The sequence below is a fragment of the Balaenoptera ricei genome, chromosome 2 (genome assembly GCF_028023285.1).
Source record: "Balaenoptera ricei isolate mBalRic1 chromosome 2, mBalRic1.hap2, whole genome shotgun sequence".
In the NCBI taxonomy this organism is placed as follows: domain Eukaryota; kingdom Metazoa; phylum Chordata; class Mammalia; order Artiodactyla; family Balaenopteridae; genus Balaenoptera; species Balaenoptera ricei.
The window spans coordinates 2,063,430-2,309,111 of NC_082640.1; the positions used below are offsets into that span (position 1 = coordinate 2,063,430).

The window sequence follows — 245,682 nt, forward strand, 5'->3', positions numbered from 1 at the left end:
TCTTTATTCTGTACAACATTGTCTTCCATTTTATTCAAATCCAAGCAGAGTACTATCTTTCCAGAATTTTGTATTTGGACATTGGAGTGTCCTAGACAATGGGGCACTGTGGCGGCTGCTTTTTGAGCCCCTGTGGTCCAAGTTCCCACGGTGGGCACTGCACACAAGTCCCCTGGATGGTAGGGTTTGTCCCCTGAGAATATATAGTCTCTGCCCAAATGGGCTTCCATTGGAGCACTCTGTTGAATTCTGAAGATAAATCCACCAGGCTGAAATCTTCATAGTTTCCCTAATTACTATCACATTAAACTTCTTATATCTCGCTTTCAAAAATATCTGTAATTTGAATCCATCCAGCCTCAGCCTTCCATTCTAAACTATGACATAACAGGCTTTTCTTCAGTGTCTTTTGAACCATGTTGTTCTAGAAACAGGATAGGGCCAGCTGTCAGAGATACCTGGGGTCTTCTGGATTTGACTCTTGGCAGCTCTAGGGTTTTTGGACCATCAGCTTACCTTCTGGGAAGATCATCTCTACAGCTCTAAATTAGCAGAATCCTGCTAAATCTTCCCTAAGACCTCTTTCTGCTATGATCCTTTCACCTCATAGCATATTCTCAATTCATTGTTCAGGGATTGGTGGCCACAAAATTTAAAAAAATACATAAGATGGTGCTAAACTCTTCTATTTAGGTCTAAACAGCTATTAGTCCTAAGTAACCAATTCTACAGGCAGCAGTTTAGAATTAAAGCTGTTTTTTAGATGAGGAGGACTCATTTCTCCAAGACTTAGGCGTTAGTACTGTAGTGTTTCTAGATTGACAGAGAAGGCAAGGGAGGGCGTGAGAAGGAAGTGGTGAGGGCAAGGTGCCCAGAGTCCTTCAAAGAGGTAAACAGTGGTCAGCGCCAGGCGGGGGAAATTTCTCTCTCTGGCCCTGCAAATAGAGCTGCACGCTAGAGTGATTCCCCGACACTCCTTCCGGAAGTACCCGGGGAGGCCCTCTGCTGGGACCCAGTTGTGGTCTTCACTGACCAGGTGGTTTGCATCACATCGTAGCCAGGAAGAGTCTCTCTCTCTCTCTCTCTCTTTGCTCTCTTCCTCTCCTTTTGAAATTGAATTTCAGCTTTACAAGCAGGAAAACTTTGAACAAAGTTTGGTACAAATCCTGAACATCAAAGTGCAAGGTGAAGCCGCAAGTGCTGATGTAGAAGCTGCAGCAAGTCACCCAGGAGATCTAGCTAAGATCATTCATGAAGGTACCTACACTCAACAGATTTCCAATGTAGACTGAAAGAGCCTTCTGTTACTTTCATAGAGAGAAGTCAATGGCTGGCATCAAAGCTTCAAAGCACAGGCTGTCTCTCTCAGGGGCTAAGGCAGCTGGTGACTTGAAGTTGAAGCCAATGCTCATTTACCATCTGAAAATCCCAGGGCCCTTAAGAACTCTATGCTAAATCTACTCTGCCTGCGCTCTGTAAACGGAACAGCAAAGCCTGGATCACAGCACATCAGTTTATATAACATGGTTTACTGAATATTTTCAGCCCACTGCTGAGACCTACTGCTAAGAAAAAAAGATGCCTTTCAAAATATTACAGCTCACTGACAAGGCATCTGGTCACCCAAGAACTCTGATGGAGATGGACAAGATTCGTGTTGTTTCCATGCCTGTTAACACAACATCTATTCTGCAGCCCATGGATCAAGGAGTAATTTCAAATTTCAAGCCTTATTATTTGAGAAATACATTTCATAAGGCTATAGTTGCCACCGACAGTGAGTCTTCTGACTGATCTAGGTAAAGTGAATTGAAAAACCCTCTGGAAAGGATTCACCATTGTAGATGCCATGAAGAACATTCATGATTCACGGTAAGAGGTCAAAATATCAACATTCACAGAAGTTTGGAAGAAGCTGATTCCAACCCTCACGGATGACTTTGAGGGGTTCAAGACTTTGATGGAGGAAGGAACTGCAGACGAGGTGGAAACAACAAGAGAACTAGAAGTGGAGCTGAAGATGGGACAAATTGCTGCAATCTCATGATAAAACCTGAACGGATGAGGAGTTGCTTCTCATGAATAAGCAAAGAAGGTGGTTTCTTGAGAGGGAATCTACTCCTGGTGAAGATTGTTTGAAATGACAACAAAGGATTTAGAATATTCAGTTGATAAAGCAGCAGGGTTTGAGAGCATTGACCCCAAAGTTGAAAGATGTTGTACTGTGGGTAAAGTGCTATCAACCAGCATTGCGTGCGAAAGAAATCACTTGTGAAAGAAAGAGCCAACCGATGCGGCAAACTTCACTGTTGTCTTATTTTAAGAAATTGTCACTGCCAGCCCAACGGTCGGCTACCAATCAACATCAGCAGCCGTCAACATCCAGGCAAGGCCTTCCACCAGCAAAAAGATTAGGACTCACTGAACGCTCAGATGATGGTTAGCGTTTTTTAGCAATAAAGTATTTGTTAAATTATGGTATGTAAATTCATTTTTTAGATATAATGCTATTGCACATTTAACGTACTACAGTAGAGTGTAAACATAACTTTTCTATGTACTGGGAGACCAAAAACTCAGTGTGACTCACTTTATTGCAATATTCACTTTATTGCAGTAGTCTAGAACCAACCCTGAGATATCTCTGAGGTTCGTCTGTAATGAGGTTCCTTAAGACGTGAGAGGAGGAACAAGCTTAGACAAAAAGAAGAGAAGTCTCCATTTGACCCACCCTTGGCTCCCACGTGGTGCTCCCAGTGGAGGTAACTAGAACTCGGGTAAATAGGCTGGAGATGCCTGTTTGGGGGTCTCCAGGAGGAGAAGACTAAAGGCTCTCGTCCCCGGAGCCAGCAGCCCTCTGTGATCTGCCCCAACTACCTCAGCTCTCCCGGCCACTGTCCTGCTCTGCCTCACACCACCATGCAGGTCTGGACATGGCTGCTGCCATTTGTTTAAACGTGCCAAGCTCTTTCCCACTTGAGGACCTGGTGTAGGAAGAGTGTAGAGAAACCATAAGGTGTAGGGCAGGGGGCACGCTGTTACCACCGCAGGGCCCAAGGGACATGGAGAGAGTGATCACCGGAGCCTGGAGAGAGAGCAAGCATCACCTGGCAGCACCTGGGATCTTGGCTTGAGGGAGGGAACCAAGGAACCAAGTGCCTGACCTCATGTTTTGCCCTCACCTCCTATGGGTTCCCTTTGCCCAAACTAGACACCAGGGAGGAGAGTGGCAAGGGAGCCAGAGTCTGTTAATGTGGTCCTTACAGGTCAGCCTCTTGGTACAGAGAAGGTGGAGAAAAGGTGGAGAGCGGATCTGGAATGGCAAATGGCAAACACACTACACGAGGACCCTAGGACCCAATAAAACCCACCAAAAATATGGACTTTGGTTGAGATGCTTCCCAACCAAAAGGGCACGACTGCATGTTCAGACCTGTATTGCAAAGGCTCCTGGGAGACAAGGAAGCACCCTCCACCCCAGGGAAATTGGGTGTGTTCTAAGCCCCCAAGGACCACACAGATTGCATTTCCAAAGTATGTTCTTAGATGTGCCTCTCAAAACGAAATTCCATGTTCCATGAAAAAAAGGTATCGTAATCAAATAAGTTCAGAAAATCCTGGGTTAAGCTGATTTTTCACTTCAAGGTTTCTGAAGCCCTGTACTGTTCTAGGATACATAGTTAATCTCCAAAAGGAAGGGCTTCTTGGGGGCATCTCGTGGACCACTGTGTTCTTTATGATACACACATGTGCCACCCTGAGAATCAGGCTACCATGATTCTAGCTGCAGGTCTGCCACTGCTGGGCTCTGTGGACACCGCAAGCCACTTAACCCACTTGGATCTCATCTTCCTTGTCCCCCCGAGTTAAGGGGTTGATCTAAGATGTTCACATTTTTAAGATTTGTTGTCTATCCCAGAGTCAAGGTTGACCAATAACCTTGAATTTCTCAGGATAAAAAGCACGAGTCCTTGGGAGAACCTCAGAGCAACGGCTTTCTCAGAGGGCACCCTGGTGACCGTCTTCTCCCCTGGACCCAGGCCTTAGTTCTGAACTGGTTAATCGTCATTTCTGCACAGCTCTGGTCCCTGGCAGTGACGCACGCTGACCTGAGTGCCCGCAGCGAATTACACAGCCTCGGATTCTGCCCGGTCTGGTTCTACCTCTGTGACTCACTCATCTCCATCCGTGACACTTCAGGGTTCCCCAAGGTCATCCCGCTGTGCCCGGGATCACATGTCCTGTGGTTCTGAGCTCACCAGACCTCACCAGCAGCTCCACCCATTCTGTCCTCAGCAGTTTTCTTCTAGCTGCTGATTTACTTTTTCCATACCATTTTGTTTATTCCTTATATCTTCCTCTTTTTTTCCTACCAACTGTGGACAGCAGTTTCATTTTTCTTCTCTTTCTTCCCCAAACTGCCACTTCCCTCCTTCCCATCCTCTCACTGCTCTCTGTGGCTCCCCTGTATTTTTCAGGGCAAAAGTTACCATTCCCCTTCCTCCTTGGGACCTTGAAATCTAACACTTCCGTCGATTGTGACACAGTAGCAAGTTAGCTATTCACTAGGGTGAGGGTAGAATTGATCTTTCAGACTGAGATACTTTTGAGTGTGAAGGAGGGTGCTGTTAACAATTATGCCAAAACAATAGGTGTAAACCAGGACTGTTGCTGGTGGGGTTTTATGGTCACCCCGCCGTGTGCAGACATATGATTTACCATACGGCTGACATTTTATATAATTTTCTCTCGAGTTGCATTTCTATCCTAATCCTGCAGATTAGAAGCACTATTCCTGATGCATGTTTTCTTGAGTCACATGCGTTGCATGTCTGTCTCTGACCGTCCCCTAGATCAGGCAAATTTCTCCTCTAAATGACGAGCTCCCTAATTTGGAGGTTAAACCTGCCGTCATGGTCACGGTCACTGGAGTTGCCATTCAGATAACAGTAGAATCTGCATCCTTGCCTTTACCCCCCCATCAACTTCCCAGCTTTTTTTTTTGTACCTTCTTTATCCACCTGTCCCAACTTTCCAGCTTGGTCTGATTGTCTTTCTTTTAGTCACCTATCGCAGCCTTCACCGGCATAGCCCCAACGGCAAGAGCAAGAACTTCTGGGTCCTCAACACCCCGACCCTTACCAGCCTGCTTCTGCTGTGAAGTTTGTGCTCTTCTTCCTCAGCAACTAGATGCTTTTTGGTAAGTGCCCACACTGACTTCACCAGCCTCTGTGTATCGTTTTGATGGTAAGAGATAGAACCCCAACTCAAGCCAGTTTAGCTCCAATGGGGAATTCATTGACTCAAGGAGCTAAGAAAAATTTTGATAATGTGATGCAGCTGAGCCTGAGAAAAGACTGGAACCAGAGATATGAGTGCCCCCCAGACTGTCTGCATCTCTTGTCCTATTTGGGTCATCAGCTTGAGTCTTCCCCCTTGATGACTAACACTACCACATGCCAGGAAATGTGGTTTCTGTGCTGCCAAGTTTTACACCTTGGTGCTGGGGAGATGGGGGGCCGCCATAGCCATATTTCCATCAATTCCTGGGTATGAACTTGGGGTATGACCACCAGGAGTCCCTGAGGTCACACCTGTCTGGGAGGGCACAGTGGGTGGAGGTATATCTCCTGTCTGGAGCATTGATGAGATCTCTGTTTGGATACAGGGGAGAGATCACCCAACAGCTTGGTTCTTAAGGCAGGAAACAGGTTTCTTGGTGATATATGTACCCGGGTGGGTTCTGGTGCATTCTCAGATTCTTCTGCCAGTTTTTGTCGATGACTGGGTGAGAAAGAATTCATCTTGCTTAACTGGTGTGCTCGGTGAACGTCTGACATACCTTAGTGCTTTTGACACTGAGGTAATTAACCCCATGGCATTGGGCCCCCAGTCCAAAAATCCAGGCAGGAACCAGCTTGCATCTGATTCTCCATCCCTAAGTGGATGAGCTGGAGCCAGAGCGAGAAAGGCAGGGGCCGTTTCCAGGAGAATGGAGGTGCTGGTGGAGAGTCCCACAGATTCCTCTACCCTGTGTCTCCTGGACCCCACGGGCCATCCATCATCTTCCACGTTTCTTCTCCTAACCCCTGGGCGATGTGCTTTCTCCTGTTTAGTGTGCAACACTCTATCAGTGAAACTCACTCTAGTTTCCTTTTTTTTAAATTGTTTTATTTGTGATTATCAGCTGCTGGTGAGGTTGTTATTTTAGGAAGGTCCTTGGGAGTTGTCATTATATAACTGCCCGAGCTACCGCCCAACAAGCCAGAAATTGTCGGGGACACTCACCTCCACCCTGTTGCTCTAGCACAACAAACAACTTCTCGTCTCTGCCCCGCACCCATCTCCCCACTTCCTCCCCTCTGTCCCTGGCTGTTCCCTGGATTAGTCACATGCCTGTCAACTTTCAGCTGAGCTTTATCACGTGGGAAATTGATTCATTTGAGTTGAACTCCCAAGTTTCCTTCACCTTTGACACCTTTCTTTTGTGCACCTGGAGCTTCTTTCCAGATAAAGTATGATTGCTCCCTTTGGTCAAGTTGAGTGTCTCCTTCTTCAAATTTCTCTTGGGGTCTTTTCCGAGGACCTTGTTGCCCGTGTGCCCTAGATCCACAGACCCACACACATACACCCAACAGCACCACCTCCATCACCTCCACTTGATGGATTTTCCCTCTGTGCCTCCCCTTCCCTCTTTCCCTTTAGGGATCTAAACCACACAAGCCCATCCTTGCCCCAGTGGGGAGTACCTGCTTCTGCCTGTGCTTCACTCTTCTCATGGTTATTCCCGGCTACTTCTTCAGCATTCCTTCAATTTCTTCAGGATGCACTGATCCACCCCTGTTCCTGCCCAAAACCTGCCCTGCAAGCTTTGCCCTAGCGGTCCCCTGCCAGCCCTGTGTTTCATTTCCCCTCTCGCTCTGGTCCCACCTCCGCTGTGGCCTGCATGTGAGTAGTTTATATAAATGTAACTTCCTTCCACCCAGAGATTACCCCAGGCTTTTTGCTTTTTTAAACTCAAATCACAGATACAGGCACTATGCTTGAAACCCCATTCTCAACGGCACAGTTGAATTCAGAGTGTTTCCTCTTTTCTGTTGTATTTTTTAAATAACAAAGGTATTCTTTGTTGTTGTGAAAATAATACATGGTTGCAATAGAAAATTGTCAATTGAAATATTAACTTTTGCTGTCCAGTATATCTTTTCTTCTGTTTAAAAGGTTCGTTTCTTTTTTAAAAAATATTGTAGTCATATTACATATACAGTTGTAGATCCTCCCATTTTCACTTAATATTAAGACTCGTTCCTCAAATATTCATCGTGTGTTTCTGTGTGTGAAGGATTGTTTCAGGTCCTGGAGATAGAGTGCTTTCCACCCTCCTTGAGTTTATGGGCTAATGTCGGAAGTAACAGGGCACTCATGATACTGTGCGGAAAGCATAAAATCTAGTCTTGGAGGGGGTGATCAGGAAGGGTCCCCGCAGTGAAGCGAGGTCCCACCTAAGACCTAAAGAGTTAGCAGGGGTTACCTGGCAATAGGGAAAGACTGTTCTAGGCACAGGAAACAGCATGTGTGCAGCATAGAGGGGAAAGGGCAAGACAAGTTTAAAGGCTGATTCTAGAGAGGCAATAATGGACGGTGTGAGCCAGGTTATTGAGTGTGTATTTTATCTTAAGAGCGCCAGACACTTCCTTTTGAGCATAATTAGATTTTCCTGTAAGACAACTGTAGCTACAGTCATGAAGCAGGGATCAACTCCTTTGTCTAATTATTAACTCTTCCTAATATACTTTTTACTGATAACATGAGATTCATAAGTGGAGGTTCCATCACTTACTTAATCCTCTCTCCCTGCCGTTCCTGATATTTCACAGTTATAAATAATGTTGCAGTAAACATATTTCTCCTGGGTTCTCCTCTGCACAAACTGAAACCCTTTGGGATGCTAATTGAACAGCCTCTTCTACGTACTTAACCCTATGTTTTCTTTGTTCTGACTCTAGTTCATATTTCATGCCTCCAATCCAAGCACTTAACCAGCCTACAGATTTAGCAGGACCTATTAGGACCAGCAGCTGGATAGGAGGTCCCACCTGGGCTTGACTGTCCATGTTTACCCACCCCTCCATCCACTACCAGACTTCCACGGGAGCTCTCAGCATTGCAGCAGAGACTCTCGCACATTTCACATCATAAAGAAAGCCCCATGGACAGGTTCACGTGTGTCTCCGAAAGGAGCTGGGAGTTCCAGTGGGTAGAGAGCATGGTGGTATATTGATAGCATACACACTAACCGAAAATGGACTGAAAATTCACATCAACCCTTTCCACACACTTCCTCTTTTTCTTCGGACCTTTTTTTAGTTTCCCCAGCTTACCTCTTAATTACCATCAGTGAGTACAGGAGAGAAAGGAAGCATATGCCACCCTTCTTGAGTTGTTGGGCTATTTTATGTCAGATGTCATGGATCCACAATTGAAGATTTGAACTAAAAGTTCTAGGAAGCTTCACACCAGTGTCATAAATGACTAAACCTCATTTCTCCGGCTTGGGTATCAAAGAGCCAAAACAAGTGTTGGAGGTTCTGTAACTATTTAGGTAAGGTGGCATTCCTGCTTTTCCATGTTATTTCCTACTCGTTGCAACTCTTCTTGTTATTCTGTCATCTTTCTTGACCACTTAGCTTCCTCTCAAATTAAATTTTATTCATTAAGGAAACACCGTTTTCATGGTTCATAATTTCTTGCAAACTATGCTTTGTACAGCCGAAATATTAAAAACCACACCAAAGTTTATAGAACTTCCAGAAACCTTATACTAGTAAACTATCCCATCCTTGGTACATTTTTGGGTGTATTTTTAAATCTCTTCTAAGTCTTATTAAAATTCCACATGCTTCTTTGTGCAGAAGCAGATTGCCAGATAGAAGTCTTTCATTCACTTATTCATTCATTTATTCAAAAAATGTTTATTAAAGAACCCACTATGAGTGAGCTTTGTGATACACACTCTACTATACCAGGATCTGGATGATGTAAAGTGGGACCCGGGTCCCAGGTCTAATCTCAAACTTTGATCAAGAGTTAAGAAGATATTCAGTGTTCTGAATACCTCAATAAAAAAAAGGCGTTTTTGTACAACTTGCAAAGATGACTCTATCACAATGGCACACCTAACATAATGCCCAGAGCATACCATGTTTTAACACTCCCTTCCTCTATATGACAAAATAATTATGAAATGAAATAAATTATAGTTATGACCAGAAACGAAGCACGATGTTCTTCTACTGAGCTTCAACTATATAATAACCATGCTAGTAAAAATATTAAAAATGAAATAAATATTACAGTTCAAAAAACAAAAACGTCACATGATTAATATTTTTAATTGCATTAATTTGTTTTTTGAAAGAGGTAAAAACTGTACTTTTTTCTGTTGCAGTAGACAGTAATAAATTATAGTTTCTGTTTTCCAGCCATAACACCTGCAAATCTGTCAATGACAGACTGAGCTTTGATTGATCTTCTTTGCATATTCATGTGCAATACACTCTGTGGTATGGTTGGATTTGTCCATCTTTCTTCACTTATAGTTGATTAAAGAACAATGTTTATTAATTTTAATTGCAAAAAGTTTCTTCCACATGAGACACCAGGTATACAAATAGTTAGGAAAAGAATATAGTTTAGCAGAGATTCCCATAAATCCCATTTCACAATAAATTCCAGAAATGGCAACACTGTCCATATTTTTGTTTCTTGGGGACTGATCCCAGTGGCTTTCAAAAGTCTTCATACTAAAAAAAATTTCCATTATCTTCCAAATATCTTCTCCAGAAAATTCACCATACATTTCCTCTATATTTGTTAAAATCTTTCAAAGTTTTTCTTCATCTCCAAAAATCAGAGCATAAACATTGACATTATCTGTTCTGTTCCTTTAGAACAAGTATCAAGTTCTTGGGGAAAATCATTGGGGCATTCAAACAGTGCCCTTTGGGTTTCCTCTGGCAATGTAAGGCCAGCATCTTTTGTCATTCCTCTACATTCTTCTTCAAAATTTAATTCTTTTTCTATGTCAGCATCACTTGTTTATATTTTGTTGTTGCAGGATTAAAGACCTTTTCCTAAAACCTAAGCACATCCTCCCAACTTCCAAGTCAGGATTAATTTTCACAATTAGTCTGTGGCATGCACAGCTTCATACTGAGCCCATCTTCTCTGGGAAACACTTTTGGTTTGATACCTATAATCTGTAGCACTTTTCATTGATGAGGTGAGACTACTAAGAATTCATTAAAATTTCCCATAATTCCAACAATATCACACATGAAGAAACACACCCAAAAGAGTAAACTCTGCAAAGTTGCAGAGGATGATTTCCAAGAGACACAACTAGGGCTTGATCAATTTCTTAGATCTTTGCCAGACATCACCGTGCACACCGGTCGGAACTACAGTGTTGACATTTCTTTGACCATGGCAGAGATTTACTCTCAGTCCATCTACATCCAGTTGTTCCAAGATTTCTTTGATGTGTCCAGCAGCGATCTTTCCAGAATTGGAAAAGAAGCCCAGGACTGATTATTTTAACTTGATTATCGTCATCAATACAGACACATCTGATCACTTCAAATATTTAATAACTGTGAGAATATCAGCACTGCAGTTAAAGGAATGCCAATGTATTTTGCTTTTTAAACATGTATCACTATTTTCAATTTGGTATAACTTCCCAGAATATGAATAAATTAATTTTGAATTTTCTTTTAAATACACATGAATTAAAATTCTCTTCTAAAGGAATAGTATTTTAATTTTTACAAAATATTCCTTCAAAACTGGACTGCAATTTGAGGCTATTTCCACCAGTGTCAACGAATTTATTTTTATTCCTGATAATATATCTGCTTTTTAACCACAGAAAGATTTTGTTTAGCTAAAAATATAATTAGGCTCAAAAGATGATACAAAATTTTTCACTATTTTTCTTTCTTTTCTTTCTTTTTTTTTTTTTTTTTTATTACTGGATTTATTTATTTATTTATGGCTACATTGGGTCTTCGTTGCTGCACTCTGGCTTTTTTTTTTTTTTTTTTTTTTATGGCTGTGTTGGGTCTTCGTTTCTCTGCAAGGGCTTTCTCTAGCTGTGGCAAGCGGGGGCCACACTTCATCGCGGTGCGTGGGCCTCTCACTATCGCAGCCTCTCTTGTTGTGGAGCACAGGCTCCAGACGCGCAGGCTCAGTAATTGTGGCTCACGGGCTTAGTTGCTCTGCGGCATGTGGGATCTTCCCAGACCAGGGCTCGAACCCGTGTCCCCTGCATTGGCAGGCAGACTCTCAACCACTGCACCACCAGGGAAGCCCTATTTTTCTTTCTTAATCTATTTCCACTTGATGGATTTTGTCAGTAGCTTTTAGGAGTTTTGACTCTATTGCCAGCATTTCCACTTGTCTAAAGCAAGAGAAATGTGACTCTGATATCTCATGTTCAAGGACATTAAGATTCAATTTCCTCAGGTTTTAAAGCCAGTTAAAAGTTGAATGTTCCATTTTTTAAAACCTCATCTGCAAGCTGTCTCCAACAAAAACTAAACAAATTATAAAATGTTTTGCTTTTTAAATTTAGAATTACAAATTTTAAAATTATTTGTTATAAGAGAAATTCCATTGGTATTTTGGTAGAGATTGCATTGAATCTGTAGACTGTAGTGTGGTCATTTTAACAATATTAATTCTTCCAGTGCATGAATACAATATATTTTTCCATTTGTTTGTGTCATCTTCAATTTCTTTCGTCACTGTCTTATAGTTTTAAGTGACCAGGTCTTTATCCTCCTTAGTTAGATTTATTCCTAGGTATTTTATTCTTTTTTTGTTTTCATTGGGGGAAGATGTGGAATCTTTTTGTTTTTTAATTTATTTATTTATTTTTTAATTTTTGGCTGTGTTGGGTCTTCGTTTTTGTGCGAGGGCTTTCTCTAGTTGCGGCAAGTGGGGGTCACTCTTCATCATGGTGCGCGGGCCTCTCACTATCATGGCCTCTCCTGTTGCAGAGCACGGGCTCCAGATGCGCAGGCTCAGTAGTTGTGGCGCACGGGCTTAGTTGCTCCATGGCATGTGGGATCTTCCCAGACCAGGGCTCGAACCCATGTCCCCTGCATTGGCAGGCAGATTCTCAACCACTGCGCCACCAGGGAAGCCCTTATTCTTTTTGATGCAATGTAAGTTGAATTATTTTCTTAATTTCTCTTTCTGATAGTTTGCTGTTAGTGTATAGATACACAACAGATTTCTGTATATTAACTTGGTGTCCTGCAACTTTACTGAATTCATTTATTACTTCTAATAGGTTTTTGGTGGCATGTTTAGGATTTTATACATATAGTATCATGTCATCTGAAAACGGTGGCTTTGGTTTTTGTTTGTTTTTCTTTGCATAGTTCTTTTAGGTGTAAGTTTAGGTTGCTTATTTGAAATTTTTCTTGATTCCTGAGGTAGGTTGGTATCACTGTAAACTTCCCTTTTAGAATTGCTTTTGCTATGTCCTACAGATTTTGGATCATTGTGTTTCCATTTTCATTTGTCTCCAAGTATTTTTTGACTTCCTTGTGACCCATTGGTTGTTTAGTATCTTATTGTTTAGCCTCCAAGTGTTTGTGTTTTTTGCAGTTTTTTTCTTATAGTTGATTTCTAGTCTCATAGCTCTGTGGTCAGAAAAGGTGCTTGATATGGTTTCACTTTTCATAAATTTACCGAGGCTTGTTCTGTGGCCTAGCATGCCAACACTCATGGGCAAACCTTGATCCATCTTGGAGAGCATTCCGTGTGCATTTGAAAAGGAAGTGTATTCTACTGCTTTATATATCAGTTAAATCCATCTCGTCTAACGTGTCATTTCAGGCAAGAGTTTCTTTATTGGTTTTCTGTTTTCTGTCTGGATGATCTGTCCATTGATGTAAGTGGCGTGTTAAAGTCCCAAACTATTATTATGTTACTGGCAATTTCTCCCACTATGTTTGTTAATATTTACTTTATGTATTTAGGTGCTCCAATGTTGGGTGCATATACATGTACCTATATATTTACAATTGTCATATCTTCTTCTTGGATTGATCCTTCCATCATTATGTAGGGTCCTTCTTTGTCTCTTCTTAACAGTCATGAAAACAGTCTTTGTTTTCAAGTCTGTTTTGTCTGATATAAGTATTGCTACTCCAACTTTTGCTTCATTTCCATTTGCATGGAATACTTTTTCCATCCCCTTGCTTTCAGTATGTGTGTATATTTAGATGTAAAATGAGCCTTTCGTAGGCAGTATGTACATGGGTCTTGTTTTTGTATCCATTTGACCACTATATGTCTTTTGATTGGAGCATTTAGTCCATTTACATTTAAAGTGATTATTGATAGGTATGTACTTATTGTCATTTTGTTAATTGTTTTCTGGTTGTTTTGTAGTTCTTCTTTGTTCCTTTCTTCTTGTGCTCTCTTGTCTTGAGATTTGATGACTATCCTTAATGTCATATTTGAATTCCTTTCTGTCTTCTGTGTATCTATTTAGATTTTTGGTTTGTAGCTACCATGAGTTTTATATATAGCAACCAACACATGAATGTTTTAAGTTGCTGATCTCTTGGACTCAATGCTTTCCAACAACCTGAATTTTTGATCCCTCCCCCAACATTTAATGTTTTTGACATCATATTTTACATCTTTTTCTTTTGTGTATCCCTTGTTACATATACTTATTATGGATATAGATGATTTAACCAATTTTGTCTTTTAACCTTCCTACTAGTTTTATATGTGATTGATCTACTGCCTTTACTGTATCTTTTCCCTTACCAATGAGGCTTTTTTCCTTTCTAGTTTTTATATTTCTAGTTGTGGTCTTTTCTTTTCCACTTAGGAAGTCCCCTTAACATTTCTTGTAAAGCTGGTTTAGTGGTGCTGGACTCTTTCAGCTTTTGCTTATCTGTAAAACTCTTTATTTCTCCTTCAAATCTGAATAAAAGCCATGCCAACTAGAGTATTCTTGGTTGTAGGTTTTTTCCTTTCATCACTTTAACTATATCATGCCACTCCCTTCTGGCCTTCAATGTTTCTGCTGAAAACTCAGTTTACAGTCTTATGGGAGTTCACTTGTACATAACTAGTTGCTTTTCCCTCTGCATTTAAGATTCTCTCTTTATCTTTAATTTTTGCAATTTTAATTACAATGTGTCTTGGTGTAGACCTCTTTGCTTTGATCTTACTTGGGACTCTCTGTGATTCCAGTACCTGAATGTATGTTTCCTTTCCCAGGCTAGGGGAGCTTTCTGCTATTGTCACTTCAAATGAATTCTCTACCCCTTTCTCTCTCCCTTCTTCTGGGACTCCTACAATGTGAATATTATTATGCTTGATGTTATCCCAAATGTCTCTTAAACTGTCCTCATCTCTTATAATTGTTTTTTTCTTTTTCTGTTCATCTTGGTTGATTTTCACTACTCTGTCTTCCAGTTCACTGATCCGTTCCTCTGTATCATCTAATCTACTTTAATTCCTTCAAGTGTATTTTTTATTTCAGTCACTGTATTCTTCAACTCCATCTGGTTCTTCTTTATATTTCTTCATTCTTCATTAAACTTTTCACTGTGTTCATTCATTCTTCTCCCAAGTTCTTCAAGCATCTTTATGATCATTACCTTGAACTCTTTATTGGGTAGATTGCTTATCTCTAATTTGCTTAGTTCTTCTTTTGGGGCTTAATCTTCTTCATTTGGAACATATTCTTTTGTTGCCTCATTTTGCCTAATTCTCTGTCTTTATTTGTATGCATTAGGTAAGTTGGTTACATTTTCTGATTTTGGAGATGTGGCCTTATGTAGGAGACTCCAGTGGGACGCTGCAGCACACTCTTCTCTGGTCACCAGAGCTGCACGCTCTAGGGGTGCCGCTACGTGTGCTGCGGGGGCCCTTCTGTTGTGGTGGGGCTGACTACTGTGGGTGCGCCGGTAGGTGGGGCTGACCCCCAGTCCAGTGGGCTGCCCGGCCCTACCTCATGAGGATGTTGCTGGTCTGTTGCCGGGTGGTGTGGGCCCCAGCATGGCACCTTAAACTTATACAGTGCTGTATATCAATTACATCTCAATAAAATTGGAAGGAAATAATTTTAATAAACCACCTATGTTCTCTGTAATTTTGGTACTTGGTAGACATTTATGAAACCATGATACTGTTAACATCAACTGCCTGTTTTATTCTTTTTTTCCTTTCTTTTAAACAGTAGAGTAGGGACCATCTTCGTTGTGAGAGACTCATTTTCCTTCTTGATGAGCTTACTCGTCAAGTCATATGCAACTGGTATTGGCCACAAAAAAAAAAGTTTTATTTTCTTGGTCCATTTTTTAGTTTTAAAACCAACAATCAGTAATTTAAAAAGAAAAAATAATTTTAATTTTAAAGATGTTTTTCAAATTTGAAATATTTCACATGTGAACCAAATTTTACACTTACAAAACAAAAATATTGTACCTCACGGTTAGCTCTTTTTTACTATTTCAAATTTTAAACACGAATAGGAACGCCAAGTGGTCACATAGAATGGCAGAATTGAAGTGACTCAAATCTGTTACTTCTTCTCTAAAACCACTGGGCTATCAGTCATTGTTTATTTTGAATCTGTTTAAGCATGGGGATGCGAAAGACCAAGGGGCTGTAGACACCAACCATGACTGAGTGACGGTCCACAGTTATGTCACATTGGAAACTTACTCTTGAAACAAATATATGGAGCTGAGTTCTCTGTGGGGATAACTTTGTAATTAGCTCCCTAAGTCAGCACCATAAGTTTATTAAATAAGTAATGACTCCACTCTTATGAGGTACTTAGAGCAGTCAATTCAGAGACAGAAAGTAGAAGGGTGGTCACCAGGGGCTGGGAGGAGGGGGACAGGAAGTTAGTGTTTAATGGGGACAGAGTTTCAGTTTTGCAAGATGAAAAGGGTTCTGTGGATGGCTGGTGGTGATGGTTGCATAACAAGGTGAATGTGCTTAGTGCCACTTAACTGTACACTTCAAAGTGGTTAAAATGGGAAGTTGTATATTTTATGTAGCATAGTTTACCACAATTTTAAAAACGACTAATTTTTTGAAAAACAAAAAAAGGATAAGTAATTAAAATGTGCTAACTTTTAGCTTACACATGTATTGAAAAGTCAACAGTCACCACAGCAATTGTTTAGAATTTAGATCAAGAGATTTTTTTTCAGGAAGGAGCATTTTATCACTGATCAGGACATAGTAGTAATCAAAAGCACATCAGCTTGTGTTGATTTCATTATAGTTTGTGAGTTCTCTGTAGACAATGCCCCGCCATTCCCTGAACCCTGGAGGACAGCTCCCACTGCCCCATGTGAAACCAAGTAGGATCCTGTGGGGCTCCTGTGTATGGAAGCCTTTCTGTCCCCCATTTCTTGTTTGTAGGGGATAGACTCCAGCCTCCATGACCTTCCCTGAGTTCCAAAGGGCAGATTCAAACTGTTGCTAATCAGGGAAGGGTGGGGATGCAGAGATAAGGGAGGGTCAGCCAAGAAACAATAGGGCAGCCTTGGGGCGGGGTCCTGGTTCTGCCTCAAGAGATATGCATAACAGTATCTTTGAGCTCTTCTGCAGAACTAAAACCCCCAATAAATGGAAGATGTTGACATTCTTCATTCCAGAGAGAAGGTCACGGGTTTGATAGCCTCGAGAACCAGAGAAGCTCTTCAAGAGACCACCTGAGGCCAGATTAAAGGAGTACAGGCCCTGCACACACCCTAATCTTATCAGCAACTCTGCCCTTGAACCATTGTCATAAAACTCCTCACCAAATCCTCCCATGTTGGGACACACAGTTTTTGGAGGGCACGAGCCCACTCTGGCCCTCTTTGCCCAGCAAAGCAATAAGGCTATGGCTATTTCTACTTCATCCAAAACTCTGTCTCCAAGATTCAATTCAGCACCAGTGCACAGAGGCCGAGTTTTCAGCATCACATCTTCTGTCTATCCTTTTGGGTTGCACATGTCAGGATGAGAAGAGATGATTAAGTGGTGGGTTTTCTCAATCCCAACATGTCTCAACCCAAGCTGTCATCAACGCAGCCCCACCCTACCCTGGAAGCCCAGGCATCTCGCCTTCCTCTCTCTGTCAGACTCATCCCCATCTCGTCAGTCCCCCAGGGTTTAAAACTTACATTACTGGGACTTCCCTGTAGGTCCAGTGGTTAAGAATCTGCCTTCCAATGCAGAGGACGTGGATTCCATCCCTGGTTGGGGAATTAAGATCCCACATGCCGTGGGGCAACTAAGCCAGCGCACCGCCAACTACTGAGCTTGCACGCCTCAACGAGAGAGCCCACATGCCACAATGAAGAGCCCACACACGGCAACAAAGATCCCACATGCAACTAAGACCCGACACAGCCAAAAATAAATAAATGAAAAAATAAAAATAAAACTTCTGTTACCACCAGCTCGTTTCTCTCTTTCACCTCCAGGCCCAACAATATAAACTCCTACCATCCTCTACCATATTCAGATCCAGGCTCCATCCTCCTTTTCTGTACTCACTCCCAGCTAGACTCCCTGAGTCCCATTTCCCTTTTCTCTAAAGTGGATTTATTGTTCTGCCTGGGCCAGTCTTACTTAGGGCTGCTTTCATCCCAGAAACTCTTTCCTGCCACACCAAGAGGAAACTGACCTGCCTGCTTTCAAGGCCCTTCAAAGCATGACCCCACCCACTGACCAGTATTTCCCACAATCCTCTGGCTTCTGTTGGGTCAGGACCACCCCTCAAGGCTCCACAAACTTGCCTTGCTCATCCCTGCCCCTGGGCATTTGTTTGTGTATCTTTTCCTGCCTGGGGCAAGCTTCTTGGCCCAAACACCTCCTATGCACCCTGCAAAGTCCCTCTTGGTGCTATAACCTTGAGCACCTATGTCATCTCTCATCTAATTAAAAAACAAAAATGGCAGGAATGAGAAAATTCTAAATGAGGGGCTCCCTGAGACCCTGTGCCAGAGATCTTCCAGATGCCCACCCCCGACTCCTCCACCCAGCGCTCAGCAGATGGAGGCGGGGTGGGGGGTAGGTAGACACATGAACTACCTCAGTGGACTCTTGCTGTCTGGATTCTGACTGGAGCTCTTACCCTCTAACCCCTTTGTGAGGTTGCCCTGGGGTTGACTGTGTCCCTTGACCAAAGGTCACTGTGCCTTTCGAGGTGGCCTCTTCTACATGACTGTCCTGAGTTCAATAATCACTCTCTACCCCCCATTCCTCCAGCCTGGAGTTGGTGGCAGTTCTGATACTGCCAGCCCAGAGCTATCAAATTACCCCCCCCCCCCACCCCGTTCCCCTATGCGGCTGTCTCTGGAAAGAGCGCCACTGTGAATCAATTTTTCTGATTGCCTTATCTCTCGAAAAGGATACTCTAGAAGGTTCTCTGTCTCTTGAATGTCTGCCTTCTTTCCCTTGGAACTCTGTATTGAATACCGTTCACACACCTCCCCAGAGTCACATGACCCCACCAGTCTCCTGTGTCCTTGGTTGCTTATTCATGGTGAACCAAGCCCCCTGCCATTGCCACAGCTGCCACCACCTTATCGCCAGGTCTCCACCAAGGGAGGTGGAAGGGTCAGGGGGCCACGTGCCAACATGGCCTCCATTGCTCACTCGCTGGTGGGAAACACAGCAGCTCTGACGCCCAGGCCTGACGGGACCCAGGCGGCTCTGGTTCCTCCCTCACTTACGGATTTGAGTGAAGTGCCAAACTGGAGCACATGGAAACTGGTTTCCCAGCAACTGCTCAAAGGTGCCTGGAGACTGAACCCTGGGGTGCAGGGAAGCCAACACTCATGGGCAAACCGTGATCAATGAGACAGGACAGCTGTGTTTTTTCCTGAAGCTGTGGCCCGTTCAGTAATACGCTGACTTGTTTCCCAACCTTTTCCGTCTCACTCCCTCTTCCCGCACTCTCACTGCCCTGGGATTGTACCACCCCCCAACCTCCAGGGAGGGGAGAGGGGCTGGAGGTTGAATCAGTCACCAATGGCCAATGATTCAATCAATCATGTCTGCGTAACGAAGCCTCCATTAAAACCCAAAGGGAGGGGCTCAGAGAGCTTCCAGGTTCCAACCAGACCTTTCCAGTTGCCACCAGGCGAGGTCCCAAACTCCACAAGGACAGAAGTTCCTCTGTTCAGGACCTCCCCCTGTGGCTCTCTTCATCTGGCCGTTAATTCCTTTAATATGCCTTGTAATAAGCAGGGGATCTAGTAAGGAAGACGATTCTCTGACTTCAGTGAGCGACTCTAGCAGATTGATCGAACCCCAGGAGGGGGTCGTGGGAACCTGAGAAGCCCAGGTGACAACCGGGACTGGTGACTGGCATCTGGAATGGGGGGTGGAGACAGTCTTGTAGGACTGAGCGCTTCTCCTTGGGATCGGATGCCGGCCCTGGGTAGAATGTGTCAGAATCGTGTTGAATTGTAGGACAGCCAGGTGGTGCCTGAGAATTGCAGGTGGTGTGGAGAACCAGCCCCTGCATCAGAACTGGTGACTAGGAATTGATTCAACATCAAAACTACAACACAGTTTGCATGAAAAGGAGTTTGAATGCCATAGGGTTTGTTCACTGGAATAGGACTGTCTCTCCGCACTGCAATCCACAGCTCTGGGGCATAGGGTGGGCACCTAGCAACGTATTTTGTCATTGTTAACTTTAATGAGAAGCTCATGACCTTGTTTCTGTATCAAACACCATCAATTCTTCTCCTTTAATATCACCTTGATGCGCCTCCATGTACAGAGTCTCTCCTTCCTGCATCCTTTCCCCCAGAGCCTGTTCTCATAGGTCACATCTCATGACCTCAGCTGGAGACAGGATCCAGCCTCTTGGTACCCACAGAAAGGAAACTTGATGGGTCCCGTTCAGTCCTATCCACTCGGCGCACCCCAAAGCTAACAGGAGTGTAAAGTGCTGTCTTGCTTCTGCTATGGGATTTCCCAGGCCCTCGAGAGCCCCAGTGTGGTCTGGGGGCAAGATCCTGATGTTAGAAGTCAGAAGCTTTGGCTCCCATCCCTGTCCTGCGAACAGTTCAATTCGGACCTTCGGTGGCTCGGTAAACTTGGCCTGTTCAACGTACAATGAATCTTAAAGATGTCAATGGCTGGGAGCAAACCGAGAGGCCCTCTGGCTCCAGCCCTCCGTTTCTAGAGGAAAGAAAAGCAGGGGCGCCAGACTGGAGCCTCCCGCCTCCTGGCAGAAACAGCTGGGGAAAGGCTTTGTCTAAGACAAATGCAAGACACATGTTAAATATGATTGCTCTTATTAAAACACTTCCTTCTGTCATCGCTGGGAAATATTCTGTCAAAAAACAAGATGTAAAACTATGTACACATTATGCTGCCGCGTATGCATTTTGTTGTTATTGTTTTCCAAGGAAGGGTGTGGGATGATCACATACGTGTGTATATATGCAGAATATCTTTGGGAGCAACGACTGCTTCTGGGCAGCGGGCTGGGGGCTGGGTGGAGCTGCAGAGGAGAATGAGGAAGGTATTTGCCAAATCTTTCTGTTCACTCTTGCCTGCTGGCCAGGCGACAAAAGGAACTTTGGGTTTCAGTGAGGAAATTTGAATTAATTACCCTGTTCGCTTTCTCTCTTTCCTCTGTAATTTAATTAAGATAGAAACAATCGGCACCTTCTTGCTCACTGGCCCTGGAGAGCACTCACGAATAAATCCACACCCAGAAGTTGTGAGAGGTCCAGGACATTTCCTGGACCCCCGAGTCCCCACCCAGCCTTCTCTTCTATTGGGAGCAAAGCTTTGGCAAGACCTGAATTTCCAAGCAGAAGAAATACCCAGGCAGAGAGCGGGGAGGCTCTGCTGAGCCCCAGAGTTGGCAAAGACCTTGTTGGCACCAACTCTTGTCATTCTGTAACCTCTCCGTTAACCTCACTGCCCGTGGGCTCACGGTGCCTGGAGTCGGCACACGTGCTTTTGTGAGAAGCAGTGTTGAACTAGAAATCAGCTCCACCCCTGGTGTGCACTAACTCTCTTGTTCCTGAGAATTTTCTTCTTCCTTTTCATCCCCCTGATGCCTTGGAAGAATGTTAGTTAGGCTCAGAAGTATCAAGTGTATTGCAGTTTATCGATGGACCACTATAGAGACATGTTCCGATGAAACGCAAGGCAATTCCTGCTCTCTGGAATTCTACATCCACGTGGGAAAGAGAGACCTGAAGTACATGAAGCTTCAAAGAGAGAAAAGTTAGCATGAATCTATTAAAGGAAATAATAAGAGTAGTGAACATTTGTAGAGTGATTCCCTATCTCTTTTCATCTTCAGTGTTATCCCTAGGATGATACAATTACCAGGGCAACTCAGGGCGCCTCTGCGTGGACAGAGGGCTTTAATGAGAGATGATTCTGCTCTCTAGCTGATTCTTCACTATTTGTATTTCCAGTTCACTTCCCTTGTACGGTCACCAGAATTAACAGGATCTCATGAAATCAGCTTTGGCGCTCTGGGCACCCAGATAAGCCAGGTTTTACCACTTCTATCTCCATAATTTCTGATGAAACAGATGTCTGAAGGTTAAGTACTCAGAACTTCCCCCAGCACTGATCATAAATGAAGCACACGCTCTGTCCTCACCTGTGATCGCTTGCAGTGGTCGTCTCTCACTTCGATTTCGGAGTGAGACAAAACAGACTTCCCGCATCTAGGTGAAATATAGGTAAAATGGGGAGAAATTGTGGTCCTTACGGAGGGATGAGCCCAGCTCCAGCTGTAGAGGTTGGGGGCAGCTGCTACTCCAGGACCCATGATTGCACGATGCCCCCTCCCTCTGACACTGTCACCTGCACGCCTTCCCCGCAGAGAGCCAAGCAAAAATCCCAACGAGGATGCGTGAGATTGGGACAAAAGTGCTTTGTGTGCAGCTGCTTTGCATCTCTCCTCTCTCTGACTCAAAGTGAAGTTCTGAAACCATGTTACTGCGATTATCATTTTCTTGTGCATTTGAGACTAAATTGACATCTGAAAATCTAGCTCACAGGCAAAAAGGGAAAACTGCAAATAAACGCTTGGCCAAAAAAGTATTTTTGGAAACAGCAAGTCATATACCAAAGCAAAGAATCTTCTAGCAATTCCAAAATGGGATGTGCTTCCTTTCAGCAGGGACTGGATGTGCGAGGGGGCTAGGACCCTCCCCGACTTGTGTCCCCTGCAGGGGCCAGCCCAGTTCTTTGCCCAGAGAAGGTCCCCTTAGGGCTTCAACTCAACTGCTTGCCCGCTGGGCAGCGCATTCCTTCCTGGCTGCCCCCAGGGGTTGGCCAATCTTTACTTCCAATCACATTGCAGACCTACAAAAAAATCCCCCAGGCCGTCTAGAAAACATTGTTTTCGTATCGAGTTACACCACAGAAATCTGCTATCAAGGCAAGATCGATTGGCTTCGGTCTGTCAGACAGTGGAGGAACTCAGGGGCTGATGGAAATCACCTCACTGCTTTCAGGTCATACTGGGTCGTGACACGGCACACGTGCAGTGGGAACACCACCAGGAGTGTAGATGCACCGGTTGACCCCCCAGCTGGGAGCCATGTCTCCGAGGCTGTGCAAACCCCCATTAGGTCCAGCTCCTTCCAGGTAGGCAGTCTTCATGATCTGTTTCAGACCTCAAGGCAAATACAAGGGGCGTTGTGAGCATGAGCAGACCCGGCTCCGGCGTGGCCCGTGTGGCCTCCGGTGAGCACGTCTATATACAGTCCATCTAAGAGAGGGTTAGACAAGACCGTCTCCAAGGCCCAAGCTGGAAAGGTCCCATCCATCTTCCGTAACACATTCCGACGCACCCACACAATCAGACGCCTTGGCGCCTGAAGCGGGAAGTACCCCGGTGGGCAGGTGTTGGTTTCAGGATGTGATCATTCTGTCCTCGCTACGCGCGGCCTGACAGCCCCACGGCTCATCTTCTCAGGAGGAGGCGAGCCGTGGATTCCCTCAGCACCCTCCCGGGCCCTCCTCGCTTCTCTTAAGCTGATGCCCTGTCGGGTGGCCCATCTCGCTGCACCTTGTGGCTTCCCGGGTTGACAGCTCTGCGAGTCCGTGGGGCACAGGTCCCAGCCCTGAACTCCCCTGGCTGTCCTCGTGACCACCTTCCCAGCCACCCCACCCCAGATCACCTCTTGGCAAACAAACATCCCCGGATCTTTCCACGAGAGCTCTAGTTCATTTAAAAGGAATGTTCTTCCCCACGCGGAATTTAACTGGAACTCAAATCACATGGGCTCTTTAGGCTTTTTATGAAAATCATCAAAATTGTGCCCCTTGACACTTGTACACTGGTGCAGATCCAGGTTTGTCGGGCCTGGCCTGGGAGAGTATGAAAGTAGGCCCAGGGCCACGGAGGGGCCCAAGCAAGTGAGGAGCCCTGAGGCTGAAGCTACATTAGCTTCATGGTAAATCCACCTCTGTCCTTATTTCGAGACCTGAATCTTGGGGCCACTGTGCTTTCTCTGCCGTGGACGTTCTATCACTTGTGTTGGTCTATCACCATCATAAGAACAATGTGAGGACGAGAATAAGCATGGCAACCAGAAAGGCCTGGGTGCAAATACCAGCTGTCTCTTTCCTCGCTTTGTGATCTTGAGCTAACCTCACTCTGCTTGTTTCTTGCTCTGAAAAAAAAACAGAGGTAACAATGCCAATTCCACGGGTGTGCTGTTGAGAATTACAGGGAGGGCGTGTTTACGTAACATGGATACGAGTGTTTAATACTATTCATTCAGTGAATGATGGATCAAACTCCCATTCAACAGTGTTGATTAGAGTTTGGTAGACGTGGTTGAGATCTACCTTCTACAAAGGCAAGTTGGTTATTCACTTGACAATAATCGGCATGGAGAATGCAAGCAGATATTCAGAGGTAGCATAAATATGTAAAAACAAGATGCAAAATAGAACCACACTTAGCCTGAACCAGCGGCCAAGAATTATTTTCCTATCACAATGTACCAGAGGGACAAAACACAATCCAGATGACAACAGTGGCTTCCTACAGCAGCGAGAAGCACACACACAACTTGCAAAGCTCTCAGGTATTTTTTGCCTCCTCATGACACTTGATCTCCTCCAAGTTCCATTCCAACCCCTAAAACCCATTCCCGGGCCAGCTGGGAATCACACTCTTTACAAGACTTCAGGCAAAACACTGAATTTACTCAGTTGCTTTGACCAGTCACGTTGGATAAAAGTGTCATTTTTATTTGCATGATGTAAAAACATACTTGAAGTAGGAATACTCACATACTTTACAGTGTTAAATATATATATATATAATAAGAAAGATTCATGAAGGCATTTGATATGAAACATACACAGTATGCTATTTTAATATACAAATGCTTTAAAGAAAATAGAGAAATAAGAATTATAAAAGTCGCATCATTAAGAATTTATACATGTTTCCATTTTTCTTAAAGGTCACATTCTCATCCTTTGGGATGTACAGACGTTATGTGGTTTAACACAGTTTTATCCACATTCAAAACATCACGTTTTAAATGTTTGAAGCACAGCACGTACAGTACAAAATGTTTCCATAGGAACATAACAGAACCCATCTCTAGTGGCCCGCTGTCAGATGGCTCCTAATTAATCAGTTAGCCATTTTTAAGACACTAGTTCAGCTTATTGCTACAATATTCAAGTTGTTCTGGTCACCCCAAATATAAAGGCTTTCATTTATATTGGAATTTACTGACAAAGGCTCAAAGAGTTATCATAGAATACACACTAATATACAACAAAGTATTCTGAGTTAAATGAACTTCCCATCCTTAAATTAGAACCGAGAATAGTAATTTTAGGCTAATATATTATCCCTGTGATTGGTACTTTTTAAAATTTTGAGCAAAGTGCACAGTTAATGGAATCAGTCACCGGAAATGATCTTTCTGTGAACTCTCAGCTTCCTTTGAGTCAGACGTACCACCTGAGAAATGAGAACCTTCCAGCCTGATGGCGCCCGGGGCAGCTTCACAAATCAACACACAGGAGCCACGTGGAGTCACATTCATGAGTCGTGGGAGCCCAGCCGATAAACGCACAATTCACTTGACAGAGCCCCTGTGCGGAGTCAGCAGAACCAGCTCCCCAGAGACCAGTAAACGCTGAGTCCTAATTTAGGGCAAATGCCGCCATCCATCAGCCGTATTCTAGCGTTGGTGGACCCCGGACAAGGTTGAAATAGCCAGCCAGGGCCCCAAGGTCTATGTAGAGAGAACGCTGCCTCTTCAGCATCTCTGATTCCTCAGTGCTCCCTGTGCATGAAGAATCTGAAAAGGGAAACATCGAAAAAATAAAATAAATGACCAGGGGACATGTTCAATGATAAACGCCTGGTCCTTCAGCAAAACACAAAAACAACAACACACTGTGGGCCTAATGGAACAGCATTCAAACTCTGGTTTTATTAAGGAGCCATAGAGTTGAACACCATTGGCTAGTTTGTGTGATACGACACAGACAAAAGAATTCAAAAAAGAGTCAACGACCACAAGAAATCAGCTAGAAATCCTGGCCCATCTTCCAACATCCCAGATGATTCTTTTTAAATGCAGAAAAGTCAGACAAGAAGCCGAGAAATGCAAACAAGAGTTCCAGGCTTGACATCTGGGTTTGGACCCTAATAGATTTAGAATGTCACAGATTTTCATAAGAAAAATGGAAACCCCTCTCTGTGCATATTCAGTGCTCCTGGAATGCGTATTGTCTTTCCCAAAAGGGAAAGCTTCACAGCTGGCGGAGAGATTTTGAGCAGAAATGCAAGTTGCCTTCAAACTCAATATTTTATCAGCACCGTGATGTTTCCAAACAAGGGCTGGCGTGGTTTACCATAATTGCATTAAAAAGAACCCAGCTCTTTGCTAACAGCAAAACTGTCATGCTTGATCCATTTTTAAAAGCAAATGCTATTTGTAAGAAACTGAGAACAATGCAATGTCCATTATTAAGGGATTAGTTAAATAAATTTTGATGCCTTCATACAATGGAATATTAAAAAAAAAAAAAAAAAAAAAAAAAAAGCAAATGCTATTCTCTGTTGCAGAAAAGCAAGGCAGAGCAATTCTCAAAGACTGCATTATCTCCATTTGCCTGGAAACCAGTTAGACTTTGCTGGTAAATTAGCCAATTTTTTTTTTTTTAATTGTGATTTTTTTCTTTTTGGCCGTGCCCCGCGACAGGTGAGATCTTAGTTCCCTGACCAGGGATAGAACCCTTCCCCCCTGCAGTGGAAGCACAGAGTCTTAACCACTGGACCGCCAGGGAAGTCCCAGCCAATTTTTTTTTTTTTTTTTTGTATATGCTTTTGCTAACATTCTTGCTGCAATTTCTCCAACAACTTATGGCATGCAGGAAGTCACTTCAATCTTTTTTAGTCTTATTGAAGTCTAGTTGATTGACAATGTTGTGTTCATTTCCGCTGTACAGCAAAGTGACTCAGTTATACACATATATATTCTTTTTCGTATTCTTTTCCATGCTGGTTTATCACAGGATGTTGACTATAGTTCCCTGTGCTCTACAGTAGGACCTTGCTGTTTATCCATCCTATAGATATACCAGTTTGCATCTGCTAATTCCATTTTTTTTCCCCAAGTGCCTTCATGAGCTCTAATTATTAGAAGTCGGGCCGAGACAGAAAAAGAAGGGAAGCAAGGGCACCGCACACCGCAGGGTGTCCATACCTGCGATGTTCTCAGGAAGCTCCAACTCCTTTCGGCTCAGCAGCCGCTTCCGCTCAAAGAGGGCAGAGTCGAGACTCTGACAGCGGGGCTGATCCTCCCTAGGGGGGTTCAGGGCGTCATGTTTCAGTAGGTCTGCTGCCCTGGGCCGGTGATTGGGGTTCCTCTCCAGGGCGGCCTCCATCAGCTCTCTCATGCCAGGACTGCAGTCTTCAGCAATGTCTTCCAGAGGAGGCGCTTGCTTGTGGATCTATGAACAAACCAGCTCTCTTAGCATCAGTGGTATGAAAATATACCCTCGACAGGACAAGTATTCTAGTTACAAGACCTGGGCAGTCTTTTGTTTCGAAGCAAATACAGTTCATACCCTTCAGTGACATTTCCTAAGGAAACCGAGCGAAACCCATCTTTTGGTTGAAGGCAGTGAAAGATACATGCGAGGTTTGAATAAACAGCTTTCCATCAGAGCAGTGGCCAAAGGTCCCTGTGCAGTAATGGGGAAGCATCTACTTCTCAACCTCTCCACGGTCAAAGGGGGCCTGCGTGTTTCGCTACGTTCCAGGCTGCCGTGGGGATCTACAATCTAACATCTTTTTTTGGGAACGTGTTCAAAGAGCACATACAACTTCCTTGGCTCAATGATCTATGCTACTCTGATGCTCTTCTGCGGCATCTTGTATAACAGCGTAGCTATAATTTCTGCCCGTGCCCATCGGGGTAGGTTCCCGCTCAAACAGTGATGCCTTCTTTGCGGGAACGGGTCATTGCTCCACGTGGGAGGAACTTTCAGCTTCCCCTCATGGGTCAGTTCACCATCATCCCACTCAGGTGTGTTATCCGAGAAAGAGCAGCTCTCCTGAGCAGGTGGGATGCCCCGCCGCCCCTGCTTACTATGTACAGGTAGGAGGGGTAGGCGGAGCGCGGGTAGCGCTTCACCCAGGGCGGGGTGCCCGTCTGCATGTGGATGAGCGTGGCCCCCAGGCTGTAGATGTCTGCTTTGGTCGAATGGCCCCTGCACAGGATCACCTCCGGGCTCATGTAAATCTGAAAGAGAAGCAGGACGGGTCAGTCCGACTCCCCTCACCTGTCTAGGTACCAGTTCCCTAATCCACTTCGGGAAAGCTTCACCATATTCACCGCACACTTCATCCCCTCAGAAGGGCCTGGCATTGCTGTGTTCCCTTCAGCGAAGGAGAAGCACAGACCCTCGGGGACCCAGGCAGCTTTGGCCGAGGGGCCCTGCAGCCTCAGAACACCTTTTCGCACAGACTGAACACAAGGCAGACCAGGCAGCAAAGGACCCACGGCCGAGAACCCACCTGGGAGTCCCACTCATCCAAGTTCTGCAAAGCACAGATCAACGCTTCCTGTTTCTATTAAAACACCAATTCCTTTCCTATTTAAATGACACTGAAATACACGTCCTCATTTCATGTTTGTCATTAAAATGCCAAACCACTAACTATCTGCAGTCATCAAAGGCAGCAGAAATCTCCAGGGTATCAACACCGACTAGGCGGAAGAGAAGAATTTAAAGTGTAATAGTGGGAAAGTGATCCTAATTGGTCATTTCTATGAACCACTTCTTATTTCTACCTACCAGGGAGCCCAGTGACTAAATATTAAAGGCATGCCACGTTCACATTGTGTAAGTTCTGTCTGGTTTTTATGAGCCGATGCTGGAAAAGGAGGGCTAGTTTTAGAAATGGTTTCTCTAAGCAGCGTTTGTTTCTAAACGTAAAAAAGAGAAAAAGAGCAAACCCTGGGGACCCATGTCTTTACGGCGGGTACAGGCATAGAGCAGTCACTACCTTCATTGTCAATATTTAGCTTTGAGAAGTTCTGGTGCTGCCTGTCAACTGACTGTGGAGAAGCGGGCGAGTGTTCCCAGAGTACATTTCAGAGTAAATAAAGAAAGAACTGGCTTACAAAACCTGGGGAAATTGCCCAGTTTCCCCCTCCTAAGTTGCCACAAGTACTTCCTACAACACAATTCCGGGCTGGCTGGCTTTGGTTCCCTCGCTGATTTTCTCTCTCTCTCTCTCTCTGAAGGACTTTCTTACCAAATAAAATCACGAGATTTAGCGCCACGCACAGTGGTCAGGACAGCTGCCCAACAGCAGCGCCCGCCCTGCCCGCTCCCCTAAGCGAGGATCAGGCAGAGCGTTACTGCGGGCGTCACCAAGGGCAGCTACGTGCGCAGGGCCCGGCGGGACCGTGTGATGGCACATCGGGGACGGCAGCATCCCCTCCCCCTGGACACCTGGCTGCCGCCCCCCGGGCGGCTCCCCATCACCCCCCCCCCCCCCCGAGGCCCACGGCTCACGCTCCCGGCTCCTCAAGCCCTAAGGAGCCAGAGCAGCGGGGCATGCGGGTCAAGGGCACTTCCTTTCAGGGCTGGCTCTGTGGGGCTCGTGCACCCGAGGGTGTGGGCACTGGAGCAAAGGAGCCTAGAGGTCAGGGCTCAAGGCCTTCACCTCTGAACACATTTATTACAAAGGGAAAGAGACTCTGTGTGTGTGTGTGTCCGTGCACGTGAGGATGACGTGTGACCTTACATAAGAACTTTCCAAAAGGAAGCATGCAATCAAAGGAATTCTAATTAGCTATTCACGTTGATTTTTTTCTTCCTTCTCTGTAGCAGGGAATTCAAAAACAATAGCTTAAAGATAGGACAGATTAACCCTGTATGTGTATTAGCAATACATGGTTACAGGATCATGTCCTGAATTTGAATGAGCTCTGTTGGGGGGATCAGAAATCATCTGTAGCCAAGTGATCAAGTTCTAATGGGAAGCGAATCTGCATGGTTGATCTTGACTAATGATACCTTCTTGGTTCTTTAAGGATGAGGAGTCAAACAAGGTTGCCGAGAGCTTTCCTTCCCACTTCAACTCACCAACCCACTTCCCTATCACACTCCGACCGTGAGTGCCAGACAGAGGGTAAACAAGCACGGGTTGATCAGAGGAGTTTATAACTAGGAACACCAAGGCCAGTTTAGCCCGTCATAGAAAGCAATTTACATTTGGTGAAAATACCTCAATCCAAATACTATTCAGGAACAGACGCTGTGCTCCTATCTCATACCCAAGCACACACTCTCTTTCTGCTAGAAAATCCCAGAAAGGAGATGTCTTTCTCTGGCTATTGCAAAATGTTCAATTTGATCACCCTGCCGGGAAGAGAAAGGTATTTTCCATCTTTAATACCATAAATAGCTTGTTTCCCAAACTGGCTCCAGGAAAAAGGGTAGAGTGTCACATATCTGAATGTCTGACGACTGCCAAAATATGCTGAAGTATTTTCCGAAAAAAAACATGTCATAAGTGTTGTCTTATTAGATTTTGTGCTTTGGGAAAGTTTTCCTACGATCTGGTGACTAAAACATTCTTAAAAAAAATAATAAATAAATAATGTTCTCTTCTGAACATCATTCTGCTTGAAGACAACTCTCCAGAATCCTCTCCCAAGTATTTTCCAGAATAAGTTCAGTAATAACAGCAAAAACAAAGATCTCTTCTGCTGCCTGGGGGGAGTCTTTGCTTTCAGAGAGTTAAGAAAAGGCTTACAGAATCTTGGTTTGAAAGGCAGACAATTTTTTTTTAGCACTGCAATGAGTTCAGTGCAATACATTTACTAGCTAAACTAAAGGTTATCGTCTGATTAACACCAGGACTGACCTGATAATCCTGGGGCAAAGGTCCAGCCAACTGCCCTCTCTCCATTTCCTGAGGGCACTTTCAACAGCTAGAAGGGTATGGGGCTGAGAGGCTCTGACAGTTCACCCTCTGATAGTCTATCATCTCACAGTCATGGAGGTGGGTCAGGAAGGCAGCTTCTACACCCATGTACCTTCCCAGATGCATCCAACCCCATACCCATCATAACCAACTGTGAACTAAACGGTTAAACGTTAATAATTCAGGTAAATTTAAAATGGGTCCTTCCTCCAGAGTAGAATCCTTATTGGCTTTGCCCTGCGCTCCATCCCTGGTACCTACAGCAGCCTTCACACAGCAGATGCCCGATAGACACTCATTACACAGATCAGCTGTTCAGCCTAACAAGGTGAGCGCTAAATATATTATTTGACAGCCCGTGAACGCATTTCTCTGAATCCCATTTAGATTCAGGAAAGTTCTGCTTTTGTTGTTTTTGCTTCACAAATGAGTTAAATAGTATAGCAAGTTTATATCTTCAAATAAGATTCATTTGTGCTCCAGTAAATGAGACTTCTTTTAAGATTTCCCAGATTCAAGAGAGGCCTGAAATGCTGTCAGTTCTCAGTAAATGTTCTTAAGGACCATGACAATTACGGCTGTAATTGAACCAAAACAGTAATATCAGTTATGCTAAAACCACATATATTAGTTATATCAAAAAGCTACATAGCTGTTAAACCTTAGACTTTAGACTCAGAAAGAACTAGATTTTGAGGCCCTGATCTATCAGTAGCTGAGTAACTTGGGGCACTTTATTTTAACCTCTTCAAGCTTATTTTCTTATTTTAAAATGGGAGTAATAGTATTTGCCTATGATAATACTATTGTGAGGGTTAAACAATATAATTTATTTCAAGGGCTAAAGAATACATGGCACAGAGTAAATGCTCATTAAACATGGTCCAATGATAACAGTGATTTAATGTAATGGTTTTCCTCCCCTTCTTTGTCCTTTCTGCAGTAATGCTAGCACGTTTTATTTTTACTCTTAGTAAGATATTGCCCATTCTGGTGTGAACATAATTACCTCTGTTCCTCGCAGGTCCTTAGGAAAATAGATCTCTTCAGTCATTTGGACACTCAGACCAAAATCCACCAAAACAGCTTTTGTGGACATGAAAACAATGTTGCTTGCTATAAAGAGAGGAAAATTTTCAGTAAAAAATGGTGTATCTATCCCTAAATAAAATGAAAGCATTATTTAAAACAACGAGTTCCATATAAAGATAGAATGAAATGCTTCCCCTACTAAAATGGGCTTATTATGTTCAAAAGAGAAGGATGAAATCTGGGTGAGAGTTTAGGTAAAAACCACTTCAGATTTGTCAAGAATTCAGCCAAGATGGATATAAATGATGGTAGCCATTAATAATCCTCAAGATACAACAGCCAAGACATGGAAACAACCAAAGTGTCCATTGATGGATGAATGGATAAAGAAGATTTGTATATATATATAAATTTTTGTGATACATAATATATACATATAAATTGTGTGGTATATAGAATGGAATATTATTCAGCCATAAAAAAAGAAGGAAACCCTGCTATTTGTGACAATATGGATGAACCTTGACGGCACTATGCGAAATGAAATAAGTCAGACAGGAAAAGACAAATACCGTATGATCTAACATATGTGGAATCTAAAAAAGAAAACAAACAAACAAACATAGAAACAGAGAACAGAGTGGTTGCCACGGGTTGGGGTGGGGGTAATTCGGGAAGGTGGTCAAAGGTTACAAATAATAAGATGAAAAATAATAATAAGATGAATATTATTTCATCTTCCAATAATAAGATGAAAAAGTTCTGGGGCTGTGATGTACAGTGTGGTGACTATAGTCCATAATACTGAATGGCGTATTGGAGAGTCGCTAAGAGAATAGATTTTTAAAGTTCCCACCACACAAAAAAATTATAAATACATGAGATGGATGGATGTTAACTAACCCTATTGTGGCGATCATTTTGCGATACATACATATATCAAATCATTACCTTGTACACCTTAAACTTACACAATGTTATATGTCAAGTATTTCTCAATAAAGCTGGAAAAAATATTTTTTATATTTTATATATTGAGTTTCAAATTCTAAGACATAAGCATAGTATTATCAAGCCACTTTCTAAAACAAAAAAGTAAAATACCCAATTTTTGTCAGGGCAAGTTTTGCTAGTTCAATTTACCCTTAGATATTAAGGGTTCATAGCGGGTCTCTCTTGTGTATTTCCCCACAATCTCTTATTCCTAGAAAGCAGTCAGTGAAAGCTTCTTTAATGGACTATTGCCAAATTTGTATTCAAAATTAAAAAGCAATTTGTTTTTCAAAAATGTTGACTCTGTTTTTAAGTATGTTACTATTTTTAAAGCCTATTAACAAGGCAGTCGTTAATGATATGTGGCTATAATCTCTTCCACAACAATTGGAAAATCATCCTTCCTTATGACTTTGAAAGCTCTCGTGACCCCACTGGACTCTAAAATGTATCTCAGGAACCCAGGGAGAAAGGGGGAGAGTGCTGGCGGGGACGGGTGTCTTCCCTGACACCAAGGACCTTCAGATTGAAGGAGGAGCCGTGTGCCTAAGGTCTAACTAGTTCTTTTTAAGCCAAAAAGGGACACGTTCAAGGAGAACTCACGTTTAATGTCATGGTGAATCACTTTCTTTGAGTGCAGAAAATCAAGTCCCTTGAGAACATGCTTTGTCACCCAAATAATCTCAAATTCTCTCATGGGTCCACAGCTCTCCAGTTTCTCCAGGACAGACCCTCCCTCGCCTGCTTCCATAAAGAGATGGACGGTTTCGCCCCATAGAACCGCGCCGTATAACTCAGCGATGTTCTCGTGCCGGAAGCAAGCCTGGATTTCCACGTCAGATGGCTTAAATTGGTCTACTGGGATCTAGAACACAAAACACAAGGAAGATTCTAAACAACCCCAGGATAAAGAAAAGAATACACAACATAGGTCAACTCACAAACCAGAAGGCAAATAAATGCCCTCAAGGATACTCGGATGTGTTGTGAAATTGTACTCCTGAGTTAAGATAATGTTTACTTGAGATATGCCTTTACGTTCATGTCTGCTAAAGGTAAAAATAATAAGAAAATAAAAAACAAAATAATGAAATACTGCTTTCATTTAGAGTATAGATACCCAACTGAAGAATTAGTCATGATTGAAACAGAGGAGGTAATTTCCCATCTTTTATACATGTAATTTCTATGGCACCTAGATGTTAGGCCATATTTTCAATATTCCTTGTCATGAAATAATATAATGTCTCTGGTCTCTCAGTTTGCGTTCTAACAATGCATTTAAATAAGCACTGGCCACCTACTCTACAGAAAATCGGAAGTCATTAATAAAGAAAGAAGTAGCTCTTTCAGTGCAGATAGATATGGAATGTCTCCAAAATATACTGTTAGACTGAAAAAAATCAAGATGCAGAAGTACATATATTATATTCCCGTTTGTAATAAAATGTTCAACTATACATACGCATGTCCATAGAATTCTCTGGAAGGACATTTAAGAACCCATTAACAGTAGTTACTTTAAGGAAAGGGATCTCATTCTTTAGCCTGCATCCTTTTGGACCTGTTTAGGGTTGTTAATCATCTTATATGTTTCTCTTTTTTAAGAAAAATTATGGCTTAAATATTAAATATAAGGACTGCAAGGAAAACAAACCCACAAAGCTATTTCCCACGTCTTTTGTGATGAAACTGAAAAACAGAACACTTTGGTTCTAAGAGCTTTAAAAAAATGTCTCCAGATTTTTTTTTTTTTAACTTGGACGTATCTCCTAAATGCAACCTTCCAGTAACTTACTCTATTACCTCCTTTTCTTCCTTTTAATAACAGCTGCTCTGGCCACCCTTTAAGGAGGAACAAACAAGGCCCACATGACAATAAGAGAGACAGATGATATTCAGTAATTATTTTCTGTTTTGCTTTCGTTAAATCAAAAGTGAGTTTGTTTTATTGCACTTTAAAAAAAAACAAAACTTTAAAGTAGAACAGACATACACAAAAGTGCAAAACTGGTTAAGTATCAAACTCAAGGAATTTTCAGCTGAACACACCCATGTAACCACTATATAGAGCAGGAAACAGAAGTCCACCAGCACCCTGAAGCCCTCCGCTGACCCCTGCCTGTCCCTGCTCCCCATGGGCACCCACTAATGGGACTTCCAACAGCATGGGTTCGTTTAGCCTTTTTTGGCCTTTATGGAAGAGGAATCTCATACAGTAGATCCTATTTTGTGTCCAGCTGCTCTGGCTTCACCTAATGCAGATTTATCATCGGCATTACGAAGCTGTAAATCATTTCTTCTCTTCACTGGACAGCATCCCAGTATGTAAATACACCACATCTCAGCATGCGGAAACTTCCCAGTTTGGGGCTATTACCAACACTGCCGCCATGAACACTCTAGCACATGGCGCTGGTGACCGCGTGCGCATGCCTGCTGGGCAAGCACCTGCAGGAGTGGAATCGCTGGGTCACAGGGCGTGTGCGCATCGCTTTGGTAGGTCCTGCCAAACGGTTTTGCAAAGTGGGGCACCTCAGCAGTGATTGCTCAATAGGAAGAGATGGGGTTTTTCTCCGAAATTCAGCCCTTTAATCTGTAGTCCTGAGGAGACTTGCAGCTTTCCCAGCGTCTGCTTCCCTGCCTGGTCCCCTCCCCAGTGGGTGGCATTAAAGCAGCAGCAAACAGATGTGCTCTTGCAGGGTAGTTCCCCTTCAGCCACCACAAGAGGGATGAAGTTATCCGAGCTGGCGCTAAAGAAGCTGGTACTTTCTTTGTTATCCGAGCAAAATGATTAAAATCAACTATACCCTTAAGCAGACTTGGGGCCTGAATGGCCCCAGGTAGCAAGCAAATCTATAAAACACAGATGCTTTTTTTGGACACAGCACCCTTAGATAAGAGGCAGTCAAGGGCAGCCAGCTTTGAGTAAAGTAAATAAACGAACACACAAAAGCCCCAATGCCGAACACGCAGGGCACCCTGTCTGCTTATGAAGTACATACCAATTTACATGCCATTCTTTTCTTAGTTTTTATGTCTTGTGCTAAGTACACTTTTCCAAAGGCCCCCCGAGGAATAAAATCAGAGCCAATATTCCTGTAAGTCAGCTTCCAAGGGATGAGAAGAACATCAGAGTCTATCTGGTAGCGTCCATTCTGGGGAGTGATTACCTACAACAAAACAAAAATGCAGGAGGGTGAGAATTTCAGCAAAGTCCTTTTCTGAGACCCGCCCTTTAGAAACTGGTTACGTTAGACCGCATTCCTACACGCAGGGTTCAAAATTAATGTCACCGTATATAATCATAACAGTGTACAGAGGATATATTTAGAGCGTCAGCAAAACAGAGAAAGCATGAAACAGAAACACATCCCTGGTCAGACCTGATCATATTTCTATCTATGTGTGAGTAATTCACTGCCAAAGAGAACTTTAAAAATGATTTACCTAAGGCAGCATGACTGCTGTGACCAAAAGGCTGAAAATAAACATTGCAGAAACGTAAACTGTGCATGCAAGCTGACTTGTTTCCAATTAAAATGTGCTAAACTGTTAGTCTGCATACCTATTACTCAGAGGTGACGCACACTCAGAGAGAGTAGGGAAATGAACTGATGATCACAGAGGATTCTGGAAAACAATGTGTTATGCCAGAGCTACGAGTTGACAGTGCCACGTAAGCAAAGTAAGGGCAGAACCATTTCTCATCCATTCACTCATTTAATATTTACCGAGTGCATGGTATGTGCCAGGCACTGTGTTTGGTGCTGAGCAGGCGGCGATGAACAAGAGACAGATGACCCCTGACCTCTGAGGGTTCATGAGTCAGTAAACACTTTGAACAAGAGGTCTGAAAACCAGCCGACTCAAGAGAGTGACAACCTAAGTGTCCATCAACAGAGGAATGCACAAAGAAGATGTGGTACATATACGCAGTGGAATACTACTCAGCTGTAAAAAGGAATGAAATAATGCCATTTGCAGAAACATGGAGGGACCTGGAGATGATCATACTAAGTGAAGTAAGTCAGATAGAGAAAGACAAATACCATACGATATCATATGTGGAATCTTAAGAAAAAAAAGATACAAATGAACTTATATACAAAACAGAAATAAACCCACAGACATAGAAAACAAACTTATGGTTATGAAAGGGGACGGGGGGGGGAGGATAAATTAGGAGTTTGGGATTAACATATACATACGGCTATATATAAAATAGATAACCAACAAGGACCTACTGTATAGCACAGGGGACTATACTCAATATTTTGCAATAACCTATAAGGGAAAAGAATCTGAAAAAAAATATATATATACACACACAGTATAGTATAACTGAAACACCCTGCTGTACACCTGAAACTAATACAACATTGTAAATCAACTATACGTCAATTTTTAAATAAATGAATAAAATTAACGATTAAAAAAAATTAAGGGCTTCCCTGGTGGCGCAGTGGTTGAGAATCTGCCTGCCAATGCAGGGGACACGGGTTCGAGCCCTGGTCTGGGAAGATCCCACATGCCACGGGGCAACTGGGCCCGTAAGCCACAATTACTGAGCCTGCGCGTCTGGAGCCCGTGCTCCGCAACAAGAGAGGCCGCGATAGTGAGAGGCCCACGCACCGCGATGAAGAGTGGCCCCCGCTCGCCGCAACTAGAGAAAGCCCTCGCGCAGAAACGAAGACCCAACACAGCCAAAAATAAAAATAAATAAATTAATTAATTAATTAAAAAAAAAATTAAGAGAGCGATATCCTGATAGCAGTGTGGGTTATAAGGGTATGTACCCTTGTCAAAACTCATCAAACTGGATATTAAAGATCTGTGTATTTTACTGCATATAAAGTCGATCTCAATTTTTCAAAAGTGAAAAATTGAGAGGAGAAATAATTATAGATAAAATGAAAACAAATTAATAAGATAGTCCGCGGGAGACATGACCTGGAGCACATTCCTAAAAAAAATGTGTTGGGTATTCTTTCAAGGGTTAGAGTCTCAAAAACACAGGTTTTACCTACGTTTCATTAGTAATATGATGACTTCAGATTATGAATTTGGGAATTATGAAACTATCAAAGTGACATGAAGGTATTTCAAGAATGGGAGAGAGTGAAGGGGAGTGCAGATCACGTGGGTAAAGAGTAGACTCCAATTCATCTCCAGATGCACGGGGCTCCTTACACGGGCCCTGCTCTGGGAATAATCCTGGTGACCGTAAGCGTTATTCACTCAGGACCTATGATTGCTAATCTTAGCTACACCCCATGAACAGGCGTGCTCACTATTAGGGAATGAAGCAAAGAACGACGCTAATACTTAGAAACGTGAAGTCACTACACTTAAAACTTTAGTATTCACTGAGTGCAGCCTCTGCGCAGGACCCGAGAGGGAAAATGGCTAAGTGGAGACCACGGCGTTGCCAACTTTGAAATATGACCTCCTTTCAAGAAGTGTCACCTCAGGTTCCTGGAGGCCACTTCTACAGCACACTGGGAACCACATTCAGACAAACCACGCTCATGGCACTCAGCTGCACTCGCTTTATTGCCTCTTCCTTGTTATTAAATATTTACAGACCCAATTTCATTCGATTCTCCAGGAATCCACTTCAGGGCTTAACTCACTTTTGGAAAAAAAAAGTTTTACTTAAAAAAAAATTTTTTTTCTTTAATTGAAGTCTAGTTGATTTACAGTGTTGTGCTAGTTTCAGGTGTACGGGAGTGATTCAGTTATACATATACATATCTATTCTTTTTCAGATTCTTTTCCATTATAGGTTATTACAAGATATTGAATATAGTTCCCTGTGCTATAGTTCCTTTGTTCTAGATCCGTGGGATCTAGAACAAAGGCCGAGCTGGCTCTGTCCTGCTCTGCTGGTCCCACAGCAAAGGGACAGCCAGGTTCAAGTTCTGGGCTGTAACCAGTAGGTCCTGGTTGGTTATCTATTTATATATAGTAGTGTGTAACTGCTAATCCCAAACTCCTAATTTATCCCTCCCCCCTCCCTTTCCCCTTTGGAAACCATAAGTTTTTTTTCTGTGTCTATGAGTCTATTTCTATTTTGTAAGTAAGTTCATTTGTAATCATGTTTTTAGATTCCACGTATAAGTGATATCATATGATATTTGTCTTTGTCTGACTTACTTCACTTGAAAGTTTTACTTCTGCCCAACCCACATCTGCTCTAACCCACTCCGATGCGGTGTCCGCTTAGCCGACAGGACGAAGAGTAATGATACCAGCCATCTACCGAGTGCTAGTTCTGGGCCAGGCACTCTACTGAGTACTTCATACATTAACTCAGCAATTTCTCACAACAGGCCTGTGACGTAAGGACTCTCTTTACCTCCACTCACAGATGAGGAAACTGGCTTCAGGAGGTTAAGGAACTCACTAGGCAGTGAAGTCAGGATTCAAACTCGGGTCTGTCTGACCCCAAAGCCACAGCTCCTGTTCTTTAGATAAGAGCCTTTGATCTTCCAGAGGCTGTAATTAAAGCTGAGCCGTGATCAAAACACAGTTGTTAAATGTCTACATTTACACGTCACTGAGCACAGCTTGGCCTTCTTCTCTTTAGATCAAATACTCCCGTTCCTTCACCCCAGTTTATCATCCCCAGCGTTCTGGGGACCCTCCTCCAAACATCCTGCAAGTTCTCCCGGGCCACCTCTGAGGACAGTCCCTGAACGTGTGGTGTGACATGCAAGTGCTGGCCAGTCTGTGGTTCTGCCAAGTCCCTGGATCTTCCCCAAGTCTGAGACCTTCCCTATTTCGGTTTGAAATGTTTTTCCCCCTTCTTCTTCTTCTTCTTCTTTCTAGGGGTCCAAGCAAATAACCTCATGGAAATCTATGTTAAGCATTACCTCTGCCAACCCCTTAACGTACTAACGCCATGGTCAAGTGCAGACACGCAGTCCATTTCCTCATCCCAATCACTGCCACTGACACAAAACCACACTGGGCCCAGGGGCAGCACTTGAGAAAGTCCGTAGGTATGTCAGTGAGAAGAATTCCATAAGGGTCCCGTGTGATGTAGCAGCTAGGAAATGGATGTGACCTCGGGCTACAGGAAAAGAGGGACGGGTTCTAGAACAACGGCCAAGCTGGCTCTGTCCTGCTCTGCTGGTCCCACAGCAAAGGGACAGCCAGGTTCAAGTTCGGGGCTGTAAGACGGGCTTGAGGCCAGAGGGGGCTACCCACAGGAGGAGGAAAGGTAACACCACAGTGCCCGAGAAGGAGCAGGCACAGCCAGAGGCATCGGAGAAAGAAGAGGGAAGACGTGGGGGACGTGCAGTTTTGTAAACATTGGGAGGACTGTCGTAAGGAAGGCGCATGACAACCACAAGCACAACACTTTGCATCCTTTCAACACGCACTGTGTGTACACAGGTCACGTGCATTCATTGTATGGAGTGAATGCGGCCATGTACCCATTTTACAGATGAGTAAACAGAGGCATAGAGGTTGTAATGACTGGCCCAATGTCACCCAGCTAGCCCATTTCAGAGCTGAGATACATGCTGGGCACTTTAATTCAAGGGCCTGCCGTCTTCACCACTCCTCATCTTGTATGTATATACACATTTTTATGGCCAAGAAGTAGGGCTTAGGAGTCAGGGGAGTCAGAGATGGCTTTTAGTACCCTCTAAGGAAGGACTTCCCTACAATCAGCATTGGCCCGATATGACATTAAATGCCCTAGAATATGATGCATGCTTCATCACAGGTTTCCAAGCACAGACCAAAATGCCCCAGCAATTACTGGAGCTGATAAAGGGGGTGATTCAAGCTTCAGACAGAGAGCTTGACTCAAGTATCTTTAAGGTTTTTTTAACCCTGAGAAACCAGGAATCCGTGACTAAGCCTGAGAAGCAGGACCCAGCATCTCACACTCCCATCTATGAGCAAGCTCTCTGGGGCTCTTGAGCTTCCCAAACAATCACCCAAGAGTTGAGTGTTTAGAACCCATTTTAGGTTATTCATCCCCAGATGAGGGTGAGAGTTGGTCTAGATTATAAGTAACTTGTAGCAGCCTCACACAAAGCAACCCCTGGCTTAGTCTCCTAAAGTTTCTTCCCCAGGTCCTGCTGGATGTTGGTGGAATCTTTTAAATATTCTTTTCAGGAACATAGCACCCACTTGCACACACATGCAGACCACCATTTTACACGCCTATGCTTCAGGATATGACTGTAATTCCTGGGCCCTCCATCCTGTCTAATTAACTCCACAGGCGCTGCGGTTGTAGGTTGCCTGTAATACACCAGGCATCTGTGCCTCCACTCTCTCCATCTGAAACATTCTCTGCTCTCCAGCCCCTTTATCTGGCTGATTCCAACTCAGTAATTTAGGCAACAATTCCTCTTGGGGGAATTCCCTGGCAGTCCAGTGGTTAGGACTTGGCACTTTCACTGCCGAGGGCCTGGGTTCAATCCCTGGTTGGGGAACTAAGATCCTACAAGCTGTGTAGTGCGGCCAAAAAAAAAAATTTTTTTTTTAACTCCTCTTGGAAGCCTGTCTGACATTCCTCCCTTCCTCCTGCTCACCCTCGAGCTTAAGTGAGGTATCCGGCCTGACCGTTCCCATAGCGATCAGGGCGTAGCTGTACTGAGAAGTCCTACACTGCGTTACAATTACCTGTCTACTTGCCCTCTCCAGCAGGCAGAAAGCTACCAGGGAACACAAACTGTATCTCTAGCACCTGGAGAAGTACCTCATCCCCTGTAGAGGTTCGAGCTCTGTCTAGCAAATGAATGGATGAATACTGGAAGGAAAGCATTTGGTCCATATGTAGATACACTTCAAGGTCGACTTTACCTTGGAACCAATCTGTTGGGTAGCTAATTAGCTGCCATCTTGTAAAGCAGAGAAGCAGACAGCAGCAAGGCCAGGAGAGAAAAGTTTTGAGGGAGTCTTAGGGGGAGGACCTGGGAAGAGGAAGGTCTTGAAGGTGGGATGGGTCCCAGGAGAACACACGTGAGGATGAAGGAAGCCAGAAGCCAACGTGGCCTCCTTCACCATCTTGTCTCAGACTGGCTATGATCTGGGATGGCAAGTCACCGTTCCTGTGCCATTATTTATAAAACACGGCGCTGTGACAGGCTACTAGCTGTCACAGGGACGCACCTAATCCTTAAGGGTAGTGACAGGAAAGCCAACCACAGCCCCCTGAGCCATCAACCACAGGGTGATTTGCCAAATAAGGCATGGTCTACTTTCCTGTGGATTTTAAGGTTAGGTCTTCTTGCTGTATTTTATATTCTTGATCATTTTTTAAAACAAAAACCTTTTTGAAAGTTGTAAAGATCCCTGCTTTTTTGATATGTCCTATTTGCAAATTTTCTCCCAAATATGCCTTGATTCATTTCTGGAGCACAGGCTCCATGACAGGACTAACAACATTCTACTCTTACCCTTTGCTGATAATATTTTCACTTCCTTTTAATGCCGTCATTTCTCTCGTTTGCTGCATTAGCTTTTTTTTTTTATCCCTCACTCCAAAACCTTCAGGAAGCTACTGCTTTGTACTCTTTATATTTTTCCTGAATTCCCTTCTGTACATTCCCGATTCTACGGCCCATCTCTCATCAGTCTGATAGTCCGGGGAAATAAGCCTAAGTCTCTACATATTTACAAGCAAAAAGAATGTGTTTATTCTGCATGTTTTCCTTTAAGATACCCATCTTAACAAATAAATATGTAAAAAAAAAAGAGAGAGAAATACCTAAACAATTATGTTTCTGATTATAGATATATATATCATTTTGAACCAGAATTCTCCAGCTATAGTTTAGCTAAGACAAACAGGTATTAACCCTTATTCAAATTATGACTTCCCATTTATAAACAGAAGTACTCTTCTCAAGGCAAAGTTAACTATCAAGTACAGTTTTGTATATCCAGATCAAAGCAAGTCATACAATGATGCAAAATGTAATCTTTTTTTTTTTTTTTGCAAAAGGTAATTTTGCAATTCTGCTGCAAATTGAGCTATAGCTGAACACAACTGGCTTCTAACAAAACAATTCACTACACAGCTGACCTAAATCACTGTGTTGTTTTGAACTGAACGAATGTGGTATGCAAAAAAGAATAATAATAATTAAGTACTCGGTCCAGAATCTTTACTTGTTCAGCACCGTCCCCCATACATTAGCCGTCTTGCCCTTTAGATGCACCAAAGGAAAGGAGGCACTTTCATCAATAAGCATGTTTTGCAAGTTCCCGCCCACTCCTTTGTGAATTGTCCTTTTTTGAAAATTACATCACCTCTAGCCAGCACCTACGTTCACCTTTGAGAGACTAAGACACTGACCACACCCAGACACATCACCTGATCCCCTACCGTGGCAACTAAGTGTTGTCACAATATTTTGGATTATTTGGATACTTGGGATGACTAAACAAATATAGCCCTTGTCATTCATACTTTGTCAGTTAAAGAGACTGAATCTGTGGATAACTATTTACTGCCCACAAACTACATTTCTGCAAGAAGTGAATTTAGCCAGTATTAATATCGTGACGTGGGGCTTCCCTGGTGGCGCAGTGGTTGAGAATCTGCCTGCCAATGCAGGGGACACGGGTTCGAGCCCTGGTCTGGGAAGATCCCACATGCCGCGGAGCAACTGGGCCCGTGAGCCACAACTACTGAGCCTGTGCGTCTGGAGCTTGTGCTCCGCAACAAGAGAGGCCGTGATAGTGAGAGGCCCACGCACCGCGATGAAGAGTGGCCCCTGTTTGCCACAACTAGAGAAAGCCCTCGCACAGAAACGAAGACCCAACACAGCCATAAATAAATAAATTTTAAAAAAAAAGATAAATGTATCTTTAATTAAAAAAATACATATATATCGTGACGTTTCAAGATGTGACAAGAAAGGAGCACAAAAATTCAGCCTTCAAAAAAATTAAACAGACATTCTTTGACATAAATTGTAGCAATATTTTTTTGGATCTGTCTCCTAAAGCAAAGGAAATAAAAGCAAAAATAAACAAATGGGACTTAATTAAACTTAAAAGCTTTTGCGCAGCAAAGGAAACCATCGACAAAACAAAAAGACAACCTACTGGACAGGAGAAAATATTTGCAAATGATACAACCAATAAGGAAGGGATGAATATCCAAAATATGTAAACAGCTCTTATAACTCAACATCAAAAAAACAACAATCCAATTAAAAAATGGGCAGAAGACCTGAATAGACATTTTTCCAAAGAGGACATGCAGATGGCCGACAGGCCCGTGAAAAGATGCTCAACATCTCTAATCATCAGGAAAATGCAAATCAAGACCACAATGAGATATCACTTCACACGCGTCAGAATGGCCATCATCAAAAAACACAAATAACAAACGTGGCGAGGATATGGAGAAAAGGGAACCCTCCTGCACTGTTGACTGTTGGTGGGAGGGTAAATTGGTGCAGCCACTGTGGAGAACACTATGGAGGTTTCTCAAAACACTAAAAAAGAGAACTACCATATGATCCAGCAGTTCCACTCCTGGGTATATATCCAAAAAAATGGAAACACTAATTTGAAAAGATACATGTACCCCAATGTTCATAGCAGCATTATTTACAATTGCCAAGGAATGGAAGCAACCTAAGTGTCCCTCAACAGATGAATGGATAAAGAAGATGTGGTGTGTATATGTATATATATATATATATATATATATATACACACACACACACACACACACACACACACACACACACACAATGGAATACTACTCAGCCATAAAAAAGAATGAAAGTTTGCCATTTGCAGTAACATGGATGGACTTGGAGGGTATTATGCTAAGTGAAATAAATCAGACAGAGAAAGACCAATACTGTATGCTATCCCTTATATGTAGAATCTGAAAAATAAAACAAACTAGTGAATATAACAAAAAAGAAACAGACTCATAGATATAGAGAACAAACTAGTGGTTACCAGTGGGGAGAGGGAAGGGGAAGGGAGTAGAGGATTAAGAGACACAAACTATTATGTATAAAATAACCTGCAAGGATATACTGTGTAGCACATGGAATACAGCCAATATTTCATACTAATATAAATGGAGTACAACCTCCAAAAATTGTGAATCACTATATTGTACACCTGTAACTTATATAAAATTATACATCAACTATACTACATAAAAAATATATATTAATTAAAGACAAAGTCTTTATTCCCCTCTCAGATGAAGGAATCTCAGGAAGCCTTTCTCTTCGGCCTAATTGACGAATGAGCTCTTCAGTGAATTGTTAAACTAAAATTCTTTCTTCTTAATTACCTATTTGTAGAAGTGCTCCTAAAAGATGGAAAAGATTCTTTAAATGGAACTTTTAACGAAGACTGTTTTTTGCACCTTTCCCGTGGAGGTGATTCGTACAGATATTCCATTTTTAAAAACCATACCTGGCAGCCAGTCTGAACCAAGTTCAAATCCCACTCAGCATTAGGTGCAGTGCAGCAGCAGTAGTAAGCTGAACACACAGCACTCAACTGATCAGGAAAAAACATACCATATTTAATAAAATTCCAGATTCTTGGGGTCGGTGTCCGTATAAACGCTTTGCGGTGTTGGATATGTGGTTTGCAAAAGCGAGCAAATCCTCCACGGTTCCGTATCGGACTGATGACAGCCAAGGCCCCTCCTGGCCACTGAGCAGCACCGGGTCGGAACGCTTCTCCTCCTTGGGACCGCTGTCCTGACACACGGTCATCAGACTGGGTTCGAAGGCTACAGGCTCTTCGCTCGCGTAAAGGTTTTCCATAATGTCTATGACATCAGACACGTTCAAATGTTTCATTAATAAATCGATGTCTTCTTTGCTGTCACTTCCAGTGCTCATGAACTCCATCACTGTGAGGGTCCCCAGAGAGTCTGCAAAAGAAACCTCAGCTACTTAGTTGACTGTATTTGTACTTGCATTTGAGATCAGTGGGAAACTGACATGAAAGGACTGAGAACAGGCTTCTATATGACTTTGTTTATAAAATAAGGGCTCTGGCCACAGTGTGTGCGAGGTCAAGTGCGCAGACAGTGAAGAAAGGGCCCTTAGATAACCTTTAAGTCCAGTGCTCATTTTACAGAGAGGAACCCTGAGATCCAGTGAGCTCACTTGACAGTTTCCAGCCCTGCTGCCCCCCCAAGGGGACAATCTTCCCTGCATGATCTCTGGGGCTTTTAGGCCGTGGGTGACTTTTTTTAAAAAAAGAAACTCCTTGGGAATTCCCTGGCAGTCCAGTGGTTAGGACTCAGCACTTTCACTGTGGTGGCCCGGGTTCAGTCTCTGATTGGGGAACTACGATCCCACAAGCCACGCAGCACAGCCAAAAAATAAATAAAATTAAAATGGAAAATTACTTAAAAAAACAAAAACAAAAAACTCCTTTACCAAATTCAGGAGCTAACTTTGCAAATAAAATTCAGGCCCTGAAGCCAGAAGCATGTCAAACGGATTTTAATCTAAGCAAATGTGATGATGGTATGAGAAAGGAGAAGATTCCTTTAACCTGTAATCAGCTGTCCCCTCCTGTGACCAGGATTCTTTAACAGTACAAAGCATGCATCTCAAAGACTCAAGAAGGTTAACTTAATATCTAGATCAATGACTCTCTAGAAGTTGTGGTTTTATAAAGAAGCCAGGGAAGCCAAATCTATCATAAGCAAGACATGGGCAAGGTCAACTAACTCTGATTAGCCAAAACTGTATTTCAGTTCTTATATACAAATCAGGAGCCACCCTTGGGGATCTGTAAATGAGAAAAAGAAGGTAAATCAAGGGTAAACAATGATGCTGTTACTCAGGATTTTGGAACAACAGCATTCCAAAGGATTAAAGATAAAAGGACTTAAGAGACCTAAGAAAATGAAGAGGTATGTATGTCTACTTAAACTACTGCGCTCCTGGAAGCAGCCTCTCTCTGAGAAGTGTTTCAGGTTCTTGAAAGCACAAGCCTTCAATGCGTTCAACACACAGGGCTACATAAAAGCCACAGGCTCCCATCAACCTGGAGCAAAAGCACCAAACTCCAGGAAATATTCCACCTTGCGGCCACGTGCCCACAGGACCCAGACATAGGCCTCTTGGTGAATTTCACTTGAGAAAAGAACCATGCAATTTAGTGTCGTTACTAAGTTACTGGAGATCCATTTCTTTCTTTTTTTCTTTTAATGCTCTTTTTCTAAAATATTTATTTTATTTGGTTGGGCCAGGTCTTAGTTGTGACCAGAGGGCTCCTTAGTTGCGGCTCACAGTCTCCTTAGTTGTGGCATGTGAAGTCTTAGTTGCGGCATGCATTGTGGGATCTAGTTCCCTGACCAGGGGTCGGATCCTGGCCCCCTGCATTGGGAGCCGGAGTCTTAACCACTGTGCCACCACAAATTGTGTATGGGGAAAGAAGTTAGGATTGCGCAGTTATGACACGGCATCTAGACTCAGACTGCAGGGGACCAATTTCAGCCCCTCCTTTAGCGTTTGCATGATCTTGGGCAAGTTTTGTACTTTAACCTCATTGCATGTCGACGTTCCCCACATGCAAAATGCAAGTAATAACAGCACGTCCCTTGTGGGTGGTTGTGAGGTTCAAAGGAGTTCTAGAGCATAAGGTGCTGGGTGCAGAGTCTGGTACACAGTAAATAAACTATGTCTTTTGCAGCTGCTACGATGCGCATGAAATCGAAGGGCTGAGTCGATGCCTGGCTTTGCAGATACTGCATTAGGCGGCCTTTCTTAACTGCAAATGGGCTGCGGCTACCTATTCCCCCCCAACCCCCCATCCTCCCCCTTCTTCACAGTAAGGTTTTAAAGACTGTTTCTAAAATAAGAGACAAAGAAAGAAAAAAAAATGAAATGTTTTGATGGCTGTTATCATTACAGTTACATCTAGAGAGCAAAGGAAAGCCCCCTCTCTGAGACCTGGCTGGTCTTTGAGGAAGACTGATTCAGGCTCTTGGAGTCTCTTGACTTATGAAAGGAATTTTTTAGGTTAATGGAGGAACATTGGACTTGGGTTTCATGGGGCCATTTAGTTGCAGTTTCTACTTGTAGAATTTACAGAGTTGCAGTTTCTACTTGTAGAATTTACAGGGGAAAAAAAATGGAATTGAAACAACAACAGCTAAATTTAGGACCCCACTGGCTGAAAAGTTCCAAAGCTGCTGGATTTACTTAGCGAATGGCTGGCCAGAGAGAAAGTGAAGTTCCCAGTAGTAACAGGGCTATAGAAAGAGAGGAAAAGGTCCATGCAGTTTACAAGTCCGTTAGCTGATCCAGAGAGGAAAGGCAGGTTTTGGTTTTTTAAATCCTGCAGAAAGTCTGGAACATTTGTATGTAAAACCTGAGAGGCGGAAACACACACGCCCGTAATTGATTGCTGGGGGAGGGCAGGGAGGTGGAGAAGTGTGTCTTCCGCGCCACTAATCCCTTAGCAACACCAGCCTCCACTCCCGCAAACCAGCGTGCTCCCGAGAAAACCCTGATGACCGCCCGCTCAAGGCGCCGGCAAAAGCCTCAGCGTTTTCAGGCCTTAATTAAGCAGACAAGATGCTAACGAGTTCTGCGTTATTCACCATCAGTAGACATCTAGAAAAGTGAATGATGAAGGGATCTGTATTTCACTTTAGCAGCAAGCACCCTTCCCCACACAGTATTCAATAAAAATCTGCATTAAATCCCCACTTGTTAACGCAGGAGGGGACTATACCAATTTTAGAAATGGACAAATGGGCAGATACAGTCAAAGTTATCTGCTTCAAATTATTTCTGAAATTGGCAGTAAAGCCAAGAGGAAATACTCTCCTAAACATAATGGCATACTCTTAGCTACTTCCATCTCCATAAACAAAAGTTGAGGGTTTCCTGGCAAGTGCGAATGAAAATGGCCAAGATTACTGGTGTAGGCTCCTACCTTACAAAGGATGATTATACCTCATGTTACTTCGCATTTAAAAGATTTTTCTGCCAAAATAGTACATTGCCCCTCAGGGCACACCTCCAATAAGACTTCTAATAACAATATTTTTTTCTCAAAAAGCCCGAGAATTGGGACTTCCCCGGTGGTGCAGTGGTTAAGGATCCGCCTGCCAATGCAGGGGACACGGGTTCAATCCCTGGTCTGGGAAGATCCCACATGCGGTGAAGCAACTAAGCCCGTGAGCCACAACTACTGAGCCTGCGCGCTAGAGCCCGCGCGCCACAACTACTGAGCCTGCGCTCTAGAGCCCGCGAGCCACAACTACTGAGCCTGCGCTCTGGAGCCCGCGCGCCACAACTACTGAGCCTGCGCTCTGGAGCCCGCGCGCCACAACTACTGAGCCTGCGCTCTGGAGCCCGTGCGCCACAACTACTGAGCCTGCGCTCTGGAGCCCGCGCGCCACAACTACTGAGACTGCGCTCTGGAGCCCGCAAGCCACAACTATTGAAGCCCGTGCACCTAGAGCGCGAGTGCTCCGCCACAAGAGAAGCCACCGCAAGGAGAAGCCCGCGCACCTCAGCACTCCCTGCTCGCTGCAACTAGAGAAAGCGCGCGCGCAGCAACTAAGACCCAACACAGCCAAACATAAATCATAAATAAATAAACAAATTTATTTTTTAAAAGAAACCGAGAATGAAGCCCATTCTAGCTGTGTTAGAAGCACAGCCACTTCAAAACCTCTAGATGCCTCAACCATCCAATTTTCCTTATAGGACGTTTGCCAGAAATACCGCACACCAACCTCAATCCATCAGATCTGGGGGCGTCTGACGATTCAAATTACCTTCTACTTGGCAAGTACCTAAAACTCAGGCCACAGATACGCAAAGCAACTGTATTACTGCTTCTTTCCCTGTTTTTGTCGGGAGCAGTCCTTTATTCTGGGCCAAAATACGTCTTTCCAAAAGTGAAACAGACATTGCAATGTTTTCTTAAAGACAGCTCGCGGCCTTCCCCGTTAACTTTTGGGACAATCTGGACGCTGCGCTTCCTTTTCAACGTGGTTCTCCGCCTAGAACTAGAACTTCGGAATCTTGATACTGCATTTCCACGGGGAAACATCTGTTAAATAACATTTTCCCCCTTAACATTCTTTCTTAGGCCAAAAGCCCAGCATTCGTGTTCTGCTATAACCACCCTACTGGTCGCAGAATGGGATCCGGGGTGCAAGCGTGAAGTTGTTTCAGCTGCTCGGAGGCTCTCGACCCCGCTAACCGCCCCCCGCCCCCCGACTCCCTTCCTCCCGGTCCTTAAGACGAAGGGAGCCTTAAAGGGCTTGCACATCAGAAGAGCACCCATCGCCAGGGCCAGCGGCAGCCGGGCCCCGCGCCTCCGGGGCGCACTCACCGGGTCTGAGCAGGGAGGGCGCAGCCGTGCGGGTGGTGCCCGCGGCGGGAAGCAGGGACCTGCCCTGCTCGCGCGCTAGGAATCCGGGAAGGAGGAGGAAGGGGGAGGAGTCGCGGGGCGGCGCCCCGTGGGACCCTTGCGCAAGGTGCTTTCCAGCTGCGCCGGCTGCAGCCGCGACCCGCACGCAGCCCCGAAGCGCCGCAGCCGGAGACTGGCACGGCCCCCGCCCCCCTCCCAGGGCCCCGGAGCCCTCCCGGATACCGGGGCTCCCCGGACCTCAGGGTGCGAACCGCCGGGGCACCCAGCAGGGCTGCGATCGAACGACAGCCCCGAGCCCCCGAACTCTGACTCACCTGCGGCCTCCGCGCGCCCCCGCCGCCGTCCCCCGACGGCTCGCGGCGCAGCTGGCGGGCGGCCCCCGGGAGCCGGGCGCGCCGGGTCCCCAGGTCCGGCGTCGGCAGGAGCGCGAGCCAGGGCTACCGGCCCCGGAGCGTTGGCGCGCCGTCCGGGCCCGAGCGGCCGAGTGAGCCCCGCGCCTCCCGCGCGCCCGGGCCGCCCTCGTCGGCCCCTGACTCACAGCTTCTGGGCCGGCCGAGGGGCGGCGCAGCGGACTCCAGCCGCCGCCTCCCCGCCTTTTCCATTTCCCCTTTCTCTCCGTAAACAGAAAGAGCCCGCCGGCTTGCGGGGCTGCCCGAGCCCCCGCGAGGGGAAATTCCGGCCTCCCCCCCGCTTGCCCTCGGGGCGCTGGGCGGGGCTGGAGGCGGGGCAGGGGTGGGGCGCGCCGGGAGCGGGACCGGCCTCGCCCCGCCTCCCGGGGGCCCCCGCCCGCTGCGCGGCCCCGGCCCACCGCCTGGGAAACCCCCCCCGAGTTCCCTCCGACCTGGGGACGCGGCAGCCGCGGGGTAGAGGGCGCCCCGACGCGGAGCTGGGAAGGGCGACCCTGCCTCCGCCCCCGGCCGCCGAGGGAAGAGCGTATTTCCTAAGGTGCCGGCGCCCTCGGCGCTGCTGCGGGGTCCCCGGCCCTTTCCCGCGCCCCCCATGCCGGAGGGTGTGTCTGTGTGCTCGGTGTGTGTGTGGGGGGGGGGACCGAGGCGCCGCGTGCCGCCCCCGCCGCGCTGCAGGAGGCGCACGGAGCTTCCCGGAACCGCGGCCAGGTTTCGGTGCAGGTCACACACGCAGGGCGGCGATGCGTGGCCCCCAGCACCGACCCGGTTTAAGGGCTTGGGAGAGGCTGCCGTGGGAGGTGACGGGGCGCTGGACGAGGGCCGGGGTCCCCGCCAGCAAAACCTGGTTTCGCTCTTTGCAGCCTTTATCGGAACTGGTTATTGGTGGCACCGCCCGGTTACAAAGTGTATGTGCCCCGTCTCCTCCTAACCCCCAGCTTCGGGTCTGGGATCCTCTGTCCCGCTGGGGAAGAAGGTCCAAGGGCGTCTAGAGTGATCTTCCTTCTCGAGTGGAAAGCGTTTTGTCGCGGCGAAGCCGGAAGGAAGTTCTAGGGAAACAGCGCTTCTCTCCACGAAATCCTCCCTGCCGGACACTCCCGATGCCCACTGCGAGGCGGCACACGCTGCCCCCAGCCCCGCGCCCCTGCCAGGGCTTCCCGAGTATCAGGACACTTTGCAAGGCAGCCCCGAGAGAGAGAGACGCTGTAAGACCCCGACCCGCTGCATCTCGGCGACCCGCACGTTGGACGTGCCAGGTGGAGCCCAGATTCCCACGGCCTCGCTGAGTCCGCCCGCGTCCGGCCCTTTCCTGTCCCCAAGCTCATCTCGGGCCCACGCACCCTCACACGCACACAAGTGCAAGACTGCCGCGGACCCGCTCGAAGACTCTCCACGTTTCTCCTACGGAAAGAGAATTGTTATTCCCACCCAAGGAAGTCATCTGAGAATTGCCGGCGGACAGAGGCTAGCTGAGATGAGAAGCAAGGCCCTCGCTGTAGGACCTTAACGCCCATCATTTCTTTGTGCTTCTGGGCCCGCGACGTTGGTGACAACAAGGGGAGACGCCCGAGACTTTAGTAAAAGCGAGCCCGACTAGCAAATTAAACGGTGACGACTGATTGGGGACACTGAGCCATCCCCCAAATTATTTTAAATACTAGAGTGCAGCGGCATGAATGACGCGGGGCGAGTACCATTTCCAAGTGGTCTCAGGGCTGGACCACCCCCCGACCCTGGTCCAGGGGACTGAGCTTCTTCTGCTCTTGCAGGAGGGTGCGCTGCCTGGACCGACCCTGCCGCCCTGACTCGGAGGTAGATGCAGCCCGCGCCCAGGCTGGGAGAAGCACGGCTGGCCTGGCCGCGGACTCCGTGGAATTTGGCCGGGACTCAAAAGCAGATTATCCCAGTCTCGGCTGAAACTGTAGCATCAGCTCCCTTCGCCTTTTCTCTGGGAACCAGATGGGCCGGGTTGTTGCCTCTAATCATAACGTGAGAGACGTCTCTCCTCTATCTGTTGTCTCTGACCAACGAAGGATGATCTTTATAAACAATTTTAAAAATAGAAACATGGAACCACCCCCTTGATGAGCTCATGAAAACCACACCTAATCTTCTGGGAACTATTAGCCTTACTTCCTACATAGAGGTCTTCCAAATATAGCTGCATTTTAGGGAGCTGGTGAAATGGCTGTCCCAGCGGGGTCCTCTCTGGCTGCTCATTGCTTATGCAGTAGCAGATTGCGTCTGGTGGGGTGAATTAAGAGATTCTACTCAAATACATTTTTAAAGTCTAGCAAAGATTGGATCTGGTGACCCGGATTACCGGAGAGAGAGGACAATTGAAGAGAAAGAAAAAGTTTGCAGACTACTTGCATTTTTCTCCGTCAAGACTTGGTTACACAGGCTTGCAAAAGCAATCCTGCTCAGCGTGCTAGAAAAGTGGGGTTTAAACTTGCCAAGGAGAAACCATCGGAGCGGGAGTGTGCACGGCCAGAGGTGGCTGATCAGAGCACATTACAAAACAGCTCTGGAAGCTCTTTGCACCCAACAAAATGCACTTGAAAATTGAGGTGCAAGGTTACAGTGTACTTGAAGAGGCTTTCTCCACTGGCAGCTTGGGACAATAATAGGTTTGTCATCTGTAGTTTGGAAATCAGAGCTCATTTACTCAACAGAACCAAAACGATTAACAGTGGTAGGTGACCCAGTCAGTGCATCGACCTATGTAAGCCTAATGGGCTCTAGACTAATAAATAGAATACAGGACACTGCTTTCCAGTCTTCTTCATATTCATAAAATATAATATTTTTAGAGAATACTGGGATAAACTGGAAAAAAGTAGGGGATACCTATATGTGGCTTGGTGAAAAATGTATTTCATTTTCTTAAATTATAATAACAGTAAAATACAAAAGGGTTTGAGGAAGATCATTAAATACTGAATTTCAGTAAAGCTTTAAATAAGATGTTTTTAAAGTTAAGAGGAACTTGAGCCTGATTTCATGAGAATAACTTGCTTCTGTCTGGCTTTTGTTGCAGCTCTACATATTTACCCATTAAGAGGTTTAAACAATGACCTCTTTAAACTTCTGACAATAACCTTCAGATGAGAAACTGTACAGACACGTGAGTAATCAATTTAAAACCATTATTACAATCTTTAAATTTTTTGAACAGTTGAAATTGTATTTTAGAAGTCCAGTAGGTCTTATTTTTTTCATTGACGTAGGTAGGTTTCTTATGATAATGTGAGTGGATTTCAGTGATAATTGAACTTTTTCATATTAAGTCTTTCTAAGTTACAAAGCTGTAATTTGCAAAACTTGCAAGCACTGTCAGAGAATTTAGCTTGGATGCCACTAAAAAGACGCAGCAGATGGAAGGATGAAGCATCGGGGGAGGAGATTCAGGACCGCCAGACCCACCGCCAAGGCTGATGCTTCTTGGGCTTTGGCCCTGCTCCTCTGGTACCTGAAACCCAAACTGCTTCCTCCAGCCCGGCCCGGGCCCCCTGCAGCTGCTGGCGATGGACCTGCCGGCCTCGCTCAGCATCTTGAGGTGGATTAGGATTCCATCAGACCTGTGGGGACCACCACGTGTGCATCATTACGTTCTGCTCTGCCCTCCCCGCCGCCCTGGCCGCCCTACGGCATCCCAGAGAAGATTGCAGAGGCACCTGAATGCCTTAAGGAATACGGGGGTATCTATATTCCTGCCACATCAGCATGCAAGGCTTTCCCCTGCGGACCACCCAGAGGGCAGACGAGGATGAAAGGGACAGTCTTCTCTGTCCTCATCCCTCCTTTGCCTCTCCTCACCTTCTGTACTCACCACTTTTGCCATCACTTTGCAAAGTGGGAACAGCAAGGGAGGAGGGCAATGGGGCCCGGGGCAGAGATGGAGTCCTCCTGTGGGGGAGATGGGGTGAGAAATCCCCTGCTTCCAGATGCTCTCAGCTGTGGCCGTTGTTTATCTCTGAAGGCCGTGTTTAAACTGGGCCTAGGTGTGAATCAGAGACCTTCTGTTCTCATGTGCAGAAAGCTAAAACTCGGGTCTCTCAAAGTACCTACATCACACCGTTCTGTATGAAATGTATTATGGTTTTTTGTTCATTGCTTTGTGCTGTGACTTCCCCAAATGTGAGGTCCGTGAACCACACTTTGAAAACAGAAACTACTGCCCTGTGCTTCTCTCTTCCACCTCCCAAATGGAAACTCCTGGTACAGCATTTCTTAATCTCGGGCTTCCGAGATTACCACACGGGTTGGGATGCCCCCAGGAACTGTTCAAGGCTCTCTCCTCCGGCCAATGCAATAGCTTTCATTTTTCCCGTTTTTAGAGGGGGGACAAGGGCTCAGCAGTGAGGCTCCCCCAAACTGCATGGGCCCAAATGTTGGAGCAGTCCCTGATTGATTTGTGGAAATTATCTCCTAAGCATCTCCCACGACTCCTTATTAGCCAGAGTCCCGTCATCCCAGGACCACACATCACCTCCAAACACAATGTGAGGGATTACCGGCAACTTATTGCTTTGGCGAGGCAAGGAATTGTTTTAAAAAATTAAGCACAAGCTGATCTGCACGTGTAAATGTAGAGGTAGAAAAAAAAAAAAAAAATCACGAGAAGAGCATCCTCTCCAAAAGCAATCATTACTAACCTCCTTTGAAACGGTGTTCTTCACACACTACACGTTAGGAAATTGGCCGGATTAGTATTTCAACAGCCTTTAAAAAAAGGTGTTGCATGCTTATTCTCGCGTGATTAGTTTAAACCCAGTTAGTTAAACATATTTTGGGGTTTGCCGTTGCAGTTACAGCACTAAAAACAATTGCCAACAGATTCTTCTCAGTGTGTACTGGGGAGACTTCTCCCCTTTCTTAATCAAAGCCCGGGATTAATGTTCATGAGAACATCTAAGTATCAAGATGCTTTGATGGATGGATTTCATAATAATGAAGCAGCCTGATACATTCCGACCATATTAAAAATAATGGTAATAGCTGTCGTGTTTTAAGCACTAACTACGTCCCAGGCACTCGGCTCATTGCTATCCTGAGACGGGCACTAGTCTCTCTTTTTTGCCAGTAGGATTTACAGGACTTTGAAGAGGCTAACTAATGTGTCCAAGGAAACCAGACGCTAATCCATGTCTGATCCCAAGTCCAAAGAAGCAACGTCTTGCATCTACCAGCACGGGGTTAGATGGGCGCACAAGCGCCTGGGTGCGTGGCTGGGTCAGCTGGTGCCGCTCGGAGGAGAACAGGACTGAACGTCAGCCAGTTGTGAAAGGCCTCCCACTGCTTTCCCATCCTGGCCTCTCCTTTGCAGGAGGTTGGTTTTCCTTTTCAGGCTCTAGCCTCTGGCTCCCTTCTGCCAGATGTGAATAAATTTCAGACATACCTCTACTGGGTCTTTAGCTGGATGATCTTTTATCTCTAACCATGGGAGGAGAGGTTCTGAAAGCATTTCAGCTGTCTCCCAGGGGGTAGAGATGTGGAAGAGGGCTGAGCCCAGGAAACCTCAGAAATGGAACGCTAGTTTTGCTTATGCTTAAGGGAAACCAGCTTTAATGCCTCTTGGGGTCTGTGGGAGCCCAGAGAGACTTCCTGCCCCCTCTCAGCCTGGTTCTGGGTGGGATGATGGGTGTATAGAGGCACTGCTGGGGCTTAAGAGCATCCTGAGATGTTCTCATGGATGCTGAGGGCGGATGGACAGGCAGTTTTTCCCACTCACCCACCCAGCTCTGGCACAGAGCACAGCCCCCCAAGGCCAAGGCTCTCCCCAAAACAAGGGTCCTCACCCAAAGCCCTACAGACATGCTGGATGGAGCCTATTTCTATCAGCTCACAGAGCCGGTGATAAACTCTTCAGCATCTGTGACAGCTGGTTGTTAAATACAGTCATGACTAAAAATAAAATTATATAAAATTACAAGTAAATGAAATATATATTAAAGACAATGTAATAAATATGAAAAACTTACCACTTCCCGATTATTTTGTTGCCTTTTATTGCTTTCCGGGCTCTCACTCATGTCTATTACATCCACATGGTGGAAATACTACACCGTGATGGGTTCCTGTGTGTCTCTTTCCAACTCTGCACTTGGTGGCCTCGAGTTAGCAGCTTAAAATAGGCCATCGTGGGAGTATTTACACCACAGGAACCAGCAAATGCTACAAACCGGGGCAGGGCTTTCACAAAGCTGGTTGTTAAATATTTACCAGCACAGAGCTGCGTCCAGGTACTTGTGACACCCTTTTTAGGTACTTCTGACACACTTTAGGTTATTCGTTTTTGTACTCTACCCTCCCTTTTCTAATACTCAATAATACATCAGAATAACTTCTATTTCTACCCAAGTAGCAAAATCTCCAACAATGAAGGGTGATCGTGGGCCCCCATCTCTCTGTCATTCCTGGAGCTTCATCTCTGTTCTAACAGTAAAGCCATGGGAAGGGGAGAAGGGCATCGAGGGTCCGTCCTGAGAGCGAGGCTGCAGCCTGGGCTGGCCCCTCGGGCCAGCAGCGGCAGCGGACACTTTCCTTCATAATCTAAACTCCCGAGCTGATGCTGGCGGGGTTTACGATCAGTGTTGCCCACTGCCTCTTAGGAATCCCCTGGGGAATTCTTGTTCAGTAGAAAGGGGCTTGGGCCCGTGAGGTATGAATTTCAGAAAGCTCCAAGAGAATGGAAGTATGGGGCAAGCAAAAAGAGCATGTCTTGCATTCACACCTGTGCTTTACCACATTCTGTCCATGTGACCGTAGGCAAATCAATAAATTCATGGAGCTTTAGTTTCTTTATAGAAAGGGAAACAAAAGTTACTGTGTTTTCATTTTGCTTTTTACACTTTCCTTTTTTTTAATAACATCAAGTGCTATCAACAGCTCACAGCTTTGACACCAGGAGAAAAGTGAAATCCATTATTATGTGTCTTTATACTATACTAAAATACTTTCGAAAAACACAATACTTTCATATATTTGTCAGTTCTTATCATTCATACAATAACCTTGAAAGGTCATTAGGCCTGTTTGACATTTGAAGAATCTGAAATTTACAGTAAGTAACTTATCTGAGATTACTCAGATAATACAGAGAGCCAAAATTCTAACCTACACTTGTTACTTTCAAAACTCTGCATCAACTATACTCCAATGTAAAATAAAAATTTAAAGATAAATTTTAAAACTACATAAGTAAATAAATAAATAAACAAACTAAAAAACCAAAAACCTATGCAGCCGTTAGATTTATGATATTCTTTGACATAGTGGGTGCTAAGTCATTCATTCAAGAGCCACTTATGGGGACCAATAGACTCCAGGGACAGCCCTCACCGTCCATCCGCTGCTATTTATTGTCTGTGAAGCTGCTGGCCAGTCCTTCCTACTTCTGCCTGCAGCCCTGCTCTCAGAGGCCACACCAGCCTCCCCCAAACCCCATCTTGGTTGCTTGAAACCTGCCACTATGGGTGGTTCTAGCTAATTGAACTGCTGGAGAGTCAACAACCTGGGCATCACCCACCAGATCCAAGATTCATGAGCATATTCCGGGGCACAGACCTCCGAGAGGGGCTGGAAAAGTAAGATGCCTCTTCTTAGCTGTAGATAACTAAAGTTGGAGAAGCTCCAGACACACCACATGTAAGCGCCCCTGTTCCCGGTGCTCAGGTTGTAGCTTTAACTGCCCCCAAAAGAACTCCAAATTAGAGGTCACACCAAGAATCTGTACCTTGTAAAAATTTAAATCTGATGGCAAAACAGGTTATGTTCAGTAAAGACATTCTGGTAAATAGAGATAATGAAATGTACCTCCTGTTCCAATACTCAGGTCAGCCGTAACTACTGTCAACATTGTAGTGAACATTCTGATTTTTTTTTTTTTAATGCACAGAAATTAAGATTTTGTTGCCTTTACCCCCGGTGACTGCTTCTAAAATTAGCTTTGCAAGTGAGAAGCAAAGAATAACCACCACACTATTCAGAAGGCAATTTGCTCACTCATTTGTTTACTCACCAAACACTTGAGTATTATATGGCAGGCACAGTTCCAGGTGCTGGGAAACAGTAGTGGACAAACTCAATGGCCTTCAGGGAACCTATAGCCTGGGGACAGCGGAACACTGAAGAAACAAATACATACAAGAGGTCAACTTCTGACAAGTGCCATGACGGAAATGAACAAGGTGGAGGAAGTAAAGGGAAGTGAAAGATGCTTATGAACTGGATCTTGCGAAGCTCAGAGAGGACCTTTCTGAGAATATGCCCCTCACGTAAAGATAATGATGTAGATGATAGCAGCCTGATATAGGTCAGAAGTCGTCATGTAGGTGTATCTGTTAATCACTTAAATCCATGCTTCAATTTTGTTGTGAGCTGATGTCGATCAATTCTCAAAGTAAGCAAAGATCTTAGAGGTGATTTAATTTAACACCTTCACTTTATAGATGATGAAGATGATGTCAGGGCGGTGACTTAGCCAAAATCATGTTACTAGCAAAGAACAGTACTATGTCTAGAGGCTAACTTTTGTGACCCACAAATCCCATCTATTATTACTATAACATGCATCTCCTTTTAGAGAAGCATAATATAAAGAAATGTTGCTCTATATTGTTCCCATAAATACACTGTAATCAAATATAATCAATTACATAGTATCTGGTATCTTTTTTTTTTTTCTCTGATGCAAACTCTGGGGTGAAAGAAAGAAGAAGGGTTACCAAACGTAAAATAGGTGGCTAGTGGGAAGCAGCCGCATAGCACAGGGAGATCAGCTCGGTGCTTTGTGACCACCTAGAGGGGTGGGATAGGGAGGGTGGGAGGGAGGGAGATGCAAGAGGGAAGAGATATGGGAACATATGTATATGTATAACTGTTTCACTCTGTTATAAAGCAGAAACTAACACACCATTGTAAAGCAATTATACTCCAATGAAGATGTTAAAAAAAAAAAAGACTAAAAAAAAAAGAAAGAACAAGGGTTTTAGTGTCAGTTACATAACATCCGGATGCCTTTTCTTTTTCTTTTTCTTTTTCTTTCTTTCTTTCTTTCTTTCTTTCTTTCTTTCTTTCTTTCTCTCTCTTTCTCTTTCTCTCTCTCCCTCTCTCTCTCTTTTCTTTTTTTTCTTCCTTGTCATTCCCTAGCTGTGTGATTTGGAAAAGCTACTTAATCTTCTGAGCTTTAGTGTCCTTACTTATGAAACCAGGATGCATCATAAATGTGTTTTTTATTCCAATGTTTAAATGGAGAAAACAGTGAGAGGTTATAAGGGGAAAAAATAGCTTACATAGAATGATAAAAGTTAACGTCTTCCACACAGGGGAAATAGAGTCAAGCTTGCCAGTGGTTGGGTTTTTCTTGCAGCTGAGTAGGGCTCAGGTTAGTAACAGAAACCCTGGGTCAGTGTGTGGAGAAACCTGGTAACCAATCCAGCAGTTCGAAGCTGTATCGCTGTGGTTTTTCTCTTTAAGCAACCAAACCTTCCGGTTTTCTTTGGTGCCTGTTTTCTAACACTTGCTTTATTTATTGCATCATCAGCTGTGTGGTAGTGGTATCATTTTTACCAGTGAACTGGATTATCCCTCTGCAAATCTCCCTGGGGTTCTTGGAAAATTATCTGAAATTGATCACAGCCAGGACATTTTGAAGGAAATACCCAACTAAGAAATCATTGACTGTTCTGCACAGTTTGCAGAGGTGTTAGGAAGATCTTAAGAGTCTCTTTAGAAAGGTCAATTTAAAGGTCTATTTTTAGGTCTCAGAGATCTCCATGGAATGCTCATTTTCTTAGAACACTGAAACAGACAGAAAGATGCCTAATTTTAATGTGTTTGAGACTTTAGCTCTGAGGCTCCTCAAGCAGGCTGCTCTTTTCCTATCCCAGCTGGGGGTATCCCGCAGACCAAGCAGTAGTGGTCTGACCCAGCGAGAAGATGTGGCTCCATCCCCAGCAAGGGAATCACACTCTTCCCAGATACCAGTCCCCTCCAACTCAAGGCTGCTTTCCTCTGCTTTGCAGCCCCTGCAGGCATTTCTGCCCAGAAAAATGCATTCTCACTGTGGCTAGTTGGCAGCAACATTTCGAGAGGTATGGGCAATGCAGCCAGTGACAGATGGCCCCGAGAAGGGACACCGGCCTGCAGAGGAAAGAAACCTGGTACCGCAATCTCGCTTCCCTCTTGCCTCTGCAAAGAAATTTTCTTTCTTCTTTCTTTCCTTTCCTTTTTTTTTTTTTTTTAAGAAAATAAGATATGAGTCAGCATTAAATGTGGCAAGAATAAAAATGAATATTTCTGTGCTGGTGACTATGTGTCTGAGTTCATGGGCTTGTTGGCATCTAAGGTCATGGACCTCATCATTAAAGACAGGATCACAATGAAAACTCACCTATAAGTGAATCAGTAGAACTCTTTGTAATCTAAGTAAAAAAAAAAAAAAATAGCATAAGCATGGACTTCCCTGGTGGCGCAGTGGTTAAGAATCCGCCTGCCGATGCACGGCACACGGGTTCGATCCCTGGTCCGGGAAGATCCCACATGCTGCGGAGCAACTAAGCCCGTGAGCCACAACTACTGAGCCTGTGTGCCACAACTACTGAAGCCCGCGCGCCTAGAGCCTGTGCTCCACAACAAGAGAAGCCACCGCAATGAGAAGCCTGCGCACCACAACGAAGAGTAGCCCCTGCTCGCCGCAACTAGAGAAAGCCCGTGCGCAGCAACGAAGACCCAACACAGACCAAAAAAAAAAAAAAAAAAAGTACAGGCAAATATAGCCACTATTATTATTACTATTACTATTAAGAGGGAGTAAAATATACCATCTCAAAATATACCAGTTTAGTATATTGATTATTCTGAATTAAGTTCACTTGAAAAACAGCTGGTACAAGACACACTGACCCTCCTTTTTCCCCCTGAAAGCAGGAAATAAATGTCCCATGTGAAGTGATCCTCCCTGTACCAGGCGGGTAGAAAGACATCCTTATCACCAGAGATAGGGAATTCAAGGCTGAGAAGGCTGTGTAAACAAATCTTGTTACTTGCTCACTAATTTACTGCCCCAAGCCCACACTTCTTCCGTGTTGTGGATTCTTCACAAATTTACTGTTTCTCTGTCTAAAAGGTATAAAAGCTGCTTGCTTTAGTCACTTCTTTGAGTCTCATATTTTTATGGACTCCCTTCCATACAAAAATTCAATTTGTTTTTCTTCTGTTCAATGTGTCTTGCGTCAATTTAATGATTAGATCAGCCAAAGAACTTAGAAGGAAAGAGGAAAAGTTTTCCTCCCCTGCATTACAAATATTGCAAAAAAGCATCTCCATGGAGAAAAGTGCATAATAACTCTAGCAATGACTAGATTAGATGAGGGGTTTTTCATGGGATAAACAACTTCTTCAGAAAAGTGTAGAATTCCATGGGATTCTACACACACACGCACACACACACACGCACACGCACACACGCGCACACACACACGCACACACACGCACGCACACGCGCGCACACACACACACACACACACACGCACACACAGAGCAGTGATTCTCAAGCCTGAGCATACCTAACACTTACAACTCGTAAAAAAATGCAGATTCCTGAATCCCACCCCTAGATAGTCTGATTAAATAAGCCTGGGGGTACAACCCAGAACTCTCTATTTTAGCAAGCTCACCAAATGCTTCTGATGCAAGAATCGGGTCCCTGGACCAACTTCAGAAATCCTAGCATCCATCCCCAAAGGGAAAGAACACTTAGTGCGAAATATACGAAGTAAAACTGCAGGAACATTGGTATCACATTTCCAAAGCCGATGTTCACATTTTAAAACATTTGACTCTAAGCATGTGTACAGGACTCTCAATCTAATGTTCCATCTTCACGTTCCCCAAACAGCAGCAACCGCTTTAAAAAACAGTCCCAGGAGAAAGAGAAAAACTGTCAGTGCCACTACTTTATATAAAGCATCTCAGGGGGAATGAAGACACACAACACTTTCAATTAAGGCAACTTTGTAGCTCAGAGCTCTGTTTAGTTCACTTAATAGAAGAGATTCTTGTGGTCCTAACAGAAATATTTCCCATGATTTGAGGTCTGAGCCCTCTATGTGTCTGGAGGTGCCTGAACTACTCTTTCTTTAAGGGTCTTCTGTTGTTGTTTGTAAAAAGTACTGTTAAAATATCATACTTTTTCTTGAGAAAGAAAGAGATATTGACCAAGCTGGGACTGTTGGTTACCCTAATTACTATTCTACCTTTACTCACAGCCTTTTTTTTTTTTTCTTTACCTTGGGCAAATTATTTAATCTATGCTTCAGTTTCCTCACCCATAAAATGAGGATGATAATAGTTTATTTTATCAATTCTAAGATGAACATTTTCCCCATATTTTAATATCGCTGAAATCAGAGTGCATCTCACCATTGAAAATTTTTTATAAAGCATTGTGTCCTAGATTAATTGGCAGATTTTTCTTAGGGGTGCATAAAATAATGGAGTGTCTTATAATGAGGATGTCTTAGGTTAGATGAAATATGATAATAATATGGTTATCCTAAGGTTTTGTGAGGGTTAACTGAGTCAAAAACAAAATACTTAGAACTGTGACTCGCTAATAATTAATCACTTGATAAATATAATCTATTAATACTCTCACCCATGGATGGATTATAAATTAACTAGTCCCTCCTTGGTGGCCCTTTAGATTGCCTCCACTATTCCTACCATTATATTCTGCATCAAATATCTTTGTATGTAAACCTTTAAGTGCACCTCTAATTAGGACAGATTCCTAGAAATGGAATTACCAGGTCAGAAAGCAAGGACCTATTGAAAGGATGGACTTAAGAAAGTCAGTCAAACCTAGGTTAGGATCACCAAAGGATCTTCGTCATTTTACTTAATCTTTCTACATCTCAATTTTTGCATATATCAAATGGGGATAATAATAAAATTCACGGGTGTTACAGAGAAAAACTACAGGCCCAGAATGGCATCACTTGGGCTAAAGCCCAAGATATCAAGCCTCGACTTCATACCTCACCTATTTGCAGTTTCAACCTCCCCTGGAAATGTAATCTTAATCAACCAGTCTGGAATTTGCTGGTCAGCACCAGTGACATCCTCTATCACGTGGGCCCTTTCCATTCCCCCCGCGACCCCCAGAGGAAGAAGAGGCCAGCTGTTTGATAAAATCCCTGCTGTTCCCTTACCCACTCCCCCCCCCCCAAAAAGTGTCCTGGCCTGAAAATAATCCTTTCCTTTCTTTTGCTAATAGCTCCCTTGTCCCGCCCGTCTCTCTATAATAACCCTCCATTTTGTATAACCCCTTGGGGTGCCTTTTAGTTGCAAGGTTGGGTGCTGCCCAGTTCAGGAACCGAGAGCTTCAAATTTACTCGGTGGAATTTTGTTTTTTTAACACAGGCATATTGTGAGGTTTAAATAAAATGATGCAATTAGACAGCATGCAATACTGGCCCAGAGTAAGTTAAAAATGAATGTAAGCTATTCTCCTGGGACGTTGAGACCCCGGCAGGACGCAGGGCTTCTCGCCAGCTTTGGAGGGGTCTGCGCTGTACTGCTTGAAATCACCAGTTTCCAACAGTGACCCCGTGTGGCCATAATAGAAACAGCATGCGCGGAAAGGAGGCCTGTGCCGTCAGAATTGATGAGATTCCCTCAGTTCTTTCTCCCGGTGTTGGTTGACCGGACCGTCCGCTGGCAGAAGCCTGTGCCTGGGATTCTTGAACAACCTGAGATAGACAGACTCAGGGAAGGGGTAAGGGGCTCCGCCGATCTGCATAGAACGGCCTGAGCGACTGCTCTAAATGTGGACAGCAGATGATCTCCTAGATACCAAGGAACTGGGGAAACAGTTTATCATCGTTTCTGTGCAAACTGCATAGGAACAGTTGATCTCCCTGCATAATATAACCATGAGACACCACTTTGGCAGTCGTATTTGTCCATTATAAATCCCAACGAATTCTAAGACTGAATTTTAGTGAGTGTTTGGGATGGGCAGCTGATACCCAGGCTATAATTCACCAAAGGCCTCCTGGCTTGAACTTCTGGAGCAGCCAGGAGTTTATATAATGAGCACATTGAATATATTCAACAACTGGCTTGTCAGATGATCAATTTTCATATTTTCATCGATTGTATGTCACAGGACATCATGCCAACCTTAATTCCCTGGTTTCTACAACCTACTCATAAAGATTAACTAAAAGAGAATATGATTTTAAAAGAAGCTTTTAGTTTCTTAAGTAGATAGCTTCTAGAACTACAGAACTGCAAATAACAGCTGAAAAATGGCTATAAACCATAAAACCCAAAGACATGGATGTGAATGGTCAGTTTGAATTATAATAAATTTAGAATACGTAATCATAAAACTTTACATGATTTTTCAATGTAGTTTGACCATATAGCATTGAAGAATGTATATAATAACTTCAAAAACCAAGTTATATGGAAAATCTAAAATGCTTCAAGGTACATACTTCCTTTTCTGCCCATATATACATGATAAATAAAGTTTAAAGGTGTGAAATGCAGACAAAGAAAGTAAGTCTCCCTGCCTGCCCCTGGTCATTAGAGCCTCAATTCATCTCCTTGGAGGCAAGCTGTAGATTTGAGACATTTTACATTTTTTAATGAAGGAGTATTTTAAATCTTTAAAATTAAATTTAGAGTTATAATGTTTTAAAATGGTTAAAAGTTCAAAAGCTGCACAAGGTATAAACAATCCCCTCCCACACTTGTCTTCCAGCCTTTCAATCCCATCTCCAAAGTCAACAAAGGCTTCCAGATCTTTTGTGTGTCCTTCCAGAGATAGTCTGTACACACACAAGCAAATGTGTGTGTGTGTGTTTAGTGTCCTACCCCGTTTGCTTTACTTAGCAATTTTAACAATATATCTTTTTTAAATAAAAAAATTGTTTTAATTGAAGTATAGCTGATTTACAATATTGTGTTAGTTTCTGCTGTACAGCAAAGTGATTCAGTTATACACATATATATTCTTTTTCATATTCTTTTCCATTATGGTTTATTACAAGATATTGAATTAACAATGTATCTTGAAGATTGTCCCAGTTCAGCAGATAAAGAGTCTCCTCTTTCATTTAGGTTATTTATTTTCTCTCCCTCTAAGAGAAAGTATGTCTCTACAATAAATTTCTAGAAATAGAATTGCAAAGGTTATATGCATTTGTAATTCTGAAAAGTATTGCCAAGCTTTCTGAAGGAAATTTCGAAAAGGTTCGACTGGTTCAAAGAAAGTCACACATAGTTGACATTTTAATTTTCATTCCAAAGCCCGGTTTCATAAACAATGGAAAGGTAACTTTAGTCTCATCTCTGTCCAAATTATCTTAATTCCAAACTGGTAGAAGATTAATAAATTCTTTGTCTTCAAACATGTAAAATTATCATAAAAAGTCTGTTTACTGTATAGGGAGCAAATGGAAGAAAATGGCTATCAAACCAAGTGGAAATGAAAACTAATAGGTCAGCTTGTGAATAGACGCCCTGCATCAGCACAAGTGTTTTAAAATTTAGTTCATAATTCAATGAATTGTGAACCTATTATGTTCTTACTGCCAGAGGGTCAGGGATGAGTGAGTCCCAATCCCTATAACATCAACCTGCTCACAATCTTGAGAGAGACAGACAGACAGATGGACACAGAGAGAGAGAGACAGAGAGAGAGAGAGAACCGCTCTTGTCTGTTCCAGCGGCGCACCCCTCTCCCTCACAACACACCGCACCTTTTTGGGAACGTCTGCTTCAGGCTTCCCTTCCTGTCTAGCATTTACCACTAGACACAACTTACCTATGGACACAACTTACCTATTTTCGCCTCAGCAGAAGGTGGATCCCTGAGGGCAGAAACGCGGTTCACTCTTCTTTTTTCACTTTTTTAATAATTAATTTTTATTGGAGTATAGTTGCTTTACAATGTTGTGTTAGTTTCTGCTGCACAGCAAAGTGAATCAGCTCTATGTATACATATATCCCCTCTTTTTTGGCTTTCCTTCCCATTTAAGTCACCTCAGAGTGTTGAGTAGAGTTCCCTGTGCTACACAGTGGGTTCTCATTAGTGATCTATTTTATACATAGTATCAGTAATGTATATGTGTCAATCCCAATCTCCCAATTCATCCCTCTCCCCCTCCCCCCTTGGTATCCCTATGTTTGTTCTCTACGTCTGAGTCTCTATTTATGCTTTGCAGCTAAGATCATCTGTACCATTTTTCTAGATTCCACATATATGTGTTAATATACGATATTTGTTTTTCTCTTTCTGACTCACTTCACACTGTATGACAGTCAACATGGTTTTCTCTTGATATAAGCCTTATAGCACCTTATAGTACTGGCACAGAATTTTAAGGGAATATGTTTTAATTGAATTCTAAGTCTTGGTGTTGTGAGGAAAGAGAAGATCCCATGCTCCTCTTCCTGCAGTTTAGCAGACGAAAATGACAAAAGCAAGAACTTGAGTTTCCTTCCTAAGGACACACATAGCAGATTCGGGTCGAGGCAGGACCAGAATGCAGCCTCCTGACTCCCAGGCCACTGCTCTTGTTCCCACTTCCTGATGCTTTTGCCTAATCTCCGGTTACTAGCCAGGGGTTGCCCTCATGCAAGGTGCTAGGCTGAGCTTTGAAGAACAGCTATGAGACTGGTTCTCTGGGCTTAAGCAATGCATGAATGGATGGGTGGGATTAAGAGAAATATATATTTCTGTTTACCAACATATAAGCAAGTTTTTCTGCATGTGTTGGTCAAAAGCTAGTGAAAGGGGTTGGTGAGCTTTCCTTGCTGCCGAGAGATGAAAACCTGGGCCAGGTAGACCATTTCGTGCCCTAAGGGCCATTTCCTGATTAGATGATGTGATGCAGAGAAGGCAGCAGAAGCCTACAGTTCCACCTTTGACTGAACACTCAGGCATTTGATAAAGGAGATTAAGTCTCTAGCATCAGCTCCGTGGTTGCACGTGGTGTAACCGAGCAGGACCCTACGAGGCCTTCCCAGAATAGACCACCACCCGTGTCTTCCGCCTGCCTTTTGTCTGTAGAAGAACTTTAGTCGAAAAATAAATTTAATCAGAGAAGTGAGAAAATGCAGAAAGAAAGGAAAACAGTCAAGCAAACAAAATAATAATACTTTAGCCATTAAACAAAGTCAAGGACATTTAGTTCCTCCTCAAAGACTGTAGATACTCTTCTGAGCCATGTCCTTTGAGCTGTTTTGCAGCTGCTGAAACCCCCTCCAGGTGGAAGAAGTTAACTGTATGCTGCCCACAAGCACACAGACCCCAGACCGGTTGGAACCAGAAGGTTGATGACGCTGACTCGCAATTACCTCACCACCAGCCAATCAGAAGAGTGTCCACAAGTTGATCACACCCTGCTCCTTTAACAGTATAAGACTCCTCACTACCCCCTCCAGGGTGGGTCACACAGTCTTGAGGGCATTAGCCTGCTGTGGCCCCCTTTGCCTGGCAAAGCAATAAAAACTACTCTTTCCACTTCACCCAAAACTGTCTCTGTGTTTCTATTCGGCACCGGTGAACAGAGGGCGAGTTTTGACAACAATAGGAGGGCAGGGATCTCAGACATTCGTGCATGAGAACCGTGGATTTTACTCAAAGATGATTTGAAGGGAAAAGTAAAGTACGGCATCCTTCAGTATCCTCAAGGGATTCGTTCCAGGATCCCTGCAGATTCCAAAATCCACGGGTGCTCAAGTCCCTTATAGAAAGTGGCACAGTATTTGCATACAACCTACACCCATCTTCCCGTATGCAGTCCACCCTTGAACAATGAGGAGGTTGGGGTGCTGACCCCTGGGAAGTGCAAAATCTACATATAGCTTTTTTTTTTTAATTTAAATTTTATTTTTAATAATTTATTTATTTTTGGTTGCGTTGGGTCTCTGTTGCTGCGCATGGGCTTTCTCTAGTTGAGTCGAGAGGGGGGCTTCTCATTGCGGTGGCTTCTCTAGTTGCAGAGCATGAGCTCTAGGCACGTGGGTTTCCGTAGTTGTGGGACCCGGGCTCAGTAGTTGTGGCGCACGGGCTTAGTTGCTCTGCGGCATGTGGGATCTTCCCGGACCAGGGCTCGAACCCGTGTCCCCTGCACTGGCAGGCAGATTCTTAACCACTGCGCCACCAGGGAAGTTCCCACATATAGCTTTGAACTCCTCCAAAACTTAACTACTAACAGCCTATTATTGACTGGAAGCCTTCCCAATAACATAAACAGTCAGTTAACACATATTTTATATGTTTTATATATTATATACTGTATTCTTAGAATAAAGTAAGCTAGAGAAAAGACAATGTTATTAAGGAAGTCATAAGGAAGAGAAAATACATTTACTGTATCGGATTTATCGGTATTGTAAGCTTACGTCATCTGTTTATAAGATGAATTGTCTGTCGGTACCTACATCAATATTGTTTTATATGATAAAAAACACTGTAGATGTCATACATATTACTAACGCTAGCCATCAAATATGAAAAGATAATGTGAAAAGGAAATTTGTATTTATTTACAGGTAGAACAATTCTGCATTGATAACGAGGAAGCAGCAATATGATTACTTTATGGTCGCCTAGTGGCATGGATAAGATTGCTTCACAGCTCACATGCACTAATGAATGAATCATAAAATTTTATGGCATACAGTGTTACAATCATAGTCATAATACAGTATTGGAAACATTGTTACATTTTTTAAAAAACAACTTACCTAGGATGATAGGCTGATACACAACTTCTCCAATTATGAGACGGAGGCATACAGTACGGTAATGTAATTCTTTGAAAGCAAAGCTATAAAAGAGTAAGGAAACTAACTCATTATTAATTTCATATTAAATATCACTCACCTTATGCCTATGTAAGGATAGACTAGTATCTACATATAGTTTATGAATTCATAACGTAAACTTTTTCTTATTTTTCTTGATATTTCTAGGCTATGAGTTTCACCTGTAAGTTTTTGCAAATTGTCACAAATGTCCAGAAAACTTTCCGATATATTTATTGAAAAAAATTCACATGTCAGTAGACTCACGCAGTTCAAAGCCGTGTTGTTCAAGAGCCAACTGTACTTTAAATCATCTCTACATTACTTATAATACCTAATACACTGTAAATGCTATGTAAATAGTTGCCTTCATGGGGAAAATTCAAGTTTGGCTTTTTAGAACTTTCTGGAATTTTATTTTTCAAATGTTTTCCATTTGTGATTGGTTGAACCTGCAGATGTGGAACCGGTGGATAGAGAGGGCTGACTAATTTAATTCTATAGTGAGGAAAAGTGTTATTTTTCTATTGCAGCAAAAATATAAATATTGTAGAGAATGCAAAATTTTCATGATTTTACAGATAAAAAACATTTCACAGAAATTGCAAGATTGTGATAGCTCATTCCTTTCAAAATCCCCGTGACTATAAGTTTGCTTTTCTTTGCTAGTAAAGCTTTCCCTGGCACCTCTGCTTGCTGAGTTGTTCTCAGTCGATATATTCAGCTTTGAATGTGAAAATCCTTCTTGGTGACTTGAACAGGAAACCAGGATCTGAAAGGGCATTAGTAAGGTAGCCGGACAATTTATCATCCGAATGGGAACACTTTTGAGAGTGAAAGAGTGTGGAGTTAATAATTACATGGGCACAACCTGAATATATGGTTTCTGGAGCCTTATATCACACACATTCACATTTTATCAAAGACTAGCTTACCGTGTAAAAAGTATTTTAGGGGCATATGAAATGTAGACACAATTTAAGAATTTGCTACTTCTTTTTCTATTGGCTTTCCAATCTGCATAGGATTCCTTTTTCTTTTCAATGATAAAAATAATACCTGTTTGTTTTTTAAAAAAATACCAAGATGCTAAAAGTCTCTTGTTTCTATGCCCCTCAGCCCCTACTTTCCCATTTATTGTCTCAGCGTTCTGAAAGATAGAAGTCCAAAGTGAAGGTGTTATCAGGGTTACATTCCCTCTGAAACCTACACAAGAATTCTTTCTTGTCTGTTCCCAGCTTCTGTGGTTTGCTGACCATCTTTGGTGTTCTTTGTTTTTTGGCTACATCGCTCCAATCTCTGCCTTGTTATCGCCTGTTATTCTCCCTGTGTGTCTGACTTTACATGGCTGTCTTCTTATAAGGACACCAGTTACACCTCCCCTACTCCAGTAGACATCATCTTAACTGATTACATCTGTAATAACCCTATTTCAAAATAAGGTCACATTCTGAGGTCCTGGGGGTTAGGACTTCAACGTATCTTTTTTTGGTGGAGGCACAATTCAATCCATAATAGAAGGTAAAATCGTAAGTCAATAAATTAAGGCTGCCATCTGTAACAAATATTCAGTAATACCTCGAAGTTTGGTTGTTTTTTCCCATGTTTGAGAGAATCTATGGGGGTAATTTTTTTTTTATTGAAGTAGAGTTGATTTACAATGTTGTGTTAACTTTTGCTGCGCAGCAAAGTGATTCAGTTTTATATATATATATATATATATATATATATATATATATATATATATATATTTATATATATATATATATGTTCTTTTTCATATTCTTTTCCACTATAGTTTATCACAGGATATTGAATATAGTTCCCCGTGCTATACAGTAGGACCTTGTTGCTTACCCATTCTATATATAATAGTTTGTATCTGTCAGTCCCAACCTCACATTCCATCTCTCCCCCATCCACCCTCCTCCTTGGCAATATGGGGGTAATTACTGATGGACGTAGAGAAACCTGAATGAACTGACCTCAGCTAACCAGAACCTCCAACTTATTGACCAGAATGTATTTGCACTGGCCTTTCCAAAAGAGCAGTCATTAACAAGAAAAGAATCAGATAACATGAGTGTAACTTTTTATTAAACATTGAGTAGATACAAAATAACATTCATAAACATGTGTACGGTAAGAAGAATTCTAATACAATGAGCCACTGTAGCCCCACCACACAGTTTAAAGAATAAAACACTACCATTATCCTTCAAGAACCCTATATTTAATTTTTAATGGCTAAATTAATATGTTGACACATGCTTATTATAAAACCTTTTTATAATTAGAATTCTACTGAGCAAAAATAGAATGGAATAAGTAAATACAATGGAAAATGAGAAGTATTGATAAGAATGCGCAGAAATTGGAACACTCATATGCTAGTGATGAGAATGAAAATGATGCAGCTGCTTTGGAAAATAGCCTGCAGTTCCTCAAAAAGTTAAAACATATGACCCAGCAATTCTACTCCTAGGTATACATCCAAGAGAAGTGAAAACATATGTTCACACAAAAACTTGTACATGAAAGTTCATAGCAGCACAAAAAGGTGGAAACAACCCAAAACAAACAGCCCAAATGCCCCTTAAGTGATGACAGGATAACCACCTGTGGCATATTCATACAATGGAGTATTATTCAGCCATAGAAAGGAATAAGGTACTGATAGATGCTACAACATGGACGAACCATGAAACCATTATACCAAGTGAAAGAAGCCAGTCACAAAAAAACACACATTGTATGATTCCACTTGTATGAAATGTCCAGAAAGGCAATTCCGAGGACACACATAGTAGGTACGTGGTTATTTAGGGCTGGGGGGAGTGTGGTGATTAGGGGTGGTAGCTAGCCGGCACAAGGTTTCTTTTGGAGGTGATGAAGCGTTCTAAGCATGACTGTGATTATTGCCCATCTCTGTGAATATACTAAAAACCATCGAATGGTACACCTAAAGGGGTGAATTGTGTAGTATATGACTTAAATCTCAGTCAAACCGTTACAGAAAGAGAGAAAGCAGGAGCGAGGAGGGGAGGGAGGGAGGAAGGAAGGGGAGGAAGGGAGGGAGAGAAAAAAACCCTGAACAAGGAAACCTAGGTTTAACTTCCATTTCTGCCCTTGCCTGGCTGTAGAACTTTAGGAATGTTACTCAACGTCTCTACGCCTTAACCTCCCCATAAATAAATGGAGATAAGAGTTCCTACGTCACAGGCCTGTTGTAAGGATTAAAAAAGTCAACCCACGTAGAGCACTTAGAACAGTGTTTGGTAAAGAAAAAGTGTTACCGTTTATCGTCTTCTAAGTATAGATTCGCAAGTCAGTGCTCCTTCCTCATGCCCTTGCTCTCTGGTTCTATTTTCATGACTCAGTTTGAAAGAGTAGGTGGCGTGCTCGTTCTCCTGCGAGCCTTCTTTTAGAGAACCGTGGGAGAGGGGAAATCAGACACGTGCGAAAGCCTCATTCAAGCCGCAACTCGCTTTCTTGTATAAGCGAACGTCCTTCGCCTAGTTTGACCCGCTAGGCTTCCCATCCTTTCCCACCTCCTCCGCGCGCATGCGCGGAAGCCCGGCGCCCTTTCGTCCGTGTTCCTGCCGCTTTGATAATGGCGGCTCGTGGCTTGGGGCTGTTGACCAGTTTGCCCCTCCGTGCTCAGAGAAGTCAAGTCCAGCGTCCTCTCCGCAGGCTTCTCAGTTGCCCAGGAACGGTGGTCGCAGCCCTCGGGAAGGAAGAGCAGTCCTCGGGGAGCGCGGAGACAGGTGTGGAGCCGGGGCCGGGGTCGCGGGCGGGCGCAGGGCCGGTGGAAGCGGCGGGGGGACCGCACGGCAGTGTCCCGGCCTCGCTCGGGGAACGTAGGGCCGCCGCCGTGGCTCGTGGTGGCGGCGGCGGCGGCGGCGCGGTGTGGGACGTTCCTTCCTTCGGGGACTGCGTGCCCAGTGATGAGGTCGTTCAGAGCTCCGCAGTGCAGGCCAGGAGCAGAGTTTGCTCGTGTCTGATAGTCGGGCGAAACGCTGTTGCCAGTTACGGTGGTGATGCCGCAGTTGAGCCAGTCGCTTCCTCGCTCACAGATGTAACCGAGGTCGATGCTCGCAAGTTGCCGATGGAGGCCGAGCGGAGTGAAGCCTTGATGAATAACCAGGACCCCTGGTCCTCCAGTGGAGGCTCTACCTCTGCAATTACTGACGTTTGCTTTAGTCTTCTGGCCGTTTGGAGCAGAACCAGCTTGGTAACAGATTTGCCTGGGCTGGAACAGGCAGGCGTTCTCAGTTTATAGGCTGGTGTGTTGAGAAGTCCAGTCCCCCCTCTTGTGATCCAAGAGCTGCGTTTACGTTATTTACGATTCTTAGAACAGTCTGGCAGGATTGTGTCACGGTCTCCATTTTAGAGATGGAGACAGAGGCGCAGAGAGCCAAGGGACTGGCCGCTGAGTTAATTTAGACCTCGAGCCCCGCTGTTAAACAAAAGGTGTTGATTTCTACCATTTCTTGGAGCTGTAGTTTTAAGGTATGAAATTTTTTCTGGGAACAGTTCTAAAGAAGGCTAAACAAGCACAGTATTTTCCCCCAAAATAAATGATAGGCTTGCTGTCCTTATCAGACTGTATGAGAGACTCATATTGACAGAGAGTTGGAAATATCACTTCTATGACAGTTCATTGAAATGCTGATTGGACTGTATTTAGTAGAAGCTGTTTCTGTTAAAAACTCTTAAGTGACTGAAAATGTGAGTAAGGCTTTTGCCAAAGGAGCTATTGTGATTTAACATGTGTATAGTGGTTTAAATTTTAGAGTATTTTCATATGCTCTTTGAGATATAAAGCTCTGTGAACTAGGTTTGGAAGGAATTATTATTACTCCATTTTGTAGATGTGGAAACTGGCTGGTAGAGCTGGCTGGTAAATGGATCACGCTTAGCTATTCAGTAGCAAAGGTGAGAATAAACCCTTCTGATTCCAAGGCTTCACCTAGCAGAGCTTTGTTGTTTTTCTCAGGAAATGTGTTTCATTTTGTATTATTAGGATAATATGACTGGCTAAATATCCAGGGACTCTTGTGAGGCATAACTAGTAACAAAATCCTCATTTGAATTTCTTTTCCATTTTTAAAGAGAAGGTGATTACACTATATGACTCACTTAGAAGCATATAATTTTTTTTTCCTAATTTATTATACCTGTATCTTTTTTTTTTAAATTTAATTTATTTATTTATTCATGGCTGTGTTGGGTCTTCGTTTCTGTGCGAGGGCTTTCTCTAGTTGTGGCAAGCGGGGGCCACTCTTCATCGCGGTGCGCGGGCCTCTCTTGTTGCGGAGCACAGGCTCCAGACGCGCAGGCTCAGGAGTTGTGGCTCACGGGCCTAGTTGCTCCGCGGCATGTGGGATCCTCCCAGACCAGGGCTCGAACCCGCGTCCCCTGCACCGGCAGGCAGACTCTCAACCACTGCGGCACCAGGGAAGCCCAGAAGCATTTAATTTTATAATTAGAAGGAGATTGAGAAATCTCCAGTTCAGTTTTTCACTCAGTGTGAGAACTCATTGCCAAAAGTTTGCTAGTTACATTTTATAGTAACAAGGAACACACAGTTTCATACATCAGTCAGTTCCATTTTGATGGGGCTCTAATGGCTGAGAAATATTTATAGTGAGCTAAATCTGCTAACTTCCCACTTCCCTGTTGGTCTTAGTTTTGACGTAGCTTTCACGGGAGTAGTGGAAAGAACCCTGATTTAAGAACAAGAATATGCAGTGTATTGTTCAGGACTCTGGGTGCAGGGGACAGAAACAAACTCAAATTTGCTTAAGTAGAAAAGGGAGGAGATACCAACCGTGTAACCAGACTCCAGAAAGAGACGTGACTGCTCTAATAAGGTCGCCTGGATGGATGCGTCAGAGGGAAGTACTGTTTCCTCACCTATTGTTTGGTGGCCTCCTTATCTCAGGTTCTTCTTCTCTAGTGGGTTGTTGATGGCGATGGCCACTAGCAGCTTGCAACTTTCTCCAAAGAGAGGAATAAAATGATCTTTTGCTTGAATTTGAAAGATTTGAAAGATTCTAAGCAAGAGCTGTTGATCATCACAGCCCCACCTCCGGGACCAAGAGGAACTGTTTAAAACCCTCTGACAGCCCTGGCGCGTCTGGTGGGGTGTGATGCAGGGTGACTGCCGACAGCGCCCCCGTCCGCCGGCCGCACGGGCAGGCTCGTGCCGTGAACAGACAAGGAGGACGGACGCCGGGCCGCCAAACAGCAGCTAAACTCTGCGGGAGGCTACCCAGCGTGTTAGATGTTTGCCTTGGTGCAGCTTTTGCACCAGTAATGCTGCCTGCTCTGTTTGTCTCTAAAGGTTATTGTGAGATTCAGAAGGGAATGTTTCCGTGAACACTGGAACGTGCTGCACCGGTGGAAGGACGGCTCTCATTTCTCATTAGTCTGTTTCCAGGTTGTAAATCCCCGCTTTATCTACAGTAATTATCTGTCAGAGTTTCTAGACCTTCGTTACTCCTCTCCAGATGCGCTCTGGTTCCTCAGTATCCTCATATCCGTCACGTCCGGAACAGAGCGTGTGCTCCGTGTGTGGCCTGACCAGTAAATAGGAAAGAAGTGCTCTTACCCCCTTGGATTTGGATTTTATATCTATATCTGTCTTCTCCCTTTCCTCACCCCAGAAGTCAAGACATTCCCTTGGCTCATTTTGAGCTTTCATCAAATCAAACTTTTGGTCTTCTTTTGTCCATCTGCTGCTGGCTGAATTTTCCCCCCCACTATGTGCTTGTGTCTTTATGTTGTTTTTAATTCTAAACGCAGGACAATATGTTTTGTGCTTATGCTTATCAAGTTATGTTATCAAGACTGCTGCAAATTTGAGTCTGTCTTAAAATACTAACACTTACTAGTTTTTCCTCCCAACTTCGTGTTGTTTGTAGATTTGACAAGCCTTCTGCAAGGCCATGTACTTACGCTACCTGAACTTTTTGTCCCCGTCATGACTCTGTCCCGTCTACTCCGTCGTGCCTGCTGCTGTTCAGGGTTAGGGCCGTCGGTCCCGTTCAAGCCTGTCACCCCGTCTGTCATCAGACTTCTCTGTCTCCCTCTCGCGCTCCGTCCCTGCTCTTCCCAGTAATCCAGCTGCAGGGATACCTGCATAATGGTGCAAAACATTGTATGCCAGTGATATTGCAGTATTGTCTGTGATAGTGAAAACAGTAAACCATCTCAGTATTTATCGGAGGATTGACTAAATTACCATAAACACCTAAGAATGTTTATGCAGTTATTTTAAAAATGAGGTAAATATATATCTACTGACACAAAAAGATATCAACAATGTATTAAATATTTAAAAGGATATTACGGAAGAGAATGTATAGTACATTTTCAGTAATTGTGTGAAAAATGTTTATCTCCGGAGAGATACAAATGTATATGTTTATGTGTGCCTTGAAAATGTCTGGAAAGCTAAGTATCAAGCCTAATAAGTGGGTATTAGAGGGAGAGAACTAGGGGAGGATTTATACTTTTGCTCTATGAAATTGTACAGCTTGACTTTACTTTTACAATAAGCAGTTGGACATCAGTCTAGACTCAGTAAATATCAGAGACAAGAAGATAGAGGTGGTAATTACAGCTGGAAAAGTGGGTGAGAAAAGCCTGGACCATAAAAAAAAGAAGGACCAGTTGGAAGGGCTGTCAGTAGACTGAGGTCAAAGTGAGTAAGAATAGTCCCTGCCCTCAGCACGGAAGACAGATATTCTTCCATGTTGTTAAGTAAACACAGCACCGTGACTTACCTTCTTCCATAGATGTTGACGTGAGCTAGTGCAGAGGTGGAAGCGATTCTGCCGAGGAGAGTCACCTCTTCACAGAGCTGAGCACGATTTGGAGGATGAGTGGGAGTTTGCGGGGCAGAAAATGAGAAGGTGGGCGTCCAGCCGGAGAGGAGAAGACGTGAAGAGCTCAGAGTGTGTGTGCCGGTGCCGTGTGCAGAGCACCGCGCGTGAGCGGGGTGGAGGAGGAGGGCTGAAGTTGGCACGGCTGAGGAGGGGGGCCGGGGTGCCGGGAGCTTTATAGCCGGGCTGTGGGGCTTAGACCTCATCACGAACGCGGCAGGGAAGTCAGAGAAGAAGACTTTCTAAAAAAGATTATCTTAGAAAGATGACTTTGGCAGCAGTGTGGAGAGTGGCTTGAGAAGGACAAGACTGGAGCGAATGAGACCAGTTTAGCAATCAGGCTGCTGTGTTCCAGGCCTGAAGTGAGAGATTGACGTTGAAGAATTGGCATCCGGAGTAGAGAAGAGGACGCGTATTGAAGAGATGCACGTTTAGCATCTCTGCAGTGAGTGTAGGGAAGACGCGCAGTATGTTTGACGAGCTGTTAGAAACGTGGAGTAGCGCAGGGCCGGGAGTGCCCTGGTGAGACGTGCCTCTGGGTGGGTGCTGCCCCGCCGGCTCTCACCGCCTGCCTTCCTCTGTCTCGTTCGTGGGGACGGCTTGGGGTTTGCGGAATGAAGGGTCAGCGTGTGCGCGGCGTTTCCTTGATCCATCAGTTTTGTGACCTGTTGAAAGAAGATGAGGCTGAAGGCTTTTGCTGATTTCTGTGCATCGGTTACATTTAATCTCTTTCGAATTAGAACTTGAATGATTTTCTTTTTCCTTGTGTTTAGTACACTTGTTGATCTTTCCTTTGTGATCAGTGGATTATTTACTTCTTGCCTGTCACAGCTCTTGTCTTCATTTCCTGTGATTGTAACTCCCTAACCCCTGGATGGTTTTTAATGGGGAAAAATAAAAACCCCTTCTATTTCTTTAGTAAAAGGTATAAGCTCTTTGTGGGCAGCAACTAGGGTTCAGGCTCTCAGATTTCCCTGTGCTGCAGAGCACATGATAGTTGGTAACTCACTGTTAATTGTTTGAGCCAGATCAAGACCCTTTACAGAGAAAAACTAATAACTTATTTTATTTTTTTAATATTAATTAATTAATTAATTTTGGCTGAGCCGGGTCTTTGTTACAGTGTGTGGATCTTTATTGCGGTGTGTGGGATCTTTTAGTTGCAGCATGCGGACTTCTTAGCTGCGGCATGTGGGATCTAGTTCCCCAGTGAGGGCTCGAACCCGGACCCCCTGCATCGCGAGCGCAGAGTCTTACCCACTGGACCACCAGGGAAGTCCCAAAAACTAATAACTTACTTTAATACATTAAACTTCTAAACTCATTGTCTCGTTGCGCTCAGGCTTGTAATCATTTTTTTTTTAGGCTTTGGAATGTTATAGCTTATACAGACTTTGTATGTGTGTATTTGTGGAAGTGGTTTTACTTTTAAAATTTTGTGGAGCGCTCCCTTTTTAGCGCTATGCATTGAGTGTGGTCAGTCAAAACAGAGTGGACAATTCAATGGTAATCACAAGAGAATGGTAACAGGAAGCCTGAGAGGAGTATAGCTTCACCCTTGTAAAGGAGAAGGAAGAAGATGAAATGAGGATAAAGCTGGTTGTGCTCAGGTGTAAAATCTTTATATACCATATCAAGAGATGCTTTACATTTTACGTGTGTGTGTTGGGAATGTCTTTGTCTCATTCATAGGCTCTGAAGACAGGACTCCAAAAAAGAGATTCTCTGAGGTGCAGAAAGAGAGACGAGAACAGGCCCAGCGGACTGTGTTAATCCACTGCCCAAATAAAATCAGCGAGAAGAAGTTTCTCAAGTACTTATCCCAGCATGGACCTGTTAACAGCCACTTCTTCTATGAAAGCTTTGTAAGTATTTGAAAAACAATCTAACTTAACATTCATCCTTTTTTTTTAAAGTTATTTTTTGCTCTGTTGCCTCTGCAATATGGTAAAGTTAGATTCTTTTTTGATATCCTACATCTTTCTTTGTCTAAATTTCTTCAATGAGATTTTTTTTTTTTGATATGAGAATAGAAATCCTTATAGCAGTACCACAGAATTATAAGCATAATTATACCTGAATCATTTCATAATTTGAATACTTTAAATCGTTCCATTATCTTAGGTGTAGAAGCCAGTGGGAGATCTTTGTTTTGCCTTTTAATTTTCTATTTCAGCATTATTTTCAGCTTCTCTTAACTAATACCACTTTATAATGTTCCTTTTCTTTATCTGCTTATAGTGGTTAAAACCATTGCTCGTGTTAGAAGCATATCATTGTAAATTTTAAAAATTAGTATTTTGTATGTTATGATAATTGCTTTGAAATATGAACTAAAATACTATGTTAAAAATAGTATTTTGAAATGTGTTCTGTTCTTCTTATGTTTTTGGTATAGGGTCTTTATGCTGTTGTAGAATTTAGTCAGAAGGAAAGCGTAGCTTCACTGCAGAATGTAACTCGTACTCCAAGCCTGGGCACAGAGGCTGCAATTCCATTCAGATCACGTTACTTCAATTTAAAGTTGAAGACTCCATTAAACCAGACTTCTGAACAGTCAGGTATTCAATGCAGGAATCAGTCTTCTCCTTCAAGCAAGAAGCTTTTTGAATTACTTTGTTGTGCAGAAAGTGTAAGTTTATAGGCATACTTCCCCGACTTGATGTGTGTGTGGTTGGCTTGTTTTGTATACGTTTTTATCATTAAATATTCTTACTGAGTGAAAAGTAGAAGAAATCCTTCCCTACTCCCTGCCGCCGCATCCCATGTGTAACCCTCGGAAGTAACCACATTCTGCCAGAGTTTTGGGCCTTTGGATTATTCTGGCTTTCTTTCTCTTGTCAACATGGCATATAATTGTACATGGCATTCTTTTATAAATTTTAAAATATCTTATTTCTGGTTTTAGCTCTTTTTTTCTGCTCTAGTAATGTTTATAGTAGTTTTGGTTTTTCTTACGCAGACTTGTCAAAGGTTTAGCTAGTCCTTTCCAAGAATATGTTCATGGTTTTAGTTATCAAAATACTATTTTGGGGGTTGATTTTCTAATTTTTAAGACTTTACTTCTAACCTTTTGTATTTCCTCTACTTTCTGTTATTTATTTTTCTTGAGTTAAATGTTTAGTTCGGTTATTTTCAATATTATTTTCAAACGTGGGCATTTAAGGCTGTGGTTTTTATTTTAAATATTCAGCTCCAGCATGCACCTTCACGGTGTGATCGTTTTATCACCAGCCTTCTAGGGAACATACAGGACTGTTAATTCTGAGGAACTGGGGGACCTTGGGCCTTCATCCCTTGAAGCCTTGCTTATTTCTGGTGTTACTTGCCTTTAACATTGGTTCTTCTCTCTCCTCAACTTCATTTAAATGTCCAGCCTTGTGGTTGCTTTGACCTCCTCTACTGGGGCATTTTACTATTTTCATTTTCCTAAAACAATACTTTATACTCATGGCCTAAGAAAAATAGTAGTTTTAATTCTAGCCAACTTTTTTTTTTTTTGCTGGTGTCCTCATTCCTCAGTGCTTTTTAAAGGGCATTTGTAAAATCCACTTTTAAGGCTAAATGTAAAAAGATTGCGTATTTTTAAGGTAGGTCTCCTAAGCCATCAAATTTCTAGAAGTAAAATGACAATTATTTTACATGACCTTAACGTTCTCTATATTCTCTTGTTTTTGTTTTGGCCAGCTAGGTAGATGATCAGCTGAACACTCTCTTGAGGGAATTCCAGCTAACAGAGGAGAACAGCAAGCTCCGGTATCTCACCTGCTCTCTTATTGAAGATGTAGCAGCTGCGTATTTTCCGGGCTGCACCGTCAGACCCTTTGGCTCTTCAGTGAACAGCTTTGGAAAATTAGGATGTGATTTGGACATGTTTTTGGATCTAGATGAAATTGAAAACTTTAGTACTCACAAGGTAATTACATTTCTTTAAATCACAAAGTTGTCAGAAAAAAATAAAGGAAATCTTTGGATTTAATAAAATTACAACTTGATTTCTAAGCTTAAGAAATAATATGGTTAAAGAATAGGGTCTGTTTGATACTGATTCTTTGGAATTGTAAAGTCTTTCTTTGTATCAGTCTAATATATTATCATTTTTTTGTGACTATCTTAAATATGTAATAAAATGGTTGTTCTTTTTGAGGGTTGAGAATTTTTTTGGGTAGGCCAAGGTTACTTACTGTGTTATTCAGATTATGTGTGTATTAACTAATTTTTTCATCTGCATGATCTAGTTACTGAAATACTTTTTACATCTCATGATTTTTGTTTCTCTTCATTTCTCAGAATTCTTTTGATTTTTGTTTTATTCAAAGAGTATGTTAGCTACATATAGGTATATGATTATTATACCTTTTTATTGGGTTGTTCATTTATCATTAAATTTTGTCCATCATCTCTGTAAATGCCTCTTCTTTAAATTCTTTTTTGTTTGTTAAGATGGCTGCTTGTTACTTGTCTCACATACCTTCTCCTCCTACATCAGTATTTCCAGCCTTCACATATGTTAGTTACGTTTTGAGTATAAATAGCAGATCACTGAATTTTATGCTTTTACTCCAATCTGTGAGTCTTTTTATTTATTATTACTGGTAATTTTTGGGTTTATTTCTACTGTCTTATTTTTTATTTCCTATTTTCTATGCTTTTTCTTTGCTTTTCATTCCTTTGCTTTCCTCCTCCTGTTGGATTCTTTCTTTATTCTGCCCTTTCCTCCCTTCCTGTCTTTCCTGTTACAGTTTAGAAATTGTATATCCCATTTACGTTCTTATTAACATGCGTGTCTGACAGAGTAAACTTAATCAGCGTGTCTGCCATCATCCCAAACAATATGAGGTGCTTTAATTTCATTACAACTTTGATTTGAAAAGCCTTCTGTGTTTTTGTAAAATCTTAGGTTTTTAGGACTGTTCTTTCTTATGTATTTCAAACTAGTAATCATCTCTGTGTAGATGTCCATTTGAAACTTCAAACTTAACATTTTGAAAACAGAACTTTATCTTCATCTCCTTGTAAATATTCTTTATAAGTTTTTATAAAAGTTCTTAGTTATGTGTCACATGTTAATCAGTGGCATTTTAGCTTTCCTGACATTTGCTGTCGTCTAAGCAAAGCTATCTAAGCTAATCTTTCAGGTCTACCTCTTCATTTACATCCTCAAAGCTATAGTGACACGGTCCCTTATAAATTCTCACTTAGATGATTGTAGCAACATCCTGCTTTCCGCGTGCTTCTCGTGTCATGCCTTGGTATTCCAGCCCTCAGTCTCTGCTGCAGTTATCTTAAAACACAGCTTGGATCATCCACAAGCTTAGAACAGTTCTTCGTTTTAACATAGAATTGAAATGATCTGCCTCATAATTCATTTTAGTAATCGTTTGTCTTTCTCTGTCTTCACACACCCAGTTTTCCAATCACATCATTTAATTACCGGTTGTGGGGCACTTTTAGGGTATGAATGGCGACTGAACCGTAGCTCTGTGTCTTCACTCAGGAGTGCACTTCCCTTCCGCTCCTGACTGCCCTTCCTACACGGCTCTCACGGCCTCGTCCTGACCCCACCTTCTTAAACCATACTTGATGTTTCCCTCTGCTCCAGTCAAGATTAATCACTCCTTTTTTGCAGCGTAGCTCATATTTCTGTCTCCAGATTCCTTCTGCGTTACGTTTAGTTAGTGGTTGATCTGTGTCTCTCACTGTATCCTAAGCGTGGGCAGGGTAGGATCCGTGTCTGTTCATTTTCTCATCCCACACAGTGCCCGCCATACTTTATCTGCTCAGCATGTAATTACATAGTTGAAACTGGCCAAGAAATATGAAGCACATGAAAGTGAAACGGGTCAGTCTGATTAAGACTAACGTGTACTTGAAATTGTATTAAATTCCTGACAGGGACACTTAAATTATGTTAGGCTATTTTTATATTAAATAAAAGACCTTGCCAAATAATTAAAGTGCATTATAATGTGTTGTAATGGTGAAAGCTTGGGCTCGGGAGTGCAGAATAGTTCGTTTACTTACCTGCTCTATGACCCTGGGAAAGTTATTTACCTTTCTGTGCCTCGATTTTCCTAGCCATAAAATTGGGTTAGTGCTATAACGCCAGCTCATGGAGTGTTTGAGAGGATTGCTAGACAGTAAGAAATACATTTTTTTCTGTTGGAAGCAGAGGAAGGAGTTGGAAACTTAGTTGGGTCTTAGATTTCTGAAACAGAGAGCTGTTAGGAAGAGATATTTTAAAAGACAGTGCTCCAGTCTCACTAAACAATTTAACATCATTCCGTATGTAGGTTTAACTTATGCAGTGTTGTTATAAACATATACTCTGAAATATGTGCTTGTTTAAGATTATAATAGCTTTGCTAATAGAAACATTTTAAAAATGAAACATGAAAAACAGGAGCACTTTTATTTATTTTTTATTTTTAAATAAATAAGAATAGATTTTAAAAAACCAGGAGCACTTTTAAACTCATCCTCCATAAAACAGCTTCCTTGAACACTGTATGCAGTTGTGAGCCCCTCCTCCCTCTTACCTCCTGGTGCCCCGTGTGTCCCAGCACTCCCCCTTGGTTTGTGGTTCTCTGGGCTTGTTTTATTCTTCAGCCTGAGTTGAGAGCAGTTAGGAAGAGATTATAATATAATCTATACGGATTTTAACGTGGTTTTTTCCCCCACTTAATAGTGTCTCAGCAGTTCAGTCTGCTGCATCCTCTTCAGTGGATGCAGAATGTTCAATTGAATGAATGTACCATAATTTACCTAACCAGTGCTTTATTTGTTAGACAGTTAGGGGACGGTATCTTTTCTTCCCCACTTTATTGCCGACTATATTAGGTAATATTCTTAGGTTGTGCGTAACAGAAACCAACCCAGAGCAGCTTAAACAAGCCAACGAGAGAAGGAGAGGAAGCATCCCAGAACCCAGGGCCAGGAATGTGGGGGAGGCTTAGGAAAGGACAGCACTGGGAAGTATAAACAATCAGGAGTCCACGAAGGGTTCTGTTTCTTCTCCACGTATTTGCGTTACTTAATATCTCCCTTCCCTTCACTCCCCTCTCCCCACCCGCTTCGATTTTCTTTACATTTTCATCCTCATGCTGTAGACTGTGCCTCTGCCCCAAAGCTTCTGAGCTCTATTTCAACCACGTGGTTGCCTCGGCAGCTCCGCCGCAGTTGCTGGTGGAGACGGCTGGCTGGACGGGGGTGTGCCCCTGCAGTGCTCGCGTCAGCCGCCCTGCCTGGTCCACGTGCATCGTCAGGGCCGTGATCCTTTCGGGGGACTGAGTTCTCAGAGAGGGGTAGGAGGCTTTAGTAAGCTCGACAGAGCTCTTCAAAAGTATCTACCACACAAATAACGCTGCAGTGAGGGGACAGCTTTGCAAATCAGCTCATCTGTATGAGCATTCCTTTGGGGTGATTTCCTAGGATTTTAATAGCTAATCAAAATCTTATTGATACGTATTTAAAATTTTGCTATTTCAATACTAAAATTGTCCCAAAAGTATGTCCCAGTTTACACTCCCACTGACGGATGTGTGTGTTTCCCCTCACCCACCAACGCTGGTCCTGTCACCCTTTTTGTCTTTGCCAGACTGATAAATGAGAAATCTCAGTGCTATTTTAATCTCTTCTTAGCTTCTGGAAAACAAGACCATCTCTTTCTATGTTTCTTACTCATTTTTATTTCTTCCGTTAGTTTCTTATTCAAGTGTTTTTGGCCATTTTTAGAATTGGGTGGGCTTTCCTCCCTTCCATTTGTACAAACCCTTCATAAATTAGGGAAGTTAGCCCTTTATATGACATGTATTATCGTCTTCATTTGTCTTTTATCTAGTAATGAATATATGCTTGGCCTTAAGATGGTTTTAATTTTTATTCATCCGTATTCTTTTGTGTGTTCTGGAATTTCGTGTCATGCTTAGATAATCCTTCACTCTAAGATTGTAGAAACTTTCACCCATTGTGTTGTGGTACTTTATTGATTAAAACCTTTTATGTTTAAGTCTTTGGTCTGTGTTGAATTTACTTTGGTTTTGGACTAGTCTAGTTTATTTTTTTAATGGCCACTTGGCTCATTGTTTCAATAGCAATTTTCCCGCAGTAATTTGCAGAGTTCATTTTATTAACTATTAAATTTCTGTAGTTAGGTCTGTTTGTACTGTTTTCTTCTGTTGATCTACTGTCCTCGTGCATATATTTCCTGTTATAACTACTGTGGGTTTACAGATCTTATTAAAATGGAAAGGCTAACTTGGAAAGGGCACATGTACATTCACAGAATTTATAGAATCTATGGTTCTACTATAGTCTTACTTTATGATATATACTGTGGTATGTAAGTTAATTATAAAAAGCCAGTGATTTTTCAAGTTAGTATTTTATACTCTAGAGAAGCAAAAGAAAAGTGAAGAGTTTTTGAAAGTATTTTTATTGAAGTATAGTTGGTTTACAGTGTTGTGTTGATTTCTGGTGTCCAGCAAAGTGATTCAGTTATACATACATATATTCTTTTTCATACTCTTTTCCATTATGGTTTATCACGGGATATTTAATATAGTTCCCTGTGCTATACAGTAGGACCTTGTTGTTTATTTTATATATAGTATCAATAGTTTGTATCTGCTAATCCTAAACTCCTAATTTATCCCTCCCCCACCCCCTTGGGTAACCGTAAGTTGGTCTTCTGTGTCTTCTGAGTCTGTTTCTGTTTTATAAATAAGTTCATTTGTATCATATTTTAGATTCCACACACAAGAGGGATCATATATTTGTCTCTCTCTTTCTGACTTCACTTAGTATGATAATCTCTGGGTCCATCCGTGTTGCTGCAGATAGCATTATTTCGTTCTTTTAAATGGCTGAGTAGTATTCCATTGTGTGTGTGTGTGTGGGTGTGTCACATTGTCTTTATCCATTCATCTGTCGATGGACACTTAGGTTGCTTTTGTGTCCTGGCTATTGTAAATAGAGCTGCAATGAACATTGTGGTACATGACTCTTTTTGAATTATGGTTTTCTCAGGATATATGCCCAGTAGTGGGATTGCTGGGCTGTATAGTAGTTCTATTTTTAGTTTTTTAAGGAACCTCCATACTGTTCTCCATAGTGGCTGTATCAATTTCCATTCCCACCAACAGAGTAGGGAGGTTCCCTTTTCTCCACACCCTCTCCAGCATTTATTATTTGTCGACTTTTTAATGATGGCCATTCTGATGGGTGTGAGGTGATACCTCATTGCACTTTTGATTTGCATTTCTCTAATGATTAGTGATGTTGAGCAGCTTTTCATGTGCCTCTTGGCAATCTGTATGTCTTCTTTGGAGAAATGTCTATTTAGGTCTTCTGCCCATTTTTTGATTGGGTTGTTTGCTTTTTTGTTATTGAGTTGTATGAGCTGTTTGTGTGTATTGGAAATTAAGCCCTTGTCGGTCACGTCGTTTGCAAATATTTTCTCCTAGTCTGTAGGTTGTCTGTTTTGACAGCTGAAGATTTTTGGTCTGCTTTTGGCTGTGATTGCATGAAGAATTTTTTGTGCATGTGTTTGTGTGGTTATTGATTTTGTTTGTTTGTTTTGGGTTTTGTTGGGGTGTGTGTGTGTGTGTGTGTGTGTTTTGGCCAGAAATGACTTAGAGCATCCTTTTAGAAAAGTTTTTTTAAGAAATTCCTTTTTATGAAAAGCTCCTATTTACAAATGTTTTTATTATTCAGGCCTCAGGAAATTTTCTGATGGAATTTCAAGTGAAAAATGTTCCTTCGGAAAGAATTGCAACACAGAAGATCCTGTCTGTGATAGGAGAATGCCTTGACCACTTTGGCCCGGGCTGTGTGGGAGTACAGAAAATACTAAATGCTCGGTGTCCCCTTGTCCGGTTCTCACACCAGGCCTCTGGATTTCAGTGTGACTTGACTACTAACAATAGGTACGGTCTCTTATTTATTATCTTAAATGTGAATGTTATAAGGTATTAGCATAGTTTTTCTTGTACAGAAACAATGGCTTTCGACTCTTTGATATGCTTTAATAATAATTTTTTTAAAACTTGAACACTTGAATTGAAAAGTAGGGTTTTCAATTATTAAAATGTTAACATGCCTAACTAACATCTTCTGAGAAGACTTGTGTTTCATTGTTCTTACTTACGTAGCCTGATAACAACTCAGAAATTCCGAAGTATATAGCCTTCTAGCGCACTTGGAAAATAAAGCGGCACCTTGGGTTTGTGCTCTCAGCTGCTTCCAGAGGCAGTCGACTGTGTGTCCAAACAAAGGTAGCATTTGCTTAAGTCAGACGGTGGTCTGAGCAGCCTAATGAGACTGCGTAGTTTTTCTTCAGCATGTTTTCATTTTATTATCAACCTGTTTGCTTTAAAACACATGGGATGAGAATGACAAGTTCTTTTATACTCTGACGACTTTTCTTTGGTTCTCAGTAGGGAAGACTTCTCAGCTGAGTAGTTTGCTTCTTTATACTCTCGTGTGCTCATTGCACGCGTTTGGTTCCACTGTACTATCTGCTAGATACATGATCAGAACTACAAGTAGATTCAGGAGATCCAATCTAGAGCAGTTTTGATTAAAGTCCAGTGTTCACTAACAAGTCAGTGCGAAGGACTTTTGAATGATAAAAATATATACTGTATTTCTATCATTACTATATTTTCTTTATAGTATATAAATAGAATAAAATGACTTTTTTTTAGAGGTGAAAGATTACATCATTAATTTTTTTTTTTTAGAGAGAAACACCTTTATATAAATCCATACAGTCAGAATAGTTTTTAAACTATTGAAATTTTTTTCACACACACACACTGTATTTTACTTTTTACAAGAGATAAATAAACTGACACCAAGCATTGTAAGTGGATGACCACAACAAAAGCAACAATGATTGCAATTACCAAACATGAAACACACTCATACTATGTCATAATATTGACATTCAGTCCAGTAATCCTCCACTGTAACAGCTCCTTTACTTTGCAGTGAGAATTGATTTGTATATTTTTTGCCTCTGAGTACTTGTGGGATTTTTTTTTATTCAAACAGAAAGTCACAAAAATTATACTCATCCTCATCAGTTCACTCAGTCCCATGTAATTAATTTTTTTTTCCATCTTGATCTTTTGTTAGCACTTTTATGAGTTCATCAGTTTTCCATTAGAGTTCTGAAAATGCTTATTCATTCAGTTCAGCAGTACAGTCAGTTACCAGAAACCTGTACTTGTCAGAGTCTTTTCCATGAATTCCTTGAAGATGAAACCCTTTTATAGGAACATATTTGCAAAAGCATCAGAGTATACCCAGAACTGTCTGTAAATGACAAAAGACTTAAAAATGACCACGGTTAAAGATTTCATGAAAGTTCATAATAATGCAGTTGACAAGGAAATTTAGTTATTTCTGAGATATACATTTTAAAGTAATAACTAGAATTATGACTTATAACATTATACCAGAACATATAAGATTTTTAGAAATTTCATGTAATGTCCGAAACATTTATATTAACATATTTCCATACAAATAACCCAAAGAAAGTTTAGTATTAGTTGTTTTTTTGTTTGTTTGTTTGTTTGTTTATACAGCAGGTTCCTATTAGTCATCAGTTTTATACACATCAGTGTATACATGTCACTCCCAATCGCCCAATTCAGCACACCACCATCCCCACCCCATTGCCGTTTTCCCCCCTTGGTGTCCATATGTTTGTTCTCTATATCTGTGTCTCTAAAAGGACATTTATCTTTGTAATAGTGTTATTTTCATGGTCTTGTTGGTATAGTTTTAAAAATTTTGTTTTAATATGCTTCAGGTTTATATACTCACATTGTTTTTTTATATCAGATACCTTGCACTATTTGATATTTATTTTTCAGCTTAATTTACCTTCATTTACATGGATAAAACATTTAATCACCATGAATTTCTAATTTGACATTTCTGCTCTCTTCCTTAAACTCAGGAAGTAAATGCCGTCCATGGTGGTACTTAGTAGACAGTTGGAGTTGCTACTGTGAAATCACCGGTGTTGTGCCCTCTCAGTTCTCTGAGTAATTACACAACATGTCTTGATCAGTAGGAGCTTGATTTTAAAATAATTCTTATAATTCTTTGCACTGTAACATTGTGATTAGAAGACTTATTGAAGACAGGCTCTGAAGATTGATTTCTTAATAGACGTTTTATCTTCATGGATTGTGGTTTTTATAAATATTAAACTTAAGTAATTTTGGCTGAATTTTAAGACATTTATACTTTCTTGATAAAATAAGTAGAATGTTTTCCTTGTCTGTCAAAGGACTAGATAACCCCCCTTTCCCATTCTAAAGTGTCCTGATTTAGATGATAAAGTATAATGTTATTTCACCTATACTCTACAATGAGACCAAATTGTTTTTGAAATTCAGTTATCAGGAAATCTTTACCCTGGAAGAATTATCATGTTTCTCCTTGTGGCCAGTGTAAATCCTACAAATGACCGCATTTCGTTTCTAGCTACTTCTGATAGGAAGATCAAAAATAAACTTGCAGCTCAAATTTTTATTAATCTGCAGAACCATCGGGCTGGAATGCCTACAGCCCGAATACATTCTGGTGCTGACTTTGTTCATTCTGTCTATATCTTCTCTGATCTAGATTTATAGACTCATACCTGGACGATTTACTATAGGGGTTCTTAAATGCCCCCTAAAAACACTGGAAAAGCAATGGGTGCAACAAATAAACACATGAACTGATAGCTCAAAAAAAAAAAAAAGGACTAGATAATCCAGGTGTGCAACTGAAGTGTGAAGCATCTTATTTACAGGTGTGCTGGTGTCTTTACTGATAGTTAATAAAGAGTGCTTAGGTGGTATTTCACTTATTAGGTCATGTTTAGGGACTTTGATTTAAACATTTTAAGCTTTAGAACTGCATCATGGTTGTCAGCAGTTAAAAGAATGTTTTAAGGGTAATGAAAGTATAACCATTCACGTTAAATTTTATATTGCAAATACATAATGCTTTTGATGATCTGCTCTTGTTATTCTGAATATGTTCAGATAGAGTAAGATATTTAGATATGTCCCCAGGTATGTGTTTTATTCTACTCTGGGATCATAATTTGGGGGTTTGAAAATTCCTGTTATTTTTCTCTTTTGAAGGATTGCCTTGAAGAGTTCTGAACTCCTTTATATATATGGTGCCCTGGACTCCCGAGTGAGAGCCTTGGTGTTCAGTATCCGATGCTGGGCTCGAGCACATTCATTAACGAGTAGTATTCCTGGTGCTTGGATTACAAATTTCTCCCTTACCGTGATGGTCATCTTTTTTCTCCAGAGGAGATCACCCCCTATTCTTCCAACACTAGACTACCTAAAAACCCTTGCAGGTGAGACGAGAAGCATCTATTTTCTCTCTGACGTTTGAATGGATAGAATTACCATGTGTTATCAAAACCATGTGTGTGTGTTGGTGGTCATGTATATTCAAAGCCTTATGAATCTAAAATTTAAAAGCTTTTAATTTTCTTAATGTCCACCAGGGGTCATGAGAGCAGATGATTTGTGAAGCTGAGGCCTTTAGAATTTTTTGAGAGTTCTGTCCTGTGTCAGTTGGCAACGTTGTTTACAATCTCCTGAGCCAGTTGGAACCTCTCCCTTGGTTTACCAAGCTTGGAATGACCTTGGAAAAAAATATATCCCAGATGCAGCTTCTGATAGGATCCCAGCTTCAGAGATAGCTTTCCAAGTCTGAAGCTATTTCCAGATTTCTCTTAGAGATACTAAAAACTGTTTCATGATTTTTTTTGTTTTTTTTGTTTTAGCGTCTTTATTGGATCATAATTGCTTTACAGAGATCCTAAATTTTTTTTTGGTTAAAGCTTATAAGGAATCGTAGGTAAATGGTTTTAAAATTAGTATACTATTTAATTTATATTTTAAATAAATTGAAATTTTGATAGACTGCTCTATGAGATTCTAAAGTATGACAGTCCTAAATTCTAAAAGGAAGATAATTCAGGGATTTACTCAAAGTGTATACACACTGCATCTTCTGCCCCTCCTGTATATTGCTGCCAGTACATCCCTGAATCGTCCCTGTTTAAAATCACCTTAAAGGAATTTTACTCCCTATAGAATAAACCTCAAGCAGTTGACTTATCTTGGTGCTTAAGATTTTCACCTGTAGCCACATCCAATTTTTCCAACCTCTTCTCCCACCATTTCTCTTCACGTGTTCCCACGTTTCAGCCAATACCATGTTCATAACATTTCCTCTTAGCTCCTTCGTTTATGCTGTGTGTTTTTCTTCCTAGAATGTGCCTTTTCTTCTCTAAATTCTTTTAAGTTCTCTTCCATGCCACTTTTCCTTATTATTCAAATTAGAAGTAATCTCTTCTTTCCTGTGAACACTGTAAGTGATGGTACAGCTTGAAAGTAAGCTGTAAAAAAAGCTCCATGTGGCAGGTTAGTGGAAAGTAGGAAGTCTTCAGGGAGGTGGAGTGCTGAGGCTGTGTCTCACTCTGAGGTTGGAATAAAGGGCCTCGTCCGCACCGGTGCCCATCTCATCGTTTGGTGTCATTCGTTCACTGAAGATCTGTTAGTGACTGACTGTGTGTCAGGTGTGATTTTTGGCACAGACGATGTTCTCAGGTAACTCAATCTAGTAAAGAGGTAAGAAACAAACAGAAAACATGGGTAGATCTCACCAATAAGCAACCTGGAAAAAGCACTTCCTGTTCAATCCCTGCTGTGTGCCCTGATGCTTATGACTGCTCTCCTAGAAACCATTTTGGGGAAATATCATGGAATTTTGGAGTTCCGAATCTAAGGAAGAGTAGAAGCTGAAAAAGAGGAGGAATTGAGGCAGGTTTATGTTGGGGGCTGACTGCGCCTAACGTCGTGATTGCTCTCTTCCAGTCTGACAAGCGCTGCCAGCCTGCCGCGCTCAGGCCCCTCGCATCCCTGCCCGGGGAGGTTTATACTGCTTCTCTCCTTCCCGCTGCTCCATTCTTAACAGAGTGATTTTCGGAAATTCATGTCTAATTGTAGTATTCTCTCTCTTGAAATCCTTCAGTAATTTCCTAGTATCTTTTTTTTAATTTCCACTAATTGTTTCAGAAAAAGAATATGATTTGTGAACGAATTAAAAATGACATGTTGAGTTTTTATTCCAAATCTATTTTAAACCAAATTTAAATTTATTCACATCTTATGGCATCAAAACAGACAAAACTAGTTTGGGAATTCCTTCATTTTCTACTTAAAAATACCAAATTGGTTGTTGAAAATTCTTCATGTTAGTTTTTAAACATGGTCAGAGAAATTTTGGGGCCATTTCAGTTGCTTCTTTCCACATAGCACATTATAGGTGTGAATTGCCAATAAATGTAAAGCGAATTTGATAGAATTGTTGCTACTTTTTTATCTTTGGTTTTTGAAGTTCTAGTGAAATCTTGAACTTGTTGTAAAAGAATTTTTTGTGGATGAATGTATATGAAGGATGTGGTGAAGATGATTTTGAGGAGAATTTGTCAAAATATTTTTTTCCTACTCATTTAAGTATTTTTCAGAATCCATGTTTTTTATACTTTCTGACTTTAACCAGTGGTCCCATACTGATGTACATTCAACAGTATATGGCTAAGAATAAAAACAATGTTAAATCGTGAAATAATCAAAGCCATCTTGGGCACTCCGTAATTAAGCAGCTGAGGGACTTGTGTCCTCTTACAGTCCTTTTCTTCTAAACTGCTCCTCTCATTTGATATTCAGGTAGAGCCTGTCATTTGTGTTGTTTCACAAAGAAGACAGTAAGACCCCGTTTACTCGATTGCCTGCCTGCTTGCTTGTTTGTTAGTAGAAGGCAGCGCCAATTTCTGGAGCGCCTGTTAACACTTCTGGGACTTTGTCAACCACTGTTTGAAATCCAGAAGTTGCAGTCCAGACTTCTTAGCCTTGTGTTTCGGGTCCTTCGTGATCTTCGTTTTCCTCCTCTTCTTGTGCCTTCCCTCTTGTGTGCAGATCGGGAGCTGCAGCCCTTTGCACTTCTGCACATCTCTGTGCCTTCGCCGGAGGTGGCCCTTTCCTCCTGCCTTCTCTCCTTGCCTGGAGAACCTCCTCATGATCAAGGCAGAGAAGACACGCCCAGTCCAAAGGCTTGCTTGTTAGGTCTTTCCTGGCTTCTCTCTCCCCGCTCCCTCCCAGGAGGCGGTGCCTTGTCGGCTTCCAAGTACCTGGAGCGCACCTGGATTGTAACAGCTGGTGGATTGTTGTCGTTCTTTTACCTGCCTGCCTTGGCCAAGCTTTTCTAGGGCAGGCTGTCTGATTCGTCTCGTCTCTGCATTTTCTGCTCCTGGCTTAGAGAAGTTCAGTAAATAGATTGAAATGATTGGATGAACATTTTAAAGTTGAAGGCTCTTTTGTACTGAGCATGATGGCAACTTTCGTATTTTGGTTATTCTTGAATTTTTGTTTCTTTATCTTTTCTTAGTCGCTACTACTTTCCCCCATGTGTCTTATTTTCTTGCATTTTCTGCCCTTTTTTTGGCTTTGCTACCTTTGTTATATTTACTTCTGTGTTTAATGCTTTTAATATAGCATCTTCCTCTTATAATCAGTTGTTTGATTAGAGTTCTTTTGTTTAGGATTCCTGTTTTTCTTTCCTATGACGAATTAAAGGTTTGAGGAAGAAACGACTGGGTAGCATTTTCAGCAAATTTGATGCGGAGACCCCAGCACAGAAGAGAGCTTTAGTTGCTAGCTTTCTGTGACCCAGTAACAATTTACTGAGTGCCGGGCACTTGGCTAAAAAATTTTATGCATCATCTCCATTTCCTAAGTTCACATAGTTAGAACACGCTAGAGCCAGAATTCAAATGCAAGCACTTTTCAGAGCTGAAATATAATACACATCAAAGTGCATATATATATATGTGTGTGTGTGTGTGTGTGTGTGTGTATAGATTTTCGCAAACTGAACACACCTCTGTAACCGCCACCCAGATTGGATAAAGCACCTAGAAGTACCAGCCGCGCTCCTTTCCGGTCACTGTACACCTTCCCCCAGCCCAGTCTCTTCTGACAGCGTAGATGAATCTTACCTGTTCGTGTCTCTTATGTAAAAGGTATCACAGAGTACATATTCTTCTGTGTCTGGCTTTCCCCTCTCAACATTGTGTTTAGGAGATGCATTCATCTTATTAGTGCATTTGTGGACCATTCATTTCCATTGCTATGTAGTATTCTGTTATATGAATATTCCAAAAGTTTTTTTAATTCTATTTTTGGTGGACATTTGGGTAATTTGTAGTCTGGAACTATGACAGGTAGTGCTAGTGTGACTGTGCTGGCACATTTCTTTTGGTGAGAACTGAACACAGGTACTCATTTCTGTCCAGTGTATCTGAGGAGTAGAGTTTCTGAGTCTCAGGCTTCGGGTATATTGAGCTTTGGTAGAGACACTGCCAAACAGTTTTCCAAAGTGTGAACTCCCGCAGGCCTAATATACAAGTTGTAAATGCTGTTGGTCTTTGCCAACACCTGGGATTATCTTTTTTTATGGTAGTTCTTTTTTTTTTTTTTTTTTTTTTTTTAAAGGAATTCCTTTATTTTTCTTAGTTTCTGTGCGAGGGCTCTCTCTAGTTGTGGCGAGCGGGGGCCACTCTTCATCTCGGTGCGCGGGCCTCTCACTGTCGTGGCCTCTCTTGTTGCGGAGCGCAGGCTCAGTAGTTGTGGCTCACGGGCCCAGTTGCTCCGCGGCATGTGGGATCCTCCCAGACCAGGGCTCGAACCCGTGTCCCCTGCATTGGCAGGCAGATTCTCAACCACTGTGCCACCAGGGAAGCCTGGTAGTTCTTCTAATTGCATGTGTCGTGGCATCACGGTTCATTTTGATTTTCTTTTCCCCGGTGACTAATAACATTGAGCACCTTTTCATATATGTATTAGCCATTTGGGTATCTCTTGTGAAGTTTCTGTAAGTCTTTCGCTTATTTTTCTGTTGGATTATCTGTCATTTTCTTATTCATTCGTTGGAATTCTTTACATATTCTGCATGTGAGTCCTTGGTCACGTGTTCTGTATGTATATGCGTATCTGTGTATCTCAAATACGTACACGCTGGTTCCCTTCACTCCCTTGATAGTGGCTGATGAAAAGGACCGTGGCTTTTAAAGTTCAGTTCTAGCGGAGTTACAGATGCGCATGGTTACTGCAGACTTTGTGACTGTGACTCGCCCTCTGGGCCTGTGCCTTCTACTCCTTCAGTCTCTCACTGTAGGCGGCCACTTTTAACTCTCTTACCTGATCTGTTTAATATTTTAAACCATATTTCCAAAATAAAGTCCTGAATAGCTGTTTCTTGATTTTCCTTTTTTTTTTTTTAGCATTCGGCACCGTCTGTGACTTCCCTTTATGGAAGAGGAGGAATAACTCTTCCTCCTGAGGGCCCTCACACATACACACGTATTTTCCATCCCTCGTATTGTGACTACAGCTATAGCATGACCTTGCTGTGCACTGTTTACACTATTGTGACTATGGAAGCACTCTTCATATCTGATCCATGGAGTAAACTAGAATTAATTTCCTTTCCTGCCCAACTTTGTATATTTTTTTGGAGTTAATAGTTGTTTTTTTTTTTTTTTAAATTAATTATTTATTTATTTATTTATGGCTGTGTTGGGTCTTCGTTTCTGTGCGAGGGCTTTTTCTAGTTGCGGCAAACGGGGGCCACTCTTCATCGTGGTGCGCGGGCCTTTCACTGTCGCGGCCTCTCTTGTTGTGGAGCACAGGCTCCAGACACGCAGGCTCAGTAATTGTGGCTCACGGGCCTAGTTGCTCCGCGGCATGTGGGATCTTCCCAGACCAGGGCTCGAACCCGTGTCCCCTGCATTGGCAGGCAGATTCTCAACCACTGCACCACCAGGGAAGCCCGAGTTAATAGTTTTTAATATTCCTTATTTATTTTTGTTTGCTTAGTTTGTCATGTACTTAACATTAATTGAGTCTCAAACTTGCCACGAGTCATCTCAATAAATCTTTTCTCAAAATAGAAGCATCAAATATTCTGTTAATGAATTCTCCTTTACCTAGCCTCTGTTTTTTAACAATAGTTTTTCATTTTATTTTGTTTAGTCTCATGTTAGACGCCTTCCGCAGGTGTCTGGTAATCTTTGAATTTCTGCTCATGTTTGAACTAGAAACTAAAAAGCTAATCTGAGTCTGAGCCCAGGTGGAGCTTGTTGGCTGTGACACACGATCTAGGGCCCGGCCGGGCTGTTCGCTGGGGCTTTAGAGCCCCATCTCCGGCTCATTCCTCTGGGGCTTCCGGCTCTCCAGAAAGGACTCTTTCCATCTTTTTTCTGGCAGAAACGGCCTGGCTACTGCCATGCTGAAACTTTGCCATTTATCATGCCATTTATCGTGCCATTTATCGTGCCATTTATCATGCCATTTACTGCATTTAGAATAATTTTCCCACCCTCAGCTGTGTCTTGCATCTCCCAGTCTAGAGGTTCCTTCTTCTCCCGTCTCCAGGGTAAACGTGACATTTTCCGTCGGGAAGGGACCTGGGGTCGGGGGAGGGTCTCAGCGCTTCTGTCACCGTTAGGTGTCCGGGCCGGACCTGGCGCTTCAGCCTCTGAGCCGCTGGGAGCTCTGCCTGGACGTCTGGTTTCTCCTTGGCTTTCCTCACTGCTGCTTTAGGGCCCAGTGTGTCCACACCGCCTGCGTCACTGCTGCTTGCCCGTCTGTTCTTCGTCTTAAAGATGGTGGTTGCTCTTGGCTCTTCTTGGCTCCACCTGTAAGATTTTATGTCATTTTACTGTCCTTTCAGTGGTGCTTTGGGAGGGGATGAAGGTAGACGCCCGAGTTTATTTTGCCATCTTTACCCCGGAGCGCGTGCTCTGAACCAGCGTGTAGGCTGCCGCCCAGAGGGGCTGAGTGTCACTGGGGCACGCGGCGTGATGGGGGCGCGTAGAAGGACTTGGCCTTGCCTGTAGATTATAGATTAGCGCGGGTGATTGATAGTAAGTAGTCTGTGTTCCAGGTGCACATGTGTGAGGAACAGCACTAAGTAGGAATTATTCTAGAGTCGAGTGAGCTACGAGGTATTAAAGCTGCTTTCGAAGGGGGTATAACCATGACACTCAGAGTCTTCACAGAGTTAGATCCAAGCACTTGAGAGGCGCTCCCTTGGATGTGCATTTTCAGAAATCACTCTGGCCGGGTGGGCTAGAAGGAAGCAAAATGGCAACTGCCTGAGTGTGTCCCCCCCCCCCCCCCCAATATTACAGAGTCAGCCTCGCCAGTGAGCAGAGCAGAGTCACCTATCGCCTGCTGGCTTCTCTCATTCAGTTACTACTGACCCGTGGCATACTGGAAGGCTTGGTGCTGCTAAAAGTTATAATAGAAGCTGAGTGGAGTTAGTTATATAATTGTAGCTATTCAAGTTTATTTCCAGTAAACTCTTATAAAAGTAGGACATTATAAAGGATTTGTTACCAAAGAAAAATTAATCAGCTTTCATGTAAACTTGATGCCTGTTGTTACGTCCCTTATTTAGATGCCTGTCCGCTTCAGGTTGTTTGTTAGAAATGCCTGTGGCTGGTGCAGTGTTGATTTTGGCTCTTTCGAACAGGAAGATTAACCTAAATAATTATATAACCCCATAGATACGATTATCTCTACTGCAGCCCCTAGTAATCTATCAATATATATACCAGCTCTTGCCGGTCGTGATCTCTCTGGCAGATTATGAGTTATGGTAGTTCAATATTAGTTCCCTGAAAAATTTGGGTACGTTTATCATTCTGGATATGTCTGTGAGAATGTTATTCAGTGAATTTCATTTGTCATATGTATCATGTTGAAAAACAGTAATTGCTGTACCGATCATTGAGAATCTAAAGATTTCCAAAGGAAGCAAGAAAATCAAATTTAGCAAATACATAATCTTAATTTTTTTCATATAGTTTTTAAGTTCACTTAAGGGGAAGAACTCTATTATGAGTTAAGGTGCTTACATGGCTATTTTTTCCACAGCTGAGAAAGTTTGTATTTAGTTAAGAATTTTTGCCAGTGTTTGATACAGTACATTTAAGAAGAAAGTCATTGCCACGGGAATTAACGAACAGTAATAGGGTATCTTACGTCTGAGTAGGTTGAGAACCGCTTCTCTGTGGCAGCACCGTCCAGTAGAACTTCTGTGATCATGTTGTACATTAGGGCAGCCACTTGTTATCTGTGGCTATCAGGCACTTGAAATATGGTTAGTGTGACTGAGGAACTGAATTTTTAATCTTAATGGCCGCATGTGTCTAGTGGCTGTTATATTGGACTGTGTAGCTGTTGTTTGGGTGATAGTTTAATAGCAGAAAAACAGGGGCGAGAGAAAAAAGGGGAAGACTTTAACAGCTGAGTTGTTTCGTAGGTTTGAATGCCTTGGGGATTTTGAAAAAACAAAAATGGCCATATCTTAAATCAGAGGATAATTTTTGTCCTTTAAGTTTTACTACTTTGTTAAAAACTCTTTTAGTGAAGACCAGCAGTCGTAGACATAGTCTGTTTTTCATCACTGTACATTCCTAGAAATACTTTAATGTAGAAATACTTTAATGTGGATCTCATTTTTCTATTAGAATTATATTTCTGGGGGAAAAAAAGGACATAGCAGCTAAAAGAGCATCAATATATGTGACTGGCCTGTGTCACAAAAAATACAAACTGTTGATAATTTGAAATAATAAAACATATGCCCAGGTCCCATACAAAGTAGATCTAAGTGGAACTGTATATAAGTTCTTCAGTTGTAGAGTAGAGTACATAAAATTTGCTACTAAAATTAATAGCAATTAATTTTAGAATCTAGAATTAATGGTAGAATCTGGAATGCTTTTTGAATACTTAAGTCAGTAACTCAGGTCTTAACCAAAAAATAACCAAAATCATAAAAAAGGGGAGACAGAAGTTTGAAGGAACCTTGTTTATCTCTTTCTAAATTTCTTTCTGGCTGTTACAGATAAGCACTCAAAGTCAAATACCAGCGATCATTCAGATGCTTGGTTATGTGCCCGCTGTACGCTGGACTCTGTCGTTGTGGACTGGACGGGGGCGTGGGGGGGGGAGGGAAGGTCATCACTGCCTTGATTGGACAGTGGCCTCTGTAGCCCCAGACCGGGGTAAGGGAGCAGACAGCATGCACGCAGTCATAGCACAGTCGGGCAAGTGCCGATGGAGCACGGAGCAGAAAGGCTGGAGCGCCAGCTTGGCGTTAGGGAAGGCGAAAGCCGTTTTTAGGTGGCCATTGATTAGACTTTTCAGAATGGGAATTTGCCTGCACGTTGTGCAGTGGAAGGTAGGTTAAAATGGTTGCGGGATTTCATGGTAGCTGTATGTTTATTGATAACTAAGGAAAGGATTACCTCTGAAGACGTAAATACTGTTAGGAAAGGTGAATGTTTAAGTCCACTGTGCTGTTAAATGTGGTACTGAATCCCAGTCACTCTAGAGGCCTGCATCTTAGAAATTACTGGAAGGTTTTCAAAATTCTTAGAACATTCAATTTGTACGTATCGTGGATGAATTGTTGAAAGTAAACGCACAAAAGGGTGATAAGAATTAACATGGAAATCTAAATTAAATATTATTGATCAAAGATAGTGCCAAGATTTAAGTTGGTGAAAGATGGGAACTGTCCTCATTTTCAGCTAGAAAACTGATGACCTCAAAAGATAGATTAGGAATCATCGAGTGTTGATAGACAATTCTAGTTTGCTAAAGTACATGTGAAGTTAATTTTACCGAAGTAAAATTGCTCTCAAATCTTTTTTAATGGAGTTTTAATCCTACTAACCATCTATACTATATATAAAAAACACTGACTAATAATAGGACACATTTATCTATAACTTTGATTTATGTGATTATAGATTTCTGAAGTAGGGAATATCTTTGAAATAGAATGTTAAATATTTTTCCTTTCTGTTTATTTAAGATGCAGAAGATAAGTGTATAATAGAAGGCCACAACTGTACATTTGTTCGCGACTTCAGTAGAATTAAACCTTCAGGAAACGCAGAAACACTAGGTAGGTGTTTTCTTTTTCTTTGTTCCTTTTTGCACTGAAACAGACTTTCTTATTATTTTCCTTGTTTTATTTTCTTACAGAATTACTACTGAAAGAATTTTTTGAATATTTTGGAAATTTCGCATTCAATAAAAATTCCATTAATATTCGACAGGTAAATACTGTTTCAATGTTTGGTTATTAGGTATATGGTCTTCTACTGCACTAATATTTAACGAGTTTAGTTTTCAAAGCACCGTAACAAATGTCATTGCGTGTCACCTCTATGGTGATAGAGAGTAATGAGAAAACTGGTGCCCTAGTGGAGATGCATGACTTGGCTAAGACCAGTCATCTAGTGTCTGGAGGAGCAACGGCCACCTCTTTTCAACATCTGCCTTTGTCACTTTGCCAAGTAACTTTGTGTCACTTACTACTAATACTGTGTCCTTGAAAATGTGGAATATGTTCTGAAAGTTTTTTAGAGAGCATGATTTTACATATAGTTCTCTTTAAACTGGATTTGGGTTTCTATGAAAGAAACAGAATACCTAGTCCCAAAGATAGATTTTAATGATTCCCTCAGTTTGAGCCCTTAGGGTTTAAATTACTTAGGCAAGTGAATTATGATTTGGGTTCATCTGAGTAGCTGGAATGACAGACATTTTCCATAAAGAGAATCTATCAGAGTAAACCCTGAGCAAAACTTGTTTGCACGTGGGAGATACTTGAGATGGCGCTCCGGGTCTGTTCTGCTCAGCATGTGGGTATCTGGTTACAGCCCTTAGAAGACTGGCTTCGTAAAACACATACTCAGATATTCTGTTTTTGTTTCTTCACCTCTCCTTTTTTCATTCTTCCCTAACCCTTATCCTGCTCATGGAGGTCTTGTTTTTAACAAATAAAAAAGAAAGAAAGTGTGGGGTTGGGAGAGGGTAGAGGCACAGAGCTCTGGACTGCAGTCTAGGAGGAAAAGGGCACGGAACATAGGGAGTTCTTCACCCTTTCTGTACCCTTACCCCTTAAGGTTCAGAGATGATGGTCAGGCAGGACCCTGCTGGGCAGTGGCTTGAGAGGAGTTAGGGAATTAACAGGGGCTGCTCGCACTGGAGACCTGACTACTGGTTTTGCAATATCTGAGTCCTATATGTGGTATCATTCGGGAGAGGAAAAGATGATATGGGCTAGTGGATCACTGATGTTTGTGTGGCTCGTAGCTCTAGCTTTTCTTTTTATTTCTGTATCTTACCTGGCAGAGCTTTAAGTTGGATCTTTAGGAATGTAGATGGGAAACGTCTAGTGTTTTTAAATGAATAATCCTTTGTTCCTTCTCTTCCTTTCTCATTTCATACTTGTGCAACATTAATTACTATATTTAATTTAAGGCTTCTGATTTTGTGTGCTTCTATTCCCACTGTAATAAGTATGTTTTTAGCAAGTTTCAAACATAACTGTATCTTATTTTCTGCCATTTTTCTTTTTCATATTTTTTTTCCTTCCCAGCTCTATTCTGTTAGGTAAATGTTGTGTTATTTTAAAAATACTTTTATTGGTTGACTCAGTCCAGACACCTCTCATCGGAGCAGTGACATCAGCATCCATAGCTAATAAAGCTAATTTATTTTTCTCTAAAGAATATTCATAAAACTACAGTGGAAAAAATCAGTCCGAAGTACACACACACATATACACTAACTCATAACATGCATATATACCCAGTCCCCTTGGGGAAGAAATTCTTTACTCTGTAAAGTTAATGCTGGTATTTTATGCATTTTTGACGTTTTATTAAACCAAACAGTTTTTATATCTGAGCCCTTCATATATTTATACATCTTTTTCTTCCTTGTAATTATCTATAGGGAAGGGAACAAAACAAACCTGAATCTTCTCCACTGCACATTCAGAATCCTTTTGAAACTTCTCTCAACATTAGCAAAAATGTAAGTCAAAGTCAGCTGCAAAAATTTATAGATCTGGCCAGAGAAAGTGCCTGGATTTTACATCAGGAAGATAGAGATCGCCTTTCGCCATCTAATAATCAGCCCTGGGGGCTGGCAGCCCTGCTGCTACCTTCTGTAGCAAATAGTACGTCTCTTGCCAAGAAGAAAAAGAAGCCTGCAAGTGAAAGAATTAAAAACTTGTTGGAATCCATAAAAAGTAGCAGTACAGAAAATTCCACAGCCACCAACGGGTAAAGAGCAGTTAGTACTCAGGCATAATGGCTGCTCCTTTGCTTTCAGAACTGGTTTTATCCTATAAGATGATCTCTGGACTACCTGGAAGAATGGTGTGAAATTCTGGCAGATCACACTTTGCTCGGATGTCTCTCTTTTCATGATCTTCTCATTGGGCCCCTTAAACTGGTCTGACATTCTGCGATGTTTTCAGTCTGAAAGCCAGTGGCACTGTATTAAAACGCTAGCCATGGGAACAGGTGAAAGAAGATTGGAATGTACTTCAGATAAAATATACAAAGCAAGTGGGAAGAATCAGTTTTACAGTCAAACCATTGTTGAAATCTGCATCAGTCTCTGGGTGTAAATCATTTAGAAGGACTTCTAGGTATGTACATACGCAGGCAATGAATACAATAAAGCTGCAGAATTTGATAGTACTCTTTAGTGTTGTATTCTTCAAAGTACTCTTATTCACATATAAATAAAAACAGATCGGTACTGATTTCCAAAAATGTTCATGTTTTTAAAACAGATGAAGGCAGACACTTCAGTTACTGCATTCTAGGTATTCTAAGCCAAATATATGAAAATATTGGTACACTGTATTTAAAAATATTATTTAGTTAATTTTTCTATTTTCAAAAATAAAATTCTTTCTCTACTAGTATGTGATATTGCCAATATTCCTTCACTTCTCTTTTAAGAATTCCTTTCTCCCTGTGGGGAATAGGTACGTATTGAAATATTATTTCCATTACATTCCCTGTAGAGTAACTTTTAAGTTTATGCAGCAAATACAGTGTTGGAAAATACACACTTGAGCCAGCTGACTTCATGGTGAATTACTCAGCCGCTTTGGGCCCCAGTTTTCTCTTCCGTTAAATGGGGATGATAATAGTGCCTCCTTCACCAGATGGCTGTGAAGGTTAGGTGAGGCCCATAGGAAAGTGCAAGGTCATGGGCCTGGCACTTAGCACATGTTTGTAATGTTTGTGGTATATAATTATTATTCTTGCTACTCAGAATACAGATGTAGCATTTGTACTGGTTTTCAAAATAGTTTCCCATCTAAATTTTAGGTCAGAAAACGATAATGAGCTCTGCTTGGGGCATTATGGGAAACTCATTAATAGAATTGTCATGAAGCAAGTAAGTTCTGTGCCCATGTGCCGTGCTATTTGATTTCATATCTGAAACCAACAAACAGGCATCAGTGTTCTTCTATACAGGCGGTGTCCTTAAATTAAAAGCCGTTTTTCATGTTTTTTAATTAGGTTAATTCTGTTGGGCCGGAAATCTGTATTGAGAGTTAAAAAGAGGTTTAAAAAGCATAAATATTTAATAAGAGTTTCTAAATGAAACGATTTTTTTTCTGTTCACAGATATTTGATTGGACATTTTCAGTTTTTGGTTGGTGTTAAGTCTAAAATGGTCATGTAAGCACATAAAGTATGTATCTGTGTTAGCACTTCTTTTCTTTTTTGTAATTTATAGAATAACTTTGACACTCTAGGTCTGTTACTTTTCAGAATGAGGTTTAATTATGGGATGAGTTTTAATCTACACTGATCTTTTTTTTATTTTTATTTTTATTTTTTTAATTTATTTTTGGCTGTGTTGGGTCTTCATTGCTGCGCAAGGGCTTTCTCTAGTTGCAGCGAGCGGGGGCTACTCTTCATTGCGGTGCCCGGGCTTCTCATTGCAGTGGCTTCTCTTGTTGCGGAGCACGGGCTCTAGGTGTGCGAGCTTCAGTAGTTGTGGCACGTGGGCTCAGTAGTTGTGGCTTGCAGGCTCTAGAGCGTAGGCTCAGTAGTTGAGTTGCGGCACGCAGGCTCGGTAGTTGAGCACAGGCTTAGTTGCTCTGTGGCATGTGGGATCTTGCCGGACCAGGGATTGAACCTGTGTCACCTGCATTGGCAGGAGGATTCTTAACCACTGTGCCACCAGGGAAGTCCCTACGCTAATCTTTTAACCTGAAGTTTTCATTCCAGTAAACTGCATATGACTACAAACAAATTTATTATGTTTTTTCATAAGTTCATTGTATCACTTACCAAATTTTTAAAAGATATTTTTTATTACATCTTAGGGGATAATCAGCAGTTATTTGTCATTGCCATTTCTTAGTTAAAACTAATTGCAGCAATAAAGGGAAGGAAAAATTTTCAAGGTTTTTATTTTCTAGCTATTATGAGGCTTTCATCCACTAACTCTCATGAACAATGAGTTTTATTCTCTGTGTGAAAGTAATTTTGATGTGAGCCTATCTGGATCAGATTGATTTCAGTATACATCATTCCTGATTTTATAGCCCACTAGTCTAATTCCTGGAGTTATTACCGGTTTTTAGGAAATCAGAGAATTGTCCAGACATTCTAGGAAAACAACGTATAATCTATCTCATTCACAAACCTTCAGTCATCATAAAGAGGAGGAGAGGATAAAAACAGTTGCAGTTGGACTTTCTTCCTGCTATCATTCACTACTTAGCTCTTTGTTTTTGCTCTAGGGTGGGACCAGAATTAGACTGTTTCAAGTCACTTCATGTTCCTAGAAATCACTTGGCCTTAGACATACAGCTCTATTCAATTCCTTACAGCCTGCTGCTGCGGTAGCAGGCAAATGCCACATTTACATGTATAAGTTAAACCTGCACAGAGAACATCTGCAGCAAAACCAGCAGAAAGAGCCACCAAGCGGTCGCAGCACGTCCGGGCAGCAGCTGTCTTGTCCACGCTCCAGAGTTTCGTGTTCAGTTGCTGAGTAGCTGTCCTAATGTCTCGGTTCAGCCCCTTCAGGAGCCGTCGTGGGAGGGGAACACGCAAAACGATGCCGCGAGGAAGAAACCGTTTCTACCGGATATGCTCAGGAGAGGCTGATGTTCGTCGAGTAGAATGGGGTAGGCTCGAAGGCACTGTGCTTCCTGTAGACGGAAGGAGGGGCCGTAGGGATGGCCGTTCTGGGAGCAGGAGGCAGTGTAAATGGGAGTCAGGAAGGCGCAACGCGCTGGGAGTGCGGGCCCTCCGGCCGGCGGGGGTGGGGTTTTTGCTCTGAGGCTCAGAGAGTCGAGGTTGAGCGAGGTGGTGAAGGACAGCGAGTTACGGAGGCTGAGTTTATTTTCAGCGGTGAAGCACTGAAGGTTTTTGTGTACGAGAGCAATAAAAGTTAGAGCAGTGCTTTAGATGATCAATCTGTTGATACCGAGTAGTTATCAAGCGCTGCTCCTTTCTTAGCAAATTTGAGTACCTTAGGTTCCATCATTGAGTCAGATAAAATTTGGCTGTTAAATTTTCCACACAGGTCCAGAAGCCGACTCTCATATACCTCACAAGAGTATTTAACAAGGAGGCAAAGTTTAAGTGGCTTAAAGCCATCATCAGGAAATATCATCAGGTCATGGTATGTAATATGTAAAGCCTTCCTAATGAGAAATTCTTTGCAGTATATACTTGGAAAGGAATGAAAACATGATCAGAAGTCACTTTTCACCTTGGGATGATGGTGGAAAATTTATTTTAAATACTTGAAAGGCTTATTTTAGTTTCCATGCTGAGTTCAATTTCTTGTGGATACATATTCCAACGAATATAAACATTACAGTGTTCCTCTGGAATTCCCATGGAGTAACTCCCAGAAAATGTCTATTTTAGATGGAATCTTTAATCTGAAATATCTATGATACAGGATATATAAATCACCACAAACTATTTTAAAAATACACTATTTATATTTCAAATGTGATCCCTTATGTTATCTGTGTGTATGTGTATCCACCCAACTTTAAGTGCTCAGTGGAGTCAAAACTAGATTAAAGGCATTATTCACTTTTTCTGTCTCCTTTCAGATGAATACATTTAAACTTTTTTTTTTTTTTTTCACGGCAAAGTTTCTAATCTTTTAGGATAGGGCGCTGAGATGTTGTAAAAAGAGTGTTGGAAAGATGGGATTTGAAACAGTAAATGTTACACTGTGAAGAATACATAGTATGGTAAAATACCTAATTTGGAATAGAGCAAGTCCAACTTAATGAAAAATATAAATTATAAATGATATTTTCCGGGTTTATTTTGAAGTATGACACATTGAAAACTTACTATAATGGATGCCGTCAAATAAAATGGAGCAAGTTAATGAAAGATTTCAAATTAGGTTTGTGTTATGTTCTGTGTCACCAAAATTCATTAAGGTGTCAGGTACAGTGGAAGTCATACATTTTGAAGCTTCCTATTACAGAGTTACGGGTACTTGGCTTAGATTAATGGAGCCTAATGATTAGAGTTTTAATTAATCTTTGCTGAACTTACACATGGGCTCAGAGAGTGGTGTGAAATAACATTAACATCACTTTGTCTCAAAAACTGAGTAAAAGGTGGATTATGAAGCTGGCTGATGTCTTGCAGTGGAATTTGAAACTCAAAGCCTGATTTTTTTTTTTTACTTCATGTGAGATGTGTATTATAATTCTATAGATACGCCTGTCAGTATAAAACTAGCACAAGCTTCACCTTGTTTTTCTTCTTTAGCAATTAATTTTGGTGATTTTAGAAGGATTGTTTGTTTATGATTTATGTGATAGTGTCCCCTTTTCCCCCAGTTCTCTAATCAAACCTAAAGTAAGCATCTTGGGCATTTCCCTGCTTGATTCTTGGCATCACTGGTTGTAAAGCTCAGTTACCAGGACTGAGTGGTCTTCTTCAGCTTTCTATAATTGAGTTTTTAAAAAAGAGGATTACAGCATTTTTCGTGTATTTTTTATTTGATCAAAATATTTTTATATTTTGATTTCTTTCTTTTTAAAAAAAGTGATGACTAGAATAACAGTGAGCAGTGGCACTTCACTTAGCTGTTGTTAAGTGGTTAGATGGGTTCAAATAAACACATTGTTCATATAACACTGATTCCCAGAGCTTCATCCTCGTCTCTGGACATAGGACTGTCAAGTGACTATCTTAGCCCCGCCTCTAGAACGTCGTCATTATTGTGCACTGGACTTTGTGCTTTACTTCCAATTCAGCCTGTTTTGTTTGTTTGTTTGTTTGTTTGTTTGTTTATTTATTTAGGCTGCGCTGGGTCTTCACTGCGGCGCGCGGGCTGTTCGTTGCAGGATTCTCTCTAGTTGTGGTGCACGGGCTCAGTAGTTGAGATGTGTGGGCTCCAGGGCGCACGGGCCCAGTTGCCCCGCGGCACGTGGGATCTTAGCTCCCCAGCCAGGGGTCAAACCCGTGTCCCCTGCATTGCAAGGCGGATTCTCAGCCACTGGACCACCTGGAAAGTCCCTCAACCTGTTTTAAATTAAAATTCTTTTCTTCCTCAAAACTGGCTAACCTCATAATTGGCCCATTTCTGTTGTTGGTATCATTATTCTCTGCCACCGTAGCTCAGACTCTGGGATCCTTTTAGACTCGTTTCTTTTTTTCACCTTGTTTAATTAATCTATTTCTGTTGCCATTAGCTTAGTTTATGTCATTACCTCTCTTCTAATTTAATACAATAATGTATTAGCTAGTTTCCCAACTCACTGTTTTCCCTCTTCTGTGTACCCATGTAAACCATCAATTTTCAAAGGAATAGGAGTCAAAGTACCTTTTATGGTAAATTAATATTAAATTATATGTGTTTATTTATTGCAATTCTAAAGATACCTTGGAATTGTACAGAGCTTTAAGGTCATTCTAAATATCAGGTGTACAAAACAGATACCAATTGAAGGTTCTAATTAGTAAAAAGCACTGGATTTTTTTCTGTAACATCAAAATGTCTTCAGTTTATAAACTCCACTGACTTCTGAAAGTTTTCGAACTTCTCTACTAATGACACTTAATCCCCCAAATACTGGTACAATGGAGTCATTCATTCAGTAGACATTTACCCATGATTGCTATGTACCAGACCCTCTAAATTGAGACATACCAAGAGATGGAAGGTTTGAATTGCTAGAAAAATGATTTTTGTTCTTGGATAGAAAGGCTTAGTATAAGGGTAACAGTTTTGCCTACATATCAATTAATGATGATGCAGTCAATTAAAATTCTATAAGAATTTTTTAAAGAAACTTGAAAGTCATTGGAAGTATATGAGGAAGAATAAACATACAAAAATAGGTAGGAGAAAAAAATTTTAAAAATTCAACAAATAACATTAAAATATAAGATGCAGTAATTAAAACAATACTACTGGTTTGAGATAGAAAACCAATGGAACAGTAACAGAAATATACTCAAGATATATAAGGGAATTTATAGTGATATGATAAAAGGCAACATTTCAAATCAATAGAAAGATGGATTATTCAGTAAATAGTGTTGGGACAATTGGTAGCTATTGGAAAAAAAAATAGTTTGATCCTAGTCTCACTCTAATACCCAAATAAATTCCAAGTGGGTTGGAATTTAAATGTGGAGGGGGAGAAAGTGAAATCATGAAGTAATAAAGAAACCCTGGATGAATGTTATGAACTCGGGATAGGGAAGGGTGCCTTTTCAAGTATGACATGCATTTATAAAAGAATACATTGATAAATTTGACTACTTTAAAATGGAAAGCTATGCCACAAAACAGCCATAAACAAAATTCTGATACTAATGGAAAAAGGGCCAATTTTTCTAATAATGAGCTCCACAAATGTATAAGTAATAGGCAAAACAAAGCTATATCATAGAAGCAATTAAAATGGACAAGTAAACAATAAAGATGGTCAAGCTTACTGATAATTATATAAAACCTTATTATTATGGAGAATTTTGAAGCCAGGCAAAAGTAAACTGAAAAGTATAATGAACTTGCATAAATCCATCACCTGTTTCAATAATTAACTCATGGCAAATTTGCTTTAATATATAACCCATTTACTTACCCAATCTGTATTATTTTAAGCATATTTCGGTCATTCTATCATTTTATCTGTAAATATGTCAGTTACTGCCAAAAGATAAGAGCTTTTTTCTAACATAATCACAAATCATTATTGAACCTAAGAACAAACAAAACAATAATTTTCTAGTATCTTCATATCTACTTAGAGTTCAGGTTTCCAATTGTCTTATGGATGTCACAGTTGTTTTTTCCCAAGACTGTTTGTTTGAATTGTGATCCAGTTACGTACGGTCCCCATGTTGTGATTGGTTGACCTGTTTCTGAAGTCGCTTGAATTCTTAGGTTTACACTTCATCTCTTTTTTTTCTTTTGCGATTTATTGAAGATATGGGGTTATCTGTCTTAGGGAGTTTCCCACAACATGGATGGTGATGATTTTGTTGGCGCAGATGATTCTGTGCTGTGGAGTTGTTCAACATTAATGACATAAAAATATTTATCAGTTTTAGAAAACTTTCAATCATGTTCTTTCCTGGTTTTTTCTAACATCTTTGTCTCTTCATTGTGGGTATTTCTAACCTATATTACAGCTTACCAATTTTTTTCTTTAGAGGTGTCTAATTTTTTAAACCCATTCATTCAATTCTCAATTTCGGTAGGGTTTTTTTTTTTTTTTTTCAGTTCTAGAATTTCCATCTGGTATTTGAAATTATTTTTTCTAATTTTCTGACAGAATTCTGAGTCTCATCTTTGATTTTCTTATAAAGTCTGTCTGATAAGTTGATTGATTTGGTCTGCTTCTGTGTTTCGTGATGCTGACTTCTCTTCTAGGATTCCTGACTGGTGGTGTTTTGTGTGTTGACATTGTATGTGGAAAATAGATTCCTTGAAGGAGGGTGATGTTGATTTCCCTTCAGAATGGATTTATTTTTGCTTCTGGAAGGTGGGTGGAAGTACATATGATCCTGGATCACTGTGCTCCAGAAGGGGCTTGAGATTTTGAAATTGGATTCAGTTCCAGATTCTAGCCTCGCCCAAAGCCAGGAGGGCTCAGCGGGGCCCCTTCTCCTCTTTAGGTCCTGAGCTCCCTTTCCCTGCGATCCTTCTGAAAGCCCTGCTCAGCTCCGATTGCCTCGTCCGCAGGCATCCCTGTGGGGAAAGCGGTCCCACGTGCTAGGCTCGCCTAGTGTAGGTCTGCGTCTCTGCAGTCCTGTAGGTTTTCACTGCCTTGATAGCGTTTGGATGCTTTCAAGCAACTTTTTGTCTTGCCCAGCTGCAAAGACAGCTGAGAGAGAGAGAGAGAGAGAGAGTTGGCGTGTACTGCCTAGACTGCCGTTACTGGAAGCCACTGAGTTCTTTTTGATTCCAGCTTCTGATCCCACGTGTGTGTGTGTGTGTATATATATATATATTTCTTTTTTTAAAAAATTTTATAGGAATGATGTATACTGTTCATTTAGTTTACTTCCTTCTAAGGGGCTTTCACATGATGTCTCCGTTGCCGAAAAGCCTTGGTTGGGCTTTACCTAGCAGTGCGGACACCTGGCTGGAGTGAAACCTAGCTCACCCTTGAGGAAACAGGGTTCTGCAGGTGTTGTTCTGTGCTCGCCTTCAGAAATCAGAAATTTCCAGCTTTTATTTCTGGATTGTGATTTCCTCATAGAGGATTTTGTCCATGCCAATTGAAAGTTTAAATTTATGCCATGTGTGAATGAGTGGCAAAGCGCCCAAAAAAGAATGGGAAAAATATCTTCTTTTTCCAACCATGTTCAGACACCTCAAACAACTGTGAAATACAATTTTTCTTCCAGTTTTCCAAAATATTTATCTGGGCTGAGACCAAGAATGAAAGCATTTTAGGCCAAAAGGCTCCTTGGAAATTTTATGATTTATAATAGAGTTCCCTTTTGAATTTTAGGCATATGTTATTAGAGTATCTTATTTATGAACACAAGATTTTAGTGCATTTTTACATCAGTGAAATAACTCATGTTTCTTTTCTATATTATGAGTTATTTTTCTAATATTTAACTTTCATATTTGTAGTTTTTCGGCTATATTATCAGCCTATATTTGTTTAGGTAACAGAGAGGTAGCAATTAAAAATAGCTATCATAATTTTGAGTTAGTTTTCAACTTATAATTTGCTACATGTATTCTAGCATTGCCATATTGCCAGAAACCTTAATTCAGGTCTCTAAATATTTAATAAAATCATTTTGAAAACTGAAATTATTTGGTGTTTTTATCTTGGTTGCTCTGAACAAAGCCAGTACTTCAAACTTCTCCTCGCCACTTCAGGGTGAAAATTGTGTTAAGTAGTATTTGAATTTAAATGTGGTTTAAAATATTTCTTAATTCTAAAGCCCTCTGTAGTTTCTGTTTTCTAAGCAATATTAGCTATATTTGATCTTCTAGATGAAGAAAGATTTGACTGTGATTAAATATGTACAGTACCATCCTGGAATAAATTTTATTCATAGATTAATAAAATATGTGCAGCGTGATTTAGGAGAAAATATTTTAGGCCATTAAATTTAGTTACATAAGCTACGGTATGTTTTAAATTCTGTGCAATGAAATCTGTTTTGCTTTAAAAATAAAAAGTTCATTGCACTGGAAAATGTGGAGTATTTGTTTCCCAAGACCATCAAAAGCATACCCGGTCACATATTTAGGAAAATTTTGAAGCACTAGTTTTAGCCTATCAATTTAATGGCATTTGTTATGATTGTCTGATTTTCTTATCTGTACTTAAAAGCCTTAAGAGCACTCTTAATACTTGCTTTGGTCACATTTCTTACAGTACATCGGTTTGAATGCAGCTCTTTTCTCTGACATGGAATAAGTATAGGACCTAGCACAGTACTTGGCACATATTTGGTAATCGATAAACATTGCCTTCTTTCCCTTATCCCACCCCCGTTCTTAGCCCATGATTTTAAAGGTATTAAGAAATAAAAATAGTACTAGGAAAAATTTAAGAGCTCAGCTTCCATTTAAAAATTTTAAACTTCTTTTTCTAAAAGAAGGATTCAAAATTAATGCATGGTGTTGTAGGCAGGGTTCTATGATGGCCTCAAGATTCCCACCCTCTGGAGGACACACCCTGGGTAACCCGCTCTCCTTGAGTGTGATCAGACCTGTGAGTCACTCCCTTGATTGGGTTGTGTTACATGGCGAAGGTGATGGTTGAATCATTCTGTGATTATTACCTGATATGACTCCTTAGCAGACTGGAGAGAGAAATTTCTGCTGGCTTCGAAGAAGTAAGCTGCCTCACTGTGGATGGCCACGTGGCTGGGACCTGAGGGTGGCTTCTAAGAGCCGAGAGCAATCCCCACCAACAGCCAGCAAGCAATCAGGGACCTTGGTCCCAGCCACAAGGAAACTGTGAGATAAGAAACAAATGTAGGGGCTTTTAAGAGCATCCTGAGCATAGGGGAGATGACGCCTTGGCCAATACATCGATTTTAGCCCTCTAAGACTGAGTAGAGGACCAGTTAAATCGATTTCTGACTCAAGCCACAGAAACTGAGAAAATCAGTGTATATTGCTTTAAGCTGCTAAGTTCGTGGGAGTTTGTTATGCAGTAATAGAAAATCAATACATGAGGGAGAACCTCCTATGTGAAAGTTAAATCATTGTTTATTCACTTTTCAGTGTAAGTATCTTTGTTCAGGACGGCAGTCAGAGGATGAAGATTGATGTGAGAAATCATCCTCATCAGCAAACAATCCAAGGTTATAGCTGTGGTCTGAATAAAGGCCCCAACTGTGTCTTTGTTCTAATCCCAGAAACTGAGCATGTCACTTTATGTGGCTAGAGGGACTTTGTGGGTGTGATTAAGTTAAAGGCCCTGAGATGGGGAGATTATTCTGGATTTTCCAAGTGGCCGCAATATAATCATAAGGGTCAGTAGGAGGAAAGAAGATGTGATGAGGGATTCAGAGGTCAGGTGGAGAAGTATTTGAAGATGCTGCACTGCTGTCTTTGACGATGGAAGAAGGGCATGAGCCAAGGCCTGTGGGCAGCCTCTGGAGGCCAGAAAAGGCAAGGAAGCAGATTCTGCATGAGGAAGCAGCCCTGCTGACACCCTGATTTGAGGACTCTGACTCCAGAGCTGTAAGTCAAGAAACCTGTGGTGTCTTAAGCCACTACATTTGTGGTGATTTGTGCAGCAGTAGGAAAATAGTACACAAGATATCTGAGAGAAGCCTGTTACATCAAAGAAGCCAAAACAGTGATTCGTAGGGCACAAACTATACGGGACGAAGAACACCTCAAAGATAAAAACTTTAGTAGTTGTTTTTTGGGGGTTCTAGGATTGAGACCTCCTAGTCTGCCATCTTGCTAATGTCCTATGTGTATCTTCTTCATTACGTTCGTATTATCTACTTATAGCTTTATATACTTTATATATATTCTTTTTTTCAACTTTATTACATATTTTATTAAAACTGAGAGGACATTTAATGTAAGTTGTACCCAAAATGCTATCATTCAAAATCTTAAGACACCAACAATTGTAAATTGGATCTGCATTTCAGAAATGTTAAAATGTGTGTGTATGGGGGTAGGGGGTGGAGATCAGGGAGAGGCATCTTAGAATCAATGCAATGCAGCAGATACCTCCAAATTCCTTTGCCAAGTGATTGTAAAAACTTTCCCTCCAACCAGAAATACAAAAATTCAAAATTTCCACATCGCTACAAAAACTTAGAGAGTTTGATGATACGGCTTAAAAAGAAAAACCCTGCAGTTCCCTAAGCACATTTTCAAAATATTTATAGTTAATTTGTGTTCCCTCTAGTGTAAATTGCTGTTGCCATTTTTCTACTCAGTTTTGTCTTTTCCCTATTAATTTTAAGAGCTTTTAATATATTCTAGCTTTATTCATTGTGAATATTGTCTGTCATATTCTGGATTGGTTTTGTAATTATTTTTTACATTTTTCTAATTATCTCTTTCTTCACCAAATCAACTCTTATTTACTTAAGTTTTATAACCAGTCTTCACATCTTATAGGTGTTTCATCCCTGTTCTTCTTATTCAAAATTGTCTTGCCTATTCTGGGCTTCAACATTTCTTTGTGAATATTAAGGTCTGTTTGTCAAGTTTTATGAACAAAAATCTTTGAAATTATATTGATTGTATAGATTAACCTTCAACATTTCCATCTTTATTATAGTGCATTTTCCCATCCATGAACGTGGTATACCTCTCCAACTGGTCTTCCTTTATATCCTTCAATAAAGTATGAAACTTGTCCTCATAAAGCATTTGCAGATCTTTTGTTAGATTTATTCTATGGAATGTTATTTTTTGTTAGCTACTTGGAGTAAGACATTAAAACTACATTTCCTAACTTATTGTTGGTGGTGTTCAAATACACTAATTTTATTTGACTTTGTATCCATAATTTAAAAAAAAGACAAATAGCTTGCCTAGATGGTCTCTTAATTTTCTTATGTAGATAATCATATCAAATGCAAATGTTTCTTCCAGGAATTTCCCTATTATTTCTAGTTTGCTAACATTTTTTTTTTAACATCTTTATTGGAGTACAATGGTGTGTTAGTTTCTGCTATATAACGAAGTGAATCAGCTATACATATACATATATCCCCGTATCCCCTCCCTCTTGTGTCTCCCTCCCACCTTCCCTATCCCACCCCTCTAGATGGTCACAAAGCACCGAGGTGATCTCCCTGTGCTACGTGGCTGCTTCCCACTAGCTATCTGTTTTACATTTGGTAGTGTATATATTTCCGTGTCACTCTCTCACTTTCTCCCAGCTTACCCTTTCCCCTCCCTGTGTCCTCAACTCCATTCTCTATGTCTGCGTCTTTATTCCTGTCCTGCCGCTAGGTTCTTCAGAACCTTTTTTTTTTTAGATTCCATATATATGTGTTAGCATATGGTATTTGTTTTTCTCTTTCTGACTTACTTCATTCTGTATGACAGACTCTAGGTCCATCCACCTCACTACAAATAACTCAATTTCATTTCATTTTATGGCTGAGTAATATTCCATTGTATATATGTGCCACATCTTCTTTATCCATTCATCTGTCAGTGGACACGTAGGTTGCTTCCATGTCCTGGCTATTGTAAATAGAGCTGCAATGAACATTGTGGTACATGACTCTTTTTGAATTATGGTTTTCTCAGAGTATATGCCCAGTAGTGGGATTGCTGGGTCGTATGGTAGTTCTATTTTTAGTTTTTTTAAGGAACCTCCATACTGTTCTCCATAGTGGCTGTATCAGTTTACATTCCCACCAACAGTGCAAGAGGGTTCCCTTTTCTCCACATCCTCTCCAGCATTTATTGTCTGTAGATTTTTTGATGATGGCCATTCTGACTGGTGTGAGGTGATACCTCATTGTAGTTTTGATTTGCGTTTCTCTAGGGATTAGTGATGTTGAGCATCCTTTCATGTGTTTGTTGGCAATCTGTATATCTTCTTTGGAGAAATGTCTATTTAGGTCTTCTGCCCAGTTTTGGATTGGGTTTTTTGTTTTTTTAATGTTGAGATGCATGAGCTGCTTGTAAATTTTGGAGATTAATCCTTTGTCAGTTGCTTCATTTGTAAATATTTTCTCCCATTCTGAGGGTTCTCTTTTCATCTTGTTTATATTTTCCTTTGCTGTGCAAAAGCTTTTAAGTTTCATGAGATCCCCTGTGTTTATTTTTGTTTTTATTTTCATTTCTCTAGGAGGTGGGTCAAAAAGGATCTTGCTGTGATTTATGTCATAGAGTGTTCTGCCTATGTTTTCCTCTAAGAGTTTTATAGTGTCTGGTCTTACATTTAGGTCTTTAATCCATTTTGAGTTTATTTTTGTGTATGGTGTTAGGGAGTGTTCTAATTTCATTCTTTTATATGTAGCTGTCCAGTTTTCCCAGCACCACTTATTGAAAAGGCTGTCTTTTCTCCATTGTATATTCTTGCCTCCTTTATCAAAAATAAGGTGACCATAGGTGTGTGGGTTTATCTCTGGGCTTTCTATCCTGTTGCATGGATCTGTATTTCTGTTTTTGTGCCAGTACCATACTGTCTTGATTATTGTAGCTTTGTAGTATAGTCTGAAGTCCAGGAGCCTGATTCCTCCAGCTCCATTTTTCTTTCTCAAGATTGCTTTGGCTATTCGGGATCTTTTGTGTTTCCATACAAATTGTGAAATTTTTTATTCTAGTTCTGTGAAAAATGCCAGTGGTAGTTTGATAGAGATTGCATTGAATCTATAGATTGCTTTGGGTAGTATAGTCATTTTCACAATGTTGATTCTTCCAATCCAAGAACATGGTATATCTCTCCATCTGTTTGTACCATGTTTAATTTCTTTCATCAGTGTCTTATAGTTTTCTGCATACAGGTCTTTTGTCTCCTTAGGTAGGTTTATTCCTAGATATTTTATTCTTTGTGTTGCAGTGGTAAATGGAAGTGTTTCTTTAATTTCTCTTTCAGATTTTTCATCATTACTGTATAGGAATGCAAGAGATTTCTGTGCATTAATTTTGTATCCTGCTACTTTACCAAATTCATTGATTAGCTCTAGTAGTTTTCTGGTAGCATCTTTAGGATTCTCTATGTATAGTATCATGTTATCTGCAAACAGTGACAGCTTTACTTCTTTTCAGATTTGGATTCCTTTTATTTCTTTTTCTTCTCTGATTGCTGTGGCTAAAACTTCCAAAACTATGTTGAATAATAGTGGTGAGAGTGGATATCCTTGTCTTGTTCCTGATCTTAGAGGAAATGGTTTCAGTTTTTCAACATTGAGAATGATGTTGGCTGTGGGTTTATCATATATGGCCTTTATTATGTTGAGGTAGGTTCCCTCCTTGCCTACTTTCTGGAGGGTTTTTATGATAAATGGGTGTTGAATTTTGTCAAAAGCTTTTGCTGCATCTATTGAGATGGTCATATGGTTTTTCTCCTTCAATTTGTTAATATGGTTTATCACATTGATTGATTTGCCTATACTGAAGAATCCTTGCATTCCTGGGATAAACCCCATTTAATCATGGTGTATGATACTTTTAATGTGCTGTTGGATTCTGTTTGCTAGTATTTTGTTGAGGATTTTTACATCTATGTTCATCAGTGATATTGGCCTGTAGTTTTGTTTCTTTGTGACATCTTTGTCTGGTTTTGGTATCAGGGTGATGGTGGGCTTGTAGAATGAGTTTGGGAGTGTTCCTCCCTCTGCTATATTTTGGAAGAGTTTCAGAAGGATAGATGTTAGTTTTTCTCTAAATGTTTGATAGAATTCGCCTGTGAAGCCATCTGGTCCTGGGCTTTTGTTTGTTGTAAGATTTTTAATCACAGTTTCAATTTCAGTGCTTGTAATTGGTCTGTTTATATTTTCTATTTCTTCCTGGTTCAGTCTCAGAAGGTTGTGCTTTTCTAAGAATTTGTCCATTTCTTCCAGGTTGTCCATTTTATTGGCATATAGTTGCTTGTAGTAATCTCTAATGATTCTTTGTATTTCTGCAGCATCAGTTGTTACCTCTCCTTTTTCATTTCTAATTCTGTTGATTTGAGTCTTCTCCCTTTTTTTTCTTGATGTGTCTGGCTAATGGTTTATCAATTTTGTTTATTTTCTCAAAGAACCAGCTTTTAATTTTATTGATTTTGCTATTGTTTCATTCATTTTTTTTTCATTTATTTCTGATCTGATCTTTATGATTTCTTTCCTTCTGCTAACTTCGGCTTGTTTTTGTTCTTCTTTCTCTAATTGCTTTAGTTGTAAGGTTAGATTGTTTATTTGAGATGTTTCTTGTTTCGTGAGGTAGGTAGGATTGTATTGCTATAAACTTCCCTCTTAGAACTGATTTTGCTGCATCCCATAGGTTTTGGGTCATTGTGTTTTCATTGTCATTTGTTTCTAGGTAGTTTTTGATTTCCTCTTTAATTTCTTCAGTGATCTCTTGGTTATTTAGTAGTGTATTGTTTAGCCTTCATGTGTTTGTATTTTTTTACAGATTTTTTTCCTGTAATTGATATCTAGTCTCATAGCGTTGCGGTCAAAAAAGATACTTGATACGATTTCAATTTTTTAACATTTACCAAGGCTTGATTTGTGACCCAAGATATGATCTATCCTGGAGAATGTTCCGTGAGCACTTGAGAAGAAAATGTATTCTGTTGCTTTTGGATGGAATGTCCTATAAATATCAATTAAGTCCATCTTGTTTAATGTATCATTTAAAGCTTGTGTTTCCTTATTTATTTTCATTTTGGATGATCTCTCCATTGGTGAAAGTGGGGTGTTAAAGTCCCCTACTATGATTGTGTTACTGTTGATTTTCCTTTTTATGTCTGTTAGTATTTGCCTTATGTATTGAGGTGCTCCTATGTTGGGTGCATAAATATTTACAGTTGTTATATCTTCCTCTTGGATTGATCCCTTGATCATTATGTAGTGTTCTTCTTTGTCTCTTGTAAGAGACTTTATTTTAAAATCTATTTTGTCTGATATGAGAATTGCTACTCCAGCTTTCGTTTGATTTCCATTTGTATGGAATATCTTTTTCCATCCCCTCACTTTCAGTCTGTATGTATCCCTAAGTCTGAAGTGGGTCTCTTGTAGACAGCATATATACAGGTCTTGTTTTTGTATCCATTCAGCCAGTCTGTGTCTTTTGGTGGGAGTATTTAATCCATTTACATTTAAGGTAATTATCTATATGTATGTTCCTATTACCATTTTCTTAATTGTTTTGGGTTTGTTTTTGTAGGTCTTTTCCTTCTCTTGTGTTTCCTGTCTAGAGAAGTTCCTTTAGCATTTGTTGTAAAGCTGGTGTGGTGGTGCTGACTTCTCTTAGCTTTTGCTTGTCTGTAAAGGTTTTAATTTCTCCATCAAATCTGAATGAGATCCTTGCCAGGTAGAGTAATCTTGGTTGTAGGTTTTCCCCTTTCATCACTTTAAATATGTCCTGCCACTCCCTTCTGGCTTGCAGAGTTTCTGCTGAAAGATCAGCTGATAACCTCATGGGGATTCCCTTGTATGTTATTTGTTGTTTTTCCCTTGCTGCTTTTAATATTTTTTCTTTGTATTTAATTTTTGATAGTTTGATTAATATGTGTCTTGGCATGTTTCTCCTTGTATTTATCCTGTATGGGACTCTCTGTGCTTCCTGGACTTCATTGACTTATTTCCTTTCCCATACTAGGGAACTTTTCAACTATAATCTCTTCAAATATTTTCTCAGTCCTTTTCTTTTTCTCTTCTTCTTCTGGGATCCCCTATAGTTCGAATGTTGGTGCATTTGATGTTGTCCCAGAGGTCTCTGAGACTGTCCTCAATTCTTTTCATTCTTTTTTCTTTATTCTGCTCTGTGGTAGTTATTTCCACTGTTTTATCTTCCAGGTCACTTATCCGTTCTTCTGCCTCAGTTATTCTGCTATTGATTCCTTCTAGAGAATATTTAATTTCATTTATTGTGTTGTTCATCATTGTTTGTTTGCTCTTTAGTTCTTCTAGGTCCTTGTTAAACATTTCTTGTATTTTCTCCATTCTATTTCCAAGATTTTGGATCATCTTTACTATCATTACTCTGAATTCTTTTTCAGGTAGACTGCCTATTTCCTCTTCATTTGTTTGGTCTGGTGGGTTTTTACCTTGCTCCTTCATCTGCTGTGTGTTTCTCTGTCTTCTCATTTTAATTAACTTACTGTGTTTGGGGTCTCCTTTTCACAGGCTGCAGGTTCGTAGTTCCCATTGTTTCTGGTGTCTGCCTCCAGTGGGTAAGGTTGATTCAGTGGGTTGTGTAGGCTTCCTGGTGGAGGGGACTGGTGCCTGTGTTCTGGTGGATGAGGCTGGATCTTGTCTTTCTGATGGGCAGGACCACCTCTGGTGGTGTGTTTTGGGGTGTCTGTGATCTTATTATGATTTTAGGCAGCCTCTCTGCTAATGGGTGGGTTTGTTTTCCTGTCTTGCTAGTTGTTTGGCATGGGGTGTCCAGTACTGTAGCTTGCTGGTCATTGAGTGGAGCTCGGTCTTAGCGTTGAGATGGAGATCTCTGGGAGAGCTTTCACCGTTTGATATTACCTGGTGCCAGGAGGTCTCTGGTGGACCAATGTCCTGAACTCGGCTCTCCCACCTCAGAGGCGCAAGCCTGACACCAGGCTGGAGCACCAAGACCCTGTCAGCCACACTGCTCAGATGAAAAGGGAGAAGGAAATGAAAGAAAGAAAGGAAAAAAATATTAAAATAAAAAAATTTTGTAATTATTAAAAATTTAAAAAACTAAAACGTAATAAAAAAAGAAAAGAAAGAATGAAGAGAGCAACCAAACCAAAAAACAAATCCACCAATGATAACAAGCACTAAAAACTATACTTAAAAACAAAAACAAAAACAAAAAACACGGACAGACAGAACCCTAGGACAAATGGTAAAAGCAAAGCTATACAGATAAAAATCACACAGAAGCATACACATACTCACAAAAAAGAGAAAAAGGAAAATATATATATATATCTATATATAAAAAATAAAAAGAGAGCAACCAAATCAATAAATAATCTACCAATGAAAATAAACTCTAAATACTAAACTAAGATAAACATAAAACCAGAAACAAATTAGATGCAGAAAGCAAACCCCAAGTCTACAGTTGTTCCCAAAGTCCACTGCCTCAATTTCGGGTTGATTCGTTGTCTATTCAGGTATTCCACAGATGCAGGGTACATCAAGGTGATTGTTGAGATATAATCTGCTGCTCCTGAGGCTGCACAGAGAGATTTTCCTTTCTTTTCTTTGTTCGCACAGCTCCTGGGGTTCAGCTTTTGATTTGGCTCCGCCTCTGTGTTTAGGTCACCTGAGGGCATCTGTTCTTCACTCAGACAGGATGGGATTAAAGTAGCAGCTGATTAGGGGGCTCTGAATGCAGGGTGAGCCTGCGGCGCCAGAGGCCAGTGTGACATTGCTCCAGCCTCAGGCGCGCCATGTGTTCTCCTGGGGAAGTTGTCCCTGGATCACAGGACCCTGGCGGTGGCGGGCTGCATAGCCTCCCAGGATAGTGGATAGTGACCTGTGCTTGCACACAGGCTTCTTGGTGGCAGCAGCAGCAGCCTTAGCGTTTCATGCCCTTCTCTGAGGTCCGCACTGATAGCTGCAGCTCACGCCCGTCTCTGGAGCTCGTTTAGGTGGTGCTCTGAATCCCCTCTCCTTGTGCACCCCGAAACAATGGTCTCTTGCCTCTTAGGCAGGTCCAGACTTTTTCCCAGTCTCCCTCCCGGCTAGCTGTGGCGCACTAGCCCCTTTCAGGCTGTGTTCACACAGCCAACCCCAGTCCTTTCCCTGGTGTCTGACCTCTGAAACCGGAGCCTCAGCTCCCAGCCCCTGCCCGCCCCAGCAGGTGAGCAGACAAGCCTCTCGGGCTGGTGAGTGCTGGTCGGCACCGATCCTCTGTGCAGGAATCTCTTCGCTTTGCCCTCTGCACCTCTGTTGCTGCGCTCTCCTCCATGGCTCCAAAGCTTCCCCCCTGCCCACCCCCCATCTCCACCAGTGAAGGGGCTTCCTAGTGTGTGGAAACTTTTCCTCCTTCACAGCTCCCTCCCTGAGGTGCAAGTCCCGTCCCTATTCTTTTGTCTCTGTTTTTTCTTTTTTCTTTTGCCCTACCCAGGTACATGTGGAGTTTCTTGCCTTTTGGGAAGTCTGAGGTCTTCTACCAGCGTTCAGTAGGTGTTCTGTAGGAGTTGTTCCACATGTAGATGTATTTCTGATGTATTTGTGGGGAGGAAGGTGATCTCTACATCTTACTCCTCCGCCATCTTGAAGGTCTCGATATTTATATATATTCTTTATTGAGGTGTTCCTTCAAATCTTTTGTAATTAAAAAAGTGAGTTGTTTTCTTATTGGGGTTTGAATATTATTTATATATTTTGGTTACAAGTTCTTTATCAGGTATATTTTCTTTCAATCTGTAGCTTATCTTTGCATTATTTTAACAGTATCTTTTAAAGGGCCGAAGTTTTAGATTTTGATGAAGTTCAGTTTCTACATTTCTTCTTTTATGGATCATGCTTTTGGAGTCATATCTAATCTTTGCCTAATCCAAGGCAACAGATTTTCTCATTTGTTTTCTTTTAGATGTTTTACATTTTTACATTTTACATCTTGCAGATGTTTTATATTTTAAATTTAGTTTATGTTTCATTCTGAGTTAATTTTTATATGCGGTGTAGAGTATGGATTGAGTACCTTGTTTTGCATGCAGTTATCCATCAAATTGACTTCGTGCCATTGTCCATGAGAGTCATCATTGAAAATGGTAGGGTAGGGAACTCCAAAATGCCATCCCTCCCCTGAAACAAGGATTAAGCTGGCAAAATCTTTCAGAATCAACTTTTCTTGAAGTTTGAAATCTAACAACAAAAAAAAACTTAAAACAATGGGAGGATGCATAATGAAAAAGGAAGCTGCTGAATTTCAGGGAGGACTCTGTGGCCTTTTAATTCACCTGTTTGCCATTTCTTACTCCTGTGCTCGGCAGTGACTATGAAGATAGCAACCCACATACTTAGTTAGCTTCCTGGTGCAGAGGGAGTAATATGGACCCAGTTCTCAAATAATTGTGGTTATGTGTCTTGATCCGTTTGGTGACTCCCTGAGGAATCAACTCAAGGGCTTGGCTTTCTTTCATCTGCCTCAGACCCTTCTCAGAGACACATGAGATTCCCAGGAAACATTTGTCCAAAGCATTTAGTGACAAATATACTTGCTCTAGCTGCCTGGGGGTAAGAGATAACAATTAGGACAAGCAGTAGACACACTGAAAAATTCCAGGAAAGAAGAGACTGGGAAAGGAAATGCATAGGGATATAAGGGCTTTGAAAAGCTCTCAGGTATACAGGGAATCTAGAAAGCCACGCACATGCACAGGACTGGAGGCGTGCTCATTCAAGACCTGAGAAGATCCTGAGCTTTCACCTCCAACTGACATGTAGGCTCCAGAGAATCAGGAATTGCAGTCATAAACAGCTTGACTAAGCACTGGAGTGCTTAAACACAGAGCCAATCTGCAAAGACTGGGAGGTGACAGTGATGACGGTGATGACAATGATGATTAGATCAAGTCATTTAAGGAAATCTCTGTTAAATCACTAGCTGACCAATAAGCTTAAATAACAGAGATTTCAGTGGCCATTAATGACCAAGAATACTGTCTTTACAAATTTATTTTAGAAAAGCCACTAAACAAGCAACTACAACCTCCCTCAAAGTAGGAACAACAAACCCAGGGTTGCCACATTATAATATTCAAAATGTCCAGGTTTCAAAAAATATTATGTTGCATGCAAAGAAACAAAGTATGGCCCATTATTTGGGAAAAAAATAACAGTAACTGTCCCAGAGGAAGCACAGACATTGGACTTACTAGACAAAGACTTTAGAACATCTTAAATATGCCAAGAGATCAAGGATATCTTAAGCAAAGAAGTAAAGGAAATAGGGGAATAATGTCTCACCAAGTAGAGCATATCAATAAAGAGACACAAACCATAAAAAGGAGCCAAATAGAAATTTTGAAACTTACAACAATTTAAAAATTCTTTAGAAAAATATAACAATAGATTAGGTAGAAGGAAGGATCAATGAGCTTGAAGGTAGGTGGGTTGAGATCCAGTCTAGAGAGCAGAAAAGAAAATGAAGAAAAGTGGACAGAACCCACAGACTTGTGGGACCTGATCAAGCTTACAACATATGCATAATGGAAATCCAAGCAGAGAAGAGAAAGAAAAGGACAGAAGGAATATTTGAAAAATTAATGGCCTTCACCAAATTTGGTGAAAGATGTGAATCTACAAATGCAAGAAACTCAGGATAAATTCAAAGAGATTCATACCAAGACACATTATAATTAAACCATCGAAGTCACAGAGAGGCTTGAAAGTGACCCATCATATACAGGAAATCCTGAATAAGATTAACAGCCAATTTCTTATCAGAAATCATGGATGCCAGAGAGTGGATAATATATTGAAAGTCTGGAAGGAAAAGACCTGTCAAACAAGAATACTGTATCTGGCAAAACTGTCCTTCAAAACTGAAGGAGAATAGGATTTTGCTGGATGAACAAAAGCTGAGGCAGCCAGTCACCTGGAGACATGCCCTACAAGAAATGCTAAAGGGAAACTTCAGGCTTAAATGAAGGGCATTAGACATAACTCAAAGCCATACGAAAGAATAAAGTATAAGAATGAGGTCAACTATGTAGGTAAATAGAAAAGCCAGAATCACTGTATTTTTCTGGTAATTTTTACTTTGTATATGATTTAAGGGACAAATGCATAAAACAGTGATTATAAATCTATGTAATGGACACACAATGTATACAGATGTACTTTGTGACAATTACAACATAAAGGGGGGACGGAGATGTGTAATAGCAGAGATTTTTTTACACTATTGAAGCTAAATTGGTATTCAAACTAGATTGTTATAGATTTAAGATGTTAATGTTACTCCCTATAAGTAAAAAATATACAGAAATGTAAATTCGAGAGTCATAATAGTATCCTAGAACAGATAAACACTAAACAAGACAGTAATGGAGGAATTGAGGAACCAAAAAATATGATATATAAAAAAACAAATAGCAAAAAGGCAGAAGTAAGACCTTTACCAGCAATTGCTTTAAATGAAAATAGATTAAACTCTCCAATTAAAAGGCAGAGATGGCAGAAAGGATTAAAAAACAAGATCCAACTGTACGCTGTTTGTGCCCCTCTCTCCTCTCCAGTGTTCTGCATTGCAGACTATAGTGCCTTGGTCTCCATCCTCTTGATTCAGGAAGTCCTCTTGTCTCTGCCTGAGTCCCCTTCCCAGGGCTGCATCTGGGAAACTCAAGGCAGTGAGCTGGGAAAACCCTCTCTCAGGGCTCACTTCTTTTTTCCTTTATGTCCAAAGTCATGAAAGCTGTTTTTTCATAGTTTGACATTTTAGTTGTTTTAAGTGGGATAGTAAATCTAGTTACTCCATCTTGGCCAGAAGCAGAAGAGAGTACTGATTAATTTTTTTAATCTATAAAAGTTTTTAGGGTTATAATTTTTTAACCCTTTAAACTTGGATTTTATTAGTAAACTTTGGTTTTACCAATTACTCTGTAAACTAGATTTACATTGATAACCTTACAATTATCCATTAAAAAGGTATTTCTTTGGCCTTCTAAAAATCATTTTAATGATGATAAATATGTTAATTCAAAAAAGCATCCTAGTTTCTTTTAAGCATACTATAAAAGTGCTTTATACTGATCTTAATCTTTTGGCTTTTCTTCCCCCCTAAGAGTAAGAGGAAAAAAAATAAATTTTGAATGTGTTGACAAGTATCCATTGCCAGTAAGCTATTTTTCATGTCTCAGGAAAATAGTTATTTTATGCACTAGGTCATTGTGGACTTATATTAATTACAGCAGTTACAGGGGTAAAGAAAGAAAGCTTGAGTAGGCATTCTAATTACTGATCTGGAAACAGAACAACTGGAAATGTGGTTCTAAGTTTTCTTTAAGAAATAATGCCTTTTGATCTAAAAACATTAATTTAGATAGCAAGAAACTCCTAAATTTGTATATTTATATCTTTTTTTTAGATTTAATGAAAATAATTTTGTGAGTCTGTGTCTGTGCTTGGTCTCTTCCTCTGAAAGCTGCTTTAGATTAGAACGCCCTGCCCATTTAAATGAAAGAGGAATTTAGCCTTAAGTGATGAAAAAGTAGAAGTTTCATGACTCACATTGATATGAAAAAAGAATACAAGAATAGTGATGGATATTGTTTTAATTTTGCCAGTACAAGTTGTAGTTAACAAGTGATGAATACCAAGATTATATATACTCTAGATGTAACGCCAGAAAAAATAATGCTTCAAACATACAGTAATAATACTTGGTCCTGAAATGCATCAATAAGCCATTATACCTTTTTGGATATGATATTCATTATGATGTGTGGTTCTTAACATAAATATTAATCTTCAAGGAGTTTATACTGTGACTAAGAGAAAATTCCATAGTTAGTCTTGGATAGGAAAAACTTTAGAAATGAATTTAATAGTAATTTTGCTAATAAAAGAGTCGCCACGTAGCGTTTCCATGCAGCAGAGAAGTGGTATTTTGTGCTTTTTGACAGCTTACCATTGTGACTGGCAGTAAGGCTGGATATCGGTCAGTAGATCAGAATCACAATGTCAGCGCTGGATAAATTAAAACTATTATTCCAATTTTGATTGGGTGGCTTTAGAATGGGGCAAATCAGACATGTAACAAAAGAATGGCAGTTTGCTTCATTTAAGAGGATCCTCGCACGTCTCTGCCCCCAACCTTGATACTCTCCTGTCTCTTCTTTATTCCTCATATCCGGGAGGAACTATACTCAGAAGAACACGTTCTGGGTAGAGAAGGCCGGTCAGCTACTCTGGAGGGTTAGTGGTGTGGTGTCACGTTACAAAAGCTATTGAAGATGACTGAAAAAACAAAAGCAAACTTTTGATAACAAGAAAAAATTTGTGTATTAAAAACGAATTACTTCCCTTTTTCTCTGCTACTAAAGCAGATTGTGCTGCTGTTGTGGACTGGAAACCTTATTCTTAAAAGGGCTGGTGCTCTCTGGAAATGTGAGAGCAAAATGAGGGCTGCAACTTGGCTCCAAAGTAGTGGCTTCCCAGAGATTTCCAGAAACTAATTAAAATGATACTTGTTCTCATATGTGCCCAAATGATTTGGGAGCAATATAGACCTTTGTCATAATGTACATTCTTCCTCCACTGAGGGAAGAAGTCATTCGTTACTGTGTGGAAGAAATGTAGATCAGTTGGGGGAAGTGGCTTATGTCTCTTTCAGATGCTGTTGCCTCCACTTACTCAGATTGCAGGAGCCTGTTATATAAAAAAAACATACATTGCACCGTAGTATAAAATGATAATTAGTACCTATGCAACTTCACTGTTCTTTCTGTCTGAAAATATCTTCTGATTCATCTTCAAGCTTATTTCTCATTTTTAGCCAAATGGTTCTTCTTAAAGTCCAAACTAAACATGGAAAGTTGGCCTGATTTATTTACCTCCCTGTATATCTGGAATTTGATACCTTTGTTTCCCACATCCTCAGGTTCCAGCCCATTGGCGTGTCCTGTGGGCTACTCTCCAGAGCATAGCCCAGCTGTGTCTGCTTTCCACCATCTCCACTGTAAACGCCCTAGCTCAAGCTGCTGTCACTCCCAACTGTTCTCACTTCCAGTATTGATTTTCCCCTCTCCATTTACACACACTAGTTGGGTAGTGGTATGCGAGGGCTGCCATAACAAAATACCACATACCAGGTGGCTTAGACAACAGAAATCTATTTTCTCACAGTTCTGAAGTCCAAGATCAAGTTGCCACCAGGGCTGGTCTCTGGTGAGAGTTCACTTCCTAGCTTGTAGAAGGCTGCTTTCTCACTGGGTCCTCACATTGTGAAGAGAGAGATCGCTGGTGTTTCTTCCTCTTCTTTTAAGAACAATACTACTGGGAATTCCCTGGCGGTCCAATGGGTAGGACTCGGCACTTCCACTTCAGGGGGCCCGGGTTCAATCTCTGGTCGGGAAACTAAGATTCTACGGGCTGCGCAGCATGACCCAAAAAACAAGCAAGCAAACGAAAAACCAAAACAATCCTTTCAGATTAAGGTCCCGCCCTTATGACATCATTTAACCTTAGTTACCTGCCTAAAGACCCTATCTCCAAATATTGTCACCCTGAGGATTAGGTCTTCAATATCATAGGAAATCTCAAGTGACCCTGAGTAGACAAAACATCTTAAAAAAGAAGAACAAAATTGGGGAATTCACACCTCCTGATTTCAAAAACTTATTACAAAGCTACAGTACTCAAAACAGTGGCATAAAGACAGACATATACAGCAATGGAATAAAATAAAGATTCTGAAAATAAATCCTCACATAAATATTGTCTATTTTTGACAAGAGTGCCAAGACTAGTCAACAGTAAAAGGAAATTCTAATTCATGCTACAATGTGGATGAGTCTTAAAAAACATGCTAAGTGATATAAACCAGCCACAAAAAATCAAATATTGTATGATTCCACCTATATGAGGTATCTAAAATAGGCAAATTTATAGAGACAGAAAGCAGAAAGAGGTTATCAGATGCTGCCTAAAAAAGATTGATATTACCATGTGTTTACAAGGAGGTAGAGCAACTAAAATTCTCATACTTTGTTGGTTTGAATGTAAAATGATATGCTGTAGCCATTTTGGGAATCTAGTTAGCAGTATTTACTAAGGCTAAACATATGCTTAATGTAGGACCAGCTTCCCCTGAGGATGCAGTGAGCTGGAATGATCATCACTCTCACCATTACAACCACAACAAGAAGAAACTTGAGCAGACCTCAAGTTCACAACTTTCTTGAACTCATTAGAGAGCAGAGGTTGAAGTGCTACAAGCTAGCCCCAAATCTAAGGAGAGGCAAGCACGTGCAGGGAGAGACAATGTGCAGTCTTACCTGGGAAAGATGCAGCTAAACATCAGTAAGGAGAATTTAGCTAGGATTCTTAGAAAATTGGTAAAAGCCAAGTTGGATTGGTGACAGAATTTGGAGCCTGTGGGGACTGCAGATCCAAGGGAAAATTACATCCAGGTGTATACTTTTCTTCACAAACCTCACCAGGTGTTCACAGAAATGATACATGAAAATTCTGAGAAACAGTCTCTTATTGTGCCAGCCTGGAGGGAAAGGTGTGAAACCCTACCCAGATCCTTTCCCCCTTAAAAACCTTAAACTGCAGAGGAAAGGGTAACAAATGCTCACTCTTAGGGAACTGATAAAACACCACTGCAGCTGAAGAAAGGGAAAAGGAAAACAACCCTCTTCCCTGAGGAAGGATAGCAATACACGGAGGGCCCAGAACTGTGGGAGCAGGGGCGCTAAGAGGACCGCAGCCCTAGACTCAGGGACATAGGGCCTGCTTCAGACTGGCGCTTCATCAGAACGACACTGGGTGCTTCCCCTTGGACCTCTGCCACCTGACCGTGTCAAGTAACAAGTAACAGTGGAATATTGCTGCAAGAATTGTAAGAACGTGAATCAAGAGGTACAGCACAAAAGGATAGCCTAACGTTGACGGAGGAGCAGACGCTGAGAAAAATCCTCTGGTAGATGAGCCCCACCCTGAACACAAGTATTCATAGAAGAGTTTGAAGACGGGTGTACAACAAACCCTAAACCCAGCTCAACCCTATTGATTGACTCAAAGCCCCATACTAAAATTCTAGTAGAAGGAAAGGCATGTCCACCTCCAGGCATAAGAACAATTTACCTGAGTCACTACTGACTAATGCTAGAAAAAACTACAGGGCATATGAAAAAACAAGAAAAACAACACACTGTCATTAAAAAAAAAAAAAGCAAACAATAGACCAGATTCAGATATGACACAGATGTTGGCATCAGCAGACAGATAATTTAAAATAACCATAATTAATATGTTAATGGTTCATAGGAAAAGATTAGCACCATGCAAGATCAGATGGCCAATTTCAACAGAGATGGATACAATAAAAAAGAATCTAAAGATAAAAAAACCACAGTAACAGAGATGAAGAAAACATTCTTCAATGGGCTCATCAATAGACTTAGGTAGCTAGGGAAGGAATTAGTGAACTTGAAGATAGGTTGATAATTGAGTGGTATTTTTAAAGTGCTGAAAGAAGAAAAAGCCTGCTGACTCAAAGTCATATACCTCATAAAACACTTTTTAAAAAATGTGATTCCTTAAAAAGATCATTAAAATTGATAAACGTATAAACCATGAAAGAAGGATAGAAGATATAAATCACCAATATCATGAATGAAAGAACAGACATTTGCATCCTAATAAGGGGATTCTACTGACAACTTTATGCCCACAATTTTGACAACTTAGATGAAATGGACCAATTCCTTGAAAGACACAATCTAACAAAGCTTACTGAAGAAGAAATAGATAAGCTGAATATCCTATCAAAGAAGTTGAATTCATAGTTTAAAACCTCCCAACAAAGAAAATTCCAGATCAAAATGGCTTAACTGATGAATTCTTTCAAACATTTAAGAAATAATACCACTTCTATGCATCCTATTCCAGAAAAGAGTACACTTCGCATTCATTTTATACAACCAGCATTACCCTGATACCAAAATCAAAGTCGTTATAAGTAAAGAAGGTTACAGACCAACATCTTTTATGAACAGAGATGTAAAATCACTCAACAAAAAAGAACACAGTATGACCAAGGTGGGGTTTGTCCTTGGAATGCAAGGGTTGGTTCAATGTTTTTAAAATTGATCAGTATTATTCATTGTTATTAACAGACTAAAGAAGAAAACCATATGATCATCTCAGTAGATGCAGAAAAAGCATTTGCCAAAATTCAACATTGATTTATAATAAAAACTCCTAGTAAATCAGAAATAGCATGGAATTTCCTTAACCTGATGAAGGGCATCTACAAAGTCTTGTAGCTAATACCACACTTGATTGTCAAAGACTGAATGCTTTCTTTATAAGACCTGGAATGAGGCAAGGATATCCCCTTTCACCATTAGCTGGAAGTCCTCTCCAGTACAATAAGGCAAGAAAAGGAAATAAAAGGCATACAGATTAAAAAGAAAATAATACCACTCTCTATTCACAGACAACATGACTGTCTATAAGCAAAATACCAAAAAATCTATTTTAAAAAAAATTCCTAGAACTAATAAGTGAGTTTACCAAGAACACAGGATACAAGGTTAATATATAAAAATCAATTGTATTTCTCTACCCTAGCAATGGGAATTCAACAATTTAAAAAGTGAGCATGTGCTCACACACACACACACATTTAGGTATAAATCCAACAAAGTATGTGCAGGGTATGTGTGCTGAAAACTACAGTCACTGATGAAAGAAACCAAGGAAAACAAGTAAATGGAGTCATATACCTTGTTCATGGATTGGAAGAATCAATAGAGTTACATTGTCAGTTCTCCTCAAATTGATCTGTAAATCCAATGCAATCCCAGTCAAAATCCCAACAGGAATTTTTTTAATAGATATTGACAAGCTGACATTTAATTTACATAGAAAGACAAAGGAGCTAGAGGGGTCAAAACAGTTCTGAAATAGAAGGAAAAGTTGGAGGAGTCACATTACTTAATTTCAAGACATTTAAAACTACTGTCATTTAAACAGTGTTGAATTGGTGAAAGGATAGAAAAACAAGATCAATGGAACAGAATAGAGAGCCCAGATATAGATCCATCTTTGAAAAAGTGCAAAGGCAGTTAAATAAAGTATAGTCTTTTCAACAAATGATCCTTGGAAAATTGAAGGTTCATATACAAAAAAATGAGTCTTGACCCATAATGCATAGCTCATATGAAAATTAACTCAGGATGGATCATCTATCTAAATGTAAGACACAGAAGTATAAAACTTCTAGAAGAAAGCATGTTAGAAAACCTTTATGACCTTGAGTTAGGCAAAGAATTCTTAGATATGTCACAAAAAACATGCTCCATTAAAAAAATAGGTAAATCAGATTTTATCAAAATTGAAAACTTTTTGATCTGCAAAGACAGTATTAAGAGGATAAAAAGACAAGCCACAGACTAGGAGAGTCTTTAGGGAAATGCAAAAGAAAATATAAATGAGATACCACTACTCATTGATTAAAATTACTTATTTTTAAAAATCAGACAGTACCCAGTGCTGGCCAAGGTAGGAGGAAGTGGAACTCTCGTACATTGCTGGTGGGAATGCAAAATGGTACAATGCCTTTGAAAATCAATTTGGTAGCTTCTTATAAAGTTAACCATATACTTGCCAGCAATTCCATTCCTATGTAGTTACCCAAGAGAAATATAAACTATGTTCACACAAGAATCTTTATGTTTAATGTTTAAAGATTCACATAAAAAGCAGTTTTATTTATAATCATGGTTCATGAAATTTCACTGAAGAGGTGATATTTGGGCTGAATATGTAGTGAAAAGCCTGGGCACCACAGAACTGTTTCAGATGCAGCAGGAAAAGTCTAGAGCAGCACTCAGTACTATGTAGTAGAAGCATAACGTGAGCCACAAATATAAGCCACACATGTAATTTACATTTTTTAGAAGCCACGTTAAAATGCAAAAAGAAAACTATTAAATTAATCTTAAGAATATATTTTGGTTAGCACAATATATCAAAAATAGTCATTTCGACACTTAACCTCTATGAAAACATTGACATAGTATACATTTTTTTGCACCAGGATTTGAAATCCAGTGTGTGTTTTACCCGTACAGCATATCCCAATTTAGACCAGCTACATTTCAAGTGCTCAATAGCTGTGTGTGGTCAGTGGCTGCCATGTAGGACACCACAGTTTCTACAGGAACTTCGAAGTCATTCTTGCTGGAAGAAAATGTAGACCAGAACAGTGCATCTCAAACTAGCTCTGGTGTAGGACCAGTGCTTGTGTTTTTTAAATGTTCAATCTATTTTGGACTGACGTTTTTGTAAAGTGAAATTAAAAAAAAAAAAAAGAATTAATGGAAAAAATAAAAATGAAATAGAAAGTGAAAAGTAAAATGCAAGCTTAATTTTAAAATATCGGATTCAGTAGACATACTATTCTAGGCGCTCTCTTTCAATTTCTGTGCTTATCTCACTCGGGACCAATCATAACACGGTTCACAGGCTGAGGCCAGTCTGCAGGAACCCTGGACTAGAATATGGTGGGGCTCGCTTGTCTCCCCACCAATCGTGTCAATGTAAAGGGAGATGCCTCGTTTTTCGTTGGCTCACAAGATAGTATGCTGCTGACGATTTGACACTAAGAACGCCCAGCTAGGCTTTAGCGTTGCTTCCGCCTGAAAATAATGGAGCCGCGCTGTCACCACTTGTTCCAGTAAACAAAGCCTTGCATGCGCACCACAAATGCTGTCTGCGCCATCTGCAGTGCCTCTCAGAGTCTAGGTTAATCTACTCTGTTTTTGCTTTTGTTCTCCAAACCTTAAAGATAGTCTTGCGAAGGCAGTTTCCCTTCTCAATCTTCTTTGCGTGAACTCCATGAGAGTAGGGTTTCAATTTTCTCTCTCTAAAAAACAGTGATAGCTGGGACTTCGAGTTTGAGCCAGTCATGTTTCATGTAGGATTCAAATATACTGAAAGAATCATGGGGAAGGCCAGTCAGAGGCTCCCTTGAATGCCTGAAGGACTCTTCCAGGGAGAGAGTGGACCAGTGGCGTTGGGACCGGCCACTGTGACAAGACCCAGTCCCCATCCCAGATGGCAGTGCTCACTCATTCTTCAGACACCACTTGTTGAGTACCTACTATGTGCTGTGGAGTTTATATAGATCATCTATCACCTTTAACCCTCCCTCTGAAACGGGCTTGAAGACATACCCCTTATACTCTAATTTATTTCTTTGGAGGTATTTCTTTTGCATTGTTCAAAATTCAGAATTTACAAAAGGACATACCATGAAACACAGTGAAAAGTCTTCCTCTTACCTTGCCCCCCTCCACCCAGGTTTTCATGCCACTGCCACCCAGTTTTATGCTTAAGCAAAAACATTTGCCTGTATTTTCTCTTCCACTTTTTTACCTCCCTCCTTCCATTTGTCATTAGTTCTTAGTAACTATTCTATATCAGGTAGCAAGTGTTTCCTCATCCATTTTTATGGTGCATAAATTCCCATTGAATGGATAAATTAGAATTTGTTTAACCAGTCTCCTATTTTCAGACATTTTTTCTCAATCTTTTGCAATTACAAACAATGCTGCTAATAATATTTTGTATTATCATTTGTTTTATGTATTAATGTATCTGTAGGATGAATTCCTAGAAGTGGTGTTTCTGGGTCAAAAGTTTCATGCATTTGTAATTTTGAGAGTACTTCACACTGCCCTCCCACCAATGTATGATAGTGCCTATTACTTTATACCCTCACCAAGAGTGTATCAGTTTTCTTAATCTTCACTAAGTTCAAAAATGGTGTCATGGTTTTACTTTGCATTTTCTTTATTATGAGTAAGTTTTTTGAATTTGCTATTCTGCAAACTATTTACTTCATAAAAAATTTTATTGTCTTTTTTATTGTTTTGTAAGAACATTTTATATATTAGGGAAATTGGCTCCTTGACCATGAAGTGGTTGTATTTTTCTCTTGCTTGCCATTTGTCTCTTGACTTTACTATTGTGGTTTTTGCCATGTAGAAATGTTTTATTTTTACGTGGTAAAAGTATATCCATTTTTTGTTTAGAGTTAAGAAAGCCTTTTCCATTTCAGGAGTATTTAAAAAATTATCTCATGGTTTCGTCTAATGTTTTTGCAATTACAGTGCTTGCAATGTTAGATGTAGCTTGAATTTATCCTACTATGATATGTGAAATAGGTATCCATTATTTTTTAGATGGCTACCTAATTATCCCAATTCTATTTATCAAATAATACAGTTTCTCTCCTGGATTTTAAATCCTGCTTTTATTATATAATAAATTCCAGTTTGTATTGGGGTCTCTTTCTGACTTTCTATGTTCTTCTATTAATTTGTCTATTCATGTGTCCATTCCAAATGGTTTTAACAAACTGTTTAACCAAAATGTTTAAATTATAGCTTTATAATTTGTTTCAGCATCTGAAGGGCTTATATCCCTCCCATTACTTTTTTGTTTATTCACCTTTCTATATGAACTTTAGAATCAGCTTGCCAAGTTCCAAAAAAAACCTGGTTGGTTTTTAAAATTGGGATCGTATTAAATTAATAGATTAACTTAGGAAGAGTTAACCTCCCAAGAACATGGTAACTTTTCCATTTGTGTAGCTTTTCCTTCGTTTCCCTCAGGAGTGTGCTTCAAGTTTTCTTCACATAAACCATGCCCATTTCTTGTTGGGCGTATTCCTAGCTAGTTTATCCTTATTACTGCTACTATGAAAAGGGGGACTTTTCTTTCATTGCGTCTTACGACTGACTGTTGTTACTATTCCCACTCTTAGCAGTGAGTAAACTGACACTAAGAGAAGTGACCTTCCAAAGTCTCACCAGTGGCAAGCGGCCGAGATGGAACTTAGCCTCCGATCTGATTCTACCCCGATACCAACTTGTGGATAGAAACCATCCACTGTTTAATATATACCTTGGTGACAAATGTGTAACATTACTATCGCGTATGTGTTTCTTTTCTGTTGGGGCTTAAAGGAATCTTGAGACATGACCCAGCCCACTCTCATTTTATTGATGGCGAGAATGGTACAGGGCTATCAAGAAGCTGTCCAACGTTTACAGGGGAAAGAAGGAAAAAGAGATCCCGTCTGATCCTGTCACCTTTGTTTTACCAATTCCTGTTCCGTGAAGCAGCTTGAGGCCATGAGGGCGGCCTTTGTCCATTGCAGCTGGAAATACTGCCTCGCAGCCTTGGTTTTGGCTTTCAAGCTGGTGATGTTATTTTAATCACCCCCTGCTGAATTTTTTCACAGAACTGAAATTATAAGGGCTGCTTCTATTTTCTATACTTGTTTAAAATACTGTTTTGCTCTGCCACCCTAGAATGCACAGGGGAAAGGTTTTTTATTTTTTACTTTTTTTGATGTCAGCACATTTCATTTCATTTTAAAATAACCACATCCTGGTTGACAGGGGCTTGGATTCTTCCAAGGAAGCCAAGGATGGAGAGGTGGTCAGTTAATACTGTCATTGGCCTGCAGAGGGAGCTCTGTGGTTTTCTTTTTCTCCAATGCACGTCTGGCCCATTGGTTAACGTAGGGGAGTGACTTATGAACTATATAGTATTAGAGAGTCAAGTTAGCTTTTCCTTTCCCTACTGCTCTGCTATGAAATGGATCTCCACCCCGGGAGTGGGGGTCAGTGCACAGAGGGTTTTACTCACATGTGCTCCACAGCGCTCTGAAAGGCTCTGGAAAATCTCCCTTCTAGGGATAAGCCACAAGAAGTCTTCTGTGGTCCTGAGAACTCAGCACCCTTGGACTTTCTACGAAGAGCCATTGCCTCTTCTGTATAGTTTGCCATTTACTGTTTAAATTCATTTTAAAAATTATAAATGTAGACATACTCATTACAGACAATTCTGAAAATTGAAAACACATTAAGAAAAGAGTTGCTCAGAACCTCCAACACAGAGCTGCCCACCATGGACGTGTCTCCTTCTGGTCTCATAAGCTCCGTACTGCCTAAAGCCTTTATGCTCTGCGATCGACACTTGCAGAATCCGTGTCAGGACAGCTTCCTGCGCTGGAGAAGATCAGAGCAGGAATGGCCTGACATCCACAGAAAGTTCTGCGATGGCGACTCAGCTTGACTGAAGAGAAAACCCTTCTCCCTAAGTGTCCTGAATTCAGCTGATGATCTGAGGACGAGTGGCTTGTTCTAGGGCTGCCTGTGGCTCATTTTCTCAGCCCATCCAACCCAGACATTAAACGGCTACTTCACGATCCTTTGCTGTCCAGGTGACGGCAGAGAACTCTGAGACTCCACGTGACAAGGCAGCACACGTTTAACTTGTCGTGGAGCAAATGTTTTATTGGGAGCTGCACATCGGACACAAGGCAGCGAGTCTGCTTCTCACACTGCAGCCTGTCTGCCCTTGAGCGTTTGGAAGAAGCAAAGAGGGTGGAGACCGCAGCTCTGGCACTGGCTACTGTCCACAGAGAGAAAAATGTGAGTTTTTAAGAAACTTGTTGCCCATGCTTCTCTCAGAGAGGAGGTATTTGTCTGCTTCAAGGAAACCAGAAGAGAGAGAAGAGAATGGAGCTTCAAGACCCCCAAGTGAGAATTAAAATACATACAGAATCCTCTCGAGTCCTTTACATTTGTGACCTGATAGCTATTCTTTGTCTACCTTTGAATGAATGGATGCTTCAGACCACTGGGAGCAAAATGGCTGAGTCTGATTTCCAGATGCTTATCAGTTTCTTTAAAGGAGGGAGAAAAGTAGAGAGAGAAACAGGGATCAAGAATGGTCATGCTTCTTGATTCCTTGGTCCAGTTAAATATTATAGGGATGTTTCTTTATGGGGTATGAGGCATATTTCCTTCTTTCAGTCTTTGCTGTGTAAGAAAAATAATTTTTTTGTTAGTTAAAATTATTTTGTGTAAACCTTTAACAACTACAGGGGGAAAAAAAAACCCCAAACAGTCAAGCAATAATCTACTTAGAGCTCATGTTAGTTTAGTTTAGACCAGTGTAGGGATTCTAAGGAAATAAAGTTTATGATAACTTAGATGCTTTCTAAATTAATTAAATGAAGTGTCATTAAATAAATAAATAACATTTCAAAATAATATATGTGGAACACAGGCCAAGGGAAAAAGGAAAACTAGGAAATTTTTATTTGCATTTTCTCATGTTGATTTCTTGTGGATGAAATGTTTCCCTGCTCCACTAAGTGAGGTCTCATCAGCACCTCAACAATTAAGAGGAATAGAATTTGTAAGAGATAAAAGGCTGCACTCATCAGCATTTTGATTCCAGGAGAAGCGCACCTACTGAAAAGGGTTCTGGATGCTGTCGATCTACACATAGCTTTTGTAAGAAGGGTTAGAAGGTCCAGGATGAGCCAGCAGAGGTAAAAAGTGGGATCCTGAGGAAGAATCTCTCCAGTTTGCACCCCAAATGACTGAGGGCATTTCCTGAGGGCAGGTTTGAATCTGGAGGACTGCCAGCCTCGTCAGACTGCCGCTTCAGACTTGGGCAAGCCTGAGATGAAAGATGTGCCATCGGCAGGAAGCTTTTTCTAAACTTCCAGTAGGCAGGCCGTTTCCATCCAAAAGAGACTAAGGGTTCACTGCTTAAAAAGTGCGGCTAGACAGTAACATTGAAGCTGAGCAGTTTCTAGGCTGCAGCCTTAATTTCATTTGGGGGATGGGCATGGGTGCTATAGAGCATGATTAGATCAATTAAGGATTTAGTCAGTCACGATCGAATAATTACTTGGACATTTGTTGGAACCTATGAGCTTATCAGGGAAGTCTTATTCCCAGACGAAGAACTTTAATAATCTTGCCCCAAGAGGAGTTTATGGTTTACATCTGTATCAAAGGTAACTTGTTGTGATCTTTATTTAAAAAAAAAAAAAAACACTAGAGGAGTGCATTGGAAGAGGCTTAGTTTACTGTCCTTGAATGCAAGGTTGCTCGGCCCGAAAGATGGTGTCCGTCACGTGGCAGACGTCCAGTCAACATTTGCTGAATAAATTTAATGAATCGCCATTGTCTCCCACTGTGGACTGTACACCTGGCCTCATTTCCTCAGATGACAGGAAGGAAATACCTATATGACTCCCCACGTAATTGAGCATCTTCTTGAATTGGGCCAAGAGGACAAAGTCTAAGCGGTTGACCCTGGACAGATAGCTGACGAAAGACGCAGCTGGAGATGCTGGGCGTTGAAGGAAAAGACCCTGGCTGGTCGGGTGCTGGGGACCTGTGACGTTAGACTCTGTGGGTCCAAGAGGTCTCCGAAGCAAGTACGCATCCAGCTGGGCAGGCAGGGGGGCCTTCTCCCTCCTCTGACTCCCATCCTCACCCACCCCACCAACCACACTGATGTTTTCAGTCTTTGGAATTACAAGTTCTGTGTTTCAGATTGCATGAGTGATATATGTCCCTTGTAGAAATATGAAAAGCAAGCACAAAGACAAAAGTTCCCTGTGATCCTGGTACCCAGAGCAAGGATTGTTCGTATTTCAGTGTATGATGCATCCATACTTGTTCCTGCAACTAAATATGCCCCCGTGTAAATATCACTTTATACTAACATATGTATGTGTGTTTACAGTATGAGGATTTACAGTACAGATTGTTTCCTATGCTTTGTGTTATTAAAACACGGTACTGCCTAGAACATGTTGTTTATCGGCTGCATAATCTCCTAAACGCAAGTGTCGTGGTCGTTCTGGAGAACCCGCTCAGGTTCGAGGGGAGGGAACATAGGTTCTCCCTCCTAATGGGGCAGTGGCAAGGTTCTGGAAGAGCCTGTGACCTGGGAAGACACCGTGCATTTATGAAAAATCTGCCCCAATGTTCACTGCTTGGATTGGCCGTCACATCTGCTACATAACCTTACCTGTTCCCCCGTGTTCTGTCTTCTGCAAAAGCTTAATCACTGGAATGACATAAGATTAAACAGAGGTGACAAAAATAGAACAGCCTGGGTCAGACCGAGGGAGGGGATTTCAGGGGGTTCAGTACTTGCCATGGTGGTTATTACCAGACTCTCAGCACCAGCTGTCTACGCCCTTGGCCTTCGGCTCTCGGCTATGAGTGTCCCTAAAAAGCACTTTATTTTGAAGTGGGAAGGGACAAGCCACTGAAAACAGAACCTTCCTAAGAAAAAAGTGAGGGGGGCGCTTCCCTTTGATCACTGGGTAACTTTAAGCAAATTACTAACTTCTCTGTGCCTGTGTTTTCTTATCTGTAAGATGGGGATGATTATAATACCCCTCTCACAGAGTTATAATGGAGATCAAAATGTGTTCATCAGTAAAGCACTTAGAACAATGCCTGCCACGTAATAAACTCTTAAAAAATATTATATTTTATCACTATTAGTAGTAGTAGTAGTGGTGGTAGCTGTAGTAGTAATATAATTAATTGTTGGAAATTTAGATCTCAGGTTTTTGATATTATAAATAATTTATTAGAGCATCCTTGCAGGTAAATTTTTGCCCATGGTATCTGATTATTTCCTCAAAGTGTAATTGCTACATGTGTATATTTTAAGGCTTTTGATACATGTTGCAAACTCTACTCCAGAAAATGTGTTCCAATTCACTTTACAGTCAACATTTTAAAAGAATGTCAATTTACCCACTCTCTTCAGAACTAAGGGTTGTCATCTTAAAATCCATATGTGAACTCATTGTTTCTTTAATTACTAGGGAGGCTGAGAACTCTTTCCATGTTTGTAGTGAGATGTATTAAATCTTTCGTGGGTTGCATCCTTTTCCATGAATTGAATTAAATCTGTCTAACAAAGTTTAAGGCATTTATATTATACTTATTGTTATATTTTAATACATATTTTATATATCCCATATTTATTGTGATTTTAAAACTGTATTCCTACCGTATTATTTTGTGTTTTCTGTTCACAATATGTATACATATTGTATGTAAATTTCGTTTCTCCTTTTCTGCTTTCTGCTAGAATGATTGAGTTTTCTTAATTTCCTTTTCTTATTTTTGCTGCTGCTGCTTTGGAAGTTATACATTCTATTTCCATTCTTCTAGTGGTTGCCTTCCAATTTTTATCTTGTACCTGAATTAACAAGTCTGTACTCATTCAGCCTTTCTCCCTTCCACTTTATAATGTACAGACCCTGGGTTGCCTTACTTTATACCCCTCCTGTCTCTCCTCAATCAATTATTGCTCTCTGGTATTTTATTCCACTTTTTGCACTTCTTTCCTAAAATCTGTCATTGATTTTTTTTTTAACATCTTATTGGAGTATAATTGCTTTACAATGGTGTGTTAGTTTCTGCTTTATTACAAAGTGAATCAGCTATACATGTACACATATCCCCATATCTCCTCCCTGTTGCGTCTCCCTCCCACCCTCCCTATCCCACCCCTCTAGGTGGTCACAAAGCACCGAGCTGATCTCCCTGTGCTATGCCCTGCTTCCCGCTAGCTATCTATTTTACATTTGGTAGAGTGGACATATATACACTGTCATTGATTTTTATACAACTGATTCTTATCTAGATTTACCTGAATGCTTACCTATTTCATTGTTGCTTACATTATATTTGTTTCTTCTGAATTTGATTACTTCTTCTTGAAGAAAATCCTTTAGTAGTTCCTTCAGTGAGAGTTAATGGGCTAAGTGCTCTCAGTCTTGGTTTGTCTGAAAATATTTAAAATTTTTCCTCACTCTTGAATCAGTGTATATAAAAGTCTAAATTGTGAGTTATATTCTTCCAGCACTTCGAAGATATTATTCCACTGTATTTTGGCTTTTATTGCTGCTGCTATAGTATATCTATAGATACAGCAAGAATGCTCTTGCTGGTTGCTTTTAAGCTTTTTCTCTTTGCTTCTGATTTGCAGTTTTACCAACATGTGTTCAGGTGTAGTCGTGTTTTATTTATTTTGCTTACGGTGTGTTGCACATCCTGAATCCACAGATTCATATTTTTTCTAAACTCCAGAAAATATTCAGCCATTCTCTTTATGAATACTGACTCTCTTCAGTCTCTTGATTCTTTCTTCCTGCAACTTTAATTAGATATATTTGGATGTTTTCATTCTATTTGAATGTCTCTTAACTTCTCTTTCATATTTTCTACCTCTTGATCTGGGTATTGCATGTTGTATAATTTCCTCATATTTTCTTTCCTGTTCGCTGAGTCTCTGATCAGCTGTATCTAATCAGATAAAACCTATCCACTCAGTTTTTAACTTCAATTACTAGATTTTTATTTCTAAAACTTTTATTTGGTTACTCTTCATTTTTGCCTGGTTTCCTTTTTGATAATGATTTATTCTTTTCTTACTTTTTGAATTCCTTCCTTTTTGACATTAATCATGTCACATATTTTCGTTTTATAGTCTATAAGATTATCCAGTTATCTGAAGTTCTCAGGTTCTAATACTCTTTTTTTATGTCTGAGGGCTCTTAATCATAGCAGATTATTTCCTCAGGCATTTCACAAACAAGAGTTTTGTTTGTGAGCTCATCCTCTGTAAAAATATTGTGTAGCCTGAGTTTAGTGCCCTGGGGACTTTCATTGGCTGGAACAAATTTCATATTCTTTTCTTAAATTGGGTTTTCCTGAACCATGCTGTTAGTGTGAAATTGAACCAAAATCTGCATGAAGAGTAGTTACCAATTCCCAGGAAGGATTTTTTGTTCTGACTCCCAGTGTGATAAGCAACACACAAGCTTTCTTGTCATGTCTCTGTGATCTTATGTGGTTATTTATCTAGTCTAACCTTTCATTAAGTGTGTGTTCTTTAAGGGCCCGCCCCTTGCTGTGGGCATCTTGATCTCCCTTTTACTCATATGGGACCAAAACTCTTCCTTCCGTCTTGGCAGGAGTATTAAAATTCAAGCCTCAAGATCACGTAGGCTGACAACCCTACCTCTGGGACAATCACAGTATCAGCTCACACGCTCTCTGCTTTGGCCTTTAGCTTACTCTTTATTCCTTACTCTGGGGTTTCCTTTACTTTCCTTCAAGCTGTACTTAATGTCATATTTGTCCTATTTTATCTTGCATTACCAAATACTTGTAATGGTTTGGTTTCCAAACCATATCTCTAAAAATGGAAGTCCCCACTTTTTGTTCAATTGCAGCTGATGTAATTTTTCCTGTAGGATGTAACTGGGACTTGAGGAGCCACCTGTGCTCGCTCCCCAGAGACACGAAAGCCCCGCTTCAGATGCAGTCTTCCTGATTCTTATGATGGAGGGAGGCCTTCATGATGCACAGAGAGCACAGCTGTGTGCTCTGGAGTGGGGCGACGTTGAGCTTTGGGGTGAAGGTGAAAGGCACAACTCAGGGCATACTGCACACGAGACGATGTGATGCAGCTACATCCCCAAGGGGAAGGAGAAAGCAAGGGCAGCCAGACGTGCCTGAGCCCCAGTGCCTTGAAGTGAGTGCCATCCTTCTGGAAACAAGAGTCTGGTGAGGAAACTGAACAAATCCAAGGTGTCTCCTGGCCTCGGACAGGGGAGCTCACATAATCTGCGTGGTGGAGAACACTGGCTGAGAGATGCAGATATCACCTTCCCGCTGCCAGAAAAGCAGTTCACAGCAGCCCTGGCTCTGAATCTGAGTACAAAGTGTTCCAGTTCAGAGGAAGAACTGTCACAGGTGTCACGCTGGTAATGGTCATTCTGACTCACAAAGCTACAAACCATGTCTGCGCCAGCCCAACCAATGAAGCCAGGAAGCGAACTTACTACGGGAGACAATCTATGCGAAGGACCATTGGATCATTTGCTCTTTTGAATTAGTCTCACTGGAACTCTCTGTGCTCCAGAGAGACGCTTGTTAGTACTTAAATTTAAAAGGTTGAAATGGAAGACAGTTTTAGGAATAAAGAGGGAGTTTTAGGAAGAAAATGTAGGTCTTAGAGTGACAAGTATTTTTTATTAATTGCATCACAGAGGGCCTGGAATTAACTGGATCAGATCAAACTTTTAGAAAAATGGATGTTCAGAAAAAGCTCCAGTAAACTTTCCAATAGCTCACTGATTTGGGGCTGAACCTCTGTAACATACTTGGAATATTGAAGAGGGCCTAGAATCACCTAGAAATATGTTTGTGCCCCGTGTAGCAACTATCTCATTATTTAATCTGTCTGAAATTAATATGCACAGCTTTGTGGGATTTCCCGGCCTTAGGTGTTGTGGCGAAAAGTACTATTCTACATAATCTGTTTTCCTTTTCCTCCTGAACATCCAGATAGAGTCCCTTTCCCAGACTCCCTTGCAATTCGGTGTGCTCACATGACTGACGGTGAGTGGGACGTGAGGAGGAGAACGTGTGCGTCACTCCCAGGCCTGAAAACTTTACACCCACTCTCCGACATGCTCTTTCCCTTTTCCCCGTGATTGGGGTGGCAACCCCCAGGCGACCTTGGAAGCCTCATGTTAAAGATGGCACACGACCTTCAGCCTGGGTTCTTGTACGTCTACGTGGAGCAGAGCTGCTTCCCTGGACCTCCGTGGATGGTGACAGTCCCCTTGTGTTGAAGCACTGCATGTTCGTGTCCGTTCTTTTATTACAGCCTTGCCCACCTGAATGAACGCAGACACTAACAAGGACACCAGGGTGTTGGCGGCCTGTGCAACCCCGGCGTGCCTGCCCCAAGATGGAATGCTTGTTCCTAGTGTGACTCACGCAAGGTACTCAGCAGTGTCTCTGGCCATCCTCCCCTGGAAAGAGGTCCTCTGCATCCCTCTGTCACCCAGCGCCCAGGGTCTGCACTCCTATCTCTGTCACCCACGGCAGCCAGATCGTCGAGCAGCAGTTGCTCTAAATGCACAGAGATTTTGGATACATGCTTATTCAAACCCCCGGACACATGAAACTGGACTGTGCGTTCCCCTGCCACACCTTCCTGGACCACTGGGCTTTGTTTGAAGATTTTGGAGGAGAAGAATACTATTTCATATTAAAATAAACATTAATGGGCAGATTGCAAAAGTGGATGAATTTCAAAGACCAAGCCTAAGACTTCAAAGAGAGTTCAAGTTTGCATTTACAGTTCTGGATCAAGTACTCAGCCCTCCCCTGGGTGCTCATCCACTGTGATTTATTTATTTATTGTTATTCTCAGGGTTTTAGGTTTTAATCCAGTAGCCAAATATTTTCTTCCAATACAAGGAAGACACCTAATTCAAAGGTTGTCAGATGGTTTGTTCTTGGCCTCCCTTCTCTTCCCATCCCCTCTCCTCCCCACTGAAAATAAAAAGAAGGAGATAAATTTACCACCCAAGCTTACAAACTAGGAAGTAGGCTGTAATGTGAGTCTCCCAGCTGAACCCCAGAAAGGGTCAGGCTCCCATACAGCCTGTGACCTCGGGAACCTCCTCCCCCCACTTTCCATGAAGGTGGGAGTAGTTCTCAGGCCCAGGCCCCACTGCATTTCTTCACCCTCAACCCAGACCAGTCCCGAGTTTGTGACTTGGAGCTGCATGTGATCTGGCCATCTAGCACAGAAGGGCCAGCTTCTGCCCTCAACGGTCTTGTGTTTAACGTTCAAAGCGGGCATCCTTTTGTTCTTCCAAAAGTGCGTGTCCTCTTCTGATAGCCAGTGTATCTGCCGTTAACATCCGCTTGGGAAGAAAACAACCTCTGGATCTGGCAGCAGATTAGCAAAGACCTTCTCGTTTTCTGGGAGTGGACCCTCCACCAGCCACTCATTTCGGGGCCACCAACCACATTTCTCTTGCTGAATTCACAGCCCTGCCTGTGGCATCCTCTTGAATTGCTGGACATGTGTTTACTTGACTCTGGTGAGGAAAGTACTCCCAGGGTCAAATTCGCTTTGCTTTCAGAAAGGGCCAGGATGGAGCTGGTGGAGATGGGCCAGCACCAAGCACGGGTCCAGGAGGCAGCGCCTGCCTCGAGCTCCCTGAGGACGGGGAAGTCTGAGGGGTGAGCATGGCCAGTATCAGAGGAGCTGGGACCCATCTCCTGTGCCAGATCCTGCGGTGTGAGAGCTTCGCTTGGACAGGAGACAAAACCAGAAGGCAGGAGAGAGAGGGATCAGGATGAGGTGCAGAAGTAGCGGCCAAGGCAGGAGGGGCTGAAGTGGCAGGAGTAGGAGATGCATGACCCAGGGGGTGGGTGGTCAGCCGGACTGTAAATATGGGACCATAAGACCTCTTTTGAGTTTTCAATAAGAAATCTTAGGTAAAGTACCTAGTATATAAGGAAAGCTAAACAAATGTTAGTTATCTGAATGAAAAATTATAGAGGGGTGAGCGTGTAGACCTGCTACCACTTCCAAGGCAAAAATATACGACTACTAATGAAAGATTGGCAGGGAAGAGGAAGCCTTCTATAGGAAACACAATTTACAGTGTTATAAGAATAACGTATGTGAAAGCACTTCTCTTAAGAGACTTTAGAGCAGTTTTAGGGTCACAGCAAAATTGAGAAGCTACAGAGACTTCCCATGTACCCCCTCCTCCCACACACACCCAGTGACCCCATCACCAACATCCCCCAACAGAGTGGGACGTTGGTTACAACTCACGAACCTACACTGAATCATCATTGTTACCCAAAGCTCATAGTTTACATTAGGGTTCACTCTTGGTGTTCTGTGGGTGTGGAAAATGTATAGCCACATGTATCCATCATTATAGTATCAAACAGGGTACCTTCACTGTCCTCAAAGTCCTCTGTGCTCTGCCTATTCACCCCTTTCCACTTCAGCCCCTGGCAACCACTGACCGTTTTACTGTCTCCATAGTTTTGCCTTTTCCAGAATGTCATATAGTCAAAACCATACAGTGTGTACCCTTTTCAGATTGCCTTCTTTCACTTAGTCATATACATTTAAGTTTCCTCAATGTCTTTTCATGGCTTGAGAGCTCATTTCTTTTTACTGGTGAATAATAATCCATTATCTGGGTGGACCACAGTTTGTTTATCCATTCACCCACTGAAGGACATCTTGTTTGCTTCCAAGTTTTGAAAGTTATGAATAAAGCTGCTATAAACGTCTGTGTAAAGGTTTTTGTGTGGACATAAGTTTTCAACCCCTTTGGATAAATACCAAGGAGCACAATTTCTGGATCATATATGGTAAGAGTATGTTTAGTTTTGTAAGAAGCTGCCAAAATGTCTTCCAAAGTAGCTGTACCATTTTGCATTCTCACCAGCAATGAATGAGAGTTCTTATTATTCTGCATCCTTGCTGACATTTGGTATTGTCATTATTTTAGATTTTGGCCATTATAATGTGTGTGTAGTGACAGCCCATCGTTATTTTAATTTACATTTCCCTGATGACATATGATGTGGAGCATCTTTTCACATGCTTATTTGCCAACTGTATATATTCTTTGATGAAGTGTCTCAAGATATTTTACCCATTTTCAATCAAGTTGTTTATTTTCTTGTTGACTTTTAAGAGTTCTTTCTGTATTTTGGATAACAGTTCTTTATCAGATGTGTCTTGAGCAAATATTTTTTCCCATTTGTGGCTAGTCTTATTCTTGTGACATTGTCTTTTGCAGTGCAGAAGTTTTAAATTTTAATGAAGTCCAGCTTATGCATCCTTTCTCTTATGATTGTGCTTTGGTATTGTATCTAAAAAGTCATTGCCATACCACAGATTATTTAGGCTTTCTATTATGTTATCTTCTAGGTGTTTTATAGTTTTGCATTTTACATTGAGATCTATAGTCCATTTTTGAGTTAATGTTTGAGAAGGCTGTGAGGTATGTGTTTAGATTCATTTTTTTGCATGTGGATGTTCAGTTGTTCCAGTACCATTTGTTGAAGACTACCTTTGCTCCATTGTATTGCCTTTGCTCCTTTGTCAAAGATCATTTAACTATATTTATTGGTTCTATTTCTGGGCACTGATTTATTTGTCTGTTCTTTTACCAATAACACACTGACTTGATTACTGTAGCTTTGTAGTAAGTCTTGAAGTTGGATAGTGTTAGTTGTCCAACTTTATTTTTTTCCTTCAATATTGTGTTGGCTATTCTGCATATTTGCTTTTCCATATGAACTTTAGAATCAGTTCGTTGATATTCATGAAATAATTTACTAGGATTTTGATTGGGATTGCATTGAGTCAAGTTGGAAGAACTGACATTTTGACAATACTGAATCTTCCTGTCTGTGAACATGAAATATTTCTCCATTTATTTAGTATTTCTTTGATTTCTTTCATCAAAATTTTGTGGTTTTCCTCATATAAACATCATATATATTTTTGTTAGATTTATACCTAATAATTTCTTTTTTGGAGTGCTAATGTAAATGATATTGTGTTTTTACTTTCAAATTCCATTCATTTATTGCTGACATATAGGAAAGAAATTGCCTTTTTTTATATTAATCATGTATCCTGCAACCTTGCTATAATTGCTTATTAGTTTCAGAAGTTTTTTTGTTGATTTTTTCAGATGGATGATTATGTTATGTGCAAACAAAAATAGTTTTATTTCTTCCTTCCCAATCTGTATGCCTTTTATTTCCTTTTCTTGTCTTACTGCATTAGCTAGGATGTCCACTATGATATCATAAAGATGTGGTAAGAGGGAAATCCTTGCTTGTTCCTGATCTTAGAGGAAAAGCTTTTTGTTCCTGATCATTAAGTATGATATTAGCTGTAGGGCTTTTGTAGGCTTCTATCAGTTTGAGGAAGTTCCCCTCTATTCCTAGTTTCCTGAGAGTTTTAATCATGAATGGGTGTGGGATTTTTGTCAAATGCTTTTTCTACATCCATTGATATGATCATGTAATTTTTCTTTTTTAGCCTTTTGATGTGCTGGAATTCACTATTCGATTTTCAAATGTTGAATCAGCCTTGTATATCTTGGATACATCCCACTTGGTCATGGTGTACAATTATTTTTATACACTGTTGAACTCAATTTGCTAGGACTCTGTTGAGAATTTTTCATCTCTGTTCATGAAAGATACTGGTTTGTAGTTTTCTTCCCTCATAATGTCTTCATCTGATTTTGGTACTAGAGTAATGCCAGCTTCATAGAATGAGTTAGGAGGCATTTCCTCTACTTCTATCCTCTGAAAGAGATTGTAGAGAATTGGTATGATTTCTTCCTTAAATGTTTTGTAGAATTCAATCCACCTGGGCCTGGTGCTTTCTGTTTGGGAAGGTTGTGAATTATTGATTCCGTTTCTTTAATAGACACGGGTCTATTCAGATTGCCTATTTCTTCTTGGGTGAGTTTTGGCAACTTATGTCTTTCAAGGAATTGATCCATTTGACTCAGGTTATCAAATTTATTGTCATAGAGTTATTGAAAGCACTTTTTAAACTATAAAGAGCTACATAAATCTGAGGACATTTTGTTATTATTGTTATGGCACTAGTCTGAGTTAGATCTTCATTCTTTAAAAGAGATTCATTCATTCATTCATTAGACATTTATTGGGCATCTGCTCTGTGCCAGGCATTTGTTTAACTTTTAGCAGCAACCAGTAAAGCTGTGGCATCTGCCCTCCATGGACCTTGCGGTCTTATGGAAGAGATAGACAATAACAATTATACAGGGATGAAAGTTAAAGAACCACAGGGTGCTACAGCAGGGGTCCAGAGCAGAGGCCCAACTCTCTAGGGAAGTCAAGAGGCCTTCTCAGAAGTGATGACTTAGCTAAACTAGAACTACCTGGAAGTCAAAACCAGGGAAGGGGCCTGGGAGCATGCAGGTATCCCAGTGTTCCAGGCAGAGAGAACTGTGCCAAGGCTGGTGATGGGAGAGAGCACGGCATAGAGAAGAACTTAAAGAGACCAGTGTCAATAATATCAAAATAGAAGAAGAAAAGGGACCGAAAAGAAAGGACTAGAACTTTATTAAAAAATGAGGCGCATACAAATTCTCTTTGGAGGGGATGATAAATGTTTCAGGACACACCTCCTGGGACTGCTCTGAGGGATCTGAAAGATGTAAAGCACAAGCTCTGAAGCAGGTTCACTGGGGTTCCCCAGGGAGCTCTGAGTGTTGCAGCCACTGGTTGGTGCAGTGTCAGCAGCTCAGGCTGGGAACCACAGCTCCCGAGGAGGAGGAGAGGGCCCTCCATGCCCTGCTTCTGCCCGTGCTCAGGGTGTGTTGACGGGGCTGATGGGGCAGGGTGCTGGTGCTGGGGCCACCCCACTGATGAGCCCCACTGCAGCATTTAAACGCTGTGGCTACAGAAGTCTGCAGGACTTCTCCAGAGGTTCCATGAATTTTTTGTGACATCTGTGGATGCCAGAGGGCAAGATCTGTTCCTAATTTTCACAGGGACCCAAAATCAAACCAGGCAGTCATCCAGGAGTTCTTTGGCCTCATTTCACATGGCTTTATGTTTTTAAGGTTCTTTTCCTCCAATATTTTATAGACTTCATGTAGTAGCCTCATCAGGGATCAAAGACGTGATATTCACACATGTGGCATTTGGGGAAACAGAGGTGAGGGCAGGCAGTTGGCCCTGCAGGCATGCTGCAATGACCCAGGACTTTGAATCAGGCCCACCCGGGTTTTAAATCCTGCTTTGCCATTTTCTTGCAGCTACATGACCTTGGGCAACATTTTCTATGAGCCTCAGTTTCCTTGTGTGTAAGTAGGATAATAATGTTCCATTGCAGGGTTGTTACAGAGTGTGTATCAAGTGTTCAGCAAGATGAGCTCCTACTGCTTTCAGCTTCCTAGTCTGTACATCCTGGAAACGTGTGCAGGTGCACCTGTGGGGGTGGGGGTAGGTGGGCTGCAGCACCGCCTCCTTCCCTGATGCGCTTTGTGCTTCCTATGAAACCAAAACGGCGGCTTCATGTATTGGCTTTGCCAACTGAGAGCTGCTCTCCAAGAATTTGCCGTTCTTACAGGCCTGGTGCTCTTAGGTAAATGATCCCTGATTATTGGCAAGGCATCTTGGGGTCCATTACAAATTGAGAGCCTCCTGGAGCCTGAGCAGCCTCTGCTGGGGTCTGGATTCAGCCAGCGTTCTCTTCATCCCGTATGTGCCTCCTCAGCCAAGAAGGATTCAAGGCAACCAGTATAAGGCAACACATCATGAGGCTGTAAAAATATTGCCTCAAATGCAGGGTGTAAGATTTCGATCACACTGGTAGAAGCGGGTTTCAAATATGGCTCTGAACAACTCTGCAGTCAGTGTGAAAAGGAAAGCAGATTTAGCCAGCTTGTGGAACCATCCAACAAATACCCATCCCGCAAAGCCGAGTCCCCAGGATGAAAAGGCGCATGAAGTGTTTTCAGTTGTATTAAGTGTATACGAATTTAGTAGCCGTCAGGCACTTGGGCATTCTGTGGAAATGGGTACTTGTTGGGTTATGCAAAAGCAACTATCTTTGATTGGGATTGACATATGCACAATACTACATATAAAATAGGTAACTAATAAGAACCTGCTGTATAGCCCAGGGAACTCTACTCGATATTCTGTAATGACCTATATGGGAAAAGAATCCAAAAAAGTGGATATATGTATATATATAAAACTGAATCACTTTGCTGTATACCTGAAACTAATACAACATTGTAAATCAACTATACTCCAATAAAAATTAATTAAAAAAATAAAATAGATAATAAGGAAAAAACAGCAACTATCTTATGCTTGAGCTCAATACATCTATAATCTGATTTTTCAAGGAAATAAGTTTATGTGAAGTTGCAATAGAAGATATTTTAAACAAATTTCATGGGAAGAAATGAGGTTATCAGCATGCCCTGGCCCGTTCTCCGCTCTGGAGGGCCCTTCAACCAGCATCGACAAGTCTTATCTACCCTTCATTGCACAGAAATAAAAATCTAGGGACTCACCAAAAAAAAGGAAAGCCAGCATATGTATATATTTTAATGCAACTAGCTTTGACCACACCCTTTCAAAGTTATTGAGGTTTTTGCCTGTAGTAAGTTAAAAATTGTCAATTTATTATTTTTAAATTTTATTATTATTTTTAAAGGGAATGTCTTGTTTGTAGGACCGCTGAGTTCTTCTACGCTGTCCCCTTGGTGGGGGGGAAGGAGGGGTGAGAGACACTGCAATGTGTTACAGTTTCCTGTGGCCTCCTGTTTCTTCTTTTTTTTTAATAGCCATTCTTTAAAAAAAAAAAAAAATTATTTATTTATTTATTTGGTTGCCCCGGGTCTTAGTTGCGGCACGTGGGCTCCTTAGTTGTAGCATGTGACCTCTTAGTTGTGGCATTCGAACTCTTAGCTGCGGCAGGCATGTGGGATCTTGTTCCCTGACCAGGGATCGAAGCCGGGCCCCCTGCATTGGGAGCACAGAGTCTTAACCACTGCACCGCCAGGGAAGTCCTAAAAATTGTCAATTTAGCAGGAACTTGAAAAATGTGTGATTCCAGTCCATGCTGTGAGACCATGATTCTCTGTGGCTATTTGGGACTCTCTTAGGGTCGCATGTGGTGCTTTCAAATCCCGGGTAACAGAAGAGGCTCCCTGGGGAGAGGCTGAGCCTGGAGGACCCAAATGGGTCCCAGGACACTAGCCGGCTAGCGCTTCTCTGAGCGCTGTGGGAGAGTAAGGTGGGCAGAGGTCGTGCAGGTAACTGGGTACATGGGGGCAAGGGGTGTAGGCAGGTAAAATGAGAGGCCACAGAAAGGCTTCCCTTAACAATAGCCAAAAAAAGCCAAAGCACTCTCCCGGAAACTGGGAAGCATTACTCTCTTGCATTAAATTATTTTAAGCTTCCATCTCAGAGCCCATATCTCAGCCCCAGATTCCTATCCCTTCACTCGTTTTGCTGCCTTCTCGTCCCGGTTGTGCCATTGACATACGCCTGCTCCGTCTCTCAAAGGCAAGTCCTACTTACCCGCCTCCCAGCTCTTTGTTCTGAAGGAAAAAGGTCCTCTCATCCTGCAAGCTGTGCCTCCATGGGCGCTTGGCTGCCCTGGAGAAGGGCTCCTTGCTTTTGTAACGAGTGCTTGGGAGGATGTAGGTCAGGTTTGCCCTTTTGAGTTAATGAGGCGCGCTCAGAATCAGAGTGAACTTGACCTTGACCGTGGCGCAGTGTTCCTCCCCAGCTCTGGGTGAAGTTTCTATTCTTATCTAAAAACACAGATCAATCCTTTCTCTTTCCTGCAGTAACTTAATTGTATTTTTCAAAGGTATTATCACCAATACTTTCCCTTCAACTTCTTATTTTGAAAATTTTCAAGCATACAGAAAAATGGAAATAATAAAAAAATGAAACCCATGTACTCTTGGACTAGATTCACCAATTCTGCCTCATTTGCTTGCTTTCTTGGGCTCTGTCTCTCTCTCCCTACCTCTTTTTTCTCTGGGTTTATATACATATATTAGCTTTTTTCGCTGAACTATTTCTAAGCAAATTGTAGTCACCACGCTGGTTCACCTCTAAATACTTCGGCATGAATCTCCTTAGAATTAGAATATTCACGTACATAACTCTGATGTCATTATCTTACCTGACAAAATGAACAATATTTCATTATATCGTCTCACATACAGTCTATACTCTTTTGTTCAATTCAGGATCCTTTTAAGTTTCTTTATGATACAACAGTCCACTTGCTTTTATGTCTTTGTGACATTGTATTTTTTGAAGAGTGCAGGCCCACTGCCTTGTACAACATTCTGCCTTGTAGACTGATCTGACTGTGTCCTCATGGTGGTGTTTGCTTTGTTTTTGGTAGTGCCTGTGTTTTTGCCATAGCTTGGAGTAAAGACGAAATGTATAGTTAGATTACGGTTAAATAATTCTCTGAAGAATGTTACACAGGTGGTTTTGAGAACTTGTATTTCATTATAAGAGGCACAGGATGTTAGATTGTCCTAATATTTGTGAAGAAATTTCATTTTTTTGGCTAAGGTTGTGACCACCAGACCCCTCCGCTATATAGATAGATTTTCTTTTTCAAATTGGTAAATAATTGGGGGTGGTGAATACTTTGGGATTGTGTGAAGAGAATGTCACTAGCAATATTTTGTCCAACAATTTAAGAATCCATGATGTTCCCTGCCTGTATGAGTTATTATATTGTGGCAGCAGGTTGATGATTTTTTTAAATTGTGCAGTCTATTTTATATTTATTAGCTGGCATTCTGCAAAAGAAGAGCTTTCTCTCTCTCCACCTCCGTTTCTCTCTCTCCCTCTCAGTCCCTCCCCATACCCCCTTTGCATATCATTATAAATTCATGATTTTTGCAGTTTAATTTGTTATAAACAATGACCATCATTTTTCCAATGACCAGGTTGTCCTAAATTTCACCAGTGGGAGCCCCTTTATTTGGCCCCATAACCATTTATGTGACCCCATGAGTCTTTGATCACCACTTTGTTTTCTAGCACAAGTTGTCCCACACTCATCTCGTGCTTTCTCTGACCCAGATCTGGAATCAGCCGTTTCTGCAGGACACCCTGGTTCCTTGTAATGGGGAGAAGCATTTAGAAACCAAAATCTGGGTGCCATGTGTGCTCATGGCTACTAACCATTTCACTGAACAAAGCTGGCAGATATATTTTCAAAATAATCATGAGTTCTTAATGAATTTCCCACACAAATATCATAGTATAAGGCTTTTCCTTATCTTTTATATTTTCATCTCTTCTTTTTCTTACAGAGAAACTTTTGTTTCTTAAGAAGATTAATATATTTACCTTTTGCCTTATCCAGAATAAAAATAAAATTGTTTTAGAATTATAATACTGTATTGGTCAGGGTTCCTCTAGAGAAACAGAACCAGTAGGAGGCATATATATATATTTCTTTCTCTTTCTCTCTCTCTCTTTCTCTGTATGAGATTTGCTATAAGGAATTGGCTCACATGACTATGGAAGCAGCTAAGTTCCAGGATCTGCAGGGTGAGTTGACAAGCAGGAGACCCACAGACAGCCAATGGTGTAGTTTCTGTTCAAAGGCTGGCCGGCCTGAGACCCAGGAAGAGTCAGTGCTTCAGTTTGAGCCCACAGGCAGGGAAAGAATCATGTCCCCACTTGTAGACCACCAGGCAAGAGGAGTTCCCTCCTACTTGAGAAAGAATCAGTCTTTTTGTTCTATTCAGGCCCTTGATGGATTGGATGAGGCACACCTACATTAGGGAAAGCCGTCTGCTTTACTCAGTCTACCAATCAAATGTTAATCTCATCCAAAAACATTCTCAAAAACTCACCAGTGAAGGTGACACATAAAATTAATCATCACAAACACCAGTATTACAACTATCCACAAACCTAGTAAGTTTCAGCTTTCTTTGCCATTCTTTTTGACCTTAGAATGTATTCCATTACAGATGTTAGAGATAAAAGTGACTTGGATTAGTCAGAATTAGAAGCTCCTTAAAATCAAGTTACTTGAAATAGTTATTTCTCCAAGTGTGGCTATTTTATCAACTTGATATATATTTAAGTTTATTTGCTTCTGTTTGTATTCAGTTTTAGAGTTTAAAAAATCCATTTGGATTTAATTTTGGGGTTTTTTGAATATATAAAATGTTTATATGGTTCAAAATCAAAAAGATATAAAGAAGTATACTCCAAGATATCTCACTTCCACCCCTACCTCCCTTCCTGTTTCTACCGACTCATCAAATTTATCATTCTTGTGTTTCTTTTCGCAAATACACTACATACTATTGATATTTACTGGGATCCTTTTCTAATAGAACCATCTCTATTCTTGATCAGTAAAGTATCACAAGTCCACTTGTAGACATTTCACAAAATGTAGAGCAGCGCTTAAGTAGCACAAAAACATCTGGACACAGGTTGTTTGATAGCTTCTTGTTAATAAACTGACCTTAGTCAGATATTCATATGATTATATTTAGATTTGGTTCACTGGAAATTTCTTCAGTTTTTTTTAAACCCCATATATATCTTGTTATTTTGATTTACATGGTTTAATTATTATTTCTATTTTAGCAAACACATTTCCTCTCTAAATTCAGTATTTCCTGACAAGGATGAGACCCTGGAGAATAGAACACAGGAAGTCATGAGGTACTTTCTTTGTCTACTTAACAGAGAAGAGGCTTCAGTTGTACTAGTAACGCCAGGAAAGACCTCCACCTCAACCCCACCCCGATTCACGGGAGGAAGTGCTCATCTCCACATGCCAGGATGTAGTCTGACAGCCAAGTCCCTAGAGGAGGGAAGGACTGAAAACACTCGGCCTATCTGTAGCATCTCAATGTTGCTTTTAGCCTGGCCAGGTGGTACACAGTTGCAATCAGTCATATTTCTCAGGCTAAATATGAAAGCCCAGTTGAGATTGTACAAGGGATTCATTATTTAAAGGAACAGACAGAAAATGACAATAGGGCTGGGTCTGGCTTTTTAAAACTATCCATTTCACGTTTGTACAGTATTTCACTTGTTGGAAGTGTTTTCCCCTGTATGATCTCAACTGGTGGCTATGGTAACTATGAAAAGTAGGGCAGGAATTATTATGCCTTTTTAAAAGATGACAAAACTGAAGGTGGTAAAACCAGAAATGCCTGGCCAACCAGCCATGGAGCTGGGGCTCAGAGAGAGACTTCCCAGGAAGTCATTGATCTTTCCTTTGTATGTTAAGTATGGTCAAGTACGGACAAAGGTTTCAGAGAAGCCAAACTCTCTTTAAGCCAAAGTCTTACATAAAGCCAAGAACCTTGTATTACAAATACTCAGTATGTTAGTTATCTATTGCTGTGTAACAAATAACCCCAAAACAGAGTGGATTAAAATAATAAACATGTATTAACTCAAGTTTCTGTAGGTCGGGATTCTGTGTGTAATTTAGCTAATTATCTGTGACTCTTTCTCTCTAAGATAAAGATATCTTATATTTCCATAAGATACAGTGTGTGCACACACATGCACACACACACAAATTCAAATACCTCAGATTGATTAAATCAGAATCTCTGGGGTCAGGCAGGCATCAGGAGGCTTCTAAAGCTTCTCAGGTATTCCTAATGTGCAGCCATGATTGAGAACCATTGCCCTAGCCTTTGGTTTATGTTTTATTGTGTGTGTGTTATTTTCTCCAGAAAATGGAAAATTCAGTGGGAGACTATTTTTATTCCTTACCCAGTTTGTATCCAAGCTGCATCTTCACAAAGGATGAAGATAGGCACGTGATACTTAATAAGTACTTCATAATACTTAATAAAAAGTACTTAAGAGAGATTTGGTGGGTCAGCCTTCTGTTGCTAATCCCCTGTGTGTAGAGGTGTATTCAGAGCCCATGTGGGGAGGATGTCATTGTCTCACTCCTTCCTCTTTTTGAAGGATCTGTTAGTCATTGACTCTCTTGGTCTCTTTCTATGTGGAAATATCTTTAACTTCACTCTTGTATGATAGTTTAACTAGGTATAGAATTCTAGGTTGACAGTTATTTACCCTCAGCACGTCTGAGATATATAACTGCCATTGAGAAGAGTAATTTTAGCCTAATTATTATTCCTTTGTAAGTCACATATATTTTCCCTCTTGTTGCATTTGTTTTATTTTCAGTTTATATTATGGAACTTAGTGAGAATTTAGGAGGTCTTTATGTGTGGGAGTCACGCATTGCCTGGCTTGAGAGCTTCTTCCTTGAGAGAGAAGAGATTTCTTTCTGCCAGATGCTTTGGAGCTTATCAATGTCCCAAAATAACATTTTATGTTAATTTCTAATCTTAAACATTACAGACTATGAGGGTGCTATTGTTTCAAATCTCAGATCTGCATGTGAGCAGGCCTATGGTTTATAAAATCTTAGAGAAACATTATTTTTCTACCCAGTCCCCAAGCTAAGACAGACAAACATCCTTGTTGTTTACCTGTGTTTGTGGACCAATTTTTTCAGACTTTCTGTAGCCCTTAAGAATTCCAATTTTATGTGGAGGTGTTATTTCCAACTCCTCACCTTATTTGTGATTACCTTGATTACTGAGTCTAAAATCCTATGCTCTACCTTCCACCTCTTGCCATTGTATTCACTGCTATGATAGTGCCTTCTTCAGTTCAGGCTCTGGTAATTTACCTTAATTTTGTGCACTTAGCTTCATAGCTCAAAAAAATACATTTAATCTATTATTACTAGGTGTGTGTGTGTGTGTATTTGTTTCCAAGTAATCTGATGTACTATCTTGCCCTACTATTTTTGTTGTAATTATTTCCTTTAACCTCTGTCATTTTAGTCATGATTTCTACAAAAGTTGTTTAAATAAGATAAAAAATTAACAGGTGGCTAGGAGATTTTTATGAGTGTGCCTCTATTTTTTTTTTTTACTTCATTTCTAATTTTATAGCATTGAAGATAATGAGGTCCATTTTCATTCTATCAGTGCTTAGAAATATAGTGATTCTCTGTTTTCAGGGTACAAAGTCATATATTTGTATATATAAATATAAATTATATAAATGTATATATATATGTATAAATGTGTGTGTGTGTGTGTGTGTGTTCAACCTTACTGTTAATTGGCTTTGGATCCTCACCTTTTTGTCCTTTAGAGCTGCCAGGACTGAAAGGAATTATTTAAATTCTCCTACTATTATTGTATTTTTTGTTTATTTTTCCATGATTGTTCTAGTTACATGTAAAATGTCTTTGTTGCATTTTTTGTTTTGCTGTCTTTTTTGTTATTATTGTTCTGTTGTCATTTTGTACATAAAGAATGGACAATTATATCCTCATTTTGAATCATTCCCTTAATCATTATAAATTGCTCCCTTGGTTTCATTTAATGCTTTCTGTCTTGACTTCAACCTCATCTCCTATTAAAGTTAAAATCTCCACTTGCTTTTGTTAGCACTGACCCAGTATATCTGTCCCTCTTTTTATTTTTAATATTTCTGGTTCAATTTATTTTAGATACTGCTCTTTTGTGTACTATATAGTCAAGTTAGCTGTTTTAACCTAATCTGGGAGTGTTTTTCTAGGTTAGAAAAACACTATTTATGCTTATTCTTATAATAGATATATCTGGTCTTAATTTTTCGTCTTCTGCTTCTGTACTTCAGCTTTATGTTTTCTTTCTTTTTTTATATTGTTTTATGTTATTTCTTTGTATTATTTTATGTTATGTTTTATTCTCCTAGTAATTTGGAAAGTTTATAGATGTGTTTTCATTTTTCCTATTGGTTCCCCTTATAATGCTTTAGTCTGTTTAACCCCTTATATATTGATTTTATAATGTTCTCACTGTCAATATCTATTATATTCTACTTTTACAACCCATTGTTCCCCTCCCCCTTCTTTTAACTCTCATGCCTGGTCATTATATACTTTTTTTTTTTTCTCTCATTTTGGGGGCCCCTTTTTGCTAGAAATAGTAAACTTCAGCTGGTATTTTGTCTTTACCCACTTTAGGCTGCCAGGACAAGATGAGAAACTAGCAAACATGCACTTCCACCCAAGAGTCCTACTCCCCCCCACCCCCCCGTTTTTGTTCATTCTGACATTGACTTTTGTGACACTGACCTCAATGTCTCTTCAGTCGTGACATGCTCAGGACAAACCTGTGGTGTAGTGGATCCCAAACGCTGGGTGCCTAAGGACCACCTGGCCCGCAGAGGTTCATGTTCTCTGATTGCGTTCCCTTCCCCGCCCACATGTAAATGAATCGGACCGTAGGCCTAGGCAGGCTCCAGAAATCTGCGTTTTAAGCAAGTACCCCGAGTGAGTGTGTTGCAAGGGTTCTGGAGGCCTCACTGTGAGAGTGTGCTTCTCTAGAGACTCACATTGCTCTGAGGCCTGAGAATTCACTGCCTTGTTCAGTGACCAAGAGCTGGCAGTGACAGGCACATGGAGTTGCTACTGCATGCTGTTTCTCCCACTTACAAGTTTCGTGCCTCTTCTTAGTTGCCTTCATACAGACTGAGGACAAGAATGGTGGTGGCGTGCCAGGTAAACCCCTGAGTTAGTGTTTTTAACCTCAGTGACTTACTTATCTTCGCTATTCTTCACTGAGTAGAAAAGACGTGATAACAGCTCGTTTATACCACAAGTAGCTCCTAACCCATACGTAAAGATGGCTTTATAAAATTCAATTGAGTTTTGTGTTTTTCCAGTATAATGAAGAAAAGTGACGTGTACATATCCCTGAGAGATGGCCTCATATGGTGGCCGAGATGCAGGCTCTGCCATGAGAGTCCAGAGTCCAAATCCCCATCTCACTACTTACGAGCTTGGCCAGTCTCTCACTTACTCCAAGCCAGCGTTTCCTCATCTGTAAATGAGGAGGAAGGTGGTTCTAGCTCCCTCACAGAACTCTTGTTAGGCTTAAATGAGATAATACATGTAAAGTGATTGAAACAGTGCCTGGTCCAGAGTAAACCCTTATTGTTATCACCATCCAGAGGAATGGCTATTTAAGTGCAATTCCTAATATTTAGGAAGATTATTGGCAGTTTTTTACACAGATGGAAAGCTTGGATACCTCAAGATTTTATTATCTTGAGGCAAATTCAAACTCCTTTATCTCATCGTCCATCTGTTCCCTTTCTCCACGCTCCTTGGAGCCACTGGATTCAATGGAGCCACTATATTCAAGGAAAGATATCGGGGTCAGATGAAAGGAACTGAAGAAAGTTCAAGTATTTTTGTTGGAACTGTTAGCATTCTGTGAAAGCTTTCTCTGGTTTGAGTGTGGGGTGGATGTTCAGTGAATATTGAGGTTTTGCAGAGCAATGTGGGGCTATCCAGGGGACAAACAGGAAGCACGGCCACCTCTCCTTGGCTGTGTGACTTTGATTTCGGCATCCAACTCTGCGCTCCCATTTCTGGTGAGAACGATAATACCTGTCCCATGTTCTGCTCAAAGATCGTGTTGAAATGAACAGAATGTCTGGAGGGTAGGAACAGATACCATCACTGTTATCAGGGCTTTCACAATAGCTTCCCTCCTTTGTTCCAGCTATAAGGCTAGACACTAGAGCCAGGGAAGCTGGGGGTCTGGGGGAAGGTTGTCCCTGCTCTTGAGGCTACACTGTGAAGTGTGGACAGGACAAACCGCAGTTACTAGTGGCTCCCTTTCCAAGGCTGTTAAGGCTGCACGTGGCTCTCATTTCCATCCCTTTCTGATTTTTGACCCTTTCGCTTCATCAGCTCTTTCTTCCCATCTTGTTCTTTTTCATAGCTGCTCTCTCCAGTGGCTTTCCTCTTGTCTACAAGTGGCTCCAGTCTCCCCATCCTCAACAAAACCTTTCCTAGATCAGCTTCTACTCTCGACACCTGTCCTGTACCTGCCCTTCACTGGCTTCCACGGTCTCACATGCTGCCCTAGATGTTTCCCCAGGTGCACTTTGCTCTGCTCTTCATCATCTCGTTTCCTTACCTGTCCCTTGACTTAACAGTCAGTTAAGAGTGGCCTCCAGTTACCAAACCCACTGGACGCTTTTCCATCCAGTCTCTTCAGCAGCATTTTGACACCCTACCTCCTTTGGTTTCTGCACCTGAGTGCTGTCCTGGTTTTCTTTTCTTTCTTATTTTTGCGGGGGGAGGTCCAATTATTCCCCACTTGTTAAGATAACATAAATGGAAATAACATTTTTCAAGATTCTCTTTTTGATCTTTTTCTCTTGTTACACTCATTTGTCCCTTGGCGATGTCATCCTCTTTCATGACTTCAAATCTGGGACAAATCAGCTAAGAGTGGTCATCTAGGTCCCTGGTACCAACTGCCCACTTCGATGTTGTGTTTGTTTTTTTTCCTTCTTTCCATGAATGTGGTGCATCACATTTATTGATTTTTCATATGTCAAAACATACTTGAATCTCAGGGACAAATCTCACTTGATCATGGTGTATGATCCTTTTAATATGTTGTTGAATTTTGTTTGGAGTATTTTGCTGAGGATTTTTGCATCTATGCTCATTAGGGATACTGATCTGTAATGTTCTTGTCTTCAGTGTCCATGTCTGGCTTTGGTACCAGGGTAATGGTGGCCTCATAAGATGAGTTAGGAAGTGCTCCTTCTTCTTCAGCTTTTTGAAAGAGTTTGAGAAGAATTGGTATTAATTTTTATTTAAATGTTCGGTAAAATTCACTGGTGAAACCATCTGGTCCAAGACTTTTCTTTGTTGGGAGGTTTTTGATGACTCATTCAGTCTCCTTACTCATTATTGTTCTGGTTATATTTTCTATTTCTTCATGATTCATTCTTGTTAAGTTGTATGTTTCTATGATTTTACCAATTTCTTCTATCCAGTTTGTTGGCTTATAACTGTTCATAGTAGTCTCTTGTAATTCTTTGTATGTTTGTGGTATCAGTTGTATTTATTACTTACTTCTATTCCCATTTCCAAGTTCTACTGTATTGGAGTCAACTTTTGCTGCATAACAAACAACCATAAAACCTCAGTGTCCTAAAACAACAAGTATTTGTTTCTCACTCATGTGTATGTTGGGGGACTGGCGCAGAGATCTTTCAGGCTGAGGATCAACCACGTTTCATTCTTTTGGAGGGGCTGTAGCAGCCTGGAGCATGCTATTCTCAGAGTGAACGTCAGAAACTTCCAGAGGAGTAAGCGGAAGTGTGATGTGTCTTAAGGTCTAAGTTCAGAACTAGTTCTTCTGCTCTGATTCCATTGGCCAAAGAAAGTCACATGGTCAAGCCCAACATTAGTGGATGAAGGTTATGGGAAGGAGAAATATGGTCTATCTCCCCTACACCCTTCAAGGTTGTACAAAGAACCCTGCTTTCTGATTTACTTTTTAGGAGTTTATGTTGGGATTATAGTATAGGTCATTTACTTTCTATGGTCTATTGAGAGTTAATGTTGTACCAATTCACATAAAATGTAAGAACTTTGCAAGTGTGAAGCCTACTTTCCAGCCCCATCTGTTATGCTACAGTTGTTATATGTAATATGTCTGTATACTTTATGCACTCCAAAATACGTTTTTCTTTTTGCTTTGAACAATCATATACATTTTTATGAAATTAAGAGGGAAAACTAGCCTTATGTTTATTTAACATATTTACCATTTCCAGTCTCCTCCACTGTAGATGCAGATTTCCATTTGTTATCATTTCCTTTCATCCTAAAGAACTTACTTTAGCATTTACTGTTGTCCAGGTCTGCTGACAAAAAAATTCTCTCTCACTCTCCTTTTTTTTTTTTTAATCTGAAGTGTCTTTATTTTGCCTTCATTCTTGAAGAATACTTGAGTTTGAAAAAGAATTCAATGTTGACATCTTTTTCTCTTCCAGTCTTTAAAGATGTCATTCCACCTCTCCTGGCCTCCTTGTTTTCTAACTGGTCCCTACTAGCCTTCACTCTATGACCGTATTGTCCATGCTGGAAACTTCCTTCTTTTCCAAAAAAGATGCTTACTCTGTTTACAGATTCATTCTTGAGTTTTATCACAGGAGAAATTGCCCTAGTCACTTGTGATTGGGAATATACTGGAAGGGGGAGGGGCACGGCCGACCCCATGGTTGTGTAGGCAAAAGAAACAACTGTACTTTTATTTCAGATGATAGGTCTGTAGATCCAGAAAATTAAAGAAGTCTTAATATTTGAATTAATAAAAGAATTTTATAATATAACCAGATACAATATAAGTTTACAAAATCAAAACCTTTTCTTTATGATAACAATAAAAAGCTGGAAGTTAAATTTTTTTATAAATACCATCTATATATAGAAAAAACTATAACATATTTAGAAATAAATTTTTAAAAGGCTCAGCATGCTTATGAATATAACTGTTAGATATTATTGAAGAACATGAAACAAAGCCTGACTAAATAGAGAGACAGTTCATATTCTTAGATGGGAAGATATAATTACAAAAAAATGATCTGTCATTCCAAGTTATTTTAATGTAATTTCAATGGATTCTCCAATTTTTGGAAATAAATAAAATTATTACATAGTTCATATATAAGAATACATGTCTAAAAATAGTGGAAGAAAATAGAGTTTGATATTGGATTTATGAATATATGGAAACAATATGCACAAAGGTGGGATTCCAAGCCATATTAGAAAGTAAGCCATATTCTTAGTAAGACAGTAAATACTGAAGCAATGAATGAAAAATATATATATAGCATGATAGGAAATACCTATAATTATATAATTATACATACATGAATGTGAATACATATATACTTGACTACATACAATTTTTTGAGATGTATCTTTTTATTTATTTATTTTAAATTTTTATTGGAGTATAGTTGATTTACAATGTTGTGTTAGTTTCTGCTGTACAGCAAAGTGAATCACTTATACATATACATATATCCACTCTTTTTTAGATTCTATTCCCATGTAGGTCATTGCAGAGTATTGAGCAGAGTTCCCTGTATATACAGTAGGTTCTTATTAGTTATCTATTTTATATATAGTAGTGTATATATGTCAATCCCAATCTTCCAATTTATCCATCCCCCCTTCCCCCTTGATAACCATAATTTTGTTTTCTACATCTATCACTCTATTTCTGTTTTGTAAATAGGTTCATTTGTACCATTTTTTTAGATTCCACATATAAATGATATTATATGATATTTGTCTTTCTGTGTCTGACTTACTTCACTCAGTATGATAATCTTTAGGTCCATCCATGTTGCTGCAAATGGCATTATTTCATTCATTTTTTATGGCTGAGTAATATTCCATTGTATACCTGTACCACATCTTCTTTATCTATTCCTCTGATGATGGACATTTAGGTTGCTTCCATGTTCTGGCTATTGTAAATAGTGCTACAGTGAACTTTGGGGTGCATGTATCTTTTTGAATTATGGTTTTCTCCAGATATATGCCCAGGAGTGGGATTGCTGGATCATATTATAGCTCTATTTTTAGTTTTTTAAGGAACCTCCATACTGTTCTCCATAGTGGCTGTACCAATTTACATTCCCACCAACAGTGTAGGAGGGTTCCCTTTTCTCCACACCCTCTCCAGCACTTATTGTTTGTAGACTTTTTGATGATGGCCCTTCTGACCAGTGTGAGGTGATACCTCACTGTAGTTTTGATTTGCATTTCTCTAACGATTAGTGATGTTGAGCATCTTTTCATGTGTTTGTTGGCAATCTGTACATCTTCTTTGAAGAAATGTCTGTTTAGGTCTTCTGCCCATTTTTGGATTGGGTTGTTTGTTTTTTTGATATTGAGCTGTATGAGCTGTTTGTATATTTTTAAAAATAATTATAAAGCAAAATACACACTAAATAGATTCCAAAGACACACTGAGTAGAATCCAAAGACAATTACTAATATACCAGGGAAAATATAATATACACATATGGTGATAATGTGTAATATATAAACATATATACAGTAATCCCTTCTATATAGAGAAATCATACAAATAAAAAAGAAAAAGACAAACAACCCAACAGAGATGGCCACATATTCTCAAGTCATAGTTTAGAGTTGTTTCTGGAAAGCAGCTGTCCAATCAGGAACCAGTTTTCCTAGCCCCTCCCCACTTGCATCCAATGACATCATGTGACTAGTTCTCACTGATGAAAGTGATTGTGTCATTGCTAGGGTCAAGGAGGTTAAGGAAAGGCATCAATTTTCCATCCTCTCTTCCTACAGCTCTAAGGAATGGTGGCGCCAGAAGATGGAAGAAGTCCACATCCCTGAATCATCTGGAAAGCTGCCTACCAAACTCACTGGACAGTTACATGAATGAGAAGTAAGTGTATTATCTTATGCTTCTGAAACTCTGAGGTTTCTTTTTTATTAAGGCTAGCATTACCCTAACAAATACAGGATATGAACATAAAATTCACAGGAGGGAATGGCACAATATCCACTGAACATATGACTAAAATGTTAACCTCCCTAGCAGTCAAGAAAATGCAAATTAAACCAAAGATATACCATTTTAAAAATCCATCAGATTTGCAAACATTAAAAAAGCAATAATATTTAGAGCAGCTAAAATGCAAAGGCAGCCATTGCTAGTGGGAGTGTACAGTGCTACAAGCTTTGGGAGATGTAATCTGACAAAATTTATTAAAGTTAAAATATATATTTGTTATACAACATCACATATGATATACATTTGTTCTTGTTTTTCTTGCCAGAAATGTGTAACCTGAATCTAGCCAAGCCTCTAGACCTAACTTCCAGTTTAAGAAATACCAGAAATAGAGGGAAAGTTAAATAATACCGTGGAGGGAAATAATCAGAAATCCAGGATGTGAGACACTCTACAAGATAACTTAGCCAGACACCTTAAACACCAATGCCTCAAGAAAAAAGTGACAGACTCTTCTTCACTAAAAGAGACCAAAGAGATACAGAAACTAAATGCAGTACATTAGCTCAGATTGACTTCTGGCTAAGAAAGAAAGTATAAAAGATATTCTTAGGACAGCTGAGGGGAAATTTGAATGTGGACTGAATATTAGCTGATATTATGAAATTATTCTTAATTATCTTAGGTAGGACAGTGGTTTTGTAGCTATCTAGAAGATACCCTCTACTCCTAGAGAGGCATGCTAAAATATTTAGGGGTGAATTGTCATGATATTCAGGGGAGAATTGTCAAGTAGTATAGCAAACACATAAATTATAAATAGAGATAAAGCATATGCATACATTTTCACCTAGCAAGTTCATCTTTACAAACTTATACTACAAAATAAATATATTAACACATAAGAATGAAAGTATAAGGATGTTTATTGTTTCATTGTTTATTGTGATAAAAAATTGGAAACACCAACAAGAAAATGTGATGAAGAAATTATGGCACATCCATGCCTCGGACTACCATACAGCAACTACAAAGAATGAGTTAGATCTGTCTGCATTGAAGTGAAGGGATATGCATGGTATATTGTTAAGTAAGAAAAAAGTTGTGGAATAAAAGTATAGTATGAATTCACCTTGTATAAGACAATATTTGTATCAAAACAAAACATACCCTCTCTTATCTAAATACCTATCTATCTATCTATCTATCTATCTATCGTCTATCTATCATCTATCTACATATGTATGTGTCTATGTGTATATATGGAAAAGAGAGCTAGAGCAGGAAAGGTACACATCAGGTTGTAAACGTTGGTTGTCTTAGAGAGGTAGGTGGGAGATTAACTTTTTTCTTTATATATCTGTGTATCATTTCACTTCTTATAATTAGTGTGAATTACAATGGAATTTTTTTTTTAAAAACCTTATGATAAACTCTGATCTGCCTATGACATCCTTTCTTGTTTCCCAACGTTGTAATGGGTTTATTCTTCTTTAAAAGTGTCATTTCTTATCATTTCAATGGGATTTTGGGAAGAGACAGCAAGTGAATACACAGTCAGTCTATGATCTTAAACAAGTTCCCTCCACCATTCTTTCCAACTTCTGTGCCTGCACTCATGCAGTTTTCTTCTACCTGGAGCACTGTCATCTGAGCTTAGGGTTTCTAACTAAAAATAGTGGATATTAGTCTTGGTTAGGAAAAGACGTGGCCTGTGACCAGTGCCTGTCTTAAAAATTCCTTCATTCTCTTAAAGAGATAATGTGGTGGAACTAAATTTCCAGCTGGCCTGATAAAATACATGCTCTCTGTTGGGGATCTGGAAGAGATCTTTACTCTTTCTGTCAGCAGCACAGACTAGGAGCCATCTGAAGCCATTAACCTATTTTTTAGTTGGCATCTGCTGCCGTGGTATAAGCTATAAGGACAGCTTTATAGCAAGCAGTTTGGTAGAAGGGCTAAGCCAACCCAAATCACCAGTCAAAGGACTGGTACAACACGTGCAGGGAACATGTGTGGGTTAGGTAAGCAGATCAGCTGTTCGCTTCAAGTGTGTGGAGGTAGGTTATTGGAGGTGACTTTTCAGTCAACACAGTCTCTAGGGCTGTGTTGACTGGAAAAGGAAATCTCTCTGAGTGCAGGTGGAGATTTCTTCTCTGGAGATTACTGGGAGTGCATCGTTTCCATTCCAGATCAGGAAGGAACCTTCGGGAATTATTGCATCCAGCACTCACCTTCCAGATAGTAGGCCAGAGTCTTCCTATTGAATAATTTCAAGGAACCTCTACAGAAATATTTTTTTCATACAGAATGTACTTTCTGTTCAAGTCTATGTTTATAAATGATCAAAAATGCACATTTGATAGAAAAGGGACTTAAAAAGATTTTTATCCCAGTCTTTTTTCTGTCAAGAACTTCAGTCTGAAGAAAACAATCCCATTCACAGTTGCATCAAAAAGAATAAAATAGCTCAGGATAAATTTAACCAAGGAGGTGAAAGACCTGTACACTGAAAACTAAGAAAGAAAAACTATATGAAAGACATTGAAGAAGATACAAATTAATGGAAAGATATCATGCTAATGGATTGGAAGAATTAATATGTTAAAATGTCCATACCACTCAAAGCAATCTACAGATTTAGTGCCATCCATATCAAAATTCCAGTGGCGATTTTCACAGAAGTAGAACAAACAATCCTAAAATTTGTCTGTAACCACAAAAGACCCTAAATAGCCAAAGCAATGTGAGAAAGAAGAACAAAGCTGGAGTCATCACACTCCCTGATTTCATACTATATTACAAAGCTATAGTAATCAAAACAGTATAGCATTGACATAAAAATAGACACATAGATCAATGGGACAGAATACTGAACCCAGAAATAAACCCACATATGGTCAATTAATTTATGACAAAGGAGACAAAAATATACAATGCAGAAGGACAGTCTCTTCAATAAATGGTGTTGGGAAAACTGGACAGCCACATGCAAAAGAATGAAACTGGACCACTATCTTACACCATACACCAAAACTGACTCAAAATGGATTAAAGACTTGAATGTAAGACCTGAAACCATAAAACTCCTAGAAGAAAACATATGCAGTAAGCACCTTGACATCGGTCTTGGTAATGATTTTTTGGATGTGACACCAAAGCAAAGGCAACAAAAGCAAAAATAAACAAGTGGGACTATGTCAAACTAAAAAGCTTCTGCACAGCAAAGGAAACCGTCAACATAATGAAAAGGCAACCTACCGAATGCGAGAAAATATTTGCAAATCACATATCTGATAAGGGGTTAATATATAAAATATGTGAAGAAGTTATACATATATACATATATACATATATATACATATATATAACTCAATAGCAAAAGAAAAAACAAAAACAAAAACAGACAAATCCAATTTAAAAATGGCAGAAGATCTGAATAGACATTTTTCCAAAGAAGACATACAGATGGCCAACAGGTACATGAAAATGTGCTCAACATCACTGATAATCAGGGAAAGGCAAATCAAAACCACAATGAGATATCACCTCACACCTGTTAGAATGGCTATTACAAAAATGACAAGAAATACCATGTGTTTGATGAGGATGTGGAAAAAAGCAAACTTTTGTGTGCTGTTGGTAGAAATGTAAATTGGTGCAGCCCCTATGGAAAACAGTTTAGAGGTTCCTCAAAAAATTAAAAATAGAACTACCATGTGATCCAGCAATTCTACTTCTGGATATTCATTAAACAGACATGCATGCACACACAAACACTAATTCTACAAGATATCTGCACTCCCATGTTCATTGCAGCATTATTTACAAGTCAAGACAAGTCAAGATAAGTGAAGACACTTAGGAAACAACCTAAGTGTCCATCAATGGATAAATGGATAAAGAAGATATGATTGATACACACACACACACACACACACAGGAATATTATTGAGCCATAAAAAGAAGGAAATATTGCCATTTGCAGCAACATGGATGGACCTTGAGGGCATTACGCTGAGTGAAATAAGTAAGACAAAGACAAATACCATACGATCTCATTTATGTGTGGAAAGCAAACAACAACAAAAAAACACATAAGCTCATAGATTCAGAGAACAGATTGGCATGGAGGTGGGGTGGAGGGTGGGCAAAATGGGCAAAGGGGGTCAAAAGTACAAACTTCTGGTTGTACAATAAATAAGTCCTGGGGATGAGAAGTACAGCATGGAGGCTATAGTTAATAATACTGTATTGCACATTTGAATGTTGCTAAGAAAGTACATCTTAAAAGTTCTCATCACAAGAACAAGAATTGTAACTCTGTGTGATGATGGGTGTTAACTAGACATGGTATGGTAATCATTTTGCAATCCCTGTATCCAAATATTGAGGCATTAGGTTGTGCAACTGAAACTCATATAATGTTATGTCAATTATACCTTGAAAATAAAAAGAACGTTGAGCCTGACTTCATGTCCACAATGTGCCTAGAAAGAAAACAAGCTGAAGGCTAACAGTGAAAACACAAAAGAAATTCACTGACAACAGCCCTGAAGGGCGAGCATGGAGAACATCGTCGGTGCTGGTCCATCTCCCAGTTCCCCCTTGCCTGGCCCTGCCGGACTCCACAAAGTCTGTTCCCAGCAGCCAAGAAGCTACCCTCTGCTTGAGCAGCAGTTCCCTGAGCCTCCCTCCCCACGGGTGTGCCCACCTGCATCATGGATATCCCATCACCATCCCCCACTTGTTCCCAGGATGGACTTGGGTCTTGGACATCCAACTTGAAGCCCCTCTTGGTTGCTTCTCCCAGACCCAATGTCTGAGTCAGGCTCTGAGACTTGAAACTATGCTTTTTCTAGATTGACCTTTTGGGATGACGACTTGCATGTCCCTGGATTTCTCTTTCACTCGCAGAGTCCTCCCCACTGGCAACTTGTATCAGATGCCACAAATTTAGGGCCAATATACTTCCCTTGTGTGGCTTTTCAACAAGATTGATTGTCACAATAATACCTGCATTAAAATGGCACGTAGAGCACAGGTCTCCAAACCCCGCAGTGAATGGAGCGGCACAGCAGGAGGTGAGCGGTAGGCGAGTGAGCAGAGCCTCATCTGCCGCCCCCCGTCGCTCCCCATCACTCCCCGTCGCTCCCCGTCGCTCACGTGACCGCCTGAGCCATCTCCCCCCGTCCGTGGAAAAATTGTCTTCCACCAAACCGGTCCCTGGTGCCAAAAAATTGGGGGACCGCTGACGTAGAGTTTACAGAGTGCTTGTACGTATATTAACTCTGTTCATCTTCACAACAGCCTTCTGAGGTCAGTGATATCACCCATCTTTTCTAAATGAAGAAATTGAGATACAGGAGGTTAGGCAACCTCTCGAAGGCCATTCGTTCTGGCAGAACTGATGCCAGAACCCAGGTTTTCTGGCTCCAAATCCTCTGTTCTCTTGCCCCGGGGGTGAACCTGCTGTCCCTCAGCTCCGAGCCCACCCCTCTAAATGGGGGCTGGAGCTCCCCAAACTCCATTTCTCCATCTCCCTTGGCAACTGGTTTCCTGTTGGGTTGTGGTGATGGGGGGCATTTAGGGCAGACTGGCAGGTGGGAGGAGGGTGAGAGGGGCTTCCTTCCTAGTTCCCAGGTCCCATCAGCATTGCTCCCACAGCAGCAGAAAGAAGGCTCCAGCTGCCTACCCATTCCTGCTGCCGGCGCCAGCCATGCTCAGACGTGCCAGCAGCAGCCAGACTGCCGCTGGACTGTACTCTCTCCCGCCCTGGCCCAAGCCCCTGGGAGCACCCGAGCACCTTTGGGGCACACTCCCAGCTGCCCCAGTGGTCTGAGTACCCACGGGGTTGTGCCTCCACCCAGAGATCCAAGCCATGTGGCCAGGCCTCCTTCTCAGAGCTACAGGCACCTTCCAAATGGAAGCCCTCCTCCAAACCTAGTGGTCAGCTGTGACGCTCTGCTCAGAAGTCTAGACACCAGCCCTGCAAAGCTTCCCCCTCAAGATCTGCTCTCCAGAGCCTGGTACCCTGTCCTCAGAGGCTGGAGCGCCAGCTCTACAGAGACCCCCTCCCAGAGGTTTGAGTGAACCTGGGGCCTGATGATGACACCTCTTTCCTCCCAGCCCTGCGTGGTAGTTCCTTCCCCCTGTGCACAACCCCTGGGCTACCTAAGCACGCAATGGCTGCTCTTTCAGTCTTCCAATGCCTGTGGAATGGGTTCTGTGCATTGAAATGTCTGGTGTGCCTTCTCTTTCCCCGACTACAACCTGGCTGATAGAATATTTAGGGTACCAGAAGGAGGGGGTCCCAGGAAACAGACCCACAAAGAGGGGAATGTGGGCTGGATTTGCCTCTGTCTTTGGCCTTGAAAGCAATGCTGAGCTGCTTGCCAGTGAAACCCTGGGTATTGGCAACTCCTGTGTACACAGTGGCATCATGATTAATTCATATTAACTGTGGTGCTTGCAGCAAAGTGGCCATTGAAGAAACCAGATGGCCACATCTACCTACACAAGAGAACTTACAGAGGGAAAATGGCAGGCTCAAACCTTTAAACTTTGAGCTCTATTGCCTGGTAGAAGCACACACAATGTGTAGGGTATAAATGGTCTGCAGAATCTACAGAAGCTACTCCTACTTGTAGGAGGTACAAAATGCAGCAACTTGTCTTTCACTTTGCTCTTGAGTGCTGAATGCCCTAGAAACTGGAGAAGAGGAATAGGGTGACATCCTAGAATGGGTGCCAAGTGCGAGGGTATTTCTGTCCTATATGAGTTCCCACTGAGTGGTATTTACAAGAGGCTCGCACTAATCCGATGAATACAATGATGCTCTGCGGTGTTGGCCAGCTTTCCCCACAACTATCAATACACTGGTGCTCTGTCAGTGGGTCCACGTACAACGTGGCCATAGTGGCAGGTATGGAAGCCCTGCATCTCCTCCACGACACGGACTTCTCCTCACTGCGGTGGACCTGGTTGCGAGTGCCTGACCTGCCAACAGCAGAAACATGTGGAGCCCTGGACGTGACATCACTCCTGAAGGCCACCTGCAGGCAGAGTGATTCCACTGGATCCCTTCTACTCTATTAAGGAGGGAGAAGCAATTTATACTATGGGAATAAGCCCTTATTCTAGATGGGGGCTTTCCATTCACCTGAAATACTTCTGCACCATCACCATCCATGGGCGTAGGGACTATGTTATTTGCTGTCATGGGGTCCCTCACAACCTCACTTCTGGCCAAAGAACTCATTTCACAGCCAAAGAAATGCAGCCGTGGGCTTATGCCAGTGAACTGCTTCGTCTTGCCATGTGTCCCATCACCCAGAAGCATATAGCTTCAGAGAACCAAAGAGTGGCCCTCAGAGGAAGCGGTTATAGTGCAAGGTGAGGCACAACACCTGAGATGCTGGGCACCGCTCTGCAGTGTGTGGTAATGGAATCGTGGTGCGGTTTCCCGCATAACCAGAGCCGAAGCATCTAGAAATCAAGGGATGAAGATGGACTTGGCTCCCATCACTAGTAAATCCCCTGGAGAAACTGCCTTCCCATCTCAGCAACTTTGGGTTTAGAGCTCTTAGTGACAACAGATGCTTGCTTCCAGCAGGGCACACAATGTTTCCATCAAGTTGAAAGTTGGGACTTCTACCTGGACATTTGGGCTTTCACGCCACTGAACCAATAGGCAAAGAAGGGTTTGCCCTCTGGCTGGGATGATTGCTCCTGATTATGTAGCAGAAGATGAGGCTGCCGCTACACAATAGGGGCCGGGAGGACTGTGTCAGGAGGTAGGGGGATCCTCTGGGGGCAGCTCTTGGCCCCATGAAGTCCTGTAACAAACACTGATGGAAAATTCTAGTAACCTAAGAACCGTAGGACTGTAGAAGATTCAGTCCGTTAGGAATGAAAGTAGGAGAAGCAAAGTAGAGAACTCGGACTGACCGAGTGGCTGGCTGTCTGTGGGGAAAGGAAAGAAGGAAGTTACAGAAATCAGCGATGACCTGTGTCCTGTATAGAGATGAAAACTGTAGCAGCGATGCTTTGTCCTCTTTGCTTGTCATCACATCATTTCATATCAGCCTTGCTGTTGATGGATAGCTTTTTCATTTCATCTCCAGGTTACAGAAGTTCAAGTGGGATTGTGACTGAGCTAGAAGAGGAGTTCACGAAAATCTGAGATAAGGAGAGGACAGGTGGGACCCAACTTTTTTTTTTCTTTAATAAATAAATAAATTTATTTATTTATTTATGGCTGTGTTAGGTCTTCGCTGCTGCGCGCGGGCTTTCTCTAGTTGCTGCGAGCGGGGGCTACTCTTCATTGCAGTGCGCGGGCTTCTCCTTGCGGTGGCTTCTCTTGTTGCAGAACACAGGCTCTAGGCGCGCGGGCTTCAGTAGTTGTGGTGCATGGTCTCAGTAGTTGTGGCTCGTGGGCTCTAGAGTGCAGGCTCAGTAGTTGTGGCGCACGGGCTTAGTTGCTCCGCGGCATGTGGGATCTTCCTGGACCAGGGCTCGAACTCGTGCCCCCCGCATTGGCAGGCGGATTCTTAACCACTGCGCCACCAGGGAAGTCCCTAGGACCCGATGTTTCACGTTCTGGGGGAGAAGGGGAGAGGGTCATCATTTGTAAGACAGATTGCTGCATCTGATGGGACAGAAGCAAGTCGTCATTGTTGTAGGAAATCTCCAGTAAGGTAGAGGGTTGTGTATGGCAGCTGCTGGCCAAACAGGTATTGATTTTTACCTATTGTCCGTTGGCTCTGAGACCATGCTTCTCTGCGCTGCTCTGGGATTCGGGGGCTGAGACTCTGCCAGCTACATTTCCCAGGCTCCCTCGCCAGCTTCCTACCAGGTGTGTTAGTGGTCAGCACTAGAGGGGATGTGGACGGTGGAAGAGGGGGCAGAAGAGACTTGTGGTAGCTGCCTGTCTCCACGTGTCTGGACACCAGTGGGACAGGACTTTGCTCTGGAGGCCAACAGCTCCGTGAGGCCCCTCATCCCAGCTCACAGCTGGTGACACCACCTCTTCCATGTTATTTCCCAGGACAGCTTCTGTAGTTATTAGTCTCTGGGCTCCTCTAACATCTCATGTTGCTCTTTCAGCTTCCTAACACCTGTGTCACCAATTCCCTGTGTTGTTAAAACATCTCTGTTTGGAATATCTGGTGTGATTTCTGTTTTCCTAACTAAACTTACTATCATAAGTCTCTACCTTACTGTAACAGTCATGCCTGCTCTATCTATCTATCTATCATCTATCTATCTGCCCATTTATCTATCTACCTATTATTTATCTATCTGCCTATCTATCTATCTACCTGTCTATCTATCATCTATCTGCCCATCTATCTATCATTTATCTATGTATCTATGTATCTATCTACCATCTATCTGCTTATCTATCATCTATCTATCATCTATCTATCGATCTGCCCATCTATCTATCTATCATTTGTCTAACACATCCTAATTTAACTAGCAAGGATGGCAAGCAGGGTGATGTTTGTGCAGAATTCCTGAGGTCAGAGGTGGCTTTCATCCAAATTTCAAAATGACAGAGCTTGCTTCTGCCTCTTTTCTTCCTCCTTTGGTCTCTATCCCTTCATCCTGGGCCTCCAAAATCTCACAGCCCCTCCCTTCCAAATCTGTGCCCTTTTCCTGCCAATTTCTTCTAAACTTAACTGATAACTAATGTATGAAAGTTTATGAAGAAATGTGCAAGGCTTTTGGAATCTTTTAGAAACACCCTTGAAGTTGCCAAAGCTTTTCATGTTCAAAGGAACCCAACAAAGTGACCGTTAGCTAACCTAGCAGGTTATTATGGAAAGTTGCATGGGTTCACCTTGGTCAAGTGACTGAGTGGGTTCCATGCTAGTTTTCTGAAATTCTGGAGCCTCTGGAACTCATGATATGCTTTAGTAAAGGAAACCGCAGCTGAGCCATTTTTCAGCTTTATTTATTTCAGGTCCAGCAAAACTCAGACAAAATAAATGACTTTTCAGGAAGATGATCATATGCAAAATATTCCAGCACTCTTGAACTTGATTTCCTCTTCCCAGTAACATCAAGGAGAGAGAATAGCCAGAGACTGGCAGCCTGAGTGTGTGTAGAAACCATGATCTTTCTCTTTGTGTTATTTAGTTTAAAATGTATCAGTAAAGCAATTATACTCCAAAAAAGATGTTAAAAAAAAAGTATCAGTTAGGATGCTTTTGCTGCAAGTAACACACAATCCAACTCAAAATTACTTAAGTAACTCAGCAATTCCACACCTAGGTATAGATGCAAGAGAAATGAAAAAAATATGATCATATGAAAGTTTGTACATGAATGTTCATAGCAGCATTATTCATAATAGTCAAAAGGTGGAAATGACCCAAATATCCATCAACTGATGAATGGATAAACAAAATGCAGTATATTCATGAAATAGAATACTATTCAGCTATAAAGAGGAATGAAATATATGTTTGATATACCCTGCAATATAGGTGAACCTTGGAAACATTATACTAAGTGAAAGAAGCCAGTCACAAAAGGCCAATTTATTGCTTGATTCCGCTGAAATGTCCACAATAGACAATTCCATAGAGATAGAAAATAGTGGATGCTTATAGCTGGGAGGGATGGGACGACTGGGGAGGGATAACTAAAATGTGTATGGGATTTCTTTGGGAGGGGCTGAAAATGTTCTAACAATAATTTGTGGTGATGGTTGTACAATCTGTGAATATACTAAAAACCATTGAATGGTACACTTTCAATGGTATGTGAATTATACTTTAAATTCTTATTACCAAAAAATTACTTAAATAATAAAGGAATTTATTTCTTCCGTAACAGAAAGTCCAGAATTAGGTCAATTTAACAGTTCGTTAATTCAGTGTTCTAACCAAGTCATCAGAGACCTAGGTTCTCTCCATCTTCTTGCTCTGCCATCTTTACTTAGCTGCCCTCATAGTTTTAAGGCAACTTCATCAGCTTCAGACTTCCTGGAGTCAGAAAAGAGAGCACTCTTTTCTTATGTCCCTTTATTTCAGGAAGAAAAGCCTTTCCCAGTGGTGTCCTAGCTAGCCATCCGCCATATCTCATGGAACTTCTCTCCTACCAAACACCTAACCAGTACCCAGGATGAGATTGGTTCAGAGGAATCAGGTTTAACCCTGAGTCCTACAGAGGAGAGGTAGATGCTGGAATTAACCAGAGCTCCGTCAGTGTGGAAGAGGGGACAAATGCCTGTCCAGTAGGCAGCGCCAGCAGCTGCCAAAAACGGTGTGGGAAAGAGAAGTTTTTTCAGGAAAAATGGGATCAGAGTTAGCTATGAATTTACATCTCTCTCTCTCCCTATCATCTATTATGTTTGCCTATCATCTACTGGCTCCTATCTATCAATCTATCTATCTATCATCTATCTATCTATCTATTATCTATATCTATCTATCTATCTATCTATCTATCATCTGTCTCTCTATTATCTATATCTATCTATTATCTATATCTATCTATCTAGCATCTAGCATCTATCTATCAACTATCGTCTGTCATCTATTTCCTATATCTATCTATCATCTACCTATCTACCATTTGTCTCTCTATCATCTTCCATCTATCTATCATCTATCTATCATCTACTATCTATATCTATCATCTATCTATTATCTATATCTACCTATCATCAATCTATCTATCTATCTACCTATCATCTATCTACCTATCTATCATCTATCTATCATCTGTCTATCTATCTATCATCTATCTATTATCTATATCTATCATCTATCTATCATCTATCTCTCTCTCTCCAACCTACTTACCTACATACCTACCTACCTAAACACATGCACAGACTTTAAATGCCTCTACTTTTGACTTCTTGTAATTAAGGGGTGTGGTTTTTACCTTTTTTTAAAAAAACCCAACAAATAGCGTATATTAACGAATATATGTGGAATCTAGAAAAACGCTACAGATGAACCGGTTTGCAAGGCAGAAATAGAGACACAGATGTAGAGAACAAAAGTGTATGGTCACCAAGGGGGGAAGTGGGGCTGGTGGTGTGATGAACTGGGAGATTGGGATTGACATGTATACACTAATAGGTATAAAATAGATAACTAATAAGAACCTGCTGTATAAGAATAAATAAACTTAATTTAATTTAAAAAAAGAAAGAAGACACATCAAACAAACAAACAAACAGAACTTCCACGATTTGCATTTTCATCAGAGCGTCCCAGGTCTGGGAGGATTAGAAACAGGACCGCTGACCGGAGCCAGCTCGGCTGGCACTCCCCTCACCTCCGAGCGCCGGGTGGCCCTGGGCCAAGTTTGCTCACCTCTCTCTCCTGGGGCCAGGGCGCCCTGGGCGGGAGAGAGGAGAGGGGAGGCGAGAGCATCACTGAGGTCCCCTGTGTGGGCCCCCCTGCCTCCCTCCCCCCGGCCTCGCCCACCTCTCTGACACTGCCTCTGTGGACACTGGCCAACGTGAGCCGCCCGGTCCCATGTGGTTTTGCTTAACTCTGTAGAACTTTGAACCAGCCTCAAGCTGTGCCAGTGGGGAGAACAAAGTCCATAAAATGTATGTGTTTTATAAACGGTGAACTTCTGCGAAGAAACCAAACTCATTTAAGCCAAAGCCAAGGCGAGTGTGGTGCTTTGACTGATGCATAAAAGAGAGAAAGAAGGTTGCTTCCCCTGTGTGTTATTTGGGTTTTTTTTTTTTTTTTTTTTTAAAGACTGTTTATTAAAGGCCTTACTTTAAAATAAACACAGAGAACTCTCGTGTTCTTTTTGTAATCGCGTCGGAGTCCTTTGAAGCCAAGGATCCGGAGTGTGACAGTGGACAGCTGTTTACCCTCTCCTGGGCTCCGTGTTTAGTTAGCTGGCTCTTGAAGACTTTGAACCTCTTTCACCCCTGAGAGAGGCTTTCGGAGCTGACTCTTAGAGCAGGGGGAGGGGAGGATGACCTCGGGACTTAGCATCTATATTCAAGCTTCTCTGCCGACAAGGCCCTCTCCCCCGGGGCCACACAGCCTGGGTCCAGGGCCCTTCTTTCCCTGCACGAGCCCCGCTGGGTCCCTTCCTGGCTCCCGCGGCGGGTGGGTGCGCAGGCCGTGGTGAAACGGCAGCTCTGGGAGGGGGTGGGCGGCGCTTTCCGTGGCGAGCGCCCCCGTCACTGGGGAGACCCCAGCACCACAGCCTTCTCCTCTGCGCTCCCCCGCGGATCTTCTCCTCCTGGGCCTGGGAGGCAACAGACAGCTTCACTTCAGTAAATGCCTCTGAAGGGCAGTTCCCCCGCCCCGGGAAATTTCCTTCTCTTGTTTTAACCTCCCTCTCTTGTGCTGCGGAGATCCTGGCTTCCACCTTCCCCACCCTACCAGCACGCAGCCATCACCCGGCTATTCTGGTCACTTCCTCCGGACAGTTCCTTGAATTGTTTCGATGCCATTGTATGAGTCACCGAGGCCAGCTTCCTTTCCCCTCTTAGGCAGCTGGGAAAATCCGGCTCCCTTCGTATTTTCCTTTGTTAACTGCTGTATCCTGAAGTCGTTCAGGCCTGGCCGGGCAGGGGCGATGTGAGCCACGGGCCGGGCGGCCAGCTCTCCTGGATATCCCAGCTGTCCCTGGACGGGTGGAAGGCCATCCTGGGGGGAGGGGGAGGTGCCTGGGGGAGGAGGTTTGCCCACCTGGGGCTCAAGGTCTCAGTGGGTGAGTGTGGGACCCGCGTCCTATCGTTAAGCTGGCGGTACGACATCTGTGGAAGAGGACGACTGCTTTGTCCCAACATATGAACACAGATTGTGACCTCGTGGTTTAAAAGATGGACGCTTAAGTAGCGCTTTGCAAAAAGGTTGGAAACGCAACGGCGGATGCATGTAGCTAACGGGGTGTTCACAGCCGGGGAGGCTGTGAAGACTCAGATGCGGCCAGAAGGGCCAGGATGGAAACAGCTGTGGACCAGCAGGCCTTGCCTCGTGGAACCTGACGCTCCCGGGGCCTTGAAAGCATCCCAGGATCGAGCAAAGGGCCGGAAGAACCCTTCTGAGAAAATGGTCTTAAAACCAAAGATGGCTTAGCTTTACTGACTATTTGGGTCAACGCCTTGCCCTCAGCCTGGCCCCTCCTCTGCCCTCCACCCCACCACCCTTAGGTGCCCAGTAAATGCCCAGGGTTCTGAGGGGCAGGGGAAGGGGGAGAGCCTTTGGAAGGGCAGATACCCACTTAGTCAGAAGCTGGGGAGAAAACAGAGCCCCGATCGATAACTTTTGTTATTTGTAACGCTGCTGATCACAGCGGTGAGAGGGACCACTGAGCGCGTATCAGTGACGTAGCCTCTGCGCAAGCCCTGCACGTACCATCTCATTTATCTACCCCGCTAACCTGCGGAGGTGCGTGCTTTATTGTGACCCTCGTTTTACAGCGAGGAGATGGAGGCTTAGAGGGAGGTTATGACTCCGGCCAAGGTCACAGCTGAACAGAGGTCTGAGCCCAGGGGTCACTGACTCCAAAGCCTTGCCTCTGCCCACTCCCCCGTCTTGCTCCTCTGGATCCAGCGTGGTGGGCATGGGGTGAGCAGGGACTCCTGGTCTTGTCCTTCCAGAACTTACCAGTAGCTGGACGGTATCCCAGCTTCCGTACCGAGCGGGTCGAGCCAGGGATGGGAGGAGGCCCACAACCTCCCCGCCCCGCCCTGGAGCCGCCCCGGCCTGCGGTTTCCGGTGTGAAGCAGCTGGGAGTGTGCGGTCAGCCCTGGGCTTGGCCCTGTATCTGTCCCCACCCCTCCCGAGTTCCACCTCCACGCTGGGGTCGTGCTCTGCACCTTGCTGACTCACACCTGCATCCCTCCAATCCATCTAATCCTTCGGACATCTGACCAAGCTGGACGGTCTCCTGGCTTTTCGTGTCGCTTTGGCCCCGGCCTCTGAACCTGGGCCCTGCACCCCAGTTTCATGCCCTGCAGCCCACAGGCAAGGCCGGCTCTGCTTCTCCACCTGGCTCGCCAGGGCCCCTGCTGGGAGGAGTGGTCTGGAGCAGAGACCTGGACCGCGGGCTCCACCTACGTCCTCCTGGTGCCTGAGTTTCTCCCTGTCCTGGCTGGAGTGTGAGTTGTCCCCCTCATGGTGGCAGCACAAATCCAGCCAGGGCAGATCCACTGCATTAGCTGTCCAGAGTTCATGAGTAATCATGGTTAGCAATTCCCAGTGTAGGAGGTGAGCCGGGGACCTGGTCTGTACGTGGCCCAGTTAACCATTGGTGACTTTGGGAAAATCACCTCCCTGTGCTTCCATTTCCTCATCCGCACGCTGGGGACAATAATAGAGCTGACGTCAGGAAGCTGATTCGAGGACTGAGCGAGTTAACATTCGCGAGGTGCTCAGAACAATGTCCGGCGCAGGGCAGGCCCTATCTGTGTGTTATCTGTTCGGACTGTTGTACGGAGGTTACCTCACTTCCTCAGAACTCCTGGCTTGTGGTCATTAAGCAGAGGACGGTCAGAGCCTCAAACTGAAATACAGGCATCCCTCGTGTTATTGCATTTCGTTCTATTGCGCTTCACAGATACCGTGCTTTTAACAAATTGAAGGTTTGTGACAACCCTGTGTCAGGCAAGTCTGTCGGTGCCGTTGTCCCAACATTTTGTCACCTTTTGGTAATTCTCACAGTATTTCAAACTTTTCCTTATTATTATGTTTGTTATGGCGATCTGTGATCAGTGAGCTTTGACTACTGATTGCAGTTACTATTGTAGTTTTTCTGAGGTGCCGCAAACTGCGCCCATAGAAGACAGTGAACATAATCCACAAATGCTGTGTGTGTTCGGACTGCCACCCCCCCCCCAGTCTCATCCTCTCCTGGGGCCTCCCTCTTCCCTGAGACACAAAAATATTGAAATGAGGCCAGTTAATCACCCTACAATGGCCTCTAAGTGCTCAGTGACACGAAGGGTCAATGGATGCGGCCACTTCACTGCTGTCTTATTTTAAGGAATTGCCACCCCACCCAGCCTTCAGTGACTTCCCCCCTGGTCAGTCAGCAGCCATCAACATCAAGGCAAGATCCCCCGACCCACAAAAAGATCATGACTTGCTGAAGCCTCAGATGATGGTTAGCATTTTTCAGCAGTAAAGGATTTTTAATTAAGGCATGTACATTGTTTTTTTTAGACACAGTGGTATTACACACTTAGTGTAAACATAACTTTTATATGCGCTGGGAGACCAAAAAATTTGTGTGACTTGCTTTACTGAGACCTTCGCTTTATTGCAGTGGTCTGGAACCTAGCCCACAGCGTCTCCAAGTTCTGCCTGTAAACTAACTCTGCCCTATTAGTTCCAACCATGTTAACGACCCAACAGATCCACAGTATGCGGCTCATTTAGCTCCAGATGATCGGTTAGGCCCCTTCATTCCAGCTGACCCAGAGTTACTAGACCATGTCCAGGGGTTGGACTAGTTAAATGTACCTCCAAAGGTGGGAAGGAATTTTTAGTATAGAGGTAGCTCTGGCCTTTTAAATCCCTAAAATTCCCCATGTAGCTTTGGACACATCACACAATCCTTTCACCCATCCAGATCCTCATATCCAGATGGCTTCGATGAATGGGCAGCACTTTCAACGCATGTGAATGTCTATTAAAAATGAGAAAGAATAGTCCCTGCTTGAAACCTTCTGGTGTGTAGACCACAAAATAACAGAAAACTCCAAAGCGAGCAGTCAGTAGTATAGACTGAAGGATGACCGATGTGTGATGAGTAACTACTTACCTAACTTTATATAACAGACGAGGCGGACCTTTGACGCCCGGGTTGCCACCGGTTGGAGCCCATCCTTCGGTTTGCAGCAACTCTTGTCTTTGTTGGGTTGGATCTGCGTGTGGCAACGGGGGTTCCTGGAACCCTGGCCCTCCTGCCATGGGATCTGCATAGTGGCTCTGAGCTCAGGAAAGACCTGGTGTGATGGGTCCAGCCCATGCAACCACGCTGCTCTGGTTCGCTTAAGCCCACACTGGGTTGCTTCCATGAGCTGCCCAGAGAGCTCAGTAAATAAACAGCCCGCCCACCAGGAGGACGAGGAGTCCCTGTCCCTCTGCAGTGCTGGGGGGGGAGAAGGGGAGTGACGCTCTTTCTTAGCTGTCAGTGCCTTCTCTCAGCTGGAAAACTTAAGGAGAGTTGTACTGTAACGTAACTGCTAAGCTAATGTGGACACGCACACCAAGACAGTGCCTGCCGCAAGCCGACCTTGAAGTTTCGGAGGTTACTGTCTGTCCTGTAAGCCGGCGGTCCCCAACCTTTTGGGCACCAGGGACTGGTTTCGTGGAAGACAATTTTTCCACGGACGGGGAGGGAGCGGATCGTTTAGGCGGTGATGCGAGCCCTGGAGAGCCATGGGGAGCGGCAGACGAAGCTTCGTTCGTTCTCCCACCGCTCATCTCCTGCTGTGCGGCCCAGTTCCTAACAGGCCACGGGCCGGTACTGGTCCTCGGCCTGGGGGTTGGGGACCCCTGCTGTAAGCCACAGTCTCGTAGACAATAGTCACTGTTGCTCCAGGGCTCTATCTGGGTACTCATCCCCAGGAAGCTGCATTCCGGGGTTTGTTTATTTTAATTGAAGTCGAGTTGATTTACAATGTTGTGTCAGTTTCAGGTGTACAGCAAAGTGATTCAGTTATACGTATATACATATATATATATATACATTCTTTTTCAGATTCTTTTCCATATAGGTTATTACAGAATATTGAGTAGAGTTCCCCATGCTATACAGTAAGCCCTTGTTTGTTATCTATTTTATATATAGTAGTGTGTATATGTTACTCCCAAATTCCCAATTTATCCCTCTCTCCTGCCCTTTCCCCCTTGGTAACCATAAGTTTGTTTTCTATGTCTGTGAGTCTGTTTCTGTTTTGTAAATAAGTTCGTTTGTATTATTTTTTTAAATGCCACATATAAGTGATATCACGTGATATTTGTCTTTCTCTGTCTGACTTACTTCACTTCGTATGATAATCTCTAGGTCCATCCATGTGGCTGCCAATGGCATTATTTCATTCTTTTTTACGGCGGAGTAGTATTCCATTGTATTGTATATCTGTACTGCATCTTTATCCATTCCTCTGCTGGTGGACACTTAGGTTGCTTCCATGTCTTGGCTGTTGTGAATAGTTCACGCTGGGTTTTGAGACGTGGTGGCAGCCAGGTGTGTGTGCACGTGAGCACGTGTGTCAGCTGTGCACCCATCAGAGATGCTCAGGAAACCAAGACCAGGGCTGGGCTTTGAGGGACCGTGTTCTCAGACTGACAGCTGTGCCCCACTTGCTTCCTTTTACCAACCAGTGAAAGTCACGGTGGACATGTGGACAGATGAGAAGTACGGTATCCAGAAGAGCGGGTTGGGGGTCAAACCTGGTCCCCACGGTCAGCGATCCGGCCCCTCTCAGCAGAGACTCTTCCCTGACGAGAGCTGCGTGGACGCTGGTCCCTGGGCGTGTCTCTCCCCGAGCGCAGGCAGGTCAGACCCGCGCACTCTGCAATCCAAGCCCAGCCCAGCCCAGCCCTCCTCCGCCGGGGCCCCTGGGACCATCTAGCTGTGTGCTCTGCCCCCGCATCGGTACTTAGCACTCATTTTCTTCCTTTTTCCCTCCATTAAGACTTTCCCTCCAGGAAGGTCTGATGAACTAATTTCCCCTAAGACGCCAATTACTGATAAAGCTCAAAGTGTTCTTCTCTCTGAGATAATGGTATCTTAGGATGGAAGAAGGAAAGAGGTCTGTAAGCCTGGAATTTCAGGCATCCCTGAGTGGAGGGATGGCGGGGTTCTGAAACACACACGAACACACGCACACAGGATCTCACGCAGGATGTAAATCTATGCCACTCCCTGGCAGGGGCCGTGCTGGCTCTTCTCACGCCAGAGGAAAGACAGAGGACATTGTCCAGACCCATCTGTCGTGACTTCGTTCCTTCCAGATGCTTCCCGAGTGCCTAGCACACGCAGGCACTGTCCTCGCTTGCTCAGCTGGAGACTTGTTGAGGTTGATGCCTGACACACAGCAGCCCCTCAGCACGTGGGCTGAGGGGAGGAGGGTGAACTCCTCCTGGAAGGCCCCGCAAAGGCCACTCTGACGGCCCAAGGGCAGCCGGGCCCCTGTGCGGTGCACGGGGCCCTAGGGCAGATGGCACTTGGTCTTTGCTGGAGCCGGCCCTCCACGGAGCGCGGGCGTCGGTCCCACCACGCAGCCCACCAGGCGGCCCTGCCAGCCCGCATTCCTGAGTCAGAGCGGAACCGGCGGCCGGGCCGGTGTCAGATCGCGCGGCGCTGGCTGCAGGACCGCCTGTTCGCCGGGCTAAGGCGCTCTCCCCGACTGCCGGGGGAGTGAGAACATCCCGCTTCCGCCGCTCCCGGCTGTGTAGCCCCGCCAGGAACGCTGTCTGAATTCCTCTGCGTTCGCAGTGATGTGCTCTCCACCCGGAAGTTGCTAAGAGCTCCTTTCGGTGGATAATGATGGTTTTTGCAGGAGGGACCTCGGTGGTTTTTCCGTTTCTGTTTCCATAATGCGCACCAACACCCACACTTCATTGAAAGCAGATGGCGACCGCGCCTCTCGGCGGGCAAGGGGAGAGGCCGCGCCGGGCCGCGTCTGATGTGTCTGCCTGCTGGGTTGCGCTGGCACGGACGGGGCGGCTGGGCTGAGGGCCTGAAGGCCGGGCCCGGAGACAGCACGGGAAGCGGGGCGGCGGCCGGGCGGGTCTCCACGGCTGGAGGGCAGGAAGACAGAATCAGGGACGTGGGGGCCGCGAGGAGGGTGGAGATGGAGAGAGAAGGAAAGAAGCAAGCCAGTGAGATAAACTCTGGCCTCCCCTGGCCTCTCATTCCCACGCCCTGAGTCTCCCAGTGTCAGATTCTCGGGAAGGTGCGTGAGGCAGGCAGCTGACCCGCGGGAGGAAATTGGTGCTCAAGCCGCAGCCGCAGGGACCCGGGCCTGACCTCCTCATCTGTCCCCGTGTAGTGTAATGAGAAGCATATTCTCCACTGCATCTTTCCCCAAAGCAGAAACCCCATTTCCGTGTCTCCAAACAAGGCAAAGGGAGGGCCGGCTGCGGCCCCACAAAAACTGTCACCAGTGGGGCCCTGCGCAGAGCCCCGGCCCTCGGGACGGCGTTGCGTTGTTCAAAGGCCCCTGCGGTGGCCCAGCCCGTGCGGGCCCAGAACTCACGTCTCACCTCTGCTCCCACAGGGGGCCCTGCGGTGACCTGACCCTCAGAAGCCACTATGGCTGCAGATGCGTGGGCGCTCGGGACCGAGGTGCCAACGCCCGGCCCGTCTGGCAGCGGGGGCACCTACACGACCTCAGTCCTGACCCCAAACAGCGACACAGCTGTCTACAGTGAGAGAGCCCTGGTCCCCCGACCCGGGCTGGCGTCGTGCACCTCTGCGGGCGCCCGGCTTGAGCTAACGTGTGCGGGGTTTAGACCGTCCAGGGATGACCAGGTAAGGCAGGTCTTCCCCAAACTTATTTTTTAGTGAGCGATCAAGGCACTTCCCAGGGGGAAACTCATCCTGAGGACCAAGGGGGCCTCACATGAGAACTGGGAGTTGGCAACAAAGGCGAAGGGAAGGTGGGCGCGTGAGCGAGGAGGGTGCGAGCTCAGCTTGCTGTCTGCAGCCAGTTTCCCTGAGTCCAGCTCCCTGTGGGCTCACGGCCGAGTCTCCCGGGAGCAGGGGCTGTGGGTACATGGACCACGGACCCAGCATTTCACAGAAGCTGCCCGACTTGGCCCCCCGGGTGGACTCATTCCGGGGTTGGGATGGGGGGGGAGATGTCCTCCCCACCGAAAGCAGGTGGTGCAGCTTCGGCATCTCGAGGGCTCCGACGCATGGGGGTGCCTGGAGGAAAGTGGGGGGCTAGGGGGTGCAGGTCACCAGTGGGAAGTGGGGAGGAGAGGAAGGGGGCCGGAAGCAGGGAAGGCAACCAGCCGTAATCACAGAACTGGAGAACGGCGACTCCATGGGCGGGGAAGCAGCCGTGCTGCTAGGAAGGTGAGTGGATTGGGGGCAGGGAGCTGGCTAGTGAAAAACAGGACACTTGCAAGACGGCTCCAAAATGCCAGGCAGCAAGGCTGAGCAAGCACAGGTCCCCTGAGCCGCCCGCTGCCTGCCGTGAGGATCGTTCTCTCCCGGGGGCCCGAGCAGAGCGCGGCCTCAGCAGCGGGAGGATGTGTGCACACGTGGGGCCTTCCTTCACGTCAGCCGCTGAGCTGCGCACTTCCCAGCGCGCCTCAGACAGCACTCCCTGCCCGTCCTGTCGCGATCAGGTTAGTATTTTAGATTCCGCACGTAAGTGATGTCATACAAGACATTAACACAACATTGTAAATCAACTTCAATACTTCAGTAGACTTAAAAACAAAGGTCAGGTGATGAATCCAGTTTCATCCCCCCCCCCCCCATTCCGGAAATGCAGCCCGAGGGCAGACACTTCACCCTTTAAGGGGTCTTGGGGCAACTGAAAAGCCAGGCACCAGAGAGCAGCGAGCTTCCAGAGGAAACTTGCTGGGAGGCCGCTCAGGACCTGTGAGAGGAAGGGGCTGTTGGTGAGGAAGGCGGGGACCCGGGACCCAACCCCCCAGGATGTTGCGATTGAGAATAAGAAATCCGCATAGATGTCCGTCGTCCCCATTGTCTGTTCACGGAGCAGAGCTGAAACCCACGGCATTTCCTAAGTGATGAGAGGCATAACGGTGTCTTTTGTGACGCTACTGACTTTGGGACCCACCCAAGGATGTGCGCTGGTGGCCCGGGAGCCGCCCGCGGGATTAGCGGGCTGGAGCCTTCAGTCTCGCCCCCATCGCCGGGGAGGGGCGAGGTGCTGGAGACTGAGATCCGTCACACCGCCAAAGGCCAGAGATGCAATCAGTCGTGTCTCTGTAACAAAGCCTCCATGAAACCTCAAAAGAAGAGGCCTTGGAGAGCTGCGGGGCGGTGGACAGCGGCGGTCTGGGGAGGGTGGTGCGCCCCGGGATAGCGCGGCAGCCCCGAGCCCTCCGCCCACACCCCGCCCCCCCCACCCCCGCCCCCTGCGTCTCCTCCATCTGGCCCGTCCTCCTTACACCCTTTTATAATCAAGTGGAGATCTAGTCAACACGCTGCTTCTCTGAGCTCTGGGACCTGCTCTAGCAAATGAACTGAACCCAAGGAGGCCCGTGGGAGCCTCCCGTTTCCGGCCATTGGTCAGAAGCCCAGGGCACAGTCTGCGCCTGTGACTGGCGTCTGAGGTTGGGGGGCGGTCTTTGGGGCTGAGCCCCTGCGCTGTGGGACCCGACCCTGCCTCCAGGTAGACAGCCTGAGAACCGAGTTGAAGTGTAGGACACCCAGCGGGCGTCACGGATCTGCCTGGCGGTGTGGGGACCCCTAACACACACACGCTGGAACTGGGCACAGAGCCCTCGACCACCCGTGTTCTCAGAGGCTGGGACCTCTCTTCCTCCCTCTGGAGGCTTTGCTGACCCTTCCTCTTCTGAAGTCCTCTGTCACTTGTCATTCAGATGTGCTTCTTTATACAACCAGTGGCGTGGTTACACAGCCGGGCAAGGAGAGGTGTGACCTGCTTCCCTGGCTGGTCTGCTCATTGTCTGAGAGCTGTTGACCCTCCCGTGACGTCCCCAGACATTCAAGGGGCTGTGTCTGTGGGTTAAAGGACAACTGTCCTATTTTATTGTCATCACCCTCCTCCCCGGGGTGTGTCCATGGAGGCCCTCCGAGGGGATGGGAGAACACGTCTACGTCCACATGCATTGCTTCGGCGAGCTGGGAAAGGCTAGTTCACCTTAAACTTGAAACGTGAGACTAGGTCCAGGGCAGTTTTGTTTTGTTTTGTTTTCTTCTCTGAACCAAAGTAGCCTTGTTTTCAGGCCCTGAAAACTTGTGACTTCTCCTGATAGGATGATCATAATGGTACCAACCACCGCGCACTTACTATATATTAGATGCCACACACACGCACGGGCACACTCGCACACAATCCACCATCTGTAATTGTGTAACACGTGTACAATGGGCAGGCTAGCAGGCGATTCACCCGGCCCACCTCCTGGGAAGGTAGCTGCACCCACATCTGACTCACGCACTGGGCTGTTTGCTTTGCTCCCTCTAGGAAATCCTGTTCTCAGGATTTGCCAGGCAGAGGCTCACTGGTGTGGTGCCCAAGCGACAGGCTGGCTAATGTTTTGGTCCAGGAACTGCACGCCTTCTTGGGAAATCACTGCTCGTTCCCTGATAAGAATACGGTGTCCAGGACAAAGCCCCGGGCAGGGGCCAGGAGACGGGGACCTGGACGCGGTCCCATCATGGACTTTCTCTGTCTCATGCTCTTGGGCAGGTCACTTCCCTTTCTGGGCCCCAATTTCTTCTATAAAAACGAGGGGCTTGGACTATGCAATGAGTAAAATTCCTCACAGCTCTAAATAGCTGATGATTTCATAGCAAAACTCCAGGACCTTTTTATTCCTACCTTTTTTTCCTGTTCAAATGAATCTGGCTGGACGCAACACGGTGAAAATACCCCTGCAGGGTCAGACTTGTTGGAATTTATCTTTTCTGTTCATCTTTTGTTATTATAATCTAATGTCTGCCGAGTGAGATACTTTGTTCACTTAAACGAAGTATAACGTAGAATCAAGAAGTTAGAACAGGTAATATAATAAAGGGCGGGTGCCCACCCCCCAGCTTCAGAAAGAAGGCACGACCCACCCAGATGAAGCCTCTCTATACCTTTCCCTTAGTTTATTTCCCATCTTTTCCTGGAGGTAATATCTACCCGGAAATTCACCTGGGTCCTCCTCATGCACTTTACGTATAAATACATTTTTCATGCGTGTGAACACCGCCACGTAAACAGCATCACTGAGTGTGTATCATCTCCATACTTGCTTCCTTTCCACATTTAATTTGGGGTTTTGATCCTTGTAGATTCATTTCTACTCTGGGATGATTGTCTGTTGTACGGATCCATGGGAATTTCTTTAAATGCGTTTTCCTCTTGGGGGAAATTTTAGGTTGCTACCCTTCTTTCTATCTTTCCTCCTTTTTAACTCATTATATACATACAAGGCTGTTCTGAATGTTCCTGTGTATGTTCCTGAACACATGTGAAGGAGGTTTTTCTCGGAGCGTCGGTGCTGGCCCCAGCTCTCTGAGATATTTCCAGATTGCTTTCCAAGGAGGTTTCCCGATGGGCCCGCCATATCTTCAATAACGTTAGGTTTGGTACTGTCAGACTTCTTTTTATAAACAAAGTTTTTTGGATAAGTAAAACCTTAAAATGCCTCAAAATTCAAAACTATGAAGGGGCAGGATGTGAAGATAATTGCGTTTTTGGTCCCCCCGGCATCCGGTGTTCACTTCAGTGTTAACTGTCCCGAATGTGTCCTTACACGGACATTTTGATGGATACGCAGGCAGGGGTGTACAGGTAGGTGTCTCCTTTTCTTATTTGTCTACTCAGTGATCACCTCCTAAGCAGGCTATTCTGCCTCTGTTCCGTTCACCTGACGCTATACCTTAGCGATCATTCTGCGTCAGTACAGAGCGTCTGCATTCTTTTTTTGTTGCTTAAGTCATTCACTGCTACTTGACTCTTTTTTAAATAAAACTAAATAAATTTTTTCATGAAATGTATCATACATCATAGAATATAAAACATTTATGGGCAATCAGAAGAAGAGGAATAAAATGAACCCTGCCTACTCCTGTCTCAGGCTCTGAAGGAGAATCACGACAACATCTCCAAAACCCTCCCCACTCCTCTTTTTCATGACAGCCCCTTCCCTTCACGCCCAGCTAATCCCTCTCCAAACTCTGGTGTCAATGATTCCTCTGCTTTTTAAAATAGATTTCCAGCCCATGTGTATATCCCCGAAGGATCCATTGTTCAGTTTTGACTGGGTAGCAAATGCAAAATTAACTGGAATTAAAAAGTTAAATAAGTTTTAAAAAACTGCCCCTAGGTTCCCAGGAGAAGGTAACTTCAATGGAATTTCCGGGTCGAGATTCCCTGAATGCAAAGAAAGAGGCCCTTCTGGAAACGTCGGGACGCGAGTCCATGGGGAGCCCCGGGCTCACACCATTGAGGCCCCTGGCTGTGGAACAGGTTCTGGGCCCAGGGGCGATGTGATCTGGTCGGCTGCTCAGAACTTCTGGGTCTAAAGTCACCAGAGCCTCCCAGGAGCTGCCAGAGGAGGACATTTCTGTGGGGTGAAATGGGGGGGTCTCAGCTGATCAAGAACAGTAGGTCGTGGAGGAGGAGAAGGAGCTTTATCAGCACATGGACAGGAGAAGCCGAATGAGCTCGACGGGGCAGGTGCTCAGCTGGGCACCTGGTTTCAGGAGACGGCAGGGGGTGTTCTGATGACCTGTGGTGTCACTGGGCTCCCAGCCGGACGGGGCTGCCTCTGTCGGGTCATCTCGGGGCCTCGCTTCTCATCCTCGGGATGCCCTTTGTCTCCCTCTGGTTGGGGGGGGGCGGTTCCCGCACACCCCACGCCTCTTCTTTCTTTTTTTTTTTTTAATTTTAATTAATTAATTAATTAATTTATTTTTGGCTGTGTTGGGTCTTCGTTTCTGTGCGAGGGCTTTCTCTAGTTGCGGCGAGCGGGGGCCACTCCTCATCGCGATGCGCGGGCCTCTCACTGTCGCGGCCTCTCTTGTTGCAGAGCACAGGCTCCAGACGCGCAGGCTCAGTAGTTGTGGCTCACGGGCCCAGTTGCTCCGCGGCATGTGGGATCTTCCCAGACCAGGGCTCGAACCCGTGTCCCCTGCATTGGCAGGCAGACTCTCAACCACTGCGCCACCAGGGAAGCCCCCCGTGCCTCTTCTTTCTTGCCATGCTCTCTCATTTTGGTGGAGTGCTTCTAGTAGCTTCCTGCAAAATGATATGTATGTACGAGATACATTTTTGAGGCTTTGCATGTCTTAGAATGTCTTTATTTTACTGTCATGCTCAAGCTCAAGTTTTGCCAGATAGAGAGGAATAGTTCAGATAATACTTTTCTTTAGAATATCTTCTTGCTTCTAGTATATATATATATTTTTGGCTGCGTTGGGTCTTTGTTGCTGTGCTTTCTCTAGTTGCAGTGAGCGGGGGCTACTCTTCATTGCTGTGTGTGGGGTTCTCAATGTGGTGGCTTCTCTTGTTGCGGAGCACGGGCTCTAGGCGCGTGAGCTCAGTAGTTGTGGCACGCGGGCTCAGTAGTTGTGGCTCGAGGGCTCTAGAGTGCAGGCTCAGTTGTTGTGGTGCACGGGCTTAGTTGCTCCGCGGCATGTGGGATCTTCCCGGACCAGGGCTCGAACCCATGTCCCCTGCATTGGCAGGCAGATTCTTAACCACTGCACCACCAGAGAAGTCCCTAGTACCTTTTCTAAGAAATCTAAAGCCATGAATACTGACCCTTTGCGTGATCTGTGTTTCCTCTCTAGAAACTTGTAGGATCTCCTGATGGTTCCTGGCAGTGGACATTTCACATGTCGAGCTTTGATATGAATCTCAATGACCGTCACACTTTGGTCACTCATGTCCTTCAGTTCTGAGAATATTCTTAAGCCATTGAATTGATGATTTCATATCCCTTTTTTCTAGTGTATTTCTGGAACTCCTATTAAATATTAGTGTTGGACCATCTGATCCTCTAATTTTATTATTTTCACTCTGTAGTTTTCATCTTTTTGTGTTTTTGACTACTCTCTGGGAGATTTCCTCGTTTCTGCAATTGATTTGAATTTCCAAGAGCTCTTTTTTGAGCTTTGAATGTCTGAATGATCCCTTTTCAAAAAACTTCATTCTTGTATCATGGATGATAAATTTTCTCTTATGTCTCTGAATATATTAACTGTGTTTGTGTGTGTGTGTGTGTGTGTGTGTGTGTGTGTGTGTGTGTGTGTCAATCCTGGCTGCAGAGTTTAAGATCTGAGAAATAAAATGCTGATTAGAAGCTCTGAGTTCCTGACTGGGACTTGTTGATTTTCACACTATATTGTGACCATCTGTTGGGGGACCCTAATGTCAATATCTTAGAATGTTTCCTGTCGGGCTGGTGAGATTCTCCATAGGGAGTCTTTTCATCTCCTGGCTGGAGAGGAAGGGTATGGCCACCAGTGATCTGGGAGTTGAATGGGAGAAAAAGGCTGGAATATCTCTGCAGCAAACGTTCAATAGACATACTTTACCTGTACCCACTACTATGATTGCCATGTCCCAGTCTCCTGACCTGCGGTTCTACCCTCTCCAGAGAGGCGAGGGAGAAGTGGCCCAGGACAAGGGAGGGACAAGGAGACTTAGAGATCCATTACTTCTAAAACAGCTTTCACCCACTTTCCCTTATCTCATCTTTACTCCCCACCCCCTTGTTCTGACGCTCTTAACTTTGGGATATCTGGATTTCCCCCGTATTTCCCTGTCAGTTCTACTTTCAAACTGGAAATCTTTTTGGAGCTTATCTCTTTCTTGTAGTTCCTTGTCAAACGCGGGCAATAAAAGCAAACTCATGTTACCCGTGTTTTGTTTTCCCCACTTCTTAACTAAAGCCACAGCACATTTGCTCCGTTTTTCTTATTGCAGGCAACATGCTATATATGTCAGGGTCTTTGCTAGATCAGCACTACGGTTCTGGTCCTGATATCTGTATCCATCAGCTTGAGCTATGTTATGTTGCAATAATAAATGGCTTCCAAAATCCTAGTGCCTTACAACATCGGATATTTATTTCTTGCTCGTGTACGTGTTGGCGGTACATCAACTTTCACCCTGCATTCTTCTGCAATACAGGCTAGGAGGGGCCCCTATCTTAGTCTTGTGGCAGAGGGAACAAAACAATGGCAGAAGCATACCAGGGCTCTGAAAACATCTGTTCAGACAATTGTATAAATTCCACTTGACAAAGAAAGTCACATAGTGAACCTCAGTGGGCAGCACGTCTGTTCTCCCTCCAGGCAGGACCTTCTAGGCGTGTGCCTAGTAGCAAGGAAAAGCAAATATTTGGAATAAATAGTACAATAATACCATCTGGTCCAGTCTTTTTTTTAAATCTTCTTTAAACCGATTCATCCAAAACTGGGATTTGTCTTTTTCACGCTATCCTGTTCTAATGAAGTAAGAGGTTGTCATGTGACATCTCTTTCCTTACCATCCCTGTCTCTTCAAAGAGTGCGTGGCCTGGATCCCCAAAAGGTAACTGAACTTCGATGAGCTCCTTTACCACTGCATTCTGTCCCAGATTATGAAGAAGATTCACCGCTACCCGTCCCAGCAAGGCACCAGCACTAACTCTCAGGTCCCCACTTTCCCCTGAGGTTCTTTTACGTAGAACCCCACTTCTGCTGCTGGGCGAGATTCCGAGGATGCTTTGGATGTGGTTTCATGTCCATCAAAGTCTGGGTGTCCACTGGTTTCTAGGCTGAGTTTCCCATGAGATCCCCGTTTCTATTACAACTCATGTATGTTTTCAAAAGAAGCCCCCATTACTGGAGATTGTATTCTAGCAAGCAGAAAAATCGGACGCAACTCTTGTCTCCAAATATTCTCTATTTGAAGACAAGGCAGGTACTGGGTTCTTCCTCTTCTCTAGCTGCTGACTGAGCATAAATTAATTTTGTTTACATTTTTAGGAACAGTCATTAACTCATGATTCATGCTGAAGAAAATGTTTCTATCTCTTCTGCTCTGTAAGGGTTTATTTTGGTTTCCTCATTGTTTATGTTGAAAGTTCCAAGACCCATGGGCTTCACTAAATCTGCAAAAGATCCATCATCTAAACAAACAGCACCTTTCTCTGGGTCTGTAGGGTACAGACTATTTATTTTTATCTGAGAGTAACCAGCATTCATTTATGCATTGGTTCCAGATGTTGCACCCAGAAAAGCTAAACTAGTCAGGGGGTAACCGTGCCCTCTTGGCTCCTGAAGTGTGAGGATACAGCCTCTTCATTCTGGAAGACGGCGGAAGCCGTGGCGCTTTGTGGGTGAGTAGGTGATGCTCTCTGAGGCATCTGTCCTGTACAGATTCTCAAACTGGCTACACAATCCAATCAGCTGGGTCTAGTCGTGTGTCTGTTTTGCACTACTTTGCTTTTGACTGGGTTGGGGAAAGTCCTAGAATTGGGGTTAATAGAAAAGCTCCCTCCCCTTGACTTGAGCTAGGTGGTCTGATGACCCTCCTGGGCTGTTCACACATGGTCCCTTCCCCTGCCGGGCACTCCTGGAGTTGCACTGCCCACCACCTTGTGCTCAGGTGGGCTGTAGGTGGAGCTTTAGCCCGTGAAACGTGAACAAAAGCCCGCCAGTGCTGGTGTGCAATTCGCTACAGCTCCTCTGACACAGCGGTGGTGGACGCATCTGGAGCTTGGGTCCCTGAGTGAAGGTAGGCTGAACTGGTCTGCCCTGGATGGATGGATGGTGTGAGCAAGAAACTAGCTTTGTGATGTTCAACCATTGAGATTCTGTGGTTATTTAGAACCGTAGTTAAACCAAGGCCATCTTGGGCCGTGAAATAACACGGTGACTCAAAATCCAAGCTCTTTTTTAACTCTGACCCAAAACCCAAGGGCCATAAAAGAGAAAATTTACAGATGACTACATTTTTAAAAGTCAAAACTTCCTAAATGGTGAGAGTCACCATACAAAAAGCAAAAGGGAAAAATTACACTGAAGGGAAAATATTTGCAACTCCTGGCCTAAAGTCTTGTTTCTCTAGTGTACGTGGAGCCACTGTACTTGCTGTTCCTCTACTTAAAACGCTGTTCCCACAGAGAGACGCGTGACTCAGGCTCTCATCTGCTTTCAGAGTTGGCTCAAATGCCGTCTTCTCAGATGGCCGAGACTTGAAGTTCTCATCACGCAGTTGCTGTCCTTTCCCTGCTTTATTCTCCTGATAATACATGTTCAATGTTGTGCCCATTTCTTTCTTTATTTATTTAGGTGTGCCCATCTCCATCCCCTGGGATGTTTGCTTTGCCTGTTTGCTTTACATACTGTTATGTCTCCAGCACCCAGAAAAGCTTTAGGTGCTCAACAAGGATTTGTCAAATGGATTAGCCAGGTCTGTTAAGTGAAAAAAGTACAAAACAGTATGAATTTTATGCTACCATTTGTGGAGAAGGGATTTTTCCCCCCTTACATAATCTAGACTGTTGGAAATCCTACAGAACAAACAAACAATTTTGTCAACAAATAAACTGCAAGGAGTGTAAAAGAATAAAAGTAAAGGGAGAATCTATAGATTAAAAGAGACTTAAGGGGAAAGGTGAGGGGGAGGGATAAATTGGGAGATTGGATTGGCATATACACACTACTATATATAAAAAATAGATAAGCAACGAGGACCTACTGTATAGCACAGGGAACTCTACTCAGTATTCTGTAACAACCTAAATGGGAAAAGAATTTGAAAAAGAATAGACATACGTATATGTATAACTGAATCACTTTGCTGTACACCTGAAACTAACACAACATTGTAAATCAACTATACTCCAATATAAAATGAAAATTAAAACATAAAAAATAAAAAATATATATAAAAAAGAGACTTAAAAGATGTATCCGCGACTGCACCATGTGTATTATTTGGCTCCTGATTCAAATAAACAAACTTTTTAAAAAGGCTGACATTTGTGAAGCCATTAGAAATTTGAATACTCCCTGGATGTTTTAGGTTTTTAAGAAATTGTTGTTAACTTTTAGGTTGTGATTATTGTATTTTGGTTATGTTTTAAAAGTCTTCATCCTTTAGGTAGACACCCAGAAATATTTAGAGATGAAATGCTGTGATGTCTGGGAGGGGGCAGGTCAGGTGTGGTTGAAGCAGGATTGTTCTTGAGGTGATACTACTTGAAGCAGGATGATGGGAACATGGGTTTCCATTATAGGATTTTGTCTGGTTTTGTATATGTTCATCGTTTTCCACAGCAAAAAGTTACAAAAGAATGTCCGTGTGTGTGTGTGTGCGCGGGCACACACACACACACACACACACACCCTATTGACTTGTATATGCATAATGTATCTCTAGAAAGAGCCGCGAGAAACCTATGATGGTTGTCTGTGGGTGGCGCGAGACACTGGGTAGTTATGAGTAGGAGGGTGGGGTTTTTTTTTAGTAAATTTATACGTATTTTTCCAATTTGGGACACTAAGAATGTATTCTCTATTCAAAAAATTATTTAATTTTTTTGAGCTGGTGCTCAAGCTCCCATATTCTTAGCTGTGTGACCTCAGGCAAATGTCTAACATCTTAAGCCTAAATTCTTCTCCTATGAATTGGGGATAACGGTGTCTCCTCCGGGAGATGAGGAATATAAAACACTTAGTGTAATATCCAGGATATGGTGAATTCTTCATAAGCTGTAGCTCTTTTCATTTTTACTAACCTTGAGTGAGGGATGGGGGAGCCAGGAGAGGGAACGGGAACCAGAGATCGCGAGCTTGGCCTAAAAGCTCGGAGAGAGAGACACATGTTTGGTTTTGGTGTCCGATGGCCTCGCCTTGATTAATATCAGCTGCGTGAGAGCAGACAGACCGTTATTTATCTTAGAGAAGATGACTTGGGTTGGTTCTCGGTCTGATTTTCATGTGCCTTTATTTTCAAATTGTGGTTTGAGGGCTGCCTCAGGAATTGGAAACAGCTGGGGCCTCTGAACCACAGAGTGGTCCTGCCAGGGCAATTCTTACCTTTTTAGGTCACAGCATTGTCTTCATCTGTAAATGAGTGAGTGAGGTCAGAGGACCGTCCAGGACCTCCGATTCTAACTCCTTGTTACTTCCCAGAAATATTCAGAAGTCTGTTTCCAATTGTCTCTGGAGGAGACTTCAAATTCATTCATTCATTCATTCATTCATTCAACCGTTTATTCAACAAATGTGTGCCAGACACTATTCCAGACACTGGAAATACAACAGTGAACAAAACATGTAAGTGGTCTGCGCTCGTAGGGCTTAAATTCTAGTAGTGGAAGATAAACAACACACGAGTGAACCAACCACCAATCCACAAATATCTAAATAATTTCTGAGGGTCACCAATACTAACAGGAAAATAAAATACCAAAGTGGCATAAAAAATAGTAGGGTGGTCAGGAAAGTTCTCATTCTAGGGGGGAATAGTTGAGCTGCGACCTTAATGATAAGACATGAGTCATGCAAAGATCTGGGAGAAATGGTCTACAAAACAATGCAATTTAAGTGCAAAATAATGGACTGTTCCGCTCTACTTGCCTGGTGTACGTACATTTAAGGGAACTCGCTGTACAGGCGCCCATTCACTCCCACAGCCTGTGCAATGGCTACATTAGAGGCTGTTTGTTACTTTAAACGCAGCTCCTCCAAGGTTCCTCCGCGAACTTCTCTAGTGATTTGAGTTACTAAAGTGTAAACACTATATTTTGACAATAGATCAATTTGGCAAACAAACGCCTTATTTCATTCTGAAAACCTTCCTAAGAACAAATCCTAAACATTGTGAAAGACTTGAGGGACAGTATCTAATTCTCAAGAAGAAAAGGAGAGTCTTTGGAATTTGCTTTTCCATTTATCTTATCTTCTTTCTTTTTTTCTGTTTTTTAATGCCTATGCCCTCAGAATCTTCACCCAGAAAAGAATGACAAACCTCTCCTGCTGACACCTTACCTTTTCCAGGTCACTTTCCTCCACTCTGGGTGGTCCTACAGGACAGAAACGTGCTCTCGGTGGAGCGGGACAGAACTCATCTTTCTGAGTAAACTCAGCCCCTCTCTGTCACACGAGCGCTGCTTTTGTAAACTTTATGGTACAGATATGCACATATTTCCTGCTGATTTTTAAGAACAGACTTAGTGAACGTAGAGCAATGAATTCAACCACTGGCGCTTGGCAATACAAACTCACACCCGGGTCACGTATGGCATTAACTCCACACCCCAGGTTGGGGTCAGGATCCGGGGACCACGTGGTGACATACGTGAACTGCACCAACCAATTGACAAAAGTGTGTCGTCAGGGCCAACGTACCCAGTGGGGACAGTGTCCAGGGCCCATAGTACTTTTGTGTGCCCAGGACCCACAAAAATGTCCTAATTTCATTTAAAACCAGAAGGAAAAAAATACACAATTTTAGGCCAAATGAGAAGTTAATAGATATTATCAATATATTCGTCTTTATACCCAAACAGTTATAAAATATAATCTTTTTAATGAAGGAAGGTCCTTTGAAGGCCAAAGAGCCCAGGGCCGTCGGTATTGTTCAGGGTTAGTGATGAATAATGCAATAATAAAGTTGCATATTTACTATCTCTGATCAGGAGAGGATTTGCTAGAGGCAGAACATTTTAATAACGTTATTTTTTAAAAAGTCACTTTGAGAGAGACGATTGACCACCTGGGGAGAGGCTTGTTGTGGCTTCTTCACTGGAAGGAGAACTTTTTTCCTGATTCCCGCCATCAGTGTTCCCCCTGCCCATTTTTGGCATCACTGACGGGACTGCAGCAGTCACCTTCCTCTCCGCGTCTCTCTCCTTCTCTCTTCCCTTCTTTCCTCCTGTCCTTTCACTTTATTCTCTCCCTCCCTCCTGGTTTCCCTCCTTCCCTGCTACTGTGGCATGCTTTTCCCTGTGCCTGAGGTGACACCGAAAGGGAAAACGCAGGCCCAGGAATCAGAATACACACACAGAAGGACGTTCTTGTGATGTAGCTGAGGTCCCAAAGAATGCATCTCCTATCCTTTTTATGTGCCAGGCAGTGTGTGTGTGTGTGCGTGTGTCTCTGTGTGTGTGTGTGTGCGTGTGTTTCTCTGCGTGTGTGTGCACATGTGTGTCTCTACATGTGTTAGCGCGTGTGTCTCTGTGTATGTGTGTGTGTCTCTGTGTGTGTGTGCGTGTGTCTGTCCGTGTGTTACTCTGCATGTGTGTGTCCCTGCGTGTGTCTGTGCACGTGTGTCTCTGCATGTGTGTGTGTGTCTCTGCGTGTGTGCGCACGCGTGTGTCTCTGCATGTGTGTGCGCGTGTCTGTGCCTGGGTTTCTCTGCGTGTGTGTGTCTGTGTGTGTGTGTGCGCGTGTGTGTCTCTGTGTATGTGTGTGTCTCTGCGTGTGTGTGTGCGCGTGTGTCTCTGCGTGTGTGTGTGCGCGTGTGTCTCTACGTGTGCGTGCGCACGTGTGTCTCTGTGTGTGTGTGCGCATGTGTGTGTTTAGCAGAATCCACCTGCTTCAGTCTCTCCGGAAGCCTTGCTATAAATTTTGTCACACCGCTTCCCTTCAAAATATCCTAAAAATATACTTCTGTGGTTTGACAGCAAGCTGAGAAACATGACAGCCGAGGACACGGAATTAATGAAAGTCATAAAGTTTTACCTCCACGACATGTGCTCTTGAGATCATGAAGCTGTAGTCAACGACAAGCAGCGACTGACTGCAAGCATGGGGTGAGGAAATTCGTCTCTGCGTTTTGCTCTAATCTGGGCTGCAAAGTGGGCATAGTAAAGCCTTGGTGGCAAAACTTGGAGTTTGTAAATAGACATGATTTAGACTTTTAAGAAAATGGGGTCGGGCAAGGGCTGGTTGCTGGGCGAAAAGAAGGTCCTTGCTAAGTTTTTAAGCCCCCGGATTTATGAAAATTCTGAAAGGTAACGTGGTCAGGTGGGAAGTTGAATCCATGTATCAACGCTGGCTCTGCACTTGCTACAGTATCGATGGCTTCCTGGGCATGGCCAGGCCCTGACCTCTTTTGGGGGGTAGTGAAGTTTCTGGAACTCAGCTTTCTCAACTCTGAAAGTGCACAGTGACCTAAAAGAGAAAGTTTGCACCTCTAAATTATTGTGACTAATAAGTTACATGGGTCTAATACAAAATAAACATATTTGATAATAATGTGATTCTAAAACAACCTTTTATTTCTTGTAACTACTTGATGTCAAGCAATTAAAAATTACATGACATGTAACATTATTTGGTATCTAAAATATCTGCTTACTTGAAAATGGGAGGAAAAAACAAAAATACAGGGGGAGAATGGAATAGGTGAAACACAGGGCATCTTTCAGGACGGTGAAACTATTCTATAGTGGCGGATACATTACGCTATTCATTTGTCAAAACTATCCTATTCATGGCACAGCATTAACCTTAGTATATGCAAATTAAAAAAATCATTTAATAAACAATAAGTTCCCCTGTATAGCACAGGGAACTATATTCAATATCCTGTGATAAACTCTAATGGAAAAGGATATGAAAAAGAATGTATGTATATGTATAACTGAATCACATTGCTGTACAGCAGAAATTAACACAACATTGTAAATCAACTATACTTCAATAAAATAAATTTTAAAAAATCATTTAGGAGGTCAGAGGATCCCAGGATGGAAGGCAGGCTGTGACAAAAGAATCTAACTGTGCTACAAATGTATGACACACCTTCCCTGGAGGGGGTTGGAGGAACGGTGATCAAGTAACTTTGGGAATGAGTGGACACTCTAAGACTAAAGGCAAAAGGAGCTGCTCATAAGCACAGGACTCTAGGTGTAAAGTTGTCTCCCATGAGGATGTGGGTTAAGAATTCTGAAGCCACAAGATGTGTAAACTGGAACTGAATCGTGAGGTCAATGTCCAGGGGATGGCGGGAGCCAGGTTTCACACCGTTGGGTTGTAAGGTTACGGACCAGCAAGAAGCAGAGGCGAGAATAATCCATGTAATGTTGGATCAGAGGTGGAGACAGGGGGTAGCTTAATTTAGATACAGATGGTTACACGGTCAGGTTAGTACACACGCATAGATTCTTTGGCTCTGTTTGCTGGGAGGTCCTAGAAGAAATGACTCCCCAGGAATAACAAGCCCCCCACCAAGATCTAGTCTTGGTTTCTAACACCATTCTCCGATAGAACGGAGCAGGGCTTCTTGGAGAAACGGCTGTTTCTAGAAAGAGCTGGGGCAGGAAATACACAAGATGAGCTTAGAGCATTTTGGAGTGCTAACAAACAAGGGCGGGCTAAAGAAACAAAACTCTCCCAGAATAAGCCCACACACACACCAATGGGGGCTCATCTAAGGGACCCAGGAACTGCTGAAGGAGTTCCCAATGACCAAGGTTGAGTAATTTTAGCAACAAAATAAATAACGTAATATTGTATACACATATTTGTACAACGTAGAGTATAACTATTCATGAGTCCATCATGATATAAATTAAAAATTGAATACATTTTTAAATTGAAGTATAGTTAATTTATAATGTCGTGTTAGTTTCAAGTGTACAGCACAGTGATTCAGTTATATATATATATATATATATATATATATATATATATATTTTTTTTTTTTTTTTTTTTTTTTTTTCAGATTCTTTTCCCTTATAGGTAATTACAAAATCTGGAGTAGAGTTCCCTGTGCTACACAGGAAGACCTTGTTGGTTATCTATTTTATATACAGTCGTGTGTATATGTTAATCCCAAACCCCTAATTTACCCCTCTCCCCCAACACTTTTTTTTGTCACCATTTTCTTTTTTTTTTAATTGGGGCATAGTTGTTTTACAATGTTGTGTTAGTTTCTACTGTACAGCAAAGTGGAGTAGAGTTCCCTGTGCTCTACAGCAGGTTCTCATTAGTTATCTCTTTTATACATATTAGTGTACATAAGTCAATCCCAATCTCCCAGTTCATATCCCACCCCTCCTTCCCCACTTGGTGTCCATACATTTGTTCTCTACATCCATGTCTCTATTTCTGCCCTGCAAACCAGTTCATCTGTGCCATTTTTCTAGATTCCACATATATGCGTTAATATACGATATGTTTCTCTCTTTCTGACTTACTTCACTCTGTATGACAGTCTCTAGGTCCATCCACGTCTCTACAAATGACCCAATTTTGTTCCTTTTTATGGCTGAGTAATATTCCATTGTATATATGTGCCACATCTTCTTTATCCATTCGTCTGTTGATCCCAATACATTGTTTTAAACGGAGGAGAATAGACATGGTTCCCACGCAGAAGAATTCCAAATGACTCCTGTAGACACTGCCTTGTCAAGGAGGAACATCACTCCCGTCCCTCAAGTGTGGGCTGTGACTTCATAGTGACTTCCCTCCAAGAGGACAGCATGGAAAGGGGAGCCCGCAAGAGTGGCTTTGCAATGGAGAAATCTGATAGCCACAACCTCAGCCAGGCGCTCAAGGTCAACAGCAACATAAATCACATTGATAGTACCTGCCCTCAGTGTGATGTGATGAGAAGGGCACCTGACTTCTGTGGCTTTCCTCCCCAGACGCAGAACCCCTGTCTAACCACAAGGAGAGCATCCAACAAACCCAAATAGAAGAACATTCCTTAAAATACTGGACCTGTACCCCTCAAAACTATCAAGATCACCAAAAACAAGGAGACTCTGATGAGTCAAGAGGAATCTAAGGAGACAGGATTAAGTGTGACGTGGCGTCCTGGATGAGATCCTGGAACAGAAAGAGAGTGGGCGTTAGGTAAAAACTAAAGACATCTGAATAAAATCTGGACTTCAGTTAGTGATGTAACGATGCTGGTTCATTCACTGTGACAAATGTTAATAATTCTGTAAACCGGGTATGGGCACGTGGGGCTCTGGAGTATCTTTGCAACTTTTCTGGAAATTCAAAATTGTTCTAAAATGAAACGCTAATTTAAAAAATAAAAAGCAAGAATACTGCTTATCAATTCTCTTTCCAAAATCTGGAAATTCATCTGCGTCCTCCTTTCCTTGGTTCACAGGCCTCTGAGAGCTCTGGTTGGCTCTGGCCACTCCTTTCTTTCCAGAATTTCCCCTGCAGCCTTGGACTCTGCAGTAGCTCCTGTTCGACTGTAAATGACCTTTGTTGGGTGAATTTCTGAGATTTTCACAGCACAAAGTGTCTTCTGACTATCTGTGATCATCCATGGGCATCCCCGCCCCCATCCCGTCCGTATCGCATGGCCAAGGCCACCATGACCTCACTGACTAGGCGTTCGGGCCCAGCAGGCAGAGCTCACCACTGCCACGCACCACGCACCACGGCATATGGTTCCTTGCTCAGTACAATGGCCTGATTTTGTACATGGATGATCATAAAGCTATCCTTCGGGGGAAGTTTTATTGTTTGGATTCTTCTGGTGTTTGGGCCTTACTGTGGTTGCACGTGGCGTCATCTCGGATCTAGGGAGCGGAGTTGACCGTGCCCGCCTCGCTGGGTCGCTGAGAGACTATAGATGCTGAGGCAATGCCTGCCGAAAGTGCCACGGCTCTTGGCACGTACAGACTCACAGTAGATGCTCTGCCCTCTCTTCCCACCCTCCTGAGCACAGAGGGGTATGTGACCCAGAACAGGGTTCCCCCAATTGTGTTCTGCCCATCACTTTTAGGACCCAAGATAATGTGTGTAAACACATACGTTTGGGAAATTCCTGCACCATACCCTTCTCTTGGAGTTTGCAATGTGCATTTTGGCCTGTTGGAGGCTCGGAGAAGCTTAATTTTCTTTAACTAAAATCCCCCAGACGCACTGAACTCTTACTGTGTGTGATGTATCCACCCCTGAACCAGTAGAAATCCTTATCTAGTCAAGCACAGGAGGCCAGGCAGAAGGTCGGAGGAAATAGAAGTTTGAAGACTAAACATCTACCAAGCAGATGCAGACGTTGGCCACTAGCTGCTCATAAAGCAATCGTAAGGGTGGCGTGGGACAGCATCTGTGCGAGGCCCCGAGCAAGGCCAGCCGCTGCTGGTTGAGGCACTTTTACCCTGGAAGGGCAAGGGTTGGGATGGGTGAGGGCTCTGGGAAACCATGAAGTCCTGTTCTGCAGGTTCACACCGTGAGCTAAGCGCCAGCTCTGGGGCAGCAGAAGCAGCTCCAGAAGAGCCTTCCCTGCCTAAGGCCACTGCCCACACCGTGGTGTCAGGTGGCGGGAGACGCAGGCAACCCCAGACCTCTGTGGGAGGCTCCAGCACTGTGCTGTCGACCTGATGGAGAGGCCTGGGATGGCTTCTCTTTCACCCTCGAGGTTTTCTGATCCTCCTGGGAAGTGATTGGCTGTCTTTCTGGGATCCCTGTGTTTACTGAGATAAATTAATCCTTGCATGATCTGCTTAAGAGGAGGTAACTCCAGAGTGTGTGTCTGCCCAGATCCCAAAGCCTCTGAGAAGAAAAGCAGAGCGTTTCAAAGCAGCCGCAGGGAGACTGAAGTGTAAATGTGGTGGCCCTTCGCCTGCTGGAAGGTTAAGCCCTGTGGTGTTTTATAGGCAGAGTCATAAATAGTCATAATCCCTCTCTTGGGTCGACTTAAAAGCCTCAGGGACAGACAAAACTCAGAATGAAACACAGAATTGGAGGTTCAAACATGTCTAGGGAAATCCTCCTCGTATGAGACAATACCTACGGATCACCCTACATCCTTAGTCTCAAATTCTCCTTTTCTATAATGTAAATGCAACAAATCCACAGGCGTTGCATTTCAGTTATTTCCATAACCTGATCCACAGTCACAGAGCTTTTTTGATCTGGGTCTAGTCTAGCTGCTTCACTGAATAACTCTAGATGACAAATATTTTCTCTGGTCTTTGCCCTTGTAAAGTGATTTGTTGTTATAAAAGGTATCTTACTGTGGATCTTTAGTTTTGAGGGCAGGAACTAGGGCACGTCCTTGAGGCTGTGGGCCCTGCTCTAAACCCCAGTTTCTCATCTGTGAAATACTTGATTTTGGATTTCTGGCCCCTGGGAACTGTGAGAGAATATTTTCTTTTGTTTTAAATCACCAAGTTGGCGGGAATTTGTCCCAGCAGCCCCAGGATACGAATCCAGCCCTGACATGGGGGAGATGTGGGTTTGTTCAAAGAACCGAGGGAGGACCTGTGAGCAAGGGTAACCTAAGATGAGTGTGGGAGTCGGGGTCCAGGCCACAGGAGGTCTCAGAGACCCTGGGGGGAAGTTTGGGTTGTTTAAGTACAATGAGAAGCCACGGAAACATTGGAAGCAGGAATGATAATGACGTACGTTTTAAAAAGAGACCGTTCCAGGGAGGAGAGGGAAGAGACGCAGGGAAGTTGATGCCAAAGCAGGAGTGAGAGATATTAGCTGCCTGGACGAGGCTGGTGGAGGAGATGAGGGGAAGCCCATTAGATCAAGATGTATGGGGGAGAGAAAGTTGACAGGACTTGCTGACGGATTGGATACAGTGGTAGAAGAAAGGAAGAAACCAAGGGTGATTCCTAGGTGTCTGGTTCAAGTTGAAGGAGTGGATTGTGATGAAGCCTAGAGGGAAAACAGGTTTGGAGCAGTGGATGGGGTCAAGAGTTCTTGACATACATACACTATTGATACTATGTATGGAATGGATAACTAATGAGAACCTACTGTGTAGCTCAGGGAACTCTACTTGGTGCTCTGTGGTGACCTAAATGGGAAGGAAATCCAAAAAGGAGGGGGTATGTGTATACGTATGGCTGACTCACTTTGCTGTACAGTAGAAACTAATACAATATTGTAAAGCAATTATAATCCAATATAAATTTTTAAAAAAATTCAGCTTGGAACATGTGAAGTCTGAGATGGCTGTGGATTGTCCAGAGAGACACGTCAGACAAGTGTCCGAATGTACAAAGCCGCAGCTCAGGAAAGACAAAGGCTAAAGACATAGTAATTAAGGAATCACTCTAGTGTATATAAAGCTTGGGTCCCCAAGGGGGACACAGAGAAGACAGCTCAGAACTGAACCTTGAGAAATACCAAGAATTAGAGATTGGGAAGAAGATGATCCAATAAAGGAGACAGAGGAAGGCCAGTGAGATGGAGGGAAAGCTCGGAAAGGATGCCGTCCCAGAGGCCAAGGGAGGCACGTGTCCACAGTAGGAGGTGTGCTCAACTTCTACACATGCTGCTGAGAAGTTACATAAAACAAGGCCACAGAACTGTCTTTTTGATTCAGCAGCACAGAGATCCCTAGAGACCTTGCCCAAAGCAATATCAGGTGAGTGGTGAGGGTGGACACCAGATTGGGGGGTGGAAGAATGCATGACTCACAATAAATTCCAGATGGAATGAAAGGGAAAACATAATAACAAAACCATGAAAATATTGTAAGCAAATATAGGAGAATTTTTTTTATAATCTTGGGGTAGGAAGGCTTTGAAAGAAACAAAATCAAAACACATAAAAATGAATACATTTGACTGCACCATCAATAATTAAAAATTTCTATATGATAAAAAAAAACCATACACAAATTTTAGGGGAAAAATGAGCTATGGATTTTGACATGCAAATATTGTATATTTACAACATATAACTGAAATGGGATTTGTATTCAGAATTAATAAAGAATTTCTATGGGCCAATAAAAAAGGATAAATAATCCAATAGCAAAACTGGCAAAAGAAACAAAAAGGCATTTCACAGAAGAGGAAAACCAAGTGGGCAACATATATACGAAAAGATGTTCCACTTTGTTAGTGATCAATCAATAAAGTGATTGGGGCTCACTTTATTAGTCCCCATATTCATATTGTACTGGGGACTGGGCATTCTCAAACAGGGTTGGTCATGGTGGGAGTGTCAATTGGTACAGCCATGGAGGGCGATTTGGCAACATCCATTTACAAAATCCACTTTGTATAACATGCCCTCAGAAACACTTACATGTGTGTAGAAGGTGGTTAACTGCTGCGCTTGTAATAGACAAATGCAGCCAGGGAATCAGCTTTCCTTTCTGGAGCTCTGGGCCCTCTTGCAAACTCACGTGGAATTCAATTCCTTGAGGTTGTAGGACTGAGGTCCCTGTTTTTTGCTGGCTGTCAGCTGGGGGCTGCTGTCAGTCCTGGAAGCTGCCCACAGTCCCCGGCCACATGGGTCCCTGTCAACATGGCAGCTCACTTCTTCAAGGCCAGCAGGAGACTCTCTCTCTTCAGGAGCCCTTGGAGTCTTAAATTACATGGTGTATACAAGGGAGTGACCCTCCCATCAGGCAAGAGTGGACCCCCCTCAAGGAAATTATTAATAAAATCATGGAACTTATTCTGGTCTGGTGTGAAGTAAATAAGCGCCTTTGATGATTTCGGTTGTTCATTTTATTTCGTAAGAGATCAGAAGATACTCAGTTGTGTGGTATCAGTACTCGGTGTCTTTTATCTTCAACTTCTAAAAAAGATCAACTTATAGATCCCAACGCTTTACCTTTTGATCAGACCAAGGGCTAATCAAATTGAGCTATACTGAGCTACAAGAAAACACAATCCCTGAAACACTAAGCTTTCTGCTAGCTCGCTGCCCTGCGGCCGCTTGTACAAACATTTCCGAAGCTTCCTATCTCCCGCAGAGCCCAGGGAAATGCTGTCAAAAGCAAGTTGTGCAGGGGTTTGCAACCGGGGTTTTGTTTTTCTTCTTTTCCGATGTGGATAAGCTCATGGATGATGTAGGCCTTGATTAGGACTGAATAGGACCAGCAGTAGAAATGTATATATATAGGCCCGGGCTTTCCTGCAGAGTTTGTCCTCTTTGGAACTTTCACAGTGGAAAATAAAGGTATCCCTCTTCCCGCTGTTCCCTGTGGCTACAATAACACAAAGCTGTGTTCTTTGGACACTTTTTGCTTCCCCAGCAGTCCATAAGAGATTTCCGCTTTGTCATTAAGCCACCATCACCAGCAAATTGTTTTGTCAGTTGGCCAGAACCTCTAGATATGCCAGCATCACGTTAACAGGAAACTCCAGCTGTGCGTGTGGAGGTGGGGTGGCCGTGCCTTAAGGAAAGTTTCATTTTTGTTTCAAGTGCTCGTCATCTTTTATTGTGTCCAACAACATCAGATGAAAACATATCCAAGGGTGTTTCTACATCTGGAACTTAGTCATCCTGCTGAGGGTAGTCAAGGTGACTCCAGGGAATAACCAGGGAAAAGGATCAGGAAATCTTTCCGAGAGCCAGAGAAGGAATTCTTCATTGGACCAAGATGCGCAAAGGATCCTGTGTCAACCCCACACATGCCCTGGGAATAATCAGCCTCCATGGTGGCCCCAGTGCTCTTCACCTTTTCCAGCTGTAGTTCATGCACTGTTCATTTCTGTAGACCTGGGCCCTGCCCGGCATCTGCTCTGGCAGGAAGTGTATATGAAGTCTAACCAAGACCTGCTGATCCGCTGTACTCAGATCATTGGTGCCTGCCTGTGGCTTAATTTGCTTAACTCTCTGGACCCCCCTGTGTTCTTGGCCAATGCTTTCCTCCTAGTCTTTGATTTTGCTTCAACTGTCGAAACTCTGGCTCAACTACACTCAAGATCAGCTATGCTCTGACACTCTGGATCTTGGTTCAATCACCTCTACTCTAGCTTGGTTTTGTTTGTTTGTTTGTTTGTTTTTTAATTTAAGCTTAGGGTCTGAGTTGTGCACTGCTTATGATTGTCTATGGTACTGAGATTGTGATTTCTTTTTTTTAATTTTTATTTATTTTATTAAAAAAATTTTTTTTATACAGCAGGTTCTTATTAGTCATCAATTTTATACACATCAGTGTATACATGTCAATCCCAATTGCAAAATTCATCACACCACCACCTCACCCCCCTGCCACTTTCCCCCGTGGTGTCCATACATTTGTTCTCTGCATCTGTGTCTCAATTTCTGCCCTGTAAACCAGTTGATCTGTACCATTTTTCTAGGTTCCACATGTATGCGTTAATATACAATATTTGTTTTTCTCTTTCTGACTTACTTCACTCTGCATGACAGTCTCTAGATCCAGCCACGTCTCAACAAATGACCCAATTTCGTTCCTTTTTATGGCTGAGTAATATTCCATTGTATGTATGTACCACAACTTCTTTATCCATTCGTCTGTCGATGGACATTTAGGTTGCTTCCATGACCTGGCTATTGTAAATAGTGCTGCAATGAACATTAGGGTGCATGTGCCTTTTTGAATTATGGTTTTCTCTGGGTATATGCCCAGTAGTGGGATTGCTGGATCATATGGTAATTCTATTTTTAGTTTTTTAAGGAACCTCCATACTGTTCTCCATAGTGGCTGTATCAATTTACATTCCCACCAACAGTGCAGGAGGGTTCCCTTTTCTCCACATCCTCTCCAGTATTTGTTGTTTGTAGGTTTTCTGATAATGCCCATTCTAACTGGTGTGAGGTGATACCTCATTGTAGTTTTGATTTGCATTTCTCTAATAATTAGTGATGTTGAGAAGCTTTTCATGTGCTTCTTGGCCATCTGTATGTCTTCTCTGAAGAAATGTCCATTTAGGTCTTCTGCCCATTTTTGGATTGGGTTGTTTGTTTTTTTAATATTGAGCTGCATGAGCTGTTTATATATTTTGGAGATTAATCCTTTGTCCATTGATTTGTTTGCAAATATTTTCTCCCATTCTGAGGGTTGTCTTTTCATCTTGTTTATAGTTTCCTTTGCTGTGCAAAAGCTTTGAAGTTTCATTAGGTCCCATTTGTTTATTTTTGTTTTTATTTCCATTACTCTAGGAGGTGGATCAAAAAAGATCTTGCTGTGATTTATGTCAAAGAGTGTTTTTCCTATGTTTTCCTCTAAGAGTTTTATAGTGTCCAGTCTTACATTTAGGTCTCAAATCCATTTTGAGTTTATTTTTGTGTATGGTGTTAGGGAGTGTTCTAATTTCATTATTTTACATGTAGTTGTCCAGTTTTCCCAGCACCACTTATTGAAGAGACTGTCTTTTCTCCATTGTATTTCCTTGCCTCCTTTGTCGTAGATTAGTTGACCATAGGTGCGTGGGTTTATCTCTGGGCTTTCTATCTTGTTCCATTGATCTATATTTCTGTTTTTGTGTCAGTACCATATTGTCTTGATTACTGTAGCTTTGTAGTATAGTCTGAAGTTAGGGAGTCTGATTCCTCCAGCTCTGTTTTTTTCCCTCAATACTGCTTTGGCTATTCAGTGTCTTTTGTGTCTCCATACAAATTTTAAGATTTTTTGTTCTAGTTCTGTAAAAAATGCCATTGGTAATTTGATAGGGATTGCATTGAATCTGTAGATTGCTTTGGGTAGTAGAGTCAATTTCACAATATTGATTCTTCCAATCCAAGAACATGGTATATTTCTCCATCTGTTGGTATCATATTTAATTTCTTTCATCAGTGTCTTATAGTTTTCTGCATACAGGTCTTTTGTCTCCCTAGGTCGGTTTATTCCTAGGTATTTTATTCTTTTTGTTGCAATGGTAAATGGGAGTGTTTCCTTAATTTCTCTTTCAGATTTTTCATCACTAGTATATAGAAATGCAAGAGATTTCTGTGCATTCATTTTGTATCCTGCAACTTTACCAAATTCATTGATTAGCTCTAGTAGTTTTCTGGTGGCATCTTTAGGATTCTGTATATATAGTATCATGTCATCTGCAAACAGTGACAGTTTTACTTCTTCTCTTCCAATTTGTATTCCTTTTATTTCTTTTTCTCCTCTGATTGCCGTGGCTAGGACTTCCAAAACTATGTAGAATAATAGTGGTGAGAGTGGACATCCTTGTCTTGTTCCTGATCTTAGTGTAAATGCTTTCAGTTTTTCACCATTGAGAATGATGTTTGCTGTGGGTTTGTCGTATATGGCCTTTATTATGTTGAGGTAGGTTCCCTCTATGCCTACTTTCTGGAGAGTTTTTATCATAAATGGGTGTTGAATTTTGTCAAAAGCTTTTTCTGCATCTATTGAGATGATCATTTGGTTTTTATTCTTCAGTTTGTTAATATGGTGTATCACATTGATTGATTTGCGTATATTGAAGAATCCTTGCATCCCTGGGATAAATCCCACTTGATCATGGTGTATGATCCTTTTAATGTGTTGTTGGATTCTGTTTGCTAGTATTTTGTTGAGGATTTTTGCATCTATATTCACCAGTGATATTGGTCTGTAATTTTCTTTTTTTGTAGTATCTTTGGTTTTGGTATCAGGGTGATGGTGGCCTCATAGAATGAGTTTGGGAGTGTTCCTTCCTCTGCAAATTTTTGGAAGAGTTTGAGAAGGATGGGTGTTAACTCTTCTCTAAATGTTTGATAGAATTCACCTGTGAAGCCATCTGGTCCTGGACTTTTGTTTGTTGGAAGATTTTTAATCACGGTTTCAATTTCATTACAGGTGATTGGTCTGAATAGATATATGTATATGTATAACTGATTCACTTTGCTGTATACCTGAAACTAACACAACATTGTAAATCAACTATACTGCAATATAAAATAAAAATTAAACTAAATTTTAAAAAAGACAGAGTCAGGATAGCACCATAAAAACATGTAGTCCTGCTGACCACATCTTGTGTGACAATAGCTGTTAAAATAACTGTCATTCTGCAGCATTTCTGAGTTTAAAGAGCACCTTTAAAAAAATTTTTTTAAACAGTAATCAGAATCAATTAATTAATTAATTAATTTGTTTATTTATTTTTTGGCTGCACGGCTTGTGGGATCTTAGTTCCCCGACCAGGGATCGAACCTGTGCCCCTGCAGTGGAAGTGGGAGTCCTAACCACTGGACCGCCAGGGAATTCCCCCTAAAGAGCATCTTCGCATCTCATATTTAATTAATTCCAAAATGGTAAGATATATTTTTAACATATATTGTAACACTTCTGAAATCTCTGTGCATCTTGCAGTCAGTATTTTGCAATCACTATGGGCCAGGTGTCAGTTGTTACCTGTTGTCATTGCTTCAGCTTTGAAAATGCCACATCAAAGTCGACAGCATGGGTGGCAGCAGCCTGGAACAGTCCCAGGGATGGTCCTCTCGTAGTCCCTGGGGGCCAAATTCCTTGGTAGGGGTGGAGGGGAGGGAAAGATGGTGCATCAGATGGGTTTGCCAACTCTTAAAGGAGAATTCAGAAGAAGGCAAACTCTAAATAATTGTGGAGCCACCTTAGGAAGTCAGTACCACTGGCTTTCAGGTCTTCGATGGATTCTTTTAAGATGTACTGTAGCATTAAACTCTTCATGGCACAGAGGAGAGTTTATGTAGTGAAACACAGCTTTCAGTGACTCTGAGTTAAAAAGCCATTTGGAAGAGTATGAATGTGAAGATGTTTCTAATTTATTTCTCTTGGGTTTTCCTTTTTATTGTTGCATGTATATTATAAAACCAGTATCTAAATAAGACTAAAACATCTCTTTTAAAACATATAAGATAAAAATTCTCCATGAAGGACTTCCCTGGTTGCACAGTGGTTAAGAATCCACTTGCCAATGGAGGGGGCACGGGTTTGATCCCTAGTCCAGGAAGATCCCACATGCCACAGAGCAACTAAGCCTGTGCGCCGAAACTGCTGAGCCTCCACTCTGGAGCCCAAGAGCCACAACTACTGAGCCCACGTGCCACAACTACTGAAGCCCACACGCCTAGAGCTGGTGCTCCACAACAGGAGAGGCCACTACAATGAGAAGCCCATGCACCACAATGAAGAGTGACCCCTGCTCGCCACAAATAGAGAAAGCCCATGCGCAGCAACGAAGACCCAATGCAGCCAAAAATAAATAAATAAAATAAATAAATTTATAAAAAAAAAAAATTCTCCATGATAAGGAAACATTTTCTCACTGTTTGGCAGTGTTTTTTCTTTCTTAGAAAAGGTATACTTTACAGACAGTGGCTTTCAGAGCATGTAATATGTGTTCCATTTGGTTCCTGAGAAGAAGACGCTGTCCTCAAGTATGGCCCACTGGTCCTCCTTTGGGTGTGACGTGGATTCTTAGTTGGTAGGATTTCGCGGTGATGTGTCAGTTTCCTTCTGCCCTGGTGGCTTGATTCAGCTGTAGCCACAGAACATCCTTTATTTTTCCATTTCAAGACACTCACAGGAGCCACCTACATCAAGATCTATGTTGATAAATGCTTTTCAAATCACTGCACCTGGTAAGAAGCAAAGCTCAGAGATGGAATAGTGAAAAATATGTCAAAGTACAAAACATCGGCCAATGTTCGCAAGGCAGCCTGGGTGATGCAGTGGAGGACTGTCTAATTGCTCGGCCAGCAGCCTCAAGAAATGTAGGGAAAGTATGTGAGGAGGAAGTACTGCAACGAAAGTTCGTGGAAATCAAACTTGGTGGGACCACGAATACCTTTGGTGAGTTCACAGAGCTCATCCCAGGATTTATTGAAACCACAACATTCAATACCTACATCTCTTTGGGGGAAGGACTGGTATGTTACTGTTATTGGCTACAATATATCCATTTTCCTTCCCAATAGCCACCCAAATTGTCTTATTGGGAATTACATCTTCTTGTTGAGCTTTTTCTTGGTTCCTGGTTCCTGCCTCTCTCCACTCTCCTCACCATGGACACCAAGGGGGCCAAATACTTCCTCCATCTGCCTCTTGCTATGGTCAGTTTGGGCCAGTGACCTAAGCTTGGATAATCAGATGCTCGCTCTTGAAGACTTTGGGTTCTGTGCATGTGACATAGGGAAGGAGAGGGGTTTCAGAGGTTGGAGTCATCGCAGTGGTGCCTGTCACTGTCACAGTGATGTCTTGATCATGCTCTGCCTGCAACAAGACTGTTGCCCTGTTTTATGCATTATGACCCTTCTCTCCAGGTCTTCCGTGGTTCTTGCCATCCCAAAACTATTCTTCCAACTTCACACCAATTCTGAGAGCCTCACATAATTTCCCCTTAATCCTTTAGTGCTTCAAAGACCCAGAACCAGTTTCTATTACTTGTTACCAGGAACCCTGACTGATCCAATAGCATCTCGTATGGGATAAGTGGTACCACAGTGGAGAGGGACACCTGCAGAATATCTCCCAGAGCATCCTCTTTAGTGTCATTAGAGGGAGGAGATGAAGGCATGGACTCTTTCTCTGGAGCTCTTGAAGAACGTGAGGCTGACGCATCTGACATAGGGTGGTCCTGCCGAAAGGATAATAGATGTGGCCTTTTATGCTTCCCTCCCCCCAAGATTAGGCACCTGGTGTGTGCTCCAGAAGCTCAGTAGGAGAGTGTAGGCTAAGAACATTGAGGTCCCTGTGCCCAGCAGCCTCCATCCTATCTTTTCCTCCCTGAGGTGCTGAAATAGCCTCAGGAGCACTCAGCAGGTGATGATGATATGGTCCTGGCCAAGAGTCAACAAGGACCTACCGTATAGCATGGAGAACTCTACTCAATACTCTGTAGTAACCTATATGGGAAAAGAATTTGAAAACGGGTAGATACTTGTATATGCATAACTGAATTATTTTGCTGTACACCTGAAACTAACACAGCATTCTAAAACAACTAGACTATAATATAAAATAAAAATTAAATTTAAAAAAAAGTAGACTTTCTTTCAAGGTTCTGCACATATGTTAGCCTTGCCAGGCCAAGAACCACCCCCTCCCAACAAACTCATACAAGTCTGTAAACATTTTTTGGGGGCGGCAATTTTGGTGACAGGCAGACATGCATCCTGGAAGAAGATGGTAGGGTGTCCTAAGCATGTATTTGGCATTCAAAAATGGATCCTTTGGGCTTCCCTCGTGGTGCAGTGGTTAAGAATCCGCCTGCCAATGCAGGGGACACGGGTTCGAGCCCTGGTCTGGGAAGATCCCACATGCCCAGGAGTAACTGAGCCCGTGCGCCACAACAGCTGAGCCTGCACTCTAGAGCCCTCGAGCCACAACTACTGAGCCCGCGTGCCACAACTACTGAAGCCCACATGCCTAGAGCCCATGCTCCACAACAAGAGAAGCCACCGCAATGAGAAGCCTGTGCACTGTAACGAAGAGTAACCCCCGCTCACCGCAACTAGAGAAAGCCCATGTGCAGCAAAGAAGACCCAACACAGCCAAAAATAAATAAATAAATAAATTTAAAAATTAAAAAAAAAAATCTTTAACTCCTGCTCTAAAATTGGCAGGAGAAATTAGAGCAAAGTGCAAGGTTCACTTGCCCAGTTATGAATATTTCTATTAGTTATATATAAGCTAAAGTGAGGTTAAAGATGAATACTTCCAAAAAGAGGGAAAAAAAACATAGAAGAACTGGGACTTCATGAAAAGCATCATAGATAAAGAGCAAGGCTAAGGTAGTCAGTCTTCAGGCAGCACTTGGAAGTTTCACATCAAGGGATTTCTTTTGAAATCCCACCTGCTGAACTGGGTTCGGCCACTCCCAACTCAGAGAGGGACCAAAGGGCAGCAGAGTCCAGCTTCTGAGTCCCACTCTTGCGACTCCAAGGTGGCAGCCACTTCAGCACCACATCCTACATCATCCTATACCCTTGTCTTCCCCTGACGTGGAGGCTTGGACCCCTCATCTTGACTCCTTGCCCTACAGACCTCCAACTTGCCCTGGAGTAGAAGTTTTTCTATGAAGCATCCCCAGGTCTGACTTGGCTTTTCTGGCTTCCAGGCTCTTTTCTCACCCCTCTCCCCACATACGCCAATCCCTGCTCTCAGACTTGAATTGAGACACAGTGCTTCCTTGGTTTTGGCTTGACCAGACTGGTTTTGGTATAGGGTAGAATACATCCAACAACAAGTCTCCAGGGTCAAAGGGATTCCTTTGGAGCCTCAAGATAGCCAGAGAGCAAGTTTGTGGTGCAGGTGTGGCCATGATGCTTAATGCATTGCAATGAGGGATCACAAGAGATGCTTTTAAAAAATCTCTTCTCCGAAAGTGTCTTGGCACTGTTGATACGTAGAACAAAGGAAAGTTGGGACATCCAGGGGCCCATCAGCTCCACCCCAATCCAACCAGAAATGGCTGTTGGGATTCTTTCTGAGGATTAAATTCAGAGTTTGATCCTTTGGGCAGGGACTAAAGTGAGTGGAAGTCAATAGCCAAGGGAAGCTTTTGTAGAAACGTCAAAATTATTCATGACAGAAGCACGGACTCCCCTGTGACTTGTGAAGGAACCCCGGGGATCCCCGAATGCAGCTCCATGGTGGAAGAGACATTGTTTGTCCACCACTTCGTCTTTGGAGCCCATCCAAATGTCTAGCACGTAGTAAGTGCTCCATAAAGATCTGATGATTGAAAGAATGAATTCATGGATCACCCGGACGACAGCAAGGGGACCTTGGACATGAGGGAGAGGGAACTTCTGTCTTTCCAGATCTTTCTCCCATGAGTTTGGATTTTGAGGTCCCTGAACACCATCCATGATGGTTCCAGGCAATGAAGATGGCCCTTTGGGGACAGGTGGGGAGCAACTCAAAGAAGCAGGGATCCTGGGGAGGAGGAGATGATGGTATTTTGATGCCAGATGGTCCGGTTGTATGTTAGTTTCTTTGTTTATTTCTCTTTTGTTGTCCATAAACCTTTAGTTTAACATTCCAGCACTATCAGCTGTGTTGTAAGGAGTAAATGGAGAGAGTTTATGTCCACGTTCGGGTCAGAGCTTTAAAGAACAGCAGGTCCTTGTGGGCTGGCCTAAAACAGCCCTACAAGGAAGTTGATTTCCAGGGAAAGAGGCGTCAGGATTACAGGGGCCCAGCTGTCCTTCCTTGGAGATTCTTACTTCATTGATTTAATTTTTAAGGAAATCAGAGTCTGGTCTCGCCATGATGTCTTTGACCCACGTTGCCCTGTTACTTTCTGCAGCTGAACATGAACTGAGGGCCTGTGTGAAGCAGGGTCTAGAAAACACGCACATGGCATTATCCTGAGACCACCTCTAGCATCTGATTGTCAGAGTTGTCCCCAGCAGGTCACCAGCCTCAGGATGGGGGTGGAGGAGATGGAGCCACGAGGTGACAGAGCAGATGACCACAGCCGCCTTGGAAGCGTGTCACAAGAGTGTGTCCTGTGGGCATCAGATCGTGGGGTGACCACACCCCAGCACAGAGAATCTATTAAGGGCAAGATATTTTCGTGGGCAGCTTTCTGATACCCATGGGTTTACGTTTTTAAGACTTAAGGGCCTTCCCTAATGGTCCAGTGGTGGAAACTCTGTGCTTCCACTGCTGGGGGCACGGTTTCGATCCCTGGTTGGGTAACAAAAATCCCACATGCTGTGCGGTGTGGCCAAAAATTAAAAATTAAAAAAAAAAAAAAGACTTAAAAACCATGCAGTCGATGTTCCAACAAAAGGCTATTTTTTAGACATGTGGCCTCCACTAGGGGAAGGGGAACCACCCTGCCTCCTGACTGAAGGCGCAGTGAGGACCTCAGGGTGAGCTCAGTTCTGTACTTGGGTTTTTACATTTACATACAAAGGCAGCTTGCTGCTATAAAGCTCTGAGAAATTGGTGATTGTGCCTGCCATTTGGAAACATTTTTTTTTGTTTTGCAACTCAATATATGGATTACCTATTTTAAAATTTTGTGTCAGATTGAATTGGAAACAAATTTTATACCACGTGCCTCCGCTCAGACCTCACCCCTTAGACCCCACTGGTCCATTCCGTCCGGGATCTTTCTCTCAAGGGCAATTACATCTCCCAACACAACAGCAGTGTGGTTCAGGGGTGGAGAGCTTGGGCTCTGGAGTCAGACACACCTGCTCGAGCCCTGCTTTTGCTGTCTGTGGACCTCTGAGGCACCCTTCGCCTCCTTCCTCTGTCACCAAAGTGACGATGGCGGAGCCCACTCACCAAGGGGTCAGAGGATGAGGGGCATCTCTGCACCGCACCCGCCAAGGGCCTGGCCCATATCGGGGTCCGCAAATAACAAAGATGACTTTTGAAAATAAATATTCGCCATGTGTGTCCCCCGCCTCTTAGGGTCCTTCCACTTCACAGTGCTCTGTTTCCTTATCAGCCCAGGTGACAGACGTGTGCGCAGGGCGCCTGGCCACTGCCCGCTGCCCCCGCCCGCCCCCTGTCCCTTCACACGGCTCCGTTCTGGGCCCTGGGGGACCGCCTGTGAAATTCGCACCCTCTGCAGGGCCCGTGGGGTTGGTCCCCGGGGCAGACCCCGCAGGGAGCCAGCCAGGCCCGGGGTCTGGCTGTGTGCGTGTCCGTGTGTCGTGCGTGTGTGTCAGTGTACGTTGTGTGTGTGTGTGTGATATATGTGTGCCTGTGGCATAGTGTGTGTGGTGTGTGTGTGCAGTGCGTGTGCACGTGTGTGTGTCTGTGTGTGTGTGATATATGTGTGCCTGTGGTATAGTGTGTGTGGCGTGGGTGTGCAGTGCGTGTGCACGTGTGTGTGTGTCTGTGTGTGTGTGATATATGTGCGCCTGTGGTATAGTGTGTGTGGCGTGGGTGTGCAGTGCGTGTGCACGTGTGTGTGTGTCTGTGTGTGTGTGATATATGTGCGCCTGTGGTATAGTGTGTGTGGTGTGGGTGTGCAGTGCGTGTGCACGTGTGTGTGTCTGTGTGTGTGTGATATATGTGTGCCTGTGGTATAGTGTGTGTGGTGTGTGTGTGCAGTGCGTGTGCACGTGTGTGTGTGTCTGTGTGTGTGTGATATATGTGTGCCTGTGGTATAGTGTGTGTGGTGTGTGTGTGCAGTGCGTGTGCACGTGTGTGTGTGTCTGTGTGTGTGTGATATATGTGTGCCTGTGGTATAGTGTGTGTGGTGTGTGTGTGCAGTGCGTGTGCACGTGTGTGTGTGTCTGTGTGTGTGTGATATATGTGTGCCTGTGGTATAGTGTGTGTGGCGTGTGTGTGCAGTGCGTGTGCACGTGTGTGTGTGTCTGTGTGTGTGTGATATATGTGTGCCTGTGGTATAGTGTGTGTGGTGGGTGTGCAGGGCGTGTGCACGTGTGTGTGCGCTGTGTCCTCGCCTTTGCCCAGCAGGGGCACTTCCTCAGTCCCTCAGCTCCCCCCGCCCCGTCGGCGTCCAGCGCGGACGGCTCCAGCCCCGGCACCTGTGCCTCCCTGGTCTCAGACCCGCGCCCTGGACAGAAGTCAGCCTCTGCCCCGAGAAGGGAAGGCGCCGGCTGCTTTCCTGGCTTCAAAGAGGAGCGGCCTTTCCTGAGCTCCACAGGGAGGCCCCCCCTTTTCCTGGCCCGAGGACGTACAGGGGCCTCGGCGGAGTCTCTCTGCAGCAGCCTGGCACGGAGTGGCCCCCAGCTCCGTGGCCCCCAGATGATGGGAGGGTCCGCTGTCCAACTGAGACGGGGCCTGAGGATGAGCTTGGCCCCGTGCCTCTTGCCCCCGGATTCAGCCCCCCCGGATCTGCGTAGGATCAGCTGAGCCTTTGCTAAATGGTTTACCCACAGAGTGGCTTTCGCACACCGACCGCTGGACTAGTCAGTCACCTCTCCTCTAGTCCCCTCTTGGGACCTGCTGTGACAGTACTGCAGAGTGACTTCGTCAGCATGGGGACAGGGGTCTGTGGTTAGACTCGGGCAGCAAGGAGGCCCCTCTTTTCTCCCTCCCTGGCTGGCTTTGTCCCACGGTTATTTTCAAGGCCGGACAATAGATTGCACAGAGCAGCTTTAGAACGAAGGCTCCAGAACGAAATGTGTGTTTCTGCTGAATGACTGCCCCACTCCTCCACGAAGTGTGAGCCGTCTGCCACCTCCTCTCCTTCCGAGGGACCTGCGTGTGCCGCCAGCTGGAAGCACCTGCCCGAGCCCAGATACTGGCACCAGCCAGGGCTCGGCCTCACCCCGTTGCCTCGGGCAGCACAGAGGAACGACTTTGCTCCCTAGAAGACAGATGAGTTTGGTCCAGCCTGGAACTGTCTCATAGGGATGGATAGTCCAAGGGCGTCACTGCCGAATGTGCACCTAGAAAACAAGAAACACAAAACCATAACTACCCCTACGCTTAGGAAGTGAACAGTCTATACCCAAAGCGCCAGGTGTGAAGGATGCTGTCTTCTTTCCTTCTTGGTCCCTCCACACCCCGACCTACACCTCTCTCCTCCATCTTCCTCCCCCCTCGCCGCCCTGAACACCCTGACATGCGACTGTCTGACAAACAGAGAGAGGATGGGAGACACGTGGCTGTTGTTTTTTTTAATTTATTTATTTTATTTAATTTATTTTTGGCTGTGTTGGGTCTTGGTTGCTGTGTGCGGGCTTTCTCTAGTTGCAGGGAGCGGGGGCTACTCTTCGGTGCAGTGAGCGGGCTTCTCCTTGCAGTGGCTCCTCTTGTTGCAGAGCACGGGCTCTAGGTGCATGGTCTTCAGTAGTTGTGGCTCACGGGCTCAGCAGTAGTGGCTCACGGGCTCAGTAGTTGTGGCTCACGGGCTCAGTAGTTGTGGCTCACGGGCTCAGTAATTGTGGCTCACGGGCTCAGTAGTTGTGGCTCACGGGCTCAGTAGTTGTGGCTCACAGGCTCAGTAGTTGTGGCTCACGGGCTCAGTAGTTGTGGCTCACGGGCTCAGTAGTTGTGGCTCACGGGCTCAGTAGTTGTGGCTCACAGGCTCAGTAGTTGTGGCTCACGGGCTCAGTAGTTGTGGCTCACGGGCTCAGTAGTTGTGGCTCACAGGCTCAGTAGTTGTGGCTCACGGGCTCTAGAGCGCAGGCTCAGTAGTTGTGGCGCACGGGCTTAGTTGCTCCGCGGCATGTGGGATCTTCCCGGACCAGGGCTCAAACCCATGTCCCCTGCACCAGCAGGCAGATTCTCAACCACTGCGCCATCAGGGAAGTCGTGGCTGGTTTTGACGGATGCTGCCAAGGACATACTTTTTAATGGAATGCAATGGGCTGTGCCTGAGGAAAAGGCCTTCATGGCCTAATCTGGAAGCTCCTGGGTGCCTGAGGTCTCATGATGGTCCCTCTGGAGCTGCGGCAGTGCGTCGTGGGGCTCGGGCTGCAGCCACCAAGCGCTGGGAGGAACCTCTCCTTCTCGTCTGCTCTCCGGCAAACTGCAGCAAGGTTCTCGGGTATTTCTACCGTGTTGGTGTATATTATTGGTCAGACAGCTGAGTTTCGTGTTGTTTACATAACATTTCACATCCCTAAAGCTGCCCCAGGGTTTGAGGTTCCCTCACACACCCCGTCTCAGGCTCACCTTCTCTGCCACCTCACAGGACGGCAGCGCCGGGAGCCTGGGATGGATGGAGGGACGCCTGCCCCAGAGTCACCCCGTGGCTCCTGTCACCTCTGGGGGCCACCACGGATGGTGTCTCTTCCTCCCAAGCCCTGACCATGTGTGGATGGCGTGACTTTTGACAGGGACTGCACCTGGCTAATATAGTCTGAGCACTTAGTGTGCTAAGCACTGTACCAAGCGGGTGTGTGTGTGTGTGTGTGTGTGTGTGTGTGTGTGTGCACGTGCGCTTTCATATTTAAACTTCACATGATCCCGCACGGGAGACACTGCTGTAATCCCCATTTTTCAGGTGAGGGAACTGAGGCTCAGAGAGGTTAAGTCTCTTGGGTAAAGTCACACAGCTAATTAACTGTGAGCTGGAACCCAAGGTAGGTCAGTTCACCAGAACCAGAGTATTCTATTCCCCCCAGGACGTCAAGACTTAAAGGCAACAAGCATCTGGGGAAGGAGGCTGACGGGGCAGCCCCAGCCCTTTGCCTGCCTTCATGGGGACAGTGTGTCTGGCCATTCAGGGTAGGGCAGGGATTCTTCGTGGGGCTTTTGTCCACGTCCAAAGCTGGGCTTCAGGGCACCCGTGAAAACCCCTTGAAACTGTGTGCAAGGTGTTGTGGGTATGCATGGTGTTGTGTTTTTTTTTTTTTTTTTTTGAAGAAAGGATGCAAAATTTCACTGATTCTCAAAATGCTGGTGTCCGCCAAACTGTTAAGAACACTGTGACAGAGGGTCACATCAATTTACCACACCATGTGCCCCTCTTCTCGGCTTTCTCTTGCCTCCCACTATTTCTGTGGTCCACCCCCTCTTGTTCAATTATTAGGAGTCGATCCCGGGGCTTATGTGACGGTGACCTGAAGTGAAAGGCAGTGACAGTCACCGTCCCCGCAGACCTGCCCAGCTGCCACCTTTGTCTGACGTGTCGCCCAGAGTCAGTGGATTCTGGACCATCTCTGAGTGGGGAGCTGGGGAGGGCCCTTGCTGGCCTGCTGTGAGGTGATTTACAAGAGTCTGTGGGGGGCTGGATTTACTGGTGTGAAGGGTAGGTGGGCCCGCGCGTCAGCCGAGCCAAGGGGCCTTGCCCCCCCGTGCTGGAGGCTTCATTGGGAATCACAGGTGCTCTTGCTTACCTTTTAGACAGGCTCTTGAACTTGAGGGGCCTCCAGGGACAAGACAAATACTGCCCAGCTGAGCAGAGATGGGGGAGCTGGGCCCTGGTCTTTCTCACTCATTTTGCTGAAGTAAGAGCTGAACGTTGAATTCCCACAAGGAACAAACCTAATCAGGGTGAAGGTAGGGAGATAAAAACCCCAAACACCAAATGTTTCCAAGTGGCTAACAATCTTCTTCGGAATAGAGGTTGCGTCAGAAATAAAACCCTCTGAATTGTGGACAATCCAGCACACTGGACCCAGGTTATTGTGGTCCAAGGTAAGAGGAGGCTTGACAAAAATCTGGACATTCACATCTCAAGATCTCTCTTTCCAGAACTATCCAGAAAGCCATGGAACCTACTGTCAACTTTTCCATTTATCTTTGGTTGAAGAAAATTGGCCTTGATAGCTGGGGGACAAAGTTCTTGTGCATCATTTCTTCCTTCTTTCCCATCCTGTCTCCAACCTGAAAATAGCCTCCCTTTGGTGGGTTAAGGGCCAACCCTCACACCTCTGAAATAATACCGAAACGAAGGTATTTTGTTCTTTTGCTTAACTTGTCTGGTTATACCTGAAACTGGGTGAGGGCTGGGTTCTCTGCAGCATCTGGTTCACAATGGGTGAATACACTCAGAAATCCTTGGGTGGCCTGGAGCGGCAGGGGTACTGGTTTGCTTGAGTCTAAGAATTGATTTTAACCTTGAGCTTCCATAAATAATTTTTGGAATAAGGCACGTGGAGGTAGATTAATAAAGGATTTGGACCCTGGTTCATAACCGGAAGTGGATTCTGAGCTGAGCCAGGAGGTGACCCAGCCAAGAGTCCTGGGGCTGCCTGTTTACTACGTGCAGAGAGGGAGATCCCGGGAGAAGCCAGGTCTTAGAAGAATTCCTTCCCTCAACCACAAGCTTTAAACTTTACAAAGGCTAGACTACAGTTCACATAGATCTCTTCTTCTTCTTGCCTTCTAGAAGAACAGTGAGTCAGGGATGGGAAAGGGATTGATCAGTGCCACAAGGGAGATGCAGGTCCTCAGGGTGGAGAGGAGTGGGACATTCAGAACCCAGGTCCTTACCAACGTGTCACCTTGAACCAGGAACGGAACCTGTGTGTGCGTCGCTTTCCTTACCTGTAATATGCAGATACAGATGGTCCCAGACTTACCATGGTTCGACTTAGGATTTGTTGACCTTACAATGTGTGGAAGCCAACAGGCAGGCAGTGGGACCCATACCTGTAATTTTGAATCCTGCTCTTCTCCCAGGCTGGCGAGCGATACGCGGGAGGATACGCCCTCAGGCTCGGAGCGCCCCGTCAGCCACGTGACTAGAAGGCGAACCACCCCTACACTTACAGCCGTTCTGCTTTTCACTCTCAGGACAGCAGTCCGTCAGTTACACGCGCTAGTCAACACTTTACTGTAAAGCGCGCTTTGTGTTAGATGATTTTGCCCAACTGTAGGCTAATATAAATGTTCTGAGCACGTTTACGGTAGGTTAGGTGTATTAAATGCATGTTCAATTTACAATATCTTCAACTTAAGATGGGTTTATTCGGACGTAAGCTCATCTTAAGTTGAGGAAGATCTGTAGTCACTTGCCCAACTTGTCATGAGGATTAGAGTTAATATATATCATGGCTAGGGTTGAAATTGGCTCATGGCAAGTACTAGGTAGGTGAAGGCTATAGCTATGATTACTGCTGCTGTTATCTTAAAAACCTCCTTCTTTGTTCTATAGGATGCCAGAGCCCGAATTGCTGGAAATTTACGAGTGCCATCCACCCACCTCTTCTTTCCCCTGCCAGAATTCTGTATTCCAGACACAAGTCTGCTTCTCCTCATCTTGACGAAAGGAGAGCCCACCAATTCTTCCGTTATCTGATCTGTAACAGTCCTTCATGCCAGAAACTTTCCCTTGTAAGTTCATTAACCTCTCTTCTTGAAATTAAAGCCACTTCCTCTCACTGAAGCCACTTTAAGATAGAGAAGTGCTTTTCTCCTTAAAATAACTCTCCAGTGTTTAAATGATCTATTAAATCCCTTTTCTGGCTTTGCTTTTCTTGAAGAGAATTAGAATCATTTAACTTTTCTCTAGGGCTCCTTTCAATTGAAAGGTTCTTGCTACTGGAACGGTTCTTGCTCTTGCCTTCTTGTTTTCTGCCAATCACTCTTAGAAACCAAAGCCACCATGAAATGAGCAAGTGACGACAATTCTTGCTGATGCCACAGGTGAGGGAGAGGTTACTTCCTAGCTCCCGTCCATTCCCTGCCTATTCCGTCTTGGTACCATACTCATCCTCGTGGCCACAGTCAAAGATATTCATGAATGACCCCTACTTGTCAACGGACGGGACCCTTCTGAACTTCTTCAGTGTCTCATCCTTTTCTTCTATCTGTCATTCACCCTTCTGGGCTCTTACGGTCTTTTTGAGTCTGTCCAAGGTGCTATACTCACATCCAAATTTGGACTCATCCTTCAATCTAATGGGCAAGGTGAGCTCCTTGAGGTAAGACATTGAACTCTACCTCCTGGTGCTCAGCGTGACGCCTGGTTCACAGGAGATCTTCTGTGATACACTGGTAGATACATTTCCTGGCAATGTGGGGTGTTAGGTCCTGTTAGGACCAAGGTAGGCCCTGAGGTGACATTTCCTGAAAGGTTTCCTCTCTCATATTCCCACCCGGACATGGCTGTGAAGTGTGTAGAGAGATGTGATTTCTCTCAAGCACTGCATGCCCAAGTGGAAATGTGTTTCTTAGATTTTTTTTTACCCAAGTGTTATTTTATCTTCGAGTTGGAAATTCTCAAGAATCATTTGCAAAACCTCCCAAAGGGAAAACTTGATGTGCTTAGGGCCCAGATGCCATTCTGATGAACTCTTTGGAGAGATAGGGAGGGGAAAGTGGGACTTTGTGAAATCAGGCAGACAATTACAATGTCCTCTGACTGTGTCAGGAATTAATGGTTCAAGTCACGGTTTCCACGGGGTCACTGTTTCTGAGTGCTGTTGTTCAGAGAGAGTTGCATAACCCCTTGTTAAACATCCATAAGTCAGATTTATTTCCTTCGCCTCCAGTGTGTGTCGCGTCCACCCCAGGCAGCTGGCCCCACCCCCTGCCCCCGGTGAGTCTTGGTTCTGTGGCTTCGCTAACACTGTCTTCTTGCCAGGGGTGCCCTGCCTTTTCCAGTCTCGGGCCGTCTTGTACAGCGCTTAAATGAGCCCCGAGCCTTCCTTCCTCACTGTCATTACTCTCTGCTTGTTCATATCTGCAAGTTTTGTCTTCCCAATAACTCATCATTGAGCAGCACTCAGGGGCAACCAGGAGCTACACGTCTTTTCCAGCCCTCGCTCCCAGCCAGCAGAGCACAGTGAAGAAGAAAGAGATCTAGACCAGGGGACCTAGACATGGCCAGTTTCCAGAATTACCTGGAAAGTTTTGCTAAAGACCTCCTGAATCAAAATCTATGGAGATGAGGCCCAAGAATCTGCTTTAGAAAAAAAAGGTTCAGGATGTGAATCTGATGATCGATCAAGTCCGAGAATTGCCAAGATGTGAGAGGAAATTGTGCCAGGTTCTTGGTGCTTAGAGGGTAGAGCTGCTGAGACTTGGGGTTGGTCCCATGAAACCAAAACAGCCTCCTAGGAGGTGGTCTGTGAGTCTTGCGTTGGGGTCCAGGGAGCATTGGGCTGCTGTGACACTATACACATTGACATACTGGCTTTCCATTCCCTGGAGAGATTTATGAAATTAATTATTTTTATATCCTGCATCACATTCACCTTCAAACTAAATACCATGGCTCTTACAAGTTAACTGATTCTGCATTGAGATAAACAAGGCTTTGCTGGGTAACTATCATTTTCCATCCGTTCTGCTTCGCAAGATGGTTCTTCTTTGGCCAACATACAGGATCGATTCTATTCAGCTTAGTGCTCAGTAATGATTTTGTTCACGACGTGCTTGTCCATTCTCAGGAGGGACACCCCCAGCCTCTCTCATTGCCATGTTCATCATACTTTCTGAGGCAGTGCCTGTTTAACTGTGGGGTCGGGCTGGGTGACCATTCGCCCATTCAGGCAGAGCTGAGGTTGCAGGCTCTAACCGTTAGGCTCACACAGCCAGCTTTGCTCAGATGTTTGCCTGCATCCTTGCTAGTCTGTGGCTTGGACTGTCCCATAAGCCTCTAGTCTTGAGCCTTGGATATGCTTTACTATGTTCACATGAGAAATTTTTCTGAGCTTGGAGGCATTAAATTTCACTTTCCATGTAATATCCACTTATTTTATGTTGAATTACCAGGATGACATAATATCAATATTAATAAAACCATTTATTGAGAACCTAATACATGTAGGGCAATGTACGGGGTAGATACTGAGGCTTCAAAGATTTATAATATAAGGTCTTTGCTCTAGACAGGACCATACTCTGATGGGAGATACAGAACGCCATTCGTAAGAAAGCAATTTACAAGGCCAGGCAGCAGATACCAAATACCAAATGAATGGCCCAGGCACTAATCACCCTCAGGCTTTGGAGGAAGCCTTGACCATGAAAAAATGGAGAATTGGAGAACTTAATCTAATACAGGGCCTGGCATGTAGCAAGTACTCGATAAAACCTGTCAAATGGATAAATGAATAACTGGGTGATGGTGAGGTTTGAGCTATGCCTTGGCAGGTAGGTACAGCATGCTCGAGAGAGAAAACACACACACACACACACACACACACACACACACACACACAAGGCTTTTCATCAATGAAATTATGAACCTATTTTATCAGGAAGTTACATGAGTGAGAAATTTAGGAGAGCATGCCTTCTTGCTAAGGTTAATCTGTGTATTATTTGTGGCCATCATTTATTAAGCAGTAACTAAATGAATGGCACATACTAAATATTGTTTATTTGCAGTGAATAGATGAAACATTTGCTGTGTAAATTCATTGATTCACAATATAACGAGGAAACAAGAGAGATGCCTATTCAATCAGCTAAGCTTCGTACAGTAACTACCTGGTTTATTTTGTAATCAACTAATTTATATCCAGCACAGATTTGATACTAAACAATGTATAAGACCCAAGATAGGACCAAGATATAAAGAGGGTGAGGAATGGGGCAGAAAAAACTAAAAAGAAACTGGACTAAAAGAAGTGAGATTTCTTGCAGTTTGGGCTAAAAAGAAAGCACGTGAGATCCCTAGAACTAGGAATTAAGTAAGTTTGTGGGAGAAGAAAGAAGAAACCTTTCTTCTTGCTCCTAATTCCTGAAGGAAGTTTTTTCACGGGGCTATTTCTAACCCCAAGCCCTTAGTTAATTGCTGCTACTCCTAGTTTTACTACTAGGGGGACCATGACCACCAGCTAGCCAACTTCTTACGTGCCTGGCACTGCACTAAATCCCATACACACATTAAAAAAAATTTAATCCTCTAACTGCCCTGTGAGTAGGTCCTATAATTCGCCCCTTCTTGCAGGCTGCCCTTCCTGAAAGCAGCGGGTCTTCTCCAGCCCGGGAATCGACATGCAGAGCGTGAGCTGCAGTCAACGGGAAGCCTGCACGACGGGAGATAAGAAGACCCCACTTCAGAGACAGCTTTGATCTAGAGGGAAGGGCAGGCACACGGGGCTGTGAGCTGCCAGAGCAGCCCCTGGGGACTCAGGACCAGGTCTCAGGAATGAACAGGGAAGAACCATCTGCGGTCACTGAGGACCCTGGTTTGTTTATTTGCTCGTTTTTATAATACCTCAACTTTATTTCGGATGAACAGATTAGGTCATATGATAATTGGTATTAACTTCAAAGTCATCAGGTAGAAGATAAGGTGAGTATACAGATGAAATACAATTGAATCTGAGTTAAAGGTTGTTGAAAGGACCCTGGTTTTGATCAGCCACAGGTTAATTGTTTAGAAGCAACCATGGGGCAGAGATCAACGTGCCGGACTCGGAATCAAAGAAGGCGTCTCCAGCCGTGTGAATCTGAGCAGGTCCCTTCTCACCTCACCGCTCCAGCTTCCGCATCTTTTAATAGTGGCAGGAAGGGAGCTTCCCCAGCCCCTTTGCCGATGCCATGGGAATGAGCGTGAAAATGAAAGCTGCAGGCTATTATTCAAGCCCAGCCAAATCCTATGTGTGCCTGTTTCTACATAGGTCCTAAGGAGCACTAAAATTCAATATTGCTGGTTCCTCAGTATAGAGTATTTTATTCTTTTTAATATCCTTCACTACTTCTACGCCCCTTCAATGTGTCCCAAGTCCTGCTAGTGGCTGCATCTCAACCCTGCCTGTCCTCTTCCTGTTGTCACTCAGTATCGCACGAGCTTCGATAGGAAGGGGAAGAATATTTATTGTTGTACAAACATCCTATTTTTGTTTATTTTGTATTTTATTTATTTAGTTATTGGCTGAAATTTTTTAAAATTTATTTATGATTTGCTTTATTTGTTTATTGAATTTTTAAATCGAAGTACAGTTGATTTACAATGATTCAGGTGTACAACAAAGTGATTCAGTTATACATACACACACACACACACACACACACACACACACACGCACACATATATCTATTCTTTTTCAGATTCTTTTCCATTATAGGTTAACACAAGACATTGAATATAGTTCCCTGTGCTCTACAGTAGGACCTTGTTGCCCAACGTCCTTATTTTTTAAGAACGGCAATTTTATAGAGAATAATCCACCTATCATGGTATCACCTTAGCACATTGACTCCCACACTTTTAGTTTGTCTCTGCGCATTTATGATTTTCACATGGCTGTGATCACAGAGTAGACGCATTATCTGCTTCTGTTAATTCTACTTATTTAACAGCACTGTGAACATTTCCCGAGTTGCTACATCACCTTCGTAATTGTTTTGGCTACTGGTTGAAAACTATTCCGTGGGGTAAAATGTCTCATGATGAAACATAATTTTATTACTGTTGGACATTTAGATTGATTTTAATAAATAATGCCAGAATGAACACCTTGGGTTTATAGCCATTTTCCCCCTTATGAATTAGAAGGAAAAGTCTTTATACTTTTTTTTTTCTAAAAGCCAGGCACAATTTTCTAAATCCCCTGTGTATTTATCAGCCTTCGCTGACCCATCTCTGCTTCATCTTTTTTTATCCTCCTGGGATGTTCTGGTCTGTGAGGCGAGGATTTAGCTGCTGTTTCTGATCATGATTTTTTTCCATCAGCAAGTCTCTCCGAAGGCTGTTTCTTATTCTCTGAGAGGCCAGAAGAGTTAGCTATGTGACCTGACAACACTTGCCTCATGGTCATCCACTTTGGAGAAGTGACCTTTTCCAACACAACAGGAAAGGTTCTACCCAACAGGGCGAAGGTGCCTCCCGGAGAGTTCCACTCCAGCCCACGGGGTTGGTGGCTCTTTGACCGGAAGTGGAAGTGGCATGGGTAGCTGTATCAATCAGGGTCTGACCAGGAACATGAGATCCACCCTCAGCATTCAAACGGAGGACGTGTAAATGCAGTGAGGTGGTGACATGGCCGATGGAAAAGTCGAGAAGCCCAACAGGGATGTGAGGCGATCAGAGGTAACAGTAGGTCACAGCTTCCCGGGGCTGAAGCCCAGAGCCAGAGTCACCTGATGGGAGCTGGACCTGGGGGCCGGTCCCCGCAGAGCTGAAGTCCGAGGGAGAGACGCAGCCCTGCTGGAGAGGCTACCCAAGGCGGAGAGATGGGGAGAAGCACCCCGGGTGCTCCTTCTCTCCTGCTGCCCAGTCCCCCGCCGCTGCCTCTCCTGGGTTGAACCCAGGTGTCACAAGAGCCTGCAACACACAACTTGCTGGGCTGAACCCCCCCACACACACACCGCCTATGATACCAAGTGAAGTAGGAAAAGGATGAGGAATGAGCCCAAAGCAAACAAGCCAAGAATCGGTACAAAGTCACATTCCAAAGACTCACTCCCAAGAGCACTGGGGCAAGAGAGAAAAATCCTCTGGAGAAGCCAGCCAAGAAAGCAAGCAAAAGGAACTAAGTGGTTTAAAAAATTTAAGCACCCACATCAGTCGCACACATCTGTGTTCTTTGCTGCAACTGGTACCTCTAGCTAGTTTGAGCCAAAAGATGATTTACCGAAAATTATCAGTAGGTCACAGCATCTACAGGAGACCAGGGTCAGGCATAGAAGCTACACCGCCAGGAGCCCAAGTTATGCTGCGGGGGGAGCTGGCTGTCCCTGTAGAGGCGGGGCTGGGACCCTGGACTCACCCAGCAGAAAATCGGTTCCAGACACATGACCGGCCCTCCCCAGGGCTGCCTCTGAGAGCTGATGTCTCCCTGCCAAGTGGCACTGACCTCCTGTAAAGTGGATTCCACCCCTCTCCTGGTTTTTACTGAGTTGAAGGCATCTGACTGCCCAGACTGTGATATATGCCTGCACCCCAGCTGCAGAGAAGGCTGGAGGAGAGAGTTAGGCTTCTACTTTGGGGAAGAGCAACTGCTACAAACTGAGCTGTGTTCCCCCCACCAAATTCATATGTTGAAGCCCTAATGCCCGATATGACTGTATTTGAACAAGGGCGTTTAGGGGGTAAATACGGTTAAGTGAGGTCATAAGGGTGGGGTCTGAATCTGATAGGATCGGTGCCCTTGTAGGGGAGGAAGAGAGAGCGCGATCTGTCCTCACACAAGCAGCAAGGAAAGGCCAGGCGAGGACAAAGCGAGAGGTGACCGGGCAGCCTGCAAGCCAGGGAGAGCACTCTCACCAGAGCCTGGCCACGCTGGCACCCTGATCTCAGACTTGCGGCCTCCAGAACCGTGAGAAAATGCACTTCTGTTGCTTAAGTACCCCAGTCTGTGGTGTTTTGTTACGCAGTCCGAGCACTGAGACAAAAACTCAATGTGGAGTCCACGATAATCACAGGAATTCTGTTCACAAGACGTGGGGTGGCCACACATTTAATAAATGTCCTGTACACCCAGGTTACCGCCTTTTGTTCACCACAAAATGTTACCAGGTCTTGCCACACTTGTGACCATTAAAAAGGATACAAATGAGGACAGTGGTGGCCCTGCTGGCACCACTTGTACAGCGCCAGTGCCACTTGTCACATGAGAGGGCTGGTTCCCGTTAGCTCCAGACCTGACGGGGCACGTCTGCATCCCTTGGCCACGTGACAGATGGGGCCACAACACAGAAGTTGAGCTATCACCTTAGCATGAGAAGGGACACTTCCCACCCTGTGCTGGACCCTACCAATCCTTCTGACAGCCCTAGTTGTCACAAAGGCCACCTTTTTCTAGCTGCTGCTGGTATCTATTCTTGCAATGAGGATCTTCCCGCACAGATTCAAAATGAGATGACGGACTAACAAAGAACATGCGAAAGTCAGCCCCACTGAGGCGCCAGGGTTAGAAGGAACAGGCCAAGGTCATCCCTGAGGAAGGCTGTGTTAAGAAAGCCGAGTCCTCGGAGAGTACCAGACACCCTTTCGTTCACTTCCTTTAAGATTCTGCTCCGGTGGGGTAAGACAGATTGAGCCCTCTCTGTGATAAGAACACCCATTACTAGGGTGTCCCCTTGTGTGTCTCTTGTGGTGTTGGATTCTGGGGATAAAACGCTGAATAAGATATTGCTCTTGCTCTCGGGAAACCCACAGTCCCGAGATCGTTAAATACACATGTATATATAACGCCGTATGAAGAGTATTAGTCTTTATTCTGTAGGTCATCGGGAGCCATTGAGTACGAATGGGCATGTGATAGTCATTTATAGTTTTTGTTGAGTTCAGAAAGAGATCATTGGGATATAATGACAAGAACTACCAGAGAGAAGAATGAACAAAATATGATGAGAGCCTGGAGGAGGGAGTCACCAGAAAGGGTCGCAAAGACAAGGACGTGGAGCGGTCTTGAGGGCCCTCCCAGAGCTTCTATTTGAGAGAGCGACTGCATGCAGCCACGGGCATTTCTTGGGGATGAAGCTGGTGAGCTGGGGCGTGGGGCTGAGCAGGCAGGGAGGGGACATGGGTGAAGAGTTTCTCTGATGAAGGGCTAACAAGAGTGGAGGCTCAGGGCCCGAATATAGGGTGGGTGACAGGGGTCAGTGCTTCTTCTGTGGCGGAGCCTGAGAGATAACTGCGAGAGCCTCCTTGTTCCTTTCTTCTACTTCCAAAAAATTAAACAATGCAAAACGAAACAATAGTCGACATACAGTCTCTGCCACCTCCACGCCACCCCTGTCGCAGAACAAGAGGCAGCCCCTGCCTGCACGAGCGTGGCTATGACCAACACAACTTAATTAAAAACAACAGGTCTGGGTTTGCCAGCCCCTGGTCTACAAGATCCAGTCGGAAGACGCAGTCACTGTTTTCCTCCTAGTTTATGATATCGAGGTCCCTTAGGAGGCTGTGTGTGTAGGTACGAAGGGAAGAAGACACAGGGGGAGTCAAGAAGGAACGCCCACATGGGAGGGGTTCCTTCTAGCTCCAGGGAGGAAAGGGTGATATTAGCATCACAGGTCCCTCTTGTTCTTTCTTACAGGCCCTCCTGGCCCCATCCTGCCGTCCGCCCATCCAGTGTCCACACTGACTGGCCGTGTCCTGGCCCGTGGCTGCTGGGCCATTTTTTTTTGTCCCCGAGACGACTGCGCACAGGATAATTTATATTTTGGTGTAAACGCACCTCAAGCTCCTTTGAGATGAAAGGCTCTATATAAAAGTGAGTTACGACCCTGCTGAAGGGAAGCACTGCTGAGTTTTTCCAAAAGCGGAGTTAACCCCCTTTGGCCTCTGCGAAGGGCTGGCAGTAAAGGACCGCTGGCCATTTCAGGGGCCCTGGTTTGAGCTGTTGATTCTGTTGTGCGGTAACTCTTCCTCCTCCTCCAAGTCCAAAGGTGGCGTTTGCCTTTTGCCAAAAGGCTGAGGAGGAGGAGGGCCTCTAACGGTGGTCCAAGCTGTGGCTGGATCTTTGCCTTTTAAGTTGTTTGGGAAGTGAGGGACACACACACACACACTCACACACCTACACATTCATCTTCCCTAATAACATAGTCCAGAAGAGCTCCTCCCTTACCCTATAACCTCCTGTGGGTTCTCAGGATGATGGTTTTGCTTTTACGCGAAGGATCGGACTTGGTCCCGCTCCTTGGTCCCTCTGTCCCTTAGCCCCCAGAAGGCTCCCTGCTGCGTGGAGCACGGCTGTCTGCAGGTGTGACTTGCTCCTGTCCAGACCCAGGGCTCCCCGGGCCAGCTCTGAGCGGGGCTTCCCTGCACACGGTATCAGACAGGGCGGACCAGTGTGCCTTTTTTTAGAAAAGACCATAAGTGTCTTATCTTACTCCTCTGGAATGTTCCACAGTTATTTCACCTCTCATTTAGGAAACGTTGGTTTGAGGGTTCTTCGAACGTCCCCGAGCTGTTCCATCAGCTCTGTGAGCTCGTTGCATTTGAGGTGGCCGTGCCTCTGCTTTTGCCAAGCTCATTTCCATCTCTCCTCCTCCCGGCTAGAAACCTTGTGGTTAAAATAACACACAGCCTCTATTCAGAGCTCAAACTCAGCACTGCTCTCAGAGGCAGATTTGGGATTTAAACCACTCTGGGAAGAGGCAGCGGGCTGCTTTGTAATTATTCCATTTTAGACTTTCACGAGGAAAGCGGGAACCTCAGGTAAATATTTTCTTTCCTTTGTCATTGATTTGCTGAAAAGATGATTGGGAAAACTGTGCCAGTGGGCGCTGGGAGAAGCCAGCTGCTTCCTAGCTTTTGACTGCTGCACAGGGCTTGTGTCTGTTTCTCTGAAAGAGGATAAAGTGGGGAAACAAGGATCTTAGGGAGGGAAAATTGCAGGGGCGATTCTCTCTGTGCAGAAAGGGCTGGAGGTTTGAGGAGTACTTGTTCCTCGGTGGAACCACCCAAATGCCTTTGGGTGCGTGCGGGTCAGAAAGGTGGGAAACAAGGGTCCGTTGGTCTTATTCGCCCTCTGGTGCAGCTGCTTGGTCATGTGACCAGCTCACACAGGCACGGGTGCAAGCCCTCTCTTGACATCTTCTCTTCTTATCAAATGAAACTGAACCAGTTCTCTTTCCCTAACTGCTTCCTCCTCAAGCAGGTGGGTACCATTACATCCATTGATCTATTGAGTATCTATCTATCTGTCTATCTATGATCTATCTATCTATGATCTATCTGTCTATGATCTATCTTTCTATCTATCTATCTATCCATCCATCTATATCCTGCTTCTAAATTGTTGTGAAATGTTAGCCTACTATCTCATGTTCTCATATTTTCTAATTTATGCCTTTCTCTGGTGATAAGACATTAAAGATTTGCCTTCCATCTCTTTGTAAAACATGTTAACAATTTCTTTGAACACCGATAACTACAGTCTCTGGAGACAAAAGAGGAATTTATGTGCAGAAGCCAGTTTTGGGCAAAACTTACCACCACTCCTCCAGATCTTTCTTTGCGCAAATTGTTTTATTTTTTATTTTTGCAAGCATTTGTGCCTATGAAATCTTTCAATATAGCCCCACCTGGCAGGACCAGGTGTTTATTTGCCAATTCTCCATCTCTCTCTCTCTTTCTCTCTCCCCTCCCTCCCTCCACCTCTCTCTGTTTCTCTCTTTCTCTCTCTCTCTGTTCCCCCTCCTCCCAGAGGTCATTGTTTCCTTTAAAGTTTTAGTTTGAAGAAAATTCCACTCCTATTTGATGATAGAGCCAAAACAATCAGTCAATAGTCAATCAATCATTGGTCAGTCGAACACTGACTCAAGTGCATTCTCTATGCTTTGTATCGGAAGAGCCACCAGGCTTGGGGGAGGGTTATCCCAATACATATAAATACCCTCATTGGTGTTGATCATGTATTTTGACTCCTACCTATATTCATTAAATAATTACCAAACATTATCAGATAGGACAAAATGAAGTGCTCAGTTTCAAGCTTCAGATTGCAGGTGAGGTTGAAGTCATAATACGACCCCCATTCCTGAGAGCTCACCAGGCGCCAGGTACTAAGTTAAGCACTCGGCAAGCATCTTCTCTTACTGCCTCGGCAGCACTCGTTTCACACGTGAGGGAGGGCTAAGTGCCCATCTCCCGCAGCTGATGTGCGGGTCCAGCGCTCAGGGTCTGGCAGGCATCAGGACATGCACCCATCATGTCCTGTTGCTTTGCGGCCCCCAGCCCGGAAGGCTCTCTGCCCTTGTCACTATACACCCTCCAGCTTCAGGTATTGGCCTAAATCACCCCTCAGTTGAGAGGCTTCCTTGACCCTTTTATTCAAGGACAACCCTGGACCACCCCATTCACTTGTTTTTACTGTGGTAAAATTTACCTTTTTAACCATTTTAAAAGTGTACAATTAAGTGGTATTTAGTACGTTCACAAAGCTGTGCAACCATCACCACCGTCTACTCCCTTAACATTCTCATGATCCCCAAAGGAAATCCCTTGCCCACCAAGCTGTCCTTCCCCATTTCCCCCAGCCCCCCAGCCCCTGACGACCACTGATCTGCTTTCTGTCTCAGTGGATTTGCCTGTTCTGGATGTTTCCTATAAATGGAATCATACAATATGTGGCCTTTGTGTCTGGCGTCTTTCACTGAGCATGATGTTTTTAAGGGTCTTCCGTGACGTGGCATGAATCAGTACGTCCTTCCTTTTTGCAGCTGAGCGATATTCCACTGAACGTATAGAACCCATTCTGTCTATCCGTTCATCACTTGATGGCCATTGGAGTCGTCCCCACCCTTTGACTATTGTGAATAGTGCAGCTGTGAACAGTCATGTACAAGTTTTTGTTTGAACACGTGTTTTCAATTCTCTTGGGTGACTCTGTAGGAGTGAAATCGCTGGGTCATATGGTGACTCGACGTTTAACTTTTTGAGGAACTGCCAGACTCTTTTCCACAGCAGCTGCCCCATTTTACATTCCCGTCAGCAACGGATGAAATCCTCAATTTCTTCACCTCCTTGCCAGCATTTGCTACTTTCTATGTTTGTTATTATAGCCATCTTAGGGGGTGTGAAGTGGTTCGTCATTATGGCTTTGATTACCATTTCCCTCATAACACTGAATAGTTTTTAATGTTTATTGGCCGTTGGTCCCATTCACTTTTTATTCCCTTTATTTGGCTCTGATTTCTTTATTCATAAGTCCTATGACTTATCACTCCCTATCACATTCCCTCTTTATTTATTTACGATCTACCTCCTCCTGTGACTAAGTACACTCCATCAGGACAGGAACTGTTTTGTTCACTATTGTATCTCTGTGCCTAAGACAGGATCCAGTATTGTGGGGACTCAATATATATCTGCAGAATCATGGTTATTCCCCCAGCCCTGCACCTGGAGCCTCCCTTTCCTGCAGGTGGCTCAACAGTGGGGCAGCATCAAAGCTGCTCTGCACACCAGTCCCTGACATCATTCCCCACCCTCCTTACCCCTGGCTGACGTTGCTAAGGCCAAAGCATTGTTTTTTGTTTTTTGTTTTTTTAAAAACAGAACAATGCTTTGGCCTTAGCAATAGCGTGCCCTCTGCATTCCACCCACCCCCTTGGCTTGTGGGGCGAGAGGCTGGAGCAGCAGTGCTCAGAGAGATAAGCAAGGTTTGTGGTGAAGAGATCCTGAGCCCAGGCAGTGGCAAGGAGGGCAGAGTGGGAGGAGGAGATGCGAGGAGGATATTTAAGGAAAAATCGGCAAGACTCTGTGACTGGCTGGGGTGTCAATCAAGGTCACTTCAGATTTTGAACTGGGAAGGTTGGGAAAGTGGTGGCACCATGATCTATAAAAGGAAGTTGGGGGAAAGAGTCTATTTGGGAGCAGGGGAAAGGGGAGGCTTATTTTATATTGAGTTTGAGACAAGAACTAGAGATCTGAGTGTACAAAGCCGGGGTGCAGTGGCAGGTACAGCCCTGGAGCTTAATGGGGAGCACAGGACATGAGGGGCGAGGGCGGAGAGCCTGTTTGGGAAGGCCGGAGTGAAGCATCAAAGAAATCAGTGAAATTCAGAGAACGGGCAAAGTTTCTGAGAGAGAGAGAAGGGGAGAGAGAGATGCCAAACACAGAAACGTTTCTCTGGTGAGGGGTTGGGTAGAAGAAGACTGAGTAAAGTCAAGAGGGGAGAGGGGACCAGGAGGTGGGGAGAAACCCACAACAGGGAGGCGCTGGAGCAGGAGAAGGATGTAGGTGAAGTAGGACACAGACAAGAGAGAGAAGTAAGAAGGAAAGAGGAGAGGGGCTGGTACCCCAGAACACTTCCCACCTGCTCAGAGAAGAGAAAGACAGGAGGGAAGGAGGGAGGGCGGGAGGGAGGGGCGTGCGGGCTGCAATGTGAGGTTATGAATAAGGTGCTTGGTACCCAGCCTAGAAAACTTTGACCTGAGGAAGAGTGTCTAGTGGCTGAAATCTCCTCCGAGTCGTAATGCTGGAAGCCTACACTCCTCCAGTTCTGAGTATGGCCAAAAATAAAAATGAAAAAGCTTTCAGGAAATTGTCCCTTAAGCAATTTAAAAGCAGATAAGAGTTTCGTCTTCATTCTGAAACGATGGGGATTCAGGACTGACTTCCTTGGATGAGGTGTTTTCCGATTTCATTTGATCAGTGATTAATTTATATACGTATTCCTCTAACAAATCTTCGTGTAAGCTCGCTGTGAGCCCATTGACAGTCCCACTGGGAGGGACACACGAGACCTGTCCCCATTCTCCAGTCTTAACAAAGAGTCAGGTCTGACCTCTGAGGGCTACAGGCCTCCGTGTTCAACCAAATGAACCTAGCGCGCTCCTGCAGTGTTCACAGCGACAAAATCCTACTGAGTGTGCATTTGCTTTTTCGAGATGCACCTTTTCCTGTTGTAAAACATCTCTCTAAAGTGACAGCAGATGTTTAAAGCATCATCTGTAATCATGGTCCTATTGTTCTGGAATTGGGGTGAAACACAAATAAAGAATTGGAGTTTTAGTACCATAAGATGTTTTGTGCTGAAGGGAGTGGTGTGTTTTTCCCTAGATGTTGCCACCAGGAAATAAATGATTAGAAAGTTTAGCGTAAGGTTAACGCTGGGGCTGAACCAATTCAGGATACAGGAATGATATAAAATCACCGTTCTGATTTGTGCACGTAAATTGTAAAATCGCCCTTTGATCTTTTATATTTATGTAGAGCATTCATGGCTATTAATGTCAAGGCTAATTTACAAGAGCAGGTGACACAAATAAAACCACTACTCTACTGGCATTAGGCTTTGAAAAATACTACGTGGGATTATTTTATAATAGCCTTGCTTTCCTGATTCTTAATTTTCTTAAATTAATATGAAAATTATGCTGAGGATTTCAGTGCAGACAAACTGAAGGTGAGGAATGGGGGCCAGAAAATTGGCAGAAGGAGCCCCTCAGGGGTTAAAAGTCCCCCGCAGTGCAGGCTGGTGACGAGCAAGCTCCACTTTTGTCCTCTAACCATCCTTTTCAACACCAGCCAGAGTAGGGGTGTCTAACAATTATTTTCACCTCTCCCCTCTGTACCCCCTTCACAAAATCATTGCCAACTGCAGTTGGCATTGCAGGGCAATATAGTATCGCAGGTGAGAGAGTGGATTTAGGAATAGAATTGACCTGGTTGGGTCCCCAAATCTGCCTCTTTCTAGCGTGTAACTTCTCAAAGCTTCAGTTTCCCCCATCCTAAAATCAAAATAATAAAAGCTCCCAGCCCAGAGGAGTGTTGTGACAATTAAGTGAGCTAATGTATGCAAAGCTCTCTGCTCACTCAATCAACATGAACTATTATTTTTTTTAAGTATCTTTATTGGAGTATAATTGCTTTACAATGGTGTGTCAGTTTCTGCTGTGTAACAAAGCGAATCAGCTATACGTATACATATATCCCCATAACCCCTCCCTCTTGCATCTCCCTCCCACCCCTCTAGGTGGTCACAAAGCACCTAGCTGATCTCCCTGTGCTATGCGGCTACTTCCCACTAGCTATCTATTTTACATTTGGTAGTGTATATATGTCCATGCCACTCTCTCACTTCGTCCCAGCTTACCCTTCCCCCTCCTCATGTCCTCAAGTCCATTCTCTATGTCTGTGTCTTTATTCCTGTCCTAGCCCTAGGTTCATCAGAACCATTTTTATTTTTAGATTCTGTATATATGTGTTAGCATAGGGTATTTGTTTTTCTCTTTCTGACTTGTTTCACTCTGTATGACAGTCTCTAGGTCCATCCACCTCACTACAGATAACTCAGTTTCGGTCCTTTTTATGGCTGAGTAATATTCCATTGTATATATGTGCCACATCTTCTTTATCCATTCATCTGCTGATGGACACGGAGGTTGGTTCCATGTCGTGGCTATTGTAAATAGAGCTGCAATGGACATTCAACATCATTATCAATGATAATGAACTATCATTATCACAGGGAACATGTGAATCACAGAATCGAGCTGCCATTTTCCAGCCGAACGAATGCCAACCTGCCTCTCTTCTCTCTCCTGGAAGTTGCATCCTAAGGCACGGTTGTGATGAAGTTACTCCTCCACTCAAAACCTTGACTGAATCAAGTTCAAACTCCCCTTGCGTGGCCTGGGAAGCCCCTCGTGAAGGCACTTCACTCTCTCTTCCACCTACCACCCTCTCCAGGCTTGTGAGCCCTGCACCCCAGGACCAGCCTCTGGGAACCCGCTTCTGACCCCTCATTCCTCCTGTGGGCTAGTTCCCTGCAGGACGATTTAAGCTAGAGTTCATCTCCTTTGGTGCGTGTCCATGCTACTTGTTCTGTGCTGTTATGTATCACTTACCACTGTGAATGATATCTCCCATGTTATGCAGCAAACTCCTTGAACATGGAAACAAGCCCTTGTTCGTTTTTACATCTCCTATTGTGCTTTGCAAGCAATTCTGCACCTAACCAAACAGAAAAGGTTGGTCGAATTGAATTGAAAAGTTGACTCTTGGAATGTTTTTGGTCAGAAGGTCATTACAAACTTATGGTTACCAAAGGGGAAAGGTTGGGGGGTGGATAAATTAGGAGGTTGGGATTAGCATATGCGTACTACTATATATAAAATAGATAATTAACAAGGACCTGCTGTATAGCACAGGGAACTCTACTCAATATATTGTAATAACCTATAATGGAAAAGGATCTAAAAGAATATATATCTATAAATATATATAGCTGAATCACTTTGCTGTACCCCTGAAACTAACACAACATTGTAAATCAACTATGCCCCAATATAAAATAAAAATTAAATTAAAAAAAAAGAAGGTCATTAAAGTAACAGTAGAGAAAGGGATTGTTTGGGATCAAAGGAACGGATATGTATGTATATATACATGTGTTTATGTATATGTGTGTGTTTATATATGTTTTTACATATATTTTCTCATCTGTGAAATAGACAAATGGCACATGAAGTTCCTTCCAACTCTAAGCCCTCAATCTGAGTTACTGGCCTTGCTGTTCTTATAAAGCACCTTTAAACACTGTAGCAGAACAGTCAGGGCTCTGCCACCTCGAGCCGTGGGAAGTGGACTGGCTGGGAGGTGAGTCTCCCCGAGTAGTCTGAGGGTAATGCATCAGCTCACTCTCTGCCCCCAGTGGCCTTCCTCGGGCAAAGGCCACCGTGAGTTTACTTGTTATTTCAGTGCTGCTTTCAAAGGCAGAATGTCGCAGATTTTCTCTTCTTCGTGGCAACACTTGGCATGTATGTTCGTACCTTAGCCACAGAAGACACCCCATAAAAATCTCTTGAGCGACTGGGTGAATAATCTTCCTTTTCATTAAAAAAAATAATAATGACAAGATTTTTAATACATTTTTGGCAGGACTCTGTGCTTAAAAAACAGTCACGACTTCCATCAAGAATAATGAACCCTCTCCTTACTTGCTGCAGGTAATAAATCCTTTCTTCTCTGAAAAAAAAAAAAGAATAATGAACCTTCCTCTATACCTTATGTATACATTAGCTCACATGTGATTAGCTCACAACAGCCCTGTAGGCTAGGAGTTATAAATTCAGATTCTTTTGTTATAGATAGCATTTATTATATAGCATTATTTGTAGAGTTTACCACTATCTAAAATTATATATGTCATTATGGTTATTATACCTCTCCCTGTAAAATGTAATCTCCACAAGGATAAGGATTTTTCTTTCATCATATTCATTACCATTTCCTTAACACAGTGCCTAGTACATAATAGTGGATCAAAATACTTGCTAAAGAGAATAGAAATTTATATCAAGAATATGGCACTAAATAAGGTCTACTAGAAAGGGAAAATCATTTAAGCAAAGAAGAAAGCACATTCTACAAAAGAGAATGTAGCCTTAGGCATAACTGAGGTTTAGGGAGGGGGGCATAGGGTTAATGGGAGTTTTTTACTCCTGATTTGTTTAGAAAAAAAAATGGAATCAGACAGAAAATGAGAAGGTGGTAACCTCTAAAGGTTTTAGAAATTTTGTAATGTTTTATGTTTCAGAGGTAAGAAGAGTTGGGAATAAGTGTAGACTTCATTTCCCCCACTTTTGAATATTTTTCTTTAAAAGGGAAAGAATAAGGAATAGAAAGATTGCAAATTTAGAGGAAGTCCATGGAAGAGATGATAGAAAAAGATTTCATGGAGCATAAATTAAAAATCTCAAAAGACAGTGCAGCTATCCTGCCAGAGAGAAGGTAAGCTAGGAGTTCAAAGGCTATCAGGGAAATCAAGTGAAAGAAACAGTGAAAAAAAAAAATCAAGAAAATTGCATTGCTGAGGAAAGAGCCACAGATGGCAGAACCATCCAGCTTGCCAACAGGAGAATGAATGGTTTAAAGGAAACAGGAAGTTTGGGGGTGATTGCAGTCAGTGGAGCAAATAAGGGTAAAGTGGGTGGAATTTGAAGGCTGAAGATTTCATGACAAAAAGTTATGGGATGGTAAGAACTTTGAAATGGCTCTTACAGAGGAGATGAGTCATCCCAGAGACTAAGAGACTTTATAAAAAGATGTGAAAGTGTTAGGAATTGGAGGACACTTGACATCCTGAAAATTGTCTTAGAAACACACCAGAACTCATCCATTCTCTCACTTAGCATTTCTCGAATATCAAGCAGGCACAAAGGAGAAAGAATCAGGCCAAACACAAACCCTGCTTTCTTGGAGTTTACAAATGAATAAAGCAGATAATCTCACTGATGAATATATATATATGCATATATATATTCAAGTAGGTGTTGGCCCAAGGCTTTCATGTGGAAGAGTGAATAACAAAGGAACCAGGTCCAGATGGGCTGAGAAGGAGTAGACATGTAAGCAGGCTTTCCACGCAGGGGCATTTGAGCTGAGATCCGAAGGGGGAGAGGGCTGGGGCCGGGTGGAAGGATCCTTCTAGAGAGAAGGGACAGAGCACACAAAGTCCTTTGGAGGAAGGTTCATGGCACCTTCTAGAAACAGAAGGAAGATCAGCACCGCTGGAGAGCAGAGAGTCAGGAGAAATGGGGTCAACTGAAGCAGGGGCGGTGGGAAAAGCTCCATCAGGCAGGCCAGAGGGTCATGGTAGTTATTTGGTTTCATCCCAAGAGCAGTAGGACATCACAGGACGTCTCTTGCTTGTGGGAGGGATGGGATGTGACCAAGAGCTGAACTCTCCAGATAACCAATACTGTACTCACCAATTTATGTGCCAAAACCGTTTATATCTTCACCACCTTTGATGGACAAAGGTCTGGATGAGGGTTTCTCTTATTCTGTCTTGTCCTTTCTTATGTTCCTGAACTCTTAACATTTTCTCGATGGTCCAAGGCACCAAATACCATACTTTTGAAGTATAAAGCCTGCTTGTCCTATGTTCAGTGATCTTAGACTATTTTTCTCTTTTCTCTTTTGAAAAGGATTTCAACTTTTCCTTTCCATCATGTCTGCCTCTCTCTCTCATTGGATGCTTCCAATCTATTGTGGGATAAGAAACCAGAGAACCCAATCGAGAGGCTTCAGCTGAGCTGAAGTTCATGGGCTTTGTGGCTCCGCGGGTGCCCTGTGGGTTTCCTCCTCTGCCCCAGTGGTGCTCCAAATGGTGCCTTCGAGCTGCACTATCCAATATGGTGGCCACTGCTCATGAGTGCTATTTAAATCTCAATTCGTTTAAATGAAATAAAGTAAAAAAATCAGGCCTTAGTCACACTGGCCACATTTCAAGGGCCTGATGGCCGCGTGTGGCCAGTGGCCACTATATGAGACAGCACAGATCTGAACACTGGTATTATCCCAGGAAGTTCAATTGCACAGCACCGTCCCAGAGTGCTGGTGGAGACCACGAGCCAGATGGTGTACACTATTGTCATTCATATTTTTTAAACGTCTCTCTGACAGTAACTCCAGGCATGTACCAGCCTTTCTCGTTCCTCTAAGCATACAAAAATACATTGTGTAAATTATTCCTTTCGGAATTGTTATAATTACCGGAAGGCTATTGAAAAAGTACTCAGGGATCTGCTATTTCCAGCAGAGAAATGGACTCAAAGCTAATTAAAATTCGACAGTTGCTTCCTGGAAAATCTGAGCTTGATTCGCCTTCCCACGGTGACTCCAAATAGATACCTGTCACATACGTGTCATGCAGCCTTAATAATCTAGTTGAGAAATTCCAAGATACCACCTGAGCCTTCCTCAGTCCATACCTCAACCTCAGAAAACCAGGTAATTCAGGAACCTGAGACCTTGGCACAAACAGATGTTCATTTTCTGAGAAAAAAAAAAAATCAGCTTATTGAACTGGTGAGCTAGTTATCCTGTGTTCTGGGCTCAGAACCACAAATGAAACAAGAAACAGATCGAAGATATTCCAGCTGAATGTTATATGAAAATCATGTCAAGGTGTGATGAATAATACATGAGCGATTCCTTGATTTTCATGATGTGCCAGCTTGAGAATGTCATCTGAGCCTAGAGGTTTCCGTAATCGTCACAATAATAATAGCACTTAGACATCACTCATCCTTGTAACGACTCTGTAAGGTGGGTGGCATCTCCCACATGTTACAGATGAAGAAACTGAGGCTCAGGAGGTGGGGCACAGCAGGAGTACAGCTCTATGTCCTGTGACGTTGCCTCCCCCAGGGCCGGCCCCAGCCCTCTGCCCTCAGATGCACAGACCTCTGTCTCCTGGCACTTCTGGAGTTGAGGAAGCCTGGGGAGATGGGTCAGGAAGACACAGCAAAGCAGAGTGATGGGGAGAGGAGGCTTTAACGGTCCAAGCTGATTGCGTCTTTCTGGAAGCTTCTATGCCCTCTCATTCCTCTGGTGATGGTATGGTTTGTGTGCTTTGAACCTTGGCTTTTACTGACAATGAAAAAAAAAGTGGAACACAGCAAATTTTTTTCTGACTGTTGTGGTCAGCTGACTCAACATGACCTGAGTTTCAGAGAGAATTCCACTCTGTTTAAAAAGGAACAAATAAGCAAATAGAAGCAGACAAACAGAACTACAGAAAGTCTCTGGGGTGAATGGAAACAGCCTGTCTCTTGCTAATTCAGTCATTTGTTCTTTTTAAAAATTCTTTTCCATTATGGTTTATCACAGGATATTGAATATAGTTCCCTGTGCTCTACAGTAGGACCTTGTTGTTTATCCATCCTATAGATAATACTTTGCATCTGCTAATCCCAAACTCTAATCCATCCCTGCACTGACCCTCCTCTCCCTTGGCCACCACAGGTCTGTCCTCTATGTCTGTAAGTCTGTTTTTGTTTCATAGATACATTCATCTGTGTATATTAGATTCCACATATAAGTGATATTATATGGTATTTGTCTTTCTCTTTCTGACTTATTTCACTTAGTATGATAATCTCTAGGTCCATCCATATTGCAGCAAATGGCATTATTTCCTTCTTTTTCTTGGCTGAGTAATATTCCATTGTATATATACATGACATCTTTATCTGTCAATGGACACTTAAGTTGTTTCCATGTCTTGGCTCTTGTGAATAGTGCTATGAATATAGCACTATTGTGAGTAGTGCTATATTAAGTGCCTTGTCTGCATGAATATAGGGGTCACATGTATCTTTTTGAATTATATTTTTGTCCAGATATATGCCCAGGCGTGGGATTGCTGAATCATATGACAACTCTACTTTTAGTTTTTTAGGAACCTTCATACTGTTTTCCATAGTGGCTGCACCAATTTACATTCCCACCAACAGTGTAGGAGGGTTCCCTTTTCTCCACACCCTCTCCAGCATTTGTTATCGGTCATTTTTTCTTACCACTGCTTCCAGGATAAAGTGCTGTCTGCAGCGAGGCTGAGGTTGGAGGATTCTGTAAGGTCTCTCCCCTTGAGAACCTCAGCTGCTAACCCCAATGGTTTGTAAGTATTTTCTGAGCACCTGTCTTGTCATCCAAAGATGAGTGAGATGCAGTTCTTGCCCAAGAGGAGCTTGTAGTCTGGCCTAGGAGACCAACGGGTGAGCAAATCCAGGCATACTTTGTTGTATTGTGCTTCACAGATATTGCATGTTTTACAAATGGAAGGTTTGTGGCAACCCTGCATTGAGCAAGTCTATCGGCGCCATTTGTCTAACAGCATTTGCTCACTTCATGTCTCTGTGTCACATT

At 42.8% G+C, this 245,682-nt stretch overlaps 2 protein-coding genes and 2 long non-coding RNA genes across 8 annotated transcripts; 2 read left to right on the forward strand and 2 right to left on the reverse strand.

The window, feature by feature from the left end:
* Positions 1-24,485: 24,485 nt before the first annotated feature.
* MAP3K8 (mitogen-activated protein kinase kinase kinase 8) lies at positions 24,486-52,110 on the reverse strand. Of its 3 annotated transcripts, none has more exons than XM_059909324.1 (8): positions 52,035-52,110; positions 45,094-45,455; positions 35,563-35,730; positions 33,161-33,422; positions 31,542-31,648; positions 27,681-27,833; positions 26,793-27,039; positions 24,486-25,379 (listed from the first exon to the last, which is right to left on the reverse strand). In XM_059909324.1, the coding sequence occupies exons 2-8, from the start codon at positions 45,430-45,432 to the stop codon at positions 25,249-25,251; spliced, it is 1,407 nt and encodes a 468-aa protein (XP_059765307.1). In that variant the 5' UTR covers positions 45,433-45,455; positions 52,035-52,110; the 3' UTR covers positions 24,486-25,248. The 3 variants fall into 3 exon arrangements, with proteins under 3 accessions (XP_059765307.1, XP_059765316.1, XP_059765298.1); XM_059909333.1 differs by lacking the exon at positions 52,035-52,110 and adding an exon at positions 50,251-50,434; XM_059909315.1 differs by lacking the exon at positions 52,035-52,110 and adding an exon at positions 49,898-49,975.
* A 6,273-nt stretch (positions 52,111-58,383) lies between these two features.
* On the reverse strand, positions 58,384-73,377 carry LOC132356497 (uncharacterized). The gene is made up of 3 exons (XR_009499894.1): positions 72,471-73,377; positions 69,115-69,197; positions 58,384-58,469 (listed from the first exon to the last, which is right to left on the reverse strand). It is a non-coding gene; the product is annotated as an uncharacterized LOC132356497 (long non-coding RNA).
* On the forward strand, positions 72,743-173,243 carry MTPAP (mitochondrial poly(A) polymerase). 3 transcript variants are annotated; one of them, XR_009499891.1, is made up of 14 exons: positions 72,743-72,941; positions 78,759-78,931; positions 79,465-79,698; positions 80,758-80,982; positions 86,781-86,992; positions 90,221-90,447; positions 100,056-100,148; positions 100,229-100,302; positions 101,990-102,692; positions 103,690-103,756; positions 105,097-105,206; positions 105,608-105,706; positions 164,860-164,959; positions 173,155-173,243. XR_009499891.1 is itself a non-coding variant. In XM_059909335.1 (9 exons), the coding sequence occupies exons 1-9, from the start codon at positions 72,788-72,790 to the stop codon at positions 102,323-102,325; spliced, it is 1,728 nt and encodes a 575-aa protein (XP_059765318.1). In that variant the 5' UTR covers positions 72,743-72,787; the 3' UTR covers positions 102,326-102,974. The 3 variants fall into 3 exon arrangements, 1 of the variants encoding a protein (XP_059765318.1); XR_009499888.1 differs by lacking the exon at positions 103,690-103,756; XM_059909335.1 differs by lacking the exons at positions 103,690-103,756; positions 105,097-105,206; positions 105,608-105,706; positions 164,860-164,959; positions 173,155-173,243 and having other exon boundaries at positions 101,990-102,974.
* A 20,725-nt stretch (positions 173,244-193,968) lies between these two features.
* Positions 193,969-227,819, forward strand: LOC132356503 (uncharacterized). Its single transcript, XR_009499895.1, has 3 exons — positions 193,969-194,040; positions 199,339-199,467; positions 227,569-227,819. It is a non-coding gene; the product is annotated as an uncharacterized LOC132356503 (long non-coding RNA).
* The last annotated feature ends 17,863 nt before the right edge of the window (positions 227,820-245,682 follow it).

What these genes read in the sequence shown, in the direction of transcription:
- MAP3K8 (XM_059909324.1), bottom strand. Translation starts at nt 45,432, where the DNA reads ATGGAGTTCATGAGCACTGGAAGTGACAGCAAAGAAGACATCGATTTA. An exon ending in CTGGAATTTTATTAAATATG is followed by an intron (nt 35,731 to 45,093) that starts GTATGTTTTTTC and finishes GTTTTGTTGTAG; the next exon opens with GTAATCACTCCCCAGAATGG. An exon ending in AAAGAATGGCATGTAAATTG is followed by an intron (nt 33,423 to 35,562) that starts GTATGTACTTCA and finishes TTTGTGTTCTAG; the next exon opens with ATCCCAGTAGACCAATTTAA.
- MTPAP (XM_059909335.1), top strand. Translation starts at nt 72,788, where the DNA reads ATGGCGGCTCGTGGCTTGGGGCTGTTGACCAGTTTGCCCCTCCGTGCT. An exon ending in ACTTCTTCTATGAAAGCTTT is followed by an intron (nt 78,932 to 79,464) that starts GTAAGTATTTGA and finishes TTTTTGGTATAG; the next exon opens with GGTCTTTATGCTGTTGTAGA. An exon ending in AGGAAACGCAGAAACACTAG is followed by an intron (nt 100,149 to 100,228) that starts GTAGGTGTTTTC and finishes ATTTTCTTACAG; the next exon opens with AATTACTACTGAAAGAATTT.